At 44.4% G+C, this 288,358-nt stretch overlaps 5 protein-coding genes and 2 long non-coding RNA genes across 13 annotated transcripts; 2 read left to right on the plus strand and 5 right to left on the minus strand.

The window, feature by feature from the left end:
- Positions 1-17,481: 17,481 nt before the first annotated feature.
- LOC137211297 (protein POLR1D-like) lies at positions 17,482-59,198 on the minus strand. The gene is made up of 3 exons (XM_067713630.1): positions 59,065-59,198; positions 34,181-34,255; positions 17,482-18,055 (listed from the first exon to the last, which is right to left on the minus strand). The coding sequence occupies exons 1-3, from the start codon at positions 59,088-59,090 to the stop codon at positions 17,788-17,790; spliced, it is 369 nt and encodes a 122-aa protein (XP_067569731.1). The 5' UTR covers positions 59,091-59,198; the 3' UTR covers positions 17,482-17,787.
- Positions 57,589-59,198, minus strand: LOC137211296 (DNA-directed RNA polymerases I and III subunit RPAC2). Its single transcript, XM_067713629.1, has 2 exons — positions 59,065-59,198; positions 57,589-58,162 (listed from the first exon to the last, which is right to left on the minus strand). Exons 1-2 carry the CDS (start codon positions 59,088-59,090, stop codon positions 57,787-57,789), a joined length of 402 nt encoding a protein of 133 aa, XP_067569730.1. The 5' UTR covers positions 59,091-59,198; the 3' UTR covers positions 57,589-57,786.
- A 1,304-nt stretch (positions 59,199-60,502) lies between these two features.
- LNX2 (ligand of numb-protein X 2) lies at positions 60,503-146,351 on the plus strand. 3 transcript variants are annotated; one of them, XM_067713628.1, is made up of 9 exons: positions 60,503-60,729; positions 113,135-113,361; positions 114,504-114,703; positions 119,780-120,148; positions 123,532-123,669; positions 127,089-127,266; positions 131,942-132,173; positions 142,028-142,186; positions 144,123-146,351. In XM_067713628.1, the coding sequence occupies exons 2-9, from the start codon at positions 113,223-113,225 to the stop codon at positions 144,256-144,258; spliced, it is 1,551 nt and encodes a 516-aa protein (XP_067569729.1). In that variant the 5' UTR covers positions 60,503-60,729; positions 113,135-113,222; the 3' UTR covers positions 144,259-146,351. The 3 variants fall into 3 exon arrangements, with proteins under 3 accessions (XP_067569729.1, XP_067569727.1, XP_067569728.1); XM_067713626.1 differs by lacking the exon at positions 60,503-60,729 and adding an exon at positions 101,778-102,184; XM_067713627.1 differs by lacking the exons at positions 60,503-60,729; positions 142,028-142,186; positions 144,123-146,351 and adding exons at positions 101,778-102,184; positions 141,775-142,021.
- LOC137211298 (uncharacterized) lies at positions 102,162-155,305 on the minus strand. 3 transcript variants are annotated; one of them, XR_010937016.1, is made up of 5 exons: positions 153,262-155,305; positions 152,038-152,139; positions 151,083-151,154; positions 146,704-146,802; positions 102,162-102,511 (listed from the first exon to the last, which is right to left on the minus strand). It is a non-coding gene; the product is annotated as an uncharacterized lncRNA (long non-coding RNA). The 3 variants fall into 3 exon arrangements; XR_010937015.1 differs by lacking the exon at positions 102,162-102,511 and adding an exon at positions 121,051-123,223 and having other exon boundaries at positions 153,262-155,304; XR_010937017.1 differs by lacking the exon at positions 102,162-102,511 and adding an exon at positions 123,664-124,447.
- Positions 155,306-186,232: 30,927 nt separating this feature from the next.
- LOC137211301 (uncharacterized) lies at positions 186,233-200,189 on the minus strand. The gene is made up of 4 exons (XR_010937018.1): positions 199,951-200,189; positions 198,723-198,885; positions 187,551-187,626; positions 186,233-187,055 (listed from the first exon to the last, which is right to left on the minus strand). It is a non-coding gene; the product is annotated as an uncharacterized lncRNA (long non-coding RNA).
- On the plus strand, positions 199,687-210,167 carry MTIF3 (mitochondrial translational initiation factor 3). 3 transcript variants are annotated; one of them, XM_067713635.1, is made up of 5 exons: positions 199,687-199,814; positions 206,308-206,509; positions 206,611-207,071; positions 208,372-208,529; positions 209,916-210,167. In XM_067713635.1, the coding sequence occupies exons 3-5, from the start codon at positions 206,612-206,614 to the stop codon at positions 210,132-210,134; spliced, it is 837 nt and encodes a 278-aa protein (XP_067569736.1). In that variant the 5' UTR covers positions 199,687-199,814; positions 206,308-206,509; position 206,611; the 3' UTR covers positions 210,135-210,167. The 3 variants fall into 3 exon arrangements, with proteins under 3 accessions (XP_067569736.1, XP_067569738.1, XP_067569737.1); XM_067713636.1 differs by having other exon boundaries at positions 199,718-199,814; positions 205,966-206,509; XM_067713637.1 differs by lacking the exon at positions 206,308-206,509 and having other exon boundaries at positions 199,694-199,814.
- On the minus strand, positions 210,119-225,622 carry GTF3A (general transcription factor IIIA). Its single transcript, XM_067713195.1, has 10 exons — positions 225,545-225,622; positions 221,250-221,522; positions 218,956-219,056; positions 215,964-216,060; positions 215,506-215,594; positions 214,452-214,525; positions 212,869-212,949; positions 212,089-212,318; positions 211,000-211,059; positions 210,119-210,386 (listed from the first exon to the last, which is right to left on the minus strand). The coding sequence occupies exons 1-10, from the start codon at positions 225,620-225,622 to the stop codon at positions 210,255-210,257; spliced, it is 1,215 nt and encodes a 404-aa protein (XP_067569296.1). The 3' UTR covers positions 210,119-210,254.
- Positions 225,623-288,358: the final 62,736 nt, after the last annotated feature.

Consider the following 288,358-nt stretch of genomic DNA (forward strand, 5'->3'; position numbering starts at 1 on the left):
ACAAGACATCTTAGCAAGAAGATCAGTCTACCAAAATTTCCATCAACAGAAATTGGAAAACTTTGTACTGCACCACTTTTTTGAGATATTTCAAGCATCCCTCCTCTGCGACTGCTCTGAAACAAGTCATAAAGAAGTGGTGACCTATTGTCATTTATATCACACATAGAATATTGCAAACAGAGTAAATGGGCCGTGTAAGGACATCCACAGACCCACCACCAGCTTTATCAAACTTTAACGTTATGCCATGTTTATTTCCACAATACACTTAAACAGTTGTCTTCATTTTTCTTTTTTTACCACTTATGTCTTTTTCTTATTGATTTTTACATATTCCTTATAAATTCTGAAAACAAACCCTTTCTTGGTTTTGTTTCAAATCACCTCTCCTAGTCTGCGATTCATCTTTTTTTCCAAATGGATTTAAATTTTTCACTTTGGGGTAATTATAGATTCATATGCAGTTGTAAGATATCGTACAGAGAGGTTGCATGTCCCCTTTACCCAGTTTCTCCCAATGGTAACATCTTGCAAAACTCTAGGACAATATCACCACTAGGACATTGGCATTGATACAGTGAAGACACGGAACATTTCCATCACCACAGCGATATCTCATGCCGCTCTTTTATCCTTTTCATTCTCACTCTTTCCTTAAAGTCTCTGGCAGCCGCTAATCTGTTCTCCATTTCTGTCATTTCAAGAATGTTACGTAAGTGGAATAATATAATATGCAACCTTGTAGGACTGGATTTTCCATTCAGCATAATTCCCTGGAGATTCAACCAGGTGGTTGTGTGTGTGTCTGTAGCTTGTTCCTTTTCACTGCTGGGCAGTGTCACGTGGTGTGGATGGACCCCATTTTGTTTAACCCTCACTCACTGAAGGACATCTGGTCCTGTTGTTGGTTATTATGAATAAAGCTGCTATAAATATTTTTGTACAGGTTTTTACGAGAACATAAGTGTTCCTTTCTCTGGGATAATGCCTAGAAGTGCAATCACTGGGTTATATGGTAGCTGCATGTGGTTTTTTTTTTTTTTAATGCCAGATCATTTTTCATTCCCACCAGCAATATGTTGGTGATTCAATTCTTTACCTCAGAATTCTCCCTGTTGTTCAGTTTGGGTAATTGGTATTGTTCTATCTTCCAGCTCACTGATTCCTTCATCTGGCTCCTCCACTCTGTGGAGTCCTTGAGTTTTTAAAATTTGGTTATTGTCATTTCTATTTGGTTCTTACTTAGACCTTCTATTTCTTTGCTGAGATGCTCTTTTTTTTATTCATTTTGAGAGTGCTTAGAATTGTTGAGACATTTTTGTGTTTGCTTTCAATCTTTGTAAGAATTCTAACGCCTGTGTTATCTTGCTGTTGATACCTGTGAATTGTCTTTTTCATTCAGTTTGAGATCTTCCTGGTTCTTGATATAATGAGCAATTTATTATTGCAACCTGGAAATTTGTGGTATTCTATTAAGAGGTTTTCGTAGTTATCTAAGTCTTCTGTGTTAGCTGTCTTCATCTCATACGACCCCCGAACTGGAAGGAGGGGGCTTCCTCACTACTGCCAGGTAGGAATAGAAGTCCAAGCGTTACCGACCCTTTCAAGTCGGGCCCCAGCAAGGGTCCTCCTGCCTGGTGTCACTGTGCCAATAGAATGAGACTGAGTTGGGTTCAGAAGCAAAGGAAAGCTTTATGCCCTGATTAAAGAATGGAGAGGGGCAAGCTCCCGCTCTAGAGCACACGCTCTCCTGATAGGCTCTGGGCGGGGCTGCTTTATAGGGTTCTCGCAGTAGGGAGGGGGCGGGGTTGTCCAGCGCAGGCGCAGCGCAGCCGCTCACGCCCCCGATCCAGAGCCGGCGCGGCGTCTCTGCACATGGTCCCCGAACTGAGCGTCCTGCAGCCCTTCCGCTGGAGGAACTCCGGTCTGAAGTGCCTGGTGCGAGGCCTCCGCATGTGAGTCGATGCAACTAGACGCAGCACAAAGGAAAAGAAAAAAAAGGTTAGACTTTATTTTATTACCCAGATTCTATTTTTATTTTCCGGGAGTTGTGAATGGGCTTTGCTGGTGACAAACCCCTCCTCTGCCTTTTGTCCTGCTCCTCATTGTTGAGGGCACTAAGGGTCTCGGGTCCATCTTCTGTAACTGCTTCCTGCTGAGTGTGGGCATTGTTGTCCTGCAGCCACCGTGAGGTCTGTTTGGTGGCCCCAGGCTTCGGCCCTGACCATCTCCCTGAGCGATCCCCATTTGTCTAACCTCTTGGAGACAAAGGACCCCGGAGAGTTTAAGATACGTGCCCAAATGTCAGCAAGAGAATAATGGTCACCTGTGAAATTTTCCCGACAAGGCAGGGCTGCAGGTCTTTGGCCCCGATGCAGAGGCTCACTGCCGGGCCTGCGTGTACGTGGTCGAACTTTGGTTGTTTTTCAGGAGAGAAGCTGCAGGTCAGAGAGTGGTTCGCACAAGTAGTCAAGGGGGCTGTGGCCCCAGGTTTTCTCTCCAGAGGTTGGGTCTCGGGGGCCTCTTCCCTCAAGTGCAGTGTCCCCACGGAGTGACCCCTGCTACTTCTGGGCAGAGCAGGTGGTGAGGGTCACCAAACAGGGACCTTTCCACTTAGGGGTGAGCTGGGCTTGCAGGCTGCCAGTTTTCCAGGTTTTTAGATGTACTCAGGCTCCTGGCTGGAAGGGGTTGGGGGCCGGGTCAGTGGGTGCAGGCAGCACCTGGTCCCCATATTCCGTGAGAGCTTTCTCGGTTTCTCCTGCCTGGAGGGCACACACGGGCTGTTGCATTTTAGGGGGGCTAAGGTGTCCCTTCTCTTCAGCTTGGGGAATGGGTCTACCATACAGGAATTCAAGGGCACTTAACTTATCCCTCGGGGCCAACCGCATGTGGTGCGGGGCAGTTGGAGTTCCCTGACATAGCTTGGCTAAGGCCCGTTTGAAGGTCTGATTGGATCTATTTTCTCCGTTGATTGGGGTCTCCAGGCTGCACGCAGGGTCCATCTTACGCCCGGGGCACTTGAGACATTATCGCATTGTACGAATCCTGGGAGCCCAGACCTGGGGATTCTTTCTTTTCAGTTCTGGCAGGGAATGCTTCTGTCTAACCCAGAAAATGTGTTTACTAGCACCAAGGGACACCTGAAGTTGCCAGCTGCCCTCGGCATGACGGTGAAATCAATGTGCCCATCTTCTCCAGGATATGTCCCTCTGGTCTGAATGGTCCTTATCTGGGGGCTTTGGTTGGGGGGATCAGGTGTTAGGGTTGTTCATTGTGCAGATGGGGCCCGTCTCAACTATCCAACTGATTATACTTTTCATGCCAGGAGTTACCATGACCCCAACTAACCAATTATATAGGGCTTCCCTCCTGTAGTGAGTTCTTTGATGAGCCTCCCTAATGGCTTGACAAGCTGCAGTTGGGGAAAGAAGTGCTACCCTTGTTCATTAACTAGCCCTTCGTGGCTTCCTAGATCTCTGTTGAAGTAGCGAAATCTGGGAGGGTCAGGACAGGGGCCTGAAGTAATTGCTTTTGTCATTCTTGAAATGCCTCTTCCTATTCTTAATGCCATTCAAAAGGCTCATCATCCTTCCCTTTGAACATTTCATGTAGGGGCCCAGCTATTAGACTGTGGCTGGGGATCCCAGCCACCCCTGGGAAACCCCTAAGCTGTCCTCTGGTTCTAGGAGGGGCGAGGCTGCAAATGCTTCTTCCCTTTCCTGGGGTAGGCTTCCCTGACCTTCTGTGAGAATGAAGCCCAGGTAGTGACTCTAGCTTGTGAAATTTGAGCCCTTTGCTTGGACACTTTATACCCTTTATTGGCTAGGTGGTGGTTACAGTATTATTTCAGAGGCCTCCTTAGTAGGCCTGGTGATCAGAATGGTGGGTTCCCTCCTCCAGATGTGATCTTTTGGGCCTTTAGCTATTTCCCCAAAGATGATGGGGGAATTTTTGAATTCTTGGGGCAGGACTGTCCAGAAGTATTGTTCTTATTGCGTGTTTGGGTCCTGCCACTCAAAAGCAAAAATTCCTTGTGGCTTTGGGGCTAATGGAAGAAGAAGGTGTCTTTTAAATCTAATACAGAATATTAGGTCCTGGTGGACATAGAGTAGCCAGCAGGGTGTAGGGTTTAGGGACCACTGGATGTGTATCCTCAGTGGCTTCAGTACTGCCCTGAGGTCCTGTACCATCCGGTATTCCCCACTGGGTTTCTTTATGGGGAGAGTGGGGTATTACAGGCTGACTGGATCAACTAATAATGCCCTGGTCAGTTAGGTCCTGTATCACAGGGGCAATGCCCAACAAGGCCTCCTGATGGAGAGGGTACTGTTTTCTATTGGGCCACGTATGTCCGGGTTTTAGATGCACTGTCACGGGACTGGCTCCTACAGTTCGTCCCACCCGTCCCTGGGCCCAGACCTCAGGATTTACTCTGTCCAGGGAGGTTTGTCCTCAGCCATTAACATCAACCTCTTGTGCCCTTTGTCTACAGGGACACCAACCTCCAGTTTGTCTCCTGTTAGGCGGACAGCAGCCCCCAATTTATGTTAGATATCTCTTCCCAGCAGGGGTACAGGACATTCGGGGACATACTGGAAGGCATGGGTGAGCGTGTGTTGGTCCAATTTACATTCTAGTGGCTCTAAGAATGCCCGTTCTTGGGCCTTCCCTGATACCCCCATAATTTTACAACTGTTGGGACCCACTTTGCCTGATCTGGTGATCAGATCTGAGTAAGTGGCACTGGTGTCAACTAAGAATATATTTATAGCTTTTGCTATATTAACCTTCGTTCATGTCATTTTAGGTTCTCGTGATTTGTTCTTAAGAATTCAGGTTACTATCTGGAGTTGTTTTAGTTCCATATAGCTTTGTGCCCACTCACCTCCTCTACACTGTTATTGGCAAAATCATTACGTTTCTATATGTTACAAGACCAACAATCACTGTATACATACGGTTTTATACACTTGCTTTTCAAATAATTTAAGAAGAAAAAGGAGAATAAAGATGTATTTTTTACTGTATTTTATAATTACATAGTTGCCTTCACCAGTGCTCTTGGTTTTTTCGTGAATTCAAATTACCCTCTAGGGTCACTTCTTTTAGCCTGAAAAAATTAAGGTGTGTGTGCTGGGAACAAACTCTCTCATTTTTTTAATCCGATAATGTCTTTGTTTTGTCTTCATTTTTTAAAGATAGCTTTGCTGGATATCAGATTCTTGATTGACAGTTTTTTTTTTTTCTTTGCACTTTGAATATGTTATCCCACTGCTTTCTGGCCTCCACTGTTTCTGATAAGTAAATTGCTAATCTTACTGGATTTCTTACAAGTGGCGAGTTTTTTTTTTTTTTGGTCACTTTCAAGATTTTCTCCTTGTGTTTGGCTTTCAGCTCTTTTACTGTATATGTCTATTTGTGGATCTCTTCGTGGAATTTGTTGCACTTCCTGGATGTATAGATTAGTGGTTTTCAATAAATTAGGAATGTTTTCAACCATTATTTCTTTAAATATTTTTTCTTTCTCCCTCTTCTCTTCTGGTACTTCTAGTACAGGTATGTTGGTGTACTTAATGGTATTCCACACTTCCTGAGGCGCTGTTCATTTTTCTTCATTCTTTTTTTTTCTCTTTGCTCTTTGGATTACATAATCTCTATCAACCTGTCTTCAAGTTTGTTAATTCTTTTTTCTGCAAGAAGTTGGGCAAGAAGTTCTCTAGTTAACTTTTCATTTCAGTTATACTTTTCAACTCCAGAATTTTTATTTGGTTCTTTTAAAAATTTTATATCTCTTTATTGATACTAGCTATTTGATGTAACATTGTCAGCATACCTTCCTTTATTTTGTAAATCATGGTTTCCACTAGTTCTTTGAATATACTTATAACTACTTTGAAGTCTTCATCTGTTAATCCAACATCTGGTCACTCTCACAGGCAATTTCTGTTGCTTTTGTCCCCCAGTGTATGAGCCGTATTTTCCTATTTCATTGAATATCTCTTACATTTTGTTGGAAATTGGACATTTTAGATAATTTATAATAGCAATTCTGGGTTCTGGTCCCCCCCCAACCACCACCATTTGCTTGATTACTTGTTTAGTGACCAGCTTTTATTTCAGTGAAGTCTATTTTACACACACACACATACACATACACACATAGGTACAGACACACACACTGTGTTAAGCCTTTGGTGTTGCTTCTCAGCCAAGGGTGTGCAGCCTTGGGTTTGCCCACAACCGCCTTGGATGGCAGTGCTTTGGCAGGGCTCTTTTTAGCTCTCTTTTCCCCCCATCATACCCTGCTGTTAAATGCCACAAATTGTGGGATAATTGCTCTATTGTCTTCAACAACGCCCTGCGGCATCAATTGTTCCAGAGACTAAACCAATCAAATTCTAGCTTCTAGTTAGTGTTTGATATTTGTTATTATCCTAGGAGAGCTACTCCCAGCTTCCCCTCCCCCCCAATTCTCTCCTGCAAACTAGCAGTCTTCAATTTAGCCTGTATCTTCTTCAACAAATCTACCAGTATCCTCTCAATTATCTTTCACCGCAGTCTCCACTGTTTTTGAGTGCATCATTAGGCTTGAACTTCTCCATGTTCTGTTGCAAACAAAGTCAGGTTCTTTGGGAAGAGATTAGGAGGTATCTATGTTATGTCCTGCTTCTTCCTCCAGGAAAAGTCTCTGAGCCCAGTGTGCAAGGAGGGGGCGTGGTGGGTGGTTCCCTGACAGTGAGGATGAGGATGTGGGCAAGGATCTTTCATTTTTGAAAGGTTTTAACTGGGTAAAAAATTATAGGCTGATGATTGTTTTCTTCTTTCTGTATTTTGAATACATTTTTTCACTGTCTTGTAGCTTCCGTTGTTGAGATCTGATTTGAATCTTATCTTTGTTTCTCTGAGTATACTGTCTCTTTTCTTTGGCTGCCTTTAATACAGTTTCTCTGTCTGTTTAAAGCCATGTGATTTTGATGTGCTTTAGTGTGGTTTTCTTCATTTTTTTTAATGTTTGAAACTCATTGAGTTTCTTGCGTCCATGCATTTATACTTTCCATTACATCTGGAGAACTTATGGTCATTATTTCTACAAATATTTTTCTCTATCCATCACTGTCTTCGAGAATTCCGATTACAAGTATATTTGGTACTTGAATTTGTCTCAGAGCTCAATGATGCTTTGTTCCTTTTTTAAAAAACCATATTTCCTGTCGTAGTTCATTTTGAACAGTTTCTATTGGTATGTCTTAAGTTTATTAATATTTTCTTTTACAGTGTCTAATCTGCCACTAATCTCATCTGATATATTTTTCATCTCAGACATTATAGTTCCATCTCTACTTGATTTGGGTCTTTTTTGTATCTTCTATGCCTCTGCTTAACATGTTCGATCTTTTCTCTAGCTTCATAAACATATGAAATAATATTTATTGTCTTTAGCTATTCTGTCATCTCTGATAGAATCTCTGAATCATTTTCTGGTGATTTATTTTTCTCCTAATGATGGCTTATACTTCTCTGCTTCTTTGCATGTCTGCTAATTTTTGATTGGGTACCAGACATTGTGAATTTTGCCTGGTGGGGCTATTTATTTTGTAGTCCTGTAATCATTCTTAAACTTTGTTCTAGAGTGCAGGTAAATTGCTTGGAAACCAGCATCTGTTGTCTTTTGTATTCTATCTATCTATCTATCTATCTATTTATTTATTTATTTATTGCTGCATTGGGTCTTCGTTGCTGTGAGCGGGCTTTCTCTAGTTGCGGCGAGCGGGGACCACTCTTCATTGCGATGCATGGGCTTCTCATTGTGGTGGCTTCTCTTGTTGAGGAGCACTGGCTCTAGGCATGCGGGCTTCAGTAGTTGTGGCATGTGGGCTCAGTAGTTGTGGCTCATGGGCTCTAGAGCACAGGCTCAGTAGTTGTGGCACACGGGCTTAGTTGCTCCGCGGCATGTGGGATCTTCCCAGACCAGGGCTCGAACCCGTGTCCCCTGCATTGGCAGGTGGATTCTTAATCACTGCACCACCAGGGTAGCCCATCTCTTGTATTCTTGATGATAGCCATTCTTAAAGGTGTGAAGTAATATTTCATTGTAGTTTGGATTTGCATTTCCCTGATGCTTAGTGATGTTGAGCATCTTTTCATGTAAGAGTTTTATAATATCAGGTCTTATGTCTTATGGTCTTATGGTCTTTGATCCAGTTCAAGTTCATTTTTGTGCATGGTAAGGGTCCAGCTTCATTGCTCTGCATATGTCTATCCAGTTTTTCCAACACCATTTGTTGAAGAGACTCTCCTTTCCCCTCTTGGCTCCCTTGTCAAATATTAGTTGGCTATGAGCAGGGGTTCAATTCTAGGCTCTCTATTCTGTTCCATTGATCTATGTGTCTATTTTGTGTCACTACCATACTGTTTTGATTACTGTAGCTTTACAGTATAGTTTGAAACCAGGAGATGTGATACCTATAGCTTTGTTCTTTTCCCTTAGGACTCCTTTGCTATTCAGGGTTTTTTGTGGTTCCATACAAATTTTAGGATTTTTTATTCCCATTTCTGTAAAGAATTCCATTGGTATTTTGATGGTATTGAACCCATAGATGGCTAAAGTTAGTATGGACATTTTAACAATATCAACTCCATAACAATATCCATAAACACAGGATGTCTTTCCATTTGTTTCCTTCAATTTCTTTCACCGACATCTTGTAGTTTTAATTTTTTATCTATTTATTTATTTATTTATTTTTGGCTGTGTTGGGTCTTCGTTTCTGTGCGAGGGCTTTCTCTAGTTGTGGCGAGCGGGGGCCACTCTTCATTGCGGTGCGCGGGCCTCTCACTGTCGCGGCCTCTCTTGTTGCGGAGCACAGGCTCCAGACACATGGGCTCAGTAGCTGTGGCTCACGGGCCTAGTTGCTCCGCGGCATGTGGGATCCTCCCAGACCAGGGCTCGAACCCGTGTCCCCTGCATTGGCAGGCGGATTCTCAACCGCTGCGCCACCAGGGAAGCCCGACATCTTGTAGTTTTTAATGTACAGATCTTTCACTTCCTTGATTAAATTTATTCTTAAGTATTTTATTATTTTTCATGCTACTGTAAATGGGATAGTTTTCTCTTTTTCTTTTTCAGATGTTTCATCCTGAGTGTATAGAAATACACTCTAATTTCTGTATGTTGTCTCTGTATCCTGCAGCTTCTCCAAAATTTTTTATTAGTTCCAACAGTTCTTTGGTTGAGCCTTTGGGATTTTCTATATACAGAATAATATCATTTGCAAATAGCAACAGTTTTACTTCTCCCTTTCCAATTTGGTTTCATTTTATTTCTTTGTCTTGCTTAATTGCTCTAGCTAGGACTTCAAGTACTATATTGAATAAGAATGGTGAGAGTGGGCATTCTTGTCTTGTTCCTGATCTTAGAGGAAAAGGTTTCCATTTTTCTCCATTGAATATGATGTTTACTGCTGTCAGTTTGATAGGTATAGTTCCAGATGGTTTTCTAGGTACATAAACTAACACACACACGCACACGCACACACACACACACACACACACACACACACTGTCTCTCTCAAGAGTAACACACAAATGGGATCATATTTTGCTTAAAGTGCTGCAGCTTGCTTTTTTCACATAACATTTTATCATTTCCATAATGATGCATCTATATCTACTTAATTCCTTTATTTAAAATAATTTTCAAAACAATGTACATGGTTTGAATTTCAAAAAGGTACAGTAGAAAAGGAGGCCTGCCTTTTACTCCAGTCCCCCCACTCTGCTTACAGTTTCTTGAGTATGGTCATGTCCAGAGATATCTATGCCTATGTAATGATGTTCCATTTTCTTACACAAACCATAACATACTACACACCATTCTGTATTTTTCACTTTATCTAGGAGCTTCTTATTCTTTTATTTTAACACTTGCATAGTTGTATTAGCTAAGGTTCTTTGGTTGCAAGCAGTAGAAACTTACACAGTGAATTAAAGCACAAAGGGAATTTATTGGAAGGACAGTGGCAAACAGCTTCAGAGCCAGACTTTGGGAAAGACAGGATGAGGGTTCTTTGGGGAGCTTGGAAGCAGGAACACAGGACCATCCAGTGACTTCAGCTCCACCTGCCCTCTCTCTGTAGGTTTCTGTTCAGAATCTATTAGCCTAGTCTGCACCTTCTTTGGTCGGGTCCCCTGCTTGGATGAATCTTTTTTTGGTTTCAGAGTTGAAGTAGTCTGTTTGACTGTCACAGCCTGGCTCATGTGACCACCCCAATTTGGGGGTGCATGTATCATTTCAAATTAGAGTTTTCGTCTTTTCAGATATATGCCCAGGAGTGGGATTGCTAGATCATATGGTAAATCTATTTTTAGTTTTTAAAGGAACCTCCATACTGTGGCTGCACCAATTTACATTCCCACCAACAGTGTAGGAGGGTTCCCTATTCTCCACACCCTCTCCAGCATTTATTATTTGTAGACTTTTTGATGATGGCCATTCTGACCAGTGATACCTCATTGTAGTTTTGATTTGCATTTCTCTAATAATTTTGCCAATTGTTTTTTATTATTAATTTATTTTATTGAAGTATAGGTGATTTACAGTGTTGTGTTAATTTCTGCTGTACAGCAGAGTATTTAGTTTTATATATATATATATATATATATATATATATATATATATATATTCTTTTTCATATTCTTTTCCATTGTGGTTTATCACAGGATACTGAATACAGCTCCCTGTGCTCTACAGGAGGACCTTGTTGTTTATCCATTCTCTATATATTAATTTGAATCTGCTAATCCCTAACTCCCAATCCATCCCTCCCCCACCTCCCCTCCCCCTTGGCAACCACCAAGTCTGTTCTCCATGTCTGTGAGTCTGTTTCGTAGATAAGTTCATTTGTGTCATATGTTAGATTACACATAGAAGTGATATCATATGGTATTTGTCTTTCTCTATCTGACTTAATTCATTTAGTATGATCATCTCCATATTGCTGCAAATGGCATTATTTCATTCTTTTTTATGGCTGAGTAGTATTCCGTTGTATATATGTACCACAACTGCTTTATCCATTCATCTGTCAAAGGACATTTAGGTTGTTTCCATGTCTTGGTTGTTGTGAATAGGGCTGCTATGAACATAGGGTGCATGTGTCTTTTCAAATTATAGTTTTGTCTGGATGTACGCCCAGGAGTGGGATTGCTGGATCATAGGGCAACTCTGTTTTTCTTTTTTTTTTTTTTTTTTTTTTTGCGTTACGCGGGCCTCTCACTGCTGTAGCCTCTCCTGTTGTGGAGCACAGGCTCCGGACGCACAGGCTCAGCAGCCATGGCTCATGGGCCCAGCCGCCCCGCGGCATGTGGGATCTTCCCGGACCGGGGCACGAACCCGTGTCCCCTGCATTGGCAGGCAGACTCTTAACCACTGCGCCACCAGGGAAGCCCTCATTGTAGTTTTGATTTGCATTTCTCTAATTTGCTAATTGTTTTCTGAGAGTATTTGTATCACCATACTTGTCAGCAGTTACTTAAAAAAAAAACCCTGCTAATTTAAAAGGTGAAAAAAATCATTTTAATTTACATTTTTGTTTTTTAGATGATTTTTTTTGTATATTCATTGAATGTTTGTATTTTCTGTGACTGTTTCATCTTTTGCCAAAATTTTATTGTGTTCCTAGTGTGTTTCTAATAGTCTTACATGCACTGATTATACATATATAAATGTTTATAGTTTTGAAACACATATTTTTAAGATTCATTATATATATACATATTTTTAGAACTTAACAAAATGGAAAACTTTTCCTAAAAAATGAAGATGAAAGCATCTGTGCTGTTTTGTGCTGATGAACAACCACCAATGCTTCTCACATAGAAGACTGAAATACAGGCATGGCCAAGATATTTTTGAGAAGTGAATCTCTTGCTGCACAAATACTGTACAGCTTTGAATTTGGAAGACATGAACATGGCCCAGCAGAGTCTGAAGACAGGAGTTAAACTGCTCCAGTCTGGGCCCAGCATGTGCTTGTCCTATGTGCTTGGTTCCCTAAGTGTTTACTGAATGAGTGAGTGAGTGAGTGATGCTTTGTTTTTTATGTAGGATATGGGATTAAAAACCTGAGACTCCCCTGGTGGTGCAGTGGTTAAGAATCCGCCTGCCAATGCAGGGGACACGGCTTCGAGCCCTGGTCCGGGAAGACCCCACATGCCGCGGAGCAACTAAGCCCATGCGCCACAACTACTGAGCCTGCGCTCTAGAGCCCAAGAGCCACAACTACTGAGCCTGTGTGCCTGGAGCCCGTGGTCCACAACAAGAGAAGCCACCGCAATGAGAAGCCCGTGCACCACAACGAAGAGCAGCCCCCGCTCGCTGCAACTCGAGAAAGCCGCACGTAGCAACAAAGACCCAACGCGGCCAAAAACTAAATAAATAAATAAATTTTTTTAGAAAAAAGCCTATAGGATCGTGACTTCCCTGGTGTCCAGTGGTTAAGACTCTGGGCTCCCAATGCAGGGGGGCCCGGGTTCGATCCCTGGTTGGGGAACTAGATCCCACATGCTGCAACTAAATATCCCACATGCTGCAACTAAATATCCCACATGCTGCAACTAAATATCCCGCATGCCGCAACTAAAAAAAAGATCCTGCATGTTGCAACGAAGATTCTGCTCGCAGCATCGAAGATCCTGTGTGGGGCAACTAAGACCCAGGGTGGGTAGGTAGGTAGGTAGGTAGGTAAGATAGATAGATAGATAGATAGATAGATAGATAGATAGATAGATAGATAAATATTTTAAAAAACCCTGTAGGATTGAAAACCAGTCTTGCTGTTTTTCCTTTGTAAACTGACATCGAACTTTGAAAGACTACCCATCCGACTGATGGATCTATAATTTGGAGTAAATAGAGGTTCATAATTGGACAGTGTATACTAGTTCATTTTGAGAGGACTATGCCTGAGGAATTAATGAGAAGAAACAATTTGGGAGAGACAGGGGACCAGCGCCGTGGGCAGGCTGTACGTTCGCCTGGTGGAGAAACATCTTCCTCCAGTATTTTATAAAATATGTTCTATCTGGAGTTTATGTCTCACTTAGGAAATTTTTATAAGTTATATAAGCCAGCGGTGAAAATACAGGGCTAGATAGATGGGAGAAATTGCTCATGTAGTCAACTATTAATAATGCTCTTAAATCTATGTTTATTATTGGGCCTTTTCATAATGCCCAGGGCCTTCTACTGAGATTTATGGCATGGCAACCCAAATAAAAATGATTTATTTACAAAATCCCTCTGAATTCTACTTGCTATGTTGTCGTGCTGGTTTAATGTACATTAATTAATTAACTTACTCTTTAAAATGTGTTCCTGTGCGTGAGCGCCTGCTTCTTGGCGTTGTTTTCCACGCTGAGAACAAGAGTTTCCATTCGGCAGACTCTCCTTCTCATTCTCTATACTCGGATGAGCCACGTGGCAGGGCTCAATCTATGATCTGTAGACATGCCTTTCCAGGGCCTAAGGTAGAGGCAGAGGTAGTGTACTTTCCTTGGACCATAGGATGTTGTTTATAGTACCACAGAGACCTTGACTCTAAGACTTTTTTTTAAATTTAATTTTGGCTGCGTTGGGTCTTCGTTGCTGCACGCAGGCTTTCTGTAGTTTTGGTGAGCAGGGACTACTCTTCATTGCAGTGCGTGGGCTTCTCATTGCGGTGGCTTCTCTTGTTGCAGAGCACGGGCTCTAGGCTCACGGGCTTCAGTAGTTGTGGCACGCGGGCTCAGTAGTTGTGGCTCTCAGGCTCTAGAGCGCAGACTCAGTAGTTGTGGTGCACGGGCTTAGTTACTCCCCGGCATGTGGGATCTTCCCGGACCGGGGCTTGAACCCGTGTCCCCTGCATTGGCAGGTGGATTCTTAACCACTGCGCCACCAGGAAAGCCCCTCTAAGACTTTTTAACTCCCAAACCGTGCTATTGTGGGTGGAAAAAAGACGAGGTTAAATGTGAAGTAACCTAAAATATGTGCTTCACATGGAGAGTTTAGTGTCCCCTCGTTATAGTCTGTGGGCTGCTGTTTAACCGCGGAAGCACGGAAGGGTAAGAGTTTTTCTCTTGGATTTAGACGGCTGTCTAAACTGGCCCACAGAGACGCTGCTCCAGCGCAAATGTTCCCTGCCACAGGGCTTCTGCATTCAGATCCCCTCGGGAGTAAATTTTAACCAGTGAAATGCATTGGTTATAAAAATTCTTTAGGCTCTTAAACTGGCAATCCTTGGGACATAAGTGCGTTGAGACATCCTAGTCCTGTGTTTTGAGGGAGCTGAGTTTGGATCAAGTTCAGCATAAGGTAGAAGAAAGAATATAGGTTTTTGATTCAGACAGTCCTGGCTTCCAATAGGATTTCTGCCACTCCCATGACCTTGGGCAAACTTTAAACCTCTCCTTGGTTTCCTTATTTGTAATGGGAGTGATGGCATCTTCTTCATAGCGTTGTAAGATAACCACGTGGACACGGGGTTTTAAAAGGCGTATCTTGGGCTTCCCTGGTGGCACAGTGGTTGAGAGTCCGCCTGCCGATGCGGGGGGCGCGGGTTCATGCCCCGGTCCGGGAGGATCCCGCGTGCCGCGGAGCAGCTGGGCCCGTGAGCCATGGCCGCTGAGCCTGCGCGTCCGGAGCCTGTGCTCCGCAGCGGGAGAGGCCACAGCAGTGAGAGGCCTGCGTACCGCAAAAAAAAAAAAAAAGGCGTATCTTAACTTTCTCACCGCGCACACACAAAATGGTAACTCAGGTAATGACTGTGTTAACCAACCTTATTGTGATAATCACTTTGCAATATGTACTTCTGTCAAATCATCATATTGTATACCTTAAGTGTACAGTGTTATATATCAAATACTGGATATCTCAGCAAGCTGGGGAAAAAGGGCCCCACGATGTTTGCCCATAGGTGACAGACAATGAATGTTGTTGTCCACGCGGGTTCCCGTATAGCCTGCGATACCTTGTGGGTTTAATGCTCCTTAGGAAAGTGGCTAGGCTTCACTTTATCTGAGGTTCACCTCAGGTAACGTCTATTCAACAAGCACTGATTACCTACCAGATATTCTTTATGATCCAAAGACAGTGGCAAGACTTCTCGCAGTGACAGATATGATGTAATAATATAAACATGTAAATGCCACGTTAAGTCACATCGATAATCAATGACAGAATGGTAAATTCCACCTAGTAGATCTGAGGCAGATCTATCCACCCCTCGCCCCCCACCCCACAAAAAAATCACAGAGAAATTAAAAACTCCACGGCCACCTTCCAGAATCAGGCCTGAGGAGAAGTCCTCAGTACGTAGCCTGCTCTCGGGAAAACTACCCACCCTGGCTCCCTCTCCCTCCATGTATGAGCTGTTCAGAAAGACTGGCCACCAGTAGGTGACGGGACATGGCAGAGACCGTGGCTTCTCATTTACTTTCTTGGAGATGATGTTTTCTAAAATGAGGTAAAACAGTAAACGAATTGTGCTAGCTTGCACTTAGGTTTAACTCCTGCCGCTTTCTAGTGGAAGCAAGCAATGCAGTTCCTAAGCTTAGGGCCGAACATGCACTTCTGCCTCTACTTGTTTCAAAACCAGAGACTCAGCACAAACACCTTATTTTATTTATTTACTTTTTTATTTTTGGCCGTACCGTGTGGCATGTGGAATCTTAGTTCCCCGACCAGGGACCGAACCTGGGTCCCCTGCAGTGGAAGTGGAGTCCTAACCACTGGACCACCTGGGAAGTCCCAGTGCAAACATCCTAGTTTGCAGATGAGGATGATGCCGTGCAGAGAAGTGGCCCAGAGGAGGCCCTACAGTGAGCCAGTGGCAGAGGGGGGCTGAGATTCAACCCCCTCCACCTTCTGTCCTGGGCTGGATGATCTCTTAGTACGGTGCTGCCGTGCCCGTGTGTTCCCCGCAGACGCAGGAGGTGGCTGGGTTTGCGTCTCAGGACCAGCCCCTCCCTGATATCCACTGTATACATATGGAACACAGAGGAATGATTTGCTTTTGACATTTAAACACAGGAAACCATGGCTGCTTGTGATGAAAGTTTTAAAGATTCTAAGAAAAATTTCACAAGTGGGACAGTGGATCTTAAAGGGAAAATGGTTTTGTGGAACACTTGTCCTTTACCACGATTGTCTGAGAAAGGTACGTGTGATGAGGCCAAGGTGCTTCCTTGACTTCTGAGTGGAAGAATATGCTCGTTATAATCATCCCCCTCTTTTAGGAATAATGAGCTTGCCAGTGTGCTCTAAACACAGAGCACATAGACAGATGATACAGGCCAGTCTTATTTTACTTAATTAGAACAAGAATGTTTAAAACCACAACTCTGGGCTGTTTCGAATAGATATTTAAATACAAAACATTTCGAATTTTAGCACAAGTGATACAGGCTAATGCGTCACTGGTTGTGGATTACAGTCACATGAGCCAGATGATTCCTCTGGAATGTCTGAAAGGAAAGGGTGTTTGTACCAAGTCATGGGGTGAGGCCGGGGTCTGGGGGAGAAGGGTGCGCAGAGTGGGCAGGCTCTGGGCTTGTGCCCCTGAGCTTTCGGCTCCAAGCAGACTGAGCAGGTGTGGCACAGCAGCTCGGCGGGGGGGAGCGGTACGCGTCCGTCCAGCACCCCAAAGCTAGCTTTGCGGATGTGCTCCTTTCTAGTGCTTAGAAAGGGTTTTTTCTCGGCTGCCAGGAAGCAGGGAGTGGGGCTGCGTTGAGTGATTATCTGGGAGCGGCCAGGCATAAGCTCAGACGCTTTGGAAGATTGGGGGTGGGGTATGGACAGAGAGATTCTTCTTCCTTTTGTGGATGGGGGAAGAGGGTGCTTGGTGACATTTTCCTGAGAATGCAAGGAAGAATACAGGTTTGAGAGGTTTATAATTGTATGTTAGAAGAGAGCCACGCCGATATTGAAAAAACGAAAAAAGGCATGGTAAACACACTTTTATTGAAAATTCAGATTTCTGAAACAACTATACTAAGAGTGGCATCGTACGTCTTTAGACATAGCACGAAAATCATGTTCACTTTAACTTTTGAAGGTTCTTTTAAAAGCACCACTTAAAACGTACACATTCCCCCCCAAAATTAAATGTAGAAAAACTGCTCCGTCTCAGGAATGAGTCTGAGAGTGCACACGGAAACCACAGAGACAGTTTTTGAACCTCTGGTTATTGACAGGGAGCATGAATTCAAGAGGATTTGGAGACTTTCCTACATTGGAAAGTCTTAAAGGGCCACAGGTGCGGTGCTATCAGAGCTTCGTGGTCAATTTCTAGCCCTTTTCATAAATATGGTTACTGGCCAGATTTCTAAAACTTAAATTTGTCACCCAAAAAAATAAAGTATAGGATTTACAAGTGTTTAATTTTTTGAGAAATTCTGAGAAAGGATCACGAGGGCAGCACACCAAAAAATAAGTGGAACTAGTTTTAATAATCTCTGAAAACTTTTAAGATTTATTTTGAAACCAACTTCCAAACAAGACAGAATAAAATCAATACGTATGTATACTACACCGCTGAAGCAGCTTAAACTTGCCAAGGCGTTTTCAGAGCGTTCCCTTTGAACTCTTTCCTCGGAGCCTCAGGTGATCTTCCGCTGTCACGACAGCGGCCCTGCTGGAAAATCCCTCTTGGGTGTTTGCGCTGCCAGCGCGGGCCCGTCCTCAGCCCCATCTCTGCACCAGCCCAGGCCCGGGTGCTGGGACGGTCGCGCTCACCCTGCGTCCCTGCCTCACCGCTTGCTGGATCGCTTCTGGGACTTCTCCGGGCTGCGCCGCTTCCCCGGGGGAGAATGACGGGCAGGGCCCCGAGCGTGGACCCTGTGCTTGTATGGGTGGGTTCTGTGCTTCTGCCGGCTTTCCTCCTTCTGGTCCTGGCTTTTCGCAGGTTCCTCACTGCCCTCTTTTTGTTCTTGGTCTTGCTCTTTCTGGGAGGGCAGCGTGTTCTTAATTGTGTTAATTAGAAATCTTTTATTTGTACCAACAAGAGGACACTTCATCCTGGGGGAAAAAACAACCACAAATCAAACACTGACTCCAAAGCTGAACCCTCCGATCGTGGCAAGTCCCAAAGAACTGCTTCCACAAAGTCGACTTTCTGAATTTGTTTAGCTTTCCTTGCATGCCACCTAGTGTAAACTCTGGGCACAGGGGGGAAAACCCAAGACACTTAGAATTCTGGACACAGACTGGCTGGACCTCATCTGAAGACTTTAACCCTTTCTTCCTTGTTGGGACTAACTTTCCCAACAGGTACCACAATGTTATGTATAGGTGTTGACCACAACCCAAATTACCTGAGTCATTTAATAATATCTCCTTACACCATAAATGCCTGATTTGACTAGAATCTGCACTTTTAGTTACATTTATGGTGGCTTGTTTTCAAATATCAAAGAAGAAGGATCAGTCCCTCCCTGAGGAACAAAAAAAGGATACCTTGCTATATCTTGAATACTGGAGCTACGTGATCTACTCTAGAAATAAAATATCTAAAGAATCTATTAAATGCGATAATCACCTTTTTACCCTCCAAAAAACCTAAAGTTTCTATTTCAGGACCTTCTGTTTCAGAGTCTGTGCTCTGTCCCAGAGCGCTGTTCACACATCTACCCTCTGGGTGAATTTCTGTGCAGTGTACATTTCAGGGGCTCCCTGAGTCAAGTGCACCCAGGAGGAAGGATGTAACTGGTTAAATCGTTAATTTACATGTTTAGGTATATTTATATAGTCAGTATTTGTTTTATTTTTCAGGTGTAGTAAACCTTTCATTTTAGAAAAGAAAACCCCACACGGATGAAAACCTGAATACTTCTCTTGGCCTTGAGCCAAGGAGGATGCTAATTGGTCCAAATCATGTTACTCAGGGTGGCTGGTAGTAAATAAAACTGAATGTAGTATTCTGTAATCTCCATCTTTGTATCAGACTTTGATTCAAGGAGAATCCCACACAAAACTCAAAAGCAACCCACCAGCAGCCCCACTGCAGTGATTTTCTCGTGGAAGAGACATGTAAGGGGTCACCAGCCAAGTGTCCCTGTTATGGAGGTCAGACCACCTCAGACAGTCAGAATGGCACTGAATCTGTTAGTAAAAGGAGGAGGAAAGGGGCTTCCCTGGTGGCGCAGTGGTTGAGAGTCCGCCTGCCGATGGAGGGGACACGGGTTCGTGCCCCGGTCCGGGAGGATCCCACATGCCGCGGAGTGGCTGGGCCCGTGAGCCATGGCCACTGAGCCTGCGCGTCCGGAGCCTGTGCTCCGCAACGGGAGAGGCCACAGCAGTGAGAGGCCCGCGTACCGCAAAAAAAAAAAAAAAAGGAAAAAAAGAAAAGAAAATGGCTCCTGCTGCGAATAAGCAGCTCTTGAGCCTGCATGGAGAGAAAGTACCCGCGAGGTCTCAAGTGGTGTGTGCGCCCACGTGCTGGTGTGTGCGCCCACGTGCTGGTGTGCTTAACGCTCAGGCTGGGAGGAGTGACGGGGAATGAGCGGCGGTGAGGAGACGGACTCAGGGAGGAAAGGACGCAGGGGGCAGCAGAAGCAGTGGGAACGCTGGGTGGGGACGGCACCGGAGGTTTGGTTTTTACTGCTGAAGTTCAGAAGCCACAGTGGTGAGCAAAGAAGAAAGGCAACAACAGAGAGCAGAGAAAACCCACGGTTCTGCGTGTGAGGCTGGGGGAGGCCGAGCTTCCGGAAAAGCGCGCCAGCATGACGCTCCTCAGGGGCCCCCAGGCACAGCCACGTGTACCTCCCAGAGGGACAGGCTCAGGACACCTGTGCAGTTGGGAGGGATGGCCAGGCTCTGACCTCAGTGACTTTACAGGATCATCAGTGCATCCAGGCACTGAGTGGCTGACGACACCTGGACCACCGCATTGGCAAGCTCAGCAGAGGTTCAGAAGAGCACGACACACGCGTGTGTCACAGAGCGGCACAACTCCGCCAGCCTGCGGGAAGGGACTGCCCTTCAATGCGGAACACGAAGAGCCCAGGTGCCCCTCTTTGCCAGCTGTGGCCAGGGCTTACTGTAGCAGCTAATCATGTTCGTGAGCAACGGAGCACCGCTCTCCCTTGGATGGGGCGGACTAGAAACGGCTGGTGCAAAACAGCCAGCTACGGGAGAATTCTGGGGCCTTGTCAGTGCAGTGGGTCGTCAGCGCTGGTAAAACTGGTCACTTCTTGTCTGGATTAAACAAAGAAAGAAGGTGATTACTGCCAGATGGGACAGTAACCCAAGATATTCAAACCTTTGGAAACTGCTGGCGCATTCAACTGCATTTTGCCATCTTCCACGTGAGATCATCTCCAGCACCATGTGCTTGCCTGAGATGGACAGAGCTCCTCCTGGGCTAGAGACCGGCAGGGTTCATGCTGTGAGTGGGGACCACGTCGGAGGAAGCACCCCTAGCTCCCCGCCGCTCATGTAACCCGCCGACTCAACACAGGGACCAGAAGCTAGCGTGGAATGAGGTGGTGTTCTGGAACAAAGTCCACAGAAAACCGGCCTTTACATCACTTTTTCACATCGAAGATGCGAGTTTTAATGCTGGTTGTGCCTAGGTTGTGTCCACCTTCAAGGTGAAAAGTCAAGCGTGGCTTGGAGAGAACTTGGTTTACTTGGGTGGGGGGAGGGGTGGGGAAGGAGGTATGAAAGCGGCTCCCCCAGATACGCCAGGACACATTTTAGAAATGGTGACAAGTGCTCACCCACGCTCCACTGATAAATGAGGCAGGACAACGAGATTGGGGGGCCGGGGGGGGGGAGCAGTTGAGGGCAGATGTGAACGGACACGTGGCAAATGATTCCATATAAAGAAAGTATAAAATCTGCACTGAATGTATTCAAGCATAAGGAGAGTAACATCAATGCTGAACGTGAGGAAGTCCCTGGCAGAGAGCAGCTCTGGCCTATAACGTGGTCATGAATTTTGCGGAAGCTCACCGCCAGTTGTCCTACGGCTACAAAGTCGTACAACACAGTATACACACGTGCTCTGGAATCATACTGTCTCTTAGGCCAGACCTTGGGCATGTTAAATAATCTCCCTGTTGTCTCTCATCTATTAAGTGGGGACAGTAGTGACTGTTTTAGGGGACCGGATGCCGATCAAAGGAGGGAGAATGTGCTCAGGACAATGCCTGACGCGCAACCAGCGCTTGGTAAAGGTTAGCTCAGTGCGCGGCCTACTCCTCCGACTCCATTCGCTCTGTGACGGTGGGCAAGTTACTTAATGCCTCTGTGCCTCGCTTTTCTATTTGCAAATGGAAGCAATAGAAGTATCCACCTATTGCAAGGGTCTAATGAGATAATGCACAAAGCTCTTAGCACAGGGCCTGGCACATGGTAACTCTTCAATGGATGTTACCTATGGGGCTATGATTTCTTATGCATAATTCCAAAATTGGAAAACCAAGTTCTTCTTTTTTTTTTTTTTTTTTTCCTGGTACGTGGGCTTCTCATTGCAGTGGCTTCTCCTGTTGGGGAGCACGGGCTCTAAGCGTGCGGGCTTCAGTAGTTGTGGCACGAAGGCTCAGTAGCTGTGGCGCACGGGCTCTAGAGCACTGGCTCAGCAGTTGTGGCACAGGGGCTTAGTTGCTCTGCAGCATGTGGGGATCTTCCCGGACCAGGGATCGAACCCGTGTCCCCTGCATTGGCAGGTGGATTCTTAACCACTGTGCCACCAGGGAAGTCCTCTCTGCTGATTTTTAATGGCTTTATTCTTTTTTTTTTTTTGCGGTACGCGGGCCTCTCACTGTTGCGGCCTCTCCCATTGTGGAGCACAGGCTCCAGACACGCAGGCTCAGCGGCCATGGCTCACGGGCCCAGCCGCTCCGCGGCACCTGGGATCTTCCTAGACCAGGCCACGAACCCGTGTCCCCTGCGCCGGCAGATGGACTCTCAACCACTGCGCCACCAGGGAAGCCCCCAAGTTCTTTTTCTGATACGACAACTCGTTTGGCAACCAGACCTGGCCTAACCTGACGCTGGGCCCTTCTTTCTACTCTGTATCCCGTTTGAGGGAAGCGTTCCTATGCTTTGCTGAGGAAATGATCACGTGTTGAACAAGTACCACTAGGGTATTTGCTGTGCACGCTGTCTGGGCTATAGCACCTATCTAAAATGTGAAAATATCTAAATTTAGAAACATATCTGGATCCAGGGGCTTTAAACAAGGGATTGTGGACCCATATTATTACTCTTCACTCTCCCTTCATGAAAAAGAATATATATAGCACTCAAGTTAATACATCAGGGATTTTTCCGTGATGGAAACTCAAGACAGCTAAGTCTCAAGTCACCTGGGATAATAAGTTAATCAAGAACAGAGAAGAATGTCTGATGTTTCTCCATGAAAAAAATGATTAAAAAATGAAAAGAACCTGAGCCATCAGGAAGAAACGAATAAGATGTTTTACAGAAATGTTCATAAAAATGGTTACAACTTTAAAGTTTCGGTACTTCAGATGGTTAAACTTCTGTATCTGCAAGTTTCACCTTCCAGGATATCTCAATTCTCCATTGATATCAGAGTTAGTGGGCTACTGGGTAGTACCTCTCAGCTTATAATTTGCATTTCCTAATGGTCTATAGACTCTGTTTGTAGATGGTCCTCGGGTATAAATAACACTGGAGGCTGGCGTAAGTGGGTGATCTCGAAGGTCCTTCCACTTTTGAGTTTCTTCGCGCACGTTCTGTATGTTGGCCCTTCAGAAAGTGACCCTCCTCTCCTTTATCAAATTAGGAAATTATTTCATTGCTGTCTCCTTGTTTCTCAGCTCTCTTTTAGTGCCATGTTATTCTGTATTTGAGATGACACAATAAGCTAGCGTTAGATCCTCAGCCGCCCTAAAGCCTTCTTTATACCAGCATCAAGGCAAAAGCCTGAGCCCTGCGGCACGGGCACAGGCCTGGCTGCTGGGTGGGTCTGTACCGGCTTTGTCCCTGGCCACGCCCAAGGATGTGGGGTGGGGACCACAGGAGGCCACAGGATGGGCAGCTGCTTTCCTGTGGAACTCTGACCCCAGCTCTGTTGACTTTCTCATGCTGGCTAGTTATTTTTGTTTTGGGTTCATTTTTGATTTTAGAACGTTCTACTCGCTCATGTGGGAAGAGCCAGATTTAAGGTGCTAACAACATAAATGGATATAAAACCCTAAAGAGAATGAGACTGGTTAAAACTGCTCTAAAAGTACCCATGACAGCACTGTCAGACTCAGGAGCTGGCATCCTATCCACGTGAAACCTGACAAGTGAAGCGAGTCCCTTCGCTTTCAAAGCTGTGAGCCCAGAGGCTGAGATGAAGGGCTCCGCCCGCCACGGGAGAGATTAAGACGGGCCGAGGCCAGGGCTCTACGCTTTTCAGTCTTCTTTCCCTTCTTCTCGAGTAGGCACACTGTGTAACACTGTGTAACTGTCATTTGCAAAAATGAGGCTCTTTCTCCCCACAGGTATCATACTCGACTTATGAAAACCAGTAAATTATAAAACAAATCTAGAGAACAGAAGGGGAAAGATAAATGCAGTTTCTTTTTCTTTCTGATTTTCATACTTCTGTCTCTCTGCTGCTGAAGGACAGAGGTAGTAATAGCTAACATTCTGCAGATACAGACCTGCCACGTTTGTGTCTAAAGCAGTTTCATGAATGTGACCCCTCAAATAGTGACACATGACCACTAGCCAATAAGAACGACGACAGCGGTGTTGCTGACACTGACGAGCAGTTCCCTGTGCCCTTACTTTACCAACGCCTCACTTCATCTCTCCACCGTCTCCCCTCTTACAGATGCACAAGAGGCAAAGCACCTTATCCAGGCTCCCAAGCCGGAAGGACGTCGAGCTGGGATTGGAACCAGGGTCCGCCTTCCCAGCACCATTCCAGCTGGGACAGAAGGAGCAGATGAGAGAAAGGCACCTGTGGAGTAAGCAGATGGCCCAGAGCAGGCAGGGAAGGAAACCGCAGGTGAAAAGCTGTCAGCACGCTGGCCGCCGGGGCTGCTCCGTTTGGGACAGACTCCTAGAAGCAGATCTAAGTCGGCTAAGAGCGCTGGCCATGCAGGAGCCCAGGTGAGTCTGACACAGACAAGAACAAAGGCACCAAACTCCCTGCACACACGTGACTTGGAGATTTGTGAAGTACATCAGGCTGTGGGAAACTATGGTTCCTCTTCTTCTGTTTAGGGAAATAGAGCCTTGGGATCGTGGAAGCCGGGTTCAGTGCACTGCGCCCCGATTCATTCCTTTATTCTACGGCCAGAGCCCTTTCCACGCCAGCAAACGGCATCTTATCTTCAATTCTGCACATTGCTTTGCATGATCACGGATGTACGTCGAAAGTTACAGCCACAGGAAGAAGCACAACTACACTTCCAACACTCCAAGGAACCAGGTAATACTTTTTTTTTTTTTTTTTCCCAGGTAATACTTTTGATCTGATGCTGTGGTTGGTTACAGCTCATCTTGTTTAACACGCCACGATCACCGTAGCCACCCACAGCACCACGGGTGATACTCTGGCAATCAAATGCCTTAGCCATCTGAGAAGGTCTTTTATAGTGTTCTAATCCCCACAGCGACACTGTTAATCCTTAATTACACTGCACACAACAGGCCTGAGGCCTGAGGCAGGTTTTCGGTATGCTCCGTCTCCACCACTACACCCAAAAGTAATGAAAAATCGTTGACATACGTGTACATATATATCTGCAGTATTTATTTTCAAACATCTGAGAATCTTTCATATGTAAGGCACTATGCTAGGTCCTGCAGCAAAAATGAATACCAGGCTACCTGTCTGATGCTCTTTAGGAGACGGCCAGGAGGAAGAGAAGGTGTGACCAGGCGAGGGTCAGAGGCGGGGGTGTGAGTAGCGGGGCCCTGGGATGGGCAGGGCACGATCCCTGGCCCCCTGCTCCCTCTGTAGGACAGGTCGTTTCTGTAGCCGTGTAAGCCAACGAGAGCTCATTCAGGGCTCCCGGATCCACTTTCATAAGCAGACAGGAAGGGGATGTGAACGTGGGAAGCAGGGGCAGGACACACAGCGCTGTGTGCTGACAGTAACCACAGAGGGAGGCTCTAGACAAGAAGGATCCGTGCTGGTCCCATCAGCAGTTAACCAGGACTTAGGAAACCTCTTTGGGCTCCACATTCTTTAACTGGAAAGTAAAGGCTCTGGATCTCCGCGGCCCTGAAATACTGCCGGGAGCCTCACCCACGAGTCAGGCTGCAACTCGAGCCCTCCCTGCCTTCCCCGCTGGTTCCAGCATGTGGTCTGGTGCTCAGCTGCAGGCCTGTCCACGTGCACCTGTGCGTGAGCAACTTCAGGGGCGGTGTTTTGTGTGAGGCTTCTGTACCGCTGCCTGTGCCTGGCCCCTTAATACCCCGACTGGTACTGAGCGAATCTTCAAACGAATAAAGACACCACGTGCCTCAGTGGACACTGCGGCAATGATCTGCTTCCCAGTAATCAAAAGCTGATATGTAAAATGGAAGGAAATGTAGGTGGTGCTCCCCCTTACCACCAGATTGACCCCAAGCCAAAGAGAAGAGCACCCAAAACGCCACTCCCCTCAAAACAACTGGGTAAAGAAAACTGAAAAATCATGTTCTGTCAAATTCAATCTTTGGAAGTTTTGGTACCAAAACATACGCCTACTCCAACGTCTAAGGCTGAAATCATACAGGCAGTGAGTGGACTCAGGCATTATACTGGGCAAAGGTCAGCTGAAGTGGACGTGACCAGAATAAAAGCAGCTTTGTAGACAAGGAAGCTGAGCAAATTTCTGAAATTTGTGCTTATAAATTCCTTTATGTTGACTGAAAGGAAGTCACGTGGGCCAATATTTCAGCTTCTCTGAGGCTTCTGTCAAGAACAGCTTCTCAAGAGATTCTTTAGCTGAAATACATCCAAGGAAGTATATAGCACCAAATGGTTTCTTTCTTTACACTACAGAAAACGGCATCCCGGTTGAATTTCCTTTAGTTCAGCAATCTCTTTCTGGCAACGGCTCAGCTACCTCACGTAAGATCTCTCTCATGCAGTATCCAAGAGGAGGAAATAATGTCACTCACTCTAGTTCAGTGTCAAATTTTAAAGCCAATGTGAAGATCTTTGAGATGCTCAGAAACGCAGACCATCGCCCGCTAGTAACTGACCGATTGTCTGCTCCTTTGGGGTATCTGTCCACTTGACAGGGATGGGTCTTGGGACTCCTGTGGCTGGCCACCTGGCCACCTGTCTGCTCCTGGGAGGAGTGTGGGAATGCTCCCAGTTCTGCAGAGCAGGTTGGTATCATTCTTTTTAATAAATAGGGATTAGCATAGTGTTTTTCACATTGGTGTGCACTTTAGAATCACCTGGGTATCTTTTTAAAACCCCAAAGCTCAGGCCATACCCCTAACTAATAATCTTTGATGGTGGGAAACAGATACTTGTATTTTTGGAAGCTCCTCAGATGGTTTCAAATGTGCAGGTAAATTTGGAAACCACTGGATTAGTGGTTAAAAGTTTTATTCACACACACACACACACACACACACACACACACACACACTTCTTTAAACAGATGTAGAACCAGGTGTTCCCCTGGAATGAGCAGGATGGGAAAGGCGTTCTTTGTCCCAGCACCGTGGGCAGAAGCAAGTCATGGGTTTCCTTGGACCAGACCTCCCTTCACAGCCCGTCCCTGTTAGGTGTGCTGGACCAAAAGCTGCCTCCAGGAAAAGTTCTGCGAGACTGTTTGAGCTACGAGGTGACCTAGCTGGGTATTCAGATGTAAGTGAGCCGTCACTTCAAAGAAAACAACTCGCGGTATTCACAGCTGAGATAAAACTGAAGCTTGCAAACGAAAGAAAATTAGACTTTTGGGAAACAGTGACCTTGACAGTTTCCCAACGCTTAAACGACTTTTCTGGTGAGATCAGTGGTGATGTTAACAAATGTGTTTTTAAAATATTATATAATGAAAGGTGTCAACATTTGGGGGAGCTTCATAACTCAGCGAACCAATATCCAGATGACCAGTTCCTGATATTACAGAACCATGCACGAGTGGAAGATCCAGGAGAAGTGCAAGGTAGACCAAGGGATTTTACTGTAACAGCATATGAAAAGTCCACATTATTAAAAAGAATGTGAAGAAACGACCACTTGCTGAGGTTACTTGCAAGTACTGATGCAGTATAAAAGAATACCACAAATTTCTGAAAATGCTGTTGAAGTACTTCTTCCTTTTCCAAATACGTATCTGTGTGAAATCAGAGTCTCTTCATAGACTCCAACCAAAATAACATATTACAGCAGATTGACTGCAGAGGCAGATAGGAAAATCCAGGTGTCTTTGATAAGCCAGACATTGAAGAGGTTCGCAAAAATATTAAACAGTGCCACTCTACTGAATAGGTAAATTTTTGCAAACATAGCTATTTTTATAAAAAAATATACTATCTACATGTGTAACATGTTTATTATTTTTAAAATAAATCAATAAATACTTTAAAATTGCTCAGTTTTAATTTCTAATACAGTAAATACCGATAGATATAACCCATGTAAAAAAGTTCTGTGGGGTCCTCGGTAATTTTCAAGAGTGTAAAGGATCCTAAAGACCCAGAAGTTTGAGAACCGCCGTTATGAGAGTTGAAAAAAAATAGCAGTGTCAACAGGAATGCTCGCTTGTCTCGTCACCTCGTGGGAGAGTGTGAGTTTCCCATCCTGTTCTCCCAGGATCCACCTCTTGTAAATCTGGAGTCATCTTACTTTGTCTGCCAGTTTTTACTCTCTTTTCAACATCCTTCTCCCGCCCTTCTTGGGAAGAGGCTGCTAGTTGCCCCCCAATATCCGTTCTTCCTTTCTTCTGTAGTAAAAGAACCTCAGATTTTATCTGCCACGTGACTGACTGAGGAAAAAAAGACTGAGTTCCTGGCCTTGTAGCTGGCGTAGACATGAGACCAAATTCTGGCCAATGGGGTCCAGGTAGAAATGGCACAGACGACTCCTGGGAAGTGTGCTTGAAGGGGGTGGGGGCATGCCTCTTCCTCTTCTTCGTTTCTGCTAACTAAAGTGTGGAAAAGAATCACACCGTTTGGTTGGGAGATTTGGAAAACTGGAAGGAGCCCGGGTCCCCCAGAACGCTGGAACAGCCAATCGAACTGATATGATGCCCAGAGAGGAGGTCAGTCAGTACCCGACAGATCTCACGCTGGCCTGTGCATATGGCAACTCTCCTCAGGAAAAGCAGAGCTGATGCTGACAGACTAGTTCTTTGACCCTCAGAAAGTTCTGCCGAGCCAGTAAGTGGCACTAAGGTTGTCAGGATAAATGACTTCCATCAGGAGAGCTGCCTAGTAACAAGTGATCCCCTTCGACATTCCTCATCTGGCAAGAACCCTGACTGATATTTTCTCATCCACTTGTCATCTGAATTTATGATGTAGCTTTAGGCTGATTCTTTCACAAAAGTTATTAAAATGGACCAATGACTACTGTCAGCCCGATCGAGGTCCTGCCTTACACCAAAACCCAAAGCAGCCTGCCCCTACCAAAGTTTGCACGAATCTAATTCGTGTTAGTAGGGGCACCTTATCTCTCCTCTCTTAAGGACAGAGGGCTGGAAAGAAGATAAGAGAAGTAAGAAATAACATGTATTGGTGAAGACGTGAAGAAAATGGGACACTTGTGCACTGTTGGTGGGAATGTAAATTGGTGCAGCCACTACGGAAAGCAGTATGGAGCTTCCTCAAAAAATTAAAAAATAGAACTACCGTATGATCCAGCAATTCTACTTCTGGGTATTTATCTGAAGAAAAAGAAAACGCTAACTCAAAAAGATATCTGCACCCACGTGTTCATTGCAGCTTCATGTACAACAGCCAAGATACGGAAACAAGCTAAGTGTCCAATGATGGGTGAATGGATAAATTGTGGTATACACATACAATGGAATACTATTCAGGCATAAAAAAGAATGAAATCTTGCCACGTGTGGCAACATGGATGGACCTTGAGGACGTTACGCTAAGTGAAATAAGTCCAACAGAGAAGGACAGATACCGTATGATCTCACTTATATGTGGAGTCCTAAAAAAAAAAAAATCAAGCTCATAGATAACAGAGCAGATTGGTGGTCGCCAGAGGCAGGGGTAGGGGAGTCAAGGGGTCAAAAGGTAAAAAGAAAAAAGCCAACCACATAGATGGTTATATACACCAAGTCAGGAGATCTGATGAATCAACGATTAACTGGAGCAATCAACCATTTAAATCTATGTTCCTCCTTAGTTAGTTCCAACTAGAAAAAAAAAAGGATATGCTCATTCTTGTAAATACAACTTCTAATTTTTTTTTTTTTTTGGTACGCGGGTCTCTCACTGCCGTGCCCTCTCCCGCCGCGGAGCACAGGCTCCAGACACGCAGGCTCAGCGGCCGTGGCTCACGGGCCCAGCTGCTCTGCAGCATGTGGGATCTTCCCAGACCGGGGCACGAACCCGTGTCCCGAACCCGTGTCCCCTGCATCGGCAGACGGACTCTCAACCACTGAGCCACCAGGGAAGCCCACAACTTCTGATTTTTAAGGAATTATAATTCTGTCACTGACAAATAAGATTTGTAACTGCAATTTAAAAATAGCAATGTCATATCTAAAAATCTTGTGGGATATTTAAAAATACGGCATTTAAATTTATACATGAAAAAAACTGTATTTGAGGAAAAATTCATAGAAATGGTAGAAAACGTTGACCATTCAATGAGTATCCTTTGTCTGAAATTGGCATTGAAACTGATATTCACTCCACCTGGCCTGGTACATCTAGAACACTTATTTATTTTCGTCCAGACCAGTTAGATGGCCCTTTATATGGCAATAAAAAATCCAAACAAACGAAAAAAGAAGTTAAGAGCAGATTTAACTAACATTTAGTAACTGACTGCTCCATGCCGGGAACTATGCTGAGTGTTTCCACATACATTATCTCACCAAATTTTTACCGTATCCTAGGAGGTCGCTATTTCACTGAAATCTAAAATGATTACAAATGTTACACAAAGATTGACTCACATTGGATCATTTCATCTTATTATACCACTGCATCCATAAATACATCAGAATGAACTTCTAAAAGATAATAGCTTTTAAAAAATAAAATAACAGGGCTTCCCTGGTGGCGCAGTGGTTGAGAGTCCGCCTGCCGATGCAGGGGATACGGGTTCGTGCCCCAGTCCGGGAAGATCCCACATGCCGCGGAGCAGCTGGGCCCGTGAGCCATGGCCGCTGAGCCTGCGCGTCCGGAGCCCGTGCTCCACGACGGGAGAGGCCACAGCAGTGAGAGGCCCGCGTACCGCAAAATAAATAAATAAATAAATAAATAAATAAATAAATAAATAATAATAACAGCAATCCTATTACCACACCTAAAAAAAAAACAACATCAATTCCTTAATATCATCAAATACCCTTGTTTCAATTAGTTTGGATAAGGATCCAAACAAGGTATACACGTAGATGTGTCCCAAATCTATTAAGTCATAGGATACTCCTCCTCCTTTTCTCCTTGCAGTTCATTTGTTAAAGAAACTGGTTTGTTTTTTCCTGTAGAATTCCCCACATTTTTGTAATTTTATCTCTATAATATCATTTAGTATGTTCCTCTGACCTCTATTTCCTGCAAACTAGTAGTTCTAACTAGAGACTTGATCAGATTCACGTTCAGGTTCTTTACAAGGATGTCTCATAAGTGGCGGTACCCTCTTCCTATTGCATCTTCTTGTGGTATAAAGATCGACAGATGAGTCCAGGTGTCGTCAGCCTGACCCACTCATCAGAAAGTTTCCCATCAGCTTCTCATCTGAGAGACTTAGCAACCGGTGATGATCTTTGCCTAGATCCAGTGTATCATTAGGGATTGTAGAATAACGACATTCTTTTTATTTTTACATCAGGTTTACTGAGGTATAGTTTATACAAACTAAAATTTATCCTTTTAAGTAAATAGTGTGATGAGTTTTGACAAATGTGTGTAGTCGTGTGATCATCACAACAGTCAAGATATAGAGCATTCCCAGCGCCCAGAAAAGTTCTGCAGGAAATTCAGTCCTTCAGCCCCTACCTCCTGGCAACCGATGGGTTTTCTGTCCCTGTGGTTTTGGCTTTTCTAGAATGTCATATAAATGGAATCTTATAATGTGTAATGTTTTGAGTCTGGCTTCTTTCATGAGCAAAATGCTTGAGATTCATCCATGCAGTGTGTATCAGTAGTTCTGTTCCTTTTCGTTATTGATGAGTGTGGAATGTATGGATGTTACAACTGTGTATCCACTCATCAGCTGATGGTCATTTGGGTTGTTTCCAGTTTTGAGCTATCATGAATAAAGCTGCTATGGACATTACTGGACAGATTTCCGTGTGGGCTTACATTGTCAGCTCTCTGATAGGTGGTTTGAAGAAGAATTCTGTATGGTGAGTGCATATGTATAAGAAACTACCAGTTGTTTTTCGAAGTGGCTGTATGATTTACATTTCCACCAGCAATATGTGAGCATTCTCGTTGTTCCAAATCCTCCTCTTTATTTGGTGCTGTCAGTCTTTTTTTTTTTATTTTGGCCAATCTAGTGCATGTGTGGTGAATAAGTAACTGTGGTTTTAATTTGCATTTTCCTGATAACTAATGATTTGAGTATCTTTTCAAATGCTTATCGGCCAATTTGATATCGTTTTTGGTGAAGTGTGTGTTCAAATCTTTTGTCCATTTTCAAATTAGATAGCTTGTCTTGTAATTGAGTTGTTATTCAAGTGATGATAATCTTACTCTATAGTCCTACATTTAACAGTTGCAATTCTATAAGGAAGTTTTCTTTCATCAATTATTTTGTAACTTTGAAGTATAACTTGTACAAGGAACAGGATAAATCCTCGGCTCTTCCTCACTATTTACCAGTTTTATAATAATTTGGCCCCTTAGCCTCATCCAAAAGCTTCTTGATGTGATTTTTCTTATGACCTTATGGATTTTAACATATTTTAGGTTATCTCACTCATTATTGCTTTATTCTTTGGTGATTAAATTATCCCATCTTTGACTAGTGGGAGGCCTTTCAAGTTGGTTCCTGTGTCTTTCTGACATGACTACAGTAGTTTCTGACAGTTTTACTTTCTGATCTGATAAGATTTTCTGGCTCTTCTTATACATTTCCTGTCTATGTAGTAAACAGTGTGGTCTTGCCCACAGAGAGGTCTGGCCTTTGCCCTGGCTTCTGGGAGGTAATATCAATTCTGGGAGGCAATGTCATACCTGACAGAAACGTCTTTGTTTAGGGTGGAGCTGGCCACAACTGATAGTCTTACAGGGAGGGCTGGCCATGCCAGAGACACACCACATGATTGAGGGTGGAAATCTGGGGTACTGTGGTATTGGTCAAACTGGAGACTGATATCAACCATGTGAGCAATCAATCAATCATACCTAAGTAATGGAACCCCCCAAACAACTTTGGACACCGAGGCTCAGGTACACTTCCTTGGTTGTCAGTATGCCAAGTGCATTGTCACATGTTGGTGCTGGGAGGGTAATGTGTGGGTCCTGACTCCACGGGGTGGACGACAGCGGCTCTGTGTCTGGAACCTTTCCTGACTATGCCCTTTGCATCCCTTATTCTGGCTGATTTTAATCTGTATCCTTTCCCTGTAATAAACTGTAACCATGAGTATAATAGCTTTCTGTGAATTGTGTGTGGTCTAGCAAATTACTGAAGCTGAGGATAGTTTTGGGAGCTCCCGGAACTTGCGGTTGGCATGAGAAGTGAGGGCAGTGCTGGAGGCTGTGACAGCTAGCTTGCAGTTTGGCTAACTCCAGGCTCACGGCCTCAGATCGGCAGCCAGTTACTTCTCTAAGGCTCTGTCTTCGTTCAGTGAGAAATGGAATTATATATACCACAGTAGAATTTATACACCACCCCTGGGTGCCAGGGATACTCACTGCTACTGAGTGGATGGTCATTGTTTCCAGGACTTTTCTGTGAACAGAGCTAGAAAAGCTTTTCTCTCTTTTAAAGAGAAAATCTAGCACAACTTCATACTGATATTTCCAATTAATATTTAGGAGTGCAGATTTTTATATCTTTGACTTTATAGCTGTGTCTTTTACACTGAAAATTTTGGTATCTATAACAAATAAATATTTACTTATTTGCTTTATCCTACTATACAATATTTTCAGAATAACAATGTCAACATTATTACCAACAACGTGATAACTGGAAACAATTTAAGATTTCTTTCTAGTTCTTTTCTGCCTTTGGAAATACAGTCAAATTTCAGATCACCTGAAACAGTTCCTCCACGTGTGGCTAAGCCATCTGCTCAATGGCTTATTGAGGTCCATTTATTTTATGTTTCTTGATTTTTAGGAACTGCCTTTGCCCTCTTATTTCTTTAACTTTGACTGAACCTTGTTTTATATTTGACATAAACCCTGTGCTTGGTTCTAAGAGTCAAATCCACAGAGATCTAGCTTCTACTCCTGTCCCATTTTTACATTTTACACATTTTCACGGCCCACAATACTCCATTATAGTGAATTTTAAATTGTGGATAAAAGACCTAAGCCAGCATATTTACTGGATGAGAATGCTATTGCTAAAGTAACGCTTAGAAGAGTAGACTTGATTCTTAAGGTTAAATTCTTCCTTTGTCTATATCATTAAGTTTTAGTAAGCTCTGTTTTGTAAAGCAACTGCAATGGTAAACTTTAGTGCTACACAGCTGAACTGTCACAAAATTAAAATACTTAAAATTATAAATCTTAATTTACTGAGGACTATAATTAAGATAGAAGTTCTTAAACAATGAACACTGACATAATATTACTGTCACTCAGGTGGCCTTAGGCACAGCAGCGTCATCATATCTCTTGGGGACTTGTGGACCAAAGGGTGAAAACACCATGACAAGTGTTCTCTGTTCTCACCCCTCTGCCCACTTCTGTGGCTGCAGCCCTCAGCAGTGTCCCTGCTCTACCACTTGCCTCTGAGTGAGTTCCTCTACGTCCACGGTTCTACATTCCCTGTATATGCTAAAGAAAACTTTTCTCTTTAATATATACATGAGTTTAAATTTTAAGGAAGATGACTCAAGAACTTACCAGCCCATAGGTCCCATTGTCTCTGCTCTTGTTTTCCCACGTTTTGCCTCTTTAAGGAGTTCTTCTATTGCTTTCCTGGTGGGAAAAAGGAAGAAATTTGAGAGAATTTTAGTCACTCCACTAAATTCTGAAAATCAATTTGTTCCACGTATGTGACCCTGGGAAAGAAAGAGCTTTTGAAGCATTAAACTTCAAAATTGGGGGAGAAATTTAAAAAAATGTTTTAAAATGGTTGATAGTTTTGAATACATAAAAATTAAAAAGAAACCTTTTCCATACAGGGGAAGAACACTGAAGAGAAAATTAAAGGCAAAATGACGAATTATATCCATACTAAAAATGTTCAAACGCACTATTATTCTAAGAAATACTAATTAACCCAGCAATGATGAATCTGTTCCTGCTCATCAGTTAGTGAGGGAGTGGAGAAATGGATATTCTTTTCTCTACCAACAGGGACTAAAGCTGATATAACATTTCTGGAGAACAACTGGAAACGTGATAAAGAGCCGTAAAAATAAAACATACATGTTGACCTAAAAATTCCACCTTATTCTAAGAAAAATTCAACTAAGTATGCAAAACTATATGTACAAGGATACTCATTCAAAAACTTAACAGCTAAAGAAAAAGAAGAGAAAGCTTAAACGGTTACTAAAAAGGGATTGTTTAAATAAATCATGGCACATCCACACAGCGGAAGATTCGGCAGTTGTTCACAACGAAGACAAGTGCTTGGCACAGCAAGACATGCGTAACGTGTTAAGTGTATAAATCTGGGAACAAAAGAGCATGTATAGGGTAATTTTATTTTAAATTTATTTACATGTACCTATTGCACAGGGAAACATTTGGAGGGATGTTACCAAAACGGTAAGTTTGGGGCAGATTTTTAGTTTTTTGTTTGCTTCTCTGCATTTTCTGTTTTTTCTAGAGTGAATCTGTATTATTTGTGTAACTTTTAGAAAGAGGCTTTTTAAAAGCCTAGAAGACATATTTATCAACCATACTCTGAGACTTTACCACATATAATCCTGTGCAAGGTGTCATGGGTAATAAGATAGGACCATGGTCATCCCTGACTTTAATATTACCTATGATATAGCAATAGTAAAGTTAAGAAAAAGAGAGGTATCACGTTGCAAACAACAGTAATCCAAAGACAGAACTATAATTCTAATCACAAAATTTGAAACTTTTAAAATAATTATAAATATAATTATAATAATATTATTATAATTGTAATAGTTATAATTATTATAATAATTATATTATTATAATATAATATAATATCAATAATTATATATTGATTCTATATAAAAACATTTAGTTACACTCTTACAGTACTACTCTAGGTACAATTCACATAGTCCTCAATGATATTACCATTCTGTTAGTTTATAAGAATGTTTTATTTTATACTGATTTTTATTTTATCAAAGCATGCATATAGCTTAAAGAGAAAAATATTATTTAAAGACTTAAAATGAAATACAGCAGTCTTCTGCATCAGCCTTCCTTACCCACCAAAAAAACCAATTTCAACTCCTTCTTATCTGTTTCTCCTGGTATTCACCTCCATATTTCTAATAGTATTCTTTCAAACTATTTCACCACCTTCTTCATCCTCAACAGATATATCTGGCTATTTTTCTATAATTTACACAAGTTTTAATAAACTCCTATTAATAGTGAGATCTTTAAAAAAATGCCATTTCAGCTAACTCAGCAGCTGGACACTTTCTAATCCATCCTGGGAGGGCCCACGGATGGGCTGATGAAAAACTGAAACGCTGACCAGCTTGTCTGCTTCTTGCCCCTGGACTCAATCAGATCAGGTGTCATAGCCCAGCCTCCTGGTGTCGGGAATACTAAGTGCATGTGACACCACAGAGCCTTCTTCCATCTCTTTAAAATAATAATACATCCTATGGATGTGATCTGAGGACTTTGTCTCATAGAGTATTTCGGGAAAAATTTATCCTCTCTGGCTCCAAAACAGAGATCCTTCTTCACCCTTATAGATGTAAGCAAAAAAAACCAAAGGGTAAAAATATGCCAAACACACCCCCGCCTTCCCATCAATTAGAGTGGTAGCTTTCAAAAAAACAAAAAAAACAACCAGAAAATCAATCATCCTGGATCCACCCATATGTCCTCTCTCCTGACAACAGACACAGTTAAAAATCATCAGTGAAAGAACCTGCTTGGGCAGTTCCCCAATTATGAACAAACTATGTATCAGTGACAGATGAAGTAGAATGCATTTTCCCATAAAAACTGTTAAAACGTTTGCCCAGCTTTCTGGACATGCCTACGAAAGCCAGTTTGTGTCACGCTACAGTTGGGATGCTGTACATCTGCAGGAAGCAACACTCGGTCAAGAACCGTGCCGGGATCCTGCAGGCCTAGTCTAGGCGCCTTCCAGAGCGTGAAGTTGGACGTGGATTCTTCTGTAGTTGTGATTTCACTGAAAACTGTCTCCAGTGCTGTGCTTAACTTTCTCTGCCGTGATTAAGGATACCTTCTGACTTACAACGACAGCCCAAGAGAAAAGAAGGTGTAAGTATGAGAAAGACTGCCTGGGGTGAACCAGTTCACCAGTGAGGAAAGACGGTGACAGGTCGGGAGCAGACAGGGCAGAACCCAGGCCCAGCAGACTGCCTGCGACTGAGGCGTTTGTTACTGTTTGGACAACTCATGTTGTCACGAGCTTTACGGTTTACAAAGCACTGTCCCATCTGAACATGACAACATAGTCATCACGACCAGTGTTCAGATGAGGAAGGAGGTACCGGGGACACTGAGAGCGGTGGGGAGGACCAAAACAAAACAAAAGGACCTGTGGGTTTAAGGGTACCTGCCCTCCATCTTCCTATCATACTTCCCGTCTCCTCCACAAACATTTGCACAACAAGTCCTGGAGAAGCCCTTTTCTCATTATCATTAAAAGGCAAAAAATAAAGTAAATGCAAAAGGGGAAAAAAAAAAAAAGCCCTGACAGAGCTGCCACTGCTTCCGCACTCATTCAGAGAACTGCAGAGGCAGAGGAACGGAGGGCTGCTCAGACTTTGTCCTAAGAATGTGGGGCATTCGCTGTGTCCCACCCACACTCTGCACGAGCTCCTTCTGCAGGGCTTTCCTTCCAAATAGGAAAGCAACTTCTAGCAATCATGTGTTTTGTCCTTGAAATAACAACATCACCTTCAAAATCAACAGGAAAAAAAATTAGAAAGTCAGGTAGTTTTCCTCACTCCTGTAGCCTCTGTTGTTTTTTCTGGAACTCTCGCTAATGAATTCTCGGGTAAGGAAATAACAAAGTCAGTTTCTACCACACATTATCACAGAGGCTAGATACTTAAATTATCAAAGATTATGAAACATCGGCATCATGAAACAAGATAGTTTTTAATGAGATTGTGAAACAGAAGTGTAAACTGCAATTAAAATACAGGAACAGCAAACAGTAGGAGAATATATAAGAACTAAGTACAACAAGGACTTGAACAATTAAATTTCAGACACAAATTTAAGTACCATAATTTTTATGCTTAGATCCTTTAAGCATCTTAAAGGTTTCTTTGTAAAACAAATCCATTGTATTAGAATAGACAGTCCGGTGCAAACAAGAAGTCCCAGAAAGCCAGGTCATTAAGCAGACAGTTTCCTGGGCACAGGAACAAGCTACAATCGATTTTCAATGATCCATGTGTGTATTATCCACAGACAATTTTCCATCCTAGCTCAGCTTCTTCAGGCCTGCCCGTTCATCCCATTAGCCAGCTGGTACATGCTTGTACAACGTACACTGATCATAATAGCAGCTTAAATAAAACCCGAGTGGGAACACAAATCTGGTGCTAAATCGCCTTAAAATCCAAAGTCAAACAAATTAGTTTTGAGTTATCTGGGTCTGTGGTCCTTTATACTCACATAAATCAACTGAGAGTTAACTATATCACTATAGCGAAAGGGTAGCAAGATATTTAAGGCAACTAAAATGAAACAACAGAAAATTAAATAATGAAGAACACAAGAAAATGAGATTTTTAAAGAAATAATATCAGAGAAGCTAAATATCAAGTAATTGCTCAAAAAAAGACCTCAACATATACTTTCTTGAGAAATGGTGAAGGAAAGTGCTGTGGACTCAATGTTTGTGTCCCTCCCTCCCCAAACTTAGATGTTGAAATCCTAGCTCCCGATGTAATGGTATTAGGAGGTGGGGCCTTTGGGGGAGGTGATTGGTGCCCTTACAAAAGAGACCCCAGAGAGCTCTTTCCTCCCTTCTGCCATGTGGGGACACAGGGAGAAGATGGGCCCTCACCAGACACCGAATCTGCTGGCAACTGGCTCTCAGACCTCCCGCCTCCAGAACTGTTAGAAATAAATGTTTGCTGTTTAAACCACTTAGTCCATGGTCTTTTTATTACGGCAGCCAGACAGCACATTCGTGGGCTGTAGCTTTGCTAGTCCAGAAGCCCAATTTGGCCGGGACAGCGGCTGGACGGCAGCACCATATCTGCCGTCATGTGCATGGGAAGGTTTGCCTGGGCTGCACCCTGCCCAGGGCTCTTCCTGCAGCTACGTCCTCACCACCGGACGCTCAGGTCAGAGGTCACCTTCTCCACCGGCCCTTCCTCATCTCCCCACCGGTGCCTCATCAATAGATATTATAAAACCACCTTTTCTTTCAGGCCGATGTACCATACTTCTAAATATTTAAGTTACATTTAAAAACCATTAAATAAAACATATTCATTCCTCCTACCATGACAAATACACCTTCATTACAATAAAAATTTAAATGTGTAAACTCTGTATGGTGATAGATGGTAACCAGACTTGTCGTGGCCATCACTTTGTAATGTATAAAAATATAGAATCACTATGTTGTGCACCTGAAGCTAATATAAAATTGTAAGTCAGCTGTACTTCAAAAAAATGTGTAAAGCTATGATTTTTAAAAATTTAAGTTAGTGAAATATGAGATAATAGAATTAACTCCCTGCACACGTTGATTATTCTCTTAATGGGTTGGTAATATTTAGATGAATACAGAAAGACAGAAAATTTATATATATCTTTATTCCATAAAATTTATTTTCTTGCCTTTATTTCAGCAAAATCACTAATCATATTGTTATGATCAAGATTTTCATATAAAGTAAGTTCCATGGACTGTAATAATCTAAAGTATTAAAAAACAAAGTGTAACTATTCAACATGGACCAAATTGTAGTATATTGTCAAAATGTAAATTAACATAAATGTAAAAAACTGAAAACCTAAATTTTGAATGTTTTGAAGTTTCCCTGTAGATTAATGAATCAGTAACAAACCTCCTGTATGTTCTCCAAGACCTACACATATACAAATGTATGAGTAATCTGATCTAACATTAAATGTTAGTCTCCAAGTATAACTATTCCTCATACTGAACTAAGTCATGAGAACCTCCAGAACACTGAACTGAAATCCTGAGACAAGCAAGCAAAGGGAAGCTTAGCTCTGCTGGGAAACAATATTTCCTTATGGCAAAACCTCCTGCACTCACGCTGAAAAGAAGGTTTTGACAAGTTAATGTGTCTTTTTTCTTCCGAACACTGCGCGGCTCACATCCTTCCTGGACTCTGAAGCAGTGTGCGCTCTCACGTCAACAGGGCACAGCCCCCCATCGCCACGGACCCCACAGTTTCCTTTCATTCAGGGACGCAGGTCAAAACAAGAGGAGGGTGTTTCCTGGGCTAGGAACTGCACTGACGGAAGATCTGCACGTTTGTGACACATGGGGCTGCCCAGGTTCAAGGAAACTCTCCTTTGAATATCGATATAATAAGCATTTAATATGCATCACTGGGGATATGATGAAAAATAATGATGGCGGCAGTACCTATGTGCCATGTATCTTACACTTAATCCTCACAGCTCCTCTAGGTAACTACTATTTCATTGAGAAGGAGAAAATAAAGAGTGAAGAAACTGGGGCTGGGATGTGAACCCGGGCAGTTGACTTTTAACTGACCCTGACACTACAGTTCTGGTGAAGGCGAGACCCCAGCCTCGACACAGCTGAGCCCCGTGAGAGGAAGGCCATGGGAGGGCTGGCAGCATGTTTTACTGCAATTATTTGCAGTCACGACAAGACTGTGGTGAAGGCAGAACTCCCGTCTCCTCACCTGGACTTGGACAGCCTCAAATGTCCACAGCTACCCATCCTGCGTGACCTCAGAGGGTGGGTTATTGTTACAGCGAGATGACTTCTTCAGGTAATATGTGGGCTGACTTCTATTAGTTTAGCTCTTAGAGGGAAACCTTATCTCTCAGGTCATAAAACACCTCACCTGAGGAATGACCTCATAATGAAGTCACCTCATTGTCAAAGTAGTAAGTATTTCTACAAATATTTATTCTTAAATCCCGATTAAGGAGCCACACACAGAAAATACAGTGATTCATTTTCAGTTCGTATTATAGGACCTAGTTAAATGTGCCACGGTAAATCGTGTATTGTGAAGACAAGCATCTCTTACTGAAAAAACTCTGTGCAGGGGGGTGGGGATGGCAGAGAACTACCTTAGAAGATAGAAAACTCTAAATAGAAAAGCCTGTGAATTATACCATTGCCAGGAACAACGTGTCTGTCTGATAGGTCAATTAAGTTTAAAAGTATATAAAGTGTACACGTGCCTTACTAAAAGATTAGTTGGGAGAAGTAAACTCAGTCAAAGAATGTAAGGTCAAAATAATTATTGAGGTCTCTTACTCCGTGAAAGCATTTTGTTATCTTTATAAAATTCAAACTCTCACCCAATAGCTGTTCGAAATGCAAAAAGGAAAAAAATCACAACGATTGAACAAAAGGAAACATTGCGATAGAAAGCCTCTAGGGCTCACCTCCGCAGCCTTCTTCAGTGAGGCCTGGCGCACTGCCCTTCGGTAAACACGCCACACACCAGAAAAGCCACCTCGCCCATCGCGTGGTCTGCAAATCACGCTCTTAATCCTAAAAGAGCTTTATTTTATACCAGAGATCTGCGGCGTTCTGCAGACTGTCCTAAAGGACCCTTCAGAGCTCTTGGATCGCAGCCCCATCCAAAGGACGGCCTATTCAGCAGAAGGCCTGGTCAGCCCGCTGAAGGCGTTTCCCTCAGCTGTGTCAGGGCTGCAGCAGTCTGCTGAAAACAAGCCATCCACCCCATGTGCATCTCAGTGTCTGATTCATCAAATGATTATAAACTATACTTGGAGGTAAGAGCCAAGGAATGGGGAAAATATAGAATATTCCAGAATGTGTAGGATTTCCTAATCAATTCAGGCTCTTTAAAAAGTGTTTTCCTTTCAACTGCATTAAGCAGTGTTGAACCCAGGAAGAAAACATACTGATGCTTCTAATTCTTAGAAGTCCCGCAATACACAAATGAGATGGGAGAAAGAGAAAGCCTGTGTTCCTTAGCGACCAGCGCAGGTTCAATGGCTGCCTGGGGGCCCCTCAGTACAAGGCAAGAGACAACGAAACAGAGGGTGCAGCCCCTCCCAGCCCCCACTGCGTGCACCTCCAGACCCAGCCTCATCTTGAGCACCAGGAGTGTCCTGTCTTCCACACTTTAGGTATCAAGGGGTACTTTGAGAGGGATGGTAGTTTCTCCTACAAAACTGGCTGGGAGAGTTTCTGAAAAAAAATAGTACGTATACACACAGACAACATTTTCTACCTCAGTCATTAAATACAAGAATCTACTATACAAAATAATTTATTGAAAACAACCAGTAAATTCTTGACTCTTTGTAAACTCTTTAGCGTCAAGTTTCAAGTTGTCTTTAGGGGCTAATGCACATGACAATGAATTTAAGAAGGACAAGGCAATTTTCAATCCCATTTTCCAATTAAAAAAATCTTAGTTAATATAATACAAGTGCTTTGGGGAAAAAATTCTACATTGCTATAATGTAGTTAATAGAATTGAGCAGTTAGACACACACACACAGACTTGGGGAGTAGTGTCTCTTTGAGGAAAATGTTTATAAAAGTTCAGAGTTCTACTGAACTTAGATGGCTCAAGGAACAAGTCAGCCAAAACTGCACAACTGTGCAAGCAAGGCTTTACATTTACTTATAAAGACCCGAGATGCTTCCCTCGTAGCTGGCAGAAGTCATAGACTCTGTTGCAGTGCAAACATCCTTACAGACGCTGAATTCAACAGCACAGGAGGGACCACTAGAAAGGCTGCAGAGATGGCCAAAGGGTAGGAACCAGCACATGGGGACTAAACGCTACAGGAGGAAAGCCCAAAGCATGGAAAATTCCATTACGGATTAATCCTATCTTTAGGTTTATATCATACCATGCAAACAATACATCAACTGCCAAAAGAAAGAATCCGGAGAGGATAATACAATTGGTGATTTTGGCATCAGAAACCAGCTGCAAGACAGTCAAGAACTAGTGAACTCTGAAGTCCCACTTCATTATTCTGCCTTGTAAATTACTTACAAGTGGTGCTGTTAGCCAAGAAGGGAAATATGGAAGCATGTTCTGGAGCAGATGTTTCACTGTACATTTCAGGAAATATCAAGACACAACACAATCCTCTCCTGGCCCTTTTTACTGCTGTGCTGGAAGTAGCTGCACATATTAGAATCATCTTGTCTGCTACTGAAATACCACCCATCCTTAGGGATGGGACAGCAGCTGCAGTTTAACTGGATGGAGCAGTGCTAATGAAGAGTTCAGAACTGTGTTAAAAATGGAATAGGTACCCAACCGAGACAGCAGGGAAAGCTCTGAGAGACAGATCGTGCTGATTATACAAACAGCATCATTTGGCCTGCTCCCAAGGTGTGATAATGGGCTTACAAAAAAAGGGCACTGCGTTTTCAATACAAATGTTCAGGACCACACTTGCACAGCTCATTTGAAATATCAACCCCCTAAATTCACAACTCTGCCTTAGCATTTGCTTGATAGAAATCGGGCCATATGCTAAACTTCTGTATTAATTCCTACACAGTCAGTGTTCCCAGAGAGGCCTCAAATCCAAGTATTACAAGGCTCTTTTTACTATAATAGGCGAGGAAAGAAACCAAAATGAATTAAAATGTTCAGGTAAAGATCCTTTAAATATAATACTATATTATGAAAATGTAAGGGAAGTTTCCTGTTAGAGGTCATCTAATTTAACATTATCATATAAAGCCAAGGAAATGATGGTTTAGAGAGGTTAATAACTTGCCTAAAACTAAATAGTTACCTGACTTTTTTGGGGGGGCGGGGGGAACATTTAATTCACAATTATATTTCTTCTCCCCCCACCCCCGGCCAGAACCTGGATGACATGTTTCAGTCATCCTGGGGAGAAATTAGGAGGGGATAGACCATAGTTATGATACTTCAGCCCAAGGTCATTACCTTTGGAGTATAACATTACAAGGACCAGCACTAGTGTGTCTACAACTGTGTTATGAATCACACTAGAAGACCCCACCCAGTGATGGTTTACGGGAAACTGGGTCCTGGCTGCATTCAGGGGTAGTGTAACTGAAACTCACTCAGCCTGGAAAATGTTACTTGAAGTCATTTGCTGTAATTGCTTAATCATATAAAAATGAAAACCAATTTAAAAGTACCTAAATTATTAACTTCAAAGCAGGATAGATCAAAAGTTTTTACTATGGAAACTGTGTTTCATGTTGGAGAACAGTGTGGGACAGTGGGAGCCAGCTCCACTAGCCACCTGGGTGCTCTGGACAAGTTAAGTACCTTCTCTGAGTACGTTTCCTCTCCGTAAAATGAGCCTGAGCCCCGGCTCACAGATGCACTGCAAGGATTGAAAAAGATGAGAGGTATAGAGGGCTTTCTTTGCATTGATGTTTCTTGGGAGGGACAAGGGTTCATTTAGGTATCTGAATTTGCCAAAACAAAACTTTTTTAAATCTCAGTATCTCCTCTTTTCATTTATACTGTAAAGAAAAACTTGCAGAATGTTAATTTTTATCTGTTGCATAATTCTGTTTTGATGAAAAGCTGAGGGGTTATTTATCAGTGCAAATAATATAAAGGAAATTCTATCTTCCTATGGTTAAGTCAGAGGAAACTTCCTGTATGTAATGACAGGGAGATGGGCAGAGCCCCAGTCAGAACAGAATTCCCTCCCATGACCTATGAAATACATGATCAGAAACGAATTACATGAAAGCATCCTATCTCATATGCACAAAAAGAAAGCCAGTGGTCCTGGCTCTTTGGCTTTTCAGACAGTTGTGTTCATTCGGGAACTAGGTCTGCTCCGTGCAAAGTCAGCAGCTGGGCAACTTCCTGGTGGATGTGACCAATACAGGGACAAGCTCTGGAAAGTTCAAGCTTGAGAGCAGAATCTCTCACCTGAGAAGTTCAGACTGAGTAGAATTACCTGATACTTGTTCTACTATTATACATTCTCTACCACATCTCTTGATTCTCTTAGAAGAGGGATCCAGCAGTTCCCACTTCCTAGGTTTGAACCAAGGACATGTTCAAGTCACCTTAGGAAAATGAGGAAGCGGCCACAGTGCAGTGGAGAGGATGATCCCAGTTCTGCCCTTACTGACTCTCTGATTTTTCTTGTCATCTTGGTTACACCATCTATAAAATGAAGATATCTCTACTACCCTTTCAGAGTTTGTATGGGGATCAAACACAATCATATATATAATTACTTTGTAGCTATAAAGCACTGAACAAATGTATTATCTTAAGAAAAATTTTAAATGGGTCTATAGTATCGATTGTTATATTGTTAACTAAAACACAAAAATACCATATAATAGTATGTATCATGTGCACAGTGATTAAGAGCAGAACATACGATCTCACTGACCCTCAGAAGAACCTTTTCAGTTATTGTCCCCTTTGTATGTGTTAGACCACTAAGGCTTAGGGAGGCTGCCTCGTCCAGGGGCAAACCATCAGGGGACACCTGATCTGACCTGGACAGCTCTGAGTCCTCTCCGCTCACACACACCCTTACTTTATCCCGTCCAGGAAGATGTCTTCTACCTTTTGAGGACAATCAAGTGCTGCTTTGGCATAACATCGATTAAAAAGTTAATGTACTTAAAGATGATGCCAATGAAGTTTAACAATATGGAAAATGATATTTTCATGAAGCGACTATTAGTAAGCCTGTATCTACGTTCTTGACCAGATGGTCTGTAACTCAGTGACTCTTTTCATGGTTAAGTTTTATAGAAAACAGTCCCATTTCCAACATGTTTCAGCCTGAATTTAGAAATAAACAAGGATTACTGGTCAATAGTTTTGTCTCTCAAACTGAACTCTCTGGAGCACACGCTCTGGCAAAGCTTTCCTGTCTTCCTGCAGCGGGTAACACAGGCAACATCATGGACATAAAAGCTGAACCTCAGGGGTCAGGCTGTCTTCGGTTCATTCCACTCACTAGCCGTACAGCCTTAGGGCGGTTACTTAACTTCTCCAGGCCTCAGTTTCTTTCTCTATAAATGGGAAAAACATCATCTGCCTTGAAGGAGGTGTAAACTGGTTTGTCCACCTGGCTGGTCTTCTTACTTCACACTCCCAGTTGCGTGTCTGCTTCTGGCTAGGAATAAGCCTAGCAATAAGCCTAGCTGAGTTCTTCACGTCCGGGCTTGTTCTGAAGCACACTGCTCTCAGGTGGCGACCAGCTTATTACAACAAGAAAACAGAAAGGGAACCTTTGGCATGCTTGCTGCAAGTCTGGGCAGCAGGCAGTGACGCACCTGCAGGCTGATACTCCTAAAGACTGACATTTTCAGCAGAACAGTTTTTTTTTTTTCTCTTCCAGTTTTATTGGGATATAACTGACATACAGCACTATATAAGATGTGCAGCATAATGATTTGATTCACATACATCATGAAATTATGACCACAGTAAATTCAGGGAACATCCATCATCTCATATAGATGCAACATTAAAAAAATAGAAAAAAACATTTTCCCTTGTGATGAGAACTCTTTAGGATTTACCCTCTTACCAACTTTCACAGATAACATACCGCAGCGTTAATTGTATTTATCGTGTTGTACATCGCATCCCTAGTTCTTATTTATCTTATAACTAGAAGTTTGTACCTTGACTACTTTCATCCAGTTCCCCCTCTCCTCACCTCCTGCCTCTGGAAACCACAAATCTGGTCACTTTTCTATGAGTTTGTTTGTTTGTTTTTGAAGTATAATTGACCTACAACACTATGTTATTTCCTGGTGTAAACACAGTGATTTGATATTTTTATACATTTCAAAATGATCACCATGATGTCTAGCTGTCACCTGTCACCATACAAAGATATTACATAATTATTGATTATATTCCCCACACTGTACATTTCATACCTGACTCATTTATTTTGTAACTAAAAGTCTGTACCTCTTAATCTCCCTCACCTATTTCTCTCCCTTCCCCAGCTCCCTCCTCTCTGGCAACTATCTGTTTTTCCTCTCTATCTATGACTCTGTTTCTGTTTAGTTATGTGTGTTCATTTGTTCTGTTTTTTTAGATTCCACATAAGTGATTTCACACAGTATATGTCTTTCTCTGTCTGATTTATTTCATATTACCTTCTGGGTCCATCCACGTTGTTGCAAATGGCAAGATTTCATTCTTTTTTATGGCTGAGTAATGTTCTGTCACGTACACATCTTCTTTATCTGTTCATCTATCGCTGGGCACTTAGGTTGCTTGTATATCTTGGCTATTGTAAATAATGCTGCAATGAAATAGGGGTGCATGTATCTTTTTGAATTAGTGTTTTTGTTTTCTTTGGATAAATACCCAGGAGTGGAATTGCTGGGCTGATGGTAGTTCTATTTTTAATGTTTTCAAGACACTTCATACTGTTTTCCACGGTGGCTGCACCAATTGACACTCCCACCAGCAGTGTGGGAGGGCTCCCTTTCTCCACACCCTCACCAGCACTTGTTATTTCTTGTCTTTTTATAACAGCCGTTCTGACAGGTGTGAGGTGATATCTCATTGCGGTTTTAATTTGCATTTCCCTGATGATACGTGTTGTCGAGCATCTTTTCGTGTGCCAGCGGCAGAACAGTTTCTAATCATAAGACTCTAGAATCCCCACTTTCCCATCCATTTAATGACAAAGTACAGCCTTTGCCATGAAAACAAATAAACAAAAACCAGGAAAACAACTGTAGAACCAAGTCCTGAAGGCTTAGATTACAAGCTCTGATGGAGAACATAAATCCACCTCTTTTACTTTGATAGACACTGAACTTGATGATTATACTCTTTTTTCTTCATCTTCAGGGAATGAGATGATAATTGACACTTATATCCCCAATTAAATATTAATCACTTCCGAATAAAAACCCTGTTAAGTATTCTAAACACCAGGATTTATGCTTAAGTATGCAGAACAGAGTTAAGCAAGCCAGCCAGGATCTGAAATAACTTTAGATGAGGAATCTCAATGATACGTCATCCTCATCTTGAAATCTAAGCTCCAATGAAAATTCATTCTGAAATCCCATATAATTTACCAAGCATGGTGGTGAGAAATTAAGAGTTGTGGACCAAATGCTCTGAGGATCCCAGAGAAAACTGAAGAGTCTGTGCATCTTACTGTGGAGCTAATGTGATAAAAATGGCATAACAGATGTCAAATTATAGAATGCTTCATTTAATTCTCTGTTTGGTCTTATGATATGCTGACTTATATAGTAAGAAATATATGTTTGGTTTTCCTCCCATTCCTGACAGAGCTCCTAAAACCATGGGGATTTCCTAATTGATGAGAAATATAAAGCTGTCTTTTGTTTTGATGAGGTGATTTTAGGGAAAGCCCTGGGTAACCTAAGGATGGGGGCTGGTCGCCAGGATAACCAACCGCTGATTAGAGAGTTGGAATTTCAGTGCCATCCGCAGACCTCTGGGGAGGAGAAAGGGGCTAGAGATTGAGTTCTACCACCAATGGCAATGATTTAATCAATTATGCCTGTGTAATGAAGCCTCCATAGAACCCCAAAAGGACAGGGTACAGAGAACTTCCGGGCTGGTGAGTGCGTGATTTGAGGAGAGGTGGTTGCCCAGAAAAGGCATGGAAACTTCACCCCCCCCGACCCCCCCACAGTCCTTGCCCATGCACCTCTTCATCTGGCTGTTCATCTGTATCCTTTATAATAAACTGATAAAAAGTAAGTAAATGTTTCTCTGAATTCCGTGAGCCACTCTAACAAATTAACTGGGCCCAGGGATGGGGTCATGAGAACTTCCGGTTTACAGCCAGTAGGTCAGAAGCACAGGTAAAACAACCTGGATTTGCAGCTGGCATCTGAAGTGGGGTTGGGTAGGTGCAGTCTTGTGGGACCGAGTGAGCTCTGATACTGTCTCCGGGCAGACAGTGTCAGAATTGCACTGCTTGACGGATTGCTTGATGGTGTTGGAAAACACACACTGGAGACCTTTATGTGCTATCAGGCCATATAAAGACTGGGATTTCTGACAGTTTCCAACCAAAACAAAGTTCATTTTCAATGGCAAAATAAAACTATGCGACACTACATCAGTTCACCCTATTAGATTTTATTTTTTGAAATATTATTGTCCAGTGAACTCCCCAAATCTGAAACCATACAGTAGGTATGTGAAGTAGAGCAGGTGCTCACAGAGTCAACAGCGGCTGCCTTGGGGGTCAGTGCTTATGACTATATGACTATGAGATGCACTCAATGGGAACCACTTCTGGCCTTTCAGATCCAAATAAAACAACATAGCCAACTTTTCTTAGCTCAGGTGACTTCTCTGGACTCCCCTACCACCTGGTCGATACATGTGTAAGATCTGAGTGGTTCCTGCTGTGCGGGATACTTGGTTGGGACTCCATCTCTGCCTGCTCTGGTCATGACCACCTTTGCTTAGTGAACTCCTCCCTGTGGCTCCCAGCATGTTGTCATCTCCATGTGGACAGAGTATGCAGCTAAAGACATACAACTAACGACAAACTTGTGGTTTTCAACCCCAAAGCTTATAGTTATTTCAGCATTACAAATTCAAATTCAGCTCTTAGGATATTCAGTTAAAAAATACAGAGTGTCCATCTTCTATTCATTCATGTGATAAATATTTTTTGAACACCTACTATGCTTCAGGCACTGCTCCAGGGGCTACAGAGACATCGGTGAACACAAACAAAAGTCTCTGCCTTCATGAAGCTTATGTTATAGTATGTGTGTGTGGCAGGGGTGGGGGAGGAATAGATAATATAGAATAAATGCAACAAATAGGTGAATTCAATAGGGCTATATTTAAAAAAATACTGCAGGGTGTGGGTGTTGGGGGAGGGGCTATGGTTTTGAACAAGGTGGACAAGTTAGAAGAAATGACACCTTTCCTTTAGTCCTGAAATACACAGCTCTTTGGTCTACCCTGGTTGCAAACTCTGTGAAGGCAGGAACCAAAGGAGATTCATTTTTGTATCCCTAATGTACCTGGTCCATGGCAGGACTTTAGAATAACTGCTGAAAAAAAAGACATATATTCTGTATTTTTCCAAAGCAAGGCTACTTGTAATAAACAGCATAGATTTATCAGACAGCTGGCCAGGAAATGGATGTAGTATTTGGCATTGACAAAACAGCATGCCTTAGAATCACATCCTTGGAATTCCACCTCGTGGTACCCAAAATAATAATTCTACCATGTTTGTTCCACTAGAATTCTGTGGGGACAAGATCCCAGGATAATCCACATCACCCTTCCATATAGTTGTTACTGCAAAATCAGAATGTCCTTTGAGCACCCTTGAGTGGGAGATGTGCTTGCCTTTTATTTTAGACCAATAGGAGAAAAGGTAACAAATGTTGCATGGGATAGAGGTGGTAAGGGATGTCCGTATCCAGGGCTCTTGGCAATATAGAGAAGACATCAGTGAGATGGAGTATAAGGTGTGGCCACCTTCACTGAGGTGCTCCACGACGCTCATCACCTCAGCTATTCCTCCCACTGAAGCCACAGGACAGGCATGCTTCCTTGCCCCACTCGAGAAGCCCTTTTCTTCTCGGAGCTTATTACTGTGGTGGCTGAGTATGCAAGTGTCAGCTGATAAGTGTACAAAATAATGTCAGTGCAACTGCAGTTTTCCCTCCCTGCCGTGGCAGTCATGCTTAGACACTGATGCTCAATCACGCACACACAGTCATCCATTCGTTCATCAACTAAGGACTGACAAGAGCCTACTGCGTGCCTGGCATGGATTTTAGTGCTGGGGATACAAAAGCAAACAAGGACAAAGCCCTTGCCCTCTGAAAGCCTACATTCAAGTGGAGTTAGACAATAAATGGATAAATACATAATATTAACGTCAGTTAACAGTGAGGACTCTGAAGGAATGAAACCAAGTCAAGGGACAGAAAGCAATGGAGGTCTGGCTGTCGGCACACGTGTTATCTGGGGTTAGGCAGTCTCTGAGGTGGTCCTAAGGATTCCCCACCTCCTGGCATTCCTGCCCTTGTACAACCCCTTCCCTTCACTTCTGACAGACACAGCAGGGCAGACGTGATGGACTGTCACTGCTGAGATGAGGGTATAGAGAGACTGAGCTTCCAGCTTGCGTTCTCCCTCTTCCCTGGATCTCTTGCTCTAGGGGAAGCCAGAAGCCATGGCGCGAGGCCGTCCCATGTGAGCAAGCTTGGAAGCCCATCACCCCCATTCAGGCCTGGAGACAGCTGCAGCCCAGGTGACACCTTGACTGCAGCCTTGTAAGAGGTCCTGAGTCAGATTCCTCCAGCTCAGCTCCAACCAGATTCCTGACCCACAGAAACGGTGAGAAATGTTTTTTGATTTCAGCGGCTGAGTTTTAGGACAATTTGGTATACGGCAACGGGTAACTGACACAGTGGTCAAGGATGGCCTCTGAGTGAGTACCTTGAAAGAGACAGCCATGTAAAGATGCGGAGGGAGAGGGGCTGGGGACGTCAAGGGCAAGCGCCAAGGCCCTAAAACGGGAACAAGCTGGGCAAGTCTGAAAGAAGTGCAAAGGCCAGTGCGATGCGGAAAGAAGAGACAGGCAGAGACCCCCACGGGTAAAGAAGCACCCAGCCCTAGAAGGCTGCTGTTCTAGCCCCCACTAACCACCTTAAACAAGCGCCAACATGACAACAATAACAGTAAGAGCTAATGTTTGAGAACTTAGGTGTACTAGGAATCGTGCTAAGTGCTTTATTCTTCACAGTAACCCTATAAAGTAGGTATTAGTATCTGCTCAGTTTTATAGATAAGGAAACTGAGGCTCAGAAGGGCTGAGTGGCTCTCTCACATTTGCAAGTTAGGAAGCAGGAAAGCGGAGATTCAAACCAGGCCCTCTGCCTTCGGAGTCCTTACACTTCCCCTCTACACAGTACTGTTGAAAGAGGCCCCTAGAAAGAAAGCCTCTTTCACCCTTAAAAAAGAAAAACCAAAAACAACCCCTGCAAACCCCAAAGTGTTGTTAAGCCAACTGGTCCAGCCCCTGTCCGATCAGATGCTCCGGGCAGCCTGATTTTCTCTAGGAGCCCTTTTGAGAGAATCGGTTTGAGGCATTACCTACAATTGCTCTGAGGTCTGACCCAAGTCAGCATGGTAAACTTAGAAAAGCACACAGGTAGCTCTTCTTTTTGACATTTATTAAGAGCCTTACATAACAAACCTGGAAGTTACTGAGAATCAGTAGGTAAAATACCAATATATTCTATTTTAGGCAGTTTTATACTTAGCTGACATAGCTTGAGCCCTGAGCTCCTATCAATATTCAGATACCTGGTACCCAACCAGGTATCCATGTGCTATATATAGAACTTGCTTTTCCTTCCTACTTAACCTTTGTCTTGAAGTTTGAGGAAGACTATGAATATTCCATCAGAATCTTAATCTCTTTGTGAAAAGAGGAGAAGCACAATCCATTTATCTTTGATTTTTATCTATATTCAGTTACATTAGGGATGCTAGTTTAAACTATCTTTTTTAAAAAGCAGTGGCTGTAGCAGACTGATAACCTTACATACAGGGGTCCATAAATTTATATTATAGTGCTGCATTTAGCCAGAGAAAACAAAACAAAACAAAAACAGAGGGCACTAAGGTTTTTGTTTTCAAGTTTTCACCTAGAAGAAATATGAATGAAACCAGCTTGTTCGACACAATTAAGGATATTATAGTAATAACATTAATAGCTAACCTTGATTGAGAGCATGCTATATGGGCCTGATACTGCCCTAAGCACTTTGACTATACTGTCTAAATTAAGAGTTACAACATCCCTATATGGTATTATCGTTATCCCAACCTTACAGATGAAGAATCTCAGGCACAAAGAGGTCAGACAGCTTGTCCAAGGTCACATAGCTAAACAGTCTAGCACGAAGACCAAGACTCAGGCGGTGTGATTCCGACAGTGCAAGCTCTTAACTCCTACACGATACTGCCTCGCGGTTATCAGTTATTTAGCCTGAAAAGATGTGCAGGATCCCAGGCACAACCACTTCTGCTTCTAAGAAAGATATGCTTCTTTCAAAAATACCAAAAACAAAAGTAAGATCAACTCTCCTAATACACATACATCTATTAGCCAATCCCAAACTCCTACAGTATCCTACTGCCCCGCACAATAACTCAAAATTCTTTATTATAATTATTAAGTACATATACAGATTAAAGACACATGGTATGAATTTAGGCACTAATAAAAACTACACACACACAAGGCTGAAAGTTTATTCCTTTAAAAAGGTTCATCAGTTTGCTTTTTTCGTTGCTCAGTAATCTAAGTTTATCTTCTAGAAAATTCTTAGCATGTTCTCATTTTTCCTTGGTCTCTTTCTTTTCCCTGCTCACATGTCACCTCCTCAGAAAAGCCCTCCTCAACTAATCAAACTCTCCGTGCCTTCTCAAACCCCATGATTCTTTTACTTCCTGTTTACATCACTACCTTAATTACATTATATATTTATACACTTGTTTGTTTTCTACTTCTGATATTTATACACTTGTTTCCTACTTCTGCTGTTAGAAAATAGACTGCACGTGGGGCAACTTGTTCCCTGCTGTCCCCCTAGTACCTAAACCGTGCCTGCATCTAGCGTGTCTCAGTGATTTTGCCGAACAAACGAATGAATGAATTCGATGCTCCCTTTGAGAGCCACTTGGTGCAGGCAGAGGGCAGCAAGGGCCGGTCAGCTCACTGCCCCATGTCCTCTCCCCACCCCCACTTTCCACATCTGTAGCCCTGGAGTCTCGACCTTGTTAAAGATGTGAATTCTCACCACGTAGGGGAAGGTGGTAAGGGTGGACTCCTATTATCAAGGACAGGTTTAGGAGAGGAGATGGTAAATCCTGGCTTACTGGTTTTGGTTGCAAGGGAGTGGTAGGAAAACAAAGGGCTGTGAAAGGCATGGATGTGGGGTCCTGCTCCACCTCTCTCACCTGTACCCCTACAGAGAATCTGCCTCCAAGTTATTTTTTTCCAGCAGGTTTCTAGTATCCATCCTTTTACCTCCACGCCTACAACTGTGCCCCCTTACATTACACCTGGACTGTTACAAATGCCCCCTAACTCCCAGCTATCTTCCGACATTTCATTCCACTCATTCATTCTGCACAGGTGTAGGACAAAAAAGCGAAACCTTTATGGCATTCCCTAGCTCGAGAATCTCGAATGGCTTCTTTACACCGGGAAAAAGGAAACCATTTATCCTGGAACACTATTTCTCTTATAAGTTTGCCTACTTCAGTACTCCATGAATTACTGGAAGGCAGGCTGCCCGATGGTTTTCTCTCTCCAGAGCCCAGGACAGTGGCTGGCAGAGTGGGTGCGCATGAAACAATCTTTGCTACAAGAGTGTCCCTCGCCAATTCCATTCTGTGTTCAGCAGATAATACCCTACACTGCACATCAGGGCACTTGGTCGTAAATGCAATCTGATACCTTTTTCATGTGTACAGCTCTTGTCTGCCCTCTCCAAAAGCAGAGGGCTTTTTAGGACAGACTCATATTCTTTTATGTCCACCATTTCTCAGGACTGTTACCACTACTAGGTACATATGTGCTGTACAGAGATCCAAAAATCTAGATTTGGAAGGAATTTCATTATGAAAAAAATAATACAGACCATACAGTAACTGTAATTTATAAATTTTCAAATGGCAAAAGAAAAACCAATGTTAAGAATTTGAGCACAAAAGGGCTGGATTTGGGGTCTTAATAAGTACCTGAAAGCAGACCGGTGGACCTGGGCAAATTGCCTAGAAGCCCAGTTTGAAGGATAGTACAAAGACTGTCTCTGACTCTGAATTTTCCTAACCGGAAAAGATGACCTTTGTCTACCTATAGTCTTAATAACATGTTTAAGGGAAAAAAGAAGGGTGGGGAATGGTGGGCCGTAGAATTTGGTGTGCTTTCGTATTTCCGGAAATGCAAGACACTCTTCGGTTCAGAATGACACTGATAGGACCACTTTCTATGTCGACACCTTTTCATCTCCACAGAGATTCTGTAGACCCCTATGCATTATAACAACTAATTAGAACACTTAGATGTCACAGCTATATGCAATTTATAAATAGTTTGTAAAGTGCTTTGAAAATGGAAAGTGCTAGGCAAGTACTCAAATGATTATATATTAAAAGCCTTTGACATATAAAATCATTTTATTTAATAACTGGCTCTTTAAAAGGCACAGTACTTTATAGCTGAACAGAATTTCTGAGCTTGAACCATTGATATTTTATTTAGAGTGAAATGCTGTTAGCAAATCAGACACTGATCAAGTTTTTTTCAGTTTATATAAATGTATGATTCTTATCTATCTCCCTCACTTTTTCATCGACCAGTTCTGCCTTCCCTTAGGTTCCTGCAGACTTTTTGCAAAGATTCCTCCCACACCACAGTGACTCATGGTTATCCTGCCTGCCCTGCCCTGTTTTTTCCTTTCACACGTCTGCCTTGTCAAGGTGTTTTGTATGTTCCTGAGTTTATGGCTACCCTAAACAGGTTCAAGACTGCATGCCACATCATCAGTGACAATAAATCCTTCTAGGAGCAATGAAGCCATGAGATGTGGCAGGTGGCCACCAGTGGGTGCATCTCCACCAGTGGGTGTACTGTTATTGATAACTCCAGTCTACTATCACCATTCCACGCTGTTATGTCCACTAATTAAACTTGGCTTTCATCTCCTGACAGGTCTTGGTTCATAGGCATTGAACTTCATTTAAATAATCCTGTTTCCTATCACCACCGAACTACTCATAGGCAGAATTGTAGAAGAGGCAAACAAGTGTTTGATTGTTTACCACTATGCCTTTAGGACTTCCTTACATCTGCAAGTGCTAATGTCCTCACACTGACATTGGCTTTCTCTTACTATTACCCTGGGAAAATACTCCCTGTCCCTGCCCCGTAACTTTGATCTTTCCCCATCCATTCCTCCTCCCACTTAATTTAGTCTCCGACGTCCTACAGTATATTTTCATTATTGGAAAACCCAAACTAAGCCATTCTTCTTGTACGAGTGTTAATGCTTAGCCTTTTTAGGCCCTAAACTAAGGCTGCCAGCTGCCCATCAACCTCCCCGTTAATTCCAACCCATATTTTTCTGTCCTCATGTGACTCATGCATCATTCTCCCCTCTTTGAAAGTCTTGGCTTTCACAGCTCGACTGTCTGCAGACTTTCCCACCACGTCATTGGTTGCTCTTTTGCCCAACCTTTAAATACTGAGCTTATTCAAGGCTTGGCTTGGCCCCTCTTATTTATTTAAAATTTTTAAAAAAATTCTTTGGCCTTGCCACACGGCATGTGGGATCTTAGTTCCCCGATCAGGGATCCAACCCTTGTCCCCTGCAGTGGAAGTGCAGTCTGAACTACTGGACCACCAGGGAAAAGTCCCAAGCCCTCTTCTTAATCACACTCCAGTTTCTACGGATTTACCTCATCCTTATGGCAAGAACTCACGAAGTTTCTCTCTATTTAAATCTCTTTCATGGCCTCCAGCTCCTGTCTACAGATCACCTCATTCAACAGGGGACTTTGGATTTCAGTCACCTTCTCTACCTCCCAGTCAATCCCCCCAACCCCCCACCAGGCTTCCCGTGTCAGTAATTTCGCCCCATACCTCGATAGGAGTCACCCTTCTCTTTCCTCACCTTCCACATCCAATTCCTGAGGTCTACCAATTCTGTGCCAGTTTGGCTCTCAGACGTATCTCAAATCCACAATCTTTTCTCCATCACTAGCTTATGGCCCTTCCAGGCCACTTCAGCTCTTACAGTTTATCTGCTTCTACCCTGGCCTCTCTACAATCCATTACAACATGCTGTGATCAGTTATTCAGATGTCTTCCCATTGTACTTCCCAAAGTCCTTCCCACACCAGAGCTCTTCCCGTGGAGTATATCGTAGGCCCTTCTCCTCCTTGCTGGCCCTGCTACAGATATGCACATCTTTCAAGACCTTTATTTCCTCAAACCACCAGTGTTCTGCTTCAGGACTTTTGCAAGTGCTATTCCCCCAGAATGCTTTTTCTTTTTGCACTGCCAGCTCCTTCTCTTCCTGTAATCTCTGGAAGGTCCTCTCTGCTTCCATACCTAAAGCAGATTCCCCTCTCAGAGTACTGGGGGGTGGGGTGCTCAGGTTCAAAGGTTGACAGATATTTAGGGTGAATTAAGAGTCAAGTGGGGGTAGGACAGGTATGAGACACAAGGCTGAAGAGGTAAATAGGGCAGCTGTTAAGTGTGATTTAGGAATATTTTAGGTTTTCCAAAAAAGTCATTTTCCCCACATGCAAGTTTCCTCTTCCCTGTCCTTACTTCCTCTCAAATACTGTTCCTTTTAATGTAACCCTGGGCTATACTGAGATACCTACCCAAGGACTGAAAATATTATCTGGTCATCCCAGTTTTCTCCTTCTTTAATATATTAGCATCCTGAAATTAGAGCACTGAACTGGTATCTGTCTTATAAATGCTACCATAAAGATGGAGCCTGATACCACCTAACATTCTCACGTGAAACCAGAATTCTCACAATTCTTTCAAATTATTTCCCACCCTTGCCCAATCTACCAATCATAGCAAAGGATGCAGTTGTCTCATGAATTACTAAAAACATCTAGGAAGAGGCCAAGTCCTCCCTTCACTCCCACCTTTCTTGTCTAGACTATCCACAGCCTATCTGGGCTCATGCTCTATTGCATCTCTCCCTCGCCCCCAATCACAGGTGTGCATACACATTCCTTTCAATTCCCTTGATCAAAGTCCTTGTCTAGGCCTCTGATTATCTCATAGTTTCCTCACTTTCAATGTTGGTTCAATTAAAAGAAAAAAAAAAACCCCACAAAAACCTAAAATAGTCAACCCCGAGGACAAAGGAACAAGAACCACTCAAATCAGTTTAAATAAAAGAGGGAATTTATTAGAAGAATACAGTTTCTTGCAGGGACTCCAACAGCTGAAATGGGTTAAGAGCTAGAAGCAGGCCTCTCTGCAGGACAGATCATGTAATCACAAACGTTTACTTCTGGGTTTTGCAAGAGCACGAATAGAATATCCTAGTGGTCAGTCCTCCCTGTATAGTGCATAAGGGACTAGAATGTGGCTTCATTTCTGCTGGCTTTTTGATCCTTATATTCCTTTATGCTGGCCTCAAACTTGTCAAGCACATGCTGGCAGACATTCATGAGCTCAGTCAGGCCTCTCTGAAAGGGCTCAACAGCTGGAAGGGCACCTCGAGTCTGTATGCGCAAATTAATTTTGCTCTCTGAAGGATGGGTTGTAGTATAACCACAAAACTCCACTTCCGGGTTCTTCATGATCATGTAACGAAGAGAATTTCCTAGGGTATGGTCCTCCTCGTGCAATACAAATGTCACACAGTGTCTATCTGTCCCAGCTGCCTGGACCATTTCCAGGGCTGTCTTCCTCTCGCCTTCAGCCATTGGGGTCTTCAATCCAGATATTTTTCTACACACATATTTTTTATAAAAATGAGATCACACTGAATACGGTTTTGTAACTAGCTTTTTTTCATCTACTGTATCACAATATCAACACGTTATTACTCTAATGCACTCCAATTACACAGAACGATTAGCATTAGCCCTTATTATCTTCCTGCCTCCACGTATTCTAGCAGTCAATAATTTATTGCCTCCAATTTCTCCCTCTTCCATTTGGCCGTCCACATGGCCACAAGGGGAGTGTCCTTAAAACAAAAAAGTTTGCTAAAATTTTCTTTTGGTAGGCTCACAAGAAAGGAATAGGATTAGAATAGGGTGGGCCTTGCTAAAGGATGAAAAGGAAGTTGAAAGGCATGGAAAAGCGCAGATTATAATAAAAATAGAAACTAAAGATCATCAACGTGCAGGGCCAACTAGGGCTTCCGTTTGCAGGAGGTAAGGAAATTAGAATGGAAAGTCTGAGAAGAGCACCAAGCATGAGGGAGAAAGCGCTCAGCGCACAGAGTGGATCAATTAGCGCTCGGCACAGAGGAGGGACTTGGGCCCGACCAACACACCACCCCCATCGCTCGGGGAACAGTGGCCTGGTGCACGTTAGCTTTATTTGCTCTTCCTGTTCCAAATGGGGGTGGGCAGTTAGGGAGCTTAACTCTGGTCTCACAACTCGTGTTCCCTCCTTGATATCGAGTGTACTGAGAGTCTCCACTCAAGCAACCCAGGTGTCCCCCCCTCCCTTCCCGATCGGGGCCCCTCTCCCCGCCCTGGCGCCCACTGCTCCCTCCTCGACTGTCCTCCCAGCCAGGCCCTCGCGGCCAGGCCGGGCCGCGGAGGCTAAGGCCCCGGTCGGCCGCGGGCTCCCGGCGCAGGGCGCAGCCAGCTCCTCCCGTCCCCTTCCTCGGCCGTTACCTCTCCAGCTCCTGGTCGTCTTCCATGGCGGGGGCGACTTCCGGGATCCTCAGGTGGTGCTGACGGGCCGGAGGCGCTGCCCCATACCTCGAAGCGAGCAGGCGCCGCAGGAAGGAAGGACTGACGGGAGGAGCGCGGACGGAAGGAGGAAGGAGGAAGGAGGAGCCGCAGCGGCGCGGCAGGGCCCGGCCACTGGGCGGGGCGTGGAGGCTCCGCCTCGGAGCCTCGCCCACGGGCCCCGCCCCCGGCGCGCGGAGGGCGGCGGCCAGGCCTGAGCGGTTCACCTGCGCTCCCGAGCGAGTCGGCCCGCAGAGCTAGTCGGGAGACTGGTGCGGTCGGGCTCCTGCCCCGCCCCGAGGCCGAGACCGGCCAGTGGGCGCCGGAGCTCAGCCCTTGGCACCTTCCCTCCAGGTGATGGCGAAGGGGGCGGGGCCTTACTTGCCGCCCTCAGATCACCTTCCTTCTCGGTGCCAGGATCGGGCCTCTTTCTGACTTGCTGCTGGCTCGGTGGGTGACGGGATTAATCCCAGGAAGGACCTCGCCTCCCGGGGACGGGGGCGTTCATGGCACGACAGACTTACACTATAGTTGAGCAACACACTTTGAAGAATTTCACCACAGAATAGCATGGGTGTAACACGGTATTTGTCTCCTCTGGGATCTTGCAGCTGCACAGGTCAACTGGGTCAAAGGACAAGCGTTTGTTTTTTATCTTTGGGGGGAGGGGAGGAGTGAGAGTTTGGAAGGAAACTGTCCCCACTCCCCATCTTTTCTAGGATCTCCTTCTACCCCTGGAGTATGTCCTGCCTCGCTTCGGACGTCCTTTTCCCTTTACCCTTTTGGCCTCTTAAGCCTCCTCACCTGCGGAACCTCCCGCTCACCTTTGTTCTCAGGTGCCCCTGCCCCCGCCTCGGCAACCTTTCACCACCCAGACTCGCTCTCCGCCCTCCTTCTCCCTTCGTACCTCTCCGCTCTCGGTCCCCTCAGGTGTTCTTCTTCGCCAATAACCCTCTCCCCTCCTGGTGGTCCTGCTCCCCTCGCCCCCATCACCCCGGACAGCCCCGGTCCCTACCTCCGACCCCCGCAGTCCTCCCACCCGACACGCCCACAGTTCTGTCTTCCTGCGCCACCTCTTCTCCTCACCCCACCCCCGATCCCCTAGATGTTCACCACCTCCCCCAGCTGTTCCCCTCTCCTCCCGCCGTCGGCGGTGAGCGCAAGAGGCACTTCCCGAGCGCGGGCAAATCAGGCGGGCTGCGTGTACAGCCGAGGGGTGGGGGAGGGCGGGCGGCTAGGGGCGGTGCGGGCTCACTCTAACTCCTAGTGACGGCCCAGGCCTGGCCCGCCCCCCGAGCTCTCGGATAGGCGGAGCCTCCCTCTGGCCCGCTCCTCCCGCCCTATGCTGTCGCCGATTGGCTCGGGTGCGTGTCGGGTTGCGCGGCTCGGCCCTGGCGTTCGCCTGCGGGAAGGCAGCAGGGGCGGTTGAGAAGTGAAGTCTTGGCCAGAGTTTGCTTCTTGCCAGGAAATCGGCGGCGGCGGCGGCGGCGATTCCCGGCGGAGCGGAGGCCGGCCGGCCCCGCGCTCCTTCAGCGGGCCACGGAAGCGGAGCAGACGCTGGGCTGCGGCGCTGGGAGCCGGGCGTGCCCGGGCAGGCGCGCTCCCCCGGTGAGTAACTTTGCCTTGCCCGCCTCGCTCTGCGCCGGCTCGCGGGTCCGGCCGCGCCTCAGGTGCGGGCGGCGTGGGGTGTGGGGCGGCCGGAGCGGCGCCGCGGCGTCTTCCGCGCTCTCCTCGCCCGGCCGGGCTGCGGGGACGCGGACCGGTGTGGGGCCGCCGCGCTGGTCCGGGGAGGAGGGCGCGGGCTGCCGGCGCCGGGTGCCTGCCGTTGTTACCGTTTGGTGGTTCCGGCCACCGTCTCGCCGGTCTTTGCGTCGCTTGCTCCAATTTTAGGGAGGGGAGAAGTGGGGATGAGTTTTCTGTTCCCTGCGTGTATGTTGCCGTGAATGAGAGTGCCGCCAGCTGCCTTATCTCGGTCTTGTTCCCTGCAAAGGAGTGGGGAGAGATCATACCCTCGGTCCCAGCCTGTTGCCTGTGAATTCTCACCCTTCCCTTTAGACTGGAGAGGGTGGGAGAGAGATTTGACGTCTTCGAGGGAGGAATTTCAAAATTCGGATCTTGATTTGGAAGCAGTCGCACCCACAGCACCATCCAGGAAAGACATCACTCGCTTTTCAGAGCTTCATGCCCTGTTTTAGACGAAGGACTTTCCACTTAGATGTAGTGTTTCTTCTGATGTTTCTGTGTACATTTAAGGTTATGAATTAGGACGTTCGTATCTGCCAGGAGCTACAGTACACTCATGCGTGGCCTTAACTGTGTAGCTGTTTTCTTTTTAAATCACAGAGACGAAATTGAATGAAAAGCAGCGGCGGTTCAGGAGGAGGAAACAGTTGTGAGCTCCGGTTGACTGGAACTGTCTTCACTTTAAGAATTTCACATTCTTGCAGCAGTGGTACTTATCTGTAGATTGGCTTTCGTCCCAGGACAGATTTTGATTTTTATTTATTTACTTTTTTTCTTGCTTGTACTGTGACGCAGCACTGATAAAGTTGATCTCAGTAGGTCAATTTTATTTCCTTGGATAGATTTGATTCCCATCTCCACGCCCCTTTAGAAAATGGACTTTGATCTTGTATCCTTTTTGGCCTGTCAGAGCTTTCTTGAGCCACGAATAACAAAAGTTTTGCCTTTTTAGCTTGTCCAAGTCCCACACATGAGTTTTCCCATAGGGGTAAAATGTAGGCCAACTCGGAACCGAAGTAGAGTAACAGTGCTTTTAATTTGTCCCACCTGTGTGTTAGCAGTCATAATTCTGTAACTTGTTCCTCTCTTTTTCTCATCGGGTTATACAGTTTTCATTATTTATTCATCTAGCAAATGGGTGTCTTCTGTGTGCCGGGCGTGGATGGCAGAGGTCAGCTCTTGCCCTGAACTGGCTCATGGTGTACCAGCTACCTGAAAGCAATTTGAACAGGTGCTGTGGGAACTTAAATGTGGGAGCATTTCTGCCTGGAGCTTGTTAAGGAAGACCTCACACAGGCACTTCCAATTGCTGAGAGATTTTCATTCTAGGCAAAGGGGCTGGCGTGCACGGTGTTGCTTTATGAGAGCTGCATATGGTTCCTCTGGCTGAAGCACACAGTGTCTGGGGTTGGAGTCGTGGCCAGGGCCTGGTGTATTATTCATTTCCGAGCACTTAGCACTTTGCCTTGCTTACAGAGGGCACTCAAATATTTATTGAACTGACTTGAACAGAAACATGAAGGATTTTGTATGCCGCATTAAGAAATTTGGGCTTTATCCAGTCAGTGAATACAGAGCTGCTAATTGTAAGTAGGAGAATGTCATGATAACATGTGCGTTCCAGAAGGATAACTGTGGCAGTCTGGAGGATGGTGAGGGTCCAGATGGGAAGTAGGGAGACGGAGCAGGAGCTGTTATACTGTAGGGTTTAAGTGCTCAGCACTTTTCGATTCACGTTATCTGGGTTTGAATCTGGCTCTGTCGCTCATTATGTAACCTCTTTCTTCCTTAGGTTCTTCGTCTCGTAGGGTTTGGGGGATAAAACTTGAAAAACATGTATGCTACTTAGAATAGTGCTTGGCGCATAGGAAGAACTTGGTAGATGCTCGTTGTTATTCTGCGTGAGGGCAGTGGAAGTAGAGATGGTGCGGCCCTTGGGAGGTGTGATTGGTTGGATTAGGTAAGTGACTGCATATGATTAATGAGAGAGGGGTGATTCCTAGGTTTTTTGACTTGAGGGCATTGGAGTATACTGGTTAAGGTGGCTGTGAACAGGGATTGAATTCCATCACTTACCCTTAGAATTACTATCCTAACTGAACTTTGGTTCCCTAACATTTAGAAAATGATGTACTTGTCTAGTAGGGTTGAGGATCAAATGAAATTAGGCATGTAATGCCCTTGGCGAGTACCTGGCACATTACACGTGCTTAATAAATATTAGCTGTTCCTATTGTGATGATAACATCAACGAGCCAGCGGAATGCTGGAAGTTATGAGAAGGAAGAGTTAAAAACAATTGGTGGTAGGAATAGGGAAAGGAAGATAGTTTTGGACCAACCCATTGAGGTGCTCATGGGTGATTGAGAAGTCTGTGATGCAGTTGTTGGATGTGTCTGGCAGGAGCTAGGAAAGAATGGAAAAGAAAAACAAGAGTTCACATAAAGCCGTTGTGGGTGTGGTCAGCTTTAGGGAAGATTTGGGGGAAGGGGGACAGAGAAGAGGTTTACATATGGCAGTGCCAGGAGTGTTGGTGTCGGATATTGGGCATCCCTAGCCTTAAAATGCATTTTGGCCACCATCACAAGGGAACTCCAGGCTCCTGTAATCAGGTTGGCTCTATGCCCTTCTCCCCCTCCTCTTCTCCTTGCTGATCGCACCCCCAAAATCCAAGTACTTTTTAATTTTGTTATGCAGAGCCATTTAACTCTTCCTGTTTATGGGGCTAAAGTTCACTCTAGGCCCACCTTCCTATGCAAAATCCAAGGTTTCTAGAAGAATCAAAGTTCTCATTTCATAGGTTTACTTAGGAAGTAATGTTGGTTCTAAAATATATATATATGTATATATAATACGTTATGTATATCTGTGTATATCTTCATGTAAAATTATAGTTGTAGAAGACTTAGCCAGGCCTCAAATGACCCTGTTAAGGGGCCTGGGAGATTTACAAAATAAATCCCCTTTAGCTTTCCTGTCATGTCTCTTTTCCTCAGAAAGTACAAAAGAGTAGAAAAATCTGTGATTATGTAAGTTGTTTGGTTGGTTGGATAGAAGAAATGGCTATTTTGTGTATTAACTGATGAGAAGTTGTTAAGAGGAGTTTTTTAAGAAGCAAATGTTCATGATATACGTTCTGGTGATAAATGCATCTAGTTAGTATGCTTTTAAAGAGGCAGGTATTGTAGGCTCTGTCCTTCAGAATGTATGCTTCATAAGAGCAAGGATCCTGATTTGCTCACCGAAGGAGAGTCCCCAAGTACTAGAACCATAAATATTAATGTATGCATGAATAAATGAATTGGATCCATTGGCTTTGATCTGTCTTGGCCCACAGACTTATTGAAATCTTTGGAGCAATCACTGGTCAGAGGGAAAACAAAAAAGGGATTTGAACCAGCAAAGAAGCTTAAAGTATTTCATGTTCTTGTAGGAAGATACCGGAACTGTAACCGAATTTATAGCTATTAAGATTCAGTGATTTTAATGCCAGCTGCTATAGTTACTTGCATGATTCCCTCCTTTTCCCCCCTTTACTGTGAAAGTTGTGGGGTGTAGTAGGGAGGAACAGGCTTATGTAGGGATATTGCTTTGTTCAGAGTTAAACTGATGACAGATGTGTCATAACTTTGTCCTCTTATTAGCAAAACTCCAGAGCAGATAAGAGATTGATAAGAAAAGCTGAAAAGATAGGAATAGAAGAAGTGGTGTGGGCAGAGAGGGTCGAGCATAGTTTATGCCTCTATCTTCCCAGCCTTGAGATTTAATACTATTACTTCTGATAATCAGGATCCCTCGGTGGAGAAATTATGTAGGGGAAATTTTTTTTTCTCAGAATTGGACTGGGAAGGAGAAATGAGAAATAGAAACAAGTGTGGAAAATAGGGATAGGCAAATAAAACTTTACGTACTATGTATATATACAGGTATACTGTAGGAATTACATATATCGTGTGTTTCTGTGCTTCTTTATATAGATGAGTATATTATAAACTATCATGTGTCCACTTAAAAAGCATACCACTTGTATGTGAACAAATGATGGTTTAATTTTTTCCTCTATTGAAAGAGTAATCTTAGAGTTCTTTTAAATAACAAATTGCCCTAAAGTGTATAATGGGGGCCATTGTAAAAAATGTTCATAACCAAGTTATGAGGATATATATGTTACTAAAACAAGGTGTACTTGGCTTTAGTAAAGCTTCCAAAGGCTCTGTTGGTTATTACTTTGTTTTATAGGTAAAAATAAAGTGAGTCTGGTATGTATTTATACCCCTTCCCCCACTCACCCCCCAAAGTTGGGATTTTGGCTACCAGTATTAAAAATTAATCCTTCATCAAAGTTCTTAATCCTGTTCAGTTAAACTACATATTTATTGAACCAGTAAATTGGAGTCCTTCACTTATATCTTTTTTCATTGTTTTATTGTGACTATTTCCACTTTTCTTCCACATGATTTTAATGTTTGCAGTTTGACTTTCAATTTAATTGTATTCAGCAAGCAGCATACGTGATGTGATCAACACTGGGCTGGCTGTGAGGGACAGAAAAGATTCTCTGCCCTTGGAGAACTTAAAATCTTAAAAGACATTCAGTCGTGGAGTTAATCATTCCGAGGCAAGAGGTAGATGGGCCCCAGGTTAGACATTTACGACTAGTCTCCTGTTGACTCTTTGAGACAAAGATAATAACGGAACAGGGTAAGCGAATGGACTTTGTCTCCTGTGGACCCTTCGAGATAACGGTAATGGCAGGAGCAAAGAGGGACTAAGCCCTGCTTAGGTCAGGAGGCCACATATTTCTCATTCTTGGGGTCAAGGCGACCTCCCACACTGCACTTGCACAGAAGGGGTCCTCAGGGGAGGGGACAGTAGCCCATAATCTGTCCTGCCAACCTCCCAGAGACCCTCACGCTGGAATCCATCTTGGCTAAAAGATACACGAGCATACGGGGGAGGGCCCTGAGTCAGACCAAGTATGGGATGGAAGCAAGATGATTGGCCAGAGGAAAACAAAGACCTGGAAAACTGCCCCTATATAAGCAATTTAAGCCACCCCAAAAGCATGTGACTCTTTCTCTGAGCCTGCCCATGTGTCTGCTTTTCTAATAAACACCTGTTTCACTATTTTCTGTCTCTTTGCTAAAATTCTTTTTACAAAGGAGACAAGAGCCAAGGCCCTGCTTCTAGCCACTAGTGCCTGGTGGTCGAGTGGTTAGGATTTGGTGCTTTCACTGCCCAGGTCTGGGTTTGAGTCCCGCTCTGGGAACTGAGATCCTGCTTCAAGCTGCCGCCCACTGTGGCCGCCTCACATCAATTCAAAGCAGGTTGACGAATACCTCTGACTTCTAATACCTGGCTCCCCAACTCCATGGCCTTCACTTCCACTGTATTTTGACATTCCACCCTGTTTTCCGCATTAGAGACCTTATGTTTATGTACCCTGTTCTCTGACTGCAGCCTCCTAGCCTGTCCTTCCAGCTCTCTCACACCCACAAGTGCTCTTTTGGTGCCCTTCCTCTGGGCAGAGATGGTTTGCCAATCCCTGTATTCCACCCCACCTCCCGTTCTCTGTTGTATTAACATCTGTGGAATCTATATGCTTTCACTGGCACCTTGCTTCTCTTGAACTTGCTTTTGTTCAGTGCCTGCCAGATAACGACCCTGCTGGATTAACTGCTTCTCCTTGAGTTGCTTTGGCAACGCTGTTAGAAAGCCAGGCCCTCAGTGCAGGGCATCACCTCTCAAACAACCCGTCCCCTGCACTCCCCTCCGTCAGTTATGTTTATTTGGCATCTACTGAGTGCTCTGACGCTGAGCTAAGAATTCGGCAGGCAGAGGTATCCTCATAGAGCTTACATTCTAGAGGAGATAGACATTCATCAGATAATAGCACACATTATAGTTATAAAGTGCGGTCACTGCTTTGAAGAAATAGTGTAGGGCTGTGCTGTAGTCACCTGCACTTGTGGCTCGTGAAATGTGCGTGGTCTGAATTGAGATGCGCTGTGTCACTACACGCCAGATTTTGAAGACTTAGTATCAAAAAGGATAAAATAGCTCAATAATTTTTGTATATGGATTACATGTTGAAATGGTGATATCCTGGATATGTTGGATTAAATAAAATATTAAAAATAGTTCATTCACTTGGCTACTAGAACATTTAAAATGGTGCGTGTGGTTCACATTCTGTTTCTGTTGGGTAGCAGTGGCACGGGGTGTTGTCTGGGGTATAACAAAGGGAACTAACCTAGTCTCTGGGGAGCTGGGTGTTGCTGAACCCGCCCTGAGGAAGTTGTCTTTGAAACAGGTATCTGGTTGAGTAGGTGTCATACAGGTAAACTCTTCTGAGGCGAAGCAGTCAGAGGTGGGGATTGCACTTTGCAGGAGGGTGAAGAGGTGGGTGGGAGAGAGCTGGGGAAGAGTGGTGTGAGATGGGGTCTGGGAGGTAGACAGGGCCGGTCATGTGGGCCTTGTTGGCCCTAATCAGGGTTTGTTCTTGTCTCACTTATGGATTATTCTAGACCATCGTCATTCACAAACTCTTTATCAATCCCCCACTTCTACAGCCTGCAGATAATCTGGTCAGTTCATGAGGATCTGATTTGATTTAGCAGATTTCTGTCCCTCCCCTTCCCAGCTTGTCTAGGTAAGTCTCAGGTCTGTTAAAGGCTCATTTTTCCACGTGTGCCCTTGATCCCATCCTTCAGAGTCTCTTAGGAGAGCTTCATCAGTTAACTGCCTTCTGTATTTAATCTGTCTCCCTGCTGGCTTTTTCACCTGTAAGTATGCTCCAGTCCCAGACTCATAAAACAAAGCTCCGTTGACCCCGCAGCCCCTCTAGTTACTGTTCTTAAAGCATGACAAAATAATTTTAAAGTTGAATATTTTATTGAAAGCAGTATATTCAAAATGTATTAATAGGTAGTCAATACAAAATTATTAACAAGATATTTGACTTTTTTCATATTACGTGTTTGAAATCTGGTTATACAGTCGACTGACGCTTGAACAACATGGGGATTAAGGGCACTGACCCTCCCAGGCAGTTGAAACTCCACAGATAACTTAGAGTCGGCCCTCCTTGTCCACAGTTCCTCTCTATCTGGTGATTCGACCAAATGCAGACCATGTAGTACCATAGTACTTACTATTGAAAACAATCTGTGTATAAGTGGACCCACGCGGTTCAAACTTGTGTTGTTTAAGGCTCAACTGTATTTTACACGTGTAGCCTATCTCAGTGCAGATGCTACATTTCCAGTGGGTAAAGTAAAAGGAATCTTATCAAAATAATAATAATTTAACAAAAATATTTTATACTGCTTCAGTTTTTATTGTGGTAAAAAACATATCTCATAAAATTTACCATCTTAACCACTTGGAAGTGCATAGTTAAGTAGTATTAAGTATATTCACATCGTTGTATAACAGATCTCCAGAACTTTTTCATCTTGCAGAACTAAAACTCTACGCGTAACAACAGCTCCCCATTTCCCCTCCCCTTTGCCTCTGGGAACCATCGTTCTATTTTCTGTTTATGTGGATTTGGGTACTTTAGATACCTCATATAGTTAGAACCACATAGTACTTGTCTTTTTGTGAGTGGCTTATTTCACTTAGTGTAGTATAATGACCTCACGATTCATCCATGCTGTAGTATGTGACAGGATTTTCTTCCTTTTAAAGGTTGAATATTCCACTGTATGTATATGACACATTTTGTTTATCCATTCATCTGTTGATGGACATGTGGGTTGTTGCTTCTCCCTCTTGGCTATTGTGAATAGTGCTGCAGTGAATGTGAGTGTGCAGATATCTCTTTGAAGGTCTGCTTTCAATTCTTCTGGATCCCAGGTCTTTCAATCCCAGAAGGGGGATTGCTGGATCATGTGGTAGTTCTACTCTTAATTTCTTTAGAAAACCCCTATACTGTTTTCCATAGCTGCTGCACCATTTTACAGTACTCAAGGGTTCCGGTTTCTCTGCATCCTCACCAGCGTTGTTATTCCCTCTTTTTTGATAGTAGCCATCTTACCAGGTATGTAGTGATATCTTATTGTGGTTTTGATTTGTGTTTCTCTGGTGATGAGTGATGTTGAGCATCTTCTCGTTATGCTTGTTGACCACTTGTACATCATCTTTGGGTTCTATTCAAGTCTTTGGCCCATTTTTAAACTGGGTTATTTGATTTTTGTTGTTGATTTGTAGGCATTCTTTATATATTTTGGATATTATCCCTTTATCAGATATATTATTTGCAACTATTTTCTCCCATTCCTTAGGTTGCCTTTTCACTTCATTGTGTCCTTTGATGTGCAGAAGTTTTTGAGTTTGATATAGTCCCATCATTTGTCTATTTTTGCTTTTGTTGCCTGTGCTTTTGGTCTCCTATTCAAGAAATCTCTGCCAAATCCAATGTCATGAAACTTTCTCCCTATATTTTGTTCTAGGAGTTTTATCGTTTCTTAAATGCATTTGAGTCAAATTTTAGATATGATGTAAGTAAGGGTCCAAACAAAATATTTTGAACATATTTCTGAGACCTTATGTAAATAAGAGGGAAAGTTCTGAAATACATGGAGTAGTTTTAGTTTGGGGGGGATGGATGACATTGCTTAAGGACACAGTTCTCAAATGGTGCTTCTTACCGGTGATCCTTGAACAACAGGGGTTTGAACTCTGTGTGCCCACTTATATATGGATTTTCCTTTTCGATAAATAGTGCTACAGTACTACTCGGCCTGCAGTTAGGGAACCACAGATAGCCAGGGCCCTCCTCAAAGTTTAACGGATTTTCAACTGCAGCGGTGGGGGGAACATTGGCACCCCAGCCCGCTCATTATTCAAGGGTCAACTGTAACATATTCTAGTGTGAATTTCTCTTCCCTTTTTGTTTCTTACAGTTGTGAGACACCAGTATGGAAACGGTCAGTAATCTAGGGCTAGCTGAAGCTAAAAAATAAGGTGACTGGGGAGAAGCCAGGTATCAGACTGCATATGGTTGCATCCTGTGTCTTTCCTACTAAATACGTACTGTGCGCAGTCAGTAGTCTGCCTTTTAAGACCGTTCTGTCAGGGCCATTTAGTAAAATTTCAGAAATATCCAGAGCAATTAGATCTCATATGAAATATTTATCAATCTCATTAATTTCTCTAATTTTAGGCTCTGTGCTTTTGTTATAGATGAGATACATTAACTGATACTCCAATAGACTAATTACAGAGTTTGGTAAAAATAGATGTAATTTTTCTCGGTCTCTGACTTGTTCTTTTTCCAGGTGTGTGGAGCATATTTGCAGCATATTTGAATGATTTGTCCACCTTTGAAGGTATATTAATAAAGCATTCAGGATTTATTCTGTGAGTCTGGATGGTGAGTTTTAATGGTATGGTAGCTATTTACACAAAGGACTAAAATTTTTTTTAATGAATCCATTTTGTAGGATACAGAAGGATGATACAATCTCAGCTTTCAACTAACTTTTGAAAGTTTTCAGTTGACTTTTTTGTTGCTTTATTTTTGGCTGCGTTGGGTCTTCGTTGCTGTGCGCGGGCTATCTCTTGTGGCGAGAGGGGGCAGCTCTTCATTGTGGTGCGCGCACTTCTCATTGCAGTGGCTTCTGTTGTTGTGGAGCACGGGCTCTAGGCGCGCGGGCTTCAGTAGTTGTGGCACGTGGGCTCAGTAGTTGTGGCACACGGGCTTAGTTGCTCCACGGCATGTGGGATCTTCCCAGACTAGGGCTCGAACCCATGTCCCCTGCATTGGCAGGCAGATTCTTAACCACTATGCCACCAGGGAAGTCCCCTAACTTTTTTTCTTATAAAAGGTTTACATGTTATAAAGTTGCTCAGTGTGATTTTAGTCTTTCTAACTGTGACAATGTGACTTAATTTTCGTTATTTATAGTTTGGATTCACAGGCAGTAAATCAAACCTGGTCCTGGAGGAAATCAAAGTAGACCATTAAGTAGCTCTTAAAATGCTTAGGCATAGTACAGCATTCTTTACTGTCCATAAAGAATTACTCTGTTGGTTACTTGAAGCTTTTGAAAACAAAATTGCTCTGTTAATAAAAAACAAAGAAATTACTCTCAAAGTATACTAGGATTTATGGAAAGATATCGATCTGGGAGATAACGCTTAATAGTCTTAGTAATATTTCTAATTCAGTTTTAAAGTAATAAAGTTTTAAAGTGACATCTTCATCTTAAAGAATATCTTTCTACTTTTTAATAGAAAATTGAAAAAATCAGAAATTGAGATAAATCAGATTACAGTTTCATTACAATTACTATATTTTGATACAAATATGATATTTAAATGGTAAAGCATAAGCATAGAGAGCTCTGTGGCAAGGCAAAAATTAACAATTATTATTATAAATTGTAGGTAAAGAGGAGTCTCAAGAGAAAAGAAATTTCAGCAGTTTTACAATTGTGCCGGTCCGAGATAGCTAAGTAATAATTATGTGTCTTTTCTCCCGCTGGATATTTATTGAATGTCTGTTATACGCCAGGCACTGTTCTAGATGGTGAGATTCTTCAGTGAACAAGACAAGTGGGATCCCTGTGCTTATGGAGTTTACATGCTGATGGGGGCAGGCGAGCAGATAATTGAGAAGGGTAATGGCAAACGGTAGGAAGAAAATGACAATGTCAGATCTCAGTGATCTGTTTACCGATGACTAAAATCTACAGCTGGTCCTCAGATTCAGCTATTAGCTTGCCTTCTTCACCAGGAAAACTTTTAGCTAACACTGCCAGAAAGACACAAATAGTGCCATCTCTGTTTCTTGCCCTTTCGTACCCTCTCCTGGAGATTTCTTACTCAGTGAAATGACTAAATAGCAAAAGTAGGAAGGAAGGAAGAGAAGCCAGGCATCCATAAAATCATTTCTCAGATAATTTGGCTTTGCATGAAGCTGAGACTTTGTACCTGTCAGTATCTTAACAGTACTTACTATTCGTATGTTCTGAATTAAGAAAAACAAAGACCTACCAGTTATTAGAAGAAGGACCAAGGGAAAATGATTTTATCAATCCTTACAGTTTTATTTTAAATTTTCTCACGTCTTTTCAAAAAACTATCATCTATCTCACCTTATGAAGAGCTCTTGATTTGTAACTCAGCTGATTAGACAGTCTTTACAATTGATGTGTAGGACTTTTGTATCCTGCTTTCTTTGGTACGTAAGAATTTGGAGTGTGACCCATGACTCATCAGTTGACATTGTAGTGCATTTTTAGAAACAGAATGCAATAGCAGATTTCCCTTGAGCAGCGGTAATGAAAGTATATACAAGAAAACACAAATTTGTCTGTATCTGCTCGTGTTATTACAGCTGTATGTTAAATTGATTCTTAGAAAAGTGTTCCAACCCTGGACATTTCAAAGAGTATGAATAGAATAGGTATAAAACTATGTTATATGTACTGAAAAAAGATTCTTATTATGCAGCAGTAACCGCATTTCTCCCTTTTTTAGAGTATGAAGTCACTTTGTAGATAAATATGATCTTAATATTTAGGCTTGTGTTTTACCTAATTATTTTTGAACAGATGAAGCAGTGAAGAAAAAGCATGGTCTTGGGCATACTACTTTATTTCTAGTGCTCCACAAAATTGTTTTTTGATGTGGACATCTTGTTTGTTCGCTTAGCTTTTTTTTTTTTTTTGCTGTACGCGGGCCTCTCACCGCTGTGGCCTCTCCTGTCGCGGAGCACAGGCTCCGGACGCGCAGGCTCAGCGGCCATGGCCCACGGGCCCAGCTGCTCCGCGGCACGTGGGATCTTCCCGGACCGGGGCACGAACCCCGCGTCCCCTGCATCGGCAGGTGGACTCTCAGCCACTGCGCCACCAGGGAAGACCTCGCTTAGCTTTTTAATTTCATGTATGTGAGAACCAAGCTTGGCTGCTAGAATTTCTACCTCCTATTTTATTTCCTTTTGTGTGTGCTTCCACTATGGTATACCCCCATGCACATAAAAGTCAGTCTGTACAAATAGATAATTAATGAAAGTGAGACTTGCACACCTTTTTTCTAGCCACCCAGCTGCTCCAGAGTTGACTACCATTAGGAGTTTTTTGTATATCCTTCTAGGCATGCTTTGTGCATATACACTTATGTATGTATCTGTATAGACAGATATTTTAAACCATACAGTTCTGTGCTTTGATTTAAATTAGCTCAAAATTTGTGTTAAGTTGCTAGTCTTTTTGAAATTTAACTTAGTCGTCTTTTGTTTGCTGGTTTATATTACCTTAAAAAAATTGTTTCTCTTGAAGAACATGTAAATATTACCACGCAGAGGTTTTCTCTGTTGAATATGATTATAGAAAAAAAAAGATTATTTGAACTTTTTTTTAAACTACAAATCATGACCCTCTTGCTTATTCCTTTTTTAAAGGGAATGCTGAACATAATAAAAATTTGGTCATCTTAAAAAAACAAATTTAGTCATCTTTATGATGACTTAAGAGAAAATGGAGAATTTTCTAATTTCCTTTGATCTGGCAAATATAGTACAAGCATGGAAGAATAGCTGTTTGTTACATTCTACATTTTGCTAAAAAACTTGGTTATTAGGGAATATTATAGTAAAAATTATGCTGAATTAAAAATTACTTGTTTAACAAATCTGCTTGCTGATTTGAAATGTCTTGGTGCGTTTTACAGTGTTCATCAGTTCTGTAGGTTGTATCTTTACAGTATTAATGTGTGTACTGGGCACTCTTAGAGTGTCTTTCATTTTAAGAAGTGTTGAGTGCATCGATTTTATTCTAAAAAGGGGAGGGGGAAAGGTAGTCTTTTCCTTGAATTCAGTTAGAATACAATGTTAGATGGAGAGGGGAAAAAAGTAAATTGTTTTTAGTAATTTAAGACTATCACCCTAGAAGGCTTTAATATTTTCACTGTACACTGCCTTCCTTTTGGTTGTGAAATGTAAACGTGCAGAATTGTAGAACTGCAAATATGAATCATTGTAATAACTGCCATTTGAGTGACAGCTCTGGCTGTCACTCTACTAGGAGCTTGAAGCATCCTACAGAGAGACGCCCACCTAGTGTGCATCACCCAGTATGTATAACCCTTGCTTCAGGGCTGCTTTTCTTACTGAGTGATTCTACAGTTAGGCTTCCATGACTCTTATGTCACTATGTAACGGTTATCTGCTAATTAGCTGGTCAGTTCTTTGAGGGAAGGACTGTCTTACTCTGTCAGATATACTTTCAATCCTCATGTAGGTATGAATACCTGTATCTCTGCTGTCCATTGTAATAGCCACTAGCCTTATGTGGTTTTTGAGCATTTGAAGTGTGACTAGTCTTAATTGAGATGTGCCGTAAGTATAAAATGCACACTGGATTTCAAAGACTTAGTATGGAAAAGGACTGTAATACACCTCATTAATTTTAAAAATATTAATTACGCAGTAATATTGGATATATTGGATTAAATAATATATATTATTAAAATGAATATCACCTCTTTGCTTTTTCTTAAGGTGGTTCCTAGAAATTTTAAGTTATATATGCTGCACATTATATTTCCCTTGGACAGTGCTGATCTAGACACTTGATCCCTTTTTTATTCTTTGTCAGCCAAGCCCTCCTGTCTCAACCTAGGCAGGCAGTGTGACATTGGGCTTGAGGGCTCAAGACTTGGAGTCAGAGACTTAGCCTAAATTCTTTCTCTCCTTCCTGTATACTGGGTAATTTATCAGTGGTTTAGAATTAATGATTCATTTAAAAATGTTATTTATCGTTCTCTATGTGCTAAGCAGTGTGCTTAGTGCACAGACTGTAATGCTGAGCAGAACACAGGCCCAGGACTCACAGAGCTTCCAATCCAGTGGGGAAGACATATTAAATAATCATGCAAATAAATAATTACTGTGATAAGTACTAAGAGGGAAATGTATAGGGTGTTATAAGACCATATAGCAGGAGACCTATCAGAGTCTTGGGTGCCAGACAGATTTTTTTTTTTTTTTTTTTTTTTTAAGAAATCACATTTTGAAAGACAAAGAGTTATTTAGGAGAGGAGAGTGGAAAAGTGTATTCCAGGCAGGTGGAATATTTGCAAAAGTCTTGAGTCAAAATAGCGCATTATACTTTAAAGGAGCTAATAGAAAATCTATGGATTGGAGAAGTGAAGTCAATGAGGATTGTGGTAAAAAATAAAAGTTGGAGAGTTAAGTCAGAACAAAATTATGCAGCGTGAAATTGGTAGGACTTTGTAATGGACAGATGTGGGAGGTGAGGGAGAGGGCAGTGTCACAGATGACCTCTGAGTGTCTGGCTTCCATGCCTACATGGCCAGTGCTGGTGAGCCCGTTCACTAGAGGGGGACTGAGTTTTGGTAGAAATGATCTTGGGTTTGATTTTGAACATGTTATGGTATCTCTGAAACACCCAGGTGTATATTTTGTTTTATCAAACTGTGAAGGAAGACACCTTCCCCCACGTGGTTTTCTTTTGTGACTCTTATGTTATCTCAGTCTTGTAAGTATAATTTAGGAATCTCTTTGGTCCTTATCTTCCTGATAATCATTCTGATCCTGTTTCTCTAGCAAAATATTTAGATTGGCAAGTTTAATAAGATCAAGATCAATTATATTCTTTTATGTTGCTCTTGAGCTATACTTAACAATCCACATTGAATGTTTGTTGCAAAATACAAGTCAGAATATGAAACGGAGAAGTATTGATGTTTACTGCTCCTTATCCCTTTTCTCACTCTGTACTCTGTCCCCTGATGACCTCATACCTACTTTTCATAGCCTCAGTGCCTCCTTATACTAAAAGCTCCCAAACATATCTCCCTTGTGCAGACCTGTCCTCTCATGACCAGGCCCGGATACCCCCATCTGGATGGATGTCTCTTACAGGCACATCACATTCAATATGTCATGATCTCTCCTCCACCAGAAACTAGCGAATGGCACTGCTGCTTTCTGTTTTAAAAGCCTGGGAGTTACCTGGATGTTTTTTTCTCTCACCCTCACTCCCCCACAATATCTTAACTCATCCGTCTAACCTTCTAAATCTCTCCAATCTCCCTCCACACTGCCACCATCCTAGTTCGTTATCTTTTTTCCCTTGGACTACTCTCCTGGCTTTTTAACTGCACTCCCCCGTTCTTTCAAGCTTCTCTTTAATTCTTAACTCAACATATCCACAATAAGTTTTTGAAATACAGATCTCATCTTGTCAGTCTCCTTCGTAAAACCCTTCAGTTGCTGCTCTTTGTTTTTAGGATAAAGACCCAAGTCCTTAACATTGTCCATGGCGCTTTGTGAATTAATCACATCCCTGCAGACTTCCCAGCTTTCATCAAGCCCTCTGATGAGCTTTCTTTCTGTTTCCTGTTTCTGTGTCACTGGCTACTTAGTGTCTTTGTACTAGACAAGCTCTGTGAGGGCTCCACAGTGACCCAGCCCCCTAGCACAGTGCCTGGCACGCAGCATGATTGACAAATATTTGTTGAATGAATTGTGAATTTTCTGGTGCTTAATGTATGTACCTGTTATGTGCCGTGTTTAGTAAACTGAAAGGGGTCAACAAGATGAATCGGATTTTTTTAAAATACATTATGTTTTACTACTAGGTTTTCTTTCTTTAGATGGTTTCCATGGAAACAGCAACCAAAAGACTGCCTGTGTTGCTGTAATAGTCTCTGGGTGATATTTGCTGCCATTGTTAACTGAGACCCAGAAATTTAAATATTTAGATCTATCTCAAGTTCGAGATCCCAAGTGTAAAAATTGAATTTGAGGAAAAGTTGTTAACTATTCACTTTTTTCTGTTTTTCTTTTGAACCCCATCCTTTCTGTTAAAATAGTTTGCTGGAGAGCAAAAGAGTTGCTAAAGCATGATGAGGGCTGTTCTATTTCTACTAGACACCTTTGTTGTTTGCTTTCATTTGTCATTTATTTTCTTTCCTAATGAATGCTTTGTAAATATTGCTGACTGACCTTTACATTGTTAAAACATAATTATATTGTCTGTAACAAAAGTGAACTTCTCTTACTAGGAATCATAAGTTCAGATTGCACTGAGGATGTTAGTAGGGATAGAGGCATTTGTATTCCAAATTGTATAACCCAGAGCCATTGGCAAAAAACAAACAAACAAAAAGGTGGGAATACAGATCCTGACACATTAATATACAAGGTAGTAGTAGATGGCCTTGGATGGCAGTGTTGTTGCAATGAGGAAGCATGAAGTCTCCTTTTGTACCTTGAAGGCTTAGGAAGAAAGCTTTAAACATAGTTAAAACATTTGTACATTAGTCTCTCGGTGTCTGCAGAGGATTGGTTCCAGGACCCCCGAGGATACCAAAATCTAGAGATGCTCAAGTCCCTTACATAAAGTGGCGTACTATTTGCATATAACCTATGCAGATCTTCCCATGTACTTCAGATCATCTCGAGATTACTTATAATACCTAATACAAGGTAAATGCTGTATAAACAGTTGTAAATACAATGTAAATGCTATGTAAATAGTCTGTCTGCAGCAAATTCAAATTTTGCTTTTTGGAACTTTCTGGAATTTTTTTCCTGGATATTTTTCACCCAGTGTTGGTTGGTTTCAGTCCAAATCTGCAGATGCAGAACCTGCCTATACAGAGGGCTGACTGGATACTCTTTTATATATGAAGTTGCATTCAGAGCTTTGTAAAAATTTTGTGCCCCATGGCAAATATAAGTGAATGTTTTCCAAGAAGTTTTTAGAGAGATTGATGGACAGCTCAGAAATTGAGATGCTATATGGTTTTATGTTTATTCAAATTGATTTTGATATCTGAATGCAGAAGCACAAAGTTATTTGAATTTTGTGGATGTAAAAATGCTTTTTTTTTTTTTTTGGCTGCACCACTGGGCTTCTGGGATCTTAGTTCCCCGACCAGGGATTGAACCTGCGCCCTTGGCAGTGAGAGCACGGAGTCCTGACCACTGGACCACCGGGGAATTCCTGGAATGTCAATTTTTAAGGCTTCATTTTATCACAATAAAAAATTAAAATGAAAATACAGAATTGTGGGAAGTAACTATGAGATTAAGAGATTAGGTCCATCTAAGCATTTTGGCCCTTCTATAAATAGCAATATGTGTTTTCTTCTGGAAATTAGCCTCCTTGATGCTAACAACAGAAAATAAATTATTTTCCTATGGGTCTATCATCCATTTATTTGTATGAACATATATATGTGTGTGTATACATGTATGTTTGTGTGTATACCTGAATATGTATATACGTACATGTGCATATTTTGGTGTGTGCAGTCTTTACACATTTACTTTAGGCACTTAAGTACGGTATGTACTTTAAAAATTATAGCTCTGGAGTCAGAGTGACTGATTTGAATCATGGTTCCATCAATTACTAGCTTTGGGCTCTTGGGCAATTTACTTAATGTTTCTTATTTTCAGTTTCCTCATCTGAAAAATGGGGATGCTGATGATATCAAACTCAAGATTATCATGATTAAATCTGTTAATTTCCCAGTTTAGTTAATACCATGCCTGATATATAGTAAGCAGTCAATAAATATTAGCTATTATAATTATCTCCTGAAACCCATTCCTTTTAGATGTCAAAATTGTCCTCATTTAGACTGTTTGTCTTTTTATGACATCAGTCATATCCCCTTTTGTCTAATAACAAACATCCCAGTATTCTGTCCCATCACATATTCTGTTCCTTTCACTTGTTCTCATTTTAGTATCCTGCGTCTCAGTCTTTTTCTGACTTCACTGTATTTTCCTTTAGGTTATTGGGCATTGACATTTCAGGCAGGTGTGGGCCTTAGGTCCATAGGCGTTGACCATGATTGTTGCCTTTTGGTTTTAAACAATGGTGAGACTCCTCTCCTCTAAACACCCCCACCCTTACTGTGCCACTTCCAGAGACGTTTCCACTGGAAGAAGCTTTACAGATCGTCTAGCCCAGAGCCCTAGTTGTTCAAAGCAGAAGGTCAGGCCTCTGACTACAACTTCTCCTGAGGATGGACTTTTTTTGTAAATCTTGAAAGACATTTTATTTCTCAACAGGGTATAATTCACAGACTAAAATATCAAATGGGCTGGTAAATTGGGGAAATACCAGGAAATTCTTATATTTATGACTGAGAAACTTAATCTTGAATTACAGGGAAGGTAGGTATATTTTGATGGGAAATATGAGAAAAGTTCACTTACAGGTCTTTTTTCTTGGATATGTCTGCGATGGTTTTGGAATGCTAAGTCCTCCTTTTACCCTCTTGCCCCTCTTTAATGTCTACGTCCTAAAATGCTGCTCAAATTCACTCTTCTTCTTTGGACTGTTTCTAGACATTATACCTTAGTTCAAGTTCTCATTACTGTTCATCTTGACCATTGTAATAACTTCCTGTTTTGTCTTCCTGCCTTATTGCCGTACCCCCCTTAGGTATCCCAGAGTTTTCTCCCATGACACGCAGACCTGCACACATCAAGTCATGACTCAGAACTCTGCAGTGGCTTAGCCGTCCCTCCAGCCTTCTCTCTGTACCATAGTCCATCCCTCTGTCCCCCCACTCCCTCACATGTATACACCCACACGTGGTGCTCCAACTCTCCCCAGAACACCTTCTCTCTTCTAAAGCTCTTGTCCCTTGGCCCCCCCTACTTCCTATGGAGAACCCCTCTTGTTTCTGAGCCAGAGCACTTCTCTAAGAAACTTTTCCAAATGATCACAATAGAAATTCCTCTTTTTCCCTTCTACTTGCATAACCCTTTGTTCCTCTTCTAGTCCACCTAACCCTGACACCCTTATGTCGAAGGTCTGCCTCTCTGTGTGTGTGATAGCAGTGACTGTAAACGACCATCTTTCTTAGAGTATTGACCTGGCTGGGTGCCTTACTTTATCATGAAATTAGGAAGATGTGGTTTTAGGGACGTTGACCATCCATAAATGGGACAGATTGATTTCTGATAATCAGGCCTTACAGGCTTTTCCCTCTAGCAATAATCTAATGATAGAGAATTTTATGATTGAGAATGGAAAAAACAGGAAGGCTGACTGAAGCCTGATTATTTTTGAGGGGAAAATGCCTATTTAGGGGAGGAAGGTACCTTCAGAGAATCACATTCATACAGGCATGTTAAACTTGACTAAGAGGCATCTATCTATATATTATACTAGGTGTTTGCTGGGAAGTCTCCGTATTAAGTCAGCTCCATTCAGATGTTTTTCTTTGACAGTATCTTAAATTAATTAAAGATTCATTCCTTTAATGTGTCACTTTGTCTTCTGTTAGATACAAATGTCCTTAGAACAAGGTAGTATATTAATTTTCATAAATCGTATAACAATCACTTGATTGAGATTTATTTCCTTAAAGAGGTTTTGTTTGAAAAATAGGTAAGGGTAGAGAAGGTAATATTGAAATGGAGGAAGGAAAGGACATAGAAAAGGGAAAAATGAGTAAGAAAACAAAATGTATGCGACAGAATTGATCTAGGGCTGGCCCTACATGTATGTTTAATGTACCTTCATAGGATTTCCTTTTCACCATCTTTTCCTTTAGAATTTGTTTTTACAAATGAAGTTGATTTAGCTTTGCTAAAAGTATTATAGAAAGTTTGTAATGATAAATAATGAATCTATAAACTCTGTGTACTAGAACTTCAATAATCTTGTAGATTAAAAGGCATCCTCACAATTTATAACTAGAAATAAATATATAAATAACATTTAATTGAATTTTTTTTTTTTTTTTTTTTAATTGCGGTACGTGGGCCTCTCACTGTTGCGGCCTCTCCCGTTGCGGAGCACAGGCTCCGGATGCACAGGCTCAGCGACCATGGCTCACGGGCCCAGCCGCTCTGCAGCATGTGGATCTTCCCGGACCGGGGAACGAACCTGTGTCCCCTGCATTGGCAGGCAGACTCTCAACCACTGCGCCACCAGGGAAGCCCGAAAATATTTATTTTTATGTAATGGATTTCTCTTTTTTTTAACATCTTTTTTTTTTTTAACATCTTTATTGGGGTATAATTGCTTTACAATGGTGTGTTAGTTTCTGCTTTATAACAAAGTGAATCAGTTATACATATACATATGTTCCCATATCTCTTCCCTCTTGCGTCTCCCTCCCTCCCACCCTCCCTATCCCACCCCTCCAGGCGGTCACAAAGCACCTAGCTGATCTCCCTGTGCTATGCGGCTGCTTCCCACTAGCTATCTATTTTACGTTTGGTATTGTATATATGTCCATGCCACTCTCTCACTTTGTTACAGCTTACCCTTCCCCCTCCTCGTATCCTCAAGTCCATGCTCTAGTAGGTCTGTGTCTTTATTCCCATCTTACCCCTAGATTCTTCATGACCTTTTTTTTTTCTTAGATTCCATATATATGTGTTAGCATACGGTATTTGTTTTTCTCTTTCTGACTTACTTCACTCTGTATGACAGACTCTAGGTCCATCTGCCTCACTACAAATAACTCAATTTTGTTTCTTTTTATGGCTGAGTTATATTCCATTGTATATATATGCCACATTTTCTTTATCCATTCATCTGTCGATGGACACTTAGGTTGCTTCCATGTCCTGGCTATTGTAAATAGAGCTGCAATGAACATTTTGGTACATGACTCTTTTTGAATTATGGTTTTCTCAGGGTATATGCCCAGTAGTGGGATTGCTGGGTCGTATGCTACTATTTGTAGGTTTTTAAGGAACCTCCATACTGTTCTCTATAGTGGCTGTATCAATTTACATTCCCACCGACAGTGCAAGAGTGTTCCCTTTTCTCCACACTCTCTCCAGCATTTAATGTTTCTAGAGTTTTTGATGATGGCTGTTCTAACTGGTGTGAGATATCTCATTGTAGTTTTGATTTGCATTTCTCTAATGATTAATGATGTTGAGCATTCTTTCATGTGTTTGTTGGCAATCTGTATATCTTCTTTGGAGAAATGTCTATTTAGGTCTTCTGCCCATTTTTGGATTGGGTTGTTTGTTTTTTTGATATTGAGCTGCATGAGCTGCTTGTAAATTTTGGAGATTAATCCTTTGTCAGTTGCTTCATTTGCAAATATTTTCTCCCATTCTGAGGGTTGTCTTTTGGTCTTGTTTATGGTTTCCTTTGCTATGCGAAAGCTTTGAAGTTTCATTAGGTCACATTTGTTTATTTTTGTGTTTATTTGCATTTTGCTAGGAGGTGGGTCAAAAAGAATGTTGCTGTGATTTATGTCATAGAGTGTTCTGCCTGTGTTTTCCTCTAAGAGTTTGATAGTGTCTGGTCTTACACTTAGGTCTTTAATCCATTTTGAGTTTACTTTTGTGTATGGTGTTAGGGAGTGTTCTAATTTCATACTTTTACATGTACCTGTCCAGTTTTCCCAGCACCACTTATCGAAGAGACTTTCTTTTCTCCACTATATATTCTTGCCTCCTTTATCAAAGATAAGGTGACCATATGTGCGTGGGTTTATCTCTGGGCATTCTATCCTGTTCCATTGATCTATATTTCTGTTTTTGTGCCAGTACCATACTGTCTTGATTACTGTAGCTTTGTAGTATAATCTGAAGTCAGGGAGCCTGATTCCTCCAGCTCCATTTTTCATTCTCAAGATTGCTTTGCCTATTCAGGGTCTTTTGTGTTTCCATACAAATTGTGAAATTTTTTGTTCTAGTTCTGTGAAAAATGCCATTGGTAGTTTGATAGGGATTGCATTGTATCTGTAGATTGCTTTGGGTAGTAGAGTCATTTTCACAATGTTGATTCTTCCAATCCAAGAACATGGTATATCTCTCCATCTATTTGTATCATCTTTAATTTCTTTCATCAGTGTCGTATAATTTTCTGCATACAGGTTTTTTTGTCTCCTTAGGTAGGTTTATTGCAATGGTAAAGGGGAATGTTTCCTTAATTTCTCTTTCAGATTTTTCATCATTAGTGTATAGGAATGCCAGAGATTTCTGTGCATTAATTTTGTATCCTGCTACTTTTATTTATGTAATGGATTTCTGACCTTTGCTTTAAGGTTGTTCTCTAAGCCGAAGGTTTTCTTTTTGTAGCCATTTTAACTTGAACATCTGTCTGCTTTCCCTACTCCAACAAAATGAATTAAAATGAAAAGGATGTACACTGAAGACATTTTATCTGCCAAGAGCCACAAATAAAACTGGAACTTTTCTTTCGTTATTTCTAATTTTGATCAATTCTATTAGTTCTCTTGAAAACTATTGTGAAACATACATAATACGTTGAAATTGGAGACTTAAATCTGTTCAGTTAATAGAATTGTGGATAAGTGCTCAATATTTGCTAAGTACCCAGCCTAGCACATAGTGGGCACTCAGTAAATGTTTGTTGGGTGCAATTTAATTGACTACATTATAATGTCAGTGGCCAAGAAATGCTAGATCTGTTCAGAAGCAATATCCTGAGATAATATTTTGAAAGACTAATAAATTTCTCAGAAGCCAGAAAGTTCCTTCTTGTTTCTGTATATGGGTAGATTTATTTAACTTGGAATAAAATAGACAGCCACCATTTTAACACCTTTAACTTGGAAAACCTGGTTTTCTCATGCTTAACAGAAGCTCTCATTGGTAGCTTTGTATATATATATATACATTTTTTGTAGAAGTAATTAGGCAACATTATTTGAAATGTAGGAATTGTGATGATGGTGCAAATTAATTACAGGTCATTGGACCGTTGGTATGAGTAGATTGGGATGAGTGCTAGATGGACTGGAATGGTCCAAGAATGGTAACAGTAGGTGGTTGAAGTTATATCTGAGCGATGTAAAGAGGCTAAAAAGTTAGTATTTGGAGTATAACATCATAGGGGTATAGGATAACTGGGCTTAACCATTTTGAGTTGATCAAAGATGTTCTCTTGACTATTAGACTTTTCATTGGCATGGAGAGGGTCAAAATAGAACGCTTAGGTCTTAGAGACTTCTTCACAGATAGAACTCCACAGACCTGGTGAGTCTCTCTTATGTAAAAAGATTACATACAACCGAATGAACTCTTTTTGCACTCATCTTGGGTGTTTGGCCTAATTCTGGACCTCCACAGTTATTTATCCTGGGGAGGTGTGGAAGGATAAGTTCTGGTCAGAGTCACATGCCTGGCTGCATGGGACGGAGTTCTCTGAGTGTGTGACTTCTGGACAAATCATTTATGGAGACAGGGAGCTTCCTGTAGTAGGAAATTGCCATTTTCTTTGATTTCCTTCCTCTGGAATCTTCTTTGTGGTCTAACCAATCCCCTTATAACACCTCATGTGATATGTTACTGAAATCTACCACTTTTGAGAAAATTTAAGTACAGACATTTTCTGTTTGGCATATGAAGGAAATAATCATGCCAAAGAGATCATGAAGATGTGTACACTCCAGCCACGTTGTGCTCCCACCACTGAATTGTAGGATGCCTGCAAACTTGCTAAGAAGCTAGGGACACCTGTCTACATGTGCCCCATCCCTGTGTAGGTGCTCTTATTTTCTTTCTTTCCCTTCTTCATTTACTAATTACACACATTATTTTATTAATTTGGAGAGTATGCATTGCTTAAATAAACAAACAAGCTTGATTTTTATTATATACATGGCCATTTTAGAAAACCTTGAAAGGATGTATAGGTAAGCATAAGAAAGTAAGTCACCCGTGATGGGCATCCCAGTCAGTATTGTTTTTACATACTAAGTTTTAGGTAGGTTTACCTAAATCCTTAGGTAGGTTTATTCCTAGGTATTGTATTCTTTTTGTTGCAGTAGTAAACTGGGAGTATTTCCTTCATTTCTCTTTCAGATTTTTCATCATTAGTGTATAGGAATGCAAGAGATTTCTGTGCATTAATTTTGTATCTTGCTACTTTACCAAATTCATTGATTAGCTCTAGTAGTTTTCTGGTAGCCTCTTTAGGATTCTCTATATATAGTATCACGTCATCTGCAAACAGTGACAGTTTTACTCCTTCTTTTCTGATTTGGATTCCTTTTTTTTCTTTTACTTCTCTGATTGCTGTGGCTAAAATGTCCAAAATTATGTTGAGTAATAGTGGTGAGAGTGGGCAACCTTGTCTTGTTCCTGATCTTAGTGGAATTGGTTTTAGTTTTTCACCATTGAGAAGGACGTTGGCTGTGGGTTTGTCATATATGACCTTTATTATGTTGAGGTAAGTTCCCTTTATGCCTACTTTCTGGTGGGTTTTTTTTATCATAAATGGGTGTTGAATTTTGTTGAAAGCTTTCTCTGCATCTATTGAGATGATCATATGGTTTTTCTCCTTCAACTTGTTAATATGGTTTATCACATTGATTAAGTTGCATATGTTGAAGAATCCTTGTATTCCTGGGATAAACCCCACTTGATCATGGTGTATGATCCTTTTAATGTGCTGTTGGATTCTGTTTGCTAGTATTTTGTTGAGGATTTTTGCATCTGTGTTCATCAGTGATATTGGCCTGTAGTTTTCTTTTTTTGTGACATCTTTTCTGGTTTTGGTATCAGGGTGATGGTGGCCTCGTAGAGTGAGTTTGGGAGTGTTCCTCCCTCTGCTCTATTTTGCAAGAATTTGAGAAGGATAGGTGTTAGCTCTTCTCTAATTGTTTGATAGAATTCACCTGTGAAGCCATCTGGTCCTGGGCTTTTGTTTGTTGGAAGATTTTTAATCACAGTTTCAATTTCATTACTTGTGTTATATTTTCTATTTCTTCCTGGTTCAGTCTCGGAAGGTTGTGCTTTTCTAAGAATTTGTCCATTTCTTCCAGGTTGTCCATTTTATTGGCATATAGTTGCTTGTAGTAATCTCTCATGATCCTTTGTATTTCTGCAGTGTCGGTTGTTACTTCTTTTTCATTTCTAATTCTATTGATTTGAGTCTTTTCCCTTTTTTCTTTATTTTTTCTTTCCCTTTTTTTCTTGATGAGTCTGGCAAATGGTTTATCAATTTCATTTATCTTCTCAAAGAACCAGCTTTTAGTTTTATTGATCTTTGCTCTCATTTCCTTCATTTCTTTTTCATTTATTTCTGATCTGATCTTTATGATTTCTTTCCTTCTGCTAACTTTGGGGGCTTTTTGTTCTTCTTTCTCTAATTGCTTTACGTGTAAGTTTAGGTTGTTAATTTGAGATTTTTCTTGTTTCTTGAGGTAGGATTGTATTGCTCTAAACTTCCCTCTTAGAACTGGTTGTGCTGCATCCCATAGGTTTTAGGTCGTCGTGTTTTCGTTGTCAGTTGTTTCTAGGTATTTTTTGATTTTCTCTTTGATTTCTTCAGTGATATACTGGTTATTTGTGTATTGTTTAGCCTCCATGTGTTTGTATTTTTTACAGTTTTTCTTTCCTGTAATTTATATCTAGTCTCATAGCATTGTGGTCAGAAAAGATATTTGATAGATTTCCATTTTCTTAACTTTACCAAGGCTTGATTTGTGACCCAAGATATGATCTATCCTGGATAATGTTCCATGAGCACTTGAGAAGAAAGTGTATTCTGTTGTTTTTGGATGGAATGTCCTATAAATGTCAATTAAGTCCATCTTGTTTAATATGTCATTTAAAACTTGTGTTTCCTTACTTATTTTCATCTTGGATGATCTGTCCATTGGTGAAAGTGGGGTGTTAAAATCCCCTACTATGATTGTGTTACTGTCGATTTCCCCTTTTATGGCTGTTAGCATTTGCCTTATGTATTGAGGCGCTCCTGTGTTGAGTGCATAAATATTTACAATTGTTATGTCTTCTTCTTGGATTGATTCCTTGATCATTATGTAGTGTCCTTCTTTGTCTCTTGTAATAGTCTTCGTTTTAAAGTCTGTTTTGTCTGATATGAGAATTGCTACTCCAGCTTTCTTTTGGTTTCCATTTGCATGGAATATCTTTTTCCATCCCCTCACTTTCAGTCTGTATGTGTCCCTAGGTCTGAAGTGGGTCTCTTGTAGACAGCATATATATGGGTCTTGTTTTTTATCCATTCAGAAGACTATAGGCATTCATTCTTAAGAGTGAAGACACATTTCTAAGGTGTTATGATGAACTCTGAATATATAATATTTAGTACATCAAGGGAAATGATATAAGGTTCCAGTAATTGTGGAAAAATGTTGTTCTGCTTAATTTATTTTGTACTAGCTTATGTTGAACATCTATCCTATAGTTTTTTTTTCTAAAGTGTTAAGGTTTATGTTTGTAATCATTTATAGATTAGTCCAAATTAAATCAGATTGTTTCTAGAACCAGAACAGTTTCTCATATTGGACTCCTAAGCAACAGATATTTTAAAGTAAAAAATCCTAACTCAGCTCTCTAAATAGAGAAATTTGAAGAAGCAAAAATATATAAATTTTGGAGGAGTAGAATGTGACTTTGTCAGATAGTAGCTGTTTTATGTATACAATTTAATTCTGAAATTTTAAGAAGTGTTCTTTCAACAAGACCATTAGATTTTATGTTTTATTTAGAGCTAGGATATAGGAACAGTTAAGAATTGTGAAATCTCTTGGTTTTTAGATTGTCCTCACTTAAATATCTTAATATTGGTGATAAAACCACTGAAATATCTAATGATAATTATTACCACTTCTTAAGAGCTTCTCATAATAATTTATCTGTAGCTTGAGGCCCCTATCAGGACAACAAAGCACAATATTTAAGGACAAGTTCAAGAACTGTCAGTCTTTGAGAAACCTAACAAGAATCTACACTGTATATTTTAAAATAGGTGTTGTACAGGAAAATTTTCCAGAAGTAACCCTTTTCTACAGTATGATTTGAAGATAGTTTCCTCTTCCCATAGTTCTCTCCTTATGTTGTACCTGAAAATGGTAAATCTCATAGGTAAAATTTACAGGTAAAACTAGCCTGTAAATTTGTAAAGTATAAAATACTATAAAAGTAAGCTTAGGCGATGAATGGTGACTCTACAAAGGACCATCAAAAGGATATAGAGGGCTTCCCTGGTGGCGCAGTGGTTGAGAGTACGCCTGCCGATGCAGGGGACACGGGTTCGTGCCCCGGTCCGGGAAGATCCCACATGCCACGGAGCAGCTGGGCCCGTGAGCCATGGCCGCTGAGCCTGCGCGTCCGGAGCCTGTGCTCCGCAACGGGGGAGAGACCACAACAGTGAGAGGCCCGCGTAACGCAAAAAAAAAAAAAAAAAAAAAAGAAGAAGGTAAGTATATAACACAAAGGAAGCCTTGAGAACTTGGTGAGGAGAGTAAAGGGAGTGTGGTGTAGGGAATGGGGAGGGACAGAGTAGGTGAAAGGAGCGGGAAGTAAGGGAGAGACAGGAGGGAGCCATAGCAGGAAGATACTCTCCTGGTCACAGAGACTAGCTCACCACTTTGGGGAACATCAAGGTATGCGGCTCGTGATCAATGAATGGTTTGGCGCAGTGTCCAGCTCAAGCACAGCGTGTGGGGTGTGGGGTGGGAATGATAGAGACAGACAGGTCCTGTTAAGAAGCCTGGTCTCTCTCCTAGAACCAGATTTTTCTTCTGGAGGGAAATGACAGAATCATAGTTGTTTGTTAAGAGATCACCTTTTGCGATGGAGAGGTGAAGGGACAGAGAGGAGGTAATCAAGAAGTAACAGGAACCTGAATTAGGACAGAGGCAGTGGGAATACAAATTCTAGAGATTATAGTCAGGATTTGGTGAGGCAGGTGAAATTTGAGGAAATTTGTTCATTCATTCCGTCTTTGATTGTTGAGATTAACCACAAACTATGTCAGACATGCTCCAAATGCTAGGGTTATAGAGATGAGGTTTGATTCTTGTCTTTTTTTTAATTATTTTTATTTTATATTGGAGCATAGTTGTTTAACAATGCTGTGTTAGCTTTGGGTGTACAGCAAAGTGATTCAGTTTTATATATTCCTTTTCAAATTCTTTTCCCATTTAGGTTGTTACGGGATATTGAGCAGAGTTCCCTGTGCTCTACAGTAGGTCCTTGTTGGTTATCTATTTTAAATACAGCAGTGTGCACATGTCTGATTCCTGTCTTTAAAGGGGTATTCAGTCTGCAGGGAAGCCCCATGCAAACAAGTGATTGCTGACCCCAGCAGTGAGGAACCCAGTGACTGTAATAGTACCACAGTGACGTAAGGGACGGGATGAGTAGTTATGTTTGGGTGGATCAGGAAGAGCTTCGCAGCCGCTGGCCATTAAATGGACGGGCGTTCTGCAGGCCAGCAAGGTGGGAGAGCACGCTCCAGGCGAGGGGAGAACATGCTGAGGTCAGAAGATGTAAGTAGTTTGGTTTAGCCAAAGCATGGAATGTGTGGAATTGTGTCAGGAAATGAAACTAGAGGAGCCAGAGCTGGGAGACTTAAGTGCCAGCTTGAGACTTTGGCTTTCATTTTGTAGAAGCAATTGGGGGCTACAGAAGAGTATTCAGCAGGGAAAATAATATCGCTGGTGCTTGGATGCCAGTGTTGTAAAGGACAGACAGGAGAAGAAGAAGATGGGAAAACCTTTTGAGTGATGGCTAAATGAGCAAGTGTAATAAATAACAGAGTAGTGGTAGGGGGAGAGGAAAGAGGAGGCATAAGTAACATATTCTGGAGGTAGAATCAATAGGAACCTGGTGACCGGGTGTGGAAAATGAGGCTCAGGGTGAGAGAGACACAGGATTCTCCGGCTGTAGTTATAGCATACGGGGAGTATAGAAGGGCCATTAGCAACTACAGTAATAGGATCATTTAGAGGGCAGTAATGACTTGGTTTTTGAACATAAATGTGAGTTAGATGTACTGGAATTAGGACAATTATTTAAGTACTGGGAGAGAAAGATCTATTTTCATACTGCATTCCAGTCAGAATAGAGTGTAATCATTTTTTTTAAACTATGCAAATGAAGAATACAGAGGCAAATCTTCATCTCATCTTGTTATGGAGGAGGGGATAAGAGTAGTGGAAGAATTTTTAAAGGGACAATGAATGTATTCAATTACATGAAAATTGACAACTTCTTTATGCCAGTAGACAACTAAAAGGCAAACAGGAGGAAAAGTAATTATAATAATGTGATGAAGGATTGTTATCATAATATATTCATATCAATTAAGAAAAACACTACTATTCAGTAGGAAAAAAGTGAGGCCAAGGATCTAGAGGCACTTCACAAGAGTAAGGATTATAATCATAAATTTAATTTAGCTAGAATCAAAGAGATGCAAATTAAAGAAAAAATGAGATGTTATTTTTGTATTTTCAACTTTAAGATTTATAAATATTTAAAATGAATAAAATTAACCAGGATTAGAACAGTTTGGGAGAAGTTAACATACTAGCATTGCTAGTAGGAATCAAAATTTTGTTCACCGTTTTGGAGAGCAGTTTAATGAAGTGAATCAGAAGACTTCTTTTCACTTGGCCCAACAATTTACATTTTTTAGAGTTTGCCTAAAGGAAAAAGTTGGACAGCTATCACAAAAGAGTGGTAAATAGTATGAGAACCAGAGCAGAGTGGTATAATTAAGGCAAGGGAGCAAAGAGTTTCACGGCAAGAGGAGTCGGTGACGTTGCAGAGAGATAAAGCGGGTTTGGAACTGAGACGTGACCATTAGATTTGGCAGCCCGTCATGACGACCATGACCACGGTAGAACCAGGCTCAGTGGCTGGTAGAGGTAGAAAGAAGCCCTTTTGGTCAGGAATCGGAGACTGCAAGCATGGTCTTATATTTCAGAAATATTGGAGATGAAATGAAGGTGGGGGAAAGGGTAACAGCTGTAGGAGAATGTTTTGTTCTCATTGTTGTTGAAACATGAACTTTTTTATGCTGAGGGGAAAAGGTTAGAGGTTAAAGAAAGAAAGATGAGATAAATGACAAAGGTTGCCAAAGGAATGGAATATTGAGCCCAGGTGGAGGAGAAATTAGCCTTGAGACAGCAGAGGGAGAGGTCTGACGCAAGAAGAAAGGAATTAAGGATGTGTATAGATGCAAATGATAAACGTGTACATCTTTGCCTTTGTTAAATGTTGGGGGGATCACTATTAGAGTCTCAGTTCCTCCCAGAATACAAAATTTCCCCCTTCCCATATTGCATAATTTCTCAAAAGAATTGTTCATGCTCTAATTCCTGTCTCCTGAACGCTTTCCCAGGAAGCATTTGCTCTCACCAGTCCACCAGAACTCTGTGTCAAGGTCACTGGTGAGTGCCCTGTTGCTAAACCCAATGCTTAATTCTCAGCCCTAATCTTATTTTACTTGCCTGCCGGGTCTGACACAGCTAATCATTCCCGCCTCCTTGAAAGACTTTCGGTATTTGGTTTTTCCACACCACACTCCCCTGATCGGCTTCTTGCATGCTAAGCACTCCTGCTCAGTTTGGTTCCTCCTTATCTCCCAGACCTTGTAATACTGAAAGCCCCAAGGCCCAGTCCTCAGCCCCCTTCTCTTCTACTTCATTCACCCACTCTCCTTTGGTGATCTTTCCCAATCGAATGGCTTTCTGTTCTATACACCAGTGCTTCCTGAATTTATATCATCAGTCCAGTCCTCTCCCTTGAACTGGACTTGTATACTTAGCTGCCTGCCTACTCCGTGTGTCTACTTGGATGTCTAATAGGCATTTCAAATATAACCTGTTTGAACTTGGCCATACCCATTAAACCTACTCTCTTACAGACTATCGCACCTCAAATATATTAATTCTATCTTTCTAGTTCAGACTAAAAACCTTGGCGTCGTCCTTGACTTCTCCCACCACCAGGAGCCCGTGCACACATTTTATTCATCAGCAAATCACACCAGTCTGCCTTCAAAGTAGATGCAGAAATGAGTCACTATCTCAACTGTGTCCACCCTGGTTCAATCCACCATCATCTCTTCCTTATAATATTTCAGTAGGCTCTTGATTGCTTCTGCCTTTGGCCCCTTAAGATTATTCTCAGTATAGCAGCCAGAGCGATCCTGTTAGGATTCTTACACAGAGTAAACACCAAAGTTCTATAGGGTTTAGTTAGCCCCCGTTACTGGTCTGATCCATTTCCTTCTCTCTGCTTTTTCATTTCATCCACACGGGCCTCCTGATTGTTCATTGAACATACCAGCCACGTTGTCAGCTCAGGGCCTTTATTATTTCATTTGTCTATAATAAACATTTTACCCCAAATAACCGTGTGGATTTCTAGTTATGTCCTTTTGGCATTAACTCAAGTGCCACCTTAATAGTGCGTTTTCCCCGATCACCCTATTTAAAAAGCTATCCTCCCAGTATTTTATTTATTTTGTGTGTGTGTTGTCTGTCTTCTCCCCCAGAATGTAAGCTTCACAAGGGGAGAGATTTTTGTTTTTGTTCAGGGCTGAACTCCTAGCCCTAGAACAGTGCCTGGCACATAGGAGATTCTCAGTAACACGGACCGATGGATGGATGGAAAAGAGGGAGGATAGGAGATTGAAAAGGAGGTCAGGTTTGAAGGTTAGGGATATGAGTAATTAGTTTGCTCTTGAATATTTTGTTTGTAAAAGTTTCCTAGTGGAAATGTTAAAAAGGCAGGTAATAACTACATAACATGTAAAACCTGGGATTTTGTTTGACTCGGTTTCTGAAACATGGGAAACTAATATAATTTAGGGTGCATTGTTGATCATCCTAATGATTTAACATAGTACAGCCCCTTATAATTTCTGGCTTTATAGTACATTTTATTTCCTGTCATGTAACATAGGCATTTATATTTTAAAGGGTTGTTTTATCTGTGATGTATCTGAATCTGGATAATGAGTTACATTATATGAGGATTTCTCTTTTAATTTTTCTCAGTATTGGAACTGTATTTAACTCAAACAACTCATTGTTAATAAATTAGAAGGACCTCTGGCAACACACTAGATTCATTCTGGATAAATACCAAGGCTAACAAGGCTTTGGTCCCTGCCCCTGACACTGGTGCCTATTAGGCTGGTCTTGAGAAAGCACAAGATCTGGCCATTCGGTGATGGTCCCTTGAGTCTGGTCCAGAGTCATTCTTGAGCTGATCATTTTTATATACATTAAATTATAACTGGGACAAATTGAGCATCTTAAATAATATCTGTTCTTTTAATTATCGGTGTCCCTAATTAGCTTGGAAAGCTGCAGCATTTAAATTTCTTATACCTTACTGATAGTTAAGATAATGAAGTCTGGGACCCTTAATTATTAGTAGTACCACCACCATAAAACCTTTCCTGACTGTGGTTTAGTTCCACTTCATTTATTTTATTGTGTGGGTTTGATCACAGAGTAGCAGTGTCCTGCTGATTTCTTTGCAGTTATTGAAGGAAGTAAGACTGAAAAGTTTGTTCTTTTTCTGTAGCTTTAGATGTTTCTTGAATGGAAAAATATGTTTGAGTGTGGAGCAAAATCTGCCATCTAAAACGTCCATTTATACTACTGACAATTAACCTGTGCTTGCCTTTCAGAGAAAGCAGACGAACTAACCATATTAGTCCTTCAGATAGATGTCGCAGCATCTCCTAAATAGCACTGTAGGAGAGCCAGTAAGAAAAGTAAATTTTGTCTTATAGCACTATAGTCTCGTACGTTGTCCCACCATAATAAACATACGGAGATGTTCAATTATATATCTAGCCCTCCTCTCTTGTCCATACGCTTGTCTGCAAAAAGAGAAATTTTCAGGTCGGGAACTTCAAAGAGTGTCCAGTACTATGAAGATCAAACAAACGAACAAAATCAAAAAACAAAAAAGAAACACACAAAAACCTCTCCTGATAAGCTTTGGATTTAGATCATTTTTATAGTTAATACAATGCTGGATAATAGTAAAGAAAACTGTTTGTTCTGTTTTGGGGGGGAAAATGTGTGCTCAAAGAACGTTTCTAGAATCATGGAATTGGGGGTCTATAAGTAACTTTAGAGTTTATCTGGTTTGGCCCACTGGTCTGTAGGTTCAGAGAGTGGAGTCTAGAGTGGGGAAGGGCTGAGCTGGTGGCCTGGTTGCCGGTCTCAGAGCCAAGAATCAGACACAGGCCTCCCGTGACCAGTCTCGTGGAAGGAGCTCGGGCCACAGATTAGCCCAGCTGTCTGTTCTTATCTACATCGTCCTTTACAGTCATTAATCTAGTCATAAGTTTGTGTTATAATGCCTTGTGGTTTGTAAGAGGTTTTTCTGGCAGTGTAACATTTTTAGCTTCATAGTAATCCTGCGCCATAAGCAAGATGCCATTTCTAACATGAGGAAGTTGAGATTTATAGACTTCTAATTGCTGTGCCGCGTTGCGGTGCCACATTGCTGGTGAGTGCATGGCAGAGGCAAAGTTTGAACCCACGGCCAGTGCTCTTTTTGATGCCCTTTACTTCCTTGGATAACTGAGAGTTAGCAGAGGGATTTTGATCCACAGTTATAGAAATTAGAGATTGAAAAGACCTTGAAAATAAGAATTTATCAATCACTTGAAAACAAATGTTTTCTAAATTTACTGTGCAAGAACTTAAATGTTTGAGAGGTTTCATCCTTTAGAAGAAAACAGATTATTTATTTAAATCAGAACCCTTGCCTTTGAATGTCATATAAAGAAGTATTGAAATTATATCCAGCCGGTGAACATGGCATGCAATAAAACTAAACCAATGAAAACTACTTCCCCTCAAAACCCACCCCGCATTGTTAAATGCATTGTGCAACTCTTATGAATTTGTGACATTCTTTAAGATGTTAGAAATTGCCCCATCTCGGCTGGCTGGTGAGGAGTGCTGCTGAGAAGAGGTCACGTGCTGTGGGAGTGTGTCTTTCCTGGAAGACCCCTTCCCACAGAAGCCTTTTCTTATTGGTGGAGGTCTGTCTGGGTATTTAGCTGTATGGAAATGTTTAGCATTCCATATGGTGTATTTCCTTTTTGAAATAGTTTTATATCAATTCTGTTTTTAAATTACTATAAGGTAACATAATTTAGTAGTATTTTTAGAAGTATAACTCTAGTATAACTCTCTGAGCCTGCAGGAATTGGGTAGGTAATCCAGTTTGGTTTTTGCATTAAAAAAAAAAAGTTTTCATCATAGATTAGTGGTTCAAAATTAGAAAAACTAAAGTAGAAGGACATTTGAAATTTGTAAATTCTCTGCCAGCCACAATTTAACCTCCTTTTTGTAAAATATTTAGGAGATTATTAAAGTTATCAAAAAACAATAACAGATGTCAGGACTAAAATGTAAATATAACATATCAGTAAATATTTTATTGTGTATAAAAAGATATAAAATGAGAATTTTGGAGCTAGATTTAAACTCTGTGTGTATGTATGATGTGTGGTTTATTACTATTTAAGCAAAGCTGATAGTGTGTAGACAGGAAGCCTAGGCACCAGAATATCTATATAATACCAGCACTTCGTAGACACTGGATAAACATGTGATGAATGAAAAGGAATTGTGTAGTGACCTAGTTACCCAGCTGGCATGGAGCTCAGAGCCTAAGTTTCATAGCTTCTAGCATTTTTTTGCTTAGCTTACTAATTTTCTAGATTATTAAATAGGGTACGTCTCACTACAAGTAGCAGCTTAAGAATTTTTAAATGGCTTTTCAAATATTTCTACTTGATAAAAAGGAATAGGAGACAAATAGCTAAGTGTGCTGAATTACACTTTTATGTAGACAATGATAGAATTATAAATAATAGATGTGGAATTGTTGGAAAACTGGTATTTGATCATTTTCCTCATGACATATAGGAAATGTTTTGATTAAGAATAGAATTTATGTAAGGGTCTCATTTCATATGCTTAATACTCCTGTACAGTGATATCCAGATATGCTTCTTCAGTGGGAGAAGGCTCTGGAGAAAGAGCTTCATTTCAGGAAAGACAGATTCCTCCAGTATGGGCTCACCTCCACAGTTGGCCTTTTCCAGTTTTTGTCTTTTTTAAAAGTCTTGTTGGTTACTGACTGGTACTTCTTCTTGTGGAAGAGGGGTGTCAGAACCCTTCAGTGCTCTGTACTGCTTGTCCACGTGTGACCCAGGACCCTGTGTTTTCATTGGGTCCACAAGGTCAAAATTGTTTTCCCAGTAACACAAAGACTTTACCTACCCTTTTCATTCTCATTCTCTCATGAGTGTTCAGTAGAGTTTTCCAGAGGAAACTTGACATGTGATGTCACAAAAGGTTGAAAGCAGATTTGAGACTCCAGATGTGGAAAATACATTCTACATCAACAGTGCTTCTCTCCGCACTATGTATTTTTTTATTTTGAAAAAAGTTATTTTTCATAAAAATGTTAACATGTAATGGGTTTATTTTTTATTAACAGATAAACATTTTAATTAATTTACTTAATTGCATTGTCATTTCAAGAACGTTATATACATGGAAAATACAATATGCAACCTTTGAGGATCGACTTTCTCACTCAGCATAATTCTTTGAGGTCCACCCAGGCTGGTGTGCACATCAGTAGATCGTTCTTTTTTATTGCTGAGCCGTGTGGTGTGGATATGCCATCATTTGTTTAACTGTTCACTTGTTGAAGGACAGGTGGGTTGTTTCTGGTTTGAGGCCATTACAAATAAAGCTGTACCGGTTTTTGTGTGAACGTTTTTATCTCTTTGGGATAAATGCCGGGTAGTGGAGTTGCTGGATTGTATGGTAGTTTTTTTTTGTTTTTTGTTTTGTTTTTTTAAGAAACAGCCAAACGTATCCAGGGTGGATAAAGGGATCCTTAGGTGTCAAAGTTTGACAACCACTGCTTTATACAAAGGTAGCTATGAAAGCTGATATGTAACATATACAATAAGAAAATTTTCTTGTGTTGACATCATTAAACAAAACCCTTTTTTTTCCCTCAGACTTTTGAAGATTAAAGGAAGTAATATCTTATTCCTAGTTTGTCTGTAATCATAGGGCAGGGTCCAGTATGTTGATTGGTTTGCAGTGCCACAAATTAATGTGCAAGGGTTTCTCATAAATTTACTTAGTTATATAATACATCTCAAGACTCTTATACATTTCGGGCTCCAGTATGAGCCTGAGAACTTTTTTTTTAATTGCACAATATGTGCCAAGACCTGGGAATACAAGAGATAGATACTGTCTTCACCGTAACCTCCAAGAGGTAAGGAGACAGATAAGCACGCACGCAAATGTAGTAATTGATGAGACGAAGGCGTGTGTAAAAAGCAGCAAGAACAGAAGGGAAAGAGGGGGCGAACTGGGAGCGGGAAGGAGGCTGATGGGATCTGACGGAGGGGGTGGAGGTGGAGCTAAGACTTAAGGCGTGAGTAGGATTTTGCTGGGATGCATGGGGAGAGGTATCCTCAGACTCAGCACTGATGTGTCAGAGGAACCAAAGATGATCCCCATCTAACCGTACTTTGGTGGTAACCCTTAGCTCATCTTCTTTTATCTGGGGCTGGATCTCCTAGTTTAGGGCCAGTGAGGACTCTTTCAGCCTGAGTCAAAAGTAACATTAAGAGAAATGGTCTGAATAACTTAGCTTGGGAGTGTGTGCAAATTAACTGTGAAAAACCGTAGCTCGTTCTGAGAGTCTTCAGGATGTAGCAGGGTAGTCTTGTCTCATAGGCCAGGAAAAGCAAGCACGTTAATCATAACTGGAGTTAGGTAGTAAACGGTCTTATAACTCCCTCTCCACTGCACTGATTATCTTTCAGGATGTTATCTTAAATGTGTTGTAATATTCCCAGCCAATTTATTTATTTTTTAAATGGAGAAGGTATGAGACAACTGATTATCTATCTATCTATTTGGGCTGCGCCACGCGACTCATGGGATCTTAGTCCCCGGATCAGGGATCAAACCCCGGGCCCTCGGTGGTGAAAGTGCAGAGTCCTAACCACTGGACCACCAGGGAATTCCCTCCCAGCTGATTTGATAGCATCCATCTGTTTACTGTTCCTGTTATATTACTGTTATATTAGCTACACGGATAATATAGCTTGTAAAGATACACGTAATGCTACATTTTATCTTTATATTTTGGAAAATATTTAAGACTATTATTTAACTTGTATTTTAGTATTTCAAATTGTGCTAATAGAATGTCTGAAATCAAAATTAAACATGGGCATATCCTCCTGTATACATGAATGTATTTCTGGCCACCTAACTTTGGTCACCCAGTTGGTCATTCAGCATTTATTGAGCTTCTCCCCTGCTGGAGGTCCACCTCTTAAGGAGCTCACAGCTTCGGGGGAGGGACAGTAGTGTTGGAAGCCTTGTGAGGCGTTAGGAGTGGGCTTGCTCACAAAGTGGAAATCAAGTCACCTGCCGGAGCTGGGCGGAGAGGAGTGGGCTTGGGGATTGGAAAACAGGCGCAGGCTGCCTTCGTCTTTAAAAAATCCATACACTCAGGCTTACGTGAAACACCGTTCCTCTTTCCTATAATTACTTAATTTACTGTCGGGTTATTTTGAAACAAGAAAGAACTGGATTTATCTTCCTTCTTTCTTACTGAGTAATTATAAGTTGTGCAGCTTTGGGCAAATCATAAAATCTGTCTGAACATCTGTTTCTTTATCTTTAGTAATAGTAGTAATAGCTAACGTTTATTCAGCACCTGTTAATGTGCCTGTTTATTCTCTGTATCACCCCTCTGAGATCGGCACTGTTAACTACCCCCATTTTACACGTGAGGAGGAAACAGCCACAGAGAAATTCAGTCAGGCCACAGGGCTGGTAAGTGACTGAACAAGGACTTGAACCCTCACAGACTGGCTCCAGGGTGTGTACTCTTAGCTACTTAGACTGTATGGTCTTGAAACTGTTTAATCAATATTTATATGCACGTGTTAGTGATCTACCCGTGATAAATTTTCATTTAATGTTTGTGTCATGGTAACACAGAGGCATTTTGGGGCTGTTGATAATGCGGTTGTTATTTGGTATTTTAAATGGGAACGTGTTCTTTTTCCTTATGAAAATATTTTGTGATAGGAAAATAATCAAAGTTATTTAGAGATTCAGAAAATAGCTAAAATATAATAGTCTTAAGAGAAATGCTTCCTTAGTCATTATGTGGGAGGCCAGAATTGCAGTGTATATTCTTGAGAAAAAAATTAGGATAAATACTATCACAAACAAAGAAGAGCAAGGGATATATGAATTTTCTTGCTAGTTGAGTAGGAAACGAGTCTGTGGACATTCTGTATTAAAATACCTAGAGATTGAAGTGGTCTGTTTGCCTGAGGTAAATGATGTTTATCTCCATAATCTCACATACCTTGGACTGACAAAAGCTATGGTGCTCAGAGAGTGTAAGCCCCATGAGTTACAAACTACAGGAAGTAGTGTCTACTGTCTTAATGCTGTACTGATAGTTTAGATCACAAGCTGCTATTATTATTTTATTAAGTTGTTTTGAAAAACAGTTTATCTGACTCAGCCATGCCATCTGAATCTTGTCCCACCCCCTCATAATTCCTGGCAGTTCTTGTTAAATCTCTTAAAATGTTAATATTGTTTTTCTGATAAATACTCCAAGTACTAAAATAGCAAAAAAAAATATATATATATATACACACATATATATATGTGTGTGTATATATATATATATATATATGATCGGAAGAGGATTTTATCACTGAAACAAATGCTAGCAGCATTAACATGGTGTCTGCCCTTTCTGATCTGGTACAGGACCCCAGGTTTCAGAATGCCTCCACTCTGAGTTCATTTTCTTGCCTCAGATGTTTCACCGGCTTACATTCCCGAATGTGCTGTGCACACTCAGGACGTGAAGAGGCCCTTGTCCGTTTCCTCTCTGGCCAGTGCTTCCTGTCACAGCCCAGCAGCCGTGTTGTGTCCCCTCTTGAAAGTATTTCTGGCTACAAAGCCAAACCGAGTTAGATGCCAGCTCTCCTCCTCTTTCTCTGCATTCACACGGCACCCGGTGCACAACTTTCTGAGAATATTTAGTTCGTTGAGTTTTCACAATGGGCATTCTTTTTTTTTTTTAATTTTTATTGGAGTATAGTTGATTCACGATGTTGTGTTAGTTTCAGGAGAAAATATTTGCAAATAAAGCAACTGACAGGGGATTAATCTCTAAAATATACAAACAGCTCATGCAGCTCAGTATCAAAAAAAACAAACAACCCAAGCAAAATATGGGTAGAAGACCTAAACAGATATTTCTTCAAACCTAAATAGACATTTCTTCAAAGACAGACAGATGGCCAAAAAGCACATGAAAAGATGCTCAGCATCACTAATTATCAGGGAAATGCAAATCAAAACTACAATGAGGTATCACCTCACACGGTCAGAATGGCCATCATCAAAAAATCTACAAACAGTAAATGCTGCAGAGGGTGTGGAGAAAAGGGAACCCTCTTGCACTGTTGGCGGGAATATAAATTGATACAGCCACTATGGAGAACAGTATGGAGGTTCCTTAAAAAGCTAAAGATAGAACTACCATATGATCCAACAATGGGCTCTCTTAACTGTCCTCTCCCCACCTCCCTTATCTCCCTGTTCAGTGTTTGGCACATACCAGAGACTGTAAATATTCAGAATGGACATAGCTGCTGCTTTTGGAGGTGATTTTTTAACCCCTGGTGCTGCAGCAGCAGGAGGTATGGAAACCGTTATGTGAGGGGAGCATTCCTTGCTAGCCCTGCACCAAACTGGAGCAGGCTGCTGTCTTAGAGGAGGTGCGTGTGCGCGCACGCGCGCGCGCACACACACACACGCACGCACACACACACACGTGCACTCTGCTGCTCTGAGTAAGCCAGAAGCAATGGGAGTGTGGAATAATGTGAGCTGGGATGGACATTTATAACATGCCTTATCTGTTTAATTGAATTATAGTGGGTTTCTTTTTTTTTATTGAGAATACTTCTTTTTATTATACAGGTTTCATATACACAAGTATTTAGGGAACATTTACAGGCAAGGAGCTCAATTCCAAAACTCTGTTTTCACCCACACACACTGTACTTCACACTCATCTTCGGGGTCAGCCCAACAGGAATAAGACAAAGTTACTGCTTTGTGAACAGACAGTTTCAATTAAATAAGAGTCTTCCAGAGTCGAGAACAGCGCTCAGGATCCTCTTGACTCATAATACCCTGATGTACATATGAATAAAGCCTAAAGATGTGTCTTAGATTACCCTGTCACCTTTAAAAGTTAATATTAAAATTGCATCAGTGGGTTTTTTCTCTTAATGGCATGAAATAGTATTGAAGTTTGTGGAGTTTGCAGAGATGTTATTTATATATGCTGTGCAGATCTATCTTTCTGCAATCTGTATTATAGGGAGAGAATATTCAAATCATACATATATATTTTGAAATCCAGTTTCTCCCAAACAGTGTAGAGTAGAGGTCATTTTTTTAAGACACTGGATTATCCTTGAGACTACATTTCAGAGACGTAATTTTTGGGACGGCACTACAAATGTGTAAGATCGGTCAGAAGCAGGGCACCATGACTGGGACGGCAAGTGCAAATTTATCACATAATATACCTCAGATTGCATTATTAGCACACGACGTAGGTTACCTGGCGTTGAAACCACCATTAAGCAGTGAAGTGTCAGGGGATTTCAGTCAGTAGAACAAATTGTTTCCTGTGTCACACCACATATTAATATGTCATCTTTGCTTTTAATCCTAAGTTCTTTTTTCACCAAGAACTTGGCAAGGTAAGTCATCCTTAGCCAACAAGCAAATTAGTTAATGTCATTTTTATGTTTTTATGACTAATTTATTCCCTGATGTACATTTTAATTTTTTACTAAAAAAGAATTCAACATAGTAATATTATGTTGATTCTTTTAGCCTGTGTTGATTGATAGTAATTACTTTTCTGGTTGTTTTGTTTTGTTTTGTCTAGTCTAGAAAAACAGACCTGGGTTTTAGTCAAATACATCACTGTCTTTTAAAGATCAAACATTTAATGGAAGTCTAATGTATGAAGATACAGAAACTGCTTCCGCTGATTCAAAATGGGAACAACAAACGATGAGATGGTGTCTGTGGAGCAGACCTCTTCCTCCTCCTTCAATCCTCTGTGTTTTGAATGCGGCCAGCAGCACTGGACACGAGAAAACCACTTATACAATTACCAGGATGAAGTGGATGACGACCTGGTCTGCCACATTTGCCTTCAGCCTCTGCTGCAGCCACTAGACACCCCCTGTGGACATACCTTCTGCTGCAAGTGCCTCAGAAACTTCCTGCAAGAGAAGGATTTCTGTCCATTGGACCGGAAGAGACTCCACTTTAAGTTGTGTAAGAAGTCTAGCATTCTAGTTCATAAACTTCTGGACAAATTATTAGTTTTATGTCCGTTCTCTTCAGTGTGCCAAGATGTAGTGCAGCGCTGCGACCTGGAGGCACACCTTAAAAACAGGTGAGAGAGAGAAGCGACTCTAGGCTATAAAAAGGTGGCTCAAACAAATAAACCCGATACAAATGCCAAGGCATCAGTAAGTAAACAGACAAATCCTGCACAGGAGATACAGCAAACAAGTTGCATGCAACCATCATTTAATATCATTATTTATCAAAAACATGCATGTAAAAACTACAGTCAGGAAGTACCGTTTTACACTTACCAATATGAGGTTGTTATAGTCACATGGTAGCAGGATATAATGATAGACTCTTTTTGCAAGGCAGTTTCTCAGTTTGTTTCAAAAACTGTAAATGTCAGTATCGTCTTATCCAGCTTATTATTCTAAGGAAATAGTCCAAAAGAAGGGAAAATTGTATGTAAAGATGTTTGCTGCAACATTGTGCAGAGTTCAGTAAACTGGTGTCAATCTGATTACTTAACAGGAGGGGAAGGGTTAAAAATACAATAGTACATCAGTGCATCGGGATATCATGCAGCTGTTAAAAATTATAATATTGTTGCAACATGGAAATGGGTACAGGCACACCTCGGAGATGTTGCAGTTTCGGTTCCAGACCACCGCAGTAAAGTGAATATCAAATAGCTCAATACAGCAGGTCACACGAACTTTTTGGTTTCCCAGTGCATATGAAAGTTCTGTTTACGCTGTACTGTAGTCTGGTAAGGGTGCAATAGCATTAGGTCTAAAAACTTACATACCTTGATTGAAAAATACTTTATTGCTAGGAAATGCTAACCATCATCTGATGACACACAGGGTTGCCACAAACCTTCAATTTGTAAAAAAATGTAGTCTGTGAAGGGCAGTAAAGGGAAGTGCAATAAAATGAGGTCTGCCTGTATCTGTGATTTTATTCGCTAAGATCTTGTAAAATTCTGTGTTCAAGAACTTGACTGAACAAGAACTAGGGGTTGGAAACTTTAAAACATTTAGTGGGGATTTTTGTTCTACTGACAAAAGCTTTTTAAAAGATTGAGTTTTATCGTTTGACTTTGATAAAAGACTTGATCTTTAAAATTGTTTCTACCCTTAAGAAGGGCTAAAATTCATCTCTTTTGGAGATAGAATCACATAAAATGACCAAAATAAATGTATTGATTTCTAAATTTTATAGGTCAGCCACTTGTGCAGTGTAAATCTGCAGTAATCTTGATCGCTGTGAAAAACAATGCTTAGCGCAATATATTGGACTCAGAGACTTAGAAATAATAGTGTAAGTCTGGTATGGAACAGCTAGTCATTATACTCACACATGAAATCATGAATTGAATCTGATCTTATCCCCTCACTTTACGAATCAGGAAACTGAGTCACAAAGATTTGGAGCTAGGTAATGGCATGGTTAGACTTAAACTTCAGTATTCCTGCTTAGTGTTCTAACATACCATGCTGACCTTACCCAGGGTGAATCATGTTCTCTGCTGTTATGTGGTAGTAAAAGTTTCATGTACACGTGAGTATACGTGTTCATTCTGTTCCTAAATATCAGTGTTATAAAGTGAGTGTACTCATTAGAAATAATTTAGATTTATGAGAAAGAATGAGATGTTATTAAAATGTCAGAAACGTGAAGATTTATAGAGAAATTGCTTAAACTTAAGCTGCACTGTCTAACAATAAGAGCTAAAAAAAAGAGTAGGATGGATGTATCGACTTTTGAAAATGCAGGCATCTTAGGCTTTTGTGTGTCTTTGGTCAGCAGCAGGCATAGAATCTGAACACGATAACAGAGACTTCCTGGAGATTGACACCAAACTCTTGAATCTGCTGTCTGGGTCAGGCCTGGTTGTGGCTGAGGTTGAAGAAGATTTTAGGCTTTTCCTGTTTCTTTCAGTAAAACTAGTCTTTTTCAGAGATAAGTTTCTTTTGTGACTCTTTTATGAACATCGGTTTTGGGGTATTACAGGAACTGAACAAAGTCTCAATTCAGTTAAGTATTTTGATAGCAGTGAGATAAAAATTACACAATTATTTTAGGAATATTTACTTAACTAAAATGCATATAAGAACTTAATATGTAGTCGAAGTATCAGTAGTATTTTCTATCAAGCTGTTTATGTTGACATAAAAATGTTGGGAATTGCAGACTATCCTTACAGTTTGATAAAAGCTAAGCAATTATGTCCAGTTGAAAGTTCTATTTTCCAAGTGTGCTTATTAATATTTGAGCTACTAATTTAATCATTTCCAAAGTGCCTTAGGCCTGTGTTGTGAAAGATACATTGAAAAAGGTGAATGATTTGAAAAGGTGAGGTGACTTGCTTGATGTATGCAGCTAAGAGTGACTATTGATTATAAAAATTAGAAAGTTGACACTCAACTAATGTTTGTTCAATTAAATTGTTAATCTGTGTTCTGGTTATCTATTGCTGAGAAACCAACCACTCCAAATACAGTGACATAAAACAGTGAGTGCTTGGTTCTGCTCATGGATTCTGTGAGTCAGGGATTCAGACAGGGCACAGCAGGGATGGCTCGACTCTGTTCTGTCCAGTCTGGGCCACAGCTGGGGAGAACAAAAGCCCAGGACTGCAGCAATTGCAACTGAAGAACTTACTTCCAAGACAGCAGCTTCATTCACATGTCTGGCACCTTGATAGAGGTCCACTAGAGGCATGGGCTCAGCCGGGACTTGTCCACAGGAGAGCCTATGGGTGGCCTCTCCAGCACAGTGGCCTCAGGGTATTTTAAGTTCTTACGTGGGTTCCAGTAAATAAGGCAAGAAGCTGCATGGCCTTGTATGCTCTGGCCTTAAAGTCACATAGCATCCCTTATGCTGTAGTCACATAACTGCCCAGATTCAAGGGGAGGGGAACTAAGCTTCACTTTGTGGGAGGAGGACAAAAAAATTTGTAGCCAGGTAAAAGCAACACAAACTAGCAATAAGAGTGATGTCATGAGACACAGAATTACGATTACTTTAATTATTAATAGAAATACAGCATTAGGAATAGTTTGTTAAATCTGGTAATTTTGAGTTTAAATTACCTTACCTATTTGAACTTAAGAAATCTGCTTCAGTCTGAGAACAGCTGACATTTTCTCCTATGGCTAAAAGTAAAACATTTATGAAAGATGACTGTGTTTTAAAAAAATGACTAGTTATTAACTGATTATATATTAGGAAAACAATGAAGAATTTTAAAAGATTTGGGAAAGTGCTCATCTTTGAAAGGAGAACTAAAGCCCTTAAGAAATATTCTATATATTGTATGACGCCTGGAACATTGTAGTAATTGCTTTCAGAAATTTTGCCAAGCAGCATCAACTATAAAGCATTCCTCCTACCTCTCTACCCCTCATCCCTGCCTCATCCTCAGCAATCTAACATCTTATGCTAATTGTAAATGATAATATTGGGGTGGTTTTTTTTTTTGTCGTTGTTAAATTGAGCATTTGTGCCCTGGTTTATGGCAAAATTCAGAACCATTTTTCTTTTCCTCTTAAAACTTAGAGTTTAACAGTATTCTAAAAAGTTTGTACAATATAGAGAAGACCTTTAAAGAAGTCTTTTTCTATGCTGAGAGCTTTTCTAGTTCATCAAACGGTTTTGAAGCCTTTAAGGGTCAGGGTAGGCTGAGACAAGATTGCTCTTTCAAATTCACATTTTAACTTGGAGAGAAGTTTGTGTTTGACACATTCTCACCAGCATTTTTTTCTCCTATATAATGTAAAAAGCAGATATATATTTGTAAATCATGTATCCGGTAAGAGTCTAATATCCAGAATATGTAAAGAATTCCCACAACTCAACAAAAAGTCAAGTAATCCAATTTAGGTGGTCAAAGGATTTGGATAGATATTTCTCCAAAGAACATATTTAAATGGCCCGTAAGCACATGAACAAATGCTTAACATCATTAGTCCATTTTTAAAATGGAGTGTTTGTCTTTTTGTAAGTTGTAAGCAGTCTCTATATATTCTGGCCCTTATTAAATATATGATTTCAAATATTTTTTCTTGTTCTATCAGTTGTCTATTCATTTTCCTGTGCCCTTTGAAGGACAAACAAATTTAATTTTTATGAAGTCCATTTTATCTATTTTTTTCTTTGCTTGTGCTTTTGGTGTCATAGCTAAAAAACCACTGCCTAATCCAAGGTCATGAAGCTTTACACCTATGTTTCCTTCTAAGACCTTTATGCTTTTAGCACTTACATTTGGGTCTTTGATCCATTTTGAATTAATTGTTATTGGAGAACACGTGTGCAATTTAATACTTTAATTTTATTGAGGCTTTAAAAATATTAATTAATGATTTTGGCCATGCCGAGCGGAATGGGGGTTCTTAGTTCCCAGACCAGGGATGGAACCCTGGCCCCCTGCAGTGGAAGCACAGAGTCCTAACCACTGGACCGCCAGGGAAGTCACTACTGAGGCTTTTTTTAATGGCCTAGCACACAGTCTATCTTGGAAGATACTCCATTTTGTACACAAGAAGAATGTGTGTTCTGCTATTGATGGGTGGAATGTTCTATAGATTTCTGTTAGGTCTATTTGATTTATAATATTGTTAAAAGTCTCTTTTCTTGTCCTTATGTCTAGTTGTTCTATCCATTATTGAAAGTGGGATATTGAAGGCTTAGACCATTAGTTTTTTTTTGTTTTTTGTTTTGCGGTACGTGGGCCTCTCACTGTTGTGGCCTCTCCTGTTGCGGAGCACAGGCTCCGGACGCGCAGGCTCAGGGGCCATGGCTCACGGGCCCAGCCTCTCCGCGGCATGTGGGATCTTCCCGGACCGGGGCACGAACCCGTGTCCCCTGCGTCGGCAGGCGGCCTCTCAACCACTGCGCCACCAGGGAAGCCCAGCCTATTAGTTTTGAATTGTCTGTTCTTCCTCTAATTGTGTCATTTTTGGCTTCATGTACTTTGAAGGCCTGCTGTTAATTGTGTTTATGTTTATAATTGTTACAGTTTTGTGGTAAATCAAACCTTTTCGTTATGGTAGAATGTTCTTTATCACTAGAAACAATTTTTGTCTTAAAGTCTATTTGTCTGAAATTAGTATACCCATTCAGCTCTCTTTATGTTAATGTTTGCATAGTATATCTTTTTCCTCTCCTTTTAATTTTGACCTATTGGTGTCTTTGAAATGTGTCTCTTGTAGACAGCATATAGTTGGATCCTGTTTGTCTTTTTCATCCATTCTGCCAATCACTGGCTTTTGATTGGAGTGTTTTAATTCATTTATATTTGATGTAATTACTGATAAGGTAGAATTTATGTCTGCCATTTTGTTGTTTCCACATGTCATTTCTTTTTTGTTTCTCTAAAGGTTAATCCATTTCTTCCCTTTTTTTGTTAAATAGATATTTTCAAGTATGCCATTTTAATTCCTTTGTCATTTCTGTTCACATCTATTTTTTGAATTATTTTCTTAGTAGTTGCCTTGGGGATTGCAATTAACATATTAATTTTCAACAGTCTAGTTCAGATTAATACTGACTTGATTTCACCAGTACACACAAAATTAGCTCATAGATACCTTCATTCCTTTCCACATCCTTTGTGCTGTTATTATACAAATTACATCTTTACGCATTACATGCCCATCTAAACAGAATTATAATTATTGCTTTGCACAGGGTTGTCTTTTAAACCAAATAGGACCAAAAAGGAGTTATAAACCACAAAGCACTTTAATGCTGTCTTACATTTATCTATGTAGTTACCTTTACCAGTGGTCTTTATTTCTTAATGTGGATTTGAGTTACTGTCTAAGGTCCTTTCATATCAGCCTAAAGGATTTCTTTTAGTATTTCTTATAGGGCAAGTCTGCTAGCAACAGGCTCTTTGTTTTCATTTATCTGGGAATGTCGTGATTTCTCCTGTTTTTGAAGGATAGACTTCTTGGTTGACAGTCTTTTTTCAGCACTCTGAGTATGTGCTGTCCACATACTCCTGTTCTCCATAGCTTCTGAAGAGAAGTCAGGTGGCAGCCTTACTGAGGGTCACTTCTTTGTGATGAGGTACTTCACTCTTGCTGTTTTCAGCATTCTTCAGACTTGAAAAGATTTTGGTCACTATGTCTTCAAATATTCTTCCTGCCCTAATGTCTCTCCTTATGGGACTCCCATTCTGCATATGTTAATACTCTTTTGATGGTTTCTCACAGGACCTAGAGGCTTTATCCTTTCTGTTCATTCTTTTTCTTTCTATTCCTCAGACTGGATAATCTCAGTTGACCTACCTTTAAGTTCACTGATTCTTTTACCTGTTCAAATCTCCTGTGAATTCTTCTAGTGAATTCTTCATTTCATTTATTGTACTTAGAATAAATGCACTTATTGTACTTATTTTTAAATCCAGAATGTTTATTTGGCTCTTTAATATAACTTATATTTCTTTATTGGTATTTTTATTTGTTGAGATATCATTCTCATATTTTCCTTTAGTTATTTAGACATGGAGTCCCTCTGTTCTTTGAACCTATTTATAATACTCGATTTAAGTCATTGTCTTGTAAGGCCAATGTCTGGGCTTCCTTAGGGACAGTTTCTGTTAACTCCTTTCTTTCCCATGTATGGGCCATACTTACTTATTTCTTTGCATGTCTGTTAATTTTGTATTAAACACTGGACATTTTAAATAATATAATGTGGCAACTCTGGAAATCAGATTCTTCTTTCTCTTCAGGATTTATTATTGCTGTTTGTTACTGTTTGCTTAGTGAGTTTTCTAATCAGCTAATGATTGAACAGAGAATTTCTTAAATGCCTGTAACCCATGAATCTCCCACTCTCCCCAAGGGGCTCTGTGCACACGGTGGGGCACACCTTCAGCACTCAGGCAGTTGACACTCCTGCTTAGCCTTCATCTCCTGCTTTCACGTAGCTTCAGCGTTAGCCAGAAGTGAGAGCTTAGGGCCTTCTCAGCTCTTTCCTGTGCATGCACATAGCCCTGGACATTTCATTCCCTAGCTTTTCCTTTTAAACTTTTTGATTAGCCTTTTGTTTGTCTACCTCAGGCAGCCACAGTCTTACACAACTGCCTTCCCCCGCCACCCCAACAAATGCCTTTGCACTGAGTAAGCCCCAAGTCAGGTCAGATAAAGACAGCCTTGCGAGTGAGGTCTTCCAGGGAACCAACAGTTCACTTAATGACAATTCTCTACAAATGGGGCTTTGCAGGTGCTCCAGTCTGCTCCTCCAGTGGCTGCCAGACTCCTGATTCCACTGTGACTGTGGGCCATGGCTATCCCAGGCTACTGGGGGAGGTGGGGATGGGAATAGGGCAAGTTCAAATGCTACAGAGCTCACTGTTCGTGAAGACGCAGCCATTTTTCTTAAATAAATGCACTCCAGATTGCTCCAGAACCTTGGCTTATTTCCAGAGCTCAGAAATTTTTCTGACAGCTTTTGCCAATGTTCGCGTTGCTTTGTGGAAGAGAGGCTTTTCAGATACCCTTAATCTAACATTTTCACTGACGTCACTTAAAGTGATGTTTGCATGTTGTAATCCGTAACTCTATCATTTTTCTTGGTTCTAAGATGCTCACGCTCTTTGAGTTGCATTAAGTACCTGGCATTGTGTTGGCATTTACCGTGCCCCATTTGATTTTACCTCTACTATTACTGCTGCCACCACCACCACTAACCCTAGTACTGCTACCAGTAATACAGTGTGCTCTGTTACACTGTGTGTTTCCTAATGTGAATCATCGTTACTCAGGGAATGATGCCACCGTGCCATAAATCAAGCTAGTTCATATGTGATTTTCCTCCATAAGGAGAGCCAGAATAGTGGAATGAAATTATAACCTTCAGCAGGAAAGGAAAAGTCCCTCAGTTTGGCTGTAGGTGCTGCAAGAGCCTTTGGGCTTTATTTAGGAAAAATGTAAAGACACACCTGCATGTAGAGAAGCCTGCCTGGGGGGCACAGCCCTCAGCCTGTGGCAGGTCACGCTGCCTCCAGTGCCCTTGTTAAGGGCAGCCCACTGTCTCAGGGCTCCACTTCCACCTGCATCGTCTGAGCCCACGCCTACCCTGACGTCATTCAGTGGTGCACTTCTTTTCTGGTGTTTTTTATCATGTGTAATAGCCTCCAAACTAGCCTCCTGCTACACTCAGTTACCTGCTGGAATGATCCCAGTTATATCCCCCTATGCCAGTTGCGGTTTGTGTTGTTAAATACTCCATTGAAAAAGATGCACAGGTTTTTGTTGCTGTTTGTGATTTCCGTTCGTGTTTCCATGATCACCAAAGCCTTTCTCACTCTAACATTCTATGACTGTGTTTCTAGGTACAAGTTTGTAGAACAAATTCAATTTGTGTTTTCTTAAGGCCTGGGAAAAGAACCCCATACGCTTAGTATGGTCCAGTGTAAAGAGCAGGCACCTTTAAATCAGATCTGAGTTTGCTTGAATTTTGGCTCCATAACTTAACAGCTATGTGATGCTGGCTTAGTGAGTTAAGTTTCCCATTTGTAAAATGGGGATGACAGAGCAGTTTTGAGGATTCAGTGAAATACTGTACATAAGGTCTACACAGTGACTGGCCCTAATTAGACACCCAGCAAATTCTGGTTTCTTCCTTTCTCTTTCAGTTCCAAATGTTTACAAATTTGAGGGATGCTGGCTGTGGGCTGTCTGTGGTCAGGGGCTTTTCTCTGTCCAAGCCTGCTCTGATCTACTCATTCCCTATTCACCTTTTGTTTAAAAATTAGTTTTATTGACATATATTTTACCTACTGTAAACTTCACCTATTTTTAAAGTATACAATTCAGTGGTTTTTAGTATATTCACAGAATTGTGTAACCATCATCACAATCTAACTTTTAGAACACGTCAACACCCCAAAAAGAAGCCCTGTACCCATTAGCAGCCATTCTCCATCCCCAGATGCCCCGGTGTTGAATGGTCTATCTATCCCCGTCCTCTTTCCACCTAAGCTCTGTAAGTTTTGTTGTGCAGTTTTGTGGAATGCATGTTATTTTGTTAACAGAACTGCTTGTGTTATAGTTTGGGCTTTTGCCCTCATCAATGAAAGTGTTCTTTCTAAGGTCACCATGACCTTTTAATTTTAAAATCAAACCAGTGCTTTGGCCCTTATCTTATTTGCCCCCTTTATGGCATTTGCACAGTTGACTGCTTTTTCTTTGTTGACACTCTTGTCTGGTTGTTCTGTCTCAGTCTACTCAGCTGCTCCATCGTGTTTAAACACGGGTGTTCCCGAAGGTTCCCTGTGTAACCTTCCTCTATTCGCGGGTAGGATCATTCTTCCATATTTTTACATAGTATCATTTTTAATATCTTTAATTCCTGTTAACGATTTGCTGCCCTACTGGGAACTTAAGTATACCTGTTTCTTCACCTCTCTAACAATCTTAAGTTTTGCTTTTTAAATTTGTTTTTCCATGTTTAATAACTATATCTTAGCCTTTATGGTTATTTAGTTTGTAGGATTTTTTTAGTTGCTTGTTAGGCTCATTCCCAGGTGTTCACATCGTTTGTATTTCCTCTTCAATTCCTGTTCCTAGTCCTTCTATTCCATTAAAGACTAGCCATTGGCCATGTAGATATTTGTGTATGATACATATTTTGAGAACTAAATCATTACCTGTCTTCTTAATCAAAAGTATTTTTTCTGATTCAGTTTTTAGTGTCAATTTTTTGTTGAATTAAATTTTTTAAAATGCATTTCTAATTAAATATGCTTACTTGACAAAAGTAATTTTTTCAGTGACATCATTTTCAAACATATTTGCCAGGCCCTTGCAGAAACACTCCCTGGAAGAAAATAATTGGACCCCCTTCTTAGCAAGGTGAAGAGAAAGCATGTCCGGAGAGAGTGTTGAATAAAGAAATCTCATAATGATCCTTTTCAAGAACTTGAAATCCAGGACCTAAAAGAAATCTCCAGTTCATGAGGGAAATTTTATTACTCTTATCATTAAGGAATAGCTTTCAATTTTAACTGAATTCTGTCCTTAATTTTGATTGAAATTTTAGATTTTTAAGAATCCTGTTATTGAATGAAGGTCTGCAGCCCTAGCCACAAGACTGTCGCCGATCCTGCCCACCCTTTGCTAAACTTCTTACCGCAGCAGGAGAGTAGGTGGGGTCTGTAGAGCCGTGTCGGGGTCTAGGCGCGTGGGCCTGGCTCCTGTACAAATCCCCAGTTCTTCCACCCACTCCTCCAACTGGGCATTATTCGTCACTTTGTCCAGTCAGGGTGTCAGGTGGAAAGAACTGGCACCTTGCAGCACTGCTAACATCTGTGTATAAAGACTTTCTTTAAATGTTTAAACAAACATATATCTGCCCCTTTGTTGGCCTAAGTAAGTAAAAACAAGCAAGTTAACAGCCCTTATTTTTTGATGCTTATGTAAGTTTCCCCAGTACTTAGAAGTATATTCTTCAAGTTTCATAGCATATCTGTAATTCCACTGTTGCAGTTCTGTTTTTACAAACCAGGAGATATGTTTTCCTCTCCTCCCATGCCTGTCATAAATTTGAGCCTTTGCTGTGCCTTCCTGCAAGTGGTAAAGCTTCAGATGTATTTCCACCCACTAACAGGTGATGTGCAGTGTTGGGTGTGAGAGCGGAGCGGCAGGGTGCTCAGGGTCTAAGGCAGGACGCAGGGGGCTTGTGGAGGAAGGTGCTGGTTTCCAGTCCTGTGGTCCAGCCGTTTAACCTGTAAAAGGGGCTATGAAATCAGAACCTCAGGATGATTCTCACAGTGCAGGGAGAACTGTACTGGTGTACTACACTGTGTATGTTATTTCTGGTACTAATAGATTCCTGAGTACATGTTTGTGCAAATGCCTTGTTTTAGATTTGCTCCGTGGAGTGGTAAGAACTTCGTTTGAGTGGAAGTGCTTGTGGGTACTTCCAGGTGCTTTTTGCGTAGAAGCCATTGCCATTGTTTTGTTGTGGTACAAACTGTTAATCGCTTTTTTTTCCTTTCACATCATCTGGAAACCACCTGACGCTCTCTTTCTAGATGCCCTGGAGCTTCTCATCAGAGAGTTGCCCTGGAGAGACGGAAAACTAGTAAAGCTCAGACGGAGATCGAGAATGAAAATGGAACCATGGTCATAGATCTTCCAGCTACTTTATCACCCGAAGCGGACTGTTCAGGGCCGACCCTGACATCGGCGTCCCTTCCCGCCTGGACAGAGGAGCCTGGCCTGGACAACCCCGCCTTCGAGGAGAGCCCTACCGGGGACAGTACGTGTTGGCCGCCTGTGTTCCTCGCCTCTTCTCAAACCGGGCGTTGCCTTCCTCCCCTCCACTCCCTGCTGCTCTCCCAACATGCGTTTTCTTTCCTCTTTAAAAAATTAATTTTGAGATATAATCCACATAGCACATAACTCACCCTTTAAAGTGCACAAGTCTGACAGTTTGCAGTTTAGAAGCAGAGCTCAGAACTTACTCTGAGGAAGGTGACCCTTCCCTCCCTCTTCTGTTTAGTCCATGATTCACTGGTTGTTAACCTGCTTCTTACTAGATGTTTGTGTGCAAACGCTTGTTGCTTCTTGACTAAGAAAACAACAACATCAAGAGCAACAAAAATAATACCGCAAATTAGGCACTCCCTGTGTCACACGTGTGCCGGACCCTTCCCATCTGTTAGCTGACTAAATGCCGCTGACGGTGCTGGGAGCTGGTTTGTGACAGGAGAGGCCTAAATCTTGAGACGAATTGGTCGGCTCGTGCCGCCGGGGAAGGGCTGGGTGTATATCTGACCCCACGGCCACGCCCGTGACTATTGCTCTGCTCTGGTGGCCGCCACGAATCTGACTGTACAGCCACTAGGAGTGAACAGAAGGCCTGTAGTCATGGATCTTGGACACGTCTTGATGGTTGGCTCTAGGCATTTATTTTTAAATATACTTTTCTTGAACAAATTCCAAATCTTACTACAAATTCAAATTTTTCCTGCCCCAGCCATAACCCTTTTCCAAGAGCCACCCCTTCTTAGAGCCTTTGGGACTCCTCTCTCACCCCGTGGCGATCACATACCACAGAGTTGTCTTTATGCTTCTTTGCACTGTTTACACGTGTTCCACCGACCAAACCGTCTCTCGTCAGTTAGGTCGAGATGACGTTCTCTTACTATTGCTCCATCAGATCACTGTGATCTGAGACGTAGTAACCGCTTGTGATAATTCACTGATCACCTTTGGGACAAGAAATGTTTAGATAATCTTAACAGATACTTTTTGTCATTCTGCTTTCCTTATCCAGCGGTATTGCATAGTTCTTTACCATCTGCTAATGTAAGATGACTTATTTACCTGAAGATGATAACCAAAATATAAAATGTTTCTCTTTCCATCTATTTCTCTCTCTCATTTCTAACTTGGCAGCCACACAGCAGCCACTTAGTTTACCAGAAGGCGAAATCACCACAATTGAAATTCACCGGTCTAATCCTTATATTCAGCTAGGAATTAGCATTGTGGGTGGCAATGAAACGCCACTGATTAACATTGTTATCCAGGAAGTCTACCGGGATGGGATAATCGCCAGAGATGGGAGACTTCTTGCTGGAGACCAGATTCTTCAGGTATCCGTTTTAATTACTGTGTTAACTTGCGCTCTTTTGTTCTTATTCATAAGTTTAGAACAGAACATTGTGGGCTTCCCTGGTGGCGCAGTGGTTGAGAGTCCGCCTGCCAATGCAGGGGACGCGGGTTCGGGCCCCAGTCCAGGAGGATCCCACATGCCGCGGAGCGGCTGGGCCCGTGAGCTGTGGCCGCTTCGCAACGGGAGAGGCCACAACAGTGAGAGGCCCGCATACCGCAAAAAAAAAAAAAAAAAAAAAAAAGAACATTGTGGTACTGTGGAACTTGAGTTGTATATAGGTTAGTTTTACTGCTATTATATGCAAAAGAAGTCAGAATTTATCTGTAGTTTCTTCTGTTTCCCCATATGCATGGAATGTAGTTTTTCTCCCTACTTTATTTCCAGTCCCGCATGTGGCTGTGCTTGCAGTGCTTGGGCTCTTGGGGCCGGCTGGGCTCTTCCCGGCTTGGTCTGCAGGGCTGGCTGGTTCAGAGCCGTCCCACCCATGCTGACATCCTCTGATTCCAGATCCAGTGTTCTCATCCACCCATCACCTGCATTGTCTAGTTTACCTTCCTCTACTACACTGATTACGACCGTCTGTAAAAGACAGACCGTGCAGCACTGGTTAGTTACAATTTATACCATGGGATTTAAGCCGGAATTCAGAAACCATGCCTGTCTCCTTGGCTCCCTAGTGTGCACTCCACCCTTTAACCCTTGGTGCTACCCTCACCTTCTCTGTCAGAAGATGACATTTAAGAAAAAACAGCTATTCCCCGAAAAGAACTAGCTTGGGACAAGGTGTTGTTTTCTTAGAGGGCACGTGGGGCTGAGGGGAGAAGGAGGGGAGGATTCTTCTGTATGGGACTGGACTTCTGTGGCTACTGGCCTGGGTATTTGAGTCATACAAGTGTAGATGATAGTTGAAGCTAAAAGAAACAGTAACCTCCAGAAGGAGAGAGAAGAAATACAAGGAAAACTATCTTCTAGGAACCCAAGCTCCAGGACTCCTCCCTCCTTCGTTGTTTGGTCCTCACCATGATGTGTTGACACCCACCCCTCATTCCCCCTTTCCCTGCTCCCTCTTCAGTCCAGGCCCCCACTGCTGTGTCTAACTCTGTACACACCCCACCAGACGTCCCTGCCGCCCAGCTCTCCGCTCTTCAATCCGACAAAATCACTGCCAGCTTAATATATCTGTAACTCTGCTTTCCTTGGGAAAATGTGACTAGAGCGTCACACCCAGACTGATTCATATTCACGGTCCTCTGTGGTCTCTTGCACAGCCTGTCATCTTCATCTTAACCCTTCCTTTTTGTTTCACGCATAGCAGCGGTAATGTTCTAGGCACTGTACTAGCCACTGAGAATGCAACTAAGAGCAAGGTACTCCCCCAGTCCTCATGGAATTTATAATCCAGTGGAAAAGCCAGACATGGCAGTCTTCTTGCCGCCACCTCACTCCCGATTCCAGGCTGTCCCACTGTGCTGGCTTGTCCACCTTCATCCTTAAGAGCTTTGCTCAGCCCTTCTCGCCCGTTCTGACCCCTCCTTACTTGAATTACTGACAGCGTTCACTGCTTTACTCTTCAGCTCTTGGCGTGTAATCACAGTGAGCTACTTAAATGGGCTTGGCTTTGTGTGGTGATTGCAGCCGCCCTGACAGTACCAGTTGTGATGCAGATTTCTCATAGTGCTGTGCATGTCATAAGCACAGGAAATACTTGCTGAATCAGTAAAAGAGTGGACTTGGCTATAACATCCTGTCGGGAATAGCCATCTCCTTTATTAAAACAAAACTTGGACCCTCTAGGAATTTTTCCACTCCCACTTGCACGCTGCCCCTCACGGTGTGTTATTCCCACTTTAACACACTCAGGCCCCAAACCCTTCCTTCATTGCCCTTAGCAAGGCTGACACAGACTGAGCTTTCTAGCAAGGTTTTGTTTCTTACTAAATACTAAGAAGAAGTAGGGGGTACAGGAAGTGTAACCAGTCCCGCTTATATAAAATCAGCTTCCTGATCATACCGTAGCTAGCTCTTCACTGTGTTTACTAGTAAAAGATAGCTATTTACTGTATGCTGTATTTGCTGTCATTTTATGACATTAGTACTCTGGCTGTGCCAGGCTGGCAAAACCTTCCCTGTGTTCCCGACTTCCCAGCTCGCAGTCCGAGTCTGCTGGCCGCCCTGACATTTTGACACCCGGGTGGCCCAGACCAGGAGAGCCCAGTGGCTCCTGTCTGCAGCTCGTACAGCGTTCTTTCTCTCTCCCATTTTCTCCCACTTCCAGCCTCTCTATTAATAAGTGTGCATTCATTTTTGTGTTTTCTTTTTTGCTACCAGTGATGTACTAGCATTGGGTATTAACATTTGTATATATTTCTCATTCTTTTCCTAAATTCTAAAGGTAAAAACAAATGCTTTGGGTTTTTTTGTTTTGTTTTTTTGCGGTACGCAGGACTCTCACTGTTGTGGCCTCTCCCGTTGCGGAGCACAGGCTCCGGACGCACAGGCTCAGCGGCCATGGCTCACGGGCCCAGCCGCTCCGCGGCATGTGGGATCTTCCTGGACAGGGCACGAACCCGCGTCCCCTGCATCGGCAGGCGGACTCCCAACCACTGCGCCACCAGGGGAGCCCCAAATGCTTTGTTTTTATCTGCATTTCTTTGAATACCATTGAGGTTAAATAGTTTTTCAGGCTTTATTTGCTAATATATTTCAGCAGCGGGCCTTTTACTCTTCTATTTTAGAGAATTGTGTTTAGTAATATAATTGAATCCTTACAACTCAAGTAAAGTTAGTTATCTGAAATTATTGACTGCATTTTTGGAAATTAACTCATAGCTATAAATTTACATTGTAGAAATTCCAAGGCACTATTATTGTTTACGGAGGCACACATATTAATATCTCTAGTAATGATCATCTTAATAAGTCCAGTTGAATGATTCAAATTGGTAAGAAAAGTAAGAACACATAACCTGGTTAATGGATTCAAAAGGATCTCTCCTACTGTGGGCCCTGACTTCTGCTCGGCCTCTGACTGGTATGCTGGAGCCAGTAAGTAAAGCCACGCCCCTTGCCCAAATGTGGAGTATTTATGGTCATTCAAAAGTAAACGCTGGGAAATAAGGCTGCTTGGAATTTTTTTACTACCTGGTTTACTACCTGGTCCAACTCTGTATAAGATACATAAATAATACAGTGAGCCCATCTGAAAATCCCCAGGAGTGGGAAAGACGGTTTATTTATAGAGCAAAGAGCTGTCAAGCTGCCTGTGCTTCTATTTCAGCAAACTGTGCAGTGACAGGGTGTGGCTTCGGTCTCCCCGCATCTCACACCCACCCACCCACCCACCCCTTATTCTACTAAGTAGCCTCTTGGAAGAGGAGACCCATATAACCTTCAAGGCCTTTTGTGATGCAGCCTTTTGAGCAGTTTGAAGAAAAAAATTAGTTATAAATTACATCAGTGTCACTATTAAAGATAATATAACTTTTGAAGTATTTTCAGTTTGATCCATCATCAGTGACTGAGGCATGTTCAGTTTTGAAGGAAAATAATTGCAGCCATATGTTCATTGCATTGGTACAAAACACATTTAGCCGAAGTGGTAGAGTTTACTATTGCTGGTGCTATTTTTACGAAGCCTGGAGACAGTATTTTATCTGGTCTCTGCTTTCTCTGCCTTTTGCCAGCCACCACACATTCATGAAGGAAAAAATCTTCCAGCTGTGGGATATTCCACACCTACTTCCCAAGGATGCTGTGAGGCTGCATGGTTGCACACGGCTATGGCTGGATTTCAGCCAGATATTTCGTAAAGTCATTTGTGATATACCTGAATATAAGACGGAAAGCTGTGAGCCTAGAGATAGGTAGCTCTTAGCTGAGTAGCCAGAAATGATGGTTTTTGATTAATGGATTCATGTCAGGCTAGTTTTTTTAGAAACTGCCTTAATTCTCTACTTGACCCTGTATTCAGTGTTTTTATTGAGGGCTTGGATGGCTACCAAATGCATAGATGTTGCAGACTGGGGAGAATAGCAACTTTGTGTATGCCATCTATGAATTTGATGACTGAATCTTTAAAGATGCCAACAGGCCAAAATCAACAAAATTCAAGTTAACGGTGTTCAAAACTATCAACCCTAGATTAACAGAAAGGGGGGAGGTCTTGCTTCACATAGATTTCATGTGAAAAAAATTTAACCTCACACCTCACCCAGAGCCTGTCACATAACCGGTGTTCAGAGCGCTGGTTCCCCCTCACTTTCACCTCAGGCAGATTCAGAGGAGCTCTCACTGTGATAAATACCAAGAACTGTGCTAATTCCTCTAACTAGGTAAATAACTGAAGGTGGGTATATTTTCTCAGTGACGTTACAGGTCCAAGGATCAGTCACTGTACTTATTTCAAGGTTATAAAGTTTAATAAGTAAATGTTCTGTATTAAATTATGCTTATTTTATAAGATATGTTACACTTGTGTGCCAGATAATTAGTGGAATTATGATTATCGGCTCTTCTTTAAAGTAAAAGTCACTCATCTAATATAAGGCTGTATACTTGAGTGCACCACTTTCCTTAAAACTGTTTTCTCTAGCTTAAGTGTATTTCATTTTGGAAAAGTAACTTTGTAATCCAGTAGCACTTCAGTTTCTGTCCCACTAGAACTAGTCTTTCATGAGCACTTGCCCTGTCTGATGTTGTCTAGTCGTGCACTTCCTGACCCTGTGAAGTGGATGGTAAACACGTTTTACAGGTGAGGAAACAAGTTCTGTAATTTGCCCGAGGTTATCCAGCTATACGGCAGAACCAAGGACCCTCATTCAAGACTATCATTAAAGCCTGTGATCTTGACGACTATTCTCTACTTAATGCTAGTCACTGTAAGTTAATTTTAGGAACGCTGTACGTTTTAAAATGTCTTTGGAGTGCTTGTCTTTGTAAGTAACGATTGTGTATCATTTTCACAACGTCAGTTTCCTTCGGAACCCTTATATGAACATTGCTACAAGCTGGGAGGATAAAAAGATTGTCACGCTTCGGCCGTCACCCTCTTTTCCAGGTCAACCACCACAACATCAGCAGCGTGTCCCACAACCACGCCCGCGCCGTGCTGTCGCAGCCCTGCAGCACGCTGCACCTCACTGTGCTCCGGGAGAGACGCTGCGGCGGCCGCGCGCACAGCCGCCCCGTGGGCGGCTCACCCCCGGAAGAGGTTTTCCAGGTGGTTCTTCACAAACGGGACTCTGCCGAACAGCTCGGCATCAAACTCGTCCGAAGGACCGACGAGCCGGGCGTCTTCGTCCTCGACCTGCTGGAAGGGGGGCTGGCGGCGCAGGACGGCAGGCTGAGCGGCAACGACCGGGTGCTGGCCGTCAACGGCCACGACCTGAAGCACGGGACACCCGAGCTGGCTGCCCAGATCATCCAGGTGAGCCCCCTCGCGCCCGCTCCAGGCCCTCAGCCTTCCTGCCGTCGCGCAGCCTTGGTTCTCACTAGCAGGGGACACAGGGATCCAGGGGGTGCTTGAGACTTCGCTGGACAGTCGAGCACAGCTACCTAATTCTTCACAGTCCACACCAGTCTAAGCTCAGCCCAGGTGACTCCCTTCTGGTGTGCGCACCCATGAACTTGTAGGCGGGCTGTTTCTGGAGGAAAGGCCCTAGGTTTCACGTGGCAGATGGCAGTGTCCACACTTCACAAGGGAGCAGGTGAGACCCCCAAGGAGCTGTGGTCACCGAGGGTGTAGCTCACCTGGTCTCTTCACTCACCTCTCACCTTTACTGCACAATCCATGAAAATGAGGGGGAAAATCACCTTTTATTCAGAGCAACTTATTTCTATAGTGCCTTTTTTTTTTAAAGGAATTCAGAGCATTTCAAACACATAATATTGTCCTCACAGTATCTCTGGAGGTAGTCATGATTAGAGAAAAAACATGTTTTTAGTAAGAGCATCAAAGCAGATACATTAAAACCATCCGAGAAGATCTCTGCAGCGTGCTGTGGCGTTTAACGTGGCTGTCTCCTGCAGCCTTGTACGAGGGTGAAGCAAAATGGGAGCGTTTAAGCGAGCACCACACACACTACCAGTGGAAACCATGCATTAGTTAATATAACCGAACTTTTGGAATTAAGGTCGGTTGATAGTCACGAAAATAGGTATATATATATACATAGAATCAAATAACAATGAGATGTTAACACTAAGAAAACCCACGTCTCACTCCCCTTTAACCTACTGCCTTTTCTCCCACTTTTTGGTTCAATATAGCCTTAAGGAAACACACACACACGCTCACAGCCATATTGCATTGAGAGGCGGTTCAGGTATTGGTTTTATTTCATAGACTCGAGGCTTAAAAAAATTGAATGCCTTGAAATCCCCTCAAATCAGAGGCAGCATTCGGGGCACCAGGAGCTTTACCTGTGGATCACGCCAGCCGCTGCACTGCTGAGATCAAGTTCATCTTGCGGGGGAGCAGGGGGAGAAGAAGAAAGTTAATCCATTTTGGGGATTTGTTAACAGAAATAGGCAAGTCGAGTGGACTTTCTGAAGTGAGAAGTCCGATCAGTAAGATGGAAAGGAAGAGAGAAATATATTGCCTGTATATATTTCAGGCAATGTTACAGTACACTAATTCCTAAATAGATGGTCCTTACTAGATTTCTAACCAAAATGTAGAAAATATAGTTACACAGGTAGAAAACACATTTAAAATTTTTCATAATATATTTTATTTGGATTTTTATAATGCAAATAGTTGCATATTTTGTGCTGTGATTTTTCCCAGACTATAGAAAACTCAAGTTGCTCAACTTCTTTTTGAAAAAAAATGAAGTCTTATTGAGGATTATAAAAATAACACATATTGCATGTCTAAAAAGGAGCACACTGAAGATAAAATACTGAAAAGAAGTTACAATCAAATCCAGTCTAAACACCCCAAGCTGTATCAATGTTAAGTGTTTGGAGGACATCCTTACAAACTTTTGAGTGTGTATGTCCACAGATAGATACAAATTTACACAATACTTACACACGTGCTTATCTTGTAAATTCTGAGTTTGCAACTTTGTCAGCAGTATGTTGTGAACTTCTCACCATGAAAGTGTAGAACCCCATCATGATCTTTACTAGCTGATTCAATGTTCCCCTATTGACAGACTTTCATGTTTTGTTTTCATTTTAAGACATTTTGCTAAACTTCCCTCCAGAAAGATCAGATCATACCAATTTATACTCCCAGCATCAGAGTGTACTACTCAACTATGACTTAAGCGTATTGTTATTTGAACATCTTGCATTTTTAAAAATCTTGAATTTAACAGAACTTTTTTTGCTGTGTTTGAATCCCTGACATATTAGATGTGCAATCTGTTTAAAGTCAGCCTAAACCCAAATGTTGGTCCATCATTAAAGTCCTAAATGCCCACTTCCATCACATGCACAGAATTTTGTCTTTCAAAAAATCTAGAATGATTAAGGATTTGTTTCTATTAATAATAGGTTTTGCATATGCAGGGGTTTTCCAGTGAAAGTTGAAATACTAATTAGAGTATTTGGTGGTTATGAGGCAGTAAGCAGTAATGAAACTAATTCTGTACATGTACATTGAAGTAAAGTCACAGATGGAGCGTCTCGCCACTTCACGCCGTGCAATCACATGATGTGAAGTGTGAGAATTTTCAACATCAGGATTCTACTCTGTATTTACCCCTTAGATCAAGTACCCAGACTCTGTGCTTTGGGAATCTGGCCACGTATTGATTTTCTTTCAGTTATTTTGAGAAACTTGTTTGAAATTTAGTTGAATAAAATGCTTGAATAAGCAAATGTTTTTTAGGTGGACATAAAAATTAACACTTATTCTCCAGTTTAAAAACTAAAAATAATACAGTGATATATGTCAATTTATCTCAATAATACTTGGGGAAAGAACTGAAAATAGTGATTTCTTAACATTACTGACTGTAATCATGGGGGAGGTCCCCACTTTCTACCACAATTCCTTGAAAGCAGGCCATCATAATTTCCCATAGGAGTAATAATGCAATTGGGAATTGTGGTCATGACCAAGAGTCACCTTCAAATAAATCAGGCCTGTACTTTAAAAGCAAAGATAAAATAACTTTTAAAAATAGATGTACATCTACGTTTAAAATATATATGGATATAGATAATGGGCCTCTAAATTTAAAATGATAGTCACAAACCTCTAATACGATAATTAACACAGGTGTGTGTGCAATATTTATATAAATACAATCTTATACAGGATCTCTAGAATCATTCTTTCCAGGATTATTTAAGCTGATGTCCTATTTTTGACTCAAACTTCTAGCAAACAGAAACAAAGCTGTGCATAGTTTCACTGATTATTACTTCCAAAATAGCCACCATGGAATATATTTGTAAAGTCGCAGTGGATTTTAATCAGGTTTCGAATCAGTTCTTCCTCTTTTATTCTTTTCTTTGCTCTCTCCCTCACAACACCAAGGCCAACCTTGAAGGGGCAGAGAAGTATCAGAAGAAAGTTACCCTTCAGGAAATCATGGGGAAAGAACAAGGGCAGTTTGCTTTGCCTGGGTTGTGTGGAAGCGGGCTTGGGGAGAGTCTGTCCAAGAGCCGTGCACATGCGTCTCAGCTGCAGACGTCTTAAAACATGAGCTCACGAGAAGAGCTCCCTTCTCCGACCACCGGGTGCCTGCAGTCCCCCCCAGGCAAGGCACTGGCTCGGTGAGGAGTGCCTGTGCTTTGTGAAATGAGAAGCATCGTTAATGACTGGCAGTCGTGTCTGTGTGTTTTCTCCAGGCTAGTGGCGAGAGGGTGAATTTAACAATTGCTAGACCAGGGAAACCCCAGCCTGGAAACGCTGTCCGAGAAGCAGGAACTCAGAGCAGCCAGCACCACGCACAGCCGCTGCCTTACAACAGACCCAGCTCACATAAGGTAAGGTGCCTTGTTTGTGGTTCTTAATTCATCCACCCTCAAAGGATGATCATTACAAGCTGGGAGGATTTATGAGGGCTGTTAACTCTGTTGGAGAAAGTGCACTAGGTGTTTGGGATGCGCAGTGTGTTTTGCTGCCTTGGAGAGTGACTGCATTGTCTCAGTCCCTCAACCAGTAGAGTTTCTTGGTGGGGAAGGACCCTCTGCCAGGTGATTGATGAGAAATGTTTGACTGTCCAGAAAAATCTTCGGTTTGTTTAGTTCTGCTTGAAAGTGGGGCTTATCTCGGCTTACTCATTTAAATGTGACAGTTGGTTATGTAACTGAAAAAGCATAGTGAAGACAATGATTGACAGCCTGTACTTAGCAACTGGATAGCTTGCCTACAACAGAATTAGATATGTGCATATTAAACATATAACTCATAAACTTCGATAGCTACATGTATAGCATATTTTTTGTTATATGAATAGTATAGGAAGACTACCCTAAATATTTTAAAATTCCTGTATGTTGAGGATTTTCCCTGCTTCTTCAGTATTTTACCGGTTTTATAATATATACCAAGGTCATTTACCTGTGCTGAGAATCTTGATACTGTCTCACTTTAGTTGCAGAAATTTAAAAAGGGTGGTAGTTCATTTTTCTTTTTTTTTTGGTAGTTCATTCTTGATATTGTTTCCTTCATCTGAGCTCACTTTCTGGTAGGCTGGGGTTTCTTTGGTTTTTTTTGTTTCCTTTTTTTTCGGCTGAGCATGTGGGATCAAACCCGTGCCCCCTGCAGTGGAAGCACGGAGTCTTAACCACTGGACCACCATGGATGTCCCAGGCTGGGGTTTTTTAAATGATGTTTACTCAACTGTGTGAAAATACAAGCTAAATATGAGCTTCCAAAGTCCTTCTCTTTAAGTAAAATTATAAGTTACTAAACAAAAACATCTGTTGGTCTGCTTAAAACCACAGGAAGTTCCCTGTGTGCTAAAATGACTTCTTAATGTAAGTACAGTATTTGAGAGAATACTTACCTTTGGAATGTCACAGGTACCCTAAGAAAGCATCCCTTAAAGGCACAAGTACTTTTCGCCCATCAGGCTTATCTGGTTTTCAGAGCTCAAGTAGAGACTTGTCACTGGTCTTTGGTTTAGTTAATATTTTTAAGAAAATGTAACCACAGACTTGTTCTCATTTCTGAACTGAAACTGAAAGTATGAAGGAAACCTATAATATTGCCTTCATGATGATGACTATGAAAAAGGAGTTATTGTTTTGGAGTTTTGAATAGTTTCATATGGCTTGTCCTTTATGCATTACATATATATTCCTAAAATTACAATATAAGGCAAAAATTGATTATTGACCCTTTTATGTCACTGAATTTTACAGTAATTTGAACATGAGTGTATGACATGATTTTTAAGACCATTTTTAAAACTGTACTTAGTCATCCCAACGTTCATATAGAGAACTCTGCTTATTTGTTTGGGGAACATATTCTTCTCTCAACTCTGCTGCTCTTATTGTCTTTAACTTTCTGTGACAACGTTTTAAATAGTAATGCTGAATTTATGCTTATTCTGTGTACTCTGCAACTCTTATTGGTTAGAACAGCCACATGAAATGTACTTTTAAGTGTTAGCTATTTGCTACTAATATACTGCATTTGTTATATAAAATCCTGATTTAGAAAAATAAGCGTCTCCTAGGGAAAATAAACAGATTCACCAGAAAACGTGTTCAGATGATTATAATCATCATTAAAAATTACAGTATACATTAGCCTGCTACTAGGCCTCTGAGGTAGCTGCTTAGATAAACATTTGTATGATTTAGAACTTTCCTTGAAGTATTCTGAGTGTAATCTTTGAAGTCTGGTTTGGTTCCTGAGGAAAAAATAATGTATATATATATATATATCTCTGAGCCATCTAGAGGAATAAAACCGCCACCTTTAACGGATTAAATACCTGCAAGCCAAAACTGCTTATAAATACACTCCAGACTGAGCTTACGTCTTGTCTTCATAATGAAGTGGGTTCTGCCCAGTTTATACTAGGACAGATTTCATACCTTGAAACAGGAGACTGCCTTAGGACACTTCCACGTTCTCTACTAGGTCATAACATTCTCTAGAAACACCAGGCTGTTACTGCAGGTGGTTGCCTTAATAACATTTCAAGAGTACATGGATTCCAGGACCAGAGAAAGGGAGATGGGCCTGCAGTTCCAAGGCCTGAGTCACAGATTGTCAGCACTTTAAAATAATGTCACTAAGGAATGTTATAATTCCGTAAAGGTAACTCATATTTCTATTGTTGATATTGTTAATAATGTTATTATCTACATTTTCTCAGAGCTGATAAATGTTGGAAACCTTTTGAGACATTAGCTTCCACTGTTACACTTAACAGGACAGTAATCATGTGGTGTGGGGACATATAAACAATATGTATACATATTATGTGCACATATGCAAAGCATATGTTTATATATTTGCATCTGCTCAAATCCCTGTGCAGGAACTTACAGTTGTATTTTTGGGGGCAAGTTACATGACCTCTCTAAGTTGTTTCCTCATCCACGAAATGGGGCCAATGATAGTACTTACTTTTCAGGACCACTCTGAAGATTAATGAAATGACGCATGTAAAGCTGTGAGCTTTTTGCACATAGTTAAGCCTTCGATAAATGTTATTTTAATATTCGTATTGCATATGTACACCTTGATTTTGTTGAATTCTAATTCAGAAAAGTGGTATTTTAGATTCTCCTTTTCTTCCAGGAGTATCTCAGTAATAGGTAACAGTAACAAATGTCAGTAAAAATAGCTTTTCCCTGAGAATATAGTTTGTTGGGGATTTCCCTGTGATTAACTTCAAAAATTCAATTATTTCATATCCTTTTATCTTTTCACAAATTTTGAAGGTAGATTTGCACCTGCTTCACGATTGAGTGCTCTGATAACCCTTGTTAGTCAGAATCAGAAGAGAGCTCTGTAGCTTTTTTCTGGCAGTTAGTAAAATCCACACTTTTATACTATGTCAACTTTTCGCTCAAAGAATATAGGAGAAAAGTGGAAGTAAAATTAATTGGCTTCTTCAGAATCTTAAAATTGAAATGCATTATTTACTTTTATATTTGGGCTGAAGGTAATTATACAAATGATATGCTTATTTTACTTTGACTTCCCCTATGTCAACAGTCCTGAGTTTTTATAGTCCTGTGAAAATACAGTAGTCCAAAGTTTGCCCTTGTGATCCACAGGGCTCATGGGCCTCTGAAGAACTGTGTATTGCTTTCAGTTCTATAGTGATTTTTTTTTAATGACTTTAAAATTGCCACGTTATGTCTTTACTTTAGCTGTCATTACTTCAACTATATATATTATTCATTATCCAATAAATTTTTCCTCTCATGTTCAGGATCTTGCCCAGTGTGTTACATGCCAAGAAAAACACATTACTATAAAGAAGGAACCACACGAGTCCCTTGGAATGACAGTAGCTGGGGGCCGAGGAAGTAAAAGTGGCGAACTGCCCATCTTTGTGACCAGTGTGCCACCTCATGGCTGCCTTGCACGTGATGGCAGAATCAAGAGAGGTAAGCTAGGATCTTGTACAGTTTCACCACATCTCCCAAAGTCAACTCACATTTTTAAAAATAATGTCTACAAAGTTTCCTATTAAACATGGCTTTTTAAAATCCTTTAAAATGTCCTGTACATAATGGAAGCATAAAGCCTCTCTATATAAGGTTAGAAAAATGCCTAACATAAAGGGAGATTGCTGAAGCTTAATAATCTTTCTAACAGTTACTCTGACTGTTGGATTATTTTATGTTGGAAAAGACCCTCTAAGAGATTTATGCTTCCAGCATTATGGTAGACCAGATACTTTGAAGGATCATCTCACTGAAATACACTTGTTGCTTATTAAAAAGGTGTCTGGGTGGGAGGAGGATCACAGAAGAGGTGGAGCAGAGACAAACTTAATAAAAAGGAGTGGTTTTTAGGGATTAATTCATTCACAATTTCACAACCCCCATTGATTGATACTATATAATTTGTGTGGGTGGGGGTGGTAGTGGTAACAGTAGCATTCTCCATACACTTGGTTCATATGGAAAAGTGAGTCTTGAAAGCTATTTCTCCAAAAATGAAGTCATACACAAAAATTAACTGATCCAAGACCTAAATGTAAGAGCTAAAACTTTTAGAAGAAAATCAAGTGTAAACCCTCATGGCCTTGGCTTATGCAACAGATTAATCAATGGTTATCATAGATATGACACCAAAAACACAAGCAATAAAGACATAGAAACAGATTAATCAATGGTTATCATAGATATGACACCAAAAACACAAGCAATAAAGACATAGAAACAATCAATGAAACTAAAAGCTGCTTCTTTGAAAAGATGAACAAAATTGATAAACCTTTAGCCAGACTCAAGAAAAAAAGGGAGAGGGTCTAAATCAATAAAATTAGAAATGAAAAAAGGAGAAGCCACAACCAACACAACAGAAATATAAAGGACCGTAGAGACTACTACAAGCAACTCTGTGGCAATAAGGGACAACCTAGAAGAAATGGACAAGTTCTTAGGAAAGGTGCAATCTCCCAAGACTAAACCAGGAAGATATAAAAAAATGAACAGACCAATTACAAGTACTGAAATTGTATCTGTCATTAAAAAACTCCCAATAAACAAAAGTCCAGGACCAGATGGCTTCATAGGAGCATTCTATCAAACATTTAGACAAGAGTTAACACCTATCCTTCCAAAACTATTACCAAAAATTGCATTCTGTGAAGCCACCATCACCCTGATACCAAAATCAGACAAAGATACCACAAAAAAGGAAAATTACAGGCCAATATCACTGATGAACATAGACTCAAAAATCCTCAACGAAATACTAGCAAACTGAATCCAACAGTACATTAAAAGGATCATACACCATGATCAAGTGGGATTTATCCCAGGGGTGGAAGGATTTTTCAGTGTCCACAAATCAATCTGTGTGATACACCACATTAACAAATTGAAGGATAAAAATCATATGATCATCTCAATAGATGCAGAAAAAGCTTTTGACAGAATTCAACATCCATTTATGATAAAAACTCTCCAGAAAGTGGGCACGGAGGGAACCTACCTCAACATCATAAAGGCCATATATGACAAACCCACAGCTAACATCATACTCAATGGTGAAAAGCTGAAAGCATTTCCTCTAAGATCAGGAACAAGACAAGGATGTCCACTCTCGCCACTTTTACTCAACATAGTTTTGAAAGCCCTAGCCACAGCAATCAAGAGGAGAAAAGGAAATAAAAGGAATCCAAATTGGAAAAGAAGTGAAACTGTCATTGTTTGCAGACGACATGACACTATACACAGAAAATCCTAAACGTGCTACCAGAAAACTACTACAGCTCACCAATGAATTCGATAAAGTAGCAGCATACAAAATTAATACACAGAAATCTGTTGCATTTCTATACACTAACAGTGAAAGACCAAAAAGAGGAATTAAGGAAACAATCCCAATTACCACTCCATCAAAAAGAATAAAAATACCCAAGAATAAACCTACCTAAGGAGGCAAAAGACCTGCACTCTGAAAAATAAGACACTGATGCAAGAAATCAAGGATGAGACAGATGGAAAGATATATACCATGTCCTTGGATCAGAAGAATCAATACTGTCAAAGTGACTGTACTACCCAAGGCAATCAACAGATTCAGTGCAATTCCTATCAGATTACCAATGGCATTTTTCACAGAACAGTAAATTTTAAAATTTGTATGAAAACACAAAATGCCCCGAATAGCTAAAGCAATCTTGAGAAAGAAAAATGGAGCTGGAGGAAACAGGCTCCCTGACCTCAAACTATACTATAATGCTACAGTAATCACAACAGTGTGGTACTGGCACAAAAACAGAAATATAGATCAACGGAACAGGAGAGCCCAGAAATAAATACACGCACTTATGGTCTGTTAATCTACAGATGGCCAAAAGGCATGTGAAAAGATGCTCAACGTCACTAATTACTAGATATCACCTCACACCAGTCAGAATGCCCATCATCAAAAAGTCTACAAATAATAAATGCTGGAGAGGGTGTGGAGAAAAAGGAACCCTCCCTACAGTGTTGTTGGGAATGTAAATTGGTACAACTACTATGGATAACAGTATGGAGATTCCTTTAAAAAATAAAAATGGAGCTACCATATCCTGCAATCCCATTCCTGGGCATGTATTTGGAGAACATCATAATTCGCAAAGATATGTGCACCCCGATATTCATATCAGCACTATTTATAATAGCCAACACATGGAAGCAACCTAAGTGTCCATCAACAGATGAATGGATAAAGATGATGTGGTACATATTACAATGGAATATTACTCAGCCATTAAAAAGACGAAATAGTGCCAGTTGCAGCAACATGGATGGACCTAGAGATCATACTAAGTGAAGTCATACAGAGAAAGGCAAATATCATATGACATCAACTTATATAGGGAATCTAAAAAAAATACAAGTCAACTTATTTACAAAACAGACTCACAGACTTTGAAAACAAACTTATAGTTACTGAAGGGGAAACATGGTGGGGAGGGATAAATTAGGAGTTTGGGATTACAGAACCCTTATAGCTCAATAATAAAAGACAAATAACCCAATTTAAAAATGGGCAACTGATCTGAATAGACATTTCTCCCAAGAAAATACACAGATGGACAATAATCACTTGAAAAGATACTCAGTGACATTAGTTATTGGGAAATGCAAATTCATCGCTAGGATGAATATAGAAAAAAAAGACAATAACATTTGGCAAGGATGTAAAGAAATCGAGACTCTCATATATTTGCCAGAGAGAATGTAAAACAGTACAACTGTGTTGTAAAACAGTTTAGCAGTTCTTCAGAAAGTTAAACAGTTGTCACATGACCCAGCAATTCCATTCCTAGTGAAATGAAAGCATGTTCACACAAAAACTTGTACGTGAAGGTTTATAGCAGTATTTTCCATAATAGCCAAAAAGTAAAAACATCCCAAATGTCCATTTACTGGTGAATGGATGAAGAGACTGTGATTTATCCATACAATGGAATATTATTTGGCCATAAAAAGGAATGAAATATTGACACATTGTACAATATAAATGAATCTTGGAAACATGCTAAGTAAAAGAAGCCAGTCAGAAAAGACCACATGATTCCATTTATATGAAATATCCAGAAAAGGCAAATCTATAGAGATGGAAAGTAGATTAGCAGTTGTTTAGGACTCAGGGAAGGGAACTGATTACTAATGGGTACAGGGTTTTGGGGGTGGTGATAAAAATTTTCTAAGAATGACATGATGGTTGTACAACTCTGTGACTATGAAACCATAAAATTACAGACTTTGGTATATGAATTATATCTTTAGAAGGCTTTTTAAAAGTTATTTGTTCTGTTGTGGAATTTGAGGTAATTTTATTTCCTTCTTGTTATTTTATGTTTTCGAAGTTTTCTACAAAGAGAATGTTTTGCTTTAATAATCTGAAAAATGATGAATTGGGGGAGGATTTTCCGTGGGCTTTCTTAGTACAAACATTTGTGCTTCCTATAAAACTAATCCTTTTCCTTCCTAACCTTTTATATGAGCCTCATTGCTCTTTTTTATTATATTACTTGGTAGAGCAACAAAGACTAGTTTTCTTCTTCAAGCAGGACATGTTCAAATCACAAGTTTCATTTCTTTGTGTAGGCCCAAGGGTATCTTCTCTACATACTGAGATGATTGCACTGAGTGAACTATGTAGGGCTGTCTAGATGTATAAAACCGTATCAATATAAAGTAGAATATATTAAAAATTCCCTTCTAAGAGCAAAAGATCAAATCACTTTCTAATTGGAAGGAAGGGTAAGAAGAGAAATGAAGGTGCCCAGGGCCCGTCCACAGCTATACCAGGGCTGATGATGTGGACCCCAACTGCATTCCAGAGCCTCGAGCCAAACCTTTTCCTACATATTATTACATTGTTTAAAATTTTTGAATTGTTTAAAATTTTTGAATTGTTTTGGAGTGTTGTCCATGAATTGGATTTTTCCTCAGTATTCTAAGAATTATAAAGAGAAAAATGGTCTTTTCCCTTATTATGTCATCTGAGTTTTTGGAACTAACCTTTGTTAATTAGTTTACAGATAACAGGATTTACAGGGAAGTACTCACTTGGTGGCTCATTTTTCTTGCTCCCTTATTTGAACAGGTGACATCTTGTTGAATATCAATGGCATCGATTTGACCAGTTTAAGTCACAGTGAGGCTGTGGCTATGCTGAAGGCCAGCGCCACGTCACCCACGGTGGCCCTGAAAGCACTGGAGGTGCAGGTTGTGGAGGAGGCCACCCATGGCCCAGATGAGCAGCCCAGCACTGTCAGCGAGAATGAGTATGATGCCAGCTGGTCCCCGTCATGGGTCATGTGGCTTGGGCTGCCCAGGTACTGCAGCTTTTCTGTTGTTTTATGGAAAATTGCAATTGCAGTCTTCATCGGGGTAGCACAGCAAATTAAGAACGAAGCTGAAAAGACTTACCTCTGTTTACAAAAATAAATAAAGCTATTCTGTTCATTCCTACAAAAGGCTCCCCAGTGGGCCAGCTATGAGATTGGGTGGTCAGTCTCTTGCTTAGAACAGCTTTACCAACATTCACTCTGATACATGCTTCGACTTATGTGCATTTTTTCACCGGAAAAAAATAGGTCAAAGTGTGGGGCCTTTCCCTATCCCAGAAGTCTTTCTAAAAGCCCTACTCTTCTTACAAAGGAGTGTAAAACTGAGCTTTTATTGGACATAAGAGTCTTTAGGCCACACCCTTGCTGTTCAAGCGTTACTGCTTTTGACCCCCTTTAGGAGGAGGTCACAGCTCATGACCGGCTCACCAGACAGGACATTCTGTAGTTGGTCGGTGTCTGGTCGTGAGACATTTTGGAACCTCCAGGTGGTAGTTGTGTAATTTGGTACTGAGGTAGAGAGGATGTGAATTACCATCTTCATTTGTTTCCAACTCAGTTTAGATTCTTATTGTACAGAAAAATCCTGAAACTGAAATACGATGAAACGTTTTGACTTTTAAACTGGTATGAAAATGACTGATTCTTTAAGCAATAAGAATATGCCCGTTTCTGAGCCATCTAGCTTCATGTGGAATAAATTTATAATAACTAGCATTTATACAGTGCTATATGGTTTATAAAGTACTTTCACATGAAGAATAACACAAAAAGCAAGGATACTATTGGATTTCATTTATTAATTTAACTTGCTGACTTGTCCTCTCAGTTAAAAGAAGAAGAAAAAAAAAGTAAGAGGGCATAAAACTGTAATAGAATAACTGTTTCAGGGAACTCTAGGGCCCCTGTGGAGAGATTTTTCATGACAGAGATGATTAACTGCTTCATATGTTTAAAAACTGATTTTTTTCCCCATTAAAAAGTCAACATAGATTTAAATGGTTCCTATTCAACTTCTGCAGACATGCCATCTAAGTTGTGAGGTGTCAGCTGTCAGAAGGAACCTAACTGATCTTATTAAACACTCAGCCCAGAACTTTGTGTGTGAAGTTGTACCCTCATGCTGAGCAGTTCTGCCCAAGTGCCCAACTCCGCTGCTGCACAGGCCGAGACCAACGGCGTCCTGGAGAAACCCCCATGCTTCTTGTAGCTTTCCTTATTTGTTATTCCAGGCTAGTTTTGGGGTCAGTATCTCTTCCTTTGTTCAGAGCAGTTTCTGATGTGCCAGGAAGAATAACAAAGATTTTAGATGAGAAGTGCACAGGATAGTACAAGGCAATCTACAGAGTCGATGCAATCCCTATCAAATTACCAAGGGCATTCTTCACAGAACTAAAAAAATTAAAAAGTTGTATGGAAACACAAAAGACCCCAAATAGCCAAAGCAATCCTGAGAAGGAAAAATGGATAAGTGATCAAGATGGCGAAGTAGTAGGATGTGAAGCTCACCACCTCCCACAAATACATCTACATGTGGAACAATTCTCACAGAGTATCTACTGAATGCTGGCAGAAGACCTCAGACTGCTGAAAGGGCAAGAAAATCTTCACATAACCAGGCAGGACAAAAGAAAGAGAAAAAGAAAGTGAGACAGGAATCAGGACAGGACCTGTGCCCCTGGGAGGGAGCTGTGAAAGAGGAAAGGTTCCTGCATCCTGGGAGGCCCCCTCACCAGCGGGAAGATTAGCCAGGACAGAAGGGGAGCTTCAGAACCTCAGAGGAGAACGCAGCAGCTGGTTTTATGGCAGCCAGAGCAGTGGGAAGACTGCACAGATGGTCAGTGCCACCACCCTGCACTCCCCAGCCTGAGACACATGTCTGCCCGTACAGGTGGATGCTGGAACTTGGCCTTTGGAGATCAGACCTGGGGAGAGGACTGGGGTTGGCTGTGCAGAAACAGCCGTGGGGGGTGGGGGGCTGACATCTACTGTGACTGCACCTGAGGGTATACATGGAGGAAGCCTGGGCCACCTCAGAGGCCAGGCACCGTTGTTTGGGGGATGCACAAGGGGAGGGGCAGGACCTTGCACTGTAGCCTTTTCCCTTGTGTGTGCGCTCAGAGGTCAGGACACTGCCTGCACAGGCTCCAGGAGCAGTAGCAAGCCGCCTCCTGCCCAGACGCCAGGAGCAGTCACAAGCCACTGCCACGTCCCTCCTGGACTACAGGAGTGGTTGTGAGCTACCTCCGCTCCCATTGTGTGCTCCAGGGGTGAGGCTGAGCTGCCACCACCACCCAGAATCCCAGGACCAGGCATCAGCACACTCCCTATCAAGGGGATAATGATCAGCACATGCTGAGGAAATAGGCGACATGCATCCATACTAAAAACCACCCTCGCACCAAGTATATTAAACCCACACACGCTACACAGCAATGCCCCTAAATATAAATAGCGCTCCAAGGCCACAGAGTAAGAGATATATGACTAAATATAAAAAATACAATATAAGAAATGTAAGTAACATGAAGAAGCAGAGGAACCACTCCCAATTAAATGACCAAGAGAATTCCCCAGAAAGAACAAACAATGAAACAGACCTCTTCAGTATTTTCATTATCTCCTTGTTGAAATGGGTGTCTATTAGACTGAAGGAATGAAGAAAGGCTGTGGACAGAAATGCAGAGTACTGTAAAAATGAGCCAGAAACTATAAAGAGGAACCAAGAAAAATAAGAAAACTCATTTGCAGAGATGAAAGCTGAGCTAAAGGCAATGAACAACAGAATGAATAAGGCAGAAAAACGAAGAAGTGACCTGGAAGGTAGAATAATGAAAATCACCCAATCAGGACAGCAGACAGAAAACCAAACGAAAAATAATGAAAGCAATGTAAGAGACGTATGGGATAAAGTGGGCCAATCTACTTATAATAGGAATTCCAGAAGGGGAAGAAACAGAAAAGGGGACCGAAATGTATTTGAAAAAATTGTGGCTGAAAACTTCCCAAACCTAAAGAAGGAAACAGATATCCAGGTACAGGATAAACAAGATAAACCCAAACAGACCTATACCAAGACATATTATAATAAAAATGGCACAAGTTAAAGAGAAGATTCGAAAGGCAGCAAGAGAAAAAGAGTTAATAATAAAGGAAGCCCCCATAAGGCTATCAGCTGATTTCTCTACAGAAACATTGCAGGCCAAAACGGAGTAGCAAGATTTCAAAGTCCTGAAAGGGAAAAATATGCAACCTAGGATACTCTACCCAGCAAGATTATCATTTAGAATAGGAGAGATAAAGAATTTCTCAGACAAGCAAAAACTAAAAGAATACAGCAATACTAAACCTATCCTAAAGGAAATATTGAAAGGTCTTCTCCAAATGAAAAAGAAGAATCTACAGAAAAGAAAGTCACAAGTGGAAAGTAAATCACTTAAATAAGCCAGTACACAGATTAAAAAAAAAAATTCTGTGAAAGTGATGATAAACACAATGAACAGCAAAAGGATGAACATGAAGATGTAAAAGAGGACACCAGAATCATAAAACGTGGGGGAGGAGAGTAAGAAAATGTAACTTTTTTTTCCTAGAATGTGTTTGGCAGTCATAATATAGGCTCAATCTAAGGCAAATAGATACAGGAAGGGGGTAACATACTTGAAAAACAGGGTTAACCACAAATCTAAAGTATACAATAGATTCACAAAAACCAAAGAGAACATAAGTATAATACAAAAGAAAATCATTAAACCACTAAAGAAAAAGGGACAAAGAAGAAGTATAAAACCAATGAGAAAACAAGGTTTAAAATGGCAGTAAATACGTATCTATCAATAATTACCTTAAATATCAATGATTAAATGCTCCAATCAAAAGACACAGAGTAGCAGATTGGATTAAAAAAAAAAAGAGCCCACAATATGCTGCCTACAGGAGACCCACTTTAGGGCAAAGGACACATACATTGAAAGTGGGGGAATGGAAAAAGATATTTCACGCAAATGGAAATGGCAAGAAAGCGGGGGTTGTAATACTCAGACAGACTAGACTTTAAAACAAAGGCCGTAAAGAAAGATAAAGAAGGACACTATATAATGATAAAAGGATCAGTACAAGAAGAGGATTTGACACTAATCAACATATATGTATGTACCTATTGTAGGAGCACCCAAATACATAAATACTAACAAACAAAGGGAGAAATGGACAGGAATACAATAACAGTAGGAGACTTTAACACCCCACTCACATCAGTGGACAGATCTTCTAGACAGAAAATCAGTAAAGCAATAAAGATCCTAACTGATAGAACAGAACAGTTAGACTTCATTTATATATTCAGGACATTACAACCAAAAAACCCCAGAATACACAATTCTTTTCAAGTACACATGGAACATTCTCTAGGATTGACCACATACTAGGGCAAAATACAAGCCTCATCAAATTTAAGAGTATAGAAATTATCTGAAGCATCTTTTCTGACCACAATGGCATGTAACTAGGAATTAACCACAGAAAAAGAAATGAGGGGGGAAAAATGGTTACATGGAGACTAAACAATATGCTACTAAAAAACCAGTGGGTCAACAAGGAAATCAAAGAGGAAATTAAAAAATACCTTGAGATAAATTACAATGAAAACAACCATACAATATCTACGGGATGCAGCAAAAGCAGTTCTCAGAGAGAAGTTCATAGCAATACAGGCCTTCATCTCAAACAACCTAATAAAAGAATAAGAAGGACAAACAAAACCTAAAATCAGCAGGAGGAGGAAATAATAAAGATCGGAGGGGAAATCAATAAAATAGAGATTAGAAGAACAATAGAAAAATAATCAGTAAAACTAAGAGCTGGTTCTTTGAAAGGATCTGGCCAGGCTCACCAAGAAGAAAAGAGAAAGAACCCAAATATCCAAAATAAGAAATGAAGAAGGAGACATAACAATAGTGCAGAAATACAAAAACCATAAGGGAATACTATGAACAATTATATGCCGACAAATTCAACAACCTAGAAGAAATGGACAAGTTTCTAGAAACAAACAGCCCACCAAAACTGAATCAAGAAGAAATAGGTAATCTGAACAGAGCAGTCACTAGAAGTGAAATAGAATCTGCAGTTTTAAAGTTCACTACAAACAAAAAGTCCAGGACCCAGATGGCTTCACAGGCGAATTCTACCAAACATACAAAAAGGAACTTATACCAATACTTCTCAAACTCTTCCAGAAAACTGAAGAGAAGAGAACACTCCCAAAGACATTCTATAAAGCTATCATCACGCTGATACCAAAACCAGAGAAAGACACGACCGGAAAAGAAAACTACAGGCCAGTATCTTTGATGAATATAGATGCAGAAATTCTCAAGAAAATAACACATAAGATCATACACTATGACCAAGTGGGACTCACCCCAAGTTCACAAGGATGGTTCAACATAAGCAAATCAATCAATGTGATATACCACATCAACAAAAGACAAAAACCACGTAATCATCTCAACAGATGGAGAAAAAGCATTTGACAAAATTCAACATCCACTCATGATTAAAAAAAAAAAAAACTCTTACAAAAGTGGGTATAGAGGGAACATATCTCAATATAGTAAAAGCTATTTATGACAGACCCACAGCCAATATAATACTAAATGGTGAAAAGCTGAAAGCCTTCCTGCTAAAATCTGGAACAAGACAAGGATGCCCACTTATCTCTTCTATTCAACATAGTGTTGAAAGTCCTAGCCTCAACAATCAGACAAGAAAAAGAAAAGGTATCCAAATTGGAAAGGAAGAGGTAAAATTGTCATATGCAGATGATATGATACTATATGAGAAAAACTCCACACAAAAACTACTAGAACTGATCAACAAATTTAGCAAGTTAGCAGTATACAAGATTAACATTCAGAAATCAGTTGCATTTCTTTACACCAACAATGAACTATCAGAAAGGGAATGTAAAAAACAATACCTTTTAAAATTGCACCCCCCAAAATAAAATACTTAGGAATGAACCTGACCAAGGAGGTGACAGCCTTATACCCTGAGAACTATAAAACATGAATAAAGAAACTGAAGATGACTCAAGGAAATGGAAAGATATCGATTGGAAGAATATTGTTAAAATGGCCATACTACCCAAAGCAATCTACGTATTTAATGCAATCCCTATCAAATGACATTTTTCACAGAACTAGAATAATCTAAAATTCATATGGAACCATAAAAGACCCAGAATTGCCAAAGTAATCCTGAAGAAAAAGACAAAAGCAGAAGGCATAACCCTCCCAGACTTCAGACAGTACTACAAAGCTACAGTAATTAAAACAGGGTGGTACTGGCACAAAAACAGACATATGGATCAATGGAACAGAATAGAGAGCCCAGAAATAAACCCACACACCTACAGTCAATTAATCTTTGACAAAGGAGGCAAGAATACACAATGGAAAAAGAGTCTCTTCAGCAAGTGGTGTTGGGAAAGTTGGACAGCCGCACGTAAATCAATGAAGATACACCATACACAGGTCTCGCCATACACAAAAATAAACTCAAAATGGCTTAAAGACTTAAACATAAAACATGACATCATAAAACTCCTAGAAGAGAACGTATGCAAAACTTTCTCTGATGTAAATCATACCAGTGTTTTCTTAGGTCAGTCTCCCAAGGCAATAGAAATAAAAAAAAAAAAACAAATGGGAACTAATCAAACTTAACGAACTTTTGCACAGCAAAGGAAACCATAAACAAAAAGACAACCTACAGAACAGGAGAAAATATCTGCAAATGGTGTGACCTACAAGGCCTTAATTTACAAAATATATAAGCAGCTCACAAGTCAACAACAACAACAACAAAAGAACCCAATTAAAAAATGGACAGAAGACCTAAATAGACATTTCTCCAAAGATGACATACAGATGGCCAATAAGCACATGAAAAGATGCTCAACATCGCTAATTATAAGAGAAATTCAAATCAAAATTACAATGAGGTATCACCTCACACCAGTCAGAATAGCCATCATTAAAAAGTCTACAAACAATAAATCCTGGAGAGGGTGTGGAGAAAAGGGAACCCTCTTGCCTTGTTGGTGGGAATGTAAATTGGTACAACCACTATAGAAAACAGCATGGAGGTTCCTTAAAAAACTAAAAATAGAGCTACCATATGATCCAGCAATCCCACTCCTGGGCATATATCTAGAGGAAACTGTAATTCAAAAAGAGACAGGCACCCCAGTGTCCACTGCAGCACTATTTACAATAGCCAAGACACGTAAGCAACCTAAATGTCCTGGACAGAGGAATAAAGATGTGGTACATGTATACAACGGACTACTACTACTCAGCCTTAAAAATAAGAATGAAATAGTGCTATTTGCAGCATCATGGATGGACCTAGAGATTATCATACTAAGTGAAGTCAGACAAGAGAAAGACAAATATCATATGACATCACTTATATGTGGAATCTAAAATATGACACAAATAAACCTATGTATGAAACAGACTCACAGACATAGCAAACACACAGGTGGTTGCCAAGGGGGAGGGGATTGGGGGAAGGGTGGAATGGGAGGTTAGGGTTAGCAGATGCAAGCTTTTATATATAGAATGGGTAAACATCAAGGTCCTACTGTATAGCACAGAGAACTAGTCAGTATCCTACAATAAACCATAATGGAAAAGACTACAAAAAATAATGTATATATATGTAAAACAATCACTTTGCTGTACAGCAGAAATAAACACAACACTGTAAATCAACTATACTTCAATTTAAAAATATACTGATTAAAAAAAAAGAGCTGGAAGAATCAGACTCCCTGACTTCAGCCTATACTACAAAGCTACAGTCATCAAAACAGTATGGTACTGATATAGATCAATGGAACAGGATAGAAAGCCCAGAGATAAACACATGCACATATGGTCACCTTATTTTTGATAAAGGAGGCAAGAATATACAATGGAGAAAAGACAGCCTCCTCAATAAGTGGTGCTGGGAAAACCAAACAGCTACATGTAAAATAATGATTTTAGAACATTCTCTAACACCATACACAAAAATAAACTCAAAATGGATTAAAGACTTAAATGTAAGGCTAGATACTTTAAAACTCTAAAGGGAAAACACAAGCAGAATACTCTTTGACATAAATCACAGCAATATCTTTTTGGATCCACCTCCTAGAGTAATGAAAATAAAAGCAAAAATAAACAAATGGGACCTAAATAAACTTAAAAGCTTTTGCACAACAAAGGAAACTATAAACAAAATGAAAAGACAACCCACAGAATGGGAGAAAATATTTGCAAACGATGCGACTGACAAGGGATTAATCTCCAAAATATACAAATAGCTTATGCAGCTCTGTATTAAAAAAAAAAACCCAATTTAAAAAATGGGCCAATCTAAACAGACATTTCTCCAAAGAAGACATACGGATGGCCAAATAGCACATGAAAATAGGCTCAGAATTGCTAATTATTAGAAAAATGCAAATCAAAATTACAATGAGGTATCACCTCACACCAGTTAGAATAGCCATCATTAAAAAGTCTACAAACAATAAATGCTGGAAAGGGTGTGGAGAAAAGGGAACCCAACAACACTGTTGGTGGGAATGTAATTGGTACAACCACTATGGAGAACAGTATGGAGGTTCCTTAGAGAACTAAAAACAGAGCTACCATACGATCCAGCAATCCCACTCCTGGGCATATATCCAGAGAAAACCATAATTCGAAAAGATACAGGCACCCCAATGTTCACTGCAGCTCTGTTTACAATAGCTAAGACATGGAAACAACCTAAACGTCCATCGACAGAGGAACAGTTAAAGATGTGGTACGTGTATACAATGGAATACTACTCAGCCATAAAAAGAGTGAAATAATGCCATTTGCAGCAACATGCATGGACCTAGAGATTATCATACTAAGTGAAGTCAGACAGAGAAAGACAATTATCATACGTCACTTATATGTGGAATCTTAAAAAAATGATACAAATCAACTTATTTACAAAACAGAAACAGAGTCATGGACTTCGAAAACACACTTCCAGTTACCAAAGGGAAACATGGTGGGGAGGGATAAATTAGCAGTTTGGGGTTAACATAAACACACTACTACATATAAAATAGATAACCAACAAAGACCTACTGTATAGCACAGGGAACTCTATGCAATATTCTGTAATAACCTATATGTGAAAAGAATCTGAAAAAGAATGGATATGTATATATGTATAACTGAATCACTTAGCTGTACACCTGAAACACAATACTGTAAATCAACTATATTCCAATATAAAGTTAAAAAATAAATACACAGGATAGTAAAACCTGTTTTTGAGCCCACCTGTGTCAAAAGAATACCTGTCAATAAACAGCCGCTGTTCTGTGGATTCTCGGAGGTCTCTATTGTATGCAAACCCGTACTCAGCAACTGTGGGTCACAGGGGCCGCCACCTAGGGTAGCAGCTCTGGTTTTCCTAAGAGGGAGGCTCTTCCACTATGATTTGCTGGGTGTACCAGACAACTGCTCATCTGTGTTTTGTTTTTTTGCAGAAGATTCAGAATAATGAAAACAACCTGCACTGTCCTAAAATATCAGGCCACTGTGTGGGACTCTTCTGCATCTCAGGAGCCTTTTTAATGCTGATCACTGAGCTAAGACAGTAGACCAGATGAGAAGTTCTAGCATGTTGTTTATTGCTCCCCAACAATGATGCACGTAACATGGTGTGTAGTTATAACAAACGTGAACAGGCTATAAAAAGCCTTCCCACTAATTTTTCTTGATTTCTGTTTTTGTCTATAGTGCCCTTCACAGCTGCCATGATATAGTTTTGCGAAGAAGTTACTTGGGAAGCTGGGGCTTCAGTATCGTTGGTGGATATGAAGAAAACCACACCAATCAGCCTTTCTTCATTAAAACCATTGTCTTGGGAACTCCTGCTTATTACGATGGAAGATTAAAGTGAGTCTTGTTATGTTTAATGATGTACTTTGTGTTTATTCTAGACTGGGGTCAGCTCCAAATCCAGCCTGATGTCTGTTTTTATAAAGTTTTATTGGAACATGCCCACGCTCACTCGTTTGCGTATCACCATGGCTGCTTCCGAGCCACGACGGCAGAGCCGAGTGGCTGTGACAGAGACCGGTGATTCGCAGAGCCTGAGATATTGATCTACCATCTGGCCCTTTACAGAACGGTTTGCCAGCCCTGGTCTAGATTGAAGCACCTTTACCATCTTGGCACTCATAGGTTCAGTGCCTGTTATTAGATTAACAAAATAAAGCTGAGTCGTTTGGGCACATTGTGACGCGACAACTTGCTCTGAACACTTGGGTCCAGTCCCGTCATTAGGTAACTTTTTCTCTGCAGCACTTACGTCAGCCTAACATTCAATTTATGCAAGTCCACATGGGAGGGATGTTGTTGCACTTCTTGCTATATCCCTGGCGGCCATCACAGGGCCTTGTGTATGTAGTAAAGTCTTCGTCAACACTGGATGGGTGATGTGCGGGCCAGGCGCAGGACTAGGCGCTGGGCACGGGTTACTGAATCTTCTTAGTAACCTGTGAGGTAAGTGCTGCTGTGGTTCCTATTTTATACGCAAGATAACTGAGGCTTCGACAGGTTAAAAACCTGCCCACAGTCGAACAGCTGGAAGTAGTTGACAGTGATTTAAACCAGGACCGTGTGGCTCAGAGCCTTTGCCATTCAGCCCCGCTACTGTCACCACTGGGCAAAAAGCATTCTCTCAATCTCTGTGCCGCCTCTTTTTCAAAGCTCAGGCACGTTGAGAAGAAAGAGGTCTTATATCAAGAGATTACACAAGCAGAGGAGATGGGTGACCAAGTTCTTAGTGCCTAGTTTTGGATGAAAGAAACGGTTCTTAAAAAGTGGATGCTGACAGCCTCGTCAGCGAGCTGCACAAATGGGGAGTTTACACTGTTTGCAAACACAGAGTGACAGCTCAAGAATACTGGGACAAGCCGATCAGGGTTAGTGTGCTGCAGATCAGTCTTACCCTGACACAGATGGAAAAACATCATTATTTTAGGAGGAAAGAGGAATGGGGGGATGACTTAACTGTTCTCTTAGCCAAGTTACTCAACCAGTCTGGGTCTCATGCAAATTATAAACTAACTTCCACTTACTTCCAAAAAGCAACTGAAGCAGCTCACAGTAAAGTAGCATGTTTGTATTCACACTAAAGACTAAAAACCAAAGGCGAGAAAGGCCTTCGGACTCATCATCCATTCGTGGTAATTCGCCTTGGAGGACAGCGAGCATGCGTAGCTGACAGAGGAGGTGCGGGTCTTATTCTCAATTTAATTGAGCCCTCGAATGTATGAGCGGTAAGGATGAACGATGAAAATCAGCAGCACCGTCCAAATGTATCATCTGGTATTTTTAAAAGAGGCAGCAGGGGCTTCCCTGGTGGCGCAGTGGTTGAGAGCCCGCCTGCCGATGCAGGGGACGCGGGTTCGTGCCCCGGTCCGGGAAGATCCCACATGCCGCGGAGCGGCTGGGCCCGTGAGCCATGGCCGCTGGGCCTGCGCGTCCGGAGCCTGTGCTCCGCAACGGGAGAGGCCACAACAGTGAGAGGCCCGCGTACCGCAAAAAAAAAAAAAAAAAAAGGCAGCAGATTTATTCTCTTAACTATATGTTGCTTAAGCTTATATGAAAATTATTCTGCTTGCCCTTAAAATCATCTACCAGTTAGAGGAGAGGCTGGCAAGGGAAAGCCAACACAGGCTTAAAAATCACCCCAGATGTCTCTCAAAGTAAACTGTGTAGCCTACTCATTGACAGTGGTTAAGTGTGGTTTTCCTGCGAAGCAAGTCCCGGGATAACAGTTTCAGAATCACAGAAACAGTGACTGTCTCTGTCTGTCGTTGTGCAGGTGTGGAGACATGATCGTGGCCGTAAACGGCCTGTCGACCGTGGGCATGAGCCACTCGGCGTTGGTCCCCATGCTGAAGGGGCAGAGGAACAAAGTCACACTGACAGTGGTCTGCTGGCCTGGCAGCCTGGTGTAGACTCTGAAGTTGGTTTTAAGTCAAACATCTTCCTTTCTTTAGGGCTTGGAAAGAAAACTCTTTGGTTTTGTCGAGTTTCTGTTTGTAAGGGGCTGCAGACACAGCTGGGTATACGCAGGGTCAAAACCACTAGGCTCGTCTTTTGTTATTGAAATGTTTCCTTCCGTTTGCCAGCTCAGTGCCCGTCTTCCACTAACCCTTGTGAGACCACATTTTCAGAATTCAGATTCTCAGCTGTCACAATGTGAGCTATAATAAAGAATGAAGTCCGCCCAAACTGTGAGCCAGCCGGCTGGGTCAGATGACTTCTGGTGGCTCTGTTTTCACTAACTGAGTCAGAAAATGAGTTCCACGTGCCCAAGACGGGCAGCACGTGCTGCCCCTGGAGCGGCAGTGCCGGGAACGGATGCGTTCGGAGTTTGGATAAGGCTTTCCCAGTTTACACGGTGCCACATTTCAAAACTTCATGCTGTTTATAAGGAGATTTTTCTGGCTTATTTTATTTCTGCTTTAATCTCAGTACTCATAGATGAAGACATTAAGTCTGAGACCCCTAAAGAGATTTTTTAAAAATAATGTACCATTATTAGAATAGTAGAGAATAAAAGATAACACTATCCAGTGACAAAGGAATTTGGAGATAATTATAGTTTACAGCTGGAGATGGTAAAAGCCGCATTTACTTGCACAGTCCAAACGCATTAAAGAGTCATTTCCAAGAGGATGTTTTGTTAGGTAGGAAAATTTTGAAGCAGTTTTTGCTAAAAATCGTTTTCTAGCGTTTGTATTATGCTCCTATCAGCAAACTTGGCTGGAAATGTTTCTGTGATTTATGCAATTAGATGATAAAAATGAAACCAGATTGCTGTTAAATGCACATTCATATATATCACAGCTAAGTAGAAGACACACCTTTTTTACTTTATTCTCAAGTGTTTTAGAAACCGTTATTTTTCCCCATTATTTCTTTACTTAGTTATTTCAGGAAAAATTCTGAAAGATACTAACATGTGAAACCTGCTATACCAGATTTTAAAAACACTTTTCAGTCAGTCCTTCTTGGTCACTAGACTATCTCATGCTTTTTGAAATGTTTTTGAAACCTGACCAGCCCATTTTGTTTGTCTTTTAACCATCACAGTTGTCCATTGGAAGCACACATAAAGAAGTGAATAAGAGGAAAGTCTTTACCTTATGAATATTATGCATACTTGAAAAAAGTTTCATTTAGAAATCTAGTTCAGAATCTGAGCTAATACAAGTGACCTCTAATAAATGGTGTTGATGGTCAGAGAATGTATTTCAGAATACTACAGTATATTATGAAGCATGACCACTTTATTTCAAAACTTAGCAGTTGCCTTGCTGGGGTTTACTGTTTCTGTAGCGTGTCACAGATTATTCCAGTGAGTTTTTTAACGATTGTTTTTAAACCTATCTCTTGACTAAATAGGAAATGGCAACAGTAATCATTACTGACTTGTTCAACCCCTCAGCGGCACTGTGTGATCAGCAGTTAGCCAAGAGGCAGTGGAATGCCCTATGCAGTATATGACTGTTATGTGATGATGGGCTTTTGAAGCAACTTGATATTGAAATGCTTTGTTATTCTAATTGACATAGAACAAGTTTTTTTTCCTGCTCCCCAAACAGAATTTTGTAGCCTACTTTGCTATTTTTTAAAACGTTTTGTAAGAATGCATCATTCTTGGGGAGTGGTCACCCATCAACAAATATCCTAACTGCCACTTTGTTACAAATAAAATGCTTACAGCGAACCTGGTGATAAAATGAATATTTTGAAAGACGACTTTTTTTCAATATTATTTTTATCATGGAAATCTTGAAATCAGTTTAAGCTAATTTGGTTTTATTACAAAAGACTGTAGCTGTTGGTCAGAATGATATTTGGTGATGGAAACTTGTTCATAATTTATTGATACTGTCGAAATATTTGAATTCTCTCATTTTAAGCTTAGATATTTTGATTTGTTCTGTGCCTTCAGTTTAAATTACTTCAGGATTTTTCAGATGTGTTTAAATAATGGTGTGATAATCATTTAGGATGGAAATAAAAATCATCCTTTCCGTAAGAGCGACATTGTCTCTTTTCCTGCACAGCAGATGCTGACTCACGTGTGGTCCTTATCTTTGTTCGTGGCATTTTGTCATCGCTACGATATCCCAAGCTTGAAGACTTGGGATCACGAATCCATCTCCTAATTCTCACTGCTGTAGGCAGAACACAGGTGATCCCTACTGACACTCGGGATCTCAGCCTGTGCAGGACCTCTAGACGGTGGCCACTGAGGACCAGAAATGTGACTAGTGCCACGTGTTGACATGCTAATACCTTGGACATATTGGGTTGTATAAAGTTATTAATTTGACCAGTTTTTTACTTTAATGTGGTTACTAGAAAACTAAACCACCTCTATGGCTCACCTTGCATTTCTCTGGGACGGCAGCACTGGTTTCCTCAACTGCACCTACCAGGCAGTCCTGACACTGGGATTTCTGTTCTTGTAGAGCTTTGCTCACTCCCTGCATTAAAAAAAAAAAAAAAAGTTTTAGTTGAAAGTTAGCTCCCAATTTCCTAGTAAGTTAAGCTCAACCCAAGGCCTCTGGTCCAACCCCAATCAGGATTTCCACAGCCCGGGAGGTCCATGCACCTGCACACACACTGGTGGTGTTCCCTCCCATGCCCCTGCGGTGCTTTCCCTTCCCTGCACGTTCACGTGGTCCCGTGTCTGGAGGCAGAGCTTGAGCGCCGCCCCCTCTTGCCTCCACTCCCCACTTTCAGGAGAATGATCCTCCTTATGGTGAATCTCAGCGGGCCTTTATACCAGACTTCATTTTGGCTCCCATCACCTACTTCTGTCATAGTTCTAAGTACCGTCTCTGATTGCCACCTTGCCATTCTGAATACCACTGATGCCCTGGGTCTGTAGCTCCCAGTCTGTAGACTAAGCATCCTGTTGCTTTAGGGCCCCTAAATCTCAGTTCTGCAAAACTGAACTTTCCCAAGCCTCTGCCTACTTCCACTCTTTCGATCCAGACTCTCATGACAGCAGAGTAACCTTCCTAAACCCCAACCCTGTGTGCAGGTCTTCGGCAGTTCCACGTCGTCTGCACAGCAGCTCAGCACCGCGTGGAAGGCCCCTCACGACCTGGTCCCACCTCCCCTGCCTCTCTTCTAAACCACCACCCACCCCCTGCCCTCCTGGGTCTCCGTGGCTGGCTTGGCTCAAGTGACATCACCTCCTTGAGAAATCATTATCGAGCTCTCAGGGCAAACACCCTTCTCCTCCTAAAAGATTTTATTACATTGCATTTTTATGGTCATGATGTGTGCTAGGACAACTTGTCAGGTAGATGCTTGAATACCAGTTTCAAACAGTTTTTAAAACCAGACATTAAATATCAGATTCTGCACCTCCTGAAGAACCCAGGGTATCCCAGAGAGAGAAGCTAGGCCTCCTGTGCTTTTCTGTTCCAGGGTCACATCCAGGACACGTGACCACCAGCTGTCACATCTCCTTAGGTCTTCCTTGGCTGTGAGGCCACTTTCTCAGACTTTCCTTGTTTCCGAGGATCTTGACAGTGTTGAAGAGGATGGACGGGGACACTGCAGGACGCGCTCTATCGGCGTTCGTCTCCTGTTCCTCATGATTAGACTGGGATTATGGGCTTGGGGGAGGAAGAGCGCCGTTCTCCTCTTGTCATCTCGAGGGCACGCACTGTCCACAGGATTTATGACCACTGATGCTGCCCGTGACCACCCGGCCCACGTGTGTCCGGCTTCTCCACAGTGAAGTACTCTTCTGTCTAACCCTCCCGCTCCACCCAAAAGCTCTGTCCCCTCTGCACTGTCGACTCCGGCCACCCCTGCAGTCTAACGTGACCACCAGACTGCGGTTCCTCCAATTAGTCATGACTACGATTGTTCCGAACAGTCAAGATTTGTTTAGATTTCGTTTCTGAACTATGTGAAATACAGAAAAACTGACACCAGCAGAGTTTGTAGTAGTTCTTACTACAATAATATCCCACAAGGAACATGTGGAGAAGAGTTATTGACATCCCCATGTTCACTGCAGCATTGTTCACAATAGCCAAGATCTGGAAACAGCCTACATGTCCATCAATGGATAAAGACGTGGTGTATGTAAACGATGGAATACTGTTTAGCCGTAAGAAATCAATCCTGCCATGTGGGACAACATGGATGGACCTGGAGGGCATCATGCTAAATTAGATAAGTCAGAGAGAAGGACAGGGCTGCCCTGGTGGCGCAGCGGTTGAGAGTCCGCCTGCCGATGCAGGGGACACGGGTTCGTGCCCTGGTCCGGGAAGATCCCACATGCCGCGGAGCGGCTGGGCCCGTGAGCCATGGCCGCTGAGCCTGCGCGTCCGGAGCCTGTGCTCGGCAACGGGAGAGGCCGCAACAGTGAGAGGCCCGCGTACCGCAAAAAAAAAAAAAGGACAAATACCAAACCATCTCATATGTGGAATCTTAAAACAGATTGCTGGTTTGCCAGAGGTGTGGGGGGCAGGGGGTTGAATAGGTGAAGGGGATCAAAAGGTACAAACTTCCAGTTATAAAATAAGTCATGAGGATGTAAAGTACAGCGTGGGGACTACAGTTGATACTGCATTGCCTATTTGAAAGGTGCTGAGGAGTAGATCTTAAAAGTTATCACGAGAAAAAAACGTTCTAACTGTATGGTGACGATGTTAGCAAGACTCACTGTGGTCATTCTGCAATGTATGCAGTGTCAAATCTTGCACACCTGAAGCTAATAAGTCAATTATACCTTTAAAAAAACGTGTGGGAAACAGGCCAGAGTGGGATTAAAGGCAACTTATTGACCTAAAGGAGCTGGGAGCTCTGCTGCAGCCCAGATGTCGGGGGAGGTTTCATAAAAGTGTGGGATGCAGCGCCGTCCTCACCATCCTGCTGCCAGTTTCCAAGCTGTCTGGAGTCACTAAAGCAGTTTTTCATTTTCCAGAGGGGAAAAAAGGGAGTTGCAGAGATCACTGTCAGCAACTTATCCAGAGCAAACACAGCTTGTGTTAAACCCAGAGATAGCTCCCATAGGAAGAGTTGGGAGGCGGATCTGGGGGGTTCGTTTTCTCAGGACACTGCGCCACGTGAGCTGGTTTTCAGACAGCGCAGCCCTCCCTCCCTCCCTCCCAGCTGTCGCACTTTTCTCCCTACAAAACCACGGCTACAACTTCCTGATTTCCATTCTTTTGCATATTAAAGTGGGCTGCTGCTTTATTGCTCAGATCCTTGAGACTTTAGTCTGATAAATGGATGGTTAAAGTTAAATGTGAAGTTAACCAGCCTGGATAGCTTCTAAGGTTACCTCATCCGTTCATCATGCCTGAAGGTCTCGTCGGACCGTAGAGTAAAAACCCCATTCGTTGATAGTTTGTTGTTGTTGTTGTTGTTGTTGTTGGCTGCACCACGCACGGGGCATGTGGGATCTTGGTTCCCCAGCCAGGGATCGAACCCCCGCTCCCTGCCGTGGAAGCACGGAGTCCTAACCACTGGACTGCCAGGGAAGTCCCTCCCCATTCGTTCAGATTTAACTGACTTGCAGTATTAAAGCTAAGAGCTGAAGTAAGATATTCTTAAAGTGCCAAGTGAAGTCAAGGTATTAAATAAACGGAGAGTGGGGTGTTGAGGCTGCATGCTGACGCATACTCCTTAAGTTGCCTTTAAATACCCAAGCACGTTCAAGTGATTGACGTGTTTCTTTACCATGTGGTCGTTTAAACTAAAACTTATCCAGCACCTACTGTGTGCACAAGACACAGCTGGGCTCTGGATCACTGCTTTATCACACCTGACTTCGTCTGTCATAACCCAGACTCCCCTGCGTTTTTCCACACTTGGTGATAAATGAACCAGTGTAGATTCCAGCGGCCTGGTGACCTGCTGCCCAGTTAGGGGCTGGGAATTCAGAAAGTGAGCCTTCTCTCTTCAGTCTCTCTGCCTGCTGAAGGGGAGGTTTCAACTCCTCGGGGTCCTTATTAGAAAGCTCTTTTGCCATTTTAGTGTAAATCTAAGCCAGCTGGTTTCTGTGGCAACACGGAAGCTCTCTAGAAGTGATGTGCCAACGCCCCGCGCCCACTGTCTGTTAAGTGCCAAGTAAGAGACGCGGAATCTTTACCAGCAAAGGAGCAGGCGACCAGCCCGTGGGGACCCTGCGGCCACCTGCCCGCGTCCCAGAGCAGGCGTCCCACTCGGGAGGGCGGCTGCAGCCCCCGCGCCGCCTGCGAACACAGTGACTCCCACCGGCGCTGTTCCCTTGCTCACCTGCAAGTCATGCTTTGCGGATGGGCTCTTTATGAACTTTCACCAGTTCTCACCTGCTTCCTCGAAAGTTTCTGTTTAAGGGTGAATCCAACTACCACCCTTCCTTGGACCACCCGCAGAACTACCACTAGTTCTAGAGAGATCTGGAAAGATCTACCGCTTAGACTCTGATGGAAGAGAAGTGACAATTATCCAACATGAACCTTCTGGGGGTGTTAAAGTTTTCCTTTACTTTGCCTAGATTCTATGAAAAAGTCCTCTGTTGCCCACGACTCAGAACCAATCAATGCAAGAGTGTCTGAGGTCATGGGACGTGTTGGGTCGCACACCCCTGCCTCTCCCAGGGTGGTCTGTGCAGATGCACGGCCTCCCCGGGCCTGGGCTGGCCTCCTGCTCCTGGGGCCCCCGCCTGCCGACAGTGGTGGGTGCTCAGGGCACCAAAGCTTGTCCTGCGGATAACTAGTAAACGCCTAAGGAAAAGGAGTTCTTGTCTCACCTTGTTACGGAAGGAACCAGGTCCATCATCTGCCCGCCGCGTCAGGAGCCACAACACGTGGGACGCCAACGTCTAGCAGCAAAGACACGGTTTACCCGCAAGCCAGCCAAACGCAGAAACCGCGGCACAAGCCGCAGACCCGCTCACGGGAAGGCGAGGGGCGGGGGTACTTAAGGGATGAGGGACGAAGACGCAGGCGCGGGGGGCGTGGGGGCGGGGAAAGAGGATTGGGAGAAGGTGCGTCGTCGCGTTCTGCGCAGGCGTAACTAGACTGCGGGCCTCGGCGCGCCAAGCCGGAGGCCCGGGGCACGAGCTCAGGGCGGGGCTTTGGGCCCTCTCACTTCCAACAGCCTCGGAGCCTGTAACCCTCACGCACGCCCCCTTGGAGGGTCGGCGGTCCTACCCAGTCTTAACAGGCTCCACGTGAATTAGACACAGCTGACTCCAAGATCCTAGAAAACATCTTGTTTAGGCTCCGTGCCGCATGGAGGACACGCCGGTCCTTCGTAACAATTCAAACGACCTTGATTGGTGAAGGCAGGTTACAGGTGAAATGCATCTAACTAACGGTTACCCGCGGTTTCTCTCTCATCCATAGCCGTTCCAAAGGCTATGATGTCCTTGTGTCAACCACGTCCCCACACCCTATATACTAATGTCTTTCCCCTCACTGACCCCAAATCATAGAACCTTAGAATTGGAAGGTCCTCATCCATGTTCCTGGTATGGGAACCACTTCTATAAAATGGTCATCCAACTCCTGCTTGAATGCTCCCATGACAGGGACCTCACTACTTCATTTCTAAGTGTAAGTGATTGCTTTTTCAGTAGAGTTTGTCCCTGTCCCTCTTCACAGCTACAGTGTGGAAACTGGGGCAGGGGGAGGGGGAGTCTCTTCATTTGTTACTTTTAATATCTAAGTGACTTAGGCAGGTACAACAGGCAAAACACTTACTGATTCGTCGTCACCCAGCGAATATTGGGCATCTGCTGTGTGCCAGGTATGTACTCAGAATCCATCAGTTACCAAGACGAAGCTACCTCCTGAGCTTACACTCTACAGAGGGGAATAATAAACCAATGAAGAAATAACATAATTTTAGATGGCGATAAATGCTGTGAAGAAAATAAAGCCAGCTACATGGCGAACATGTGATGCAGTGAACAGGGTGGGAGAGACGGTCAGGGAAGGCCTCTCTAAGGAGGCACAAGAGGCAGGACATGGGGTCGCTGTTGCAGGTCAGATTGTGTGTGGGTGTCGACTGTTTGCCAACTACCAGAAGCTTCCATCCCATTCACTGGTGACCTCACTCTAGGACGACAGTGCCAATATGGTGGGCTCCAGGCTCATGGCACGCTCGCTGGACCCCTACTCCTTTTCTCGGGCTCTGTAACAGGAGCGCCGAGAGAGGCTGGTACCCACACGACACTAATCTAGAGGGAGGCCAGCTGCTCCGCAAAGGGGATGGAACCAGAGAGGCCTGGATCTGCTGCGGCCACTGACCTAGAAGTGGCCTAGAAGACCCTAGAAGCCTAGAAGACCAGGGGCAGTCCATCTAACCTCGGACCTCAGCCTCTCACCTGTAAAAGGAGGAGAATACTGCTCACCTCGCTAGAGGGCTGCCAGCTCTAGAGATGGTGCGTATGAGGTGGCTGACACATTGTGCAAAGAGGTGACGGCTGCAGTTCCGTGCAGACACCAAGAGATGCCGGCTCCCCAACTCGCCCCCGGCGATTATCAAGAAATCGCGCTTCAAGTGAGTTGTCTACTTTAGCGGTTCCTCTGAACTCAAGCTTTTGTTGAAGCTCAGCATTGTTTGTGCACGTTTCCTAAACACAACGCACCGATCGGCAGGTTCTCTCACACACCTGCGTCTCAGACCTGCGTCCCCTTCCCCAGACGTGGCGCTGAGCTTTCCCACGGCCAGGCTCGCCAATCCCTCCAGGAGCGCCCAGACCAGCCTCTCGAACCCTGCTGACCCTTCCAGCCCAGCCCCGGGGCCGGCTGCAGCCAGCCTCCCAGCACTGTGCGCCCTAGTTCCGACTCCCTCACGGCAGCGCCGTCTGCCCCTCGGCTGGGCTTGCGCGCCCCTCAGGCGCCCTCTGACCGCAGGCTCCTCCTCGGGCTGAGCCCCCCGCGGCTGTGAGCTCCTTCGGGTCTGGGGATCAGCCGCCATACCTGACAGTGCCTGGCTCAGCGGTCTCCATTCAACAGTGTCGGAAGTTGAGGATGAGATTGTGAAATGGTCTCTGGATGACGTCCTCGGTGATTCTTAAAACAGGCTCCATGGCGGGGTGGGGCTGGGCAGAGCGGTGCCGAAGGTGAGGGAGTGGATGGAGGCCGCCGAGAGAGCTGCTCTTGCAAGATGTTTGGCAGACATGCAAGCATTCGTGGATGGAAGGACAACGTCTGGGATCCTCCAGCAAACAAAGAGGGAGAAATGGGAACAATAGAAGGGAGTAAGGGGATGTTTGAAATTTTCCATAATAAAAATAGCACAACAGCAGAAACCAACCAACAGAAAAGTTTGGAGGTGAGAAAAAAAACTGTCGTTGGCCAGACCCCTGTGGTTTGAAATCAGTACAGTGAACCCGTACGAGAAACACAAGAGTGTGATTAATTTATTTTTGCTTACCTATTTGGGCATCATTTCTAGGCAAATTCGCTAGTTTCTGTCTTTCCACATGTTCAAGGGCAACTGACCCATGACTAACGTCATAACTCCGCACATCTGTCCACAACATTCCATACAATCAATAGCTTTACCCTCACGCTTTGTGCGTTCACTACAAATTTTCCTTTCGATCCTCATAATAACCTTAGGAGGTCTGTTCAGTATAGATTATTCCCATTTGATAAGTGAAGAAAACTGAGGTTCAGTGGCTTACTTACTTGCACAAAAGTGGCAAATGGAAAACTACGCACCAGAGTCCAGAAGCCCCACGGTCCCTGCCCACCACCTGCTACAGACTCTACCTCAGTGCACTGTATTAGCATCTTGAAACCAGGAGGAAAAATTGCTCTCCACCTCTTTACATCCGCCTTCCCCACGAGGAGGGCTTCGGGGTGGTCACCATTCATTCAACACACGTGAGGATGAGGACAGCCGGGCACTGTGGGACATTCGCAGGGTAAGGAGCCAAGTCAGAAGAAATGTTAAAACATTATCGTATTCTGCCGGACCTCGGGGAGGCCAGGAGTTAAAAGCTCTACCGAGTAGGAACGCTGCAAGGCTGCAAACTATGCTAAATCTATGTTCTGATTTACGCTTACCCTTGACTTTGAAAAAGATTGGCGTTCTTGGTTCATAGTGTCAAACCAGCTGAGTTCAGCCCACCCCCTGTATCTGAGCTCTTTGCTTTCAAACTCTTCCGTTTTAATTTCTGAACAGGAGACCGCCCTTGGAGGCCTCTTCTCCGCTCTTCCTCCTGGGGCTGATGTTACATGTCTTGGCAGAAAGCCTCAAGTGTACTTCAGAACTCCGAGATGCGCGCGTTAAGAACCTGACACTGAAATTCAGTAAGATCTGGAGAACTGCAGAAACGCAGCATCGCAACCTGCAAAACATTTTCCACTAAGCACCCGCTGGGGGTGAGTGTCTCCTCCCACCTCCCGGGCTGCACGGTGGCAAACTGCCCCCTCGTACCCAGCCAGCCATGGTGACAGCCAAAGCCAGGCCGGACCTGGTCAATCGCCCCCCAGCTCCAACACCGCTGCTGGTTCCTCAGGCCACTGAATAAAGTCCAGCTTCCCCAGCCTGACTTAGGTTACCGGGGACCCATCCCCTGGGGGCCCCGAGCCGCTGTGGGGCTTGACGCCCGGCCCACCCAAGCTCCGCCTGGGACTCGTCCCTGCCCCTCCCGCGTTTGTCCCTGCTGGTCCCGCTGCCTCTCTCCAGCCTGGGCCGCAGCCGGTTCAGGGCTCAGTGACCCCTCCCGATCGCGCTGGGCGGAGCAGACGATTCGCGGGCCTGGGCGCCCACGGCACGTGCGTCACCCCATCCGGAGGGAGGGCTGAGTGGGCGTGGGGGCCCCGCCTCGTTATCTCTACGGCCCCCTTGCTGCGCAGCTCGCCTGGAGGGTGTGTTTGTAAATCGCACTTCAGGTTTTTTTTTTTGCGGTACGCGGGCCTCTCACTCTTGTGGCCTCTCCCGTTGCAGAGCACAGGCTCCGGACGCGCAGGCTCAGCGGCCATCGCTCACGGGCCCAGCCGCTCCGCGGCATGTGGGATTTTCCCGGACCGGGGCGCGAACCCCTGTCCCCTGCATCGGCAGGCGGAATCTCAACCACTGCGCCACCAGGGAAGCCCCTGCACTTCAGTTTTGAACGAAAGCCGACGTCTCTCCGGCACGCGGCTTCTCCCCACCTCCTGGCCCCCATGGGAGTCGTGGTGGCGAGGTGGCTGCTGTGGGCACTTCCCTGCCTTCTTAGTGTCCTTCCTCCTTCGGGGAAGTGGAGGGGGAGCTCTGTCCTCATGGAGTTGCGACCAACGGATGACAGCCCTGCCCAGACACCTGCGACCCAGGAGCAGTCTGGACGCAGGAAGCCGTGGAGGGACCGGCACCCGCAGAGACGCTCTGGCGCCCTCTGGTGGGCGCGCGGAGCACCCTCCCGCCCTCGCGCGCCTCGGGCCCGAGCCCCGCCCCGCGGAAGGGGTGCGAGGGAGGCTGCAGCCCCGGGGGCAGGCTCTCTGGGGCTACAGAAATCTTACATTTCGGACGAGAGCGCCATATCCCCCTCCCACGCAGTATGAAGAGCTCACGTCTTTGGAGTAAAATAGAAAAGCAAGGTGGGCAAACACTGCCGACCTTCCCCGTGGGCGTTTCTCCATCACGAGTAACTAAGACGGCAATTTGCCTTGTTCCCCGCATGCGAGTTCCCTGCATCTATGGTTTGGGCTCTTTGAATGTCAGTGTCATTGAGGTTTTCATAATTATGTACCTTCAAAAGATGTTCAATGTAATTCTGATCATACTCCTCTAAAAATGCCTCAGATTAAAAGCTTTTGCTGCCTCTTTAGACCGTGGGCCTGCAATTATAGAAAATGAACTGCATTTTAGCTTTCCATTGAAATTAATAACAGCGGTTCCCCAGTTGACTCTGTGAATAGTTAATGGAACAAACAGGGTACTTCAGTACAATGTGGGCTGGGAAGCCATTTGAGCGAGATTCTGGGTTTCAAATGGGAAAATAATTCATGCAATGCAAACCTTTCTCATATATGCTCTGTGCAGTCGGTGTTTCTCCAAAATAAAAACTCAACTATTTAACAAGTGATTAACCATGCCTCAGTCTCCGTGTTACTCTGACGGACGACTCAGGTAAATCACCTTGCACGTGGTCATTTGACAGTGAGGAAACTCAAGTTCAGTGGGATTGAACTCCCTACAGGCCCTAAGCTGGAAAGGAACAGACATAAAAGTGGAATTCAGTCTACTGACCCAGAGCAAAGGGAACCCTGCAAGCAAGTACTATCTTTCCCATTTGACAGATGTAGGATTAAGTCAACTAACTTGACCTTGTACCTCCGTGGCCTGCCAGCCAAGTGGCTCGACCCCTTAAGAGACACCGGAATGGAACTTACAGGTTCGTGATGAGGGTGTCTCCACCCTTTCCCCCATCCGCTGTCACTCCCACCCCTGTTCCCAAGCCCCTGGGTCTGTCTCCCAGCTGGGAAGGGGGCTTTAGGAACACTGTGGTTGAGGATTTCACTTTTGACATCTCCACCAAATCCAAATTGCTCACTTTTCGGGGGGATTTTATCTTTATAGGGTCTGGGCATAAGGGAGAAATTTCGAAATTAGGTTAGACAAGGCACTGGTGGTTAAAAGAAAGCTAAGAGGGATAAAGAGTAAAAGGATGTAAGTAATGTTGAGACAGAGGCGTAAGAGGAGAAAACTCTCCTCAAGAAGCTCGGTCATAGGAGCCACCATCCTTGTGTCTTTTCACATGCTTTCACCCCAAATTTCACTCGCCCATGTGACACTAGGAAGAGGATGAGTGACACAGAAACAGTACACCTAGAACACAGTAGAAGATTCTGGAGAAATTAGTGAGAGGGGGTTATGAATTTCCCCAAGGTCTGACTGTAGTGGGCATCTGGTACAGTGCCGATGCTTTAATAAGAATAGCCCTCCTTACAGATGGCCAACAGGTACATGAAAATATGCCCAAGATCCCTAATCATTAGGAAAATGCAAATCCAAATCACAAAGGGACAGTCCCTCCCACCTATCAGAATGGCTAATACAAAAAAGACAAGAAATCAGTGTCGGTGAAGATGCGGAGAAAAGGAACCCTTGTGAACTGCTGGTGGGACTGTAAATTGGTGCAACCAATTAAGTGTCCATTAATGGATGAACGGACAAAGAAATTGTGGCAACCACAGGGACACACAGCCCACCCACTGAGGAAAACATGCAATTTGGGCAAAACAGGCTGGTAAGTGGAAGCTGATGCAAGTAACGGACATGTCCTCATATCCCACGCCACGTCTTCCGGGAAGCCCTCCACTTCTTCCCTCCAAGTACAAGTTATCGCTCCCTCCTCTGTAACTGCATGAAACTCTTAAGACATACCTGTGGGACTTCCCTGGTGGCGCAGTGGTTAAGAATCTGCCTGCCAGTGCAGGGAACATGGGTTCGAGCCCTGGTCTGGGAAGATCCTACATGCCGCGGAGCAACTAAGCCTGTGTGCCACAACTACCGAGGCTGCGCTCTAGAGCTGCAAGCCACAACTACTGAGCCCGTGTGCCACAGCTACTGAGCCCGCATGCTGCAACTACTGAAGCTCACGACCCTAGAGCCCATGCTCCACAATAAGAGAAGCCACCACAGTGAGAGCACATGCACCACAACAAAGAGTAGCCCCCGCTCGCCGCAAATAGAGAAAGCCCACGCGCAGCAACGAAGACCCAGTGTAGCCAAAAATAAATAAATTTATTTTTAAAAAAAAAAAGACATACCTGCAGTTAATCCAGCAAACACCGATCAGGCCCCTGCCGTGCTCCAGGGCCTGCTGGGGATCTCATGGGGGACAGGATGGAAACTGTCACCCTAGAGCTGATGGGGGTACAGGATGCCACAGACGCGTACAGCCAGAAGTTAGTGCAGCCCAGGGTCCCCGGAGCGCTCCTTTGCAAAGGAGCCTAAGTCAATAAGTAGGACTCAGCACGTGGTGGGAGACATTCCAGACCAAGTGTGAAAAAGCCCACTGAGAGGAGAGCTCTGGTAGGTTCCGGGAACCAAAGGATTTCCGGATGAGAGTCACATGAGGAATGGAGGGACAGCAGCCAAGCTGCCCGAGACCAAAGGGGACCAGGACCAGAGAAGGGAGCTTGATCCCAGGGCCGAGAGAAAGCCCTGAGGGGTAAGCAAAGGTCACGACATCATTAGCCTGTGTTCCAAAAAGATCATCTCTGGCTCTGTTGGATATTTCCCTAGCGGAGCAGTGTCCTCTCCACCCTACGAGCCCCTTGAGTGCAGAGCTCTGTCCCTCCGCCCTTGGCATCCCCAGGGCACTCACCATTCTTAGTGAAGGCTTGTTGGGAGGCTGAATAGCATTTCCACGTGCATCCACCCACCCTGCCCTCTAGACACACTGAGATCAGCCGTCTTTTCTACATTCTTGGCATCAGTTCCAGCTGAGAAGACATGTGGATATTCCATAGTCTCCCAAAGCCTTCCAAAGATTCCATTTTCCTCTAGAAACACTAGAGTTTAAAAGAAAAGCCCTGTCATCATGAATTTTGGCAACGTCCTTGCTCTGTCTGTTGCTTGTTTTTTTTAACCTATCTTTAAATTTGAAAAAAATTGGTAACATTTAATAGATACAAAATAATGCATATGATAACATGAGACAAAAAATAATAAATGAACATCATGAACCTACCTGACCTGAAAACCAGAATGTCACCAAGGTCACTAAAAGCACTTGAGTGTCCCTCCCTGAACCCATCCCCCTCTCTCATCCTCAACCCTGGAGTAACCACCATCCTACAGTTTTCTAATATGAAGTTTAATTTTGCTTGATTTTGAACTTCATAAGATATTATACCATATGTTGTCTCATCTGAGACTTTTTTGATTCAACATTGTTTCTAAAGTTCATCCTTACTTTTGCATATTGTTGACAGTCATCCATTTTCACTGCTGTATAATATTCCACGGGGTGGTTTACTTATCCATTCTCCTATCGATGGACATTTTGGTTGTTTCTAGTTTTTGTCGATTATGAGTAATGCTGCTGTGAACACTCTTTCAGTTGCCTCTTGGTGTCCAAGTGCAAAAGCAAGAGCGACCCTAGGGCATGTACTTAGAAGAGGAATTGCTGGCCCTCCAGCTTACTCGCTGAGCGGCTGTACCATTTTACATTCCCACCAGCAGTTTGTAAGAGGACTGCTGAGATGAGATGGCACTGTAGCATTAATTGGCAGCGGTCTGCTTATTAAGAAGAGATTGTCAGATGCAGCGCATATACACAATGGAACATTACTCAGCCATAAAAAGGAACGAAATTGGGGCATTTGTAGAGATGTGGATGGACCTAGAGACTGTCATACACAGTGAAGTAAGTCAGAAAGAGAAAAACAAATATCATATATTAATGCATATATGTGGAATCCAGAAAAATGGTACAGATGAACCAGTTTGCAAGACAGAAATAGAGACACAGATGTAGAGAATAAACGTACGGACACCAAGGGGGGAAGTGGGGGGGATGACTTGGGAGACTGGGATTGACATGTATACACTAATATGTATAAAATAGATAACTAATGAGAAGCTGCTGTATAGCACAGGGAACTCCACTTCGCTGTACAGTAGGAACTAACACAACATTGTGGAACGACTATACCCCAATAAAAAAAAATTTTTTTTAAAGATGAGATTGTCATCTTGCCTTAAGTTTAGTTACTGTTTACTTTTCCTCTTCTGAAAAACATCTTTTCTTGACTATTGATTTTTTTGTGGTTCTTTAAAATTACTTTTTTATTGATTACATATATCATAAACACCAAATCCCAGGTTGTAAATAAACTTTTTATTTTAAAATAATTTAGATTTGCAGAAGACTTGCTGAGGAATTACCATCTACTCCTCACCCAATTTCCCCTAATTGGGGAACATTACCAAGAAGCATTCCTCACAACGAAGAAACCAACATCGGTGTGTGTTACTATAAACTAAACTCTAGACTTCATTCAGATTTCACTACTCTTCCCAGCAATGTCCTTTTGCCATTTCAAGAGCTGAGCCAGGATGCCACTGTGAATTTCATATAAATTTCCTTTATGTTGTCTTTTGGTGAATGGAGGCCTTAATTTTAATGTAGTTGCACTTACCAGTCTTTTCATTTATAATTACTACTTTGGGGAACTTTTGGAAGGAATTCTTCCTTATGCCTATGTTACTGTGATCCACTCATTTATTTAGGTTTTGCCTCTCACATTTTAAGTCTTTCCTTGTCAGAAGTGATCTTTGTGTGGGCTTCCCCGGTGGCGCAGTGGTTGAGAGTCCACCTGCCGATGCAGGGGACTCGGGTTCGTGCCCCGGTCCGGGAGGATTCCACATGCCGTGGAGCGGCTGGGCCCAGGAGCCACGGCCGCTGAGCCTGCGCGTCCGGAGCCTGTGCTCCGCAACGGGAGAGGCCACAACAGTGAGAGGCCCGCGTACCGCAAAAAAAAAAAAAAAAAAGAAGTGATCTTTGTGCGTGGTGTCAGATACAAATGCGATTTCATTTTTGTTCCTACGGTAACAGCTCTATAATGAGACTTTATCTTTGATCTCAAAGTCCCTCCGATTTCTTCTTCTTCAGGAATTCTGTGTCTATTCTTGGTTCTTTACGCCTATGTAAAATTTTAGATGCAGGTTGCTCAGTTCCTTGAAAAAGACTGCTGGGATTTTGACTGGCACTGCATTGAGCTCACTCAGAGAGAACTGACATCTTTACAATATTACATTTACAGTATTGGTATTTTCTTCCCGTGAACTTCATTTTTTCTCCATTTGTTCTGGTCTTTTAAAATATGTTTCAAGTCTTTCTTTTTGTGGCCATTGCCGAAGTACCAGCTGCCTCTCCCTTAAAGTCAGGAACAAGACAAGGGTGTTCTTAGGGCCCCATCTCTCAGGGGGCCTCATATCACTGTGCTTCCTCTCAACATAGTCATCTCTTCAGGACAGGACATGTGACCCAAGCCAGGCCCTTCCTCCATGGGATCTGTCAAACCGAATCTGGGGGAGAACAACCCCTTCTGTCCTCTTTAATTGGAAAATGGTAAAAAAATTTCTCAGAAATAACAACTCCAGGACTTCCCTGGTGGCGCAGTGGTTAAGAATCCGCCTGCCAGTGCAGGGGACATGGGGTTGAGCCCTGGTCCGGGAAGATCCCACGTGCTGCGGAGCAACTAAACCCGTGCACCGCAACTACTGAGCCCACGAGCCACAACTACTGAGCCTGCGCTCTAGAGCCTGCGTGCCACAACTACTGAGCCCGCGAGCCACAACTACTGAGCCCACGTGCCACAACTACTGAAGCCTGCGCACCTAGAGCCCGTGCTCTGCTCTGCAACGAGAGAAGCCACCGCAATGAGAAGCCCGCGCACCGCAACGAAGAGTAGCCCCCGCTTGCCGCAACTAGAGAAAGCCCACGCGCAGCAACGAAGACCCAATGCAGCCAAAGATAAATAAATAAATAAATTTAAAAAATAATCATAATACATTTGCATTAAAAAATAAAACCCATATTAAAAAGAGAAATAACAACTCCAGGTCCCCTGCAGGGTGAAGAGGCCTGTTTACAGGAACAGCAAATATACGGCAGCTTCCTTCTCTCTGACCTCCTAAGCCTCAGGTATTTTTGCTGGGAAAACTGGAATAATTCTTACTTCATGGGTTGCTATGAATATTGAATAAAATGATGATTTCAAAATGTTTAGCACAAAGAGTCATCCAGGGCTACCTGTTGGTGTCGCCGTTATTAATGTTATAAACACGATTATTCTACACTTACAGCTTCTCACCCTCCTTTCTCTCACCTGGTACCCCTCCCTCCACCTCCACCCCGGTGCGTGTCATGGAAGGACTGACTTTCCCCCCAGCCTGCTAACTTAAGGAAGGAACAAATATTATTACATACCAGGAGATACCAAACATGCACAATTCAACATTTGTTCGTGGACTTGAGCCCTACATTTTTTTTGATGCATAGCGTGTGTTTCATTGCACTAACTCCCATCTGCTAAGGATGTGCTTCCAGAATGCCAACTCCAGCTTGCATGATTTTTTTTTAAGAATTATTATTTTAATTGTGATAAAATACACATAAGAAAAGTTCCCCTCTTGACCATTTTTCAGTGTGCAGTTCAGTGGCCTTAAGTACCTTCACACTGTTGTCAAATCATCACACCATCCACCTCCAGAATGTTTTCCATCTTGCAAAAGTGAAACTCTGTCCCGTTAAACACAACTCCCCATCGCCCCCTCCCCAGCCCCTGGCAACCACAGCTCTACTTTCCACCTCTATGAATCTGATGGCTCTGGGTACCTCATATAAGTTCAATCACACAGAATTCATCTTTTGTGACTGGCTAATTTCACTGAGCATCATGTCCTCAGGGTTCATCCATGTTTTTGCCTGTGTCAGAATCTCCTTCCTTTTCAAAGCTGAACAACATTCCGCTGTATGGAGGGACCACAACTCGTTTATCCAACATCCATGGACACTTGAGTTCTTCCACCTCTTCATTAACTGTCAATAATGCTGCTCTGAATGTAAGGCACAAATATTTCTGAGACTCTGCTTTTAATTCTTTTGGGTATCTACCCGGCGGCTTATGTGATTTTTAAGAAAGAAGGAAGTTCCAGAGTTCCAGCACAAGTCCTCCCTAGCTATTATTACCCCCATCGCTCAGAGGAGACGGCAATTTGCCCAAAGTGTCTCACACAAGTCACGAGAGGAGATATATCTACAGTCTGGCTCTTCTGCTCCAAAGCCCATGTTCTACCCGCTGTAATTTGCTATCTCCCCCACCAAAGAGAAAACTACTGGAGATAATCAACAGGTTCCCCAAAGTGGCATGCTATGACAGAAATCCACCACAGTCAATGACTTTCTAATACATGGGAGGTAAACAGAAGGCAATCCCATTCACAAAAGCTTTATCCTTTATATGCTTGGAAATTAACCTGGTGTGGTGATTTCAAGATCTGTTGAAAGAAAATTATAAAATTCTTGTGGGAGAAATGAAGTTTTAAAAAGTTGGGTGCTGGGTTCTGTTTCAGGTTATGAAGATCTGACACAGTAAAGATCAAAAAACTCCTGTAGTTAGTTATAAATAAAGTTCAAACTACTGGGTGTAAGATAGGCTCAGGGATGTATTGTATAGGTATTCCATGGGGAATATAGCCAATATATTGTAATAACTGTAAATTGGAAAGTAACTTTAAATTGTATTAAAAATTAATTAAAAATCATACAGTTCAAAAACTAATTAGAAATTTCCACAGGAATTGTACTAAGAAGCCATCTGGAAAAATAAGTAGGCAAGAACACTGCACTGGGGAAGGAAAATAAAAGTGGAATCAGGAGAACTCACTTCCTAGATAATTATCAAATATATTACCAAATGACAATCAATAGGACAGTATGACATTGGCTTAAGAACAGAAAAAAGTAACGAACAAAATAAAGCACAGATTCCAGATATATGCCTAAACCTTATGAGAGCTGTTACTAGGACCAACCTGGAATAAGAAAACAAAGGGAAAGGAAGCAACTTTTAATAAAAGCCACTGAAGAAACTCAGTGACAATAATAGTTACTATTTAATAAGTATTAACTTACTTATTGCCAGGGGTTATTCTAAAAGTGCAATAACTTGTTTAATCCTATTAACAACTTCAAGAGGCATGTTCTATTACTTTCCCGATTTTATGGATGGAGAAACTGAGTCACCAAGAGGGTGTATGAACTGGTCCCAAACCACACAGCAGCTCTGGTGTCAGAGCTATGGGATCCACGCCCGGAGAATCAGTCCACACCCAGCTTCTCAACCTCACACTGCTCTGCTCACCCTGCAGTGAGGACAGAGCTTCAACCCAGTTGTTCAAACAGTTATGCTTCAAAAGCCCTGCTAAAACCCACAGGCACAGAAAACAAACTGATGGTCACCGAAGGGGAAGGCGGGGGAGGGATAAATTAGGGGGATGGGATTAATATATACATGCTACTATATATAAAATAGATAAACGAGGACCTACTCTAGAGCACAGGGAACTCTACTCAATGTTTTGCAATAACCTATAAGGGAAAAGAATACGAAAAAGAATATATCTATATAACTGAATCACTGTGCTGCACACCTGAAACTAACACAACATTGTAAATCAACTACACTTAATTTTTTTTTAAAAGCCCTGCTTTAAAAACAAACTTAAAAAAATTTAAATTCCTATCTCAAATGCAGGAGGTGAAGTCTGACATTCAATAAACAAGAAATTGCGACAAACAAAATTTTAAATATCAGTATAAAAATAAAATTTTGGTACCAAAAAAAATTGAAACCAGGGAAAAGATCATGAAAAAGCTATGTGCAAATCACCAGAATGAATGAAGTCAAAAGACTGACAGTGTCAAGCACAGGTGAGGCTAGGAAACACCTGCGTCTCTCGCACATTGCTTGGCGGCAGTGTGAATTCATTCAAGCACTCTGAAAAACTGGCATTACCTGCTAATCCTGTACATATGTGTACAAGATGGCCCAGCAGTTCCACTCAAAGGCACAGACACAGGAGACATGAGAACACAAGAGGAGCATTCCTCAAACGACGTGCATAAGATACTTACAGCATCTCTATTTGCAAGAGCTAAGAATGTATATAACAGCTTTAATCACAATAGCCCAAAACTGGAAACAACCCAAATGTCCATCAACAAGAGAATGGCTGAATGAACCGCGGTTATTCACACAATGGGATACGCCTCAGCAATAAGAAGGGATGAATCACTGACACACACAGCAATGGAGATGAATCTCCCACTCGGCTGAGTGAAGGAAGTCAGGTATTGAAGGGCAGGTGCCCTGTGGTTCCATGTATATGAACTCAAGAACAGGCAAAGCAATCGAGGGTTAAAAACTAAAAGCAGGAGTTCCTTTGGGGAGTGGGCATTTGACTGGTAAGGAACCCAGAGGAACTGTTCAGGGGCTAGAAATGTTCTGTCTTGATCGGGACAGATGATTACCCAGGTGTAAACATATTTAAAAATCCATTGAGTTGTACACTTAAGATGTGTGTACTTGAGGTAAGGAGTAGCTCTAAAAAAATTAAAACTGGTAAATCAACAAAATGCCATACTAAATATGAGTGACAAAACATTTTTTAATTCATTCAACAAACATCTCTAGAATAACTATTGCATACAGGACGCTGAAAACACCTCACTGACCAAATGGGACCACCATCTAGGAACTCAACGTCCTGCGGGGGATGCAGATAAACAAATAAATACAGAACCTCATAAAGCATAATTGAGTTGGGGACAGGCGTCAGGGGTGCACCCGGGATGCTCACCCTGTCTGAAAAAGCTGGGAGAATTGTGGCAGTAGAGAAGCGGTTTAACCTAGGTCTTAAAAGATGAGTGGAACCACGGTGAGATACCACCTTACCACCATTAGGATGGCTACCATCAAAAAACCAAGATAGGGGCTTCCCCGGTGGCGCAGTGGTTGAGGGTCCGCCTGCCGACGCAGGGGACGCGGGTTCGTGCCCCAGTCCGGGAAGATCCCACATGCCACGGAGCGGCTGGGCCCGTGAACCATGGCCGCTGAGCCTGCGCGTCCGGAGCCTGTGCTCCGCAACGGGAGAGGCCACGACAGGGAGAGGCCCACGTACCGCAAAAAACAACAACAACAACAACCAAAAAACAAGATAACAAGTATTGGTGAGGATGCAGAGAAATGAGAACCCTTGTGCCCTGTTGGTGGGGATGCAAAATGGTGCAGCCATTATGAAAAACAGCATGGAGGGTCCTCAAAAAATTAAAAATAGAACTACAGTATGATCCAGCAATCCCACTTATGAGTATATGCCCGGAAGAATTGAAAGCAGGGCCTTGAAGAGATCACTGTACACCCACGTTCTCAGCAGCACTGTTCACAACGATCAAGAGGTGGAAGCAAACCACGTGTCCGTCGACGGATGAATGGATAAGCAAACTGTGCCGTGAACACACAGTGGAATAGTATTCAGCCTCAGAAAGGAAGGAAATTTGGACACAGGGTACACCATGGATGAGGCTTGAGGACATTGTGCTCAGTGAAATTAGCAAACACCAAAGAACAAATGCTGTGTGATTCCACGCATATGAGGTCCCTGGAGTAGTCGAGTTCGTAGAAGCAGAAAGCGGAACAGCAGGTACCAGGGGCTGGGCAGGAAGGGGACAGGGAGTCACAGGGCTTGGGTTCTGCAGGAGACTGGTCGCACGCACCGAAAACGCCCCCCCCCCCAGCGGCATCCCCCCGGGAGCACCTGTGCCTGCATGGACCTCCACCAGGGCGGCGCTCTGCACGCGGACACTGTCGCACGCAGGCGGCCAGCATGTCCCTGTCATGCAGGACCTCCCCTCTGTGCAGCCCAAACAAACCCCGAGGCCCAAGGGCCTCTGTGCTGGGCAGACCTGAGTTAAGGGTCCTACCCGTGTCATCAGTTACCAGGCATCAGATTAGCACAAATTCCTGCATCTTCTTAAGTCTCATTCTCTATAAAATAGGGCAACATGACCAGATTCAAACACGTGTGGTGGACAATAAGATGCCTGTGTGTTTGATGAAGGAGAGCTGCACGGACCTGGTGTGAATGTCCAGTGGAAGGTGATGGACATAACCAGACCGTGTCCACTCAGAGTTCACGTTCACGGCACACTCGGGCCCCTCGTTCCTCGCTAGATCCCGGGACTCTGCGAGCTGGCTGTTCTCAACTCTACAGACGCCGAGAAAACTGGGCTTAAAGACGGTCACTGACTTGCCCTTGGCTCCACACCCAATCAGAGGCCAAGCCGGGCCCGGGGATTTTGTGTTTCCCTCCATACGTAATCATACCTTTAATAAAAACCTTCTTTCCGGGCTTCCCTGGTGGCGCAGCGGTTGAGAGTCCGCCTGCCGATGCAGGGGACACGGGTTCGTGCCCCAGTCCGGGAAGATCCCACATGCCGCGGAGCGGCTGGGCCCGTAAGCCATGGCCGCTGAGCCTGCGCGTCCGGAGCCTGTGCTCTGCAACAGGAGAGGCCACAACAGTGAGAGGCCCGCGTACCGCAAAAAAAGGATAAAAAAAAAAACCTTCTTTCCTTCCAGCAATAGCTTTCGGAATAGAGCTAGATCCTATTGGACAAAAAAGGCTTTTGAATGTTTGTGCAGGTTCCAGGGCACACTGGAGGCACTCCTCGGGGCCTCCAGGCCAACTGGGCTCCTGCATAGGCTCCCTGCGCTGGGGACAGTCCCCTCTTCCAGCATGACGTCCGTCCCCCCAGTGGACACAAAGCAGCTGAGACAGGAGCCTGTGTTTCGTCTTATATCCCGGCACACTGCAGCTGCTTAATAAATCCCGAGTGAGGAAATGCTTTCTGGGTTTCTTAAGAATAACCCAGAGACTTTACTCTCTTCTCATACTGCACCTGCAGAAAATCTTCTAATCTTGTCTTCCAAACCTGGGACCACCTTTGTTAGCAATTTGTCTTCTCTTTTTTCTCACTGGATTTAGTGAAGGTCATAATCATCTGTTGTTCAATCATCAGATATTTTTGAGCAGCCTCTACGTGCCAGGCTCCGTGCTAAGTGTTGGAGGTGTGGCCCTTGGAGGGCGGCAGAGCATGGTTGTGTAGCCTGTCTACTGCACAATCCCAGGGTACGGCCTTCACAGCACAGCCTTTCCCTAAGGCATCTCCAAGGGCTCCAAGCCTGAGGACAGAGGAGCACATCAGACCTCCCCCTCTCCAGGGAAATGTTCAATTTCCATCAAATCTGGAACTTGGGAGGCTTACTTAGGTGAAGGAAGGGGGCAGCGCTCAAGCCTCTCTAGCATCGTGGCTCCTAAACCACCCCCCACTGGCTTTCGGGTACCAGGACGCTCCCTGGGGAGAGTCTTCCCCCTGAGTTCCCCACCGGGCTCTAACTTTACAGCACCAGCCAAATTTTCCCAGATGGATTTCTAACCATTGAAATGGAGGTTTCTAATGGAAATCCCTGCAGCCCTTTACTTAGAGCCGCTCTGGTGGACACTACTCTAATTATTCAATTGCCTAATTCCATTTATCTTTCATGATCCATTATGCACTGCTGACAGGCTGTGTCTTCCTCAGCACATACATAACCTAGTCTAATGGACTCTGGGTGAAACCAAGCCCATTGACTGAGGAATGTAGCTGGTACCTAATTCCCCTAAACTATTATTTTATAAATGAACAAGGCAGACAGACACATTTTCTGCTTTAGGATAAATATTTTATGAATTGCCCCTCTGAGACATCACATTATTAGGACATTATCCTTCATTCCTCCCCAAGGTTTGCAGGGCCCGGGCAGACACACACTCAAGAGTACATCTGGGTGATTTCACTGAACAGGCTGATTTCAAAATCTGTTTGTATCCATGGAGAAAAGAAATAATTTTGTCTCATGGACAGGAAAAGTTCTTTAAATGTGGATTTGCTATTTCAGTGTGAAAGTCATCGTTTGGGGGACTTTTGGTTTGACAGACGTGTGCAGGGTCTCGTTTTTAAAATTCAGTGAACCTTCTTCCCTTGGCGCTCCCAACGGAACCACGCGATCCTGGGATGAGTTTTGCACGGATACAGGAAGGAGCATCTCCCTTATGCTGAGAACCAAGCATCGTAAGAAAGTCAACCTTTCTGTTTGGTTAAGTTCCCCTTTTTAAAAGATGCAGCTTATAATAGAAAAGCCTGCTTCTCACCAAACACGGTCATGTTTTCACTGTACCCACATGGGCATTTCAACCTGGGCTGGGTCACGGCACTCAGGCTAAGAAATAATGTCTATTCTACCCAGGTTGTAAAAAGAAACCCACTTCAAGTGGCAGTGGCCCTTCTCTTGTCCTGGATAAATAGTGCACACTTTTTTTTTCATGTTAGCTGTAACACGTATATTATTAAACTGATAAAAAGGCTCTAATTGGACTATTGCTTGAGAGCCTTCACATCATGACACAAAAGACGAGGACGTGCACTTAGAAAATGCTGAGGGACAGAAGCAACGATTTTGTGGTCCTTCCCAGTAAATGGGGGAAATATAAAGATCTGGAACGAAGAGCGAACAAAGTAAATCACAGGAGTTTTTCCGATGATAAATAACCTTCACATTTGTTCCAGATGTTACGTCAACGTATCTGCTTACAGAAATGACATCAGTCGTAACGTTTCTTAGGGATTAATTAGAATCGAACTGTTAGGGAGCGCTGCCTGCTCACCTTTGACAAAATGCCCCAGGAAGTTGAAACAGGAGTGATGTGGGAAGGAGGAAGGAGGAGGCGCGGTGAATGCATCTACACCTTCTTAGATTCTCCCTTGAGTACATTTTACCTTTGCCATAAAATGAAAACATTTAAATTTCTTTAAAATTACATTTGCCTTAATTACACCCGGGCCCTGATATCAGTAAGCTCCCATTTCTGCCTGTTTTTCTGTCATAAAGAGCGACCAGGCTCATCATTTCATAGAGTTGTTTTCTATGGGATGTTCGCTATGTGCAGCATGTTAATAGCCGGCTGAATATGAATAGGCTCTGTGGCTCCACTTGAAATATAGAAAAATGGCCCAGACATTAAAAAAGATAAAAGGGAAAAGGGCAGTAATGAATTTAGAGGAAAATGAACATTAATGGTACTAGCATTACTCATGTCCCAAATAACAAATTATTGGAAATCTGTCAAGTATACCAAATTATCTACTCGTCCGCTGCTGTGGGGTCCTCTGCAGCCATCCAAAACCAGCAAGAGCAAGACAATTTGAGATAATTTTACTATTTATAACAATAGAACAGGCCATTAAGATAAATTAATGTCATTATCAAGTTTCTATGAAAATGACAAATACCAGTATTTCGAGCAGCTTAGAGGCTGTTGACTATAATGAAATCCGCTGCCCAGGTACTAAAGAGAAACACTCCAAGTAATTATTTTCTAGTAGCCTGTTTGTTTCCTGACCATTCATTTGCTTTCACCACAATTAGTTCCGTACACAATATGGTGGTAACTAAATAGTCAACACCGCACAGCATTAGGACTAATTGGGCCATTAGGATGCAGTTTCCAGCCTTTTCCTCCCTAAAGAGAGCCGGGAGTAAACAGACCAGAAGCAACAATGAGAGAACCGTGCTGGCATGGATTGTCTTCATTTAAAGGAGCTCCAAACAAGACAATAAACCACACAGTGGAAAGCTCTGCAGAGAACACCCTCGAAAGAGCTGGACAACCACCAGGTAGATGGCACTGGAGCACACCCCGGTCCACCCCCCCCTCCCCGGGGATGCCAGCCCGAAGAGCCTTCTGCAGCGGCATCCTTGGGCTCGGAGGAGTGCCAGCCAGAGGTGTTAAGAACACCTTGTTGGTCTGAACCTGGGAATTCTTCTTCCACTGCTCGGATCCGTGATTTCTGAGTTGTCCAAAGCCACACCATGGAAGGCCCATCTCCCTAACACAGCTATGTCATTGATTGCTTCTGGGTCATTGTTTTAGGACCAAATTACTCCAAGGCTGTCCACAGCCCAGGGCTGCCTTCCCTAAATCAGACATCCATGGGAAAGAACGCCCCTGACAATTGCAGTGAGTGATTTATTAAGAAGACACAGTCACACAACCGGGCCCTCTTGAGCCCCTCATTGCCTGAGGCAAGTTGTACCTTTGCATCGGGCAGAGGCCCGGCAGCGAGCCGCGTACCCTCAGTTACTAAACACGAGGGGATTCATGAGGCCTCTCGGGGGAGCAGACGGTGTTCCCGCGGCCATGCTGCCTTCTGTTACCGGGTTCGTGTGCAGACTGCTCTGCGGACACCACTCAAAACCTGCCCGCTGGCTAGGCCCACCTGCCTGCCCCTCTTTCAGCTGAGACGAGGGTGCGGTCCTTCAGGACCCTAACTTATGAGACACAAACACACTGCCACATTTCTAAAGAACTCGGAGCACGTGAGGCGTTCAAGCAACAACAGAACGATTAAGAAAAGGCAGAGAAGACCTTCCCAGGTCTTTACGGGAAGAGGACTCAAAAAGGAAGAGGAACGGCGTGCACAGCAAACCACATTACATAAGCGCTGCGATTGCATTCGCTTCAAAACGTGATACCTGCCAAGGTGCGCAAAATATGGAATCAGGCAGAGGGGACCTGGGAGACGAACTCTTCCGATGGTCAGATGAGAAGCACAATCCGCGTCGCAGAGGTGAGAGCCAATGGCTGGTGTCTTGGTTCGCTCGTACGTATCCTTCCCGCTGGACCACTTTGCGGCTCCCCGCCTGCGCAGGTACGCAGGGTGCGTGCGCATGCGTGCGAGTGTGCGTGCGTGCGCGTGCTTGATCCCATCTGCCTCTCCCCGCGAGCATTCAAAGGGCGTGCTTTTCCCTCTCTGTGACCACAGCCATAACCGACCATATGAAAGACAGAGAGAATGTCTAATTTACCTTTTACCTAGAACAGAGTTAGCATTCAATAAATAAATGCTCTTTCAAAGAATATCAGAATGGGTTTTCTGACGGCAGTGATTTCAGAAGAGGTAAAATACAGGTGGGCCACGGACCTGGAAGGAGGAGAGAAAGGGACTTTCTGCGGGTGCAGTTGCCATCCGGCTCCAGCAACTTAAGAAGAGCGATTTTGAGACAGGATCCCGCTTTGATTCTGAAGTCTGTGCTGCTGTGGTTTCACTGCCTGGGGCGAAGGGCCCTCAGGGAGGAAAGTTGTCCCCACTCCCCTTTGGGATGCTCAGAGACACCAGTCCAGGACCCCCCGGGCTTGCTTCAAGAGTCCGCTGCTGGCTGCTGACCAGTATGGGGCCATCCAATTTGTAAAGTTACAAATAATGTTTTTCAAAGACATGGTTCCTGGGCAAAGTGTATGGTGAGTTAATTACACCTGCTATCCCGATGGTGATCATCTTTATGATAAACCGTAACCCCCAAGAGTTCAAAGCACTCTAAACAATTAGATTAATTACACTCAAAGTTTCCCCAAAGGGTGGGCCACGTCATGACCTCTGCTTCCAGATGAGGAAGCCGGGAGATACAGAGGCGAAAGCCGGGAAATGGGCTGCAGGCTGTCCCATGGATGGCCCACCCCCGGGAGGCGGTGTTTGCGGGGAGCTGTAATGCTGGAAGCTGAGAGCGGCTGGGGGCGACAGGGAGTCCACCCAGCTGCTATGTGGAGGGGCCGGGAGAGTCCTGGCGTCGCCAGGCACCTGCTTCTATCTGGGCGGGGCCTCCCCAGGTGCGGAAGTGGCAGCACGCTGCAGGCCTCCTGCACCTGTGCCTGTCCCTGTGCTGAGCAGACTGAGGTCCCCTCCGTGTCGCTATGCTAAGGGCAGCAGGGGCAGCTCTGAGGTCAAGACACAGGAGCAGGGCTGAGCAGGCTGGCGCATTCTCTGTTTTAACCTTCCCCGGTGCCCCACAAGGCAGGGCTACTTATATGAGGAAACTGAGGTCTCACAAGTCAAGAACGTGCCCAAGGTCACCTGGCCAGTGGGTGCAGAGGCGGGATTCAAACCCGGGCTGTCTCGATTGGCAGGAAGCTTTTCCTCTCTCAGGCTGTTCCATTCCCAATGCCAGGGAGGACAATCACGGAGTCCCGAGCCTCAGCTTCCCCATCCATAAAATGGGGTTGATCCTAACCCCATCCAGTGACAGTGAATATTCAGATAAATCTGTTCACATTCCACACCAGGTACAGAGCCTGCTCCCGGCTCCCTCTCGGGCGCACAGCCCTGCTTTGACCCGGTCTGCTTGATTTCAGGGCTTCTGGCGCTGCCCGAGCCGATCACTCGCTGCAATAACCTCATTCTGCAAAAATCACACTGGCTTTTACAGGTCTTTACGGGAAGGAAATAGGCTAATGCACTGTTTTCCCGTGTGTGTCAGTAGCCCAATCTCTCTCTAATGGGCTCAAATTGCAGTTTTAAAACCTAAACTATGAACTTAAACTCTCCTACAGACATGCCCAGGACAGGCGTCCTCACTCCTTATGCCTTCCAGTGAAAATGAGAGAAAAACATCGGGTCCTGTCTTCCTCTGAATAGCCGGGTTCAGACACAGGAGGAAGCGTGACCTTGGCTGAGTTTTTCTGCCCAAAGGTGAACAAGATGGAAAAGTCAGGAAAGCTTTCTGATTTCAGAGCTCACAGTAGCCTCCAACACAGGCCCCTCTCCTGATGTCCCGTGCACTCCCAGTCCGTGGTCTCAGGAAACGCAAAACAGAGGCAGCTGTGGGGTCTGGGTCCACCCCTCCGTTTGCTGCAGCCATTGGACTGCCTGAGACCAGTCTTAGTTTTTGAACTCTGCTGCCATATTCCCCCGATAGCCTCCCAGGCCCTCTATCTGCCTAGATTGTTATTACTGTTAATCAAATAAACTGAATTGCCCTCAACAAACTAAATTTCCAGCCAAGAACTCTTGGCAAAGCCAACAGCTAACATTTCCTATGTACCAGGCACCGCACCTGGCACTGGACACCAGCGCAGGCATCGCCCCGTCCGAGGCCGAGCCCTAGACTCAATTCTACCTCTGAGGAAGCGGGCTCAGACATGCGCAGCTGACCCGCCCAAGGTCACACAGCTGGTGAGGGACAGGGACCAGACTGTGACCTGGGTGGTCTGAGTCTGTAAGCCACCCTTGGTCTCTCTGCCGCTTTAAAGCCTGTGGCCTGGTTGGATTCCTGGTCCCGGTCTCGGCAAGACTGACCCGTCCCCTTAGCACCCATGAGCCACCGTAACAAAGCGCTGGGTGTATTGACCAGACGAGGCAAAGGCGACCTTATAACTTAATCAGTTTACCGTGGACATTACTGTTGAACTTGCTCTCCGCCCCTGGACCGCATGCTCCGTGAGGTCAGGAAACGCATCCCCATTCCTCACTGTCTTATCCCCAGCGCTAGTGCCTGGTGGAAAGAAAGTGGTCAGATTTGTTGAATAAGTGAATGAATTATGGAAAGGACGAAGGTCACCCGTTAGGCACCCAGCGTAGCCGTGTACAGAGTCCACGCTGTTTCCGTGGTATTTGAACGCAGCCCAGGTGTGGAACAGCAATGGTCTCCCTCTCTCAGCGCTCACGCCTGCGGGGCGGGCTTTGCAGAACAGACCACCAAGCATGTGACACAGTCCTGGCTCAGAGGCTGCACGTCAGTGGTCCATGCTTTCTCATAGCAGAGAAGACCGGGGCGCATCTGGCTCTGGTCGGATGGTCCAGGGGACAGCGAGGAGGGGTTATGGGCCCCTGGCCCTTCACACACTCTCTCTTCTAACTCCTGGCAAGAATTTTCTTAGCACTGTTTTTTTAAGAGTTCCACTCCCAATAACCAGTGTCACAGAAGGGAGTCAGGCATGCATCTCTCTTCTCCGCTTACACATGAAATGAGACACGGATCACTGCTTTCCTGTCGTCCCAGGATCCAGGCGTTGGGAGGGCAGCTGCAGCGGACACACAAACTACATCTGGCTAAGCCCCGGGGGGCCCCGGCGTGGCCATTCTGGTCTCTTCACTTTGCTAAATCTGCTGCTCTTGTCTAAATGTAGCAGCCTCTTGACTTCAAAGGCTAGACCCTGGCCAGGCCTGGAGCCATGAGGCCAGTGCATTAAGGGCCAGGCCCCAGAAGTGTGTGTACCGCAGGGCCGGCGAGAAAAAAGCAAGCGGGCAGCCTCGGCCCCCCTCCCGGGTCAGGGAGACCGCTGCGTCCTCCAGAGGTTGGGAGCTGGGTCTGGGCCTCCTTCTGCTCTGTCCAGCTGGCTTGGAGCAAGTATCCTGACCCCTCCAGGCCGCCTCTTCTCGTCTGGGCTGTGAACACTTGCTAATCCCAAATTTCATTTCGGTTCTGGAAAAAAAAACCCTTTGATTCCAGGACCATACGGATTCTGTGATTGTCCCAGATTTTTGTGCTGGATTCAGAATCTATTTATCAGAATATAACGTCCAATTGCCTTAGCTTACTACTCATTGTGGGCTGAGGGGGGAAAAAGAATCCCACCTCATATACATAAAAGTGTCTCTAGAATGTGATGCTTTACCTCCCTTTCAGGGGATGTCAAAGATGGGCAGGTGGGGTCCATTCAGAGGAGTTCACAGCCCCTCCAAGTCATCTTCTGAACATCCTCCCAGGTTTATGGGGCACACGATGGTGACTAAGTGTCTCCAGTGAGTGTGGGAAATGCCCAGTGAAGTAGGAGTTGGTCCAGGTGCAAACAGGTTACCTTTGTCCAAAGCAATGGCAATGATCATCCAGCAGTTTCCCATTTTGATTCTTAAAACGCCAAATCACAGGTCAAGTCATTTCCATTTAACTGGGTTTTCCAATTAATTTGAGTCTCGCTCACAGATGATTTGTTAAACAGATTTTATCATTGAGATAATGGTGGCAATGAATTTTGACTTCTTGTAATTTTTCAAGTTTATTGATCCAGAGCAGTTGAATTGTACTGTAGTTGTGACTTCCCAGTGGCGTGTCCAAGAAAGTGCCCAATAAATCCTGAGGAGACAGCCACTTTCGAAAGTCTGGAAACACACTTTCAAATCGGAGCCCAGGTTTGCCTGACTGTGAAGCCTGACGGCAAACCTGATCCAGAGAGGTAATTAAAAAAAGAGACGAGGGCTTCCCTAGTGGCGCAGTGGTTAAGAATCCACCTGCCGATGCAGGGGACACGGGTTCGTGCCCCGGTCCGGGAAGATCCCATATGCCGCGGAGCAACTAAGCCCGTGAGCCACAACTACTGAAGCCCGCGTGCCTAGAGCCTGTGCTCCGCAACAAGAGAAGCCACCACAATGAGAAGCCCACGCACCGCAACGAAGAGTAGACCCCGCTCGCCACAACTAGAGAAAGCCCGCGCGCAGCATTGAAGACCCAACGCAGCCAAAAATAAATAAATAAATAAAAATTTAAAAAAAAGAAGAGAGGAATTCATTCTTCTCTTAGTGCCCTGTCCTTACTGGTGTTTTTAAATGTCTGTAACCAACTACTAGCAAATGATTTCTTAAGGAAATGGTGACTTTGAAGTGTCACATATCCTGGAAGCCATCTTTTCTAAAAGTGTCTTGATCTCGCCTGGACCACATTCTGACCATTTATGGTATTCAGAGAAATAGGAGATAAAGAGCCCTGGGCTGGCCTAGGGGTTAGAAACCAGGAGAGAAAGCCCACAAAGTGGGGGATGTCCAGCCCAGCCCCCCAGGAAGAAGAGAGGAGTGTCTCCCTCTTCAAGACAACAGGAGCAACACAAAGCCTTAGGACACGATGGAGATGGAAGCAGGATGGCTTCTCAGCCTGGGAGAGACGAACAATACGTTGGAAAGCAAACAGCAGCATGATTTCCCTTCTAATCAGGATCATGACGCATTTTACAAATTAACCACTTCCCTCCAACACTTACCATGTTGAGTGGCTCTAGGTAGACCATCAGGGTGGACCCTGCCATCTGCATTTAGAAAATTGCCTATATGTTTATTACAGTGAAATTCACCCATTAATTAATGTTCTCCCTGAAGACTCTCATTAACACATTGAGCTAATTACTGAAACCACAGGCCCAAGGATTGGGTTGTGGTGGGTTTTTTTCCTATTACAGTAAAATTTGCTCTTGCCTTACCTTAATAGGATTTAAAAAGAGAAAATGGCAGAGTCAGAAGGACCTTCAGATGCAGGAATTGAGTAAACTTTCAGGCTGGCGGTCTTGTCCTTCTCTGTGGGAGGCATGTGCAACTGCTATTTTAGCAAGAAATACCTCCAGTGGGAGAGAGGTCCAAGCGTCCAGCCAACGCTGCAGGCTTCTAATAGCTCAGCTGCCGGGCTGGGATGTGTTAGGAAATAAATTGAGAATGAAACACAGTCTCGCGTCCGTTCATGGTTTCCTCTGATACATTGATTTTCTCTTCTCTTCCCCACCGTCCACATGGCTCCTACATGCCCTTTTCATCCAACAGGAAGCAAAGGGATTGCAAAGAATCAGCAAGGGTTAGACATATTATATTTCTAAAGCTTTCCACTGAAAGTGTCGACTGACACTGGGTATTAGGTACCTTAAGTGAGTTAGTGTACTTTATCATCTCCAAGCAGAACCATACTCCAAGCCTCTGCTTGCCCCTCTGTAGAATGGGGATATCTATGTAATTCTCCCTTATATAATTTGTAAGAGTAAAATGAGATAACATCCATCAGACCTCTAGCTCGTAGCACATGGTGACTATTCAGGGGGCTATATGTCCCCCTCCATCTCCTGGAGCGCTTTCCTTTAATACCTGGGGGGCGAAGCCTCCAGTGCCGCCTGAGTGAGGCCCAGCCCGGCCGCCAGCAGCGCATCCTGCTGGGAATCCTGAAGGCCCTGCAGGCTCCCCTCGGACAGCAGTGCCTTATTCAACGTGCAACGGTAACTTCCTGAGTGCTTGCCTGGTGTGGGGAGAAAACTAGACATGACACTTGCCTCACCAGGCAGGCATTTTGCTGGGGAAGATAGATATTTTTAAAGCAATAATAACGACTGCTGTATACGAGTAGTGAAAGCACCAAGGTGTGCGATAGGGGGCTTCTGCAACCCTCTGCAAGCAACTCCAAATACACCTGTGATCTAAGTATGAACTACTACTGTTTTAGACAAGGCCCCCGAGCCCTGTTCTGGATAGAAATTCTGAAGCTCCCCCAGTGATGAGGGGGGACAGGGAACACGAAACAGAACATCTACCCAGGCTGGGAGAGGAGAAGCTTCTAGGAGGCTCTTTTGCCTTCTTGCTTGGGGCCACTGCCTCTCAGTAAATACCGAATATTTGCACATTTGCAGCAAACTCTTCTAGGGTTGGATCTCAAATGCATCTTTCCATGGAGACAATGTTACATGTTGTGACTTATGGGCCACCATCTTTTGTAACTGATCTAGAAACTTCACCACTCTGGAGAAATTCATCAAGAAATCCAAACAGTTGACAAATAAATTTCTAGAGTACAATCCATGTATAAACTGGGTTCTGCCTACAATATGCTTATTTTTTGAAAAGTCTATAGCCTGTTTCAATGATAATTTATTGGCTTAACTCTCCTGTTAACTCATTCGTTTATTCATTCACCAAACATTTGGTGAGCACCCCTCTGGCAGGGCTCGGGGTCGGGCGCACAAAGGAACCACCATCTCTGCTTCAAGTTGTCCACAGGTTGCAAATTGCAAAGGCAGAGTTCAGGGTGAGTTGGAGGCTGAGTCTGCACCCTGGCCTCTGCCCCGTGACCCAGACGCCCACAGTTAGAACACCAGGCTCCTGTCCCACGACGCCAGAGGCAGCAAAGGGCTGCTGACCTGGCTCTTTTCCCAGACCAGCCTCAGAGAGAGGAAATGCAAACTAAAGACCCAGTTGGAATGAAGGAAATAGGAAAAAATACTTAAAATTTTCGAAAACTCAACATATAAAATAAACAGAATAAAGATGATGACCCGCGTGTCCCTGTCGACCAGCTCCCACAATGAACAGCATTCTGCCATTCTTGTTTCATTTGTACATCTCTACCCACCCCTGGCGCTCAGAGACTGCGGTGGAGTGTACATCTGTTGGGATGAACACAGTTCGTAACCCACACCGCCCCCCGCCCCCCCACCCGGTTTTTGGAAGCTTTTATAATCCTATTTCTATTCTAACAAACATATATGAACGTGTATTTTTCATCAATGTCAAGAATTAAATAATCTCTATATAATTCCTCCAAGTTCACAGAAAGTGCAATATTTAGCATACTTTTACTCTTTGCTACCTCTCTGGGTTGAAATACCTCTGTTGAAATCATCTAAATGTTGGAGTTTATGTTATTATTAATTTTTACTTTATCCCTCTTCTATTTTAAGAATGCTTAAAAGAATAACCTTGTTATCAATAATAATTTAAACTCAATTATAGCTTTTATTGTTTAACACTGTTTCTTACCTTCATTCTTTCCTGAATTATTAATTTTGGTGCATTTTCACTTATTTCCTGGAGGTTATTTAGTTTCTGCATTTTGTTTTGTTTTGTTTTTTACTGAGGTATCATTGACAGTTACCATCGTATTCGTTTCAGGCGTACAACATAATGATTTGGTATTTGTATATATTGCAAAATGATCACCACTGTAAATCTAGTTAACATCTGTCAGCAGACATAGTTACATTTTTTTTCCTGTGAAGAGAACTTTTAAACTTTTAAGAACTTTAAAGAGCTTTAAGAGAACTCTCTTAATAACTGTGTGTGGCTGTCAGCACAGGAGAGGTGTGGGTGGTCCACCAACCGTGACTCTTCTGCCCTCACACTTGAAAGGCCAAGCTGGGTGGCTATGGATTCGAACCCACAGTTCCTTCTCTCAGGGCCCTGGGAATATTGTTTCACTCTCTTCTAGCGCTTGACGTTGTACGTAAGCCTGCTTCTCTTTTCTATGAGGGTAATTGGTTTTGGGGGTGGAGGGTTCTGTCTTATAAATTTTTCTGTTTGACCTTGGAATTAAGAGATTTCATCAGACTATATCCAGGTGTTTGGTTTTTCAAAAAATTATTCCTACTTGGCACTCAATGGCCCCTTTCCACTCAGAAAAAAAATTAATGATATTTTCATTGTTTTTTCTTCTATTCTTTTCTCTCTCCTCATGAAAGTCCTAATATTCAAGTACTGGTTACTCTGGATTCAAATTTTATCCCTTCTTGGGCTTCCCTGGTGGCGCAGTGGTTGAGGGTCCGCCTGCCGATGCAGGGGACGCGGGTTCGTGCCCCGGTCCGGGAAGATCCCACATGCCGCGGAGCGGCTGGGCCCGTGAACCATGGCCGCTGAGCCTGCGCGTCCGGAGCCTGTGCTCCGCGACGGGAGAGGCCACACAGGGAGAGGCCCGCGTACCGCAAAAAAAAAAAAAAGAAAAGAAAAACAAATTTTATCCTTTCTTATGGTTTCCATTGCTTTTCCTCTAATTCACTGATGCAGTTTTCAGGTGAATTACAAGTCAGGGTGTCTATTCAGGTGGGTTTTTTTTTTTTTTTCGTTTTGAGAGAGGTGTCCATTCACACTGATTCTACATCCTTTTTTAAAATTGCTGTATCATAGTCACACAATAAAACACAGACTTTAACATTTCATTTTTAACTTTTTAAGGGTAGAGTTCAACTTCAACAAATGCTTACCTATAACCCATAAGCCACTCAATCAAGACATAAAAGCCCTTCCAGCACCTCAGAAAGTTCCTTACACCTCTTCCCAGTCAATTCACAGCCCCTCCTCAGAAACCACTAGTGATTTCTATGACCATAGCTTATTGTTGCATGTTTTAAAGTTTCACACAAATTAAACCACAGACTGTGTACTCTTTCGTGTCTGGTTTCTTTAGCTCAACACACAGTAAGAAAGGTGTGACATCAGTGACACTGTCCTACAGGGCCACGGCCCTCCCTTCTGCCCTGTCACCCTGTCTCTTCCCAAACCTCAGGTACTGAGCTCAGGTGCTATTTCTCCGAGGCTTTCATTCATTAATTCCTCTGAAAATGTTGCCTGACGATTACTTAATTAACCAGTGTCAAGGGTACTTTTACAGAAGAAATAAAATGTTTATATTTTTTCTGATTACAAAAGTAATATAGATTCCCATAGCCATTCTGAAAAAATATGGGAAAGAAACTAAATTCCAACTACCCAGAGATAATCCTTTTCAACACTATGGTGATAGCCTGCAGTCTTTTTTTTTTGCATGTGTGCACAAGCTGTGTGTGTGTGTGTGTGTGTGTGTGTGTTTTCATAGCCGAGATTCTACCTGGTATGTGGTTCTGTACCCTCGCTTTCATTACTCTAGAAACAAAGGCTCTCCAAAATCAGAAAATCCCTACTTCCCACCTCAGAGCATGAAATTAACTCAATTTAAGGCATGTTGATTGAGTGTCCCACGTCTGCCTACTAAGTGCTGGGATTGTATTGGTACAAAGAACGAATAGATTTGGAGACAGGTTGACGGGCACCGCGTACAGAACCCAAAAGAGTGGCCCACGTGTGCATACAAATCGAGGGACAAACTGTGAAAAGGTGGCGTTTGGGGGAAGCGGGCGGCAGCAGAAGAGGGCTGTGGGGTACCCATCCCTCGTCCCCCTCCACCTGACCTGGCAGAGAAATAAAAGATGCTCTCCCAGAAGAGAGAGGTAGAAAACACCCCTCCAGCCCTCTCCAACTGGAACAAACCCTCCATCTGGAAGAGACGGGTCCTCAGTGATGTGTCTTCTGCAGTGAGCACATCTCCTGCACAATTTACCCTTACGTGCTGCCTCGTATCTGGCCCAGCACTGGGATAAGAAGCACAGCATCGTGTAGAGCACGCCGCAGAGAGAATCCAGATCTCCCTTGAGACTCTGGGGCTTTTTAACCTAGGAGTAGTTAATCTCAGCTTTAGTTTGTCCTTTTTCCCCCATATTCCTTTCCATTATGGATTATTACAGGATATTGAATATAGTTTCCTATGCTCTACAGTAGGACCTTGTTGCTTATCCTTTCTATATGCAATAGTTTGCATCTGCTAATCCCAACCTCCCACTCCATCCCTCCCCCACCCCGCTTCCCCTTGGCAACCACAAGTCTGTTCTCTATATCTGTAAATCTGTTTATTTTGTTCTTTACAGAAAAAATAAAGCTTCTTGGATGTGGATATAGCATATAATAATATATAGCAACCAGAGGAGACAGAATAAAACCTCCACCTCCTTCACAAAGATGCAGTATTTCCCCCACCCCTTCTGAGCTTTTCTTCCCTGTGAAATGTTTCAGAGGAGAGCGGCTAGGGTGATGGCCCAGGAGAGATTATGTTAATGAAAAGCAGGATAAATGCTCAAAATGATTTGCACAGAAGGAACCGGACCGGCTGATGTTTGAAGAGGAAATCCCGGAGGAGATGCCCCACATAACTAGCCTTCCTGTGTCAACCCTGAATCTGATAGAAGTGTCTGAATCTAGAAAAACAAGTTCACGGTTTCTCCCTCACCCGCCAACGCTTGCAAGCTCCGCACCAGCGTTTCCAGTCGCAGCCGTCATTCTGCCGTCGCCTGTGCGTTTGTATCGATACTAGTGTCTGCTCTTGTAAATGCCAGTAAACCCCAGGGCACTGCTCTCCATGGAACCCAGTGCCACGAGCTGGGGGCTTGCGGACGGGCTGGGCTCCCAGTTCAGCCTCCAGAGAACAGCACTGGGGAGACCAGGAATGGATGCCCCCAAATCACTGGTGACTTTCCACCATCACACAGGCCTCCCTTATTGCGGGAGGAGCACAAGGGCCAGGTTACCGAATTCTCGGGAGGACTTCCAGCTGCTTCTACATCCTCTGTCTCCACACGCTTGCTCCCGTTAACGGCAGCATCTGTGGCTGAGAATAAGGTCGGGAGGGGGGCTGCTAATGGAGGGGAGGGGAGGGTTCAGGGTCGCAAAGGCACGAGGTGCCCGGAACCTCAGAACATCCCCACCACCCTTCTCTCCCTGGGAAGAGCCACCCCACGTGGGAGACGGGATGACCTGGGGCGCCTGCATGAGCAAACATGCTCTGATCCTAGCAGAGTGTCAGGCACACGTGCACGGAAGCGTTACAGCATGATGGTCGAAAGCTCTGGGGTCAGACCTGGATATAAATCCACTTCCATCACTTCTAGCTGTGAGGTCTTTGGCAAGCACTAATGAGGGGTATTATTACTATCAGAGGCTACTGGGGGAGGGATCCTAGCTACGTGTACAGGTGAACAGGGGCTCCTTGCTTTCGAGAGGGTTTTGAGGACAGAAGTCATAAACCACAATGCACTGACAGAGCTCTGAGTTGCAAAAGCAGGGCCACAGGAAACTTAATCTAAAGGAGCAGACATCTCCAGTAGTAGCAGTTTACGCAGACAAGCCTGCTTCAGATAAGATCAAAAGCTCCTTTCACCCAATAATCTCAGTGTCTTATGATAAGATTGTTTGGGCTCTTGGGTTCTGTGCCCACAAAGCCGGTCTCCTGGGGTAAGTCTCAGAGCGGCCACTTCAAGGAGGATGATGTGGCTTCCAGTAAACAGGGCAGTGTTAAAATCCAGGGCCTCCTGCACCCACGGAGCGGCTGTCCACAGGGACGCCCAGTGGCTAACGCCATCTCGTCATCGGGCCCCATGGAGACGGGCGCTCTGGACGGTCAGGGAACACCTTGGGGGATGCTGGTCCCGCCCACGCCCGCAGGCTCTGCTTTGCTCCAGGTGAGTCACCACACTTCACACAGATTCTGACCCTGCAGGTCTGGGACCCCTGCATTTCCAACAAGCCCCCCAGCGGTGCTGATGCTCCTGGACCCAGGGATCTCACCTGAGAGGTCTGCTCTTCCTTGAGAATCCCAGTGAGTCTAAGACGGTCCAGGAGGCCCCTGGCGTTCCCTCCGCCACAAGGCAGAGGCCGTGCCAAGAATCCGGGCCCAGCCTTCCAGTTCTCTGGGTGCTTCAGTCACACTCAGGATGCTCAGCTCTCTGTATCCAGGCAGACGCCTCTCTTGGTCCCTATGCTGGTGGCGGTGGTGGGTCGGTAGCTGAACTCAGCTCTGTGTTATCCCACAGAGTAGGGTGGCTTGCCGTCTAAACCCGACGGTCTCATCTTCTTTTCTGAACTGTTTCCTCTTGTTGTTGATTAATTATTTTGATTGAGAACTTCATATGTCATTCATATATGACATAGACATATAAATAATAAGCACAGAAGATTCTAACCCATCATTAAAACATTGATTCGGCTAATTTCACTCGAACTCCACACTGCTGGATTTTTTTAATAGACGATTTTTAGAGCAGTTTTAGGTTCACAACACAACTGAGCAGAAAGTCCCGAGAATTCCCGTACGCACTCTACTTCACTAACTAACCTTCCTAAGGAAGTCAGGAACCACAGTGAGACGGCAGGTCCCAGCTGGCCCGACCTTGAGACGCTCATTCCCTTCAAGGGCATGAAAGTCCTTCCTTAATTTATTCCAAGAACCTTGCTTTAGCTAGAGATGAAGACTCCAGGTCCCGTGCCCCCACCCCTGCCCAGAGCACTGGAAGGATATGCTTGTGTGAAAGCTTTTGTTTTCTGAGTACGAAGTTAGTAATTATTACTTTCTTTTTTAAACAGTACTTCAGCAAAGCTAGAGGGTCCCAGCCCAGGAGGCAACTCTGAAACAGAGACCAAAATGTACAACCAGTCCCTCTGAAAGCACCCCAAAGGCTGAGCTGTGACCTCCCAGAGGAATCAGTATTTCAAACGAGCCTCAGGGTTTCTGGAAACATGATTTGATCTTCTCAGCCAGCCCCTCCCGCCTCCCCCTGTTTCCTCCACACTGCACACCTCCCCCCGACCAGCTTCCACCCACTTCCCACCTCCAAACAGAAGGGCAGCCCACCACTGCACGCCAAGCCACGGCTCCCAGCTGCAAACTTCTAGAAGCAACAGGGGACTTAGCAGAGGGCCGTGGCACCAGCCCTACGTTTAGGAAGACGGCAGAGGCTTAAGAATGCCATCCGGAGGATTCCAGGTGACCAACTGATCAAAATTCCACCTCCCAGGACACTGACCTGAAATTCCCTCTGGGTGTACAAGTGTAGAGAGGGGAGAAGATGGTGGAGGAGAATGACAGGGGAACACAGCATTAAGATGGGGAGAGGCAGCGACAGGGACCCCAGGTGCGAATGCACCTCCGTCTCAGCCTCGCCACCGTCCCCCACCCATCGCACCCTCGCTCCCGGGCTGCTGTCGGGCAGACTCAAGGTTAACGGTTCTGCTGGAGAGGTCTGACATCACCAGCTTATGGAAACCCTGATCCTGTCCATCCTTCAGCACTTCATGTAACCCTAAAGCAGTAGCAATAATATTGTTGCACTTAATATACATGAGACGCTCCAGCTACAAACTGAAATCGTGATCCTCATTTTGCAAAGGAGTAAGAAAAACAGAGAAGGTCAGCAATCTGCCCAAGGTGACAGCACACAAATGACAAGGTCAGGGTCTAAGCCCTGTTTCACCCACCGGCAAAGCCCACACTTTCTCCCACTTTGCCAGGCGGCTTGCCTTCTGATGGGAAAACACACAGTGGAGACCACCTGGGGAGAAATGCAAGGAGTCTCCCCTTCTAGCGCCGAGATTACACCCTCTCATTTGATTGTGTCCATGTCTCAGGGGACAGCAGCAGACACTGCAGCCACTGACAGAGCAGGTAGGTGTAAAGAGAGCCCTCTGTCAAAACTGCGCTCTCTCGAAGCCGTGTTCTGAAAGGATGCTGCTTACCCCGCTTTCCTGGCTCTGTGCCCCAGATTCCCTGCGTCCAGCAGTCACAGAGGTGGACATCAACTTCGGTTAACAACGATTATCCTCAGGAGGGTAAGGACGGGCTGGGGGGAGCAGGGTTGAACCTGCACTGCAGCCGGAGGTCCCCACGTGTGCCGTGCAGGCTGCGCCAGGGGAACGGATCCTACACAGATGAGGCCGCCGGTGTAGATGGTCACCTGCCCATCCCTCCAGGGAGGCCTGGGCGGAGCCCCTTCTCCACCTGGACCTGGAACGGCTCCTATTTGGGGCCACCCCTTCATCACCCTGCCCTCTCCTGGGCCACTGCTCTCCTGACCTGCCCTCTGAGTCTTGCGACCCTGGTAAAGCACTGTCACCTGGCTTAGTCAGGGGCACTGGGTGCTCCGTCTTTCCGCTGGATTGGGAGCTGCCCGAGGGCAGCATCGTTCAGTGCAGCAACCACAGTGCCTTTTATGCAGTAGGTGCAAAAGAAATAGTTACTGAATTTGATTAAATTTGCAAGTCATTTCAAGAGTCGGGCTTTGAAAAGTCCCTTCCACGCCAAAGACAAAATCATCCTGTTTGCACAGCAGGTGAATGGAGGTGACGCCTTACAAAGCAAAAAGGCAAACGCCCACCCCCGACCCCCCGGCCCCCTCTCCCTCACTTCGCTCTTGTCTTCCCTCAGTGGATGTTATCAAGCTCTGGAGATCTAGAAATTTAAAATGCACACTTCTAGTTTAGGGGAAAACCAGACATAAAACATCTCACCTTATGACCCGAGAGAGGCCCAGTGGAGGCACACAGGAGACGCAGAGGGATGGACAGTGACGGTCCGCACGGAGGGCGGGGAGGCTTCCCGGGAGCGGCCCTTGAAGGAGGGAAGGCTTCACGGAGAGACCAGCGAGCACAGGAGCACGGAGGCCGCACAGAACACGGGACGGTTGGGAAGAGCAATTCGCAGGGACAGGCCTCCAGGTGGGAGGACAGGTGTGGGGGCGCTAGTGAAGACACCGGCGGCGCCGGTGTGGCCACAGTCAGTCTACGTGCCGTGGGCTGTGGGGTCCTCCAGGGGGCTCTTGAACAGTATCTTGAAGGATGAGAAGGGGTTCATCAAGAAGGAGCTACTCTCCTTGAGGAGAGCATCTGTGTCTTATCCTCCCGGGACAGCCACCGGCCCCTTCTAGGGATCATCCTTAAATATTTGTTGAAGAATGCATGAAAACCCTCCGCAACAGTGCCGCTCAAACCTTCGCGTGCGTCCAAATCCCCTGGAGAGGTTGTTGAGCACGGCTGCTGGGCTCCGCACCTGCAATCAGTTACTGATCAGTAGATCTGAGAACACACCGAGAAATGCCGTTTCTAACGAGCGTCCAGGGGCCACTGGAGCTGCCGGTCCACAGACCACACTTGAGGTAGCACCGGTTTGTGTAGCTTTCCTCCTCCTCAGTTTATGTGTAGAAGTCTGAAAATCCTCAGAGATAAGTATTTCGAGGGGACCTGGGATCAGGAGATGAATAATATCTTACCTTTCTATATTGCTTTAGAGTTTCCAAAATATTTTAATTTATCATGTTGGATCCTTGTGCTTCTGTGACAATATTATCCCATTCGAAGGATGAAGAAGCATCCAGAGAGCTAAAGCTAATTGCTCAAGGAACTATAGGTGGTACAAGACGCAGTTAGCAAATATATGTCTCACAATGGAGCTCTGTCCTCCACACGGAAAACAAAGAATTTTGAAAATAAAATATTAACTAATTATAAATATTCCTCTCTAGTAGATGATTTTCAATATCACCTCCCTACAGTGTTTTTGAGAAGTGAAGGAAGTTCTGGGATTATAACTCACTTTAAGTAAGACCTAGGTATCTATTCAAATTGATGCTAATAATAATGTCACTATTATTATTATTGCATAAATAACATATCACAATATTATTTTAACTCTCATTTGTAGTACATTAGGTAAGAGCATGAACTCTGGACACAGACCTCCTAGGTTCCAATCCCAGCTCTGCTGTTAATTAGCTGTGTGACCTTGGGCAAGTTACTCTCTTCTCTCAGCATCCTTATTTATGAAAGAATAGATAAGAACAAGAATAGTAATTAATCAGAGAGTTTTTATGAGAACTAAATGAGTCAATAGATGTAACATGTTTAGAAGAGTGTCTAGAGCACACGGTAAGCTGTATACATACGTACGTGTGTATACGTATCATATATTATATCATCATTAGTAACAGTGCCCCGAAGCTGTTCAGCCCTCAGGCCCGGGCCAGGTGGGATCTGCAGGAGGCCTTAACTCAGACCAGGACTCCTGGGTGTCAAGGCTCAGTTTTCTGACCCAGAATTCTCTTTCTCAAAAACAACACAGAATCCTTCCCTCACTTAGACCAGCGAGGAGGCATCCTCGAAAAAGAATGTCAGGGAAGGATTCCCAGAGCACCCCGGACCCAGCCCTTGTCTCGGAGGCAGGAAAAGCCCAGGTCCCTGGGGGCAGCACCCCAGGACAGCCAGGAAGAGCAGGGTGGGGAATGCCTGGCAGTCCTGGCTGAGCCCCCAGCTTGCCGACACTCACGCCCCACCCGGTACGCGCGTTCCAAGAAGCAGCTGAGACTGCAAGTTAGAAGGCCGGTGAATTCGGCACCACGTCCAGGGCCACCCTGACGGCGTCCCCTGGTCTGGCACTAACTCCAGGTGCTGGACTTTGGGAAGTTGCTTCCCAGGGTTGTTTGAGCCCTGCGTACTCCCCTTGTCTGGGGCCTTCCTCTGACTGTTGGTGCTTGGCTGACGAATCCTTTCTGTGGTCAAAGACCCTCCTGCACAGACAGCTCGCGTGCAGCTTTGCTAGCGGTTGTGTGTGCTGCCCCCTCAGGAAGCCCGTGGGTCGTCTGTCATGGAATTAGGGACACAATTAACCAAACTGAGCTCCTGTTCTCAGGGGCCTGACTCCCTTTCAGCATGGCGTTCTAGGGCCCATGAGAATGATTCAACACGAACACCGTCAGGGAGACCCTCCAACCAGCGAGACAAGACTTTCCCTAAAGAGTCTAACGACAGAATAGAAATTCTTGTGGCGTCTGTAGGACTAATGTCCAGATCCAGCTTCCACAGAGCACCTTAGACACTCAGACACTTTGTATATGAAGGGTCAGCTCTAGCGCAGTCTCCTTTCATGAGAGTATTTTAGACAATTGTTGGTAAAAATAAGAAATCTATATTCTTGTGGAATAACAGGCATTACCGTTTATACAGGTTAATTTATAAAAGAAGTTCTATTTGCACACAGGCTGAATTTATAAAATCTCTCTCACTGAAACTGATTCAAGACCTAATGCAAAATGTAGCTGTATTTTCATTTTACATAATAAAGTATTTTCTGTCAGCAGTAACCCAATGATACTTTCAAATTATGATAGTTTTTAAACATAAACTTTATCAAAATTCTACTACAACTATATGTTGTAATTGTTAAGGCAAAAGTATAAAATCTGAGCGCCCTCAATTCCATGGAATACCGACTCACTGGGGAAAATAAACTTATTCCTATCTAATACCACATAAGTTGAAAAAAATACAAGCTGCTTTTTTTGCATAATAATAATTTTAGGAAAATAAAAATGCAGCTCATAGTTAACATCCCAATGGGCATTTTACAGGTCATTGAGATAAAACAGATGCAATACTAAGAACAGAAATTTGGTAAAATGATGATCTTTTTATATAATAAGATTTTCCTAGAAGCGTTTTAATTATTATTAAAATAACGTTTCCTTTGGCTTTTTACAAGTAGCCTTACGGATATATAATATCAATACACACTAGAAAATTTACATACTATACAATCAACGCATTTTAAGTGTGCAATTCAATGAGTCTTAGTAAATTTATAGAGTTGTGCAACCGTCACCACAATCTAATTTTAGAACACCTCCATCACCCTAAAAAACAAAACAAAAACCTCTTTTCTATCTACAGTCATTCGTCATTGCCACGCCCTGCTCTACGCAACCATTATCTACTTTTCGTCTCCATGTAGCTGTCATTTTGGGGTATTTTTTTTTTTTTTTTTTTTTTTTTTTTTGCGGTACGCGGGCCTCTCACCGCTGTGGCCTCTCCCGTTGCGGAGCACAGGCTCCGGACGCGCAGGCTCAGCGGCCATGGCTCACGGGCCCAGCCGCTCCGCGGCATGTGGGATCTTCCCGGACCGGGGCACGAACCCGTGTCCCCTGCATCGGCAGGCGGAATCTCAACCACTGCGCTACCAGGGAAACCCTGGGTATTTCTTATAAATGTAAGAACAATACATGTTCTTTCATTGACCATAATGTTTCTGAGGTTCCCAAAGAGCCAGACCCGCTCCCCTGCCACCTGCCCCCAGGTCTGCCCAGCCTGCCACGGGGTTCTCCAGACCCCCTACCCACATGGAATCCCCACTGTCCTGTGTTTTCTTCTCGGACTCTGTCACGTTCACAGTATGAGAGTGTATCTCAGTCTGGTTGTGTCTTTTCATCCATGCCAGCGCCTTTGCCTGGGAAAGCAAGTGTCACTCTTTGGGACAGCCCCACACACTTGTGACAAAGCCCCTGTGTGAGCCCCCTGGCCACACTCGGGGTGTCCAGAGAGAGGTGAGGGCCTGGTCTAACCAGGATTGGGGTAAAATGCAGTCCTTGCTGTACCAACTGTAACTCAGCAGCAATCTCTCCCAGACTCAAGAAAGCAAGTGAGCTGGATGCCAATTACAAAAAGAGAAACTTCAAATCCATTCTAATTTGCAAACAATAAAGTAAAATCGGTGGCAACTTTTATGACTTAAACTGTTATTAGTGTAAAAGGCTAACCCACACCAGTGGGTCCTGACATGACGGTTGAGTGTGAAAGGGGGCACTAGAAATTGTCAAAGGCCGTCAGTTACAGCCTATAAACGATGCATCAGAAACGTGAGGAGCACATACTCTTCATGAGTCCCCATTTTTCTGTTGCACGTCCTCACAGTGATAATTTGAAGATGCAGTTATAATTACACATGGATCCGTTGTATGGCGTCTGTGTTTTACTGCAAGCATTAATAACGAAACATTTGACCACGTCAGTTGCAAAAATCCATCAATCACAAACAGAAAATTAAGGACGTGGTTAGACTGGGTCTTCTACTTCGTTGTGAACTTTCTGTTTTGAGAGGCAGCAAGGTCAGCCCGATGGTATACATGTGTGATCATTTAATAACCCTTTGACGATTCTTATGATGATGATATGGAATGTTGGTTGCAGTTATAGAGTCCATAGTATGGTAATTAACACAAGGAAACCCAAAGACCGAGTTGTAACTCCTTTATAGACTCCGACTTTCCCTGTGATTTTTTTTCATAAATTGTTTAGACTTTCTGTGCTTCTAATTCAGCAACTGTAAATTACTACAGTAGTAGGCATGCTACTTAGCACTGAAGTTTGTTTCAACAAAAGATGCCCACCTCAGAGAGTTTCCCAAGTGGTTTAGAAAGGTTCCTCCTAAAACTGTAATTCAACACCTAGTGGTATCCTATTAAGTACTGTCAACCCCAAGCCAGCAGAGGAAAAGAGAAGCCTCTAGAAGACGTGAAATCCTGAACCAAAGCTCCTACAAGTTTATTCAGAGACCATCTGAAAAGGCTTAGTTGTGCGTTTCACAGCCCACAACAAATACCTAATGTGCATTAAAGACATGCAGGTCCTAGGCTGACCTCTCTGCACAACGCAAGGAGCAAAGGCACCTGCAAAGCTCTGACACTGCAGAGGGCGGGATATGCCCACATGTACGTAACTACATTAGGAGACAGAGAAAAATAAACGGCACAGAATAAGCACACGTAAAATGACAGGGTCCGAAGAAGGGAGAAACTAAGGGAAGCCTTCATGAAGCGGGGACACTTGGTCTGGATTCCAGGCAGAGGGTGGGGCATGAATGGGCAGAGGCAGAAAAGCACAAACACAGGGAAGTGCAAGTCATCGTCTGGCTGCTCAGCAGAGGTGGGTGAAGAGGGTTGAAGCTGTAAAGATGTCTGGTTTCAATCAACAGACAGTTACCGTAAGAAAATCCACTTAAGAGTTATCTGAAGACAGGAAGTGAATCCCAGCATGCTCCAGGGGGACTGCAGTTGGAAGGTTAGAAATGAAGGCTCCTACCCCATTGCTCACAGGGCCCCGCAGTCTAGCCTTTGTGCGTGTCTGGCTCCTGGTCCTACTTCTCTCCATAGACCGACTCATCCGTGTGAACAACAGGTGTGTGTGGCATTTAGCTGCAGTATAAAAGCCTGTTAGCTCCTCTCTCACAGTCAGGAATCCAGAGGCACGGTGTTCCGCAGTGTCAGGACCTGAGCTCCACCGGGAGCCCGCTTGCTCCAGGAGGCCATGCAAGCTCCAGCTGTCATGTGCACCTCTGAGCCAGCAGAAAGGAGGAAGGGGACAAGAGCACACTTCTCCTCCTGAGAGAACTTTCTGGAAGTTGCACATAACATACCTGCTTATTTAGGGTGACCATGTCATATGCCACCTAAACTGGAACACTTGTGACGGTGAAAGAGGATGCTATTAATAATCACACCAGGGAATTCCCTGGTGGCGCAGCGGTTAAGAATCCACCTGCCAATGCAGGGGACACGGGTTCGATTCCTGGTCCGGGAAGATCCCACATGCCACGGAACAACTAAGCCCATGCACCACAACTACTGAGCTTGCGCTCTAGACCAAGTGCGCCACAACTACTGAAGCCCACGTGCTCTAGGGCCCATGCTCCGCAACAAGAGAAGCCACCACAATGAGAAGCCCACGCACCGCAACAAGAGTAGCCCCCGCTCGCTGCAACTAGAGAAAGCCCGCGTGCAGCAACAAAGACCCAATGCAGCCAAAAATGAATAAAATTTAAAACAAAAAATCATACCAGGATAACAAGCATAAACTAGGACATTCCCAGGGCTTATGGGGGATATATACATATATATATATATTCCACTGGACAGAACGTAGTCAAATGGTCACACCTGTCTGTAAGGGAGGCTACACGTACTGTCTTTATTCTGGGCAACTATGTGCTCAGTTAAAACCTGGGAAAGAGGAGAAAGAGTATCTCTGCCCCAAGCGCCCTTTGACACCCAACAAATCTCCCAGTTTGACTTTGTTGTTGTCACCGTGTATAGACTGGTCTCCCGTAGGTCAGGCTCCTGCCCTGGTCCAATCAGCTATGAATGGGAGAGGGCATGAGGGCGGGACTTTTGGACTATAAGTCTCCTCTCTCAGGGGTGGTGTCCAGGAGCAGAGACTGAGAAAGGAGCCTGGGCAGAGCAGGCAAATTGACTGACTTGTCAACGACAATAGGCTATAGATCCATTGCAGAGGACAATAAAGGCTGGAGTGGAAAATCACACTCCAATTCAGCAGGCAGGCGGTGGAGAATCGCCAGCAGTTTTTCTAGCAAGGCACTGGTGTGAATGGAGCTTTACTGACGCAAGCTTATCCTGGCCATAGTGTGTGGGCTGATTTGGAATAAGGTGGGATGGAGAGCTACAGGTCCCCTTAAGTAACCCCTGCATTAGGCCAGGTGAGATTGAACTTGACCTTGAGCAGAACATTAGGAGGCAGGGAGAACTGTTAAAGCCAGGTAGGAACTTAGAGCAACAAGAGGTAGCTGGCAGTATAATGGCAAGAGAACAGTAAGAAAATCTGTAAAAAGGAGAATCACAAATTCAAAATCACGACAGTTTGGGCCACGTAGTGTAGTGCACTGAGTACACGTGACTGTCTTATACACCACGTATGATGATGTGTAGTCATAATGCCCCATTCTTGAAAACAACATTCATTATACCATGTTTCAGAAAGCAATAAAGTTTGTAATACATTATATTAAATACTTTTATTCAAAATGGTAAGAAGTTTTGTGTTCTTTTGAGAGGTAAGCTTAGGTATCTGGAAGATTCTCGTATACAAAACATCTTATTTCCCAAATAATAATTAAATGAATCCTCACCATACCTGAAACCATTATGCCGTCAAATGCATATTACAGGACAGCCCTTGGATGTGTAGGTTATGTTTATCTTGCTGAACATCAGATAGAAAGCATGGCTCTGGAGACCCAAGCTGAACATTTTAAAACCTCAGCTAGGGACTTCCCGGGCGGTCCAGTGGTTAAGACTCTGCCCTCCCAGTGAGGGGGCATGGGTTCGATTCTTGATCAGGGAACTAAGATCCTGCATGCCACACAGCGCGGCCCCAAGAAACAAAAACAAAACCTCAGCTAAATAAATATATAAAACTTATTCAAAGAAAGTCAAGCCTCTCGTCTATGGCAGAAATGCAGCTAAATAATGCACAACACCTTCGTATGACACAGGACACTCAACATCGGCCCTGGGTAATCACACCTATTGAAAGGTGTGGGTTTCCAATTGAAAAGCTAGAGTTTACATGACTCTCCTTTGAAGGACTAATTTCTGGAATCTTTCAGTCCTTGATCAGAAAATGTGGACTAACAGAATGATAGGAACATAGACGGCAGGTACAGAAACTTGTGGCCATCTCTTCTGCGCACACAGAAATACAATAAACAACTAGTCCTTCTCAGCACGATGCTCTCAATTTAAAGAAATACATGTATGGAAAGTTCAGAGGAGGCCTCCTTGGTAATTTTGAATAACAACTGGGAAAACTGTCCTAGAATGGATGAGAGCAAAATACACACAAAGAAGCTTCTAGAAATCTGAGCCTCCGCATCTGATTTCAGAAGCAGTCCTCCATTTCCAACAGAGATGTTTTAAAACATCCCTCACAGATTATTTTTGACTTAGCCAAGCAGGGAGTCTATTTTAAAGCTCCCGATTTGAAAATCCTGGAAGCTTTATAAAGTTCTCCACCTGCATCTCTTTTTAGGAACAGTCCTTTATCCTCTAAAGGATGAAAACCTCTAGCAAATAAAAAGTTTGTTAAGCTGTCACTATCAATAGGATAAAAAAAAAAATAACAGCTGACAAAGAAGAAACAAATTGCATCTTCGAATAAGTTTTCTTGAAGCTCTTGTTAAAAGCTATAACCTCTGATGTTAACTAAACTTAACCTATTCTGACCCTGGTGGTGGCCCTTAACCTCTTCTTTCTTCTGCTTCCTGTGACTGCTGGAGAATACTGGCCCAGTCCTTGGAAAAGCATTCTCTGTAGCACACAAAGGCCCAGGCTTCCTGGTCCCCAGTCAGGAGGCCCCGGATCGACCGAGGGGTCAGCACCTGTGCGGAGAAGCAGGTGACAGTGGCCCAGTCCTTGGAAAAGCGTTCTCTGTGGCACACAAAGGCCAGGCTTCCTGCTCCCCTCTCAGGAGGCCCCAGATCGACTGAGGGGTCAGCACCTGTGCGGAGAAGCAGATGACAGTGGTCCAGTCCTTGGAAAAGCGTTCTCTGGAGCACACAAAGGCCAGGCTTCCTGCTCCCCCATCAGGATGCCCCAGATCGACTGAGGGAGGGGTCAGCACCTGTGCGGAGAAGCAGGTGACAGTGGCCTAGAGCAAGTTGTAAGCATGTCTGCCCTTCAACTATCACGCTGCAGCTTCAGGCGTTCAAGCCACTGAAGTTCAGATTTTCTTTGTGAATGCAGGCTTTAAACAAATTCATCTACTGCTGTTCAACTGACTGTAAAATTGGTAGATTTACTGTTGCCAAAAAAAAGAAGAAAAACTGAGAGCTTTCACTTCCACTTCGGTAAGGTCGTGGATACGTCCCAGGCTGCAAGCAAAACAGCCTTTAAAATCTTTGCAGTGGAAGCTAGCAACTTCCAGGGGGTGAAATCAGGCCAACAATGACAGAAATGTCCAGCGGAAAGTCCTCCCTATGCAGTAAACATGTGAAACTCCACATCTGAGAACTTGCCAAGATGTAATGATTTGCTTTTAATTCCATTTCCCTCAAAGACGGGAAACAGTGAGAGCACAAATTTGTTTCATCACTAACATTATATTTACTGTTAGTTCTGCTTCCTTACACAGCCTTCTAACTAGATCTCATGTGGCTGTTTAAACACATTATTGGGTTTTCTTTATAATGCAGAACACTAATAACTTGGTCCTGCTTTGCTTTGACTTACACAGTAGGAAACAGCACCTTTCATCAAGTTTCCTGTACTAGCTCTTTGTATTTCTGCATGATGTCTTGTCATGGTAAAGGAAATTATTTCCATTAAGTGTTTCAAAATGACCAAAGTTAACTGACTCACTCCTAAACTTAACATCTTTGAAATGGAAGCATATGGCCCTGTTGTTTTTCCAAAGGAGACTTTTGAACCTATTTGTTTTCTGCTTCATTCGGTTGCACAAGAGATTTTTCACAGAAGATAAATGGCCCTTCCATATATAAATATTCTTTTACTTAGTAGACATGAGAACTTTTTAAAAAAATTCATCACACTGTTATTCATTTTAGACAAACTTGTTTTGCTCATTCCCAACCACCGTCATGTTTTAATCATTGGTGCCATCCCTTTTGATAAATGATTAATCTGGAGGCTAATGTGATGGGAAATTTTACACGATAAAGAAATTTATTCTGGTGGCGCAGTGGTTAAGAATCCGCCTGCCAATGCAGGGGACACGGGTTCGAGCCCTGGTCCGGGAAGATCCCACATGCCGTGAAGCAACTAAGCCTGTGCACCACAACTACTGAGCCTGCGCTCTAGAGCCCGTGAGCCACAATTACTGAGCCTGCGTGCCACAACTACTGAGGCCCATGCACCTAGAGCCCGTGCTCTGCAACAAGAGAAGCCACCGCAAGGAGAAGCCCGCGCACCTCAACAAAGAGTGGCCCCCCACTCACTGCAATTAGAGAAAGCCCGAGCGCAGCAACGAAGACCCAACCCAGCCAAAAATAAATAAATAAATAAATTTTTTTAAAAAAGAAATTTTTTCTGAATCTAATAATAGTTTGAGAGTATGTGAAGGGTTTTAACACAGATGTGGTCACCAGATGTCCCAGCTCTTCTGAGGAGCCAGCAGAAGTAGCTGCATGATGGATTTAGGTTACTTAAAGGAAGATTTCCTCAGTCGTTTAAAACAACGAAATGAGATACTGAGGGAGGGCGGAATCTCCTTGTTTGGAGTTTTGTTTTTTGTTTGTTTTTTTAAGTGTACAGATGTTTACATGTTTAGAACGCATTAATCACACTTCTGCCTGTGGATAATGGTACAGATTCTGTAAGAAGGCTTCCAGCTTTCATGTGTTATGAGAATAGACACATGGTATTGGGCTGCGAGCATCTTCCGGAGGTTTTGAAGTCACCCCACATCAGCCAAATCCCTGTGCGCACCTTGCTTTCTCTGTCCCTTTCGACAAGTTTGTAAACATGTACCCAGGAGAGCAGAGCATGGACCCTCTCGGTTTTTAAATGGCACTGTGACGAGAAAGTGGCTGCCATTTAAGCCAACGCTCTTACTGGATGTAGTTTGCACTGCACAGGCTCTCACGTGCAATAGACTCCCATTCTTTAGTTTTACCAAAATGTCCTGGCAGGAGTTTACAGTGTAATGGAGGGAGGCAAGGGGGCATCTAAACTACCTGCAATCCATTAACAACTACCTGTTGAAGAATATGCAGAGTATTGGACCTCACGCAGGCTCTGCCACACACACAGACCTTCGAAACAAACGCAGGACTATTAGCAGAGTAGCTTCTCAATTTGCTGCAGTCACTGTGGTATCATGAAGACACAGCCTAGTGTTGACAACTTTTAAAGAAATCACCCACAGAGTAACGACTTTGTGGGACAGATATCTTGAACCTCAATGACCTGGGCTGAGCAACTGTGTTTCACACACCTCTGTCCACACCTGTGGGAGAGAGGGGACTTTGAAAGCTAACAGGCAAGGAGAGGGACAGAACATTTCCTTTAATCCTTCGTCAGAGCAAAAACATCAATACCTGCCTTGTGTGAGGAAATGTGTCACTCAGGGACCAACCAGGAAAAGTATCATGGAAATTACCCTGTGGTGGAAAATGGAGAAGTTTTAGAATAGCCAGGATTTGAGTCATATTACGGAGTTACACTTCTACATTCTGGGCTTTGCTTTTTTGGTAAATTACGGGTAGAGACAATAACAATTGGGGAAGCTCTATACACTTCTGAGAGTCCTCTTCTCTGCACATACTGAATGAGACAGCTTACAGGGGCTTTGTGGTGTAGTCATATTCTGTCCCCAAACCAAGAAGGGTGCCTTAGCAAGCAGAGGCCATAAGTACAGGGAGGGGTCCTGAAAGACCCAGTTACCTGCTTTACTATCATTATTCAAAGGTCTTCAGTCACCCCCACTGGAGCTGAGCCCAAGACAATCAACGATTCTTTAGAAGCTGCCCGGTCCCATTTCAGCTGGAGGTCAGAGCAGAGTTCAAAAGAAGAGCTAAAAAGAACCTGCTTCTCTCCCTGAGGGCATGTCTGTAACACCCACCCTTTCCTGCTCATCTCCTTCCAGGAACACCAAAGCCCCTCTCTTGTTGAGATATCTCACAATGGCAGTCTAGATAACTCCCCAAATCATCTCTTCTGGCCACTCATACCTTCAAAGAGGGGCTGCAAAAAAAAAAAAAGGATGCTGACAGGTAGCTCCAGTTACCAAGGACAACTTGGTGTGAATTTATTCGAACCATAATCTCACCAAACTTTAAGTCCTTAGTTTGGGTATTAAACTCTTCAACCAATTTCACTTAGTATCTTCCCAGACTTGTAACTCCATTGACACTCATTTCATAAGGGACATTCAGCATTAAGAACACCAACTCTGGCACCAGGCTGCCTGGGTTGTTTTAGTCTTGAATCTGCTACTAGCTGCGTGACCTTGGGCAAATTACTTACTTTCTTCAGGCTTCAGTTTCCTCATCTGTGAAATGAGGTCATTACATTTTCCTGAGGATTAAACAGCTCGAGAGAAGTCAACCACTTGTGTAACACTGCCCAGGCACGCACACAGGTAAATGCTGTTAAATGCGGGCATTTGCAGGTGCCAAACACCTACCATTTCCCAAGTTTTGTGCTGGTCACTCCATCCCCAGATCTACACTAAACAAACACATCTTGCTATTAAAGAATATTTTTGGTAGGATAAAATGAATCTTTAATTCTTCATGTTTAACTTGGAGAAGACCAACATGCAAATACTAACCTTGGCCTTTGGGCCTCACATAGTTTTTCTGGGTTTACCACTTCACTGTTTTCAACGAAAATTCAGTACCTACTATGCCCGACGACGCCGTGGATTTGATGAGGAAACGGAAACTTGGTCTTTGCTCTCAAGGAACTATTTAAGGCTGCATTAGTTTCCTCATCTGAAACGAAAGAGGTAATGCGAGACTTGAGCTGTTTAATGAGAATAAAGCGACGTGTCCTGCTGGACTACAAGTATCCAATAGAAGCAGTGTGCTCTCATATAAATGAAAGTATCCTCTAACTAGGTGGCTTCAGGGAGTCACGGCCACTGAGGAATTCCCACTCTGCCAAGGAGGAATTTCCTACTGGAGAAGAGGCGAGAGGGGCAGGGGCTGGCACGGCGGTCTGCAGGCTCGCAGACCCCAAAGCAGGCAGGCAAGAGACAGGGTGCACGGTCCGCTCCCAGGGTTAAAATTGCTCCAGAGCCTGGACACCGCACGCACGCCCCACGCCCGTGTGGTCCTCGGCCAAACGCTGACGGCTCCGAGCTCTCCGGGATACGGCGCCACGGGGGCCTTCCGCGCCCGGCCCGGCGCTCGCAGGCCGCCAGTGCCGCTTACCTGGGAACCGACGGGAGCCTCTGCTTCCCGAGTCTGCCTGCTCACCTGCAAATGCAGGTGAGCAGTGCTCCCGAACTCACAATAATTATAAAGACGTTTATGAAATCGTTTATTAAGCATTCTATCAAAATAGTATTTTATTAAATAAAAAAGACGTGTATGAAAGCTCTAAGCCTAGTGGGAATACAGCCACACCGTGGTCGGCACCAACGTAATGGACCGAGGGGATGGGAAGCTCCGATCGCAGCACCACCTGCGGCAGCAGGAGCCAGGTGAACGGCAACTTCCCGCACGCACCCCCCCTCGCCCTCCGCATTTTGTGTCGGAGGACTTTAGGCCGCCGGCCGGAAAGGCGCTCTTCACGTCACCTTTCCTTTAAAGACGCAGGCCGAAGCCCCGCCCACTACGGAAGGTGAAAGGGTCTCACACGGCGGAGCCCGTTTGCGGGCTCCTTCTGCCAAACCTTACCAATCGGCGGCCCGGAACAGGTAAAGCTAAAGGCAAGGGGCGCTGCGCGGGTGAGGGGACCTGCAGCGGGAGAACGGGGTCGTAAGGACGTGCCTGCGGAGGACGCGGCCTTGCGCTCGGCCGTGTCCCTGTCCCTGGAAGCTCAGTGCCGCCCACCCGCCAGCGGACAGGCCCTGCAGACCGTGCCGCGGGTTCGGGGATTTGGCCGGGCTTAAAGCCGTCTTCGAGACCAGGCTGCTGTCCGCGCACCCCGGAGCCGCAGCATCTAGACCCGCCGTCCACGGTCCTTCAGGCCCCTGGACCTGCCGCCCCGCTATCCCTGTGCACGTACGGGCACGCACGCAGGCCGTACGTCGCTACGGCCCAGGCGCGCCGCGGGGGCGGGGCTCGGGTGGGCGTGGCCACCACAGATGCACGTGACCGGTCTGTTTGGCGCGCCGGGCTCCCCCCACCCCCTAGTCCCTGGCTCAGCGCGGAGCACTGGCGGGCGTGCAGGCTCTTTGCACTCTGCGGCCAGAGAGGCGGCGTAGTGGGAAAGGTCGCTGAGTGATCTGGGATTTCTTGTTTTCCCATTTACCATTTACTAGGCTTCACGGCATAAGACTCCTGAAAGAAGTAAATACATTTTCTTACTGAAGAGCCGCAGTTCCAAGTACAGGTTATAAGAGGCTTCAGTGTAAGGAAGTGCAGAGTGGAGAGCTCTGGAAAATCAGCCACTGTTGACCGTGCCCAGCGCGATGCAGGGAAGGGTAAACCGGATGCGTTCCCTGCTTCACAGAACTTACCGTCTGAGAGAAACAGTAATAAGATAATCACAAAATTATAATCGTGGAAAGATGAGCTGTTCTGTGGACGCACTTAACTCTGAGCTCAACAAGCAAATAGCGGGACACGGGGGAAAGGTGGGGTTGACTAGGAGAGAGCTGGCCTAGTCTGGGAGGTAATCAAAAGAACGCCCTGAGAAAGACCCCGCTAGACAGGAATGGAGTTTCCTAAACCAAGGGGAAGAGCACTTCAAGATCGGAAAGGCCAGGGGGGTTTACGCATAAATGAAATTTGGAATGGAGTGAGGCCAGAAAGATGCGAAGGACCTTTTGGCCTCCTGAAAGCTCTTGGTCTTTAATCTTCAGGCAGTTTTAGGTGAGCGGGCGCTGGGTGCTGGGACAACACCAGCGTTGCAGAGGGGAGAAATGATTGCAGAGCTCATGGTGTAACAGCCTAGTTAGGAGACTGATGGGAATCCAAAGGAGAGGTGGAAGATGCCTTAAACTAGCGTGGTGGCAGTGGATATGGAGAGAATTAGGTGGATTTATGGTGTTCGGAAGTAAGACTGAGGAGGCTTGGTGTTGGATTAGCTGTGAGAGTGCGGGAGAGCAGAAGTGGACAAGACGACGTGGCTCTGGACGGACTGAGATGCTGGTCACTGAGATAGGGAGTTCTGGAAGGTGAGATGACCGTTTAGAAAATTAATATACAGGAATAAGTACAACTTTTAATATTGAGTCTTGAGCTCAGGATTTAAGAGCTTTTCAAAAAATGTTTTGTGGATGGTTAACTTATTTCAATAAAATAACTAAAAAATAAAATAAATTTAAAATTTTATGGCTAAAGAAATGTGGTTAAGTAATTGGCCAAGATATATGTTAGCTTTTTTCAGTGTTTTAATCAGTGTTCTAGCTCGTCAACAGCTCGGCAGTGCGGAGAGTACTTTGTACAAAACCAGGGCCAGCGGACAGCAACCTGAAGGCTTGGTGACAGTAGTGCTCACCCCGGGCTGGAATGGGGCAAGTGGGGCAGTGGGCAGGGCAGTAGGCAGGAGGACTTAGTGAAACTCCTTTGGAAGGCGTGAGAAAGGATTCTTAAAGTCATCGGAATTGGCAAAATTAATTTCACAAATATTTAGTCCACTAGAATCCATGTACCTTTTGACTCAACCTCCCTGGAAAGAATAGATGTCAATATACAATGTCAGCTATGTAGGAAAGAAAAGCAGGGAGTGAACAAATAGAAGTTATTTTCACCTCTTCAGTTGATAGGAGTTTGGTAACAAAGGTGTTGTCAAATTATGTAAGATTCGTACATTTCATTGTAAACTCTGTCTCAAAATGAAGAGATTGTAAATGAATATTGAACTCTAGTTAATGATGTGCATGCTGACAGTGTGCTGAGTCTGACCTCTGTCACGGGGTGGCGGCCAGAGTGCGCATTTCCCGCTTGAGTCTGGAAGTATTCTTTGGGTCACCCTTCGGCACCGCTTGAATACCTTGTTTCCTCATCAGCTTTTTACCTAATGATCTTTGCATCCATCCTTGCCCGAGTCAGTGATTTGATCGGAGGTGGCAAAATGGTGGTTTTCAAATTACTTTTACTTTTCTTCTCCATGTATTAGCTGGCATTCTCCTCTAAAGAACGCTTTTCTTCATCAACTGGCGGTGATTACAGTTCTTCTTAAAAAGGTAGAATAAGTGCTTAGTTCTTTTTCAATGACCAGTTTCCAGAGTAAGGAGTCAGAGTAGCAGTCACATACAGTTGTGGCTAACTATCTTTCTTGTTCATAGATTTTTGCATATTCGGTGTGTTGAAATGAATTTCAGTCACTGATGTTTAAATTATCACACATTTGGCCCGTGGGAGTCTCTTCATGCGATCAAACTGTAAATGAAATGTACAAAATGGTAATACTATCAGGGAAACCTGAAGACTGGATATTTGAACATATAGAGGAATGATTATCAGTTGGGATGTGTTACTGTGTTTATTCAAAAGATACAAGAGTCCTCAGCTCTTACTGGAGTGTTTACTGGTGACACAGGATTTACTCGGAAGTAGTTCACAGATGCTGGGGTCCCGGGAGTAGTTGCTGGTGGAGAGAAAGCCTGTTGGACCACATGCTGCAAATCAAGGAGCTAAGTGATGGGTGCTTAGGCCTTTATTTTGCTGTTTTTTCTGTACATGCTCGAGAATTTTCCTAATAAGAAGTTTCTCAATTACTTGAATTTATGCTGATGTTTCCGATTCAAATTTCATATCACAGGTTTTTCCCTAACTCTGTTATTTATATTTTTATCTTTTATGAAAAGCTTACTTTGAAGAAACAGGTATATCTTCCTTTTTGCTGCTCCAAAGCCAAAATTTAGCTAGTGTTGAAGCATAACTGCTGTGTAAGTCAAGAACATTTAAAGCCTTTTAAAATTTGAATAATAGCAAGAACCTTTAAAAAGGTAAAGGTAAATAATAACCATTTTTAATTATTACATTAATAATTATATATTATTATAATTATATAATTATAATATATACTTATATAGTATTGTTATAAATTTTATAATTCATAAAAATTATAATTTATATAAATTATAGTGTATAATCTTTATATAATTATATATCATAATATTAAAATATAATTAATAATTATATATTAATATATTATATTCAATTATTGTTATAATAATTTTTCTACTCTTTACCTTTTCCTCTTCTTGGAAAATGTTTTTAAAGCTTTAAAAAAATCTACATTATCTTTCTGAAATAGTTTTTATTTTGTAAACAAATAGAATTTATCAGTATAAAAAATACTTCCTCTTTATAAAAAATTAGAGAGGGCTTCCCTGGTGGCGCAGTGATTGAGAGTCCGCCTGCCGGTGCGGGGGACACGGGCTCGTGCCCGGTCCGGGAAGATCCCACATGCCGCGGAGCGGCTGGGCCCATGAGCCACGGCCGCTGAGCCTGCGCGTCCGGAGCCTGTGCTCCGCAACGGGAGGGGCCACAACAGTGAGAGGCCCGCGTACCGCAAAAAAAAAAAAAAATTAGAAAAATAATGGTAATTAGGAAGAATAGGGGAATGAAAATTACTGTGTCTTCAACCTTAAGGAAACCTCAGGGTTCTTCTTAAATTTCTTTTCATCTTTCTCCTGTGCCTAGTTTGTTCATTCGCTTCCTTGTTTTACAAAATCCTACCTATTGAGTAGTATTTTCTATGTAACGTGTTGGTAACTCATTACACAGGGCACACTAGCTTTCGTCTGTAACTGCTAGTTTCCTCCTAACTCATACTGAACTTTGGGACTTGCTGCTGCTGCTCTTTTTCTGAGGATAATGGAAAAGTCGTCTCCAGTGTCTTCAGACTTTTCTGTTTGGTTTGCCGGCTTCCGCCATGTGGCAACAAGTATCTGAGTGTCTGTTATTGAACAGTAAGTATCTCAGCTATTTAAAACCCAGTTCAGTCCCACTGTGGAGCCTTTACAGCATCTGCATCCCCAGTTAATGACCGTCAGGTGACCCATTCATTCATTGTGGATGAAACATCTGGCCGTAGAGCTCACTGAGGTTGGTGGACATTTGAAATGCCAGCTGGGAATTTTTTTTTTTTTTTGTAAAGCATGGATCATTTTATTCAAGGTTTATTCATAAATCTGACAATATCTTCTCACGATACTATAGAAGAGCACCAGAAGAAAACTGACACAGCGGTATGATTGAATACTCCTGGAAAAAAGGGCCCCAGCTTTTGAATAAAGGAATAAAATATACGGAGGAAAGTTCAGTATCTCTAGAATAAAAAGAGCACTCTTACGGCGCATCTGCGGTGGGGGCCGCTGATGCACCTGACGACCTGGAGATTTGCCCCCAGACACCGCCTGCCTCCTGGCGGTTTCCTTGGGCTCATGCAGTCATTCAGCACGTACAGTCAGCCCTCCGTATCCACAGGTTCCACATCCGTGGCTGCAACCAAACATGACTAAAAATACTCAAAAAAGAAAAAATTGCCAGAAAGTTCCAAAAAGCGACTGTGCCAGGCAACTATTTATATATCACTTCCATCGTATTAGGTATTATAAGTAATCTAGAGATGATTCAAAGTGTACAGGAGGATGTGCATAGGTTATGTGCGAACACGACAGCTTTTTATATAAGGGACGTGAGCATCCTCGGAGTTTGGCGTCCATGCCAGGTGTCCTGGAACCAGTCCCGCGTGGATACCGAGGACGGCTGTACGTACTAAGACAGGCTGTAGGCGGTAGTGTGGGGAGCACAGCAGTGAACGAAGTAGACAAGTGACGTTTTCTCATGAAGCTTACGTTCCAGTGAGGAAAGACTGAGTGTTCGTGTGTAGATCAGTGTTTGTCAGCAGTGAATCTCTTTAAAAGGCAAGGTCGTGGGTTTGAAAGGATGGGATGTGCCGTTGACAGAGTGGACAGGGAAGGCCTCGCCGAGAAGTAAATGAACTGGCATCGTCTGAGGGAGAGGATCCCACCCGGGGCGGGGGCTGCGGGGAGGGCGCGCCCGGCGTTTACAGGAATGGCAGGGAGGCCCGTGCGGTTGGGACAGGGAGCGCAGGAAGCGGGGCGGGTGCTGTGGGCAGGGGTGGGCGGGGGCCTGGTGCCGGGGGCTCTGCAGCGAGGTGGGGGCCGCGGAGGGCTGTGGGCAGAGGAGCGCCGCGGCCTGACTTCCATGTTTTAAGGGGCAGGGGCAGCAGCGGGGAGGGCGGTCAGGAGGCTGGGACCTGATCCAGGTGAGAGATGAGGGCGTGTCAGGGGCAGGGCGATAGGCAGCGAGGGAGAAGGTGGAGTGCTTGGATCCTGCTGATTTTTAGAGGGCGAACAGTGGGATCTGCTGAAAAAGAAGGGTCAGAGATCACTCAGCTGTCTGGGCCTGAGCGCCAGAGGGTGTATGTGAGGACAGGACACGGGAGGACAGAGCGGGGAGCAGGGCAGGTGGAATTCAGCTCTGGCCGTGCTGATGAGGGTGCCCGCTGGGTATCTGCGTGGAGGGGCTGGGTGGGCAGTTAACTCTGCAAGGGTGGCGTTCTGGGGGGGCTGGGGGGTTGAAGCCATAGCCACAGACCTGCGGGGGAGGGAGGTGAGAACGTGCGCCTCCCATCACTTTCCATAGTTTGCTGTTCATTCCCCCCACCCATGTCACTGGTCGACGATGGGCGTGGTTGGTGGTGACGGGTAGGAGGGGTGGGTTACCCAGCCCAGGGGGATCAGAGCTGGACCAGAGGGAGCTTCCAGTCTGAACAAACGCCCCAGGTGATGCTCGAGCAGGTGCCCCAGGGAGCCTTCTCTGAGAAGCGCCGCCTAAGGCACCGCATCCTCTTCTCTCATTGACGAGCCACACACACCTACCTCTCTGAGTTCTTGATTCTCTCGTGTTTCTCAGCAAACCCAGATGAGATGAACGGGTCCTCTCATCACTTCCTCAGACACTTCTCAGGTCTACCTGTCATGTGGATGGTAGGAGGGACACATTATGGCGGACAAGCAACTAAAAAATCAAAGTGCCCCTTCTAAGTGCAGCGTTCATAGCCGTAAGTCAGACCACACGCGCCTGACGCTTCAGCTCACCTTCGGCTGCAGTGCAGCACCTGCCTTGTGAGCGATGGATGTAGTTTATGAGGCCACTTTAATGTCAGGGCATTTCCTTTCTGAGAGTCCCAGTTCATTCTTCCAGGGGGTCAGCTGTCTTCCTGGAGGGTCCCCTTTCCCATAACAGTGTTCTTACCTTTTGTAGACCGTCAGATGTATTGATGAGTTGTTCACTACGTTCATGAAGAGGTGTTTGTTGAGTCACCAGGGATTCAATGTTCTGCATCGTCCTAAATAAAGCCTTAGGGTGTATCTGCTTTTGGAGCTAGCACTGTGAGATCCATGGGGAACGGAGTCAGCTAAGATAACTTTTAAGTTTCCTGTGCATGGACCTGCAGTGTTCACAGGTGAGGTTCCCACAGGCTCACACACGCCCTCCATGTTCCACGGCACCGACCCATGGGAATAAGTGATCAGACTTCAGTGAGCTTTTCTCCCTGCTTTTTAGGATGGCTGCTCTTTTGCTAAAGAGGTTAACATTACAAACTATAAAAACGGAAAATACTTGCATTAGAAGACGTTTGGGTAAATACGTCGTACAGAAGACGGCGCTGGCGGAACCATCCCACATTGCCTCTGCCCCAAGACTGTCCTGCCTCATTCACGCAGAAGCTTTTAGTACTGAAGACACCCAGGACAAGAGAGAAAAGAAAAAAAAGAATGAAACAGCTTTTCGTAACGTTGGAAGAAAAATTAACGAGCGCATCATTCAGGTGCTGGACGAGAAGGGCAACGACCTGGGCCCCATGCACCGAGCGAACGTGATCAGGCTCATGGCCGAGCAGGACCTGCGGCTGGTGCCAAGGGACCCCGGCGCCCAGCCCCCGCAGTACCAGCTCATGACGGGCACGCAGATCTACCAGGAGCGGCTCCGGCTCAGAGGGATGGAGAGGGCCGAGCCCAAGCCTGGTAGGTACCTTGCTGTCTGCCCCCGAGGTCCTCAGGACTGCACATCCGCAGCTGAGGTCAGGCATTTGCCAGGGCCCCTGTGACAACAGGCCAGTGAGAAGCTGAGACGTCCTTTCACCACCGTTTCCAGTGTCTTTTTCGTCCACTTATTTCTATCCCTTTTTTTCTATTTTCCTTGCTACTCTTGTGTCTGTCATGTCTTCCTCTACACCTGTGTAAAATGAGGGGAAAACAAGGTGACCACCACCAAAATAATGGGAACCCCTTAACCCCCCCGACGGCTGCCTGGCCTTCCACTGCGCAAGGGCATGACGACGTGGACAGGTGGGGTGGGCTCCTGGTCCTGTCCTGGGCCGCTCACCTGTCGGGGCGCCCTCCTCCCCTGCTCCCATCATCTCTAAGCGGGGCGGGGGGGGCGGGTGCGTGTGTGCGTGTGCAGTTAATCACACGGAAGCACTCCCTAACTCTGAAGTGATTCCTGGAGCGTGCCCCACGCCCGTTTCGTCACAGTAAGTGTAGGAACGCTCACGTGATGTGCCAACTCACTTGTCATTTAAACCGTACAGAAGCTGTGAGTTGGATGTTAAGTGAAGAGGTTTGCTTTTCATGATTCCTAGTAAGTGCTGATCATTACAGAAAACACACTGGGACAGAGGTCAGAAGGCTGGCTCCAGAGCTGCACAGTAAGGCCACGTGTCAATTTTCTGACACCACATTTAACAACAGAGATGTTGACTGGAAAACAAAAACTATCCACAGAGGCCAGCTAGGGTGATAAGGACATCAAACTATGTCACGTTTACAACAAAAAGGTGGACAGCCTGAGAAGCTTGGTTCAGAGATGGCTGAAGGGCTGACAGAGAACTCAGACCAGCTGGTAGGAGCTGTAAGGAAGCAAAGAGGTGTTAATAAAAGAACTCCTTTTTAGAAAAATTAATTTAAAGAAGAAAAAATATAAGAAAAGAAAGCCTAAAGAAAAAACATAATAAACACCTGTTACCCACCATCCAAAATAAGAATGAGGATTAACTGGTTCCTTTTAAAGAACCACTTCTTTGTTCTTTCATCCGACAATGGTAATGATAAACAGAAGCATTCCATGTTGAAATACTCTTACTTGGCAGGTAAAAAATTGGTATTTTACCTGTGTCTGTCTCCCGTGTTTGAATGTTTACTGGCATGTGAAACTACTGGACAGGAGGACTTGTAGGCCCTCTGTAGCAACGTAGACTTAGGACGAGCATGTGATGAAGCACAGGCCTCACACAGACTAGCGCCAAGTCTCACTCTTTCAAACCAGGACCCACCCTGACAAAGGAACTGACTTTTTCTTCAAATATTGGACAACATGATTTGGACACAAAGAGTAAACAGATTCAGCAGTGGATCGAGAAAAAGTACAAAGTTCAAATTACAATAAAGAAAGGGAAGACTACAGAAGAGCCAGAAAACAAAATGGTGAGTAAAAGCAGGTGTGACTGACTGCCTGTGTGTTTTTGTTTTCTTTCTGATCTTAAAAATACAACTGTAGAAAATCTGGGGAATGTAAAGGCAAAGAAAAGTAACTACTAATCCTACCCAGTGACGATAGTAGCTTTCCAATTTGTTTTTCAAAATGCAAAATGTACACGTTACTTTTTCCATTGTAGCATCAATACTTCACCACATGAAAACACTCTAGTTCACAGGGCTTCCCTGGTGGCGCAGTGGTTAATAATCCGCCTGCCAATACAGGGGACACGGGTTCGAGCCCTGGCCAGGAAGATCCCACGTGCCGCGGAGCAGCTAAGCCCGTGCGCCACAACTACTGAGCCTGCACTCTAGAGCCCAAGAGCCACAACTACTGAGCCCTGTGCTCTAGAGCCCGCGAGCCACAACTACTGAGCCCTGTGCTCTAGAGCCCACGAGCCACAACTACTGAAGCCCGCGCACCTAGAGCCCATGCTCCGCAATAAGAGAAGCCACTGCAATGAGAAGCCCGCGCACTGCAACAAAGAGTAGCCCCCGCTAGCCGCAACTAGAGAAAGCCCGCGTGCAGCAGCAAAGACCCAACGCAAAACTAAAAATAAATTTATAAAAGAAAAACTCCTTTATAACTTACAGGATATATGCTATTCTGTTTTACAAATTGTAGAGGATCCAGTACTTAAATAGGAAAGTTAGAAACGTTATGGGTTCATCTTCTAAAGTCTGTTTCCTCTTTATAAAGGCCTATAAGCAGCATTCCATATAAAGTCAAATTGTCTTCCAGAAAGTGGCTAGCAGTTTACAGTCCCAGGATAAGTCTGTGGACTATCTACTTTGCTTTTTGAGTTAGACAACTTGCAGCATCTAAAAGGCAGCATTTATTCCAGCAGTTTTCAACCTTAGTTCCACGTTAGAATGACTCAGGCCTAGGGCCCGGCCCAGCCCAGCGCAGCTGACCCAGAATCTCTAGAACTGAGTTGTCTGTATTTTTCTAACCACCCCAATGACTCTGTGAATGAGTGCTGGGAACGGCACTGGGCTGACAACCTGGGGGAAAGGAGGGGTTCTGCCAGTGCCCAAACCCACTGCTTTGCACTTTTTTCGAGAGGGTGGTCTGGCCAAACAGCCCCTCAGTGCCTTGACGGGATTTAAAACTATCAAGCCTTTAGTGCATTAGCCTAGTTACATGGAGTTTGTATAACTGCCTGCTTATTGTACAGGTTTCAGTCAACTTAACCAGGTATGTACGATTCGATTCAGCAAATCCCTTGAACAGCAATTCAAGCATGCTGGTTTTTATGCGTATTAGAGCATTACCACGGGGAAGAATCAAAGATGTTGGTTTTAAATTAGTCTTCGGCTGTTTTCCTTTTCTAGGAGGAGATATGTAATCAAATACTGCAGACTATGCCTGGAATAGCTACCTTCTCATCCAGGCCACAGCCCATCAGACGGGGCAAGGCTGTGATGTGTGTGCTTCGTCCCTTGAGCCAAAAGGAAGACAATGCGTGCAGATCAGCTCTGGGGACCCAGAGGGGAGACGCTCTGAACAGAGGAAATGGAAACGACGGAGCATCCAATGCTCTGCACCAGTGATTTTAATAAAAACGTGCTTCTGAGAGAAAATAACTGAGCTGGCTGGTCTGCGGTCCTTCAAACAAAGCAGTCTGGTGTGTAGCTGGGGCCAGCGTCGCCACGGCAGAGGGCACCTTGCCTTTAGTGCAGTTCAGAAGGCAGTTCAGTCTCCCCATTTCTGGGCAAAGACACGCCCTGGTCCTGTGTCCTTTTAGGAGGGAGGTACCCACTGAGCCGAGAGGCCAGACTCCGTTTTTCATGAGACGGTCTCACCTTTGGGAATAAGGAAGACAGATTACAGGCACGCCTCTGTATCTGCGGGTCAACCAACAGCTGATCAAAAATATTTTAAAAAAAGAAAAATCCAGAAAGTTCCAAAAAGCAAAATTTGAATTTACCGTGTGCCAACAATTTACATAGCATTTTCATTGTATTAGGTATTGTAAGTAACATAGAGATGATTTAAGGTATATGGAAGATGTGCGGAGGTTATGTGCAAATACAGCTGACCCTTGAACTTGGGGGGGGTTAGGCACATGGACACCTGCGCAGTCGAAAATCCTCATATAACTTTACTTGGGCACCTGCGGATTTTGGTATCCTGGGGGTTCCTGGAACCAATTCCCCATGGATACCAAGGGACGACTGTAACTCGAATTCAAAATCAAAACTACTGGAGTCGTATACCTATCAGGTATACAACGATCGCAGTATATACAACAACAAAACTACTGTCGTGAAGTAAGAAAGTGAAATCCACACAATTGCTTTGTATAGTAGTACAGCCTCACACAGTAATAAGTAGTTGAAAATATGCTAAATAGATTGCATCTAGTTTAAGCCAATTTATGTTTTAAAGTTAACAGCTTGCTAAGTCTCAACTTACTTTGAGCTTCATTTTTTTCTTGTCAGGGTCATGCACAACAGCATGCCTGCTGAGGCTCTGCTACAATGAAGGAAAAAGAAAAACAGTTTTATTTGTAAAACACTGCCACTTGGTATTTGGTGTCTGCTAATATGAAAACCCCATGAGTCATTTAAATAAACGGACAGCCTTCTTTCTGTTACATTCTGTTGAGGGATCTGACTTCTACCACTGGAGCGGAACTGTCCCTTAAATCTTGGACTAAAATCACTGCCTTTTCCAAGGACCCAGGTTAGGAATGTATACATTTTCACCACGTGTGCCTGTGGCTTCCTAGTTCTTTCATAGTAAGGGGTTTGGGGGGCGAGTTCTGAAAACCCTTCCGAGCTGAAGGAGGCTCTTCTAACTGAATCTGTGTCATCAGCATCGCCAAACACCAGTGGAAAATCTGACCCAAGTCCTGCTGTCCTCAGCACGAACACTGACCACCAGCAGTTCCGTGGTTTTCTCACGGTCTGGGCTGTGCTAAGCCAGCCTCACCCCAACTTCAGTCTCTACCATTGTTCACACGAGCGCCTGTGAGAGCACCAACCGGGCGCGGGTCCTCAGAGCCGCATGGGCCCCTCCACCTGGGGTCACGGTCTCCAAGTCTAGACCAGTGTCCCGAAGCTCTAAGGTCCCCCATGTCCTTGTCTCTTGCTCCCCTTCTCAATCCCCAGATGATGGCAGCCCAGAAGGACACCCCAAATATCAACAGACTCATAAATAATAAGCACATGGTACCAGAGGCCACTGGGTCTCAAATTCCGTCACGTAAGAATCACCTGGAAAGTTCGTTAGAACAAAAATGACTGGGCCCATCCCCCGAACTTCTGATTCAGGGGGTCTGGATGTGCATTGCTCGCAAGTTCCCTGGCGATGCTGAAGGCCAGACTTTGAGCACAGCACTGGCAGGGGCGAATCTGTCTGCTCGCAGAGTCTGGTGAAGAACCACTCCTGCTGGAGCAGGAGTGAAGGGCCCGAGTCCCCCCCAGCCTCCCATCTGCCGCCTGGGGCCAGGCTCCCTGGAGCCCAGCAGCCCCCAAGGACGGCGCCCGGGCGGGCGCTCACCTTCATGGCAAATGCCTTGCCGCAGCTGGCGTGCTCACACACGAACGGGCGCCACTCCTCGTGGAACGAGAGGATGTGGCTCTGGAGGTTGAACACGGTGGTGTAGGTGCGGCCGCAGCCTTCCCTGGGGCACCGACACACGTCCCTCTCCGGGGCGTGAATTCTCATATGCTGCTTCAGGAAATCCTTGCGCTTAAACGTCTTCTGGCACACGTCACATGTTACGTCCTCTGCGGGAGCAGACTAGCAAACTGAGCCCACTTCCCATGTGTTACCATACAGGAAAAACTAATTTGGAATGTATCAAGCGACATATTCGATGCCCAAAACCTTATGATGACACATAGATCAGAAATCTGGGAGGAAACTAACTCCAGTGTGCCTCAATTTTTCCAAGTTCCTACATGGCATGAAGTCCCTGTTTTTGTCTGCAAGCAGCAGGGGTTCTCCACCCGGAGGTGCAGCAAGGGGAGGGAGTTAAACGGACCGGTTTTCTTCCGTGTCCCCCAACACACAGGGCACGCTTCCCAGACTGCCCCGCAGACATCAGCCAGGGCCTCCCCGGAGGCCTCACCTGCCCGAGCCTTTAATATGTGCACAGGCCTCGGCCCAGGACCACAGATCTCTGCTCACGTGTCAAACAGCTGAGGCACCCTGGACTTCCCAGACACACTATAGAAACTCTGTACTTTCAAGTTCACATTTAACGTTTCACCCTTTAAAAGCACTCAGTCAGTTCCACAGGGGCAGATATTCATATGCCCCTCATGCCTGCCTTACCTTTATGGGCTTCTCTCACATGTTTCAGAAGCTCTGTCCATGTTTTTCCCACAAAAGAACATTCTTTTTGACACATATAGCCTATTCCAAAAAAAAAAAAACAGATTGGTGCATGGCCTTTTGTGAATACTCGGCATAAACACCAATCATAATTAGACTGAAAGGAAAATAATTATCAAAAAATCAAGCAAATTATCAAAAAAAAATTAGACTGCAAGGTAGCTATGAAAACTAAGAAAAGTTTATTTTACAGTAAAACCAAACAACTGCATGTCAAGGTCCTTCATATAGGCTCTCCCTTCAGCAGGGCTTCAGGAGGAGGCCCTCCCTCTCCTGTTCTCAGTGGGCTGGGTACACGGCCCACGAACTCCCAGCTGCTGTGATGCACTCCCCCAACTCCGCCTCCATGGCTCAAGGCCCCTTTCCCCTCCCCGAGCTTTACCTTTGCCTCTTTTTTTACTCAGCCCTTTGCCCTGGATAAACCACCAAGGATAACCTTGCCCGCCCCCCGCTTCCTGTAGTGCCAATATCTTGTAAATTTCATGCTGCAAAAAATAACTAGGAAGAAGCAGCTAAGGGAAAAAAGAAAAGATTCCAGAGAAAAACTCTGTGAACAAAAATGGACACTGTGCAAAGCACTTGAACTGGATTAGTCAGTGTAACAGTCAGCCTGAGCTTCACCCAGTTAAATACCAGAGAGAAACTAAAAGACTCAACTACTAGTCTCTTGTCTTTTAAAAAAAAAAGGGGGGACTTTCCTGGTGACGCAGTGGTTAAGAATCCACCTGCCAATACAGGGGAGACAAGTTCGAGCCCTGGTCCGGGAAGATCCACAGCCCGTGGAGCAACTAAGCCCGTGCGCCACAACTACTGAGCCTGTGCTCTAGAGCCCACGAGCCACAACTACTGAGCCCACGTGCCACAACTAACGAAGCCTGCGCGCCTAGGGCCTATGCTACCCAACAAGAGAAGCCACCGCAAGGAGAAGCCCGCGTACCACAACAAAGAGTAGCCCCCGCTCACCGCAACTAGAGAAAACCCACGCACAGCAACGAAGACCCAACGCAGCCAAAAATAAATAAATAAATACATTTTTTTTTAAGTCACATAAATTCTAAGGTTTGGGAAACTGGAATATGTATCAAAAATCCTTCATGGAAACAGAAGAGATTCAAGCTGTTGGCTTAATCAAGTCTTTCTGAAAAAAGTTACAACCTGATTACTCCAAAAACCTCAAACTATAATCCAAGTCCTTTGAATGCCAACAAGGAAAGGAAAGAGAAGAGGTTAAAAGCAGCTGAAGCAGCAAAGCCACTGCTGGAGTTCCAACCCTTTCACAAGGAAGAAGCATAAGCAGGCACGGCTGTAAACAATAAACGTTAACTCTCAACAGCAACAACAAGGAGTGGAAGGGCAGACACGACACCCAGCAGCTCTTTGGTCAAGAGCATAAAACCTGAACAGGCAGATGGAGCCCCTGCCCAAGCAGTTTCGGCTTCTTGGGATGACCACAGACTCAAGCAGTCAGAGAATTAACACGCTCTACTGCTGGTGTGCCCGTCAGAGCGGGCACCAGTACATACCCTCGTGGACCTTCCCGTGTCGCTTCAGACTGCTGGGGGAGGCAAAGTGTTTTCCACATCCTTCGTGGGTACACCTGGGTCAACAACACACGAGCGTTAGCTGATCCGTTTTCAGACAGAACTGTACTTAAATAGTATGTCGTCCTCATCCTGCCAAAGTTTCCTCTTCCCACAACCAAACCAGTCATAAAAATGGGATTTCAAATTCAGACCTAGTTGTAGATGAAATGCAAGTTACTTCACCAGCCTTGGGCAGAACAAACTGAGAGAAAAAAGTCATTACTTTTTTTGTTGTTTATGTGATCACATTAAACAGTTTTCACCTTTATACCTCTGAAAATATACCGTTTTCATGGCAACAAAAAGATGGCTCGGGTAAACACCTAAGCCATCCTGAGTCATTTGCGTCTAGTTCTTCTAATGATGTTGCCATGGGATGGTGTGAAAAGAAAACAGCAGCAGATGCATGGCCTCTGGGCGCCCCTTCTGCGCTCAGGCCACCAGCGGCACAGGAAGAGGCGGCAGAGCTGCAAGCAGGCACGGGCACTGTCAACGGCAACAAGTCCCAGGCAGGGGACCACCCAGCCGTGCAAAGCGCCAGCCAGGGCTCGCAGGACGGCCATCAGCAGGTGCCCTTTGCAAGTGTCTTCCAACGCGTCCAGTCACCTCTTCCTGTTCCTCCTGAAACCCTCTCTGATGCAGGCTAAGCCCAGATACCTTTGTTCTACAGGAAAGGAATACTTAGCATCTGCATAAGGACATTTCACGCCACTGAACAGGCTCTATTTGAGTAGTTAAGACATAAGCCTTACCTTCAAGCTTAACCACAATTGTACTAATTTCACAAATTATTCTGAAACACATTAAATCTTTCTGTTAGAGAAACAAAAGCACAAACTTGTGAAATGCCCAATACATAAATGGGCATACACTGTACAACTTAACAGGAAAATGTTGATTAAGAAACTGCTTCTGAGCATTGGTATGCAACCTATGCATTTTAATCTTATCCCCACCTGAACTTTAAGAGGTTTCACCCACGTAAGGTACCTACTTGAACGGCGGTTCGTTGGTGTGCTGGCACTGATGGATTTTCAGCTGCTGATGCTTCTTAAAGGTCTTCTTACAACCTTCAAAACTGCACTGTTTAAGTAAAGGTTTGGTAGTCACAAAAACAAATCCAGAACAGTTCATAACAGAATCCTCTCAAGATAAAAATATCGCAGAAATTACATACTTGCTACTTTCACCCATTTAGTTACTATAAAATTCAAGAAGCTTTGAAGAGTAACACATATGAAACAGCAAAAACGATTCATCTGGGGTAGTCTACCAATAATATACTTTAATTAGCAAAAAGTCTGCTTTCAAAATAAACCATTATTATGATAGCTAGTGTCAAACTAAATTCAGATATTTGACCAACAAAATTTGGTTGATGAAAATTTTAGACACACAGGCAATAAACATAAAAAAGTCAGAATTTAAGCATATAAAATCATTCATACTTACTACATATTGTTTTTGCTGATTTTCATGTTTGCGTTCAAAATGTTTCTTCAAGTTTGCTTTTGTGTTGAATTTCTGATCACAGCCACTAGCTGTACAACTGTTGGGAAATTGTGTAAAAACCAAAATATTAACAAACCAAGGGAAGAGAAATTTTAAGATGTGTACATCCTCCCACTTTATAAAAGCTAATTATTCCAAAGTATAATAAAAAATAGTCTTTAACAAATTCCAAAGTGTTAAGCCATACCACATAACGCCTCTCAATTTGACGTGATTATATGTAACGAGAGATGCATTTTCTTGTTAGGCTTCTGAAATTAAGCACAGTGTAGCAGACATTATACAGTGGACAGAGGGAAGATGAAAAACACTAGTTCCAAAAGCCTAAACCCTGCTTAGACTTAAATCATGCTTAAGTTAAACTGTTCTCAGGTTAGAATCTGATAACTTTAATTTTGCTTGAAATGTCTCTACAAACTACATTTCCAAAAAGACCTCAAACAAACAAAACAAACAAACAAACAAAAAAACTGGTTTCAGCTTATCATTAGAGGTAAAAAACAGATATTTACAGAACCATAAACCATTAGGCCCTGTGACATATCACCAAGCCGGTGTAGCTCCCCTTAATGAGTGTTTCTATATCTTGACTTTGAATTATCTAAATTCTTTGTGATTTTTAATATGTGCTCTTTTTGTGATGAGTTTTCATAAGCCGGATGGATGAAGCAGGACTTCCTTTACAAGCCCTCATCTTACCCATCATTCATCGATAAACCCCGAATAACACTCCTATCAGGCACCACGCTATCCACAGGGACAGGCAGAAAAAGGTGCAGAGTGACGGGGGGAGAAATGCCCAGAGGCCACTGGAAGGACACAAGAGGGGTGCTGTGGCAGAGACCACCCACCCCGAGTTCCAACACGTGCTATTTCTGACCTCAGGAACAAAACGCTGACTTTCAGCTGGGTTCACAGCCAACAGAAACAGAGCTTCTTCCAGCCTCCCTTGTGGTCCCACCGCTAAGTGCTGGCCCATCCTGCTCAGCTCCCACAGGTGTCTAAAAAGGGGGCACACCTCTTTTGCCCCTCCCTCCATCCCAGTGGCAGGAATGCTTATGTGACAGCTGGAGCTCCGACAGCCATCTTGGACCATGAGGACTGCAGAGGAAGTTAGGAAGAGCCCCTATCCACCTCGGCCTTTCTACATCTTAGTTATGCAAGAGAAACAGAGACTATCCTGTTTAAGCCTCTATTGGGCTGAGTTTTCCGTCACTCTTGACTTCAATCCTGACACAGACATCTATCCCAACACCACTGTGGGGCGGGACAGGGCCAGGAAAGTCCTGCCAGGAACCAAACAGCAGAGACAGGGGGCGTGAGACACCCTGGCAAAGCTGGGGGTGGGAGTGCTGCTGCCCAGTTAAGAAGAGCTGGACCACCACTTCCTGTCAGAGTCCAGCAAATGGGGCAAGACCACAAAAGTGCCCAGGCACAAAGGTCATTACATAAGCAGTGCTCAAAACCACTGCCCAGCTTTAGGAAAGGAAGCAATCTGGAGGGTGATGTGAGAGAGGGCCGGGGAAACAGACTTCAAGTGAGGCGTGCAGGCCAGCGCCTGAACCGAGACACGGGCAGCTGGGGGAGGGGAGAGGCCCTGAGGGTAAGGACAGCCCTTGCAGACCTTCTGCTGTGGAGGACGGGAGGGAAGAACCAGGAGTCCTGCGGGTCAGCAAGCAGGCAGTGATGCCGCCTGACAAGAACAGGACCAAAGACAAAGCTTGTGGACTGTCAGGGACCTGGGCCCCACGGAACCAGGGAGACAGCCAAATAACGCCGCGCAGCAAGCAGCTGGACTCGGGGATCTGGCGCTAAAGAGAGGGATGTGGGCTGGAGAGCGAGCCGGAAGAGACACTGCAGTCGTCCTGCTCCAGCAGGAGTAGCCCTCGCTGTTCTCTCCAACCCGCGCATCCACATCCACCCCCATTTTTATTTAAGACTTAGTGTTTTAAATAGTATACGGCCACTTAGCTCAGAAACCAGAGGCCTGGAGAGGGACACAGCTGCATGGTTCCTTCCAGCCCTGCCCCTACCCACCCAGGACTCCCACCACTCCCAAGACAGGCAACAACGTTCTTTAGTTTTGCTATGTAGCCTTTAGGATTTCTTTACACAAACAGAAGCAAATACAAATAGAGGACTTGTTGTCTACCTCCCCTGCTCCTTTTTACACACAAACAGGTAGCCCGAAATACACCCTCTTCGGAACCTTGGTTTTTCAACTAATAAGCCCCAGAGATTTTCTTAGTTTCACAGGGAACACCTGCATTCCTTTTTCCCCTCTGTATAGTATTCCACGGGTGTGGATATACTTTACCTGGTCCTCCCTGATGAGCAGGAGGGCTGCTCCCATCTGTGACTTAACAAGCCCTCCAGGTGATTCTGATGGACCCCAAATTTGAGATCCACTGCTTTAAAGTAGCTGGTTTAAAAGAAAAGCAGTAATATCTGCCTTTTCAGAGATAATGAGCAACTCTGTCAGAGAAGAATGAAATTAACACTGGCATGGCAGAGGAGTGGGGGCTTAATTGAAAGAAAGAGAAGATAAACTGTTAAAGCTCTACTTCCTCGTTCATATGTCTCTTATCCCAGCAGCTGACTGGTTCGTAAAGACCCTGATGATACAGAGCCCAGAATCTGCCAGGGAACCATGTTCCATCTGGTCTGAACTTTACGAGGTTGATTTCCCATTTAGGATACACTTTAAAGGGAGACGAGAGGATGCAAACTCAAGACAACTTCGGATGAACGCGTCCCTGAAGTAATCACACGCAATGACCCACAAGGCCCCAACGCTCTTTGCACATTCCAAACCCTGTCTCAGGAGATGCAGGCCAAAGCAGCTCCGCTTTCTTCACCTCGAAGGTCATCAGCCAATTTTCTGTGCCAAACGCCGCCCACTTCAGAGGCCTGAAGACAGTTCTCTACTTACACAAAGGGCTTTTCTCCAGTGTGAACCAGGGCGTGGCGGCTGAGGTGCCAGTCCCTGACGAAGGCCTTGCTGCACCCGTCATGGTCACAAACAAACGGTCTCTAGCAGGAAGGCGACAAAAAGCACGTCAATCCTGCCTGCGTCAGTGGCTCTGGTGTTACTTCAAGCCCTAAACTATCTGATGGGCAAAGCCGTGGACTCTGTCTGTAGAGGTGGTTTCCACCCAGTAAGTGCTGAGCACCTGCTACAGGAGGCCAGGCAAGGATCTCCCGCCTGGGGTTACACGACAACCGAAATGCCGCAGCTGCTCACAAAGTCGCTGCAGCAGGTTCTGTTCCAGGAACACCATGTGAAACCAGCGGGCAGCCTTTACAGTAACCGTACAGTACTGTGAACCTGCTCCTGACCTACACCCGGCTTCAGCAGCGGCCCCCTTAAAGATTTCCCGCCGGCTCTCAGCGCGGCCTGCGCGCACTGATCCTCTCCTTCCGCACAGCATCTCCGCATCCACTCAGAGCCCAGGGCGGGCGGTCTCATCTGGACAAGCCCACTGTCTGCTCAGAGAACGCCCGGCACAGCTACAGAAGAGTGTGTCACATCCGAGAAAGCTCACAGGTGCCCGGACACACACAGCTCACGGCCCGAAGTGCAACCACCACGTGGGACCCGGCAGTTGGGAGGAAGGGCTTCCACTCTGAACCCGTAGGAAAAGCCAAAACATGTCCCCCTTATAACCAGTTCTGTGCACTTAACTATGGAAAACATGCCCCAGAACAGTCCAGGAAGGAGGTACCAAGGCCTCAAAGGACGCTACTGGTAGCAAAGCAGGTGGACAGGAAGACAAGAGCTGCGTTACCAGGGCAGGTGCACAGAACTCTGCACAGCCTGTCATGCAGGACGTTCGAAAAATGTCTGTCAAATTAACGTGAGATTTGGGATGACATGACTCCAAGTTTTCTAGCCTGTGTGAAGGAAGCTGGGAGTGCCAATATCCTAAATACAGCCCACAAGTCTGAAAGGAAACGTGAAGTCTAATCGGGACATCCTGGTAACAGGGCCCAGAATTTAGGGGGGTTGAACGGGCGAGAGGAAAGAGGAAGGCGAAGCATAAAGCACGTCATGAAGGAAGCCAGTCACAGGGTAAGAAGAAGCCAAGAGAGTGGGTCAGGTGGAGAACCTCGAGGGCGGGAGAGGAGCCAGGGGAAAGGGTCAGTGAGCGGGACAAGGTCCCGGGGAGGGAACGGTCATCCTTCAAATGCTGCAGGGGTGAGGGGGACGGGCAGCGTGAGGACACACAGAGGGATGACCTGTAAGTCAGGAAAGTGCTAGGAGCGGAGGCAGGAGCTGCAGCACCCTGGTTAACGGCCTTCAGCTGAGGCCCTGAGAAGCCAGACTGCCAAATCCTGGGAAACTCGCCAATTCCTAGGCCTCCATGAGCCGCCCTTTGCTCACCTGTCACCTTCCAAAGGCTTCCTACTGCTCTCAAAACAAAACGCAGGCTCTAAACCCACTGGTACCCTGGCCTACAAATGATCCTCCAGGCGTGCCCCTCAGGCTCCCCTTGAATGGTTCCCCCACCCAATCACGTTGGCCGGCGTCCACCCCCAGGACCACACGCTCCTCTGGCAGTTCTCTCTGCCCGGGCTGTTTCTCCCCCAAATGTCTGCAAGGCTGGGACCTTTCCTTCTCATTCAGGTCAAGAGAGAGGCCTCTCCCGACCACCCTCCTGCAGCCCTCTCTTCACTGCGTCGCATTCCTACTTATTCCGCTGTCCTCCCGCTTAAAGCATAAGGTCCCTGACGGCAGAAGCCTTGCCTGTCGTAACTGCTGCTCTCCGGGCCAGGACGGTACTGAACTATGAATGAACGAACACATGCTGCTTGCAAACCTCCAGAACTCTAAAGTTCTCCTCCATTCCGGTCCCAGGAGGCGGGGCCTTTTAAGGCAGGTTGTGGGTGGGCGTGGGAGGGAGTATTCCAACCTTGCAAATATTTACACGTTATGGGGACGTGGTGACTGGCCACCACTCAAGCTCAAAGAAGGGGAAAGTGTTGCTTAGTGAGCCCTGAGCCCACGGCAAGAATATCTCGGTCCTAGAACTCCCTGTCTACTTCCCCAGGCCTTCCCTGCCCTAAGGCATGGCTGGTTCGCTTGTGCCCCCCGGAGGCCAAAGCTGAACGCGTCTGCGCACCCACGCGCGGGACCTTCGGGCAGCGCCCACCTGGCGCGCACCGCACCCCTAGTCCCCGGCCTGGACGCCACGCCCCCCGCGGCCACGCCTTCGGCCTCGTTACCTCCCCCGTGTGCTTGCACAGGTGCGCGTCTAGTTTCCAGGCCTTGTTGTAATTGGCGCTGCAGTCGGGGAAGGAGCAGATGAACCTCTGACGGGGCGCCGGGGGCAGCGAGGCTAGGCTTTCGCCGGCCGCGACGAACGCGTCGGCGATGGTCAGGGACGACACCGCCTCCGCGACAGAGGCCGGCGGCTCCAGGGTGCCCAGGGTCAGGCACTCGGCCACGTGCTGAGCCACGTGCCACGAACCGAGGCCGACCGACCGCTCCGTGAGATCCTACGCGCGGTCCGACTGCACTTCCGGTAGCGCGGCCCCGGCGGGGCGGGGCTGGAGCGCCGGCGTAGTGGCGCATGCTCCGAAAAGCCCCTCGCCGGCCCGCTTTTGCGCATGCTCTGAGAAGCTCCTCGCCAGCCCCCGCCCCTCCCGCCTTGGGGCAGGAGCGGAAACCAGGAAAGAGTGGCCAAGCCCTCATCCTCCCCCGCCCCCAGCAAAAGGTGCCCGCGAGTCGCAGGCCCTGTGATGGACCCCGAGGCGACTGTTAAATGTGTTCCCATCCGCCACCACCCTTTTCGAAGTACTACCCTTGCATGATCTAAACTATCCAGTTCTTACTACAAGCTGGGTTTGTCTTCTTTATGGATTCATTTCCTGCAAGCTCTCTACATGCTCCCTCTGCAAGCCCCCTGGCAGTGCATCCTAAACTTGCTTAAAATCACGTGGAAACCTTTTAAAACTTCCAAGCCCAGAGCATATACCGGACCAATTAAGTCACAGTTTCTGTCACTGGGAAACGGGAATCCGTAGTCTGGAAATTCCCCAGGTGATTCCAACGTTCAGACAAGTTTGGGGACCATTGCCCTGAGGCCTTGCTGCTCAGAGTGTGGTCTTCGGGTCAGCAGCATCGTTCGTTAGAAATCGGAACCTCGGACCTGCTTGAATCGGAGAGGTCTCCAGGTGATGTGACGCACCTTGGAATTTGAGAAGCACTGTTCAGAGGCTTGAATGGTATGGGTATCTTTATGGGGACCACATGTTTAAAGGACATCCTTGGACGAGGATAACAATGACAGGATGGCCTGATGTTCCCCCAGGTGTGTACTTTTCACAGACTGCATCACTTTGAATCATTTGGCAAGCCCTTGTCTGATGGTGATGAGCAGTCCCTGCGAAGAAAGTGCAGTTTTGAAAACAAACCAGGACTCTCCCACGAGGATAATGGCCTGTCTTGTCGGGTCCTGAGGACTGGGAGAGGGAGTCTGGGCCACGCATCCACATGCTGCTTTTCTCCTTTGCTGGTCCGACCCCTCTTCAGGGGACAAGTCCGCAGACAGCCCTCCTACAACTGTGCACATCTTAAATGGTTTCCCTGGTGCCGGTGCCGGCTACCTCCTCCGCATTCCGCTACCCCCTGGCCGTGGCGGGGTTGCGTGGTAAACCTCTTCCTCTTCCGCCCTGCTCTTGGCCTCCTGACGCACACCGTGCCCCGTGCCTCTGCTCCTGCCTTCCCAACTTCTCCCATCTCCTTAACCAACTGTTCTTCACACCTTCTTCTCGGTACCCACGTCTTCGTGCTCAGCCCTCTGATGTGAGGCGTTGTAGCGGGGAGCACCGACTTTGAGGTCTAGGTCTACATTTACTCCCTGTAGGACTTTGGATAAGGTTCTTTGAATCTCTTTGCTTACCTTTAAACTGGACCATTGGAGTCATTCTTGGAGTGAATGCGACTGTATTAACCGATAGTTCCATTTATTACGTGCCACGCCCTGAGCCAAGCACATTTCCCAGCAACTCTTAGCTCTCCCAACAACTCTGCATGTAAAGAAGCTGATACAATCCAGGCCGTGCCTTTTCTTTTTCTTTCTTTCCTATGAACTGATCCATCGTCCACCTCTATCCTCTCTGCAGTTTACTCTTCAATGTGTTTTCAACATCCCACGTTTCTGAATGAGGAGCGGATTTTTTTCTTTTTTTTTTTTTTTTGCTGAAGTAAAAAACATCAAGCAGTCACCTCCAACTCAACATTATTTGCAAGTGAAACAGTCTTACCATCTCCACCTGGTTACACTCCCGCCCTCCCGCTTGCTCCCTGCCTTTCTTGCCATTGGCAGTGTGACCCTGTCTGCCACCCACGAAAATGTAGAACAGTGGTTCTCACCCTGGCAGCACACTGGAGTCACCAGGAGCTTCTGAAAAGGATGTCTCTTGGGCCCCACCAGCACCAGTGCAATCAGCCCCTGTCCCTCCTCCTTCCATCTGCCCATCCCTGGCCTGGCCGACTTGTGCACCTGCCTGTCCATTCCCTCCCACCTGCTGCCCAGCTTTGCTTTGCTCTGAGCCTGGACAGCTGAAACAGCCCCTCAACCGCTTTCCTACCTTAACACTCTCCTACCTCTAATCTCTCCGTAAAACACCTGAGACTTTCTAGGTTTAAGTTTGCAAGACTGGCATTTGCAAAGCATTTTTGTTCCTCTTAGCTATTATTCCTACAATTCAAGTAAAAGCACTCAGGTGGGAAATGGGGTCCCCGGGCTCAGGCCCCCTCCAGGCCCTGAATGGGCTTGGTAGTTTGGCAACCCAACTCTGAATCCTGGCTCTACCGTTTACTATTTGGCCTCAAGAGAGAGTTATTTAATTCCTCTGAAGTGTGTGTTATCTGTACAATGGGGATAATGATATCTATGCCACAGTGTTGCTGGGAGATTTATATGAGACAGTTAATTCATGCGAGGTGCTTAGCTCAGGGCTCAACATAATAAGTAATCAAAAATTAGTAGCCTTTATTTTTTTCCCCACTTGCTGCTGGCTTATGCCTTCTATTCTTACCCTTGAGTTGCGGTTGGCAGGCTGCTCTGACAGCTTCCAGTGAACACGGCTTACTGGTATTCACATCCTTGTGTGATTACCCACCCCCTTGGGGTAGACTGGACCCTGTGAATTGTTTCTAACTAATAGCATAAGGCAAAGGTGATCGGATGTGATTAGGTTACAAAACACTGGGACTTTCATCTTCCTAACAGACCTTCATTCCCTTCTGGGCTTGTGCACTGTGACAAAACAGCAACCACACTGGAGAAACCCACAGGGCAAAGAACTGAGGGTGGCCAACAGCCAACTAGGAACTGAGGCCCTCGGTCTAGCAGCCCTGGAGGAACTGAATCCTACCAACGACCATGTGAGCTTAGAAGCAGATCCTGCCCCAGCCAAACCTTGGGATGAGACCTTAACCCTGGCTGACTCCTTCATTGCAGCCTGGGAGAGACCCTGAAGCAGAGAACCTGGGTAAGCCATGCCCAGATTCCTGACCTGCAGAAATTGTGAGATAATAAGTGTGTGTTTGTTTATGCCAATAAATTGGGGGGTGATCTGTCCTGCAGCATAACTAACGCATAGTTACATTACACAAAATAACTCTAGACCTGGTAGTCCTGCGCCCACACTAGGGAGAGGGCATCTGAACAAAGAGGTTTCTGACCAGAGGGAGACCCTGACCCAGCATCAAACCATCACACAAGTTTCTTCCTATCCAAAAATCACACAGTGTGACAAGAACGCATGTAGTTATGGCGATAAATGGACAAAATAGCTTGAATGTGGACTGCCCTTCAATGTGTGGTCCCTTTAATCCCGATTTTATTCTTATCTCCTAATGTTTACTTCTCCCGGTTTTGTCCAGCACAGACAAGGTGGTCAGCTAGGGCCACTGTCCTAGCAGATCAAGCAAAGCACCAGGACATCATCCCTGAAACCCACCTTTAACTTGAAGCTCTGTTCCTTCTTTTATAGGCATGCTATAGAAAGACTTTTGGATTCAGCCCCAATTGCCACTAACTACTTGAGTGTGACTTTGGGCAACTCTCCGCAACCTGCTTTGCCTAGTCTGTGAAATAGAGGAGACCCTGCCCTGCCTTCCTCTCACAGTTGCTATGGGCATCATATGGGAACTTGGCGAGTTAACTGACCTCTCTGAACCTCAGTTCTCCATCAGCCAACTGAGGACAATAGTACCTACTTCACAGATTGTGAGGATTAACAAGAAAATACACGTAAAACCCCTTTGCCAACCATGAAGTGCTAGCCATCTGTAAACTGTTACTGACACTAGGTTCTCAAATATTGGCTCAAACAAAAAGTGAATGAGCCAAGGTCATCCCAAGGATGACCAAGGTAGGATTGAGCAAGAGAGATTCCACTCCTCGGCCACATCCTCAATATGGCCAGTCTCCCCCGTCCCTCAGGGAGCCTCCGGGGTCACTGATCATCTAACCAGTCAGGAGAGGTCCCCCAGGCATCACCTGTACCTTTGTCCTTGCTCCTCTGTCAGCAGAGTCCTCGCCCTCCTGCAGCATCTGTTCTTGGACCGCCTCCCACCCCGCCATGACCTCCCCGGGAACCATCAGTGGGCAGTGGGAGACGCGGGACACCTCCCTTCTTGGCTGTCCGCTCACCACGCAGTTCCAGCCTGGCTTCTCCAATTAGCCCTCCTCTCGCTTCAGTCTGATCGTTGAATTTTCCTGCAGCTGTAATTGCCCCACCAGGGTACCGCCACGGGCCTGTGCTTAATCACTCCCACCCACTTCAAACCCATCTGAGCCGGGAGCAGCCAGATTCCATCTAGTTAGTGAGACCTAATTGCTCTCTGATTACCCACAGGGTCAGGTGCTTGAATGCTCACAGTTTCCATCCACAGCCCGTGCAAGATTTTTGCGTTTGATAATTTCCTCCATCAGCTTTTTTCACCGAGCGCCCAGAGACGCCCCCGGCAGAGCTGAGCGGGAGTCCTCGCCCCATTTATGGATGGCTGCTTGGTTTACCTTAGGGGTGGAATCCATCCATCTCCCTTTACTGCCTCATCTCTGTCCAGTCCACCATCATCTCACCTGATCTCCAGGTGCATTCTGCAGCCAGGGTCCCCCTCTCCAGTCCTTTCTCCACACGACTGCTAAGGGATCCTTTCCAAAAGCCAAGGATTTCAGTGGTGTCCTAGAGCCTTTAGGATAAAGCCCTGGCTCCTTACTGTACCCCGCACGGCCTCAATTCGCACCCCTCCCACTTGGTCCAAGCCCCCCCCCCCCCCGCTCGGTCCAACCCCGATTAGCTTCCTTCATTACTCACACCTGCCCATCACCCACTTCCCCACATACTCTCCTCTCAGTTTTGTATCTCTCTTCTCATAGAGCCTATAGATTTCCCAACACTGCTATGAAGAAATAGGAACCATCTCTTTTCAGATAGAGGGTTGTGTGGAGAGAGGATGGGAAGGGCAGGGGTCTCCTGGCTCCTTGGGGTGTCTGGGGCCGTGTTTCAGAACCTGCAGAATGTATCCTGGAAAACCACGGCTCTAATGTCTGTGAAGATACAAACTTGCCCCAGAACCTTAAAAGGACCTCTATTAATATTCACTTACCTGTGGAGAAGAGAAATTATCTGGTCTCAAGTATTAGTCTTCTAGAAATAGGAATCTGAGCGCATGTTGAAACAGCTGCTGCCTGTCCTGTGTAGGTCCCTGCCCCTATATAAAAAGAGGAAATGCCTTCATCTAGTTGCAGCTGCGGAGGAATGAAATGGTTCTGTTCCATTTTTCTCTTTTCCAGACCTTTTGTCATTCTTTTACCCAGTGGATATCGGGATATATGTATATGTATAGCTGATTCACTTTGTTATAAAGCAGAAACTAACACACCATTGTAAAGCAATTATACTCCAATAAAGATGTTAAAAAAAATCTGGTTTATATGGGTATTTCCTCTACCAAATGTAGAAAAAATATATACTCCACTGCACACCAAAAGCTCTTCCTTTGTCACCCTTAGAGCCCATCATTACAACTGGGGGGAAGGGGCGTCATCCCCAGGGTCCTCTCCTCAGAAAATACCCACACACATCTCAGCAGACAGATACTGCATACAATTTAATGGAGGGTGGACTCCGCTTAAGAATTCCTGCTCCAGAGGGTGAGTAGAAAAAGATTTTTCAAAAGTAACACTTGGGGCAGCTGAGACTAATGGAGCTGGCATGCCGGTTGGAATTTTCGATCTTTTGGTTGCTTTCTGTGGTACGATTTCAAGTCTGAGGTTTGTGACTGTTCCCGGTGGGGCTTGTCTCCGGCGCAGCGGCTCCTCCAGAATCCCAAAGGGTGGGCGTCCGGGGAGAGGCAGTGCTGTCTTCCGGAAGGGAGTGTGCTCTTCCCTGGGACGGTTTGCGACAACGCGTTCTGTCCACAAGCAAGTGGCTGACGTCCTTGCCTCCCCCCAGAGTCATGACACTGGTGATGCTCTCAGTGATGGCACAGAGTGACAAGGCGGGCAGACCTGCATGTAATGGCTCAAGGTTGGTTCTTGCAGCTGTTAATTGGGGCTCTCTGTGTGAGATGCTGGGCCAGCCCCACGTGGTGCTCAGGGACTGCACCCCGGAGCCTCTGAGACGACACCTCAAAGTCACCTGGGCCAGTGCCGAGTGAGCGGTTAAAAGTGTTACAGTGAGGGCTTCCCTGGTGGCGCAGTGGTTGAGAGTCCGCCTGCCGATGCAGGGGACACGGGATCGTGCCCCGGTCCTGGAAGATCCCACATGCCGCGGAGCGGCTGGGCCCGTGAGCCATGGCCGCTGGGCCTGTGTGTCCGGAGCCTGTGCTCCACGGCGGGAGAGGCCACAACAGTGAGAGGCCCGCGTACCGCAAAAAAAAAAAAAAGTGTTACAGTGAGATCGCCCCTTGTCTGCAGCAAGGTTGGTGGAGAAAGATTTTATGTGGTTTTTTTAAAAGACTTTTTTTGACGAATTCGTTACAGTATAGCTTCTGCTTTGTTTTGGTTTTTTGGCCACGAGGCACGTGGGATCTTAGCTCCCCGACCAGGGATCGAACCTGCACCCCTTGTGTTGGAAGGCAAAGCCTTAACCACTGGACCACCAGGGAAGTCCCGATTTTATGTGTTTTAATCATGACATCAGATACAAACTCTTCATTAAGCTTCTATTGAGCAATACATGAAAGTATGTAAATCTGGGAGAAAATGAAAAGGACTGGTTTCTCTTTCAAAGTTACTTTGAGCATTAAAAATTTTTTTGTTGCTGGTCGTATTTGCAAAAAAGTGCTGTTTGAGTGTTATAATTGTATTAAAATGTGTACTAAAATTGTACTGAAATGTATTAAGCCCTGTTGTTTCTATTTCACTGCACGGGGTACGGCAGACCGTATATAACGAGCGTGCTTTCCCCGAGCGCAGCCGTCCAGCAACAAGCCCCCTGCGGAGGGAGGAGCTGTCTGCGCCCGTGATTCCAGGGGCTCAGGAAGAACTTGGCCCCGAATGGTCCTTTGCTTCATGCTTGAAAGTACACACTGAGGTATTTGGGTACCTGAAAAGAAACCAGCAAATACCCCCAGGAAGGTGGGTGTGAAGACTCCAGGAGCCCTGGGGGGACGAGTTGGGTTTATTGCTCATCCCTGGAGCCTGGGAGAGTCTGGCTGGAGGTGCAAATTGGAGAGTTTCGAACTAGATTTTTAGGACCTTTAGCGATTTAAAAGCCACCTCCCAGATAATTTTACATTTCTGAGGCCTATCACCAGCCTTCTGGGCGCCAGCACCCAGCACACTCCCAAGGCGCGCCCCGGGGCTGCAAGGCCCCCCACCTGGCCTTGGCCAGGGGTGAGAGGCAGCCCAGCAGCCCAGCCTGCAGGGGCGGGAGCCTGGCCCTGCCTCCCCCTCCCACATCTAGGGGACCCTGTCCCCTACTAGTTCCCCTCGGAGCACTTCCTTCACAAATTCTGCCCACAAACTCAGTCTCAGGGTCTGCTCTGGCGAACCAAGATTCAAATCATTTTATAAGGTTTATTCCAAAAAACAACAGGCCTCTGCCAGCCCCACCCGGCCTCTCTCCAACCTCTTGTTCTCCAGAAGCAACAATTTTACATTCATCTCAGCTTTTTTTCTTTTTTTTTGGTACGTTCCTTTACATCTCTAAATAACATTTTCATAGTGCTACTTCTCGATTTTTCAGTTTTAGCCAGTTTCTACTGATTTTTCCTTATGGGATATGAAGATGAAGAAAAACAGACAGACACACACACACACACACACACACACTTTCTCCATTCTCCTAAATGGTTATGAAGTAACAATACTGCTAGGGTACTCTTATATAGAATTGGCCACATGCCAGGCATTGTTCTAAGCATTTCACATGTATTAATTCATCTACTATCCCCCCAAACCCTATGCAATAGGTTCTGTTATGATCCCCATTTTACAGATAAGGAAATTGAGTCAGAGTGAACGGCCTGCCCACCCGCACAGCTCATAAGTGGGTTATTATGATTGAGTAAAGATTTGGACCTAGTCGGTCTGGCCTCAGGGTCTGTGCTCTCAATCACGGTTGGGATTATGCCATAACTTTAGTGAGACCAGACTTCAGGATTTTTACTAATATGATTGTATCAGTGCTATCAACAGCTGATCCAGGTAGTAAACTGTGATTTCTCTTTCCTTCTTGCAAAACTTTTTAATTTAGCCAGAGTTTAAAAGCTGTCTGTTTTTTGTTGTTGTTGTGGCTTACCTGGTCTTTTGTGTTTTTTGTACTTATCTCTAATTCAGCCTAACTGCCGAGAGTCAGCTAAAGCTTCTCTCAACACGCTCCAACACATCAGGCATTCTTTCAGCTTTATCTTCTTGGAGAAATTTCTCCTGGAGCACTTCTGACCTGTTCCCATCTGGACTGACTGCTCCCAGGACCTGCTACGGAAACTGGAAACTCTGAGGGTCCTCTCCTTCTCCTGGTGTCCTGACATCTCACGAGGATACACAGAGGTGTGTCTCGTTGTGGCCTGTTTTCACCATTGGGCTGGGCACAGAGTGGACTCTTGTAATCTGAAACCCATGCCCTGAATCTTTGGAGATTTTCTTGGATTACTTCTTAAATGATGCCCTTAATCCTCTAATGTTTTCATCTGTTCATTTCTATTTTTTTTCCTTTTTGATCTGTTTTCTGGAAGATTGCCCCAGCTTTATCTTCTAACCTTTCTATTGAGTTTTTCAAATATTCTATATTGTTTTTATGTTTTTATATCTTCTGCTATCATGTTTAAATTTTTAAAAATTTGCTCTCTTTTTTTTAAACATGTATGCTTTTTCTTTATCAATTTATGTCTTTCATTGTATCCTATGCTCTGGCTTCTGCCCTTAGCACTCTCGTGAAACATTTGCCCAAGTTTGTTCATTCGTCTGCTTGTTGGTTTGTTTGCTTCTTTCTTTCTTATTGAGGTATAGTTGATTGACAATATTATGTAAGTTTCAGATGTATAACATACTGATTCACAATTTTTAAGGATTATACTCCATTTATAGTTACTATAGAATGTTGGCTACATTCCTTGTGCTGTACAATATATCCTTAGAGTTTATTTATTTTATACATAGTAGCTTATACCTCTTAATCCCATAACACTATCTTGTCCCTCTCTACTTCCCTCTCCCCGCTGGTAACCACTAGTTTGTTTTCTAGATCTGTGAGTCTGTTTCTTTTTTGTTATATCCACTGGTTTGTTTATTTTTTTAGATTCCACATATAAGTGATATCATACAGTACTTGTCTTTCTCTGTCTGGCTAATTTCACTAAGCATAATATTCTCTAGGCCCAGCCACATTGCTACAAATGGCATTACTTCATTCTTTTTTGTGGCTGAATAATATTCCATTGTATATATATGGAATATATATATATATATATATATTTTACATGTTTTTTATCCATTCCTCTGTTGTTGGGTTGCTCCCATGTCTTGGCTACCGTAAATAATGCTTCTAGGAGCACTGGGGTACATGTGTATTTTCAAAACAGTGTTTTTGGGTTTTGGGGGTATGTACCAGGAGCGGAATTGATGGATTACTAATTATTAGAGAAATGCAAATCAAAACCACAATGAGGTGTCACCTCATACATGTCAGAATGGCCATCATCAAAAATCTACAAATAACAAATGTTGGCAAGGATGTGGAGAAAAGGGAGCCCTCCTGCACTGTTGGTGGGAATGTAAATTGATACAGTCACTATGGAGAACAGTATGGAGGGTCCTTAAAAAACTGACCGTGCAGTTTTGACTCTTCAATTGTAGCAAGCAGCCAGGCTTGCTGCGGCTTCGCAAACGCAGGTTTGCCAGGCGATCCCAGATTTCTTCTGAGAAGAAACCAAACAGAGCCAGCTTGTGGTGGAAAAACGATGCACACGTTTCAGCCTAAAACTTGAACTAGGTTCTATATGACATGGGTGGGTGTCAATGTATCTGCATACTCTCATACCCTTGGTTCCTCCCACACGGTCGGGAAGCATTTTAAAGTGGTCAGCAAATGTTGACAGCAATCTACACTTGTCCCGCTAACACATTTACCACAGGTAATTAACTTAACTACCTGATAAAAATGTTATTGGCGTGCTATAATGCTCACTGTTTTCAGAAGAGACTTTGACTGACAGTTGCCCACACTGTGTCCTCGGTTATCTTTATAGGCACGTAATCGAATCCAAATTCGGTCATTAGTTTGTGATTTGATCGAAGTAAACAGCTACACTGGATAGTCGTGATCCCCAAACGTTTATTATTTGCCCCAACCATGTGGTTTGGATTTTTATGTTGTGAAAAAAAATAATAAATTAGATTGCTCTCCAAGGCTGTCGAAAGCTGTGCAGCCACGCTCTGCGTCTAATTCATCAGAGATGATACGAGATGCAGAACGTCCATTTGTAGGCATCAGGACTCGTGCTGCGGCTCCTGGGAGCAGCGGTCATTTCATGGGGGCCGTTTAGGGGTGCAAACAGCTGCATATGCTGCGTTCTTGAGGCCCACAGAGCGAACCCCCCCCCCAGTGCACACGGGGGGCGACTTCCAGAGTGCGGCTGCCACCTGAGCTCGGGCTGTCTGCTCCTTCAAGCTCCCACGTCACCTGCGTCTGCAGGGCTGTCATAAACAGCTTTGCCAACACGTATCAGCTGTGACTGGTGATACCCGTGTGCTTTTCTGCACACAAACTTCGGCCCTCAAATAAGCAAACCTAAGCTCCCAACTTGAACTCTCGTTACGAGAGACGTTTTTTAAGGATGTGGTGACTGATGCGGGATGACTGCCCGGAGAATGAGGAACCTTCCGTTGCCTCCACTGATGTGGCCCCTGCTCAGCAGCCGGCCTGGCATTCAGAGAGGAGGCCTTCGGGGCTGTGCTTAGCAAAGCCAAGCCTCAGGCCCACAGGCCATGGAACCCTAAGAGCCTCAGCTGGAGTAGATGTTTCCAGGCACGAAGGAACAATCGCCCACCCAGATCAGGGGGTAACCTGTCACAGATGGCTTTGGCCACACTCTTAAAGTCAGCTAAGACAGAATTCAGTTCAATTCTTAAAAGGAGCTGTGCTCCCCGTACCCATAGGGCAACCCACACTGTGCCTCCTGCTTCTCCACACTGGTCCAGACCCAACCTGGGCCAACCTGATCTTTGCCCAGCAGATGCGGAGGTGCCTGCCCGGCCTCAGCCCTGGGCCCACGAGGGCCTCTGAGCCCTCTGACTTCCTGCGGAGGCCTGCAGGCTGTGCGGGGGGTCGGCACCCAGCTCTGCCGGCCTCATTCGGTTGTCTCATCGTTTCCTGTGTGCCATGTAACAGCCACGTCTCCCCAGGGGGATGGTAAATGCCACAAAAGCCATGGGCAGCCAGTGTGGAAGAGGTAATAGGATTCATTTGTTGGTCTAACAGATCCTGAGCACCTGCTCTGAGCATGGGAAGACATCCATGAACAAAGAGATACATCACATTCTAGACGTCGAATCCGAAGCATGGTCCAAGGTCACCCAGGAGCCTGGGGGCCGGAGACAGGAATACAATCAGAGTCCTCAATGATGAAAGCCAATCAGACTCCCCAGCTCCCGATTTCTCGTGCACCACGGGACACGGATGTACGTTTGCGGGTGGGGTGTAAGCTCTGGGAACCTCGCGGCTCCAAGCATCTGAGGCACCCCAGTCTCTGATCCAGCGGTTCTCACAAAACATGCAGCATTTGTCCCGTGGCGGGGGACCTGATGAAGAGCGGGTCTTGGACACGACAAGGCTGTTTCCAGCTGCCTCGTAACACGTGGCAATGCTCACTTGACACAGAGGCCGAAAGCAGCAGGAACTCAGGGAGGTCGTTTGTGCTGCCGATTTCAATTACCCTCAGCAAATACAGTCCACTTTATAGAGCAAACAGCACAGCCCAGTTAACGTACGGGGCAAAAGAGAAAGAACTTTACCCATCATTAATGTTTTACTACCTTTCTCAAAAAGTGTAAACTTTAACCCCCAAGTCAAGTCTCAACTGAGGCTGAGGCGGTCCGGCTGCTGGGTCAGTTCCGGGTGCCGGTTTGTCAGTGGACCAAAGTTGTTTCGATCAGGAGAAACAAATAAGCAGAAAGGTAAGCTCTTTAAAGCACACCACGAAGCAGACCCAGAATTTCCCAGGCAGAGATAACCGGCCACTTGGCCCTCATTTGGAGGATGGAGGGCTGTCTGCCCAAGCGCTCCCTCATCTGGGGTGGAGCTGGGCCTTTGTAGTGACCAGCGGTCAGGGAAGGCCTTCCACCTGGAGCAGAGTGGCCGGGTGCTGCCTGAGACCTGCTGTGACTGACTTGGCCCCAGAGATGCTGTGATGGCCACCAGAAGGATGTGACGCTTCCACAAAGATGCCACACTTACGTCAGGAGCCGCCAGCACAGACCTGATTGAGCACGAGGACTCCAAGTCTGAGTCTGATTTGGGGGAGAGAGCGTCTACGTGTGAGATGTACAGGGTCCACAGGACGCCCCAGAGCCTGTGAGGTAGAGGCTTCCACGGTCCGCCGCCCACCTGGGAAATGAGGCAAAATCCATGTCCTTCCCTCCTTCCTCATGCATGAACGACAGGCCATTCCAGACACTTTCGCTTTCATAGATGACTCATGCCTAATTATTTGTGACCTGACAGTGAGTCATTAGGAGTTAGCACAATGTATTATTCACAAACTAAAATTAACACAGGGCTGGATACACTGAGAGCCCCACTCAGGGCACCCCCAATCCAGAGGTCTGGCTGCCGCGAGGCCTGGCTCTGGGGCGCCTGCAGCATAGCTGGGATTCCTGAAGTTTGGGGGAGGAACACTTTGTTATCAGGCTGTCGTGAGCAGGTTGTGCTTCACAATTGCCACTTTTCTGGCTTTTAAATTACAACTTACTGTTGGTTTAGCTTTGTTACCGTGCACTGAGTTTGGTGTGGGTTGTTTGATTAGCCCTGCGGCATGTAGGGGTACGTTAGCATCTGCCTATACTTTCCTAGTCTTTACACAGTAACGCACCAATGCATTGCAGTTCCAGTGTGAACCACCAATGCCCCTACTGCGAAGTCAGAAGTGTGCATAGGGACTTCCCTGGTGGCACCATGGACAAGAATCCGCCTGCCAATGCAGGGGATGGGTTCGATCCCGGTTCTGGGAAGATCCCACACGCTGCGGAGCAACTAAGCCTGTGCGCCACAACTACTGAGACTGCGCTCTAGAGCCCACGAGCCACAACTACTGAGCCCATGTGCCACAACTACTGAAGCCTGCGTGCCTAGAGCCCGTGCTCCGCAACAAGAGAAGCCACTGCAATGAGAAGCCCGCGCACCGCAACGAAGAGTAGCCCCGCTTGCTGCAACTACAGAAAGCCCGCACACAGCAATGAAGACCCAACACAGCCAAAAATAGATAAAAATTAAATCTTAAAAAAAAAATGTATGCATAATTCTGCCGAATGTATCCAAGGAGCTCTTTTTCTATGTCATATGGAAACCAGTGGAGGTAGGTAGGCCATAAGGGATTTAGTTTGTCAAAGTGGGTTGCTAAGAGTTCTACAAGTCTGGCATTACGTTGCACTAGTGTCTGCAGTAGGTATTAAGCAACCAGTTCTCAGGGGTAAAAATGTGTGTATGTTGTGTGTGTGTATATATAATGTACGTAATATATAGGTTTACTGTACATTATTATTGTATAATAATGTATAATACATACGTTTATTTTATATTATTACTGATGTAGATGTATGACACAATTTACAAATTTTAAAAAATAGGTAATACTCTTGATTGTAAATTCCATTTAGCTAGTTGATTCTCACAGAATGCTTTCAGTTGATCTTTGTTGCTTGTATCCATGGCCAATCTACATGTCCAGTTGATGAACAAACATAGTTCCAACGGAACTGTTAGTTGAGATTTTTGTTTAACAGTAAAAGTAAAACAACAAACACTATATCAAAACTTCAGTTATTTATCGATGATGTGTGTGAATTCTTTGCTTCGTCAGATAGTATTTTCATACACTGGAAGGACATATTTTGAGTTTTTCAGCTATTCACACTTTAACAGCTATACACATAATATACGTTTTCAGTTTAATCTGCAGTATTAACATTTTCTCCATCACACTTTAAGTCTAGACAATCAACAAAATAATAAATCCGGCCCTGATTTATAATCAACCCCTGATTGATTTAACAATGAATCAAGCACTTTGCCAGTTTCCATGGTGCACACAGTCCCACCAAGGCCGGTTTCTGTTTACTGACATAACATCACTGAACGTGGGGTTGGTAAGAGATGCCCAGTAATGCACCCTTATAGGGTTTCCACAATAACCCAAATAATCTCAACAACATAGATGATAGTAAAATGCAGTAAAAGACAAATAGTAAGTGATCCACTTTGAGTTATTACCACCTTCTTTTCTTACATCATTTATTAAGAATGGCTGGGCTTCCCTGGTGGCGCGGTGGTTGGGAGTCCGCCTGCCGATGCAGGGGACACGGGTTCGTGCTCCGGTCTGGGAAGATCCCACATGCAGCGGAGCGGCTGGGCCCGTGAGCCATGGCCGCTGAGCCTGCGCGTCCGGAGCCTGTGCTCCGCAACGGGAGAGGCCACAACGATGAGAGGCCCCCGTACAGAAAAAAAAAAAAAAAGAATGGCTTGTTTAATAACTGACTTGGAAGGCCCCTGAAGATTCTCGGGAGCCTGTACCAGCTGGCCTGGTACACCTTTGTGCGTGTGGCAGTGAAGGTAGCTGTGATTTAAGAGAAGCTCTTTATTCTTTCAGACACAGTGATTGTTTCCCATTTCGACTTCCTTCAGCTTATAATTTGGCTGCCTCTAGGCCTGGCCCACCCCCTTCGGTGTCAGCCCCTGCCCCTCATCACAGTCTTGCCCACCCCTGGGACCAGGATGGAGCTGTGGCTGCAGAGCCTGTCTACAGGGGATGAATGGGCAGGTCTGCACTTGCGGCCCCGCCGGAAGCACAGCCCCCGCCATAAAGAGGAAAAGCTAGAAGCAGTTTGAAAATTAGGAAGCAAGTGGCAGCCAGTGACTAAAAGCCTAGTGCAGCCATAAAAATCCGCCCCGGGTTACATCTTGAGAAACAAGGTGTTGGCTTTTAAAGTGTTTAATTTTCTCTCCATTAAAAACTTAACCCAAAACTTTAATTACAGGCAGATCATAAAACTCAGATTCCAGTACCAAAGGACATGTCCAAGGATATGTATGGATGAGTCCTACATCTGGCAGTACTTTATCAAAGGACGAACAGTGTTCTTTTTCACCCTGGGTAACTGCACTGGCCCTTTTATTGGTCAAGTGTGGAGATTTTTTAAGTTAAGTTTTATTTTTTATAATATCCAGTTCTTAATGACAACAGGTCTTAATGTTTTTCACCAAGGGCCCATTCATTTAAAAATATAACCAGACAAAAACATTTTCTCCATCTCCCACTCGCACTTTTTTGTTGGAATGAGCTGGTATCCTTCAGAGGAGGTCCTGCTGTCTTCCTGGTCTCCTTCCATCCAGACCTGCTCCCAGCCTCCATTCTCACCACCTGCTTTTCCAGTAAGGAAGTACCATAGACTTTGAAACTATTCTCTTCTCAGAACAACCCTCACCTCTGATCTTGGGAGAAAACGTTTTAAAAAACAAACAAGCAAATCATTAATTTGGAAGCCATCCTGGATTTGGGCACTCAAATCTGCCCTTTGAAAAGCACTACAGGAAAGCTATATTTAAATAAGTACCTTCTTTTCATGGTAGATATTAAATAATCGGTTGAACAAGAAAAATTAAATCACTTCTTCCTGATCTGAGAAGCCTGAGAAAGCAGCCAACCTCGTAACTTCCTTTCCCGTAGTCAGGGGAAACAGCAACCTTGAGATGCGGCAATTGGTTTCCAAGAGGGACTGGAGAGGTGAGAGTGCAGGTGGCACCGGCTGAAACACAACTGTCACCCACAGTTTGAACAACTTGAATGCTGACAGCATTTACGTACATTCAAATGGACCCTTTTCTTTGTGCCCAGATGGTGTATTGACATAACTGCCTTCGTGTAAAGATCTTTTGACAAATGCGTTTTAGTTTCTGGAGGAGGAAGCATTTCTTGCTGGGCTTAATCGATGAGGTTTAAATGTCCCCTTTCTTCTCCGAGATCTAGCTCTCAGCTCATCTCACGTTGTGAGTCTCAGGGTGCAGGGAGCAATGGACTAAGTGTCTGGTTTTGCAGCTTGCCCAGGTCCCCCAGGGGCTCCGGAACCATCCCCGCCGGGATCTGCTCCCTCTGTGCCCCCATCTGCTCCCCTGTTCGATGGGTATCCTAACACAGCAGTCGCTCCCCTTCTTTCCTGGGGAGGTTGTCAGCCCAGTAAGACAAGGGGTGTGCACGTGCTTTATCTGAACTTCCCCCAGCCCCAGTGCAGTGGGGGTGGAGTTTCCACAATCGACCAAGAATGTAAAACTGGCTGTTTGAACGACAGTCTCTTCTATGAGCTTATGCAGGTGTCCAGTGTTGGACCACAGTCTGTACATTTGTCTGTAAACGCCAGAAGTCCAAGTTCCCTTCTGGGGCTGGTGGATGAGAAGGACAAGGGGTGAAGCTGGATCTCCTTCCCAGAATGAAGAACTGAGCAAATCGGCCTCATGGCAGCACCTTGGGGGGACAAGCCATGACTCCTAGAATGTTATTCGTTCACAAGAAGTTGTTGACTAAATGATACTCAACCTAAAGTAGAAAACAATCCTCTGATATATGCCTCAAATAACTATAGACAAATAGCTATAGTTGGAATAAAATTCTTATTAAAATGTTTCCATCTATATTTTGGTCAGATTTCACTTCTCAGGATACACTTATGTATTATGGAAAAAACAGCCTAAATTAATACAAACACAGGGAAAAAAACTCTAACAGAAAGTGGAAATTTCTATAACTTCTGCCCGATCCAGAAATTTGGGATATGTTAGATGAGACATCACCTATAGGACCAGGAATTGAGAGCATTTCCTAGGCATTAGTGATACATTTAGCGAAATAGGATTGATGTCCGGTCACCATTTTCAAAGACGAATAATCTCCCAGACTCTAGGGACCAATGCACAACCAAAATGGACATTTAACGAGCATTTAACAAATAAACATGTGTGATGCTAATGATAACAATGAGTGTTTTACAGATTTGGATCAGTGCGGTGAAATACCTATAGGTCTGTATCAGCCATGAGATCACTGGTCTAAGGTCCAAAGAAAAAATAATACTTCATATGAATGTGCTTACGCATTACATGTAATTAGGGCTCTCACACGCTCTACATATGTGAGCATATGTCATACTTTGCGCTTTTAAAAAGCACAACCTCATATATTTGAACTTTATCGCAAAATTATAAAAGTGTGTTATTCCAGTTTATAGATAAATAAATTAGAATATGGAAATTTTAAAAAATGTTGAATGAATATAAGGGGGATGATCCGCCTTAAGTTACACAATTCTGTAGTTGAGAGAATTCTGAGCCAGAATGATACCCCAGGTGTCTAGGCTCAAGCTGCCCTCTGCAGAACCTCGGGGGGGCCTCCAGACACTCTTCTGAGACCCTACACAGGCGGCAGGCCTGAAAGAAATGTGGTCCTTCCAACCCGCTTCTGACTGCTGACCCCCCATCCTTTGTCTGCTGTCCTGGGATTGTGAGATTTTATTTGAGGCGGCTTTCTTTGGTTTCCCCTAACTCTTTGATAAGGGAACTTGACAAGAGAAGCCTCAAGAGACGTGCTTTTTCAGGGAGGTGATGTTGATAATTGTAGGTGAGATGAAGAATTGTACCACTCTGATGACAGGATTATTTGCAAATGCTTGTGCGCACACATACATCATAAAGAATGGAGACGGGAACAGCGTGAGAAGAGGGAACAGGAAGAAAGATGTGCTCGGAGGAGGGGGAACATCCAGAGGAGGAGAGACGAGGAAACAAAAACATCACTCGCTGCTTTCCAGACACTGAATGAGTATAATTCTGATAACAACTCTTTCAACAAATATATTCATCCTCGCTAATACAGTCTTAAAAAATTTTTTTAAATTGTGGTAAAATACAAATAACATAGTTTACCATCCTAATTATTTTAGGCTGTATAGGTCAGGGGCAATAAATATTTTCAAATTGTTGTGCAAACATCACCACCATCCATCCCCAGAAGTCTCTTCATCTTGCAAAACTGAAACCCCCATATCCATTAAACAATGACTCCCCATTCCCACCCGCTCCTGCCCCTGGCAGGCTTTCTTTATTTTCTGTCTCTATGGATTTGACTCATCTTAGATACCTCACACAGGTGGAATCATACATTATGTGTCCTTCTGTGACTGCCTTATTTCATTTATCAGATGTGCTCAAGGTTCATCCATGTTGTAGCATGTGTCAGAATTCCCCTTTAAAGGCTGAATAATAAGTATTCCATTGTATATAGACCACGTTTTGTTTATCTGTTCATCTGTCAATGGACATTTGGGTTGCTTCCACCTTTTGGCTACTCTGAATAGTGCTGCTATGAACATGGGTGTAGCGATATCTGTTCAAGTCTGTGGTTTCAATTCTTTTGAGTATACATACCAAGAAGAAAAATTGTTGGATCACATGGTAATTCTATATTTAAAAGAATTTTAATTGTGGCTAAAATATCCCACATAAAAGTTATCATCATAACAATTTCCAAGTATATAGTTCAATAGTGCTAATCCATTTTTAACTTTTTGAGGAAGCACTATACTGTTTTCCATAGTCTCTAATACACTCTTATTTTCATCATCAGCAAATGAGACAATAAAAGTGACGCTCTTATATGAGTAAATTTAAATTCAATATGTATTAACTGGGCTTCCCTGGTGGCGCAGTGGTTAGGAGTCCGCCTGCCAAAGGTAGGGGACACAGGTTCGAGCCTTGGTCCGGGAAGATCTCACATGCTGAGGAGCAACTAAGTCCGTGCACCACAACTACTGAGCCTGCGCTCTAGAGCCCACGAGCCACAACTACTGAGCCTGCGTGCTACAACTACTGGAGCCCGTGCGCCTAGAGCCCGTGCTCCACAACAAGAGAAGCCACCGCAATGAGGAGCCCGCGCACCGCAACAAAGACCCAACATGGCCAAAAATTAATTAATTAATTAATTATAAAAAATGTATTAACTAACAACAACAGCAACAATAAAAATAGTAATAATGAGGGGAGTTGGGGAGGGATGGATTGGGAGATTGGAGTTAGCAGATGCAAACTATTATATATAGAATGGATAAACAGCAAGGTCCTACTGTAAAACACAGGGAACTATACTCAATATCCTGTGATAAACCATAATGGAAAAGAACGTGAAAAAATGTATATATAACTGAATCACTTTGCTGTACAGCAGAAATTAACACAACATTGTAAATCAACTACACTTCAATTTAAAAAACTAGTAATAATGCTGCAATTTGGTGACAACTTATGGGGGACTTGCTATTGTGGGACACTGAGCAGGCCCTGCAGCTGATGTAAAAACCTATAGGACACTCTCTTTGCCTTCACCACGCTTATGATTTCCCTGGAGAGACAAACCTGTGCGCGCCTAACGCATAATTAAGCAGAAGCAGCAGAAGTGCGTGCAGAGGTGCAGGAGCTGGGGCAGCGGTGGGCAAGAGCCTGTCGGATGCATCTCTTCTCAGCTCCAGTGGCAGTGACATCATGGTGGTGGCTGGAAGTCAGCCAGGGTGGGAGTGGTTACACCACGGCATCACAAACACTACAAATCAGGCTCATTTTCCCTCCCCAAAGAGCTGGTTGTTAAACTTTACCAGCAGACCACTGAGCACGCCTGAGATGAGAACCCCAAAAAGAGCATTTTGGGATGGAGGATACAAAGGAATTTCACAGATGAGGAGATATTTGAACTGGGATTCTCAGGCAGAAGAATGTCTGTGTCTGGGAAGCCTCTCCTCATGGGCTCTGCTCTCTTTTGCCATTTTTTTCTGTCAGTCAGGGATTTGTTTCTCAGCTCCAGGCCTTGGAGGAGAAATGACAGTGGGAGCAGACCTGTGAGGCACCCAGTACCCTTCTGCACATCCCTCTGAAATCACACCGGACGTGACAGTGATGACCTTGTGCGCTGGGATCAAATCAAGTGAGTTCAACTCTGAGCAGACCGTCTTTAAAGTGAGAGGAGCACAGCAAGAAGCTGGTCAGTGCAGCACCACAGACAGAATTCCCCAATCCTGGATGTTTTCCTGTTCAGCTCAACCTAAAGTAGCAAAACCGCCAAAACAAATCTTGTCCTTCAGAGATGATCATATGTATTGATTTGCATTAAAAGAAAAGAAGTTTCAGGGGCAATATAGGGGTAGGGGAGTAAGAGGTATGAACAATTAGGTATAAAATAAGCTACACGGATATACTGCACAACACAGGGAATACAGCCAATATATAATAACTATACATGGAGTATAACCTTTAAAAATTGTGAATCACTATACTGTATGCCTGTAACAATAATATTGTACAGCAACTACACTTCAGTTATAAAAATAATTTAAAATTTTTAAAAAGAAGTTTCTTGAAAACAATGTGGTTGTAAAGATCAAATGAGCTAACTGTACCTCAAAAAGTTTTGTAAATTGCAAAGTGCTGTACAAAATCAGAAATGTAGTAATAAAATATTTGTAAAAAATTTCATATGAGGGTCCACATTCTCCATTAATTTCATTTTCTTTTTGTTATAATTACATAAATTGACTTTTAAGCAATTATTGAATTATTAAATGTTTATGAAAGATATTTGTTGTCCGAATAAGACACTATCGCTTCTTGTATGTACCTGAACAGCCTTACACATAAATACTAAGAAATCACACCTACATCTGTAAAAACGGGAAAGGGGTGTATGCTTTTTGTGCGTCCTCTGATAGAGGATTTCTAGCCAGCTGGAGCATCCGGTGAGATTACTAAAACTACCTATATTTGGCTTTGGCACCTTTTTAAAAGTCAAAAGAGGCATTTGCAGGGAGCAGTAAAAAGCCATTACATACGCAGAACAATTGGAGCTCCTCAGCATCTGGGAAGGAAACACATCTGTCTTCTGTCTATTCCTTCCCTGTCTCCCTGAATCAACTTTTATGGGGGTGGGGGAGGTAGGAGGGTGTCGTAAATATCCTGTTCTATTGGAACCCGAGTGTTCACAATACCCCTGTGATTATAAACACGAGATGCGCTTTCAGGAAAGAGGTGCACTCAAGTAAGCAGAGATCTTTGTGACAGTGGCCTCCGTGTGGGCCACAGGCCAGCTAATCACATTACCATGAGAGCCAAGAGGTGGCCCGTAGACAGTGAAATAAAGACGAGGGGAAAAGCAAGACTAATCTCATTAAAAGGAAAGCTAAGAGAGACGCTGCTTTTCCAGAGCTGCTGGAAACGCCCCATTTTCCCAGGACTGGGTCACCTGTGCATCGTGGGCCCTGGGGCTGGGTCAGGAGCTTTGTTCAGGCCCCCAAAAGCTGGCCCTCACTGAGACCTTGACTTCTTAAGAAAAAACAGACCTCATTGCCCCTTCCCCCAAAAACCTTCTGGAGACGCTGTTTTCCTTCATTATCCTGTTTTCAGTTTACTATTCCCTGAATGGTCTACAAGGACTAAGTCCTCCAAAGACTTGAACAAAAAGTCAAGCTTTGCATGTCTTCTGAAACCTTGAAGCAAGAACTTACATGAAATCTGAGGAAATCCACTAGATCAGTAATTCCCAAAGTGGGTCTACAGATCCCTGGGGGGCCCAAGACGTTTCCAGGGGGTCTCCCGGGTTCCCCTTTTTCAACTGCGTATCTGCGGGAGGCTGGGCTTTCTTCTATGCTTCACCTCAACCAAGAGATTACAACAGATTGAAGCAAACATAGGAACCCAGCCGTTAAAGGGATTTGCAAAAAGGGAAAACAGTGGTACCATTCTCACTGTTTTGTTGTTTCAGAAAATATAATTCTTCTAAATAAAATATTTATGTTAACAGATAAAGGATTTATTGCTGTTATTTTAAGTGAATTAATAAAATTTTTTTTTTAATTTCTGGGTGTTTGTTTCAAATAGAGTAAATATGGGTAGATATAACCCACATAAACAAAAGCTCTTTGAGGTCCTCAATAACTTTCAGGAATGTAAAGAGGTCCTGAGATCCAAAAGTTTCAGAACTGCTGCACTAGAAAGACATGAAAATATCTAATTGTAGGGCTTCCCTGGTGGTGCAGTGGTTGAGAGTCCGCCTGCCGATGCGGGGGACGCGGGTTCGTGCCCCAGTCCGGGAAGATCCCACATGCCACGGAGCGGCTGGGCCCGTGAGCCATGGCCGCTGAGCCTGCGCATCCGGAGCCTGTGCTCCGCAACGGGAGAGGCCACAGCGGTGAGAGGCCCACGTACCGCAAAAAAAACCCCAAAAACAAACAAACAAAAAATAATATTTAATTGTAAACATTGCTCATTGCTCTAAGCCTTAATTTTGAAGACTGCAGGCTAACTTGAACGTTTGGACGACAATAGGGATTTTCCTCAAACTGTTCATGAAACACTCTAAGGCCAAAGCCTTAAATCAGCCTTTGATTGAAGACACGTGATGTACAAAGAATGAAGAACTGTAGAAGTCCAGTGGTTCCAGGGAAATGGCAAAGATGGAAGATAAGTCATTTACCCAAGAAGGTGAGTCTCTGGAGATCCATCCAAAATCCATTAGCATTTTGTTCCTTTTCATTGCGGAGGAATGTTTCATGGTGTGGACGGGCCCCAGTTTGTTTCACTCTTCACTCACTGAAGGGCAATGAAGTTGGTGGCAGTTTAGGGCTGTTACAAATGAACATTTGCGTACAGGTTTCTGTGTGAATGTCAGGTCTTTATCGCTCTGGGATAAATGTCCAGGAGTGCAGTTTCTGGGTCGTGTGGTACGTTTATGTACGCAATGTATGTGTGATTGAGTTTCTCTGCAACTTCACCAGCGCCTGGTGTTGGCACTGCTTTTTATTTTTGCCATCCTGGTAAGCGTGGAGTGTGATCTCATTGTGGTTTTATTTGCATTTCCCTGATGGCTAACGATGTTGAACACATCTTCTTGGGCTTATTTCACATATGTATATCTTCTTCAGTGAAATGGTTTTTGCCTGTATTTTAATTAGATATTTGCCTTTTTTTTTTTTACTGTTGAGTTTTAGGAGTTCTTTATATTCTAGATAGTAGTTTTTTGTTGTATATATGGTTTGTAAGTATTTTCTCCCACTCTGTAGCTTGTCTTTTCATCCTCTTTACAGGGTCTTTCGCTGAGCGAAAGTTTTAAATTTTGAAGTCAAATTTATCAGTTTGTCCTTTTATGGATCATGCTTTTGGTGTCAAGTCTAAGGACTTTGCCTAGTCCTAGATCCTGAAGATTTTCTCCCGTGTTTCTTCTAAAAGTTTCATAGTTTTACATTGTACATTTATAACTATTATCCATTTGAAGTTTATTTTTGTGTAAGGTGTGAGAATGAGGTCAAGATCCCTTTTTTTTGCTTATGCACGTGCAATTGCTCCAGCACCATATTTTGTAAAACCTATTCTTCCTCCATTAAATTACTTTTACAACTTTTTCAAAAATTGGTTGGCTGCATTTGTATAGGTCTATCTCTGTGTTCCCTATTTTATTCCATTGATCTACATAGCTATCCCTCCACCAATACCACACTCTTTTTTAAAAAAATAAATTATTTATTTATTTACTTATTTTTGGCTGTACTGGGTCTTCATTTCTGTGTGCAGCCTTCTCTTGCTGTGACGAGCAGGGGCTACTCTTTCTTGCAGTGTGCAGGCTCTCATTGCGGTGGCTTCTCTTATTGCGGAGCATGGGCTCTAGGCGCGTGGGCTTCAGTAGTTGTGGCACACGGGCTCAGTAGTTGTGGCTCTCGAGCTCTAGAGCACGGGCTCAGTAGTCGTGGCGCACGGGCTTAGCTGCTCCACAGCATGTGGGATCTTCCCGGACCAGGGCTCGAACCCGTGTCCCCTGCATTGGCAGGTGGATTCTTAACCACTGTGCCACCAGGGAAGTCCCACACTCTCTTGATTACTATAACTATATAATATGTCTTGAAGTCAGAAAGATTGCAATGGGTCACATTTTAGATATTTACTTACTTAAGCTGAGTGCTTAGTCTTCATATATAATAAATGTATTGATAAAGCATCTACATTTTCTTGGTATCTTGTCTGTTATCACAATTTAAGTTTTTTATTGAAATTCACACTTTCCCCAGGCGCTGCCGCTTATGTTGTGCAGGTTGGCTTACCACTCTGAATCCCAGTTTCCTCATCTGTGAAATGGGGAAGAACAGTCCATCCTTTGGAGTTTGTACCTGCTTTGCAGGAAGCACTGCCAGTAAGATTGCGTGAGATTACGTGTAAAAGCGACTGGCACAGTACCAGACGTGCAATAAAGATCGGGTGCTCCCTCCTCGTTTCTCTTTGCTCAGAGTGATTGTTACTTATGCTGATAACATGGAATTGCTTGTTGTATTTCTGCAACTGGGTCTCGCTTCTCAAACTCAGTACCACGAGAAGTACAACATAGCTCTTTTGTAACAATCCACAATGCAGGGAATATGCATGTACTATATTAACCAATGTTAAAATCTAGAAAGGCATCCTAAACTGAGTTTCTGACTGGCTGATAGCTGTGAAAATCTGATTCTTGAAAGGGCTGTGCTGGCTGCCTACCGCATGGCAAATCCGTAAGGGCCTCCAGAGGCTGCACTTGCAATATTAAAGTCACTTCCCCTCATTACTCAAAAGAGTCCCCTCTTCCTTGCCCTACAAACACATACCAAAGTGTAACAGAGGACTTTTATTCTAAGTAGAAAAAACATCAATATACTTCAGGTTTGCTACTTTTTAAACCATCTCAATCTCCCCCTGTGAGCTACTATTTTCTCCATTTTATGTTTTCCCTTTATAAATCATTATTTAACATGGACTCACGGATGTGTATTTCCAAACTGTTAATTCAGTGAAAAGTCACTGCTAATGACATATTTGGATGTTTTATTCCCTTATATATCTCTAGTTTCTCCAACGTTCTTTACATAAGTATGAGTTATACGATTCCGAAATTTAGTGACATTACAGACAATTGTGCACACAATGGCTGTTTTACAAGTGATATATATTTTTATAGACAATACAAAGGAAATTATGTTTCCCATAAATGTTTATTTTTTAATATTTAATTTAAATGTTTTATTTATTTTTGGCTGCATCAGGTCTTAGTTGCGCAGGCGGGATCATCGTTGAGGCATGAGGGATCTTTCGTCGCGGCGCGAGGCCTTCTCTCTAGTTGTGGCGTGCGGGTTTCCTCTCTCTAGCTGTGGCACGTGGGCTCTGTAGTTTGATGCACGCGGGCTCCCTGTTGGGGAGCACGAGCTCAGTAGTTGCAGCATGTGAGCTTACTTGCCCTGTGGCATTTGGAATATTAGTTCCCTGACCAGGGATCAAACCCACGTCCCCTGCATTGGAAGGTGGATTCTCTACCACTGGACCGCCAGGGAAATCCCTCCCATAAATGTTTAAAAGCCCTTTAATTAACGTTATTTTAAACTTTTTAATTGAGAAATATAAAACCTATCCAGCAAAGCATATAAGTAAATGTCCAGTTTAATAAATAAGTTTACACTCTGTACCTGTGTGTTCACCAATCAGGCTGATAAATAGGACATTTCCTGAACCCCAGATGTTCCTATGCGTCCCTTCTCATTTATTTCTCCTTCCCACCAAGATAACCACTATCCTGCATTCTGTGATGATCCACCGACTGTTGAGTTTAACAGACTTATATTTGTCACTCTTCCTGTTGTTGTTTTCTCTATTTTAACATTTATGTATGCGTCCTTTAGCAACACAGTTTATAAACAATGTGTATGTATTCTTGTTTGTCTGTTTGTTGTACGTCTTTGTAATATTCATCCATGCTACTGAATGTAGCCATGGATAATTCCTCTTCGTTGCTGTATGATTATCCAATGCATCAGTACTCAACTATGTATTTATCTGTCCAGCTGCTGCTAAACGCTTGTATTGTTTCCAGTATTTGACTGTTGGGAACAGTCTTGTTGGCACATTCTTTTGTACTTGTGTCCAGGGGCACATGCATTTCTCTGAAGTGTATTTCAGGAGCTTGATATCTGGGTCATTTCTCTTTATCTTCAGTCAGAGAAGAACTGTTTTTCCAAGCAGTTATTTTTCTTTTTTTATAAATTTATTTATTTATTTGTTTATTTATGGCTGGGTTGGGTCTTCGTTGCTGCACGTGGGCTTTCTCGAGTTGCGGTGAGTGGGGGCTACTCTTTGTTGCGGTGCGTGGGCTTCTCATTGCGGTGGCTTCTCTTGTTGCGGAGCACGGGCTCTAGGCGCACGGGCTTCAGTAGTTGTGGCTCGTGGGCTCTAGAGAGCAGGCTCAGGAGTTGTGGCACACGGGCTTCAGCAGTTGTGGCTCGTGGGCTCTAGAGCTCAAGCTCAGTAGCTGTGGCGTTCGGGCTTAGTTGCTCTGCGGCATGTGGGATCTTCCCGGACCAGGGCTCGAACCCGTGTCCTCTGCACTGGCAGGCGGATTCTTAACCACTGCGCCAGGGAAGCGCAGGACCAGGGAAGTCCCCCAAGTAATTTAACGGAAATATATGTAGCCAGTACTGAATTTTTTAAAAATAAAGGGTATATATTTGTTTTCCTCCTCCCTCACACCTCAACAACCCAGTTCTATCTGTATTTTTTCTCACAGTCTCTTAAGTTTTAAAAAGGACTGCAAAAGTGCTAACTTCTGGAGAGCAGTCTTAAGATACTCAATCAAGAGAGGGGATCAAGCCGCAGGACTGAGTGCTAGTCTTAAACCCTGAACAAAAATGACACACCTCATTTGGTGTGTAAATAAGGGCACACCTATCTATATTGGACCTTTAATTCCAGAAAAGGATATAGTTCAGTTACAGGTAAATGTTTAATGGAGAAAATGATTAGCTCATGCACCTGGCCCTGGGCCAAGTCAGTCCTGTAACCACAGCAAACATTTTCTCCCCACTTCTGTCCTCTGCACTACCGGCTTCTGACTGCAAATTTCCTTAATGCAAAGTACCCACTCTTTTCTAAAACTTATTTTTCAAAAAAGTTTCATATTGCTCCACATTTCAAAAACCTTTAGAACTTGAAATCCCTTTCCATTTTTTGAACTTTTTATTATGGGAAATTTCAAACATATATAAAAGTAAATAGAGTAGTAAAATGAACCTCAAGCACCCATTACCCAGCTTCAGTAATTATCAATTTATGGTCATCTTGTTTCATCTTTATCTCCTCCAGCCACCACCAGGATTACTTTGAAGAAAATATAAATTATGATTTAATGTGTGATACTTCACTATATTTCTCTAAAAGATAAGGACTCAAAAAAAAAAAAACCCTCAATAGCATCACACACACACACACACACACACACACACACACACACACACATAAATTTACAGTAATTCCTTAATTTCATCAAATACATAGTATGGGTATTGCCTTGGTTTTGATACAAGCCATTTTTAAAATAATTTTTTGTTTGAATGAGGATCTAAACAACATCTATGTATTGTAACTGTGAAAATTTGCCTTAAAATTTTTAAAATATGGTTTGTGCACTAGCAAGAACTAGGAAAACCCTGGAAAAGAGAAATGATGGAGAGAAGAAAGGCAAGCCTTACCACACACGAGAGGGTATTACAAAGCTTCTATAATTAAAACAGTTTAATTTTGGCCCAAGGACAGGCAGACAGATGGACCAGAAAAGAAAGTCCAGAAGTTGACCCAACTGCACATGAGAATTTAGTATACAATAAAGGAAACAGCTCAAATCCAAAAACCAGAAATGGGGGAAAGTTCTCTATGTTTTCAAAATCAGAATTAAGAAGGAGTTAAAAAGTTTGCTAAAATAAAAGAACAACAAGGAAATATTTTATACATGGCATACAGCCGTTACAAAGTAAAGAGACAAAAGACAAATTAGGAAAAACATTTGCATCACATCACAGAGGGTTTTAAAGGTCAAGAAACCTATGGAAAAATGGATGAGAAACTGGAACATGGTTCACAAGACAAGAACTGTAAGGGGCCCTCAGTCATGACAAAGTCCTCCACGTCATTCGTATTGAGAGAAACCCAAAGTAAAATAACGCTGATGTACAGTTTTTCTGCTGGCAGGTTGGCAAAAATGCAGTAGTTTGACAATATACAATGTTAGCCAGGCTGTGAGGAAATGCCTCTCATACACTTCTAGTGGGAGGGGACCTGGGCGATGTCTAGAAAAGTTACCTATGCCTTTACTCTTTCACCCAGCAATTCTTCTATGAAGGGATCGCCCAAATGTACACTGGCAAAAACAGGAAAAAATATATGCACGACTTGCAGTAACAAAACTCTAAAAAGAACCCAAATGACCACCAGGAGAGGACTGGTTGAATAAAACGTGGTACTTTTAAGCGATGCAGCCGTACAAATGAATGAGAAAGACCTCTTTATAAAACCCTGGGAGTTAGACAGAACAGCAGGGTGGTCCCTGTGCTCCCCTGTGGGATGCCACCTTCTGAGCCCGGCATGGCACGTGGGACCCTGCATGGAGCCTGACCCGAACAGGATGACCAAGCACTATTCAGCGCGGAGGGAGAGGTGGGTAAGAGAACAGGAAACCCATCTAGTATCTTCCAATCACAAGATAACAGATCTCAAATACCTAGATAACAATCTCAGCTCAGCGCTGAGATGCATTACTTAGATACCAGGAGCAGATTACAGATGAGGCAAAGTAGGTCAAAGTTGCCTTAGGAATAGAAGATGCCAGAAATTCAGTTTCGCTTTTATCTGCTAGAAACTGAACTTTCTCCCTCTGCTCCCAGCTGGGCCTGCCACCTCCTCCCCTCACTCCCTCCCAGTCCCCTCCCATCCCCACTCCCTCTCTCCTCCCCCATCTTCTCCATCCACCTCCGCTCCCCTCCCCTGCCAGCATCCGTGTCTTTCTCTGGCCCTGAACCTTCCCCTGTGTTCGCACTGCTTCCCCCTGCGAGGGCATGTCCTGTGCCCCTTCCTGCAGCTCCTCCCGCACCTGGGCCAGCTGCTCAAGCGTCTGTTTCACAAACCTGAGGGGCTATAGTCTTTGCTCTGTTCCCATGTTTTCGTATCTGTCTCCTAGAATGGTTCAAGAACCCAAAACGAAAAGAAACAACTTTTCTCCTACTCAGGATGGTTTGATAAAGGCTCCAGCATCTCTGCAAACTTATCTTGCACTGTAACAGACCAAGGAACCCCAATCACTTCCCTCTTTTCTTTTTCCTTCTCTCCCTTTTCTTTTTTCTTTCTTTTTTTTGAGGCTGCTGGTGTGACTGCAGCTGGGATGTGCATGTTACAACTTTTCAGAAAAGCAGATTCAGAAAAGCTGCCCTGGGGAGCTTCAGGACTTGAACTGGAGTTGGAGCAGCCCACCGGGCGGCAACTGTCCAGCAGAGGGGAGCGTCCGGGCCAGGCAGAGGGACAGGGCTGGCAAGTCCCCCGCAGTGCACTTCCCCAGCCCCTGGATCTCCACACACCAGTGGATGCACCTAGAAGAGCTTATGGTTTCTGAATTATGGGGCTGAGTTGTGTCCCCCCCAAATTCATACGTTGAAGTCCTAACCCCAGTATCTCAGAATGAGACTGTCTTTGGAGACAAGTTCTCTAAAGAGGTGATTAAGGGGCTTCCCTGGTGGCGCAGTGGTTGAGAGTCCGCCTGCCGATGCAGAGGACACGGGTTCGTGCCCCGGTCCGGGAAGATCCCACATGCCGCAGAGTGGCTGGGCCCGTAAGCCATGGCCGCTGAGCCTGCGCGTCCAGAGCCTGTGCTCCGCAACTGGAGAGGCCACAACAGTGAGAGGCCCAAGTACCGCAAAAAAAAAAAAAGAGGTGATTAAGTTAACATTATGCTAACACAACAATGTAAAGCAATTATACTCCAATAAAGATGTTTAAAAAGAAAAAGAAAAAAGAAACCCCAGAGAGAGTGAAAACAACAGCAACAACAAAAAATTAACATTAGGGCCTGGGCCCTAATCCCATGTGATTGGAGCCCTTGTAAGAAGAGTAGATTAGGACACAGACAGGAACAGAGAAAAGACCATGTGAGATGCAGCAGGAAGACGGCCGTCTACACGCCAAGGAGAGAGGCCTTCTGAGAACAGAATTGCTGATACTTTAATCTCAGCATTCCAAGCTCCAGAACTGTGAGAAGATATATGTCTGTGGTTTAGGCCACCCAGTCCGTGGTACGTTGTTACAGCAGCCGAGCAGACATACAGTTACCAGCTACGCATGACTTAAAAGTTGTATGAAGCAAGCAAATGGCATGGCATATAATTTAGACGGAACTTTAAAAGTCTTAGACTCCTGGCACTTCCTGCCTCTGGTCCCTGTGTTGTTCTCCCACCAGCACTTCCATAACTGCATACTGGTTACAGAGTGCTGAGCACTCACTGGTCTCACCAGAGCTGCCCCTTAGGGACCATGTTATGGATGGAGAAACTAAGACACAGCAAGGCCACGTAGCACCCCAAGATCACACAGCCAGGAAGCGGCCGAACCAAGGTTCGCATTTGGCTATTTGTTCCAGAGTCGTGCTGCTGACCCTCTGCTACTCCTACAGCAGCCGTGGCTCCCCACTGCCCCCCTCATCGAATCCAGACTCCAGGCCCAGCTTCCCCATTTGCCAGTAGCCGTTCATCCTCCGCAAACAGTCCTTTCCCCACTGCAGCCTGCCTGCCTCTCTCCTGTCCCTCCCACACACTACACCCCAGACCGCCACCTCACTCTCCGTGCCCCTGTGATTCCCCTGAGCTCTCCTTCTCCGAATCCCCTGGAATTTCTGTGCTTCTCACATCATTCAGCACTTAAGTCACTTTCCATATTTGATCCCTGTTGATGTGTGTGTCCTGTGATGCTTAAGGCACACTGAATGAGGGGGTGACGGCGCTGACTCAGAGGCCCCAGAGCTGGGACCATGAAGGTGGTCAGGAAAGTGGTCAGGAAAGGAACACTGACCTGTGGAGGAGGATGGTCTCTAAAATAATTTAGTGGCTCAAAAACTGGTGCTTTGGAAATGAAAAGCCACGCATTCTCATCGTGCTTTTGATGTGCTCCCAGCATAGCATCAGCTGCTTTGATTAGAGTCAGTTTTTTACTTGTTAGAACTCCAGCTTCTTGTTGCTCATTTTCATGCATTGTATCTTCATATCTGTGCAGTTTTGCAAATAGACACCCCATGAATGTTTGTCAGGAGAACTTCTTATTCAAATAATTCTTATTGAAATAATCATTGAATCTACCACTAATTATTTCTCAATTACTTTTGTTGATCTTTGGTTGACATATCTTGAAATTTTAGAGATTTATTTTCTAGAGAAATTATCACTTGCTCCAGATTTACCTAACCAGGAACCACATTCTTCCCAACCCCACCCCCAAGCAAGGCAAAGCAGGGCTCTGCTGTATTTCCCCCCGGTCCTTTGTGCCTTTGAAATTATCTGCTCCTGTGTTATTTGTCTTGTGGCTAAGGGCCATGCCATTCATTTCTGTATCTCCATTGCCTAGTCCAGTCCTAGTCCACGGTGGGTACTACACGAATGAACTGAAAGTCCTAAACCAATGTCGTTCAGGATATATGGACAGTGAAAGTGCGTGTCACTGGTGAAGGAATTCGAGATGTTTTGAACAAGGAGAACTCATCTATTTTTTTTTGGTACTTCTGTTATTATAATTTTTCAGAATTTGGGGGGGGGCAATACTAAATTTTGCTTCACTGGGAAGAGGGAAGGGAGGGAGGGAAGGAGAAGTGACGCCAGGAGCTCCACCTATGCCACCTCACGTAATCCTAATACCAAGTCCCTGGGCGGAGGGGGGGATATTATTATCCTCATTTTACAGATGAGAAAACAGAGGCTTGGAGATTTTGCCATTTGTCCAATTACTACATTGAGGAGATGGGGTTCAAAAACCAACTGTCTGGGCTTCCCTGGTGGCGCAGTGGTTGGGAGTCCGCCTGCCGATGCAGGGGACACGAGTTCGTGCCCCGGTCCGGGAAGATCCCACATGCCGCGGAGCGGCTGGGCCCGTGAGCCATGGCCGCTGAGCCTGCGCGTCCGGAGCCTGTGCTCCGCAACGGGAGAGGCCACAGCAGAGAGGCCCGCGTACCGCAAAACAAAAAAAAACCCAGCCCACACCCTTTCCCTGCCCTGTTTTCCCCCTGCCCAAAGCACTGGTTTTTCAGGACCGAGGGCACGGGATCCGCACGGACTCACTTTTCTTAAGATCTCCTGAGGGGGAGAGCTGACTGCCTTCACATTTTCCTGGTGGCATCCACCCCCCAACCGCAGTCTCCATCTGAGAGCTCCCTCCATCTGGGCATTGCATTTGGAGGACCCAGCTTAGCACCACTTCCACACATGTTGCCAGCCAGAGTCAGCACGAAATTTTACGGGGGGAAACAACCTGACGCGTTGGCCAGGTGCCTCTGATTACTCACTTTCCTTATTAGTAAGAAGATGACCTCAGTGTGACTTTTTGCAAAAAAAGTCTGTCAGTCTTTCCCTCTGAGCACAGACAACAAATGATGCCCTCTGACCTCAGCCCAGTATACTTCCAAGAATCGCCTTAGCTTTCTTTGGTACTGCCATTTTCCAAAAGTATCCCGTCACGTGGATCCTTGGGGAGAATTAATCTTTTAAAAAGCAGGAGTGTGTAAATGTACAATCTCCTGGCGAGCCCCTGCCTGGTTGCCCGGCCTACCACAGGTGCCGGTTACATGTGTTGAGTGAATGGAGGGTCCACAAAAACATGTCAGGGCTGAGGTCCTCCGGACGGTCAGGCACATCCGCCTTGCGCCTCACCTTCACAAACACCTGCACCTCACCACCCACAGCTGCATGGAGCTCCCCTGAGGAATGTTGTTCCCTCCGGTGAAAGCTGCCTCCCGACACCTTTTCCAGGCTGATAAGTTGGGCCTGAGAGGCATTTCTTCCAGAAACAACTGCCCTTCAACCCTCTTATTAGTGTAACCCCTCAAGTCCATTATGAAGGAATTCCTAGAGGAGTGGAAAAGCTGACTCTGAGATCTCCCAGCCCCCGGCGATGAATCTCTAGATGTCACGGGGACCTGGCACCCTGCCCTCCTCTCCCCCCGCCCCCCGCCTGGTATGCGGGCCGGTGGGCGGGCGGGCGACACCCCTCCCCCTCCCCCCCCATCCCGTCCCTCCGTCTGCGTGGAGCGCGTGATGTGCGGACCCGCCAGCAGGCCGAGGAAGGCAGCCTGTGCGCGGCGCTCCTCCACGGCTGCCCCGCTGGTCCCGGCACCTCGCTGTCCCTCGCTGTAAACACTTTTATTTTCGCTTCAGTTTATGGCCTCCCCTTCCAAAGGTTCCCAGCTTGTTTAAACCAGCTCTAAACAAAGACTCTGGCGATCACAGACCTGCGGCTGGTTTTATGGTGGGCTCCCTTTGTCCCTTTTCTCTCGCTGTCTCCCCCCCCGCCAGGTGCCCGGTGACCAGGAGGCCTGCCGGCAGCGGCCCTGCCCACGTCTGGATCCCCTCAGCCCGGGCGGCTCTGACCGGGGGCGGGGAGTCAAGCGACCGGGAGCCTGAGCGCCCGCCCAGCACCTCGGCCCTTCTGTGCCTTCAGGCGTCCTGGCCGAGCCCGCCCCCCGCTCAGCTGCCCGGAGTCGGCCGGGGCCGTGAAGGGGCCGGGACCCCGCAGCAGCCCCGGGCCTGCCCGCTGCCCTCTCTGGGCGGCTCCCCAGGCAGGGGAACGCTGGCCCCAAGCTGGCGGCCTTCCAGTCTGTAACTGGCTTGCTGCTTCCTCGGGTCCTGCAAATTCCGGCGCCCGGGCCTCCCCTGGGGAGCTGGAAAGGGCAGAAGCACGGAGGGAGCCTGCAGGGCCCGAGAAGAGGAATGCCCGCGGGTGCCCTGGGGCTCGGGCAGCACTGCGGGGGGTGGGGAGGGGGCTGTGGCCCCTCGGGGCACTGCCCGCGGTGCAGATGTGGTCGCCCTCCGGGGCTCCACAGTTGGAAGCAAAGAGAAGGACCCATGAAGAGAGGGTGCCGTGGAGCCCTGCCTCTGCCGCAGCCTGGGGATTCCTCCTTGGCAGAAGGTGTTTGTCCAGGGGATTCTGAGGAAAGCCTTTGAAGGAAGCCCCCAGGGCTGAGTGGGGAGTGCTCAGCAAACAGCCTGACTGGGAGGGAAAGAAGACTGCCTCTAGTTCCTGCCCTAGGCACCCAGCCACACACGAAAGGCCTCAGCTCGACTCACAGCGTGCTCCGGGGGACAGAAGAGGGACTGTCACAAGGGAAAAGCCCTTTCCCCATCGGGGGTGCCTGGTCATCCCCTCTCCAAGTGGGCGCTCTATACAGAACACCTGAAAGGCAGAGCTACCCAGAACTGGACCTGGCACTCGGCAGGTGTGTTTGAAAAATAAATCATAACTTGATTCCATCCTCAGTTTCCAGGCTGCAAAGTGAACGACCTGAGAAGACAAACACATAGACAATCATTACAAGGAAGCGCTGGGGCTGTGGGTACAGGGGGAGCCCAGGCAGGAAACCTCGCCCTTCCTTCCTCCTCCCTGAACTCCAGCCTCTGAGTTCCAAGCCAGTGAAGGAAAAAGGAGATGCAGAGACCAGATCCCAGAGTTGCTGCAACCTTTTTACAACCCGTTGTAGGAAGGGTGTGCCCCAATCCTTACACGTGTTCCTTCTCATTTAAAAAAAAAAAAAAAAATCAGCATTTCTATGGTGATTTTTTTTTAGTCCGCAAACCTATTGCTCACGTCTTACTCATGACTGCTCAGTGAGTATTTTGGTCTTTTCAGAAGAGGGATCTAAGACATAGAAAAGTTAAGCAACGCACTCCACAGACTGATCTATTGGTCAATATCATCCAAATTAGAAAACAAGCAGTTTATTTTGTTTTAGAAATTGACAATCTACTTCCAAAATTCATGGAGAAATACCAAGGCCCAAGAATAACAAAAGAACAAAACTGGAGCTTCTACAGTACCAGACATCAAGACTTATTATAAACATATGGTAATTAAGACACTGTGGTATGGATGCAAGTGGAACAGAAGAAAGAGTCCAAACACAAATCCACACGCACATAGACACTGGATTTACTTCGAAAGCTCCAGTGCAGAGGACTGGAGGGGATGGTCTTCAAAATAATTGGTGTTATGGGAACTGGTGTTTATTTTGTTGTGTACGTGTATGTGCATGTGGGGGGGGGGGTGCGTGTGTGCGTGTGCATGCTGGTGTGCATGTGTGCGTGTGGGGGGGGTGTCTGTGTGTGGGTGTCTGTGTCTGCATGTGTGTAGGTGTGGGTGGGTGTGTGGGTGGGTTGTGTGTCTGTTTGAGCATGTGCATGTGTGTGTGTGTCTGTGTGTAAACAAATCTTGCCCCCCCCACACACAGCACACGCCAGTTCTAGATGGATTGACGATCTAAATGTGAAAGATAAAACAAAGTTTCTTGGAGGAAACAGGAAAATATCTTCTTGATCTTGAGCTCAGGACACTTTTCTTAAACAAGACACCAAAATCACTAACCATAAAGGAAATAGAGAAGTTGAGTTATATTAACATTAAGAGCTTCAGTTCATCAAAAACATTATTAAGAAAGTGAAAATGCGAGCCAGCAAAGAGTACAAGACCATGCTTGTGAAACATGTAATAGATAAAGGACTCGTATCTGGGATAATAAAGGATTCCCACAGATGAGTAGGAAAAAGACCACTCACGTTGCCCCGAGTGTTGGGTGGCATGGGAATAGAAACAGGCATTTGGGGGATCCTACTTAGGAGAAGTTGAGTAGGGATATATTGAAGTTGGTTTGATGAGATGTATATAGTAGGTTCCCAGTCCCTTCTGTGTACAGGTAAGTTACTGCTGGCTGTCCTGGTGGAAGAACGGCTTCTAGGAATATGTTCACCTCCCACTGCACTGATGCTCCCAGCATCCGGACACAGAGGCGAAACATTCTTCTAACCACCAGGCACGTACAACTTTCAATGGAGAAGTTGGTTTTCAATGACACTGAGACAAACAGAAGTTTTCTCCTCTCAGGCGTATACTCAGCCATGCAGACTATTAGTTGAATTCAACACATGTATTTTTATTTTTTATGAAAATCAAGTGTTGTATCAGGACTTCTGTGTTTGAGAGACACAAGTCTGTAGCAGTATTATGCACGGTGACCATGTGTGTGTGAAGTCACATAGTTAATGAATCCCACACACCATGCAAGAAAAAAGACTGAACTGTCTTCCTATAGCAAATGATAATACAAAATCATTGACATAGGAAGAAGAGATCAGAAAGTATGAAGTCGAAAAATGAAGGAACCACATCACATCCATTAGGATGGCTGTTATCAAAAAAGCAAAATAACAAGTGCTGGTGAAGGTGTGGAAAAACTGGACAATTTGTGCATCGTTGGTGGGAATGTAAAATGGTGCAGCCACTGTGGGAAATGGTACGGCAATTCTTCAAAATACTAACCATAGAATTACCATATAATCCAGCAATTACACTTTGGGGTATATGCCTAAAAGAAGACATATTTGTACACCCAAGTTCACAGCAGCATTGTTCACAAGAGCCAAAAGGTGGAAGCAACCCAAAAGTCCATCGATGGATGAATGGATAAACAATCAAACAATGGAATATTATTCAGCCTTTATTATTCAGGAAGGAAATTCTGACACACACTACAACATAGATGAAACTTAAAGGCATTGTAGTAATCCAAGTAAGACAGTCGAAAAAAGATAAATATTGTATGATTCTACTTACATGAGGGGGACCTGTAATGGTCAAATTCAGAAACACAAAGTAGAATGATGGTTGCCAGAGTGTGAGGGAGGGGAAATGGGGGGTCAGTGTTTAATGAGGACAGGGTCTCAGGTGAAACCTGAAGGAAGGTGAAAAAGTTCTTGGGATGGATGGTGGTGATGGTTGCACAACAATGTAAAGGTACTTAATGCCACAGAACTGTACCCTTAAAAATGGTTATCTTAGTATATTTTACACATTTTTTAATGAAGGAAAAGGTCTTGTAGAGGTATGTCAGGTATTATTGTGTATTTTCCTGGATTTTGAAGTGTTTATGGTATTTGTCAGCTTTCAAAATTTTGTGATTTCTTATTCTAAAACAAATTTACTTCCATAACTCACAGTTTTCAATGTCATTTAGTATTGACATGAAATTTAGTTTCCTTTTCTGAAAATGGGGCCAATAATGTATATAACTTATAGAGTTAGTAACAACATTGAATGAGTTAATATATAGGATAAATATATGTTAAGTAAAATACACAAAATAAAAATATATAAAATAGATTTAAATAGTTTTAAGAGAAGCACGATTTATTGCCAAGTACTCCTTTGTGCCATGATAAAGAGGAAGGAGAGCTATAAGCTAAAAGCAAACGCTGTCAAAGCTGATAGCTGAGCCCCCTATTTTGTGATTTCTAAATTATCCAAATCTATCAGCAGTGGATTCTTGGAGTATTGCTCCCCTGCAGCCTTGATCACATTTTTTGGAGGTTTCAGTTTAGCTGAGATTCACAAAATTTGCTGAATGCCTCTGGCTTACCCCACTGTGCTGGGCATTGAGATAGACACACACACAAATAAATCATACGCTTTCCCCTTAGTGGGGCAATAGACACAGAAACAGTCTCAATACAGTGGGGCTGGTGGGCTCTGCTTTATTTCTTCTGTTGCTCCCAAAAGCCTTAATGGCCTTATCACAGACTGAGTGGGGAACAAGGAAGGGAAACCCTTTGTGGGAGGATAATTGGGAAGGATGGGGAATCTACAAGTGAAAGGAAGGGAAGGGGTCTAGGAAAGAAAATGTAGCAGAAGAGAGGACTGGAGTCCCCTGGTGGGGAGAAGGGGTAGGAGCTCTCGGGGGCAGCCAACACCCATTGGTGGATTCTGACAAAATGCTGCCTGGGAACAGCAGAGAACTGATAATTCAGGGCTATCCTTTATCTTAGAAAGTGTTGTTGTGGGCTTCCCTGGTGGCGCAGTGGTTAAAAATCGGCCTGCCAATGCGGGGGACACGGGTTCGAGACCTGGTCTGCAAAGATCCCACATGTCGCGGAGCAACTAAGCCTGTGCCCACAACTGCTGAGCCTGCGCGTTAGAGCCCGCAAGCCACAACTACTGGAGCCCGCGCATCTAGAGCCCTTGCTCCGCAACAAGAGAAGCCACCGCAATGAGAAGCCTGCGCACCGCAACGAAGAGCCCCCACTCGCCGCAACTTGAGAAAGCCCGTGCACAGCAACAAAGACCCAACGCAGCCAAAAGGGAAGTGTCGTTTCACTCCCCTCTCATGGCCCTACTTTGGCAGTTTAAAGTTTGCAAAGCCCTTTCCCACATACCTCATTCTATTTTATTTCTGCTAATGTTTGTTTTGTACATCACTGGGTGCATCACTTCTCTTTTGATGCACCTTTTTTTTTTTTAAGCTTTTTGGTTTTGTTGTTGGTGCCAAAATACAGTTATTAACACAAAAATTTCTCCTATTCCATGTTAGGCCAATGTAAAAACTAGACACAAAAGTGCTAAATATTGTTTTCTGTTATTCTTCAGTAAATCTGGGTTTTAAAAGATACTCATAAGGTATTTTGTTTTTACACAATACTTTCCTCCTAATTCTTAACAGTACCTAAAATCACACATGCAATTAGAGCTTTATGCTCTGAACTTACTTGGGGAAAACAGACCAATTTTCAAATTAATTGACAAAATGCAGGAGTGTAAAGAGTTGGTGTCAATATCATTTCGTGATTCAACCCAAATCAATAAATTCACTGTCACTGCAGCACCAAAGGACGAGATATCCATCATTTCAATCAGAAAGGATACTGCTAACTGTACTGCTCTGACCTTGCGAAGATGGTCTTGTTACACAGCAGTTTCATCCAGGTGTTCTGGTCCAGGTAAGAGGTAGGTTAGATTTCCGGAGTCGATGGAGCCTGGCACCACTCTCTGCAGGTAGAGGGATGGCCAGGTCTTAGAGGACCTGGGGAAACCAGTCCACGGAGCTGTCAGGGAGATGCTGTGTGGTTACACAGTGCCCCCTCCTGGTCATTCCAGGAACACAGAAAACCTGGAGCATAATCATGACGAAAACTGGCAGATTCCTGAGCTCAAGAGAAATAGAGATGAGGGTGTGGCTGAACGATTTTTTCTGCACCTTATGAGCATAATAATACCTGGAAGGATTGGCTGTGTCTGTAAATTCCTACTGACTGGAAGCCACCAAATAAAATGGGAGACGTTGACTCCACCAGAGCAGGTCTGGCCTGGGAGTCAGGGAGACAGCCTGAGAGACTGGCGTGTGTTTGCTCACTGGGTCGAGAGCTGATTGAATCAGGAAGGGCAGGTAGAAACTAACCCTCTCTTCACCTTTGCCAGGAAATGGCACTGCGAGGCACCAGCGTGGCTAGGGCTAGGCTCGGACACAGCGGTGTGATGAGCCTATGGCTCACTGACAGATCCCTGTCTCCCACTCCTTTCCAAAGAAGGATCGCCTGGGATTGTCCAAAGCCCCCTCCCTTGCCTGGCCCTCACTGGCAGGTCAGGACTTTGCAGGGCACTCCCTGTGACGGGCGTGGACGCTCACAGAGACCTCCATGGCCAGGAAAAGACATGCTTGGTCTGACTCAGGAGGAGCCTGCAGGGTGCAGCTCTCTGGCACTGAAGACAACGAAGCCTAAGGAGGAGCTCACCATCCTTGCGGGCCGTGTTCACGGAATTCCATTTTATTTTGCTGTTGGTTAAAGCTATGAAGCTGTAGGAGGCCTTGCCTGATGTTCACACGGCAAGACCACTGGAACTGACCCTGGAGGGCCCAAGAAGACTCAGTTCAGCACTAAATTTTAAATATCTGCCTACTACTTTCAAGATGGAAGAAACGAGAGTGTAAGGAAACCCCTTGTAATCCTCCAAGAGCTACGCCATGTAAGAACAGTGGGACAGATAACACACACAGCGCCCTACTGGTCCAGGAAGTATGACATCCCCACAGTGAGTCTATTCCGGAGACCAGAAGAGTCCCAGGGGTAGTGGGAATGGGAGGTGGCAGGGGCGGATGCTCATCACGGATAATGCAACAGGGACGGGACCTGAACTAGAACTCTGGGCATCCAGCTGCCATCATTCGTTACTGGTTGCAACCGAACTCTGCTCTGTTAAGTACTGACAAGCATTTCATGCTGCCAATTTCCTGTCTGGAAGGATCCTTAACGCTGGAAATAACACACCACTACCAACACCAAAACCTCACCACTCAGCACTCTTTTAGCCAGAAGACAGACAAATAAATGTTAATTTTTATATTGAGAATGTACCGTGTACAGGGCCCTCTTCTAAGTACCATATGTTATTTGCTTATATCATCCTCCCAACAGGATTCTCAGCCCCATATTACACGGGAGGAAACTGAGCGGCAGAGAGGTTAAACCCCTTTCGAGGGAACCAGGATATAAACCCAGCGATCTTGCGGCGAGGACCGCCTCAGTTAAGCACCAGCTAAGCTTCTTCCCGCTCAGAATGAGGGGGTCGGATGGAGCCAGGGCTCAGAGGCTGTCCCTTGGCGGGCGTATCAGGGCTCTTTACACTTTTGTATGAATGCTTTATTTCTCGGGTACAATTTTGGAATGCCGAGCCGAGGCCGCCATCTGTCCCGGTGAAGCCGGGGAGCCTGGGGGTGCCGGCTGCTCCCTCTGGCCGGAAGCTGCTGGGGCTTGTCCAGGACGGCTGTCTGCTTGCTGACAAGCAGGGCAAACAAGGGCAGCAGCTGCTCAGGGTCGACGGAAGAGCCAGCGTGGTTTGCAGAGTCAACAGACTCTAATTCGGACAAATACTGCCATGGCCCCGGCCCTGGGACAGGCAAAGCAACGACGACTGTTGACACGGGTGTTCCCACAGGCTGAGTGGGAACTGGAGTGGCCAGGAATGCGGGGTCTCCCTCACCCCCAACCCGAGCTCCCCAGGGCAAGAACAGAAACCAATCCAAAGCCACGGACACCTTTCCCATTCACCGGGAGTGTGGCCAAGGGGAGGGGAAGGCTACCTCGGAGAGGAGGGGTCTGGCCAGGTTTGTCGCTTAAATGTTCCTACCAGCTTAGCAACCCTGCAGGTTTGCCCAGGCCCGATCTCAGAAAAGCAAAATGGGGAAAGGCAATAACACGATATTTCCTATTCTGAATAAAAATTAAATAAACAGGCAGAGAGAGAGGTGTCAGTGCATTGTCTAGGCCGGTGCACCTCAAACGTTACTGTGCGCGTGCATCACGTTGGAGCAGGTAAGTGGATCTAGGCCTCCACGCAGCCACCCCTATCTGTGCATCCTGGACACGTCGCCTAGCTTTGCCGGACGTCCATCTCCACTTGAGCAATCGGCACCTGCCTCATACGGCTGCCTAGAGACAGACCGAGATGGTGCAGGTAAAAGGCAGGGCACAGTGCCTGGCACGTGCTGAATGTTCGCTAGATGGCAAATTCCTCGTTAATTCCAACAAGTTTTCATTCAACAAAGACGCAGCGTTGCAGGGCCCCGCGTGCCCCAGGTGAGGGTGTCGGCCGCTAACACAGCCGCGCTCTCTCCAGAGAGCTGCCCCCCTCAGGACGCCACATCCCTGAAACTGTCTGGAAGCTGCGCCTGCTGGCTGGTGCAGGCGCAAAAGCCTGCCCCGTCCCACGCGGGGCAGCCCTGAGGTGCTGTTCATGGCCCAGAACTCTCCGGGGGGCAGGATGAGGCTACGTGTTGGCTCAGCGCCTCCCCGGCCTGACGCCCCTCACTCCTTGTGGACCACTTCCCTGAGAGCATGTCCTTCCTTAGCTGTTTGCATGTCGCAGACCTCCACCTCTGCCATTGCCAGGCTCAGGCGATACAGGAGTGAGGGAGAGTGACCAGCAAAGGGACAGTTAACTACAGGAAGGAATTCCATAGTCGTAAGGCTGGGGCGGCGTGAGAGATCATAGGATGGGTCCCTGATGCAGGAAAAGGCTCTCAGGAGCAAGAGGCACCTGACCCAGGCGGCACCCGCCAGGCACAGGGAGTACGCGGCAGAGAGAAGGTCACCTTCAAGGCTCAGCGAGGGTGTGGTGAGTCTGAGGATTTGCAGGGGCCCCTCGAAAGGCCAGTGACCAAGGAGAGGACTGACTGGCTCCAAAGTGACCCCTAATCCTTTCCTTCTGTGGACCGCTGGGGCGAGCGCGGGGCAGAATCGCCATGGCAACACAGACTGCAGCCCCTGAGGCTGTCTTCAGGATTATGCTGGCAGGACAACGCAGGTGCCCACAACCTCATGTACTGAGATTCTTGAGCTCTTCCCCGGGAAGAGCTTTGTCCAGGGCGAACCTGCACCCTCCTTCCCACCCACGGTGGAAAGAATAAGGTTGTACCTGGAGCAGTCACATCCGTAGAGAGTAGAATGGTGGATGCCCGGGGCTAGGGAGAGGGGACAGATTTTTCAGTTGGGGAAGATGGAGAAGTTCTGGAGATGGACGGTGGTGATGGTTGCACAACAAAGTGAATGTGGTAGCGCCACTGAGCTGGATACTTAAAAGCGGTTCAAATGGTAAACTTTATGTTACGTGGTTTTTTACCACAATAAAAATAAAGAAAAAAAGAGGAAGGAAGGCTATTGTCTAAATCTAAACTCAGGGCATTGAGTGATGTCGCGTCTTATGGTGTAAGATTAAGAAGTTACCTGAGACAAAATCTATAAAACATCATTTAGTACCAGAAAGCAGATGACAAGATAACCAGGTAAGCCATAAAAAGAAACGAAACTGAGCTGTTTGTAGTGAGGTGGATGGACACAGAGTCTGTCATACAGAGTGAAGTAAGTCAGAAAGAGAAAAACAAATACCATATGCTAACACATATATATGGAATCTAAAAAAAAGGTTCTGAAGAACCTAGGGGCAGGACAGGAATAAAGACGCAGACGTAGAGAATGGACTTGAGGACATGGGGAGGGGGAAGGGTAAGCTGGGTCGAAGTGAGAGAGTGGCATGGACATATATACACTACCAAACGTAAAATAGACAGCTAGTGGGAAGCAGCTGCATGGCTAGTGGGAGATCAGCTCGGTGCTTTGTGACCACCTAGAGGGGTGGGACAGAGAGGGTGGGAGGGAGACGCAAGAGGGAGGGGATATGGGGATGTGTGTATATGTATAGCTGATTCACTTTGTTACACAGCAGAAGCAAACACACCGTTGTAAAGCAATTATACTCCAATAAAGATGTTAAAAAAAAAAAAAAAGATAACCAGGTAAGCCAGACCATATGTCTGTAGGTGGTGCTGATTCCCTCTCCTGGCAACAGCATCCGCCTGGTGAGTTCTGAGAACCCGAGCTTCAGGACTGCGTCTGGGATGATTCATCACCTTTCTGGCGAGCTACATCTCTCCTCCTCATCCACCTCTAGAATTGCGTGGAAAGCAATAAGAAGAATGCCAACAATAAGAAGAATACCAACAACCATTTCTAGCTTGAGCTCACAGAACATCAATGTCGTCTGGGCACATCACTTGTTACAACCAGAATAGAAAAAAGACCCTGTCTTCCCACAGCCCCGAGGGCTCCAGCAGGGCAGGGCAGTCCTCTGATGCCTGTTCAGCACAGGCCCAGCATTGGAGGGGCCCCAGGGATGAGGGAAGGAAGCCAGGAGAGAAAGACAAGGGAGAAAGGAGAAGGGCTCCCAGACCACCCAGTACCTAGCCCCTCCTTGGTCAGATAAGGGGAAGTTTGGCCCAAGACAGAGAGGTTAAGTCCAAAGTCACATGCTTTTGTTAGGTAAGCAGTGGCCCTGGCTGGGGTCAGAACCAGGCCTCCTGGTCCCTCATCAAGACTGCGTTATCCTAAAACTTGACAGTCCAGATGCCATTTGATGACTGGGTAAGTCTAATTAACTCCCACCTGGAATAACTGAACTTTTGTGTTGCTTTTATTTGTTTCTTTGATACCTAGTGTTTGCCCAGGTAAAGTCAACTTTTTAAAGATATGGAGTGGGGTCAGAGGCCTTGCTTTTTACACAGTGATAAGTATAGAAGAGTGGCCATGTCTCCACGGGTTCATTTGACTAACAAATTGAGGTTTCGTGGATCAAATTATCCACCAAAACTGCCTCCCTTGTGTTTGGCCCAAAGGAAAAAAGGAAACAAAAAATTATTGAGTCCTGCCAACGCCAGCCCTGCCCATTATCCCCTTGAATCCTCATGGAAACCCAGAGACATCACATCTGCATGGTTACAGTTGAGGCAGCTGTGGCTCAGGGTCCTAAAGAACTGGCCCAAACTCACCCCCTGGCTGAATCAGGGTGCATGGCACAGCTAACATTTAGGCAGCACAGGGCCTAAAAGTGTTTAGCGTCTGTTGAATGAATAAACGAACTCATATCCATCTGTCTACAGCATCCATACACTTGCCCCTTGACCGTATCTATAGTCATTATTTGGAAGGTGTCACAAAGACCTTAGAGATTATCCTCACTCCCAAACAGGGTGACAGTGTAGTCAGATAGGAGCTAAAAACACCTGAAAGCGAAAAAGAATAAGCAAAACAGGTTTAATGAATCATTAAAGCCGACGAAACTGAAGGAGTGGGAAGGGCGTCGCGCAGTTAAGCAATTAACTTGTACTGACACAGCACATTTTGGAACAGTTAAGAGATAGGAGAAAATCCATGTCTGCCTGTCACCAGGCTGTCATTGTCGCTGCCACCATGGGTGAGGACCAAGAAGGCTGTCAGGTCAGCAGGGCAGCACGGACGGGGGTGTAGACCAGAAGACCGGGCTCTCGGAAATCTCTCCCATGGTTGTCCTTCCTTTTCTCACCAACAGGACAGGGTCTAAACAGAAAGAAGCCTAATAAAGACTTTGAAGCCTCCCCCGGGTGGAGAGGTTCTGCGGGCCCGCTCATCGCCTTCCCGGCAGGAGTGCCTTCTGTTTACAGGCTCTGGGAGGACCAGACCCTCCGACTGCGGGTTATGGCAGCATCTGTCCAACGAGCTGAGAAGTGATCAGTCAGGAAGAGCTACCTGGAGTTCCTGGGCCCACCCAGATGTTCCTTTCATGTCCGCCTTCCCCAGGATTCAGCGGTTTATAGCCCTGGCCTCAGGAAATCTTGGAAGTTAGTTCTGTTAAAGGAGGCAACGCACTATGCCAGCAAAACACGGTCGGGACCTGGTGACATGGGAGTTTGGCAATGATCAACTGCCCTGATGTAAGACTCGAAATTTGTTTTGAAAGAGGGGGGCTGGGGAAGGAGGTGGTGTAATCAATACTTCGAGTTTGTCCCGATTGGATGGGGTGTGTGCTTTCTTTTCCACCCTAGTTGTTGTTGAAGCTGTTTATTGAAAGGTTGTGCAAATATGATCAGTCGGCTCCAGGGCCATTAATAACCTGCTGGACAAAGCCGGCTCCGTTCCAATTGATTTCGGATTTTTGAAAATGTCAAATTCTTTGGAACAGAGATGAAAGCCCCGGAGGGGTTGGCACCGACGTGTGAGATCTTTGCCTCCGCTGGCACTGATCCAGTGGATTCCGAGCTTGAACACTGTGGCACTGCCATTTGCTTGCCAGTCTGCGTGAATTGGTGGTCCTGTAGCAGCGCTGGAGAGAGAGGAGGCGTCACAAACAAATACTCGAAGAAGCAAACCACGCACTCTGAAACCTCTCTCCCCACGGCGCTGCCTTCCAAAACTGTTAGATCCAAGATCCTGAGAAAAGTTACACAAGGTTAGCTGTAGGGGACACACACACGAGAGGTGGCCAGTAGTGAGCCCAACCATTATGGCCGGAAAACACGAATTTATACCCCAGCCCGCTGGGGTATAACCTGGAGCAAATTCATCTCTATTATAGTCACTGTGAACTGAGGATTTCATCATAAATTTCTTATTTCAGAAGAAGTATGTTCTCTGGGCCTTACCCATTTAAGAACTCAGATTCTAAACGTGGAGGCCGTCAGAGCCAAGGTCTCTATAATGTCCTGATTCGGCAGCTCCGTAAGCTGGCCCACCATCAGAGCTTTGCGTGCCACCATCAAAGGACACACACGGGAGACTTCCCTTGTGGTCCAGTGGCTAAGACTCCATGCTCTCAGGGCAGGGGCCCTGATCCCTGGTCAGGGAACTAGATCCCACATGCCGCAACTAAGAGTTTGCATGCTGCAACTAAAGATCCCACATGCTGCAACTAAAAAGATCCCGCGCACGACAACCAAGATCCTGCATGCTGCAAGTAAGACCTGGCACAGCCAAATAAATAATAAATATTGAAGAACAAAAAAGGACACACGCAGGCAAGAAGAGAGCCATGCGTCCCGAGACGTGTCAAGACGCCAGGGCACAGCCTGCCTGGTCCATTAATTCAAGAGTCATCGGCCACAGTGTCACCGAGGGAGGCTCACCGAGGCTGCTCCTGTCTGCAGGTCACTCTGCCCATGTTGTCCCTCCCCCAGGGTCTACCTGGGGCTCCTCTCGGGGCTATTGGGATTGGATGGTCACTGCTGCCCTCCTCTCCCTGAGGTGTCCTGCGCAAACGCCTCCTCTCCACCAGGAGTCTTATCTCATATTCCAGTTGTCGCACTGGATTCTGAGACACCCCCTTCTCCAGGTGTGCCAAGGTAGAGTTAAAATTACAAGGATCCTGCAGAATGAGAAAGACTGGGAAGAAACGGGCTACCAGAGATATCTGCGATTAACATGAACCATATTAATGTTTTCCAGTCGAGTCAAAGATCATTTTTAACTTGGGCTGGATATTTTCTCAGTTGCCTCCAGAGTTCCACTCAACGAGAGCGTATGTAATTTCTGTAGTGTGTTTGTTAAAGCCCATATTTAGAACAAAGCCATTTGGAATGTAGATTGGTACAGCCACTATGGAGAACAGTATGTAGGTTCCTCAAAAAACTAAGAATAGGGCTTCCCTGGTGGCACAGTGGTTGAGAGTCCACCTGCCGATGCAGGGGACACGGGTTTGTGCTCTGGTCCGGGAGGATCCCACATGCCGCGGAGCGGCTGGGCCCGTGAGCCATGGCAGCTGAGCCTGCACATCTGGAGCCTGTGCTCCGCAACGGGAGAGGCCGCAACAGTGAGAGGCCCGCGTACCGCAAAAAAACAAAGGAACAAAAAACTAAGAATAGAGTTGCCATAGGATCCTGCAATCCCACTCCTGGGCGTAGATCTGGACAAAACTATAATTAAAAAAGACACATGCACTCCTATGTTCACAGCAGCACTATTTACAATAGCCAAGACATGGAAAACAGCCTAAATGCCCATGGACAGAGAAATGGATAAAGAAGATGTGACACATATATACAATGGACTATTACTCAGCATAAAAAGAATGAAATAATGCCATTTGCAGAAACATGGATGGACCTAGAGATTATCATACTAAGCAAAGTAAGTCAGACAAATACTACATGATATCACTTATATGTGGAATCTAAAACATGACACAAATGAACTTATTTACGAAACAGAAACAGACTCACAGACATAGAGAACAGACTTGTGGTTGCCAAGTGGGAGGAGGGGAGGGGAGGGAAGGAGTGGGAGTTTGGGATTAGCAGATGCAAACCAGTGTATACAGGATGGATAAACAACAAGGTCCGACTGTATAGCACAGGGAACCACATTCAACATCCCATGATAAACCGTAATGGAAAAGAATAGGAAAAAGAACGTATATATGTATACATGTATATATGTATAACTGAATAACTTTGCTGTACAGCAGAAATTAACACATTGTAAATCAACTATACTTCAATAAAATAAATTTAAAAAAATAGAACAAAGCCACTTGCTGGTGAGTGGGTCCTATACAGACTGACATGAGGGGCCACCCATGTTGAGAGAAGGGCTTCATTGAGGGCCAACAGGAAGAAAGTTAATTTTTAATGAAAGCAACTTGTATAGAAACAAAAAGTGAATTTAAAACTAGTCAATTTAAAACACATTAATGGAACAACTCAGAACTTTAAAAGAAGTACATGTTTTAATACTCATGTTAAAGTTGAAAAAACAAAACAAAAATATAACTTTTTATATTTTTGTTATTGTACTTAGTATTTCATTTTCAAAAATAAACCCTGCTGTTTCAGGTATCTCAGCCTTCTAAGTGAAAGAACGCTCAGGACGGTGTGGTGAAATCTGCCCATATTAACTACCCACAGTAATCATTTTAACTGTTTGTGCTTTGAACGGCTTCACCCTGGGAGAGCAAACATCTCTGGCTCTTCACAGAAACAGATTCCCTTCGAGAACTGAGAGACTGGTGGTGTTACACAGAGGTGGCAATTTAGACTTTTTCCTCTCAATAACTTTACTATTTCTATACTTCTTGATTAGCTCAAAACATTGAAGTAAATCAGGGCCACGGGATGGGGAGCAGGGAAGGAGGGAAGCTGAGACCTGGAGACCAGAAGGGGGTCTGAGGAAACCCCGGGAAGGTGTCAGTCACCTGCTCTGACTGAAAGCACCCCAGTTTGGTCCAGCTGAGCCCGAACCCACTGGCAGTTGCCCTAAACAGTTTACAAAAGTGCCGTCAATTAGCCAGAAACAGCACAGGTTTAATACACCTTGTGGTTTTACCCTCAAAACATTACAAGGAAGAGAGCTCCTAGGGAACACTTTTCAGCTTCATGGGTAAAGAAGATGAAGACTTCGGGAAATGCTGAAAATGTTAACAAACTCCAGAAAGGAGGCAGAGAGCCTCTCAGCTACTCGGCTGTTTCGTTTCTTTTTCTCTTTTCATGGAAAGCACGAGCTCAAAGGAGCGGGGATGGGGTAACCGTGACCAGAAGGCGCTGAAGCTGGAAGTGGAGCCGGGAGAAAAGCTGTGTCTCTTGCCCAGGTATGCCGCCTCCCACCCCAAGTCAGGAGTCCCCGACCGTTTCTCATTTCAGGTTGTTTCCGGGCCGTCAGGAATCCTGACAGTACGGACCTGGAGAGGAAGAATGCAGTTTCCTGCACTCTGCACACTGCAGCCTGCTATCATTGTCATTTATGTTGGACAAACCCTGAAAGACACAGAGACACGCTCACTAAATGTTCCATCTCACAGAAGCAGCTGATGCGGTCGAGTGACCAGAAGCCAGGTGGCCCTGCAGAGCAGGAGGACCAGCTGAAAGCTCAGGTGAAAGTGAAGAGGGGAGAATGTCAAGCCTCCGTTCGGGGCCCAACAACTTAATTTCAGAATTGGGAGACCTGAGCATCACCTCCTTGACCAAGCTTCCCATCAATGCCACCCTCTTGTGTTTCCTGATTCCCTGCTGTGGGCTCTCGAGGGCAAAACCCCTGGCTGAGATCAGGGACCACACCCACAGACCACCCAGGCCTGGCACGGGGTCCACATCTAACCCGTATTTGCCAAAAGAACAATTTCATGCATAGTAACAAAACAAAAGCAATTTTACACAATGAAAGCACAAAATTCCAAGATCAAACCATCACTGAGCTTGTGTACATCTGAGCAGGGCCACCTGGGGCATGTGGGGAGGCCGGGATGGGCACCTTGGTCACAGGAAGGACCTCTGAGGGTATGTGATTGCATCTGGTGAAGAGCAATCCCACTGCCCTGGAGGATGGAATGGAACGGACCTCACGCTTCCATTACACTTTAAAATACTTGTTACATTTTGATTTTACAACAGTAAGAGTAACCTCTAGTTTTTAGAAATGAAATACTGCCTACATACTGTTAACCCTATTGGCCCAAATGGTTTAAAACATCCCAACTTCAACTTTACTTTTTGCTAACAGTACAAAATATCTACAGGTTCATTTATGTGATCAATTTCCAAGTAACCGGGGTGACTTTGGATGTCCCTTCTTCCCTCAGGAATTCAGTTTCCTTTTCTGTACTAGATTATTTAAGTGCCCCCCTGAGTCTTAAAATTCTAGAATTCAGTATAAAATGAACAGGACCTCCCTGCCAAGTGTGGCATTCTAATCTGGAAGACAGTGAGCAGGGAATCAACTCTCATCCCTCCCTCTCTCCCTCCTCTTCCCCTCTGTCCATCAAACATTTATCTGTACCAAGCCAAACTCATTTCTCTGGTTAGAGGCACATATCGTGAGTGAGTCAGGAATACAGGTGTTCCCTCTGTAAAGGTCTTCCAGCAGGTGTCTGTGTCCTGGCTGTGAGCCTCAAGGTACCCTCAAGCAATCCAGATGACTGGACCTGTGGACGGGGACGGGGACAGGGCTAGAACGCGCGGGAGAGGAAGCCATGGGAAAACCCAGTCAAGAGCAAGGAACACAGCTGCTGGGGTGTCCCACAAGGGCGTTCGTTCACAAGATAGTTCCCTAATTCTACTGCCCCGTCGTTCAAGGACCTTCTCAACGTCTCTGCCCCTGAGAGATCATTTGAAAGGAGACCAAGGCAGGAATGATCACTTTCCTCGAGCTCAAATTTACCATATGCTCTATCAGGAAGCGTAAGAAATCTGGTCCATTCTTACATATTGATAATTCTATGTCCAGAGCAGATGCGGTGGTGTCTTAAACTTTCATTGTCCTGCCTTTGGGAGTTGTAGACAATCACAGTGTATTGTCTTTTTTGTTTTGTTTTATTTGAAAGCTAACCCCAAGAAGCATTATAAGCTAGAAACGGGAACTCTCGAAGGGGCCAGGATGTAGTGAATGCCTCCTAGGAAATGCCTCCCCTGCATCTCTTTGTTTCCTGGCGGTGGGAGTGTGGGGTAGAGCACAGTTCTTCTCAGGTCTGCTCCCACCCACTTCACACACAGCAGAGTGGACAGGGCCGGAGAGCCGGGGCTGCCCCCTGGCCACCTCCCTGGCACACCTGGCCCAATGCCTGCAGTGAGGCCACCCTGGTGCTGCTGACCCCAGGGCAGAACATCGGTAAATGCAATCACCACCCACCCTGTGTGCACTTTATCAGGGAAATGGAGATCTGGCCTCCCAGGACCAGGCAAGAGTTGGGGGCCCAGAAACCTCGGGGCTCCTCTGACTTGGGCAGGGGGGTCATCAGATGGTTTAACAGGGGCTGTTGGGGACACACGTGGGGCAGACCAGCTCTCCGTCCCCCGCCCAGGGACAGTACCTGGGACAGGGCTGCAGCGCCAGCACCCAGGCCTAGGTCTCCCTGGGGCATCTTGTCAGTGATGTGCATATTTCAGAAATTGTTAGACACGGAGGACCAACTGTCAAAACCTGAGGGTCTGGACAGAAGCAAGGCCTTGCTCTCCCCAATCAGCTTTCCTGAGTTTCCAATGAACTTGCCCCGAGGAAGGAACGGCTCCATTAGAGGCAGGAAGCAGTTCTTGGAGGAAGACGCCATAGATGATTGTGACAAGGTCACCTTTGTCTGCAGAAGGGAGTCCATGCTCCCAAAGAGCAGAGACGGGGGCAGGGGAGAGTCTAACCTCAAAGCTCCAGGACAGATGGACAGGCAGAGAAGGGCTGGTGACCATGCAGCTTGTCTGGGCGGGCTCGGGAAAGTCCCAGTCCCCCACGGCTCCCAAGTCAGCATCCAACAGAGAAAGCGGACGGCATTGCAAAAAAAACAAATGACAAACACATCCCCACAAAAGAAAATAAGCTAACTGAACTAACTAAAAGGTTCACCCTGGCTCAAGGGAGGTTAGGAGACCAGACACGTGCTACTTTGCCCCGTAAACCAGCATGTATGACCCCACAGACGTCGCTGCTCACCCCTTGCTTGAGGACCAGCCTCTTCCGGTTCCCCTCCCCCCACCCCGATTGATGGGTCCGTCCCTGCACTTCACGTCTTGTGGGACAGTGACACCTGCTGACAGTCACGGTTACTAGGCGCCAGTGCTCAGAAATTAAATGGCCCCTTTATCCCTTACCTGAGAGCTCTGCGGGAGAGCGGCGCAAGCACAACAGCGAGGGTTTACCCGCTGCTCCTCCGCCCTCTTTGGGGCACTTTCAGTCTCCGAAGCAGCAAAAATAGCCTCAGGAGTGTCCACAACAAAATACCCTTCCTCCCCTCACCCTGCACAGAGGGCGTGAGAGTCAAGGCTCGCGCGCGCGCGCGCGCACACACACACACGCGCGCGCGCGCACACACACACACACACACACACACACACCCCTCCATGTTAGAGACAAGAAGGGAGGGCCCAGTGACAGCTGAGGCACTTGGAAAGGTTACTGAAAAGGGATGCGAGTCTCTTCCCAGCACAGGGGAGACCCAGCCGCACTGGTCCGGGCGACCTGCTCAGTGAGTTAACGAGGAAGTCAGTGATCTCTTCCGAGACAGGCCAATCCACACACTCAGTGATCTATCTCGCTGCTTCCTGCAAAATCACCGTCATTCCTCTCGTTCCCCGGTCCTTGCCCTGGAACAGGCAAGGGCTGCTGAGCTGTCAGAGGAGCCCAGTTTTGAAAGATAAATTAATGAGTTCATTCAACAAACGGTTATGGAGTGTGTCTATAGCCAGGCACTCTATGCTGCCAGGAAAACAGAGAACAAGACCAGTACCACAAACGTGAAACATGAAGGATGCTCACGTTGTAGGTGGGAGAGAAACAGATAATAAATAAGGGACAAAGACACTTCCAGTGTCATAAGGGAGAGGACACACGATCACGATTTTATCGTTGAGGGCACAGAGTGAAGGCCTCCCTTAGACAGGTGGCATTTGGATCCAAGCAGCTCAGAATGAACCTGACGAACCAGCCAGGAACGGGAAGACCGTTCCCAGGAGGGGCTGCCAGGTGCCCAGACCCGTAGCAGGATGCTGAGGGGGAGCAGCAGGGGCACAGGAGAAAGCAGGAGATGCGTAGAGGGAGGCAGGCTACCTGTGCAGGTATCAGCCTGGAAGGTGACTTTTTTATCCTAGAGAAATGGGCGCTTCCCTACAATCCAGGCGAGTATGAGGTGTGTCAGATTTATGTTGCCGAAATGGCATTTCCCCTTTAGAAAAGAATGTTTTGCCCCAGATGGAAGTCTCGTTGGGACTTGAATGAACAGAACTTTCCCAGTGGCAACGGTTTATTGTAGAGGAAGTAAATCAGATACTGTGTTTGGTGGTGAAATCATGGGCAGATTCTTGTCAGTAGGACAGTGACAGTCAGGCCCCAGCAGGAGAGGTGACCATGTGGTGACAGTGCCACCAGGTGGGGCTGTGGCCTCGAAAGTGGGGCCTGGCCCAACCCGCCTGGAAAGGGAGCCTCGGCCCGGCTTTTCTTTCCCCAGAGGGAAGGGGAGCTGCCGGCCATCTCAAATATCAACATAGACATTTCTTTGCTTTGTTTTCCCAGAACATGAACTCTTTCTCTTCCCCCTTTCATATCGTCTTGTGTCTGGAGGTCTCCTCCGCCCCAGCAGCCGGTCACTGGGCCAGTGCACCCCCATGGGGAGGAGGGGAAGGATGGGATGTTCAGGGAAATCGGCCCTAATGATATTCCTAATAGGAGCCTGCTTGTCCGAGGTGTGAGGCTCCGGCACAAACTCCATGACAGAAAAGCACTCCTCCGTAGGGATAATTCAGGAGACGGAGGACAAGCAGGGATCACCTGAGTCCTTAGCAAGCCCAGCGTGGTGCCAGCTGGGCCAATGTCACCGACTCCTAGAGGAAGGCCTGTTATTGGCCCTGACGCAGATAAGGAATCTGAGGCTCAGAGAGGTTAAGTCAGTCACCCAAGTCACAGATTTGAACCCAGACACTGACTGCACAGCCAGGAGATTCACTCCCTGTGAATCAAGGACAAGCGGCGCTTTCCAGATGAGCACAAGTGAGGATGCTGTTAAATCAGCTGCTGCACTCCTCTAGTCTGGAAAAGGAAGATGAATCCGGTTTTGGACAGATTTGTTTTGGGTACGGCAGGAGGCAAGCTTTTGTTTCCTGGAGTATTTTAGGAAGTTTCATGGGAGGTTAAGTGCTGAGGAAAGGACAGGAGATGCACAAGAGAGGAGGACATGGCAGGAGAGGGCCCAGCCTGGACCAGGGCCTGGAGGCAGGACTGAGCCTGGAACAGCCTCCAGGACAGCCCTGCAAGGCCCTACCCAGCACGGCCATTGGGAGACCTGGCAGGGAAACGCCAATGGCCAACAGTCTGCTGTCACAGGTATCCTACTGTCATCTGCTCTGCCACCTCCCACTCTTATGGGATCTGTGGCCTCTGAGGCTTTGAGTTTCCCCCCAGGGCTGGAGAATTCAGAGACCTGCACCTGTTAAAGGAGAGGCTAGCTGGGCACAGGGGGCAGGACATCTGCCCAGCAGTGGGTGGGTCTCAGACGGTGGAGGGCCTTGGGCACCAATCAAGACACTGGGCTTTTAGAAACAGACTCACAGACAGAAAGCAAACTTATGGTTACTAAAGGGGAAAAGGGGGGCGGGGGAGGGATAAACAGAACTATGGGATTAACAGATACAAACTACTATACATAAAATAAACAACAAGGATTTACTGTAAAACACAGGGAACTATATTCAATATCCTATAATAAACTATAATGGAAAATAATCTGAAAAAAATACATATATAACTGATTCACTTTGCTCTACACCTGAAACTAACACAATATTGTAGACCAACTATACTTTTAAAAAAAGGACACTGGGGTTTCCGTCCTAAGCCATGAAAGGGTTGGCACAGGGGAGTGACATGGTGAAAACTAGGTTTTCAGAAAGATAAACCAGTGTCGGATTTAGGATCGATCAGCAACTGAGAGCTAGGGTGGCCAGAAGGATTATTTGATTAGCCAACCAACTGCGATTTCTTGTCTGCACTGCTTCCACAGACAGAGATGTCCCTTCCTGCCCGCCTCATTGTCCTCCACCTGGGGACACTCCCATTCATCCTTATGATCCAGCTGTAGGCTCTTCTCTCTGGAAAAGCCCCAGCCCAGCTCTGAGGCATGGCATCTCCAAGCGTGCGTAACCCACATAACAAGTGCGTAACCCACAGTACTGCACTTGTTTAACAGGTCTATCTGCTTCCTGAACAGCTAGCAACTTGAAGACAGGGGTTGTGTTTTCTCCATTTTTATAACCAGCGTTCAGCTCAGCATGACAGACTGTGACGCTGAATGAATGATGAGGGATGAACAGTGAGGGCTGGATGAATGAATGAATGAATGCCTGGGTGACAACCCCGAGCAGAGTGATACTGGATGTCAGGAAAAGGAGTGGGCAGCGTAAGGAGCACCCTCTCCCTGTCTGACGAGCCTCCCAGCCACGCTGGAGCCCTTCTCTGTGCAGATGGGTGTCGTGGGCAGGGACACTGTCGCTATGAGTGAGCAGAATGTCTAACCCGCCCGGTGGTTGCAGCTGCCTGCGAAGCCACTTTCTCCGCAGGACCCAGAGCTGCAAGTGCACTTTGATTAAGCTGGCCCTTTCGTATCACTTTGTGCCACCTGCCAGGGCCACAGGCCACGTGAGTTTTCTACCTCTGGACTAATGATTATTTTCTAGGAGACAAATACAAATCACCGTTTGTACTGTAGCAACTGTGCTTCTATATGAACCCTCACTGAGACACTGTGTCACTTTTACATTTGTGTTACTGGCTTGTCACACACCTGAACGTTCTCCGCCAGTGACACCAGTCTGCCTCTGCTGGTATCTATGCTTTGTCCAAAGAACGCTCCTTGAGCCCTGGAAATTACAGTTGACATCTGCATCATTTCCTTCTCTGGGAAGAAGCAGAACACCAAAAAGGAGAAACTCCAGAATTGGATGTGGCCTTAACAGACACAAACCTATGGCTGTTTCCCCAGTTACCCAGCTCTGAAGCCTCCCCGTTTGGGAGAGGTCAGATGGCAGAGTGGTCAAGTGTTATATCCCACCTCTGCTCATCGTTGGCTGTGTCACCTCGGGCAACTTACTTAACCTGAGCCTCAGCACTGCCATCTGTCGGACTAAGTCAGTGTCACACCTACACAGAGACAGCATGGGCAAGCACTGCAAACGTGCACTGTCCTCATCTCCCTGGGAGCCGGCCTCTCTGGCTCCGCCTCCGAAAGCCTGGTCCACAGCTGGGATGAGGCTGTTCTGGATACTGCAGAATGAGGACTGAACAGAACTGTGTGTTACCAGGTCTCCATCAACCCGGAACACAGCCTCTTAAGTGGGACACAATGAGGTTTTCAGCAGGTCCGCAAGTGGTTTCTCTGACGACTGTCAAGCATGAATCACCACGTCTGGGCCAATCCTGCCTTCCTCCAGCCTCCCAGGCTCTGTAGGGGCACGGGACGTTGTCCTTCGAAGGGTGGAGTTGCGCCTCCCAAATCCACATCTTCCCAGAAAGACGTCTATCCTTCTAAACTCCAGTGGCCTTTTTTGGGGTTTCAGACAGAACAATATGAGGACAGGATGTCAACCAGCCATGTGGCGTCTGAGTGCAGAGCAGCAGCCACCACTCTAGACCGTCAGGAACACGCAAAACGCAAGGACTCAGTAAATATTTACTGAGCGCTTTACACGCAAGGCACAGCCCTTGACTGTGGCCCTGTGTGGGAAAATAATCATGATTTCCCCAGTGAGTAAGTCAGCTTGTGTTTATCTTCCGTATGTTTTTTAACCAAGATACGTTATGGTTCCCTTCGTGGTGGGTAATGCTTAGCAACCAATTGCTTTGGATTTATTCCAGTTGGCAGAATATCCTAAGTTGGGTTTTTGCCTTTTTGCCCCCTGACAACTCACCCGAGCATCTATTTTACTGCCTCTGTGTGCGATGCCCGAAGCCATGTGTCTGTTACTCAAATCATTCCTTCGCTTTCCCATTTCCACACGCAGGAGCCTGGCACACACCTTCATTGCCATGTGAGATCGATGCCCTATCTTGCCTTCCTGGCTGCAAAGTTCTTTCCTCTGACCAAGACTGTGGCCACAGGACACACCATCAGGGCACGCCGCAGTGTCTGCTTCGTCAGGACACATCCCACCACCCGGTGGGGCTTGGAGCTCCTTTCCCAGGATGCATCCGTCCACCAGCTGGTGTGGTTGCCTCCTGGGCCGGCTCTTCCAATTTCCCTAAGTCTCCCCGACGTCGGGTCTTCTTTCGGGGCCTCAAGGTCAAGCTGAGACCGGGCAGGTGCACCAGCATCCTGAAAGAGGCAGCCGGATAGGCACCAGCCTTGTAACCCAGCACAAGCAACCCAGCCACTCTCATCAGCAAAGAGAGGGTGATAAAGAGAACCTGCCTGGCGGGGGTAGTTACGTTGCTTCTGGGTTTCTTCAGGCCACGCCAACTAGACCTCATTTTGGCATTCCTGAAGCCTGGGCTGCGTGGGCCTTCTCTCTCCACCCAATTCCTTCCCAGTTGGCCCTGGCCGTGCCTGGCTGGACTCCCCTGTCCCCAGGAGCAGTGCCCAGCCATGCCCTGGGGTCGGCCACTGCGCCCCCCGAGCCCCGTACCTTGGCCTACTTTGGTGGGATGGGAAGATGAGACACTTGGTGCTTTGTCCCAAAGCCTGCAGGACCCACAACACTGAAGCTGTGGAAAAGACCCAAACACCCAATTCCCATAAAGAATTAGGATCCTTCCTTGCCTACGGTAATTTCTTGCAGTTTTATTTTTCTGATAGAATAGCAATAACTTGCCTTCCCTGTATCAGGAAGTTTGCTTTTCTTTTCCTAGTCTCTTGTTTGTCTCTCTCTTCTCCTGTCCTCCAACACCCTCTCCATACTTTACCACTTGAAAGTAACGCAAATTAAATGGGATGAAAAGAGGCATCTTGATCCACCAGCTCTGGGCAAAGGGAAATTTGCATCTCTTCAGTTCCTCCTAATCACTCATTTCCTTTCTCTCTTCCCCATCTTGAAAATAATTGCTGCATGACTAGTTTTCCCTGGATGAGAACTAGAAGTGGTGAGGCTGTCGGCAGTGACTGAGCATGCCCTTCCAGAATCTTCAGTGGCGGTGAATTTTGACGGCGCGCTCCTAAGTGTGGCCGTGTCCCTACAACAGAAGGAGGGGCAGCGGATGCAGCAAGCAACACTCCTCCGTAAGCATGTCGCTACGTCATTATCATATTTAATATTTATGGCCCACTTACAGTATATCTGGTGTTAAGTGGAGGTATAAAAAGTTCAAAGTCAATAATAACAATAATCCCTCTTATCTGTCGTTGATAGTTTATGGTATGGCTTCACGTACATTCACAGGTTGAAAAATTTAGTGACTTCTGTCCTTCTGCAAGTCAACCCTGACCATGCAGGATCTGAAGACCTCCAAGGTCATTGCAAAGAAGAAACCTCTAGATTAAAGAGGCAAAATAGACATAACAACTAAATGCAATATCCGACCCTGGACTAGCTCCTCTCCTGGAGAAATGCTAGAAAGCTCGTTACTGGCCAATTGACAAAATTTGAAAATGAAGAGTAGATTAAGTTAAAATTATCAATCTACGGGCTTCCCTGGTGGCACAGTGGTTGAAAGTCTGCCTGCCGATGCAGCGGACACAGGTTCGTGCCCCGGTCCGGGAAGATCCCACATGCCGCGGAGCGGCTGGGCCCGTGAGCCATGGCCGCTGAGCCTGCGCGTCCGGAGCCTGTGCTCCACAACGGGAGAGGCCACAACAGTGAGAGGCCCGCATACCACAAAAAAAAAAGAAGAAATTATCAATCTATGAAAATTCACGAAGTTGACGACTTTGGTTATGTAAAAGGATATCCCTGTTCTTAGAAAATACTCATTGAAGTTTTTAGGGGGAAAGGTTCTTGGTATATGTAACTTACTCCCAAATGGTTCAGAAAAAAATTGAAATAAAGGGAGAGAGAGAGAATGATAAAGCAGTAAAGCAGATGGATTAAAATGTTAACAACAGGTGAATCTAGGTGAAGGGTTTATTAACGTTCCTTTTACTATTCTTATTTTTGAAGTTTTTCTGTAAATTTGAAATTACATCCAAATAAAAAGTTAAATGACTTTTCTTTCTCCTCATGTTTTAGTTTTTGCCAAAATTCAGATGCCTACCTCCCCGGGGCTGGGCCAGCTCTGAGTCTCTGGATTGCAGTGAGACAGCAGCTGCGGACACCCCGAGGCAGAGCCCAGGATGACTCTCCCTTTATTTCCCACTAGCGCTTTGCTGAGCAACGTCTGGGTTTATTCACTGCTCCTGCCCTCTGTCTGAATGTGAGATGCTTCAGACGCCCAAAATTGTCCTGGGCCCTTGGTCCTCGCTCCCTTTGTGATAGAAGACGTGGCAGGTTGATGGTTATGGTGTTGGCTTGAAACCGATAAAAGAGGGTTCGATTCCTTCCTTTCCTGATTATTTTAGATTGACGTTAAGTCGGTTCCTCAAATGTGCGATATGGTGGGGGACATCCACTGAACCACTCTAAATCTGTGGCAGTGAGTTCTCCTGCTAGGACTTCTCGTTTGGATGCGAATGCCGCTCAGATAATGAAAGTTATCAACACGACAGCTGTTAGGGAGATGAATGAGCCTATGGATGAAATAGTATTTCACGCTGTGTAGGCATCTGGGTAGTCGGAGTATCGTCGAGGCAGGCCAGACAGACCTAAGAAATGTTGTGGGAAGGTTATGTTGACGCCTACAAGTATGATTACGAAGTGAATTTTTGCTCATGTTGAGTTGAGTGTATATCCTGGGAATAGTGGGAATCAGTGCCCAAACCCTCCTATAATAGTGAAGACAGCTCCTACTGAGAGTACATAGTGAAAATGGGCAACTACGTAGTAGGTGTCATGAAGGACACTATCTAATGAGGAGTTAGCTAGGACAATACCTGTTAACCCACCAACTGTGAAAAGGAAGATGAAACCTAGGGCCCCCATCATGGTTGGGGACCATTTACTATTACCCCCGTGGAGTGTTGCTAGTCAACTAAACACTTTTACCCCTGTTGCGATAGCAATAATTATAGTGGCTGATGTAAAATACGCTTCTGTGTCAACGCCTGTACCTACTGTGAACATGTGGTGGGCTCATACAATGAACCCTAAGAATCCGACTGATATTATAGTTCACACCATGCCCATATATCCGAAAGGCTCTTTTTTTCCTGAGTAATAGGTTACAATGTGTGAAATTATCCCAAACCCAGGTAGGATTAAAATAGATACTACAGGGTGTCCAAAGAATCAGAACAGGTGTTGATATAAGATTGGATCCCCTCCTCCAGCAGGGTCAGAAAAGGTTGTGTTTAAGTTAATAGTATAGTGATTCCGGCTGCCAGTACAGGTAATGATAATAGAAGTAATACTGCTGTGATTAATACTGATCATACAAATAGTGGTGCTTGATACTGGGACATAGCAGGTGGCTTTCTATTGATAATAGTGGTAATAAAATTAATAGCCCCTAGAATTGAGGACATACCGGCTAAGTGTAGGGAAAAAATAGTAAGGTCAACTGAAGCCCCTGCATGTGCTAAGGTTCCATCCAAGGGCAGGTACACAGTTCAGCCTGTACCTGCACCGGCTTCAACTATTGACGATGCCAGCAGCAATAAGAAAGAAGGGGGGAGGAGTCAAAAACTCATGGTATTTACACAGGGGAAAGCCATATCAGATGCTCTGATCGTTAGAGGCACCAGTCAATTTCTGAAGCCACCAATTATGATGGGCATGACTCTAAATTATTACAACGCGTGGGCTGCTGCTACTACCTTGCAGATTTGGCTGTCTCTGAGTAGTGTTCCAGGCTGGCCTAGTTCAACACGAATTAGGCAGGCTCAGGCCGGCACCTACTACTCTGGCTCAGGCACCAAAGAGCAAGTCTAAAGTACCGATGTCTTTGTGGTTGGTTGAGAATAATCAGCGGTTTATGAACACAGGTAAAGCGGCTGAGCAAGCATTAGACTGTAAATCTAAAGACAGGGGTTAAGTCCTCTTTTTACCAGGCCCTGTGGTGAATTGTTCATATTGAATTGCAAATTCAAAGAAGCAGCTTCAATTCTGCCGGGGCTTCTCCCGGCTTTAGCAGGAGAAGATTGAAGCCAGTTGACTAGGGTATTTAGCTGTTAACTAAAAATTCATGGGAGACGTATCCCTCCAATCTAGTGAGGATTTAGCTTAATTAAAGTGTTTGATTTGCATTCAATTCACGTAGGATATAGTCTTGCAACCTATTAGGCAGGAATTAAGTAAATTATACTTGCTCAGGGCTTTGAAGGCCCTTGGTCTGGTTTAACCTAAACTCCTATTCCAACACTGATACTATTGGTGTGAGAGGCAGGAGTATTGTGGATACTATGATCATGGTTGGTAGGATTACTTGCTTTGTAGAGTCAAATTCCCATTTTATTTCTGTGGTTTGTGGAGGGGAACGTGGTCAGAGCTGTGGAGTGAGTCGCATGTAGAAATACAAGTTAAGTAGTGCTGCGATGGATGTTAGTGTGGGTAAAATAATGTTACTGTTTTTTGTCATTTCTTGGATAACTATTCACCTGGGTATGAATCCTGACAGTGGCGGGAGTCCTCCTATCGACAGCAGGGCGGCTATAGGGTAAGGGCTGTGATAACAGGTATTTTGTTTCATGTGTGAGATAGTGATAATGCAGTGGTAGCTGAGCTGTGAATGAATAACATGAATAAGGTGAAAGTTATTATAATGTAGGTTACCAGGTTTAGAGTCGTTACAGTTGGGTTGTATAGTAAGATGGCTGTTATTCATCCTATGTGGGCGATTGACGAGTAGGCCACGATTTTTCGGAGTTGGATTTGATTTAACCCACCTCACCCTCCAATTAGAATGGACAGCATGGATATGGATAGTATTAGGCTTAGGTTGATTGATGGCGAGATTTGGTAAACAACTGATAGGGGTGCAAGTTTTTGTCATGTCAACAGGATTAGACCTGCCATTAATGGGATGCCCTGTGTTACTTTGGGCACTCAGAAGTGAAAGGGGAGGGCTTCCCCGGTGGCACAGTGGTTGGGAGTCCGCCTGCCGATGCAGGGGACGCGGGTTCGTGTCCCGGTCCGGGAAGATCCCACGTGCCGCGGAGCGGCTGGGCCCGTGAGCCATGGCCGCTGAGCCTGCGCGTCTGGAGCCTGTGCTCCGCAACGGGAGAGGCCACAACAGTGAGGGGCCCGCATACCGCAAAAAAAAAAAAAAAAAAAGAAGTGAAAGGGCGGTAGTCCTAGCTTTCTGGCCAGGGCTATTGTTATTACTGTTTGATGCTGCTGGATTGAATATTGTTGTAATGGTTCATTGGCTGGAATAGAGTAAACTGATGATGACCGCTAATGTAAGTAATACTAATATAAGTAATATGGATGCGGTGGCTTGTGTTAAGAAATACTTAGTGGAGGCTTCTATGGGTCATGGGTTGAAATTTTTTATTATAACGGAGGTAATGGCTAGCATATTTATTTCAAGTCCAATTCAGACTAGTAATCAGTGGAAGCTGGTTATTACAACCACAGTCGCTAAAACAACAGTTGTTAAAATAATGATAGAAGTAATGGGGTTTACAGGAAGGATATAAACCAATATTCACAGGGTATGGGCCCGATAGCTTATTTAGCTGACCTTACTATAGATAGAATGTGGTATAATATGGTAGCATGGAAAATTCTGAATTCTCAAGGGTAGGCTCAGCTCCTATAGCTCTAGAAATAAGACTTGGAACTCTATTATTTACTCTATCGAAGTAACTCTTTTATCAGACATATTCCTTGTGTTTGTGGGGGGATGCTTGCCATTATGATGGGTAGTGATATGTCATATGCACAGGGCTAGTATTAAAGGCAGGAAATTTTTTTAGAGTAGGTGTGTTAACTGGTCATATCGGAATTGCGGGTAGGACACTCGAATTCATAGGAAGGACACTGTTAATAACAGTGTTTTGATGATGAAGTTGACTGTATATAGCTCTGGTGTATGTGGGTTGTGAAATGCTCCCAGGAACAGGATTGTTGTAAATATATTTATTATAATGATGTTAGCATATTCTGCTAGGAAAAACACAGCGAAAGGGCCTGCTGAGTATTCTGCATTAAAGCCAGATACGAGCTCGGACTCTCCTTCTGTTAGATCCAGCGGGGCTCGGTTGGTCTCTGCTAGGGCAGAAATAAATCATATTATGGCCAGTGGCCATGATGGGAAGATCAGCTATAGTTGCTCCTGTGTTGTGGTGAGGGTTGATAGGGTGAAAGACCCATTTATTACAAGTACAGATAAGAGAATAATTGATAGTGGCACCTCGCATGAGATTGTTTGTGCCATTGCTTGTAGAGCCCCGATTAGAGCGTACTTTGAGTTGGAGGCTCATCCGGACCGTGAGATAGAGTACACGGCTGGACTTGATATGGCTAGTATAAACAGCACCCCTAGGTTTATGTTAACGAGTGGATATGGCATGGGCAGGGGAATTCATATTGTTAGGGCTACAGTCAGGGCTAGGACTGATGCGATGATGAATATGGAGGTGGAGGATGTAGCTGGTTGTAGCGGTTCTTTAGTGAATAGTTTGATTGCGTCGGCAATGGGCTGAGGTAGGTCCTGTGGGCCTACAATGTTGGGTCCTTTTTGGAGTTGTACGTAGCCTAGGATTTTTTATTCTCCTAATGGTAACAATGCTACGGCTGAGAGAACAGGGATAACAAGCATTAGGATATTGATTATAAACATTTTGTTAGGGAGACAGTTAGAAGCTTTGGGTATGAAGGTTTAAGTTTTACGCAATTACCGGGCTCTGCCACCCTAACTAAAACCCTGGTCTCGGGTGATTGTTTTGTGTTTGCTTATTGAGATTATATCATTAATTGTTTTAAAGGCACTTGTTTAAAGTGGGCCTTATTTCTCTTGTCCTTTTGTACTGGGAGAAATACATAATAGATAGAAACCGACCTGGATTGCTCAGGTCTGAACTCAGATCACGTAGGACTTTAATCGTTGAACAAACAAACTTTTAATAGCGGTTACACAATTGGGGTGTCCTGATCCAACATCGAGGTCGTAAACCCTATTGTCGATATGGACTCTAGAATAGGATTGTGCTATTATCCCTAGGGTAACTTGTTCCATTGATCAAGTTTTTGGATCAATAAGTGATGCTATGCTTTGACTAGTGATCTAAGGTTTAATCATTCAGAGGTATTTTTGTGCTCTGAGGTCACCCCAACCAAAATTGTCAATCCATGTGAAATTTTGTTATCCCTTGGTGGTTTAATCATGTTTTTTTTGGATTAACTAATTGAAGCTCCATAGGGTCTTCTCGTCTTATTTTGTTATCCCCGCCTTTTCACGGGGAGGTCAATTTCACTGATTAAAAGTAAGAGACAGTAAAACCCTCATGTGGCCATTCATACAAGTCCCTATTTAGAGAACAAATTATTATGCTACCTTTGCACGGTCAGGATACCGCGGCCATTTAACAGTTGTCACTGGGCAGGCGGTGCCTCTAATACTAGTGATGTTGAGGTGATGTTTTTGGTAAACAGACAGGGTTTGTGTTTGCTGAGTTCCTTTTACTTTTTAAAAATCTTTCCTTGGGTGCACACCTGTGTTGGATTAACAGCATATTTAATAAATAGTTTAGTGTTGGGCTATATTGATTTCCTGTTAATTATCAGTATATTATTAGTTGCTGATGTAAACCTGTGCAAGGAGAAATGTGTCTTGTTACTTATATTAACAGTATTGCTTCTATAATTTTATAGATTAGTCCAGTAATAAGACTAGGTGTTAATTTATTTAATACTGACATTACGATATATTTACTGTTGAGCTTGAACGCTTTCTTAATTGATGGCTGCTTTTAAGCTAACTATGGTGTTGTTTTGTTTTTACTCTCTAGTTAAGGTTGTACCCTTCTCTAAAACGCTGTACATTTTTCGACCAACGTTTAAATACACATTGGAACTTATAAGGGGTTCTTGGTATTATTTAACGCTGAACTGAAATTCTTTTTCTGGACAACCAGGCTCATTAGGCTTGTCACCTCTACTGACGAATCTTCTATTTTGCCACAGAGGTGAGTTTGTTCTAGTAACTGTTCATAAGCAGCTCGCCTGGTTTCAGATGGTTTAAATTAAGTTCTCTTTGTTAAAATTTTGCTAGTTAAATCATTATGCAAAAGGTACAAGGGGTAAGCTTTGCTTTTTGTTACTTTTAATGTTTCTTTCATCATTCCCTTACAGTATTTTCTCTGTGGCACCATTAGTATTTAAATTTCTGTCTCCTATACTTTAAATGTTAGGTGAATGTTTTATTTGATTGGTTCATGCTATTATAATGGAGAGGGGTGTGGGCTAGATTTAGTTCAAGGCATTCAGAGGTTATGAAATCTTCTAGGTGTAAACTAGGTGCTTTATTTAAGCTATGCTTTGATTTATCCAAGCACACCTTCCAGTATGCTTACCTTGTTACCACTTATCTCCTCTCCTACAATCGACTAGTACCTGCCAGTAGGTTGTGATTTTTGTCATAATACTCGAGGAGGGTGATGGGTGGCGTGTGTGTGCTTCATGGCCTTATTCAACTAAGCACTGTACTCTTAATTTACTACTAAATCCTCCTTTGGTTTTTCGGTTTCATAAACTTTCGTGTAGATAAGAGAGTGTTCTTGGTGTAGAAGATGTAGCCCGTGTCTTCCCACCCCATGGGTTACACCTTGACCTAACGTTTTCATGTGCTCTAGTTGTGCTTACTTTTACTCCTTTTTAGGGTTTGCTGAAGATGGCGGTATATAGACTGAACTAGCAAGGGCTGGTGAGGTTTATCAGGGTTCGTCGATTACAGACAGGCTCCTCTAGAGGGGTGTGAAGCGCCGCCAAGTCTTTTGAGTTCTAAGCTGTTGCTAGTAGTACTCTGGCGAATAATCTGGTTCTTGTAATTATCTGGGTTTAGGGCTAAGCATAGCGGGGTATCTAATCCCAGTTTGGGTCTTAGCTGTCGTGTAACCAGGATGTGCTAAAGTCAGTTTTGTAGTCTATTTTTACTTTAATTATGGCTTTTTACAGCTTAACTAAAATTTAACTTTATTTTGCATTACTCTTTAACACACTTTACACGGTATTTCTATTAACTTGGGTTGATCGTATGACCCTGTGGCTGGCACGAAATTTACCAGCCCTAATTAATACGGCTTAGTGAACTTCCGTTTATGGCTGAATTTTTCTCACTGCTGTCTCCTGCAGGGGTGCAGCTGAGCGAGGCGCTGTGAGCTACTGGTACAGAGTGCCTGACACCTGCTCCTTTAACCGTAGGGATTTACAGGGCATTCTCACCAGAGTGTGGATACATGCATGTGTAATTCTATTAAAAATTAAAAGAAAGGCTGAGACCAAACCTGTGTGCTTATGGAACTAGCAAGCCCATCTAGGTGTTTTCAGTGCCTTGCTTCAGAGGTTTACGCTACATCAACTTGTTGTGTACAAGTGATATTTATATGGCTGTGTTGTGCGGCTTGTGTCGGATTTAGTATTAAATTTTTGATAAAGAGGCTAGTGAATCTACGGGGATGTCTGTCTATATGGGTGGTGAATATGTAAGTAGTTCATTGGTATGATGGGGGTGTTCTCGAGGTTGCCTGTTTGATGGTTTTTATGTCCACCCCAACTCGGCATCACAGGTACGAGTGGGGCAAGATGCAGTGTTTCCACCCATTTTTTTGACTTGTGAAGACTTTGGCACTAGTCATGACCTTCTATTACCTTTTTCAGGAGCTTGAGGGACAATCTTCCTTAATTTTTACAAAGCATTTATTTACTTATTTGGTTGCACCGG

Source organism: Pseudorca crassidens, chromosome 18, assembly GCF_039906515.1.
Source record: "Pseudorca crassidens isolate mPseCra1 chromosome 18, mPseCra1.hap1, whole genome shotgun sequence".
NCBI lineage: Eukaryota > Metazoa > Chordata > Mammalia > Artiodactyla > Delphinidae > Pseudorca > Pseudorca crassidens.

Coding starts and splice junctions, on each gene's coding strand:
- GTF3A (XM_067713195.1), bottom strand. CDS start 225,622: ATGGCGGGGTGGGAGGCGGTCCAAGAACAGATGCTGCAGGAGGGCGAG. Junction 216,061..218,955: donor ACTGGAGAAAAGCCCTTTGT/GTAAGTAGAGAA, acceptor ATTTCCCAACAG/TTGTACAGCTAGTGGCTGTG. Junction 211,060..212,088: donor GCAAGGCATTTGCCATGAAG/GTGAGCGCCCGC, acceptor CCTTCATTGTAG/CAGAGCCTCAGCAGGCATGC.
- LNX2 (XM_067713626.1), top strand. CDS start 101,778: ATGGGAACAACAAACGATGAGATGGTGTCTGTGGAGCAGACCTCTTCC. Junction 123,670..127,088: donor ACAGACCCAGCTCACATAAG/GTAAGGTGCCTT, acceptor TCTCATGTTCAG/GATCTTGCCCAGTGTGTTAC. Junction 142,187..144,122: donor TATTACGATGGAAGATTAAA/GTGAGTCTTGTT, acceptor GTCGTTGTGCAG/GTGTGGAGACATGATCGTGG.
- LOC137211296 (XM_067713629.1), bottom strand. CDS start 59,090: ATGGAAGACGACCAGGAGCTGGAGAG. Junction 58,163..59,064: donor GACGACCAGGAGCTGGAGAG/GTAACGGCCGAG, acceptor ATATGTGTGTAG/AAAAATATCTGGATTGAAGA.
- LOC137211297 (XM_067713630.1), bottom strand. CDS start 59,090: ATGGAAGACGACCAGGAGCTGGAGAG. Junction 34,256..59,064: donor GACGACCAGGAGCTGGAGAG/GTAACGGCCGAG, acceptor TTTTCCCACCAG/GAAAGCAATAGAAGAACTCC. Junction 18,056..34,180: donor ACAATGGGACCTATGGGCTG/GTAAGTTCTTGA, acceptor TTTTTCCCCCAG/GATGAAGTGTCCTCTTGTTG.
- MTIF3 (XM_067713635.1), top strand. CDS start 206,612: ATGGCTGCTCTTTTGCTAAAGAGGTTAACATTACAAACTATAAAAACG. Junction 207,072..208,371: donor GAGGGCCGAGCCCAAGCCTG/GTAGGTACCTTG, acceptor CTTTCAAACCAG/GACCCACCCTGACAAAGGAA. Junction 208,530..209,915: donor AAGAGCCAGAAAACAAAATG/GTGAGTAAAAGC, acceptor TTCCTTTTCTAG/GAGGAGATATGTAATCAAAT.